Source organism: Motacilla alba, chromosome 6, assembly GCF_015832195.1.
Source record: "Motacilla alba alba isolate MOTALB_02 chromosome 6, Motacilla_alba_V1.0_pri, whole genome shotgun sequence".
In the NCBI taxonomy this organism is placed as follows: domain Eukaryota; kingdom Metazoa; phylum Chordata; class Aves; order Passeriformes; family Motacillidae; genus Motacilla; species Motacilla alba.
Genome location: NC_052021.1, coordinates 20,436,269 through 20,672,644, shown reverse-complemented (window position 1 = coordinate 20,672,644; position 236,376 = coordinate 20,436,269). Strand labels below are relative to the sequence as shown.

General features: G+C 38.0%; 4 protein-coding genes across 24 annotated transcripts; 2 read left to right on the top strand and 2 right to left on the bottom strand.

The window, feature by feature from the left end:
* Window positions 1-19,799: 19,799 nt before the first annotated feature.
* Window positions 19,800-102,420, bottom strand: CPEB3 (cytoplasmic polyadenylation element binding protein 3). Of its 10 annotated transcripts, none has more exons than XM_038140261.1 (11): window positions 102,263-102,420; window positions 93,374-94,284; window positions 72,911-73,070; window positions 61,924-61,980; window positions 52,966-52,989; window positions 48,291-48,458; window positions 46,405-46,494; window positions 32,626-32,744; window positions 31,197-31,311; window positions 28,404-28,585; window positions 19,800-25,499 (listed from the first exon to the last, which is right to left on the bottom strand). In XM_038140261.1, exons 1-11 carry the CDS (start codon window positions 102,318-102,320, stop codon window positions 25,272-25,274), a joined length of 2,112 nt encoding a protein of 703 aa, XP_037996189.1. In that variant the 5' UTR covers window positions 102,321-102,420; the 3' UTR covers window positions 19,800-25,271. The 10 variants fall into 10 exon arrangements, with proteins under 10 accessions (XP_037996189.1, XP_037996196.1, XP_037996194.1 ...); XM_038140268.1 differs by lacking the exon at window positions 102,263-102,420 and adding an exon at window positions 101,858-102,201; XM_038140266.1 differs by lacking the exon at window positions 102,263-102,420 and adding an exon at window positions 96,791-97,226.
* Window positions 102,421-102,503: 83 nt separating this feature from the next.
* Window positions 102,504-127,841, top strand: MARCHF5 (membrane associated ring-CH-type finger 5). Of its 2 annotated transcripts, none has more exons than XM_038140272.1 (6): window positions 102,504-102,792; window positions 116,354-116,556; window positions 120,451-120,551; window positions 123,681-123,864; window positions 124,286-124,452; window positions 125,618-126,016. In XM_038140272.1, the coding sequence occupies exons 1-6, from the start codon at window positions 102,749-102,751 to the stop codon at window positions 125,732-125,734; spliced, it is 816 nt and encodes a 271-aa protein (XP_037996200.1). In that variant the 5' UTR covers window positions 102,504-102,748; the 3' UTR covers window positions 125,735-126,016. The 2 variants fall into 2 exon arrangements, with proteins under 2 accessions (XP_037996200.1, XP_037996198.1); XM_038140270.1 differs by having other exon boundaries at window positions 102,506-102,792; window positions 120,421-120,551; window positions 125,618-127,841.
* A 10,777-nt stretch (window positions 127,842-138,618) lies between these two features.
* On the bottom strand, window positions 138,619-198,862 carry IDE (insulin degrading enzyme). Of its 6 annotated transcripts, none has more exons than XM_038140257.1 (26): window positions 198,549-198,647; window positions 192,021-192,175; window positions 190,096-190,280; window positions 188,382-188,589; window positions 187,389-187,558; window positions 185,154-185,276; window positions 183,639-183,751; window positions 183,071-183,233; window positions 182,371-182,463; window positions 181,750-181,841; window positions 180,069-180,149; window positions 178,265-178,368; window positions 172,225-172,327; window positions 171,133-171,255; window positions 170,442-170,524; window positions 166,209-166,353; window positions 163,476-163,586; window positions 162,065-162,185; window positions 160,454-160,545; window positions 158,073-158,184; window positions 156,849-157,016; window positions 153,852-154,124; window positions 151,862-151,923; window positions 150,428-150,500; window positions 148,691-148,758; window positions 138,619-147,521 (listed from the first exon to the last, which is right to left on the bottom strand). In XM_038140257.1, the coding sequence occupies exons 3-26, from the start codon at window positions 190,253-190,255 to the stop codon at window positions 147,426-147,428; spliced, it is 2,937 nt and encodes a 978-aa protein (XP_037996185.1). In that variant the 5' UTR covers window positions 190,256-190,280; window positions 192,021-192,175; window positions 198,549-198,647; the 3' UTR covers window positions 138,619-147,425. The 6 variants fall into 6 exon arrangements, with proteins under 6 accessions (XP_037996185.1, XP_037996186.1, XP_037996187.1 ...); XM_038140258.1 differs by lacking the exon at window positions 198,549-198,647 and adding an exon at window positions 198,270-198,408; XM_038140259.1 differs by lacking the exon at window positions 192,021-192,175 and having other exon boundaries at window positions 198,549-198,862.
* Window positions 198,723-222,437, top strand: KIF11 (kinesin family member 11). 6 transcript variants are annotated; one of them, XM_038140251.1, is made up of 26 exons: window positions 198,723-198,850; window positions 199,449-199,617; window positions 200,183-200,229; window positions 202,550-202,624; window positions 203,670-203,784; window positions 208,583-208,715; window positions 208,817-208,914; window positions 208,996-209,074; window positions 209,407-209,592; window positions 209,674-209,798; window positions 211,194-211,284; window positions 211,540-211,782; window positions 211,896-211,991; window positions 212,598-212,686; window positions 213,186-213,273; window positions 214,055-214,243; window positions 215,391-215,598; window positions 215,841-216,013; window positions 216,288-216,410; window positions 217,413-217,571; window positions 217,965-218,104; window positions 218,754-219,033; window positions 220,154-220,376; window positions 220,599-220,753; window positions 221,075-221,191; window positions 221,873-222,437. In XM_038140251.1, exons 6-26 carry the CDS (start codon window positions 208,713-208,715, stop codon window positions 221,993-221,995), a joined length of 2,988 nt encoding a protein of 995 aa, XP_037996179.1. In that variant the 5' UTR covers window positions 198,723-198,850; window positions 199,449-199,617; window positions 200,183-200,229; window positions 202,550-202,624; window positions 203,670-203,784; window positions 208,583-208,712; the 3' UTR covers window positions 221,996-222,437. The 6 variants fall into 6 exon arrangements, with proteins under 6 accessions (XP_037996179.1, XP_037996177.1, XP_037996178.1 ...); XM_038140249.1 differs by having other exon boundaries at window positions 203,624-203,784; XM_038140250.1 differs by having other exon boundaries at window positions 200,084-200,229; window positions 203,624-203,784.
* The last annotated feature ends 13,939 nt before the right edge of the window (window positions 222,438-236,376 follow it).

Below are 236,376 nucleotides of genomic sequence, written 5' to 3'. Positions count from 1 at the left end.
GGCTGATCTTAAGTGTTCTGTGAATTAATGCTTTGAAATGTAACCCAACAGGAACACTGCACCAACTATATAAGAAATTGGATTTTGTTACCTTAATATTTAACAAAAAGCTCTTCTATGCTTTTCAAACTAGCAGAGGGATTTGCCAAGATCTGGCTTGTTTGTGCAGTGTCCTCAGTGCACAAACTGGATTCACTTACAGCAAAACTCCAGCAGGAAATAGCTCTTAGATTGCTTCTAACTGCATTTGATCTCTTTAATGGGTATTCAGCTGGACCAGACCAGGGTCTGGGCTAGAATAGGAAAGTTTATTTCTAGGCTGAAATGAAACCTTCAAATATGTCAGATTCTCAGCACCAGCCATTTTGTTCTCCAGCTCTGGCCCAGTACAGGTTGTTACTTGCTAATGAGGATACAGCCTAAGCCTTGACTGACTGCAAGGTGGAGTCACTGGAGGCCCAAAGAAACATGAACTGAGTAGAACCATGCATGGGCTCAGAATGCTTTGGGTTGGAAGCAATCCTAAAGATCATCCAGTTCCAAAGCCCTTCCATGGGCAAGGACACCTTCCACTACACCACATTGCTCCAAGGTCTATTCAACCTGTCCCTGAACACTTCCAGGGATGGGGCATCCATAACTTCTCTGGGCAACCTTCTCCATTGCCTCATACTCAAGGTTTGATGCATTGTGTGTCATTTGCACTGAGTTAAACTAGTCTCTCTCATCATTTAATAGCATCAAAAAACTACTAACAGTCACCAAAACCAGACTTCCACATTAATGTAGTTCCTGATTCAGAACTTGCTAACCTGTGAAAACTAAGGACCTCTGACTGGTGACCACATTCTGGGCTGGAAGGAATGGCTTTGAAACAAGTGTACACATAATGCTGCTTTTCAACCAAACTTAAGGACTGCTTGAAATCTACTTAAAACTAAATGGACAACTGCCTCCTGCAAACATGCACCAGGTCTGCATAAACACACTTTCTGCTGTGTCTGTTGTACTTAGACTTGTTAGATTGAATTCTTAGTTAAACTTTCTCCATGCATGTTATATTTGGAATTCACTTAGGCAGGAAGCGGCTTGATTTCTGCAAATTTACTTATAACTATTGCAGGTTTTATGTTGTTTTTTTATCCTTCTCCCTAAGGCTTTTGTAAGTTTGTTTTTTTTCTAAGCTTGCTGAAAGCGAAATTACACTGAATATCCATAGTGATTTAGTTTAACTCAAATTAGTTCAAGTTGAGTATTTTGCTTTTGTCCATTATCTTTACAAATCTTGTATTTTACCTTAAGATTACCAGATTTAAAGACAAATGCTTACATTTGCCATTAGTGGTAGCCCCAACTTTCCTACTGTCTCATGGTTCTGCAGGTTGTGAGGCAAAGGGCACATGTTTCTAATTAAGCTTTAATTCAAGCAGAAGTAGGGCAGCTTTTAGGCCATATTAGAAACTGTGGAAAACTTCTAAGATGAAAACACATTCACATACCAAAGCTTTTATTACTTTGCTTACACATGGTAAATAATGTAGTGTTAAATCTAGCTTGGTGTGCAGTGTTAATAGAGCTTTGGCATAGGGCAAGCTTTAAAGCTCTTCAGGATCACAGCAGTAACTGACTTGTGCCAAGTTGCTTTGTAATCAAAAGCTGGGAAGATGGAGTTCTTTCTTTAAACCAGGCAGAGAGCTGCTTTAGAGTAAACATTCTTTTTCAAATCACATTTAAGTGAATTACTCTGAAGGAAAGTTCTCTGAATGTAAGCATTTTTACAGAGATGATAATCCATCTAAATTCTTTCAGTGGTCTATTAAAAGACACGACCTTTGAATTTGTGTCAAAAACCCTTTCAGTTGGCTCCTTATCTTCTAGTAGCTTCACTAGTTTTCCAGTATTCTCTTCTACAGCAGGTTTGGAAGTATCTGTTCAGTTACTCTTTTCAAGGCCAACTCCCTGTTCAGGAATCAGGATTCAATTGATTATCTGGCAGCCAGACCAGACTCAGGGATTGTGCCCAGCAAGGGAAAGCTTCCTTTGGTGTGAGACTGACAGCACTACCCTCTCCAGCACAGGAATGCCACTCCCCTCCTGGGAGGACCAGATAGCAACAGGGTAACAGAGCTCTAAGTTCACACTGAATCCTGTGACCTGGGATGTCACTCAAAAAGAGATGCTCTTCCTCTGCTGTGTGGGTGCACGGGCAGAGCTCTGCTGGTTGGGGCAGTCATGGCACTAATAATGCCAAGTCCTCTCCATTTATAAGCCTTATGCAATAACAACAAAAAGTTAATTTTCTTCTATTTCTAACAGGTACCTTTATTTTAACATAAAAGAGTAGAAGGTCCAAGCTCCTCTGTATCTTTTTTTCTTGGGCATTTCTATCTAAATACATGATGCTTACACTGTGCATATGCTGTAGTAGGCAAGAAAACAAGAGAGAAAGTTGTCCTTTGCCAAGGTTAAGATATTTTTATTAACTTGTTGTAGACACTGGGATCCAAACTTGCAACTTTACATCTCAAGTTGTACGCACCAGCCTTGGATCTGCACAAACCAGCACATGAGGATTTAAGAAATTTGTTAGGCTATTCTTGCTTAAGGCTATCAAACCTTTAAAAAGTCATATGTTCATGACTTGTTCTGTTTTCTTAGCTCAGTCATGTGGGTAGCTAACTTGGAATTGTGTGTTTGACAATTTATGAAGTAATCAACAATCACAAACTCTTTAAGATAATGACCTTCAGTATTTTCTTTTAAAGTAAAATTCAGATCAGGATTTGCTAAGTTGTAGAAGGAATTCTACATACTAAAGGAAAACATTTACTGCTCATTTTCCCTTTTCAGATGAGGGAAGGAAGTTGATCTAGAGAGCAGAAACTTCAAACCCATAAATTCAGCCTCAGGTGCAAAAGCTGCAGGAAGGGGGAGAAAGGAAGGATACGCTGCATCCTGCCAAATGGCTGTTCTAGGGATGTAGCAAAGTGAACTACTCTGCAGTTCAGTGAGAGGCTCAGAAATAGCTGAGCTATCGGAACATGCTGGCCATGTCTCCAGTGCACTCCACTTCCAGGGGCCTTTGCAGGGCTGTGCTGTGCTGTCCATGCCAAGGCTGTGCCTGCCAGAGTTTTCCCATATGTCAGGGTAATTACATTTCACAGTTTATGCAGGCTGGGTGCTTAGATACTCCATTGAGAAAAGGGAATACTGCTCAGTGTAGCGGCCCAAGCGTTTCATGTGGTTAACTTGTGTGCTTTTTGCTGCTGTTTCAATGTTAGCTCTCTCTGAGTAAATACTGTGCTCTCCAGATACACATTTATGTATTCTGACCCTGTTTCTCGTGACTCATACTGCACTTACAGGGATTTAATTATCAATCACAGCCCAGCATCTGAGAAATAAAGCCTTCAAATAGAAATCTGTAATGGTAAGCCAAGGGAAGAGCTAACGCAGATGTTAAAATCTGTTTTTGCAACAACAGAGCTTGAAAAAAGTTGAATTTGTCATGATCTCTGCTGTAGCCAGAGAGGGAAGACATTAAACATACATCAACTCCCAGAAAATGACGCTTTCCAATTCCTGCCTTTCTTCTGAATCAGAGCTGCCTCACTTAACAGCAAAACTGTTAACTGTTTTGGCTTTTGGCTTTGCATTACCAAAACAAGTGTGCCTTTAGGAAAATGATGCACTGTATTCTGATCTATTTCTCCATGCTGCCCTTGCCTCCACACAGTCCAGATTATAAAACTTCTGGGACACTTGTAACTGTTCATTCTTGGCCTCTAGTTTGCAATTATTATCACTCACAAAGCACGACAATCGAACTGACTCAATTCTCAACTAAACTTTAGGTACTCAGGTGCTATTTTATGTTCATTTGGACACATTTGGATTCATAGAAACACAGGCAAAGTTCACTTCTGGGCATAAAGTCAAAATGCAGCCCATGCTCATATTCAAGAGAATGTGTTTTCAAGAGATGGCAGAGGAAAGAATCATGCAGAATAACAAAACCCACAGTACATGCCAGCCCAGCAGTGTCTGTCTTCATTTATGACTAATTTAAAGTTCACCCACTTAGGCATCATATCAGTTAAATCATCAGTTCATTTGCAAGCTGGAAAGGACAACATGTCAGAATTCAAAGTTGGTACTTCTGCTTTCTTTGCTGCCCTGGTGAGAGCTGCAAGATGTGATCAGCATTTCAGGCTTCTCACGGCCGACACAGTCAGCAGTAGTTAATTATTGTTTATAAAATGCGGAACTCTGTGTTCTCACAGTTAGAAGTTGCATCACTCTTTGGCTGTGCCTATTATTTATCAGCTGAAGAGCAAGGCAGCAAACAAAGCAAGGAGAGTGAAAAAAAACCAAAACCCATGACAGTTTACATGGGCTGTGTAGGGGCAGGGAAAGCAAAGGAGGAGGAAGGGACATGAGATGCACTTGCCATCAGCCTATTTTCCCTGGCTCTGTTTCGTTTATTTCTCTCAGTTTCCCACTGTGCAGTATTTTTGCCTCCAATATAGATGTGGTCACAGCTGGCAAAGCCACCAAAGTACTGCTGTGGAAGAGATTAGAATGCCTTACCACTGGGAGCCTGGTGTGTGCTGCTTCATCCCCTTCCCACTTAAGCAGGAAAAGTAGCTCCAACCACCACCACAGGAGCCTGCTGTGCCACCCCAAAGGAGAAAACAAACCAGCCAGACTCAAAGTTCTGATAAGTTTAAGTGGCAGATGGCTACCAAACGCCCCACAGCTTCTTGCACCTGCACAGAAACCTAGAGAGAAACAACAACCCTTCCACACGAGCTGAGGCCCAACACCGGCCCTGAGGATGCAGCAGCCAGCGCTGCGTTCACGGAGTCCTGAAACCGCGGAGTATCCTGGATTGAAAGAGACCCACAAGGCTCATGGAGTCCAACTCCCGGCCCTGCACAGGACTGCCCTAAGATCCACACTGTGTTCCTGAAGGCATTGTCCAAACAGCTCCTGAACTCTGTCAGGGTTGGTGCTGTGACCACTTCCCTGGGGAGCCTGTTCCAGTGCCCAACCACCCCCTGGTGAAGAGCGCCTTGTCCTGATACCCATCCAAACCCTCCCCTGCCTTCATGCCCTCGCTATCCCTCACTCTCCAAATGGCTAACAGAAGAAAGGGCCTCAGAACCACGAGAACCCTGCTCCTCGGGTTCCCGCCATCACCCTCACGGGGGAAGGGATGGCGGGACGGCCCCTCAGCGCCCGTGGGGCTGGGCACAGTGTGGGATCCCGCCCTCAGGGGTCCCCCTGATGGTGGCTGCCCAGTGCAAGCCGGCCTCGAATTCCCCGTCCTCCCGTTGCATCCCCCTGCCGGGTTTGCCATTGCGAGCCCCAGACCCCGGAGCGAGGGGGGCAAGGCTGGGCTTGTGCGGGGCCCGGCGAGGGCTTTGCGCTCTTGGAGCGTTTGCAGAGCAGCAAAACTTCAGCTGCGGGCTTTTGGATTCCTGCCAGGTGAGGATCAGCCCGCATTTGGGGCCGAGCTGTATACCCTGTGGGCTTTTCTAGTTATCCACCCAAGGTCTCTGAAGGCGAGGAGGGCTCCTCTCCGTTTCGTGCTGCTGATCTGTCACAGAGTAAGACTTGCATCGGTGAGAGATGTATTCAAGGCACTAAATGGCTTTTGCAATTATTAGATGCCTTTATCAGCTTTGCTTTGGCACTTAATCAGCCGCAAAAGCTATTTATTGCCTCATAAACTCCTCTGCAGCAAACATTATCCTTTAATTAATCCCTGAAAATTACAAAGGCTGATGAGGTAACCCCTTTTTCACACCACCCAGTTAAGATGAGGATTTGTTGCTGTTTTCCCCTTTCATTTTGTTTTTAGACGTTTGTCAGCTGTCTCAGTCAGAGGGCTTGTTAGGACAGGTAGTAGCAATTAAGCAGCATGTCCCAGGTAACAAATACCAGCCAAATCACTGAGCTGTGAGGATTATTCACAGCTGAGAAAGTTAGGAGATGAGTAAAAGTTAAACCTTAATTTAACTCACATTAAAATAGGAAAGGCAATCTGAATGGCATGTTGCTGCAGAGTTAAAGGATGTTACAGACTCATTAAAAGATTGGACCTGTTGCTAATTAGGATTTTTTGAAGCTAAGGACACAATGGCAGAAGTACATCTCTTGCATACTGAGAGACTTCAGATGCATTCTTGCTTTGTATATCATTAACTTTTGTGTATCAGCACCCACAGAAATTCAAAGTAACTGAAAAGCATCAAAATCTGTCTCTGTCTGCATCAACTCAATACCTTAAAATTTTCATTAGAATAGTGATTTTTAATCTGGATACAAGTTTTCTTTACAACACAGACATAAAATTCTGCTATTTCCATATACCCCCACCAGATTCAGACATTAGTTTTAAAGTAAAGCAGTTCACAAAATAACAAAAAACGTTATTTCAAACTTAACTGACCTTATGAGAACTAGAATTATAGCTGGAAATTCAATGCTTTTGTGTAAATGTGCCGATTCTACTTTACAGGGGGGTGAGAGGAGCAAGAAACATTCCCATAAATATTTGGGAGTTGGCAGTTCTGAGTCCTATCTCTTCGCTTTCCATGGATGACTGATAATTGTTGGGGAATTACCATTGGCTGCTCAGAAACCTGATGTCAAGAGAGAAGGTGTTTCATCCAGGTCAGTTGCTGAGTTGCAAAAAGGTGTTGGGACCATGTAATCAGCCAGTTCTCTGCAGATGTGCAGAAAATGTTTCATGAACTGTAAATTGTATTTTAGGAAGCACCTAGTGATGCAGGTAGTTAAGGTAGAATAAATTTGGTAGGGGACTTGAAGTATAGGAAGGAAGGTTGCTCTAAAAATTATTGCAACAAATTTCCCCATCAGCATTTAAAGTTTCTAAAGCAAATTCTGAAAGGAGCAAAAAAATCTCTTGTGTTTGAGAAATGGGAAAAGAGAAAACTGGAAATAAATGTTGAATTCTATATCTCTTAAAGCTCTTTATTTTTCCTCATCATCGAAAGAAAAACACAACTCAAACCCACAAAAACCTCAACCTGGTTCTAATCCTAGCTCTCAGCTGCTAGGGAATTTACATCTCCTGTGGCAGGTGTTAATCATGGTGAGACTAAAGAGCAGTTCCACTTCAGTGAGTCTTTCTGTGTGTTAGTAGGTGGTAGCATAGTCAGGACTCAAATTATAAGAGATTATGTTTTCAGAGATGTGTTGAAAACCCCAACCCAGCAATTATGTTTTCTAAAGTAGCCCATTTGCTACTGCTGGAGACATCCTGCATTGCTGAGTGGTGCGTTCTTGCCACCTGAGTTTCTGAAACGTAAGTAGGGGGAAAAAGGATTAAGTAGGTGAATACTGTTAAAGCAAAACTTTGGAAGCTAGAAAGTCTGAGGCTTTACATCCTGGGAGGAGGTGTGGCGAGGTGCAGCTGGTGCAGTTTTTTGCAGTCACCTACTCTAGCCCCAGGAGCAGTCACACAGGCAGGGGGACACACCCCAGGCTGCAGGAGCACCTCCGTACCTGGAGTCCACAGCTTCTGGAAATTAAGGGAACCACAGTAAAAAAACTTGAGTTCATTGGGAGTTGCAGTGGGTAACTAAGTTAGTTCTAATTTAAGGTACTTCTGAATTAACTATGGTAGTGAGAACACATGCTCAGGAGCAGTGACATTCAGGACTCCCAGGTCTGTATCTTGCCCTTTGGCTAAAGATGAGGCCAAAGGTCCAGACCTGTGAGTAACCTCACCTGAGGAAATGCCAGCAGGGCTCCCTCATTGAGACAGGTTTAGTGTTTCTATGCATTTAGTTGCAGCTTTCTCATATGCCTGTAACTTCCTTTCTCAGCAGTTTGGTATTTTTGTCATGCCTAAACCAAAGGATTTGGATTCAGGAATAATGTTCCTCGTCCTGGTCGCATAACAGAGCACAAATACCAGCTGTCCTTTTAGAGCACAGCTGGAGCACAGGGGGAAATGGCAGTCCCCGTCCTATTTCCGTGTTTATGGACAAGAGTGATTGATCAGTGATGTTAGTGTAAAGGCCTGAAACGTGCTAGGATATGAGTGGATTTGTGTGGGATTCCTTCCACCCTGAAACTTTTCCACAATGCAACATAAATCTGAAGTATCTTGGGGAGTAAAGAATGTGAGAGTGAATGTGTAAGGATATCAGGCTGCTCACTCTAGTCTGGGTTTTATGTGCTTCCCTATGGAAAAGAGACTGTGGTTGTGTTTCTACATCACAGACTGTTCATTTTATGCATGTTAAAGCAAAACTTCCTTTGGCTAAAGTGCAAAAAAAGTCCTGGTAATGTAATTGCTACTTACCTACAGCTACTTGAAAAACATTCTCTTGACTCTCCAGGGGATACAGAAAAAAAACAACAAAGAGAAGGGATTTTGTTTCCCCCAAATTACATCACATAACAAAATTTTCTACTAATCTTCTTTTCAGTGCAAAGAATATTCCTGTTGTTTCAAAAAGATGACAGCATGCTGCTCAGTGGGCCAAAGGAATGAAAATGCACTCTTAGAACATGAGGAAATCAGCCTTGTTAGCTCTTCTTCCAAGAATAAAACTGAGCAAAAAGGCAGGGTTAAATTCTTTAGAGTGATTCATCAAATACATTAATGAGAGTACCACTTTGTTATAACTTCTAGAAAGAGAGGTTGGATCAGAACAACTTGAAACATTAGAAACAATCTCAGCTCCAGGACTCTAGGACCTGATAAGATATAGAGACTAGAGCTGCCTGAAGAGTCCCCTGCATCACTGAGCCCAGCCTTGCCCCACCAGAAAATCTACAAGGAGGAAGCTGCAGGTGAATTTTCTGTGAGTATTGGGGGGGGGGGGGGGGGGCATTGTCTTCTACAGCTCCAGTGTAGTGGAGCTGCAGTGAGGTGCAAGAGGCAAACAAAGGCAGAGCTGTCATTCATGTTTTATTTGGTACAAACAATACATTTTAACCTGCCTAACAGAAACTGAGCCAGACTGAGTCAGAACTGTTGTGGACTTGGGTTCCTGAGTTGTTCTTAATGTCTGAGCAAACCTTTTCTTCCAGTTTCTGCCAATCTTGATTTGCAATCCAAAGGGGTTTGTAGAGTTAACCTAAGTGCATTGAATAGGTTTTGACTAATTCAGTCTCAGTTGGAAATGTGTATGTAATGGGATATTGCTGAGAAACAGCTTCCTGTATTGTGCTTTTCTGTGGACAAGTTTTGTTTGAATGCTGCCAGTCCTTATTGGACATCACAGCCATGTCTTTGGAGCATTGACCTAATAAAATCCAGAGCTGGGGATAGAGAGCCAGTGAAATGTTCATAACCTCTCTACCCAACACAATCCTTTCAAAGAGGGATCAGACTTTCAACCTCAGTTCTTTACACGGTGAGAAAGAATAGCAATTAAGGCTCTTTATATCCTTGTAGTTGTTAAGTATAGAAATTAAGTGATACCAATATGTGTTCTCTACAATGGAGATAGAGGCAGAAAAAGATCATCACAATAATTAGTTTTTTCTTTTGGAAAATGGACTGGCTTTATTGAGTATTACAAGTGAGACCAATGCGTTCCTGACTGGCTGTAAGATCTCAGACAGGTTATTTCTTTTTGGTCCTCTTGTTACTTTTATGCACTCATTTTGCCTTTTGTGCTTAGACTGAAAGCACTTCAGGACAGAATCTCACTCTCTCTGCCTTATGTAATGCCAGGCCTAACAAAGCTTTGCTTTGCTTTGGGGCCTTTAGACACAGATGAAACATAACTACTTCCAAAGATAATTAACTACACTGACTTTGAATGGAGAGTAATAGTCTGGCCTGAGAAGGAGGAATCTTTGCTGCTCTACCCTATCTGCTGATGAGTATTCTCTTGGAAAGGAGGAGACTGGAAATTTTGCAAACATTCTAAATGTTCAAGATGCTTTCAGAATTGCAGCTGATTCTGAAGGAGCTGGAATGTGAGTGGTTAAATTGTATTTGGCTGAAAATCAAATTAGCTTGATACCTGCATGTCTCACTAGCACCTAAAGCCTAGAAGAGGTTTAGTAAAAATTGAAGAACTCCTTGTCCTAAGCAGACAGCTGTGATTGCTTACAAAACTTAACCATTGAGTGCCTTGAGGGGCACAGGGCTGCAGTGTGTTGGAACCCTGGATGCTGAGAATCCTGACCTCGAGAACCCACAGCAGTGTGGTAATATTTAGGCTGTAAAACAAACAAATCAAATCAAAATAGGCTTTCCTTTGAAAAATTATATAAATTTTCCATCCATTCTTTTTTTTTTTTTCCTATTATTTTTATCCCAACAGCACCTGGAAGTCCAGTCAGCATAAAGAGCAAGGCAACACACAAACCCTGCCATAAAATTCTGCTCTTCCTCTGAAGCACAGTTGGTCTTAGGGCACAGTGAGAGGGGCAAATTAGGTTGCTTAAGAGATGCTTGGTCTGACTACATTTTATGACTTTTGCTTCTCCAGAAGTTCTTGTCATGTCAGTTCTACCAGCTGATCTACTTTATTAATTTTCTTTTCCAACTTGAGTTTTTTGTAGAGTGAGATTGCATTCTGTAGTAATTAGATAGATAAGAGCTGAGATAGCTGGAACTCTGTCAGAGAAGTAGGATTAAGTGTCCAGGGAGTGGAAACTTCTTAACCATGATCAGCAGCAGAAGACACAGCAAATGAACATGGACTGATTTGGTTAAGTCAGCCCTGGTGGCACAGGTGTGGGAAATAAGTGCAGTCAGAAATTCCTTCTCACTGAGTTAGTGCCAGGCCGTGATGAGGAGTACCTGCAAAGACAGTTACTGTTGCAATTACTCTGGCCTTTAATTTCTTTGTTTTAAAAACTAAAGGAAGTCCCCCCCCCAAACATTTTAATAAACAGAGTAACTGATGTAATCATAGAAGGGCACATTTAAATATGGGTAGAGTATATACAGTTTGCTTCACCCCACTTCTCCTGTACGAGAGAGAGTGACATAGGGAGTGATACTAATTAGTCCACAGATGCAACACAAAAATTGTGGTCTGTGTGTTTTCCCTCAGAAGATTTGGGATTACCAGAATGTCCTCTGTAATCAGAGAAAATATTTCTGCCATGGGAGTAGTCCAGGTTTAGATACTCTGTTGGTATCATCATGGTGGACTATTCTAATTTGCCTTCTAATTCAGTAACAAGCATTACTAGTGATTGCAAGTTTTTGAGAAATAGCACCAGGTCGCTAGACCTGCTGATCCTCAAGGCAGGCTCATAATTCACTTACCTGTAGTGCATATAGGAGCAGCTAATAATATCTCATAAACCCAGTAGGACAGGTGCATCCTTATAGGCTGTTTGATGCCTGTTGGGTGGTTGGGGAATTCTGAACATGCCCAGTGTTGAGGGCAGTTAATGTTTTCATCCTTGGCAATGCCACTTCACCAGGGAGCAGCTAAGAGGAAGTGGTGTGGACAGCAGTACACCTGACATCTTGCCCTTCTGTAGCATGTGGGATTGTCACATGGAACTCACACCTGTGTGTCCTTGCAGTCAACTAATTTTTTTTCTTTCTTCTTTAATATATCATTGCAACTGAAGCTTTCTTATGAATTGTGAGAAAAGGTGGAGGCTTGGTGGTGGGAAATGAAAGTGTACAATGAAGGTCTACAAAAGCACTTGCTCTTTGGATTTTGGTACTTTTCAGGCAGTATTATATAGTGACCTACTCTGCTTTGCCAGGGCAGATAGTTCTGGGTCTGTGCAGAGGCACCTTTAGGCAACTAAGTCAGCCAGAGAGTTCAGACAGCTTCAAGGTTATGCAGCAGCTGACTAGGAATTTTCAGAAACGGTTTTGGACTTTAATTTTTAATTACATCCTTTTTTATTTTTTCAGTTTGGCCCTACGGTGAAATTTGATTAAGACAGTACTAAAGGTTTTTTCACACCAACAATTTCACCTTCAAAGGCATTTGCAGCTGTGACCTCAGATATTGTCCCTATTTCATGTAGTTCTCCTCTACTGACAGAAGGAGGAATTCATGTTCGCTGTTCATAAATAGGATCATGCCAGAGAACATCCTGACTCTGTGTGCAATCTCTCTGCCTGCAGTCTGTCTGCTTGGTCTGCCAACCCTGAATTTTCAGCCCCCCACCTGATGTGAAAAGAGAGGCAGATATTAGTTTTTCTCTGAAATGAACTGCTGAATTAACAACTCTCTCGTCTAAGGGCCACAAATGGAAATGAAGGGCTAATTCCCTGTGCTGTGGGGCTCAGCTCTGAGTGATGTGGCAGGCGCTCAGAGCAATGTGCATGATATTCTTAGAAACCATTTTGATGAGGTGTCGTTACATCAGCCGGGAGCAAATGCAGATGAAAGGCTCAACAGATAACAAACCAGAGGAATTTCCTTCAGTCCAAGGTTCATGTCCTCATTCAGAAGTCGGATTTGGAATCTGCTTGTCCTGGGTATCATCAGAGTACGTTTTGAAAGCACGCACACAGCTGTCCTGAAAATCTGAGAGGATTGCTGGCCAGCTCATTTGTCTTTACAGGTTACTTCTGGCTTTGATGAGCTGCACATACGTGCATACGATCTTTGTCCAGGTGGACAAATGTCTAGTTTAATGTTTAGCAGTAGGTCCTTCATAGCCTTTCAGTCAAGGGCTTCAGTTACATATTAATGGCATAGGTCTATGTGCAGGTTCAAGAGCAGGAACATTGGGATGTACTGGGGTAGGGAGTGTTTTGGCTCACCATGTCAGATACAGCTGTTGGCCCCAGTTTGGCAATTACTTCAGTGTCCATGTAATTTTAAGCACATAAGTAATTCCAGACAGTCAGGCTTGTCTTTAAAAGTGCATTGCTGACTGGGGAATTTCTGGCTTTTATAGCTGTTCAAATCTTGGCTCCCAGGAGTCTTCCTCCAAATTTAACAACGTTTCTGCTTTACTCTCTCGTGGTAGAAAACTGGTAGCCTGCTTTGCTCTGTCAGCACAGACAGAAAATCTGCTTTAGCTTCTAGCCTGTGAGAGTCTGTCGTTTATGCATTGGACAGATACCTTGATGGGAATAAACATAGGATGGTTTACTTGAGAGGCCATACAATGTGGATTGCTGAAGCTGAGACTTGTTATTTAGGTTAAATGAAAGTGCAACCCAGAAAACTGGCAACAATTTTACACATACTTCTACCAAGTTGGGTGCTTGTTCCACAAAGTTTAGAAGTAGGGCAGTACAGGAGCCAGAAGATGTATTGGAAATTGAATTGCTTTTGCACCAGGATTAGAGAGAAATGTGTAAACTCCTTTGAACTGGTACATGAAGCTACATCAGCTCCATGCTATATGAGAGATAAATATTGTTCATGGCAGTGGGGAGAATATATATCAGCTTAAATCTTAAGGGAGAGAAAGGACTGTTTGGGACATTTGTAAGTAAGGGAAATATATTTAAATCTAAGATGTTATTCCTTGTCCTGATTTTTATTTTTTAATGGTCCTTCACTGTATTGCACCATAACTTGTACAAGTGAGGGAGTTTCTTCTTTCTTCTGGGAAGTGATTTCTTGTATATTTTTTTAAATTATTATTCCTATGTACTAAGAAATGTCTGCAGGCCATCAGCCATTTCCCCCTTGGTGTGGAAGAATGGGCCTATAATAGGAAGACACTACTGCCCTACAGTGTAATCCTTTCTCTTCCTTTTTAACCATGTCTCTCCCTTGAAGAGCAGAGCCTGTCCAGCCTGACCCAGGTCAAAATGGGAGAATGGCAAAAGCAGATTTCCCTGGGAAGCTTTTTTTTTTTTTCATTTACAGCTAAGTGTGTAACTTCACATCAGAATTGGTCTAGCTAAATGAGCACCTTGGACACCACCCTCCTCACTATGTCCCAGCTGACTTCCTCATCTTCAGCTCTTCCTCCAGCTGGAAAAGCCACAAGTAGCTGGGGGTTTCTGTCAGCTGTACTGACAGAGCTACAGTCAGCAAATCCACAGCTGTTCCCAGGTGCACCCCAAATATCTCCAAGCAAAGCAGCAAGAAGTGGGATTCAGTTGATGACACGTTCTTGGCTGCTGTAGAATAAATGGGAGCATGCAGCTCGGTGGGTTGCATCAGACAGCCCAGTGAGGTTTTGCTCTGTCCCTGCGTCAGCTGTGCACTTGAGCCTTCTGTTCATACTTCAGAGCAAGGATGATCTGAGGAGAGGTATGTGTAAGGGTCTAGAGCATGTCTGGGACTGTGCTCATGGGGAGAGGTGGAACTGACAGAGTGGTGATATCAGCACCTTCTAAAGCCTCAGAAGGGATATCATGTTCTTTAGATCTAGAGAGAACCAGCATCTTCCCCGATTGCCTTGTCCCACTGCCAGGGTGAGGCTATTACAAATAAATGGCTGGGTAATAGGAGGAGCTGCAGAAGGGCCCCAGGAGCCCAAGCAGGTGGTACAGCTGGTGATGACAGGCTCCGTTTGTGGGAACAGTATGTGTGCTGGAGATAGCCAGGGAGAACCCATTTTAGCAAGAGCTGGGCAGACTCACAGTCACATGGCTCTGGCTCAGCTGTACAGCCTGAGCTTTAGGAAGCTGAGAGAACCAAGTTTTCAGAATTTGCATATTGCAGCTGAGTGATTCCACTGACTCCATTTCCTGGGGCCAACGAGTTGTTCTCACAACTGTTTCTGCAAGAATCACAAAATGGATGACAAAACACCCCCCCCCCCCCCCCCCCCCCCAATTTCTAATCTGATAGCGCTTTTGGAATTGGTGTGGAAATTATTGGGCAAAGATTCAGCTTGAGTATTTGATATGAAGTGTTCACTTCTGGCTAATGCTATTTCTGTTACATCCCTCCTTCAGAGCATGATTTAAGAGGACTGTCTGAGAGAAGGACACTGCAACTTGCTGACTCTGTGTTACCTCCTGCAGCATTTTGAATGCAGCTTAATTCCCCTGTGAAAAGAACTGATACAACCAATCCCCATGAACTCTTCACACTTGACAGAAACACCAGTGAAGAGGGCGATCCATAATAATTAGGAAATCGGGATCAAAAGTGGTTAGGCTTAGCCCAATCTGTTTTGCTCCGGGGCAATACTGCAGCTTAGAATACACAACTTAATTACTAGAGAACATCCTCTCTGCAAGTGAAAGGAGTTTCCAGTGTGGAAAAGCTGCTATAAATATAGTTCTAAATTCTACTCAAAACTAGGTTAGGAGAGCATAAGCTTGAGTAGTATTTAAAAGGGTAAAAGGAGAATGTCATGTAGTGTTGTCCTATTTTTGGCATCACTCCTCATTGAAAGGCCATTGTCACCTATCTGCCCTCATATGTTGTTCAGAAACAAGAACTCAAACACGAGATAGAAATTATGGTCCTTAAGATCCCTTTCCAAACAACAGTGGTTGTCCTACTTAAGGGCAGTGGCAGACATCTTCAGCTCAGGGCTGCAGTTGCTCTGCCAAAGGCAGACTGAGCTATGCTTGTGTGAAGAGTCCTTTTGTGTGTCACAGCTACTGTGTTAATAAAAGTCTAAACTGCAGAAGAGATTCATCCCCACACTTTTCTGCTTTTCCTCTTGCTTCATACGTGTACCCTACACTCTATAGGCTCTGTTCAGTGGAGCTAAGACTCACAGGATGGAGGTAAATTTAAGATTTAAGGGTTATCTAATATGTTGTGTAAGAATAGTCTGACAAATGCAGAAGATATCATATATCTTAGCATTTGTTTTCCTTTGTCTCATACAACCCTCAGTTTCATTGAGGATTAGATGTCAACAGCCATTACACAGCAGGGAGTTAATTACAGAAGTTGCTGGATTATAGAATAGTGATTTCCAGATTTCCAGTCAGTAAGTCATCTCTCCTCATGATCAGGATTTTTTCTAGCCTTCTGGCTGCATAGTCTGTCCTAAACTTGTTTTTTTTCAGGGCAGTGATTGAAATAGTTTTACTGAAGGAATTTTAGCCCTGAAGTTCCCTGGTGTCTGATGGATTTTTCCAGAACAAAACGTAAGCAAGAGACCATTACAGTTTGTCAGGTTTATATCTGATCCTGCTCTGAGGGTGGTGCTTTCATTACATGGCCATAAAGTAATGGTATTTCTCTGCCTCTAAACTCTCTTGACAGAAAAGTGCTTAAACATTCTATTTCTGTATTTGCTTTTTTTGTCCTTTGTAGGATTGGGGTGAGGGGCATGGAGGGGTGTGAGGGGGTGTGATTGCATTCTAAATTATTTTACGTTTTGCCTCATGGAGGGCAGGTTCTTCAGCACTTCAACACTTTAATTTTCCTCTGTGTGGAAGGTAATTTTTTCCCAGTGCTTGTTGGAGTATGTATTTTCTGCTGTCGTCTGGCATCAATATTTAGCATATTTGAATAGGACAACCTAAGCACCTAATGCACACATTTTATAAAAATCTGGACTGAGAAAAAAAAAAAAACAAAAAACCAAACAAGTCAAGGTCTCAAAGCTTAAGGTTTCCAGATTAAGCCGGTGATGTTGAATTTGAGCATCACTGTGTCTAATTGTTTAGCTTGTGGTGGCCACAGCATAATCCTGGTCCTTGAGTTAGGCACTTGTAAGTAAATGTGATGCAGAGCTACTCAAGGTGCTTTAGCATTGCCTCAGTTTCTTTTCAGGGTGGTTTATCACACAGAGTGTTTTATACTCTCAACAGTAGTGCTTCCTTGCATTGTGCTTCCTGTGACTGGAGTAAGGCTTTTGCTTTCTGTTGTTCCACTTTGTATACAACAAATCAAGTTTCTCTGGACTAAGAGGGTGGAGCATAGGAATGATTAACTAACTGAAAGGCTTGGACACCCACTTGGGAGAGAGGAGTTGTTGGTTCTGGTTTCTGTCCTGTTTCTGAATTCAGTGTAATCATCAAGTACTCTTGCTTATTTCTGCCAGCGTGACTGAAATTTGCCCATTTACAAATAGTGGCATGCAGGTCCAGTCAGAAGTAAGAAAGGTAGAGGCAGATTGCTCAGCAAGACATTTCTGGCACATGTGTCTATGCTGTCATTCTGTGGGCCCTGAGTACAACAATATGCACAAGACACAGTTGGAGGAATTAGGTTTATTATGAACAAGATTTTGCCCGTCTCCTAGAATTTCGTGGCTGTTATTTGACTCTGACCACGTTCTATAGTTTGGCAATGAGATTAGAGGGTGTTTTGTAATTCTGAAAGGCAAAGATTTTGGAGGACAGATGAGATCACATACCTTTGCCATGACTTTTGGCAGTGTTTTGCACGATTATTTTGCATATGAATTGTACCAGCTATATCTCTTTTTCAGACTTTCATTTCAGTGGGTACGTGTTGAAGCTGGCAAGGAAGTCAAGAAGGTGTATCAGAGGGCACAATCTTGTTACATATAAGTTTATGAACAGCCTCTTTGATTGTTTACCTTAATGGTGATGCTTGTGCTCTTCCAGAGCTCATTCTTCTTCACTTGGTAGAGAGCAAAATACATACCACAAACTAGTTAAGAGTAGTTGCCACAACCATGAGTAAATAGGTTTAGTTCTTGCTCCATAGTGGAGGAAATTTTGAAGAAGAAAATAGTAAAAAATAAAGATATCCCCAAGTGTTTTGACCACTCAGACTGTTGGATAGAGAAGGAGAAATACACCTCTGTTCTCCAGTACATGACCCCTGATAAATATGTTTGCAAGTTCTTTCTGTATTTAGGCCTGCAGGTGAAAAAAAAATACAGGGGAATACTCTGAGAATCTAAGTAGATCTTGGGTTATTGAACAATTGTGAAGCATTATGACACAAGCAGGTTTATATATTCCTGTTCACAAAAAGATAGGCCCAAGCAATGCTAGGGCAGCACTCAAAGGGGATTTTAGGAAGTTGGTAGCAAATAAACATCACTCAAGCTCCTAAATGGTTTTTCTGATTTAGCCCCAGGTGCCTCCCACAGTACTCAAGTAATGGTAGGCACAGACACACTGGGAAGCTGCTGTGCTCTGGGTGGGACAGCAAGAATTCTGTCCCAGCTGTGGCCAAGGACCTGCCATATGACTTTATACTTGCTGATAGTTCATTTCTCCTTCAAAAACAGGAAAACAGGGAGATTTCTGGACCTTTATCATGTTTCCTTCTCTAATTGCTGTATGAGCAGTTTGTCACCCAAAATAACCCAAAAACTTGCTTGCCCCAGGGGAGAGAGAGGATTCATTTGAGCAGGCATCGTCTGTGTGTGCAGCTGGTGCATTCAAATTCGTCCTGTGTTCAGAATCTAATTGTGTGCTATAAGGGTTCTGCAAGTAGCTTGTAACATTTTTATGAAAACAGGTTACAGAGGTTTCTTGTTTTAAAACCCATTTCTTGGTTCATCCCTGGGAGAGACTGCAGCAATTCTGCCCCTGTGCTCATGCTGTTTATCTTTTGCTAAACAGAGGAAAGCAGATTATGGCTTTTAAGAGCTAAGCTTCAGCTTTCCTGCAGGTCTGTGTGAGGGGGAACACGTTGCTTTGGTGCCTTGAGTGCAAAAATGTTTCGCTTGGGAGCGTGTCTAAATAAGCTTAATACACTTCCACAGTCACATCAGTGACTATTTTAGTTCAGTTTAAGTTTGCCAAAATAACACATACCAAGCAGAAGCAAAAGGGGCCATGCAGCCTTTTGTAAAGTGGACTGGTTTAAATTAAGTTACTGCAGCCTTTTTTAACGCAGGCAAAGGCTGAGGTAAATGCTGTTATCAGCTGGAGAAGGGAGTTGTCAGTATCAGTGTACCTCGCCAGCAGCATGGCTGACTTTATCAAGAAGAGAAGGACTGAGGATTAGAAGGTTCAAAGGAGCTGCACTTCTTCCCACAACTGTTTTCTTTAATTGAGGACAGGCTAAACTCAGATTGATTTTTGTCCAGATGGACCTGGAATGTTGTACTGTGAGAAGCTACACTAAGCAATTAATTGGAAGGTGTTTTTAAGAACTCCCTTCTCAAATTTAGCTCTGAAGTAGGAAGCTCACAGCTTCTCATTCATTCAGTCCAGGAATGAATATTACAGATCACTGCCTTGTAAAAGCACTTCTCCTGGCAGAGCAGTCAGACCATTCTCCTGAAAGTTACAGTTCCTCACTACCAGTTTGAAAACAAGTCCGCCTGTAATTTCTAGTGCTGATAGTTCAGCAGGGCTCTTGAGCTGCATTTATGTAGACACTGAAAGCAAGCAGTGGCAGACCATGCACTATTCTTGAGGCTTTCATTGGCCCTGACTTGGAAGAATTCCTATTTTTTCAAGGCAGTGTCCTGTGGCATTCCAAACAGCTGTACTGATGAGCTTTAATTGTCACATATTTTTTTTTAAAATAAGCTTTTACAAACTTCTGTTGCAGTGCTTTTTTCTTTCTTTTTAACTGATCACTCTAATTTCTGCCTGCAACCACTGTTAAACTGCTACGAAAAGAGTGCAATATGTTAGCCAGCAACTTCTCTTTAGCTCAGAGAAAATAATTCAACAGTTCCTTTTCTCGAGGCACTTCACTCTACATTCCCAGAAATATTTCCATCATATATATTTTTGTATTTACATTCAGTTTAGCAAAACAAATACCTCTTTAAGGTGGCTTTTCCATTTTAGAGAGAATACATAATTGGACCATATACTTGCATCATAAAATAATTAGAAAAGACAGTTTGTGTGCATGTAAGGTGTGTCTTTGCTTAACCTTATCTAATAAACAGCTTTCCACTACAAGATTTGGGGGTTTGTATCTAGTTTACATTCCCATAATGCATATCCCAAGATTTCCTTAGCATGTGCAAAGGATGACAAATATCAGTACTTCATACAACTATATTTAATAAGTTATTACAGAAAAAAATAAAGTTCAAACTACAAAGTTTAAGCAGTTGTAAGCAATAGCAGCATTGAGCTCCATGTTTAGTCACAGTACTGCAGTTCCATACAAGCATTAGTCCAAGCCAAAAAGGAAGAAGCCTTGTTAGAATTACTAGCAAAAACAATCTAAGAGAACATGTAATAAAAGATACAGTACATTTAAAATTAGTTGAAAAACAAGTACAGAGATCTTAGCTGTGAATGCTCTAAAAGTTATGTCCATTAGTTTGACAGTAAAATTACAAATATCTAATACTTTATACCCCAACAGAACTACATCCAGGAAAGAAAAAAGAGCAAAAATTATCTCTTGTTAGCACCCTGGTTTTCTACTTACTAATGAACTTTTTGTCATGTAAATTTGAGTGTGTCAGACTTATGTGACCAATGTGATTTCTGACCAGCTACCCATTTGGGGTATAGAGTAGTCACTAACATGAATATAAAATACTCCGTGGTATGATAGAACACTATAGCAGCAGAGATTAAGAAGTTTGTCTGTTTAAAAAAAAAAGAAAGGAAGGAAGGAAAAGAAAAAGGGTTTAGCTGACATCATACAAACCAGCATAAAAGCAACTACATACAAGCCAGATTAAACAAAAGAGACATTTCTACAAATCTGTGACTAATCTTTCACTCATACCTTGCAAGTAGAGATGTCACAATACTGAAATATTAACATGGGAGCTTTTCCCAGTTAAGCGCCTTTTTTTTTCTTTTTTTTTTCTTTTTTTTTTACTACTCTAACAGATAGTGAAATCAGCAAAGTTATTTGCTAACTGCATATTTGCAATACAATTTGTTTTAGCCCATGCCTTGCTAGCAGGCTATAAAATACAAGCATGTCGGCAGAAATATAAGCATAAACTTTGTACCACTTAGCAGGAATTTTTTATTCCCTCTTCATTCCTTAATCTCCTTTGTTTGCAATTTGTGTACATTCCAACCAGTAGTACCTAATTTGAGTCTAAATTTTACTTCACTATTTGATCTAGTCTATACATTACTTACAGAACTGAGCACACAGAGGATACACAATAGACCAACTCTGGGCACATTTCTTCCCACAAGTCACGGACGAGCCACTCTAACACTCGAGCAGAAGTTAAGTCTAAAAGGTCATCAGCAACTTGTGGAAGCGAGAGTTTTGTCTAGAGAAAGTCATTGTATGCCCTGTTTACGCAACACCAGTTTTAGTCTGGATTGTTTCAGGTGCCAGAACAGAGTCACTGGCTTCAGGAAGGGGTTTCTTCTGGCTGCATAGGGAAACAAAGGTGATGGAAATGGAGGTGAAAAGCATTTTGATACTGGCCCTTGGTATTGCCAATACAAAAGAAAAAAAGGACAAAGACACAAGAGAGGCAGAGAAGAACAGAGAAAGACAAAGAAGCTGAACGGATGTTCAGACGTGGTGGCAATATGAGTTACTGCATTGCTACCAGGGGATGGACAGAGAGTGTTTGGCATTAACTTGGCAGCTTCCACCCACGTGGGGTGGCTGGGTTAGGAAATGCTGTGGGCACCGACACTCTGCTCCACGCTGCCACTGAGAAATGCATGCAGAGAGGACTCGTGCAGGAAAGGGGCAATTTCTTTAAATAAATAACACGGTGGCAAAATACAATGAAGAATATATATATTTTAGGAGGTTCACTCTAAGGCTATTGAAAAGAGAGTTTATTGAGTTAATGACAAGAAAAGTAATGAAGAGTTATGCTGAATGGGCAGGGTCAAAAACCCATTGTTCAACAGATTTAGTTCCTTATAACGGCAATAGTATTTCATCAACACTGGTGGTGTATAAATCTAGACAGCGAACTGGTACTGTGACATCCCTATTATCTCCCTAAATCATTTTGATAAAGGAAAAGGCTTTTCAAAATATCACGTTTTTTCTGCTTCATTCTGTCATTTTATTGCCCAATTCTTTGTTACAATTTTCCAATCACTTTACATAACCAACCATTTTCATCATTGCCACACTATTGTAAACCACATCAGCAAGTTAATACATAAAGCTTTGCATTTCAAAAAACTAGACACTTTAGTAACAATATTACAAAGATTTTAGCTTCAAAAATAACTGAAAATGAAAAAAATAAACTTTTAAAGAATCAGCATCATAAAATTAATTTATTCCAAGTAAAAATACAAAATAATATTAATGACATTGACCAGATATGAAAGTCTCTCCCAGAAACAACTATATTAATGGTTGAGAAAGCACTCCTTAAAGAAAATACGAAATAAAAATGAAAAATATGTAAATATGTTTAATTTTTTTCTTAGCAAAAAATCTTTCTAAAAATAACAATGAAAATTTGTCTCAGTACAAAGGCTACATTACTATTGAAAAAATACCAGCATGAAGAAAAGGTACATATTTGACAGTAGAAAAATGATTTTAGTGAATCACAATGTCTAAAGTCTGCAATGAAAATAAATCTGCAATAAAGATTTATGCCTTTTTTCTTTTCATTTTTCTTTTTTTTTTATACAAACAGTACAAACAGTATTGCACATAACAACAAATAGTCGAGGTTAGGTTAGCCTTCAAAAAAATCGACTAGTTCAAGTCTCACATCAGAAAAGGCCACAATAGGACCTGTTGTACCCAGGGGCTTCTTAGTCAAGTTGCAGTTCAGAACTCCATATTTTAAAAAATAACTTTTTTTTTGAAGGACCCTCTTTTAATATAACATATTAACAACTCAGGGGCACATTCATTTACAAAACAAAAGGGAGCATGTCATAATTTAATAAACTAAAAAAAGTTCTCTTTAAAAAAATACAAACAGAAGAACTCTCACAATTCTGGTCAGTCGTGCATAATCACACTTGATTATAAATATACAAATTAAGGGAAAATATTTTTTCACCTTCTATTCACAACTTTCAGCACCAAATGGAGTTTGTGTTTACACCTGTTCTTTATGATGATTTGTTTCAGATTTAATCCAACATTATGCTATATTGTACATTTTCCAGCTTCTCTCGCTCTCGCTCTCTTTCTCTCTGGGAGTATTTTTCTACATGAAAGAGGGGTATTTCTTCAAAAAGGTTTACTTCTTTCACATAATTAGGTAGACTTCTGTAGGTTAGCTATGATCTTTAATATTACAGTTATAAAGCTCTAACTTCTTCATTTTCAAAAAAACTCAAATAAGCATGAAAAAAATAAAGTTACCCATCTGTTAAATCATTTTTCTTGCAGAATTAAATTAATATATATTTTTCTGAATAAACTTACTTAGAAAATATCATTTTCTTTCCTATATTTCAAAATTGAGGTATTGCAAAAGATCATGTCAGTCAGAAAGCATGCCTTTTTCTTTAAAAAAAATCATCAGCCAACTGTTGAAAACTGTCTAGATACAAAAAGTAGTGCATAACAAAATGTCTTGTACAGATGAAAAAAAACAGAAAAGACACCTGGGCTGGGAAAAGCAATATCACAAAACCGCCCAGAAGTAACTTCAAAAGGGATAATTATAATAAGCATTTTAAACCAGTAAAAAACTATTTTTCTTTTTTTTTTTCTCCAAAAACAGAAAAAATCCTCTCAAAGCCAATACTTGCAACTAAACATCGGGAAAACCAACTTACTAAATTAGACACAAAGAAGGACATCACAACAAACAAAACCCAGAACATTTAAATCTACTATGCGGTGTCATATCCAGTCAGATTGTCCCCAGAACTGCAAAAACAAAGGAGGAAAAAGAAAAAAAAATAGTGTACACATTCTCACAATCATTAGTATACCAAGTGTGTTTATATTTATATGCTATCTGCAGCCCCATAGTTCATGCTAAAAAAATGTCCACTGTGTTAGCAGGTCTTAATTGTATTCAAGCTTCACAGGATACATCCAGGGATTAGAGAGATAACGCCACATCCACAGAGCAGACATCTCATGTTACTTTAATATGCAGACATTTCTTTAGCACCACTTTGTTTCCTAACTTTCTTAAATGTGCCTAGGTTAGTAGTTTGACAGACTATCTAATCGGTAGTGTATGTACGCCAGCATGAGCTCTTTGGTTTTCTGGACAAGGTCTGCAGCTACGTAAATGATGCAAGCATTAGGAAAGAGATTGTAACTAAGAGCTCATTTCTGTTTATGTACCTGTTATGAACTGTCAAAAATGTGTTAATGTCAGATACAGAGGCTTTAACAGTTAAGTTTGATCACAGTACTAGACATAATCACTTTACTATATAAAATAAATTGCACGATATATAACAGAGCACCGCAAAGTACTTCATCTACCATCCACAAATTTTTTTTAAGAATATCCTACAGCTAGTTTTTATATTTGTTGTAATATAGGTCATTCTGTAATGGGCTGATCCTAATTTCAGAAGCATTACATTTACTGAGGCATGCCTTCCTCCAGTCAGTAATCAATTTTTTTTGTTACTGAGCATTTTGTAGCCTACGTAGATTCATAATTTGTGCATTGTGGGCAGGTTTTATATTAGACATATATAAAATTTATTGCATGCAGCAACCTGATTAAGTAAACATGCAGTCAAAAAATATTGACCTTCCTTGGAAGCTTTTCTGTATGCTATACTGATCTCCTTTCAGCAGCCATCACTATTTTAATCACATATTCATTTTTAATTGATACCCTAGCCTGAATAGAGTATTATGGTATTAGTAATACCATTTTAATAGCAGCAAAAGCTATTGCAGCATACATTTACATAACACTAAAAGACCTAACAGAACAAAACAAAAAAAACCCCAACAAAACAGAACAAACAAACAAACAAAAAAAAAAAACCCTCAGCAAAATAAAAGAAAAAAGTCTGATCCAGCTTATGAGGTATCATCCTTACAAGTCAAAATCGAGAGCAACTAAAGGCTTATTTTCTTTAAGGGTTATTACTATTCTAAATGACCCAAACTAATGATTGCTGAATATCTGTTTAAGTTTTTGCTACATCTGCCACCTACTCGTGAATATTACCTTTGGTAAGTCATCTGCTAGGGGCAAGTCTAAATTTCTGAAAATAAGTGCATGCTCCAGTTTAAAAATAAAAATAATTATAATTACAATAAAAAAATCTTCATCACATACGCATCAGCCCAGTGAAGACCGATGAGAATGGCAGTCTACATAATGTCACTAGTGACAAGTCTTGTGTAGGAAATTAAGGTACCAAGCAGATGTTTGTGTGAATCAAAGTGCAAAATCAGTACAGTTACACTCTGCCGGTTTGTATTATACTGGACACTGAGTTCAGTAATGTGACTGTAAATAATAATAATAGTAATAAAAGACCCATATCTTCATTAAAGTCGAGGACGAATGCACAGATTTCCAGAACACTAAGCCCTGAGGCAGCGCTCTCTTTTCACTCAATTTTATTTACTCCAGTACTTCTTGCTGGGTGCGGCCGGGGTTCAGCTCCAGCGGAACGGGACGTGGCGGGGCCGGTCACCTCCCTCCTTTACCAGTGGTTTGTGGAACTCCCGCCCAGCACGAGAGTGTATGCTGGCCCAGCAGTATTCACAGTAATACTGCAAGCAGGTAACATTGGCACAAAAGAATGGAGCAAATTTCCCACCGCAGCGAGTGCCCTGGCATTCGTCACACATCTGATCATCCAGCACATATGGCTTCACTTCCACCTGCACCAGGGACAAGAAAACAACTGTAAGAATGTTTCATAGTTTTGCTAAGCAGCAACACAAACCCCAATATTTGAATTCTTTCTGTCTCTACTGAAGGGTTTCAGCTGATGCAGGATTAATCCAAGAGGCTGGTCATTAAATTTTCATACCATGCGCTTTACCTGTCAGAAAATCTCAAGAAAGAAGGGTGTGCTTTCATAACTATTCAGCATTCCTTGGAAAAGTTGGGTCTGGGAAGTACTAAGATGGAAGTACAGTAAAAATCTCCAAGGATTTTCCACTAAGAAAGCTCCAGGAATCTAAACAGAGTAACAACAGGGGCAGGCCATGAGAGCGGCATTTAGGAAGAAAACTTATAACAAACAAAATTATATTTCTAAACTGCAGAGGTCTAGTGAGTTTCAGAAGTTCTTTTCCACAGAAGATTTTTTTTTTGTCTCTTTGTTTTTTTCATGATTTGCAAAATGCAGGACCAGACTAAAAAGAGATCCAAATTAAACAAAATTAAATGCACTTGTATTAAATACGCTCCATTTTGTTGGCAAAATCACTATCTAAAGATTTTTTGCTCTTGAGGTGCAATAATCTTTCATTGTAGTTCCAACTGTGGCCTTGCCATTAATTACAAATAGTCTGGAGAGCTGCTGACTTTAGTCCTAGACTCAGCTGTAAACAACTTAGGGCTGGAATGCCTTTTGTTCTTAAACCATTTGTGCCAAACACAGCAGGACTGATGCATGATTAGGCACTTGCAATAATGCTATTACAGACATTGAATATGTTCCTATGAATTGTGCCTACACATTTAAATTGACTGTTCATTCATTACAGGGAAATCATGAGTTCATGCATGTCTAATTCTTATGGCTCTCTGATGCTATTTATAAAGTGGTTTAAGTACAGTCAACTGCACTAGAAAAGATAGAAAAAATTGAAGAGTACATTTATTATAAATAATTTCGCTATAATTGTGCAAGTGCTAGTCTGGCACAATTTGTATATTGTGAAGAAAACCTGAGTCTAGTAGCAACACTTAAATACACAGAGATTTAAAGAAACATAGAATGAGATGTTAAGCTGAAAGACAAGAAACATTCTACAAAAAAGTTTTATGCTGAATTTACTTCAGCTTATCCTGATCACACTTCAATAAATGCTACTCCTTTGAAGTAAAGCTGCTATAGCAAGTTGTATTTCTTGCCCAAGGAACAGCTTGGGCTGCCAATCTATTTTTTTTAGTTACACCCTGCTACTAGTATTGCATGGAACAAGTCTGACTAACTGCCATTTTGCATATCAGATGCCATATCACTAAAATTAGAAGCATCATGTAAAATAAAACAGCGCTGTCTCAAATGAAATTGGAAGAAAGCAGGTCCAATGTCCAGCACAGCTCTAGATCCCCCCCTACTCAAATTTCCCAAGCATGAATTGTGAAGGTCTCAAATAGAGTCTCTTTCTGTCTCTCTCTCTCATCTTGCATTGGTTACTAGTGAAATAATTTTTAAGAAAGTTGGCTGTGCAGTTCAGGGATTTGAATCTATTAGATTAAAATTTAAGGACTCATTAAGAGACTTCATACTTCTTCAAACTCACACATAAATCTATTTTTAAAATAGATAAAAGATAACTAAATGAACTTAAATTATCAGTTCACCAAATGAAAAAAAGAACAGACTGATGAAAAAAATTACTAGCTAGTGACCTTTAGTGGCTTTAGCCTAAACCTTAGAAAGTACCCTCTAGCAAGCATGGCTGATATGTAAATCTCAAAGGGTGCAACGTGTGATTAAGACTCCAAAAGTAATCTTCTCAATCTCTCTGTAAGATTTTTCAGAATCTAATGGACAAGAAATATTTAGGAGTGGCCTTGTCTTAGTTAATGTAATATGGTGTAAAGCACCATACACAAATTGTTTGAGGACTTATAATTCCATGACCTCCTCAAAACTGACAAAAAAACCAATTCAGATTTGTAAAGACAAAGTCAAAATAGTTTGAACTTTGCAGCTGTGCAGATTTATATGCATACTGCACATAACAGACCTGTAAACTGACTTCTGAAGAAATCATTTTCACCAGATTAAGGAAAAAACAAGCCATCCCTATCAGAAAAATACAGCACTCCATACATGGAGCAGACCATGCCATGTGTCCTTCTGAATAATTCTAAATGCAGAGTCCTCAAAACATGGGTGTTGTTTGTATGTGTAATCAAGAGGTGAAGACAGAAAGCTAAATGAAAAAAAAATGGAAAGTAAGTAATGTTTTATTTTAATGTTTTATTTTAATTTTAATTTCAGTGAATACTGTAACTTCACTCCCTTTTTGAAAAGCCCTTTAGGGATTTCATATGGATTGAAAAAAATAATCTCATTTCTCACCCTTGTGCCTATCAAGCATCTCGTGGCATTTGGTTTTAGTTAAATAATTCTGAAGACTTTTAAGGTCAGCATTATCTATTTTAATTGCAATAAACCTGTGCTTTAAGGACCTCAGCTTTAGACCTATCCTACTGACAGAAAGTGGCCTAATAATAGCAAAACTGCCAGAAGCTACACAAGTAGTCACTAAACCAAAAGCCACTGATGCACAATGAGCAAACATCTAAAGGAGGAGAAAGAAGCTGGGAAATGCTATGGAATTTGACCTATGGAATTCAAAAGAGAACCAAGGACAAACAAGCTTACAATCAACTGCTGGGTTTAGAACTATACAGTTATTTAAGATGTTTAAACTATTTTTTCACTGGGCTTTAGATGCTTAAAAAGTCTTTTAAAAATCGACAAATGTCATCTGAGGAACAGAACTGAATGTTCTCCAACACAATTCTAATAAAAGAGTTTTTAAATACCTGTAGAGTCTGGTAACAACCATTGTGCTCCATGCTGTTTCACTTACCCGTTTATCAATGTCATTGTGTTGGAGCTGGACAAAGCGAGCACTGATAGCAGCAATATAGCTCTGCTGATTGGAGAAAGCCACTCTGCCAGCACCTTTTGGGTACTTCAGCTCTGGGTCTGTATCAATGCCAGCATAGCAGACACCTCCATATAAACGGTCCATAATCATTGCCAATTCAACTGCAAGAAGTCAATTGTTAAATATAATAGATTTAACAGAAATCATGGTTGCATTTGGATTGTTGCATTTAAAAAAGCACCATTTGCCTTATCAGATGAGTCCTCCAAAGTCTGAAATTCCAAAGTGAAACACAGATTCAATTAACTTTACATGAATTATAGTAAAATATAAAGGCAAAACCCAGAATCTGTAAAAAGCTGATGTGGCTGAAATGTGAAAAAAAATGCAGAGTTATGCAGCTAAAGTAGGTATCAGATGAACAAGAATTTACAATATTGCATATTAAAGCTCTAGTACTTGGTACTAGAGCTAGTTTTAATGCTAGTTTACATGGAAGATCACTTAGGGATATTCCTGGTTTTAGAATCTGATATTTTGCCCTAAGCACTAAGGTTTAAAAGATATCAAAGATGTGTTTCACATTTGAAACAAAAATCTGTGAAACACCTGAAGTTCCTGCAGCTAAAGCAAGCCTACATTACAGGTGCAATTTAAAATAGTATTTTGGTAGAACATTATCTTGGTTGTGGATATTTTGAAATGGCTTGTTGCCTTTTATGATATTAACAATAACTCTAAAGAAGTTATAAATATCATTCATAAAATCAGACAGGTTGAGTGCATGGCTGGGACACATACAGAAGGAAAGTTAAGGGAGAGAACTGAAGGAAGTAGTAAAGAGGCTGAAGAAAGCAGGTAAGAGCCACGTAAACTGTGCAAGGTTGTATGGCCACTGAGCCAAGCTCTCTGTAAAACCCCAACAAATTTGTCAGGTGGACAATGCAAGAACTGAGACCTGTACAGGCCCTGCCAAGTCAGCCATTTTCTAGTGCTGATGTATGAAAACACTTTCTGTAGCAAGTTACCATTTACCTACCCAAAATAAAATTTAAACTCACAAATACCAAACATGTAAATTCCCATAGTTCTCCCAAAATTCCCCTTAGCAAATTGACTAGGTACATGTGTTTGTATAAATCTGTGTGCAGGGAAGACCGTATGCTAACTTGTCCATTTGCAGCAAGCAAACCAATATCTGACTCATTCTACCAAACCAGGTAATACTTCTGCTCCAAGGAGTAAGGAAAAACTACCCTCATAATGTAGTAATTCATAGATTCTTCTGCTTTCTAATGATCTGGAATCATCACTTGGGTAGTGATCTCAGAAAGTGACAGTACAGAATAAACACAGTTACAATAGTAGCTCCACTAAGTTACTCTTGCCAATAGAGAAAGAATATGTAGGATTCCAGGGTAAGGAAACCAGGCAGTGTTCAAATATCTTAGGAAAAATGTCTGTATCTGCTTTGGAGAAGTTACCTGTTTAAAGGCATCAGTTTTCAAATGTAATGCATTTCAAATGTGATCTATGACAGGCCAAATGGCATACAGTTTTATAAAGGCACTCATTAGGAATGAGCTAAGGCTTAATTGTTACTATTTACATAATTACCAGCTTACAGTGAGGAAAGTGAAAGCTGCCAAGAAATGTGGAATAAGAGAAATCTTACTTTTAGCAATGGCTGGGGGATGTTGGTACAGCTTCCCAAAATATTTAGGATTAGGCAAAATATAAAGTGAGGAGCTGAAGTTCCAGTGGGCTGGAAAGTGGCTGCTGAAGGGAACTGAGGAAAGTCTTTCTTCCAGACAGTCACTGAGAAGCCTTGTCTACTACAGTTTCCCAGGATTAGGATTAGGGTTGAGAGGTTGAGAAAGACAAACCATGCAGCTGCCTTGGAGTGAGGCTGGAAAGGGAGTATGAACAGAAGTGAGGGCTGCCAAAAGATCTGGCTAGGAGAAATGTTTTAAATTGCTTCATGATTTTGTTGTTGGCTCACCAAAAATGTCAGAATTCAGAAGAAAGAAATTAGGGTTGAGCTACAATTGGGAGCAGTGCTCAAATGGGCCCTTCAAAACAAATGAGGACTGCCAGGAATCCTGGGCTGGGAGAAATCTTTCCTCTGGCCAAAAGCTAAGGAGTCTTGTCTATAGCTCTGCAAATACAAGGGAAGAAAAAGAGCTAAGGGTGAAGAAAAAAAACTGAGGGAAGGAAGCTATGTTAGGAGTAAGACTGGAAAATGCTCTTCCATGTGAGGCCACCAAGACACCTGGGCTGGGGAAATTTTTCTTTGGGCCAATAGTTGAGAGCCCATGTCCATAGCTCCATGGAAGAATTAAGGTAAGGGTTGAATAAAAGGGAAACAGAAATCATAGGGCTGAGGTTGGAATTGTTTTGGAAAGGGTCTGGGAGAAGGGTCTGGTTTTTGTCTTCTAGTCAAAGGAAAGGGAAACCTGTCTGCACCTCAGCAAAAAAATCAGGGCTCGGATTAAGATGGTCTGCATTAAAAAAATCAGCAAATTTCTAGGATGTTATGCAAAGATGGGGAAAACTCTTTCTACTGGCAATCCTAATTAGTAACCTATTTAAAAGATAAAAAATGTTCACTTTTTGTATTTTGTAAACAGGAAGATACTCCTTGTCTTAGAAAGCAAGCTGTGATCTTTGGAAAACACAGAGTCCATTTTCTGATCTTTTACAGATGCTATTTATCTTTCCTCATCTTTTCTACTTAATCTGCTTCATGTCCTACATTTTCCTTCTACTCACCAGCTCGGAGAGGCCGTGGAACTCCTCCAACAAAGATTGTTTTTCTTGGATCCAAAGGCTGAGACCCATCCATCACAAAGTCACTGTCACTTAGGTTCCAAGGTCGAATTTGCACCTGTGTTAAGGATCATTTTTAGCAGAGGAACTTGGCCACTTAATTAAAATTAAGAAAAACATGCCAAATCTTCCTATAATTAAAAACAAAATTAGAACTTTTCAAAAGCAGTAAGGTGGTTTTATAAGAACAAAGACAATTTGAGAACGTACCTTATCTAAGTATCTGAAAGAAGGGGGACAACTCATATATCACCTCTAGAGGCCAGGCTTGAGTTAAATGTCCTCATCACAAACTCCTACACTCATTAATTCCCTGCCCCTAATCGCCATCATAGGAAGAAACCTGTGAAAGGACTTTCAGAACATTTTAGCATGTATGTGCAATTACAGTTGCAGTTTGGGTTTCTGGCTTTCCTGAAATCACATACAGTGATCCACAAATTTAAAAGCACTGATAGGAGCTGCTAAAATTACTTTCTGTGCTTGGATACAAAAGGAGTTTGTATAATATGTGAATGCCTATTTCTGTTGAGCAGCAAGCAACACAGCTGATAAGAAATCTTTAGATTAAACAGAAAAAAACTGCTCAGAAGTTATTTAGATAAAGCTGGTCATCAATCCATTTTTTTGATCTGAGGATTCACACAACCTGCTCACTGTGCTGCAATCCTGGGTTGTTCATTCATCTCTGCAAGATTTTAATAGTAATTTAAAAAGGCGGCACATTTTTTCTCTTATTTGTCTGCAGTTTTCACCTCATTTGTCTATCTCCATAGGCACAAAAAAAAAACCAAACCAGCATTAAAGAATCTTAGAGATGTGAACAATAAAAACAGGCTACTGTATGTCTTCTGTTCTGCTATAGCTGTCTGCAGTAGTTGATTTTACCCTATAGTTTCTATAAGGTAAATGAGGCCTAAATTATAAATTGATTAGCTATTGAATGCCTGAAAAATAATAATTTTTTAAAAACTAACAAAATTCAGGGGATATTTGGTGCCATCTGGATCATAATTTAGCAGGGTTAAGTTTCTTCAGTTCATCACATAATGCTTTCTTTTCTCTCAAATCAAATAGATGAAAAATTACCATTCCATTGTTCTACAGCTAACACTGTAAAAGGATGCACACTCCTGAAGCATACCAGGAGTACCAAATATAAAAACAAATTGAACATGGCATTTATCAGAAAAAAGCAAATGGTAAAGCCATGTTACCCTGATACAGGAAGTCAATTCAATGTAACAGCAAGGTCAGAAACAGGAAATGACAAATCATTAACTTGAAGTATTGTTTATTTATTTATTAACTGAAAAGAGTAACAGCAAAGGGGTTAGCAACCAGCATAAGTGTCATGGCATAAGCTACTTACTGGTTTATCCTTGATTGTGGGACTTGACACACATAGGTAAAGTTTTCCATCTTCTTCCAGACAGGCATCTATCAGAGCTTGTACAGAGCTTTCTTCCTGGAACAGCAGAAAGGCGTAACCTTGGAAAGGATAAGGGCACAAGAAAGAAAAGTAACACATTATTTTTAGAACATTTTCTAAACAAACAAGCCAGAGAAGTGGGCAAAAGATACAAATTCCAAATAACTGTTCAGGTTGGTAGTTTGTTTTCATAAATTAAATTCACTAAATATATCCCCTCATAGAGCCCCACAGTACTGATTTCAGAATAGAGACAAGAGTATTTGCTGCATCTGAGGATGTTTATTCGATTAATTAATTATTCTGAACACTGAGAATATAGGGTGGTGAATGAGGGTTTCTATTATCCAACAACTGCATTGGAGCTATTTATCAGTGGTATCTGTTGGTATCAGTGATTAACATCTTATAATGGAGGCACAAAATGTCTACTAACTATATACAATTAATAAACTCTAGAAGAAAGGACTAAGAAAGTGGACAGATAAACAGGAAAATATTCTATGCATACACACCCAAATATGAAAAAAATGTTCACTAAAAACAGTAAGCCCAGTGAAAAAGAACAATATGTTTTGTGCATTATTATTAATAAAAGACCTGCTGTTGTTCCTTGTATTTAAATAAAGCAGATCAAAATAAAGAAGAAAGTCTACTAAAATTGTTTCATATGATTCAGAATTTTAGGACTTTAAATTAGCCAGTACACCTGAGTAGCACTCAGTGCTCTGCTGAATGCAGCTGCCAAGAAAACTTTCTTGAGTTCTATTTAATGTTGTTACATCTGCATGAAGAGTTGACCCAAGCAGACCATGCTTTGTTACCTGAGAAGAGAAACTAATACAGCACTCTCTGCACTCAGCAAAGCCAGGTAACAACAAGCTGCTGGATCCCTGGAGCTGCCTGGTCAGGAGGACTGCCATGGAGCAGGCACTGCCTCTCTCCTCCACAATCACTACAGCACAGCTTTCTCAATGTGAACATGTTGGGTGTGACCTTTGTAATTTCCAGTTGTGTGTCTTTTTTCAGGGGGCTTCTAGTGAGGGGGGTTATAGTGAGGGGTACATCTGTGGTAGCTGGTGTTGACCACCCTTTGGGGATACAGTAGATGATATGATCATAATTTCCCCAAACAGTTAAAAGTAACCAAACACATGCTTGTTATTTTTCTCTGGCTGCTAGATTAGAAGAGTAGTCCAAGTTGGTGAGGTTTCAGTTTTCTAACCTGGGGCTAGAGCCTGCCATGAAGTTCAGTGAGGTAAAAGTTCCTCACTGCTCTAGACCTCTGCGAATAAACCATTCTCCTGGATCCACCAAAGACATGGAGGCTGTTCACAGAGCAGCCTTGTGCTAACCTACAAAAGGAGGAGGCTGGACTAGCATGACATGATCCAGCACTACCTCAACACCTGGTAACTGCACATCTATTCCAATCATTTAAGGACTTCTGGTACTGAAGAGTAACAAAGATTACATGAAAATTAAAAATAAAGAACAGAACTTCAGATAATATTAGGATCACAGAAGCTGATATGGTCAAGAAAGACACCTGCAAAAGTTAAAGTTATTTTTACTCATTTTCTAGAAGCACATAGGGATGCAGAAACCTTAAATTCAGAAAGGTGCAGTTTTTCCCTATGGGCAGTTCTAAGCATTGCTACTACTGAAGACTTACCCTCTCTTCACAGTGCCACTGTTTAGAGCTGCATCTGCTTGTCCATCCAGGAAAACATGTACTTCCATGGATGCACTTCATTTGATTGGAACTCTCTAGCAGAAGATGCACTTTGAATTCAGGTTCCGATATAAAAAAATTAAATTGGAAAATACCTATGCCAAAATTGGCATTGAATTATCACACACTAGGTGCAATTTAGCAGATGCTGAAAGTTGCTTCAAATTCCCCAGCATCATGTGCTTTAGCATGTTTTCCTATCTGTGCTTCACAAATACTATATCACTTTTAGAAGTATCCATTTTTTTCCCAAGAAGTAAAAGATTTGGTAAATCTCAAAATTCTAATGCCCTATGCCAGAATTTTGGTAGCACGCTGTGGTAGTAGTTTGCAGTCAAACTTCAGCAGTACTCCTTTCTTACCTGACCACACACTCCAAAGCTTTGAGGGCTCAAGGGACTGCCCTTGACTCACATTCCATAAAGTAAAACAGGCAAGATATTTGAGGCCTCAAAAACCAGCAACCTGACAACAGCTGACTGTTCTCTAGCCACAGATATTTGGATTCTTGGTAGAGGAGAAGCAATCAGCTCGTCCTCTGCTGTTGGTGTAACACATCACCGCAGTGCTGCCAATAAACATGGGAATTCTCTGGGAGAAGGCAACAATGTATTTTGGTGTAAGAAAAGTCACTACAACTTTTCAAAGGGTACAGCAGAGGAAGGATAAGGAGAAAATTAATTTCCCTAGTTTACGAAGCCACCCTAGGAGATCCTTGACCCTGAGCTCCAAGATTCATTATTTTATGGAAAGCAGTGTAAGAACGAAGCTCCTTTGTACATGTCCTATTCTGACATCTAAACAGTGACACAATTTCCATATGAAAGGGTAATTTAGTCCAGTTGGTCTAATTTCAGTTAACCTTGCTGAGAATAAACTGAAAAATTTGGCATATACACTGTGTCCCACAAACTTGAAACAAGGTTGCCACTTGAAATGCAAGATACACTTGGAACAAGTTGTTACAGTCTGGCAAAAGCATTTTTGCCAGCCTGAACAGTCAGGAAAAAAAAATCTCTATTTCAATTAATACCAACATTGGCATATCTTCTGTAATGATAGGAACCTTTCTGTATTACTGAAAGCACAGTTTGTAATAAGGCTTCAGTGACCTCTTTCTTCAAAACAACAAGCTAGATGGAAAGCATATTAAGGCGCTTATTCTGCCTTTCTAATAAAAGATCTTGATATTCAGACTTTGTGTTACAAACTGGCATGTTGGTACAAATTACAGGCAGTCATACTGGAGTTTTAGCTAACAGTGCATTAGGTATGTATTCTGCCCATCTTTCCTCAACATTATTAACTGAAAAGAATGAGTCATTCACCTTTATTATAGCACAACGTGCATTATATGTATTAGGCATGTGAGAGAAAATAAACTTACTGGCCCTGTGGACACCATTCAGCTTAGCAAGCCACAGCTGGTAGAGTTTAGGAGAAAAGACCTAAAGCAAAAATTTCTCAAGAGTTAAAGATTATCCAGCTACATGCCTGCCATGGCTTACCAGAAAAAGCCTGATTGCATTTCACAGCATTCGTGAAAAGAGCATGTTTACAAAAAGAAAAGTTTTTATTTTATTCTTCTAAATCTGTTAACGCCTTCCTTTTACAGCTCTGTGGTTGGGCACAGTTTGGTGGAGTAAAAGGAAATCACTGACTGTGTTTTGTAACCCGTGGGAGAAGGTAGGAACAAAGTTTGTTATATTAGAATTATTATACGCTGCTCAGTTCAAGTGATTTATTGCAAACACTGTGAGAGTAAAGGTTATCTGGACAGTTTCTAGTTACTCAGTGGTACAGGAATATTTCAGAAAGGTACTAATGGAGTAAAAGTACAGATCTCTCACTTAATGAAGTCCAGAGCAGACTGAGTTTAAGCAAGAGTTTTTCTTCAGAATTTCAATTAATTGTGAATTAGTTCAATTTTATTATAATACCTGAAGGGTACCATTTTATGCCCAACTTGTGGATACTCAATGCAATTAATAATTTAAGTTCTTGCATTTGACAACAACAGTAGATAAATTGTTGTTCAAATGCATCAACCATGAGCTGAATCTTCTGGTACAAAGCCAGCATTTGGCATGCAAAAGTTATACAGCCAACAGGGAAGGATTAACCTATTTCTGATTCTTAGAATCTGGGCTCTTTTCAAACAAAGTGAAATATTGTAATGAAGAGTTATCTATGAGGTCAAAGAGTATTTGAATCTCCATGTCACATGTCTGCATATCATCTACTGATTTCATATGTAATTGATCTGAAATCCATACTTCCCAAAATTCAGCCCACTTGCAAAATCAGGTATTTACTAGAACTTTTAGAATAAAGTTGTTTTAAAATCCCACAGGAAAGGAACATTTAGAAACAGTGTGAACCAAATTTCTAAATCAGTTAATGTGATGACAAGGGTCATTGCTCAAAGTCACCTTAGTAATCTTAGTAGAAGATGCTTTAAACATGAATAAAACACATTTCAAAATCTAAAGATGAAACTACTATTAAAAATTAAATTCATTTTTGAAAAATAAAAATCCAAGGCGTAAAAAAAACCTGCAGACTTTCCTTTAAACATTGCAGTGACATGACTGCATTTTCAAAAAAACTTCAAAGGCTTTAAATACTTAAGAAACCTCAAAATAGAAAAGGCTGTAATCTCACTTAGCTACTGCAGAAGAGTGAAATTATGTATTAGTCAGGGCTACAAAGATTAATTTCTTTTAGTCGGTCTAATTTTATATGGCAGTGTTTGACCCTGTCAGCTGATTCTTTTCTCTAAAAAACAAAGGTGTATAAGAAATAGGAACAGTCTAGAATCTTAGAGACTCTTCTATTTCTGCACATTTACATTTTTACATGTTTTTCATGAATACCAGACAAAGCCTGGCTGGTGTGATATGTAAGAAATCCCTCCTATGCCACATTGCAGACAGGTACTGGGGAAGGGTTTGTTTGATTTTAATTAAAGGATTGTACTCCATATCCTCCGTTACACTGAAAAATAATTGGATGCTGAATCTTAACAGCAATAAAATGAAGTGTACATATCAAATGGAAGATAGGAGACATAAGAAGAGTAGGTCATAGAGAAGAGCTGAATGAAAACTGAGGTTCTGTATCAGTAGCTTCTGTAAAATAAATTGCATGTCTTCATAATTCCAGTTTTAGCACTAAATAGCCCACATCATGAGATCACCAAAAGAATTGAAACTAACACTTAGCCCTTACTAACAATGATCTTACCATATCACAAATAACAGAGAAAACAGAAACCTTCTATTTTGTCATAAATATTACGGAGTGTTTTTCTCCAGTTTAAGTGGAAGGAGAAAGCCAATCCCCACAGAATCTCTGCTTTCTGGACGTGCATTATTTGTGTGACATGGGAGAGGTGCCCCAATGTTTCCTCAGCAGAAAGGACAGCATTTCTACAGTGCTGTAGTAAATACATACAGCTAAAGATTTATAAAGTCTTTTCAGTTCCAAAACATGTCAAAAAGCAGAAAGATTTTCTAGCCATCATTACTTTACTTTCACCACTTATGGATAAAAAAAGGCCCAAAAGAACAGTATACATATGCAATCTCAGTTTGTCCTGTAGTAAAAATACTCCTACCCACCTGTATTAAAAAAAGAAAAGACTGAAATAAATTTCTTGGATTTTTTTTTGTGGTTTTTTAACCAAAAGAATATTCCACAGGCATACCAAAGCCTGTCTTTATCTGGAACTTTACTTCTAAACTAGTGTAAAACATTGCAACAGCAAATTTATAGTGATGTCTCCTCTTTCAAAGGTCACAGCCATTTTCAACATCAGACTGCAGACTGCAGCATGATCTATAGCAGCTATAAATCAGAATTAAAGGATATAAAAGCATAAAAGAAAGGCTCTAATATACAATTTGGTTACTGTAGTTGTAAGAGTAGTCACATGGATTTCATATGAGAAAGATATATTTGATGAAGTGGAAGCTATCTTTGTGAAGTTTACTGAGTCAGCAGCATGAAAAAAAAGCATTAAAACTAGTAAATATAAAACACCCAGCTAAATTCAGAACAGAATTTTTAAAATTTTGATTTTCAAGGGCAATACACAATGGTGACCACTCTGGGCAGAGCAGCTCATGGTCATCATCTGGAGGGGGTCAGGTCTGCTGCTGCTGCTTCCAAGTTTGAACAAAACCTGTTCCTCTTTTTTGCAAAAAAAAAAAAAATCTTCCAGTCCTACTCCAACCAACATTAACGTGGAAAAATTCTACAGAAATATAAATGCTCTGCTTGATTTCAGCTTCTATTTCAAGCACAGTATCAGCATGAGGTAAAGAAAAAAATTCAGAGGTAGAAAGCACTGGTCCAAAAATCCAGGCTTGCTGGATTTCAGTTAATTTAAATTAAATTTGATATTGGATTTTACAATAAAAATAGCTTTCAGTTTAAATTATACATTTTTCTTAACAAAGAAAGCAAGCAGCACTTGCTGCTTATCCCAAAATATTTGGGACTGTTGTCAAGAGATTCAAAGTAAAGTACTTCAATCAAAAAGAAAAGACACCCCATGTAATTTGCACAGATGAAGCTAGTAACATATTTTGTGATTTTTGTATGGTTGTAACTCTCCTGTGAGCTATAGAACATTTCTAAAGGCAGAACTTGGAGCTTCAGCACTAAGCTTTGACTTCCCTTCTTTTAATCAAGTAGTCAATTTGTCATTTGCTGCTGTGGTGCTGCTAATAACCATTTGAATGTTCACTCACATGTGGATTGTTTTCAGGTTCTGGTTTGTTCAAATTTCTTGTATTTGTTGACTGCAAGAAAAAGATGCAGCTTGAAAAACCCTCCTTAATTACAGAAGGATTTTTTTCCCAAAACTGGATTATGTTGAACAACTAATGCCTCTCAAAACCAAAGAAAATCCAAAACTGTTTCTGGTGAATAAGAGTATTCATGTCCCTGGAAGACCAGATTAGTGTGTAAAAAACAAAAATAAAAATACTGGACTTACCAAATCCTCTAAAAAATTGTGTGTTTACCTTTATTAATGAAACTGCCCAGCCTCCACTGGCATACAGCTGACTACTGGTTACACTCTTGGTATAATCAGTAGTCAGATGCACTGTAGGTGCCAAACCAGGTAGGATTTGCAGGGTATGGAGTATTCACGATGTGCCGAGCACAGCACCGACACAGCTGAGGGAAACAGCAGCTCTGAGCTGCTCCGAGCTTTTGAGACCAGAGAGAGGCAGATGCACTGCCCTGGGCAGAGGCACCCACAGCATATCCAGCCCCTGAAATACTCACACTGCCAGTCCTAAGCTCTGATTTGAGAGGACACAAGTATAAGTAGGGGTATTACCTTTGATAAATTTATGTTGTGTGTATTCCAATGATCTTGGACCAATTTTAGATTATTGCATCATTATTTTAGGGGTAGAATCACTGAAGTGATCCTAGGAACCAAATACATAGTTTTATAAATGTAATGCCTGTAGGACTTCATAAAAGACTTCAAGTTTTTAATGCATTAAATAATTACAACTGATTGGGGGTGGGAGTAGGGAATAACTTACTTTTTAGATGACCATCAGAACAATGAATATGCTGCAGTGCTAGTACAGAATCTGTCTCTGCACCACCACCTGCAACAACCCTTTCAACATATTTCAATGATTTGAAAGGATAATTTAGTGCTTCCTAAATTATTAGCAAAACAAGATAGCAGAAGTTACTACAAAGCACAAAATACTACTAAATCCTCCACTTAAGCACTATTCAAAGGACAGCTTTTATCCTGAAGCCCATAATACTTACAGATCAATTCATGTGTCTCCATTTATAAAACAAAAGAAAAGGTGACATTTAATAAAAAGAGTATTGGGGAGGGGTGAGATGTACAACCCACAGCAAAATCTACTTGGGTTTTACAAGAGGTTAATGGGAATAAGACAAATATTTAACTCCTTCCATTTGACAAAAGTGGTCTGGGCTACCTCTACAGATAAACATAGAAAGCTTTTTATGTACTTAGATATGTTCAAATTATTGAAAAAGGGTTAAATGCTTGCTAAAAATTGTGGCTTCTTCTATATCAACCTAGCAATTCTGAAAGATAGTAGGATCTGTTGAAAGTAAGGTGAGAGCTGGGAGAGAATAATCTTGCAATGCTACTTCAGAATCAGATTTGTTCTGCCTAGGCTTGGATGGCTCAAAAATACTTTTGTATTTTGCTTCACCACATTCTTTTTTTCCCCCAGAAAAAGAAGTTGCAAATGGCATCATTTTAGAGACAGAAATTCTCTTACATGAAGCAAGCTCCTTGAATGCTCTTAGATACCTGGCACAGCAGTCTCAAAGACAGACACTTAAAAATCATCATTATCAGCACACCACCTAGAATCCTCAAACATTTAGGACAAGACAAGAAACAGTGTTAAGAGCTTAAAAAAGGGAGGCTCAAACAAAAATCACCAAAACCCTTAAAGAAAATTATTTGCAAAGCAAGCTAAAGTCACAGAGCTACAGAAGAGCACATGAGTGTGTACTGCATTTTGCTACCACCACACATTTTGTGACTTGCATTGATTTGGGATGATACTGCCCTGCTGTGGGAATACACAGGGACTACAAATTACAGACATGGCCTCAGATATCAGTGGGTACAATGACTGACGCTGCACACCATCCCTCTGTTGGAACATACATAAACAACATCTAAAAACCCTCCCAGAATCAATCTTTGCCATACAATGTAATTCTGGACAGGGAACGTCAGTTTCCATTCTAACAAATACTGTGATCTCTGACTTCAGTTTTTTAAATACAAAAATTGGCTCGGCATTTCATGCTGGACTGGGCTGGTATCATATTTGATCAGTTAAACCAAAGCAGGCAGTTTCTAGAACAGACTGCTGTATTTGCACAAACCAGATATCTTCTTGTGAATATAACTAATGAAATTGGAATTATGATTCCATACTTTATCTTTGCAACTGTTCACTCTTGTTCCTCTGGCAGAAACGACAACTGCCACTGCAGTGGCAATGGAATTAACCATGGAAATGGTCTTCATCCATGAAATCAAGATCAGTCAAAAGACTACAACAACAGTGTTCCCATCTAAACAGTGCTTTGGAGAGAATCAGAGAGGCTCACACTGTCTGTCCCACCAATTGTTTTTAAATTAAAGCGTGAGAATCATTTCACGTTACTTTGTGCAACTTTGCTTACACTGTTTTGTTTTTGATGAGCAGTGGGGACAAATGTGCTTAATTTTATCAGATAGCAGCATAACAAACTGAAGAACAGGGAAAACACAAAGGGATCAGACTGCTGCATCACACATCTGAATCAACTGTAAAGCCAAAGCATTCCTCCCATTCCAAACCCATCCTATCTTCAAGCTCTGCCATGCTTCATTTTCTAACTCTAATTCTAATCTCTATCCAAATATCAATCTTTCTAAATGAAAAAAAAGGGGGAAAATTTTTGCATCATTTTTGGCATTTTGAAACACATGGTGCAGTTCTAAGCAATTACTAGAAAAATCATAGTTATCACAAGGAAAAACCAGTAAAGAGTTTTTAAAAAGTTGTTTTAAAGCTAGCAATCTGGTAAAGAAAAACCAATTGAAAAAAAAATGTTTTTGAAACAGTTGGCACCATCTGTTTAATAAAAAAAAGGAAAGAAAAAAATTACTGTAGTTAGCATAAGCATTGCTGAACTCAGCACACCAGCAAATAAGTGAAAACCCCATCAATTTATATTTAAATAAAACATGAATTATCTGGATTTTGCCAGAGATAAATAGACTGTGACATGGTAATGTGCAACTACTTTTGACAACATCCTTTAATACATATTTCTTAATTTCTCAGTGTCTCATAGGTACTCAAAAGATACTTAACCAAAAACCACATTTAATTCCCAAATTCTGGGGTGAAAGCCAAGTAAACACATTATGAACTGGGCATCTGCTTACCCAAGACCAACACATGGCATTTATAATTTTGCCAGTTCAGTTAGTAACATATCCAAACAGATGCCAAAGGAAGTAATCCAAAGACTTCTCAGGCAACGGGAATGAATTAGCCTTATTCAGAGGCAAAGCATTAAAAACCACCTCATGCATGGCACAAACATACAGACATGGTGCTAAGCTCTTACAATGCACAGGAGGGGTAAAAAATTGTTAAGGCAACAATGCAGATGCTCAGAACTAGAAATAGGAGCCTCTTCCACACATTGTCAGCTGTTGGCAGCTTCTCTTGCCCAAGTGTACAATATTCACTTTCAGTGACAAGAGCATCCCTGTTCTCTCAGCAACCTAAATATGGAACTCACTGGCAACCAAGGTAAGGTAAGTTGTGCTTGATCTACAGAATGATTTTGGGTGTGCTGTTACAATGCCCAAAACTCAAACACTGACAAAGGCAGACTGCTTTCACAAACACTGATAGTGTATTCTGCGACATCAGACAAGATTCAGTAAGGGTAACAAACCCCTAGAATATATGGGAAAACAGGAAAACCTGGAATATACAGATAGCAATGAGGTGCTTGAGGAATATGTTGCAGATACAGCTGTGTTGCTCTGCCATTCCCCAAGATCCAAAATGGGACTGTTAACCTCACACTGGGATAAGTCTGGTGTTACTCACCATGCTGGAGACCCCAGCTCAGCATCATTTCATACACAAACACTTATGTACTCCAGGCCCAGCACTAAATCTGAGGTAACATGCCTAAGCAGACCTGTGGTGACACCATCCTGCTCAGGACACCAAATCCAGGCAAACCTTTGTTCAAGCTCAGTGCTGCAGGAATGTTTCTGGACTCCAACTGGTCCCAATGACAGCTCACATGCCACTGCAGCTAAGCTAATCAAGCCCACCAAGTAAAAAATTAGCTAATAAGGCTTGCTGGAACTGACTACACATCTATGGCCTGACTCGCTTGCTAAACTAACCAGATAAAGCCCTCGGGGGGGCTGGTGGGTGGTGGTGGAGGTCACTAGACTGTAAGCAACATTTTAATCTTTCAGATTTCATGCTTGATCAAATTAGCCATGGCTAATGGTTTCTGCAGCTTTCTCTTCCTAGCCCTAAGAATATCAACAGAGTGTTCCTAATACAGGCCGACTACAGGGAATTCATGTATTGCACCAGCATAGCAAACATTCCAAAATTCAATAAATGATACCAACAAGTAGATACTGGAAATCTGTATTGATTCACTCAGGACTGCAGGGGATGTTGCATCACCTGGATGTAACTGAAGATGGAAAACCATGATGTGAAGCAGCTGCAGCATAAAACTTCCCTGACCGTGCTGACCCATGGCATCACCCACTGATGTTGTCTGCCCCAAACCTCTCAGTGAACACTTAGCAAAGCAAACAGACAAAAATCCTGAACCTTGCTGAAAGACCAGACACTGCCCAATGATCTGACCCTCCAGTAATGGAAAAGGCCATCCATCAAAAGGACACTGATGTCCATCTGGAGGAGATGACTTATGTTCAGAAGGAGCAGGGCTCAATTCTACTGCCTCTGGGGCACATTCAAGGAGCTGGGAGAAGCCTTGAAGGTCAGGCTTCATCAATGTGTGAACAGCCTCTGCATCGTGCCCACTTCATTCCAACAATTAATTTTTCTTGCTTTCTTTCAAGATTGCTAGCATACAAACCCCAGCTCATTCTCTCCTCTATAATTTCATTTGTCCTTTGGTTTTTTTTGTATATGTTTTCTGTTTGAAAGAATCATATTCAAAATGTCAGAAAATTTACAGACTAGCAACGCAACATGGAAGACATCTAGAAAATGAAGGGAGAAAACATTTGAATTCATGAGAACTTGACAGTGGAGTAATTCTCACTGAATTTTGCACCAAGCATAATTTCAAATATCTCTTTTTCTGTTTTTCAAGGAAATTCCCAATAATCCACCAAAACAGCTTAAAATAAAAAAGTAAAACAAACAAACAAACAAAAAAAAAACAAAACCAAAGCCCACCAAATTAAATTTTATATCTAAAGGAACTTCTGATCAAAATGAGCATTTTATTGTGGTACTTCTGAAAATGATTCCATAATAACTTTGAAAAATAAGTACTCTTAATTGAAAAAAAAAAAGACCAAAAAGCTGTGAAAAAATTAGAACAGACATTCAAACTTTATCCTCTGACTCCTGGAAATAATATTCTGTCTTCTGTGTAGGTGCTGCCTGTGTGGGATCATAGTAAATCAAGTACATTTGACCTACAGAGCTTAGCATGACTGTAAGTGAATGTCAGAGCTGGGCACGCAGGATGTCTGATGCTGCAGCCCTGACTGATAACTAAGAAGTCAGATATAAATAAATCTGGAACAGTTGGGATTGACTGTTGTTTAGCACTTTCAGACAGACGTTCAGGGCAACTGGCAGGGGCTTTGAAAGCTGTTTCCTATATTAGAATCATGACAAAAATAGAAGTGAGGCTGCATTCCCTTGTCTTCTGCTAAAATAGATCTTACTCAAAAACATTTTACAAGTTTGTCAAGGCATAACTAGTCCACAGTCAGATAGAGAACAAAATCAAAATTGGAAGTCCCATGTTAATTCAACAAATAGTTACTTATTGAATTAATAAGAGGAAAAAAAATAAAAAAGGGAAACAAGCAGAGAATACCAAGAGATAATAAGGACAAGGAGAAGCTGGCTTTTCTACTTAAAAAAAACCCCAACTTCTAAGTGGAGGCACAATTAGAATTCACTAGCCAGAAAGACCCCAGAGATCTTTAAAAATAACATAAAAACGGAAAAGCATATATTTTACCAACTGTTCTTAGGAATATTGCAGGGGGGTTGAGGTTTGGGGTGGGTTTTTTTGTTGTTTTTGGGGCTGTTTGATTTGTTTTTAAATTCATGAACAGATGCTGCATAACTGCTGACAGCAAGGCTGAGTGGTGAGAACGGAACAGGAAAGAGGAAGCATGTATGGGCTTTTCTTCTGATTTTAAGTGTCCCAAATACTGTTCAGAGAGCAAGTATTTGTCACAGTATTATTTTGCCTCCAGCAATTAAGCTTCCAAATAAATTAAGCTGGCTTTTGTGTGTTTTTGCAGTCAAACTATATCTATCAAAATATTTCAGGATTAGCTAGTTCACTGACTGAACAGCCCACTGTTCTGCCAAAACAATCAGTGGCCTTAATGAGCAATTAAGACCTTCCAGGGCCAATAAGAAATGGAAATCTTTGCATATAGACCAGAAATTTTGTGTACAACTTGCTGCTACTGTTTCAGATCACGTGTGAACTCAGGAACTACATGCAAGAGGCACATGTGAAAGACAGCAGAATGTATTGTACAAAATCAGAGAGAGCAGGGTACAGCAAGAGTAGTTTGATTCAGCCAAGTAACCCTCCCAAAGAGATTTCCCACAAGCTGTGATTTCTCACTCAAAGCAGGTGTGCATAATGTTGCTGCCTGATCAGAGGCTGCCCCACCTGCTCACACTCTGGCCCACCCCAGGTGCCCTCTGAGCAGAGCCTGCTCCGTGCCCCAGCGCCCGGGGAGCCCTGATGTGGAGCAGGAGCACAGCTCCTGGGTCACTGCTCCCACTGGAGTCACTTCCCTGCAAAACACCGCACACCCACCGCAGTGACCCAACCCAAGGGACTTCTGCTCTTACTCCCATGGGTTTGGCGAACACCACAACAGAATCAACTAGGAAATTGCTGCAACTTGCATTCTACCTACTGCTGGTACAAATGAAGGCATCATTCAAGGGTTCAAGGTGTGCTAAGAATTACACGCAGAGGAGCACATGTCAATAACCAAATTGTGAATTTTTTTCCCATCAGGATAATGGCTGAAAATATGCTTGATGAAAGACAGAAAATTCACCATAAAGAGCCAAAACTTTGCTTTATAGTGGATTGCCACATGGCAGATGTAATTTCCTTTTACCAGCACAGCCCACTTAAGTGTATTTTAAACTAATTACCTTTAGGTGGAAAATACGACTTGCTTTCAGCTTTGTGAGGCCAGTCCACCACAAGAGGTCCAAACCTACGAAAGCTGGCAGTGATCTCATCTACAAAAAAATGAATGAGGCACATTAGAGAGAACATAAAAACTGACAGTGGCAAGATAAAAAGGTCTTACTTAAAAAACAAAGCGAAACAAGAACAGTGAAAACTGCAATGATGTCCACAGCAGATGCCTAAACAATCTTTCATATCTGTGCTGTACATGGCTGCTTAAAAAAGTGATTTTACATTCCACTAGTGGAAGTCTGCAGCAGGATTAAATGCAAACATGATCTATCAGAAGTGAATATGCTTCAGCTGCGGTCTATTTCTAATTATAGCCACAAAGCAGGGTCAGATGCAGCCACATGGGACTGATGGAGGAGCTCCATGTCAGCACGGCTGCTCCTTGCAGCCTACCCTAGAAAGAGGCTGCAGCAGGTCGTGCCACTGTGGGCATTTCACCTTCCTCAGGCCCTTCAGGAAATCTGCCTTGAATTACCCAGTTTTTTCTTCACTTTTTAAGCATCAGCTTGGAACCACCATGTAACACACATTACGAGCTATCCTATAGGACAATTTTGTTTTACATATAAATCCTTCAGAAAAAAGTATTTAAAATTCTTTTTGAAAAAATCTTATTTTCTCAATACATTCTTAAATGTACTTTAAAGAAATAATTAGTTTAAAATCGTGTCTAATGTGATGTTAGGTAGATCAGAGTAACAAGCCATCAGGAGAAAAGGCAGTGGGGTTTTACAGTTCCTGGATTGCTGTTTGCGATGTGTCCAGTTTCTCTGACCCCATGAATTGCATGTCAGAGTTTCAAGCATCTGGAGACAGAACACACAGGTTGTGTACTGAAGAGCTGAAGGATAAAGGGTTACTGAAGGAGACCTCTCAGGAAAGTGGGTGACAGCTCCCAGGTCACCATGTTACTTCCTCACAGGACAGGCTGACCATGTGTTTTGACTCTGAGGGACCCAGCAATGTGCACACCAGTTGTCCCTGTTGGGCTGCTGCTTCTTACAGCTGCAAATCCAGATTACCCACCAGACCCCATACAACAGCCCTGCAACTCTTGGTGTGACATGGGAACTGCATTTGAGGTGTTTGTAAACACAGACTGGCACCTCATACTATTTCTTCATTAAAGCTGTACATGGTTTAGGCTTCAGATTAGTAGATTAGAGACCTCCCTTATTTCATTATAAGGTATCCTCAAATTCCCTGTGTATGCCCATTGAAGCTAGACGGTGGTGGATTCCAGCTACATTCCAGCCATGAAAAATACACCAAAAACTGTCATGATTTTAGTTTGGGAGTAAGAGTTTGTGGGGACACATGCAAGCAGAGCAGATAATCATTGAGAAAACACTCTGACCATCCTTGCTGAGTAGGTTATTACTTTGTAACCATATTATTACCCTATATTTATGATCTGAACCCTACATACGTGCTGGGTATAAGAGCTGATTATTTAAAGCCCATGCTATTTTGTAAGGACTGCATTAAGAAAGTCTTTAAAGTCAACCACATCCAAGAGCAGGAAAAGACTATGGAGAAGAGACAGTACCCACTAAGTTCCCTTTTCAGCTTTCCCACTTGACAGTCGTGGGAAGACATGCAGATCAGAAGACCTGCTAGGCAGCCACTTCTGATCTACAGCACACAAGAATGACAGGTAAATTCTGGGGTGTTGCAGGGGGTGGCAGGGTGTGTTTGTTCTAAGTAACACCACAAGCACCACAAGAGACACACCCGGGAAAATCCATTTGCCTCTATGAAAATATCGCCTTTTTAACAGTAATTCTATGAAAGCCAATTCCCACATCTCAGCAATGCAAGTGATTCACAGTACCTTCATCAATGTCAGGAGGAAGACCTCCAACAAACACCTTTCTAGAATAGCGTTCCACTCGTTCCCCATTTTGGCAGCGTGTTGGAGAGCTGAGACCCGAGGATAACGACTGATCCCCATGGCTGTCGTCTAGGAAGCCATCCTCAAAAGGAAACAGCGAAGACCGACCTGGAACAGATTTTGTAGGATCTATAGTTAACGCTATTTCCTGGAGAATGAAATATTTCAGTAAAAAACTTTCCCTTTTGCTGTTTTACTTTAACAGAACTTACACTAAAGGACCCAGCCAGGTGGTCCAGTTTTCCAATTCATGTTCATTAGTATTGTTTCTATTTTGCCAAGAGTGTATTACCCTTACAAGACAATAAACCTAATTTAGCTTTAAAATAAACCCTCGCAAATGGACAGAAACAAAAAACAAGTTATCTGATGAAATTATGTGTCATAGCTATAGAAATAACCTTTGCAAGATTTACATTTCAAACCAGTTAGAGATTTACACCTTCCATAACAGATCTTGAAGGAATGATCTCAAGATCCCTCAAGCCACTGGCCTGCAGAGCAGGACAGTCCTCTGAGTGCTGTACAGGATCCTGACAGCAAGGGCTGCAGCACTTCCACCTCCATGGAACACAGGCCCACGCTGAGCAGGGGGGCAAACGGCAAAATAAACATGGAAAAGCTTTGGATTGTGGATATTAAACAGGAAGTGAAGAGATTCAGTGAACAAGAAAAAAAATCTTGTTAAATAAACCACAAAGAACTTGCACATGAAGGAAAACATTGTTAGCTCGAACAGCCTGTCAGCCTGTTTGTTACTGAGTTAAAAAACATCCTTTCAGTCATGAATGAGCACAATTAACAGAAATGGCTGCTCCTAAGATTGTTAAGGAAAAGTAAAGAATTTATTTGTAACCATCTGATGCAATTAACCTGTTGCTGTTACTAACAAAGTATACACACATTATTTTAAGAATAGATTTATTAATAAGGAAGATAAAAAAATATTCAAAGACTGCATTGAAGCAACATTTCCCAACTTTTGAATTTAACAATTCCCTATACCTGAGTTGAAAAATACATCCTGTAATGTAGAGAGATGTATAAATAGGAACCACACCTCAACTCTGAAAAGGCTACTTGTCCCCTCATACCATGGAGAAGAAATCCAGGGATGGAATTATAATTAATTGATGCAAACAGTTTACAGGGGAGTTGATTACAAATATAAACATATCTATACTTTTTTAAGTGCACATAACTAAATTCAAAGGTACTGAATCACACAAAATTGACACAGCAAGACCTACAGTTTAATACCATACTGGTATTAACAGCACAGGAAGTGAAGGAAATAAAAACAGGGGCAAGGAGAAAAATCAAGATAGAGGGACAGCAATCAGAAAAACATATACACTGAAAATACCAGTAATTTTCTCCAGTAGCAAAGGACAGATTAAAAAAAGAAGCAGTAATCCTGTGTAGGGAAAATGAGCTAATGAAGTCAGGAAAGTCACTGACACACAACACCAGCCTGATTTTTAATAACAAACATCAGGCACCAGAAAAGGGTTGATTAAAAATAATACATTGAATTTTAAACAATGAAAGAGATTACAGACACAAAAATTCACTGAAGTAAAAATTCTACTATGCATTTGCACATCAACATAAAAAATAGGGTAAATGCCACAATCAGAGAAGGATGTAGACATGCTACCTTTCAAAGACTTGTCAGAAATGGAGGGTTCAGAGCATACAACAGAAAAGACTTTTGATGAATATTCCATTAATGGACAAACACATCATGCACATGTATAAACATATGCATTTCAATGTAAAAGAGAACATCTGCATGAGAGAAAAAATAATTAAGAATACTACAACTGTGTAAAAATATCAAATCAGAACACTCACTGAAAAGCTGGAAATCTGAAAATATCTCAGAGACTGACATTACTGGAGAGAAAATTCATCTTTTAATTCCTGCCTATGAACCTACCTTCTCGTAAAAAAGTAAACAAACAAAAAACATGAGCCATTAGTGGAAGATGACATATCAAATTAATATCAAGATGTTCAACTAAAATCCAGATCTGCAGAGGAGACTGAGTTCTGAAGGAAATAATTAAAATTCCCAGCAACTTAGAAAGCAAGGTATCACCTCTGAGCACCATGCCAGACACTTGGTGGTCTACAAGCACTGCACTCACCTTAAATAAATGCAAATGATGTTCTATAAGTTTATAGATAAGTCAAGTATAGAGCTGAATGTAAGAAGAATACATTTAAAACAATGGAAAGCATAAAGACAAAGGAATAGGGAATGACTGTTCAGGGCCTTCTCCAGTAAGGGAAAAATGAACTGCATTGAACACAATCAGTACATGCCAAGGCTGAAAGCAAGGCAAACTTTGGAAACCCTTGCTACAGACCTTTTGGGATGTTTAAAAATTTATGTAGGCTTAGAAAAGGGAATGAGTAAGAACGGGAGAAAAATGCAATCTAAGGCAATAAATATTAAAACATCACCTCAAGAGACCCCCTGGGCAAATTTCTGGGAGAACAATATGGGAAAGCATCACTGAATGCACTTTTTTGGTAACACATTCCTGTACTCTTCCCTGGGCATCTCTGAATTGTCAGTGTAGCAAAATAGTTTGGGCTGATTTCCCACAGCAGTGCTTACATCTGTACCTGAAAAACTGGTTGTGAAAGTTAAAAAACAAGGTACCAAGAACATGACTCAACAGCTCTAAGCACGATACCTACAAAGAAATGCTCATCTCTTCTCTCAAAGGAAACAGAGAATCAAGTAGGGAACTGAAAACTTACGGCAAGCCTCAAGACAAGTCTGACAAAACTTCTTCTCATTGTAGATGCTTAGTCACAATGACAGAATCAAACACTAATTAAAACATTCAAGTATTGCAAACATAAAATGAGTCCTTGCACAGACTTGCCTGTGGTTACTCTGCATATTATCCCAATGCAAATGGTAAAAGCAGTAATAGAGAGGGATATATGAGAATATTGGATAACCAACACATTTTTTAACAGACTGTTGTAGAATTTCATGCTTAAGGTAAAGAAAGCTCAAAATCAACATCATAAAAGTCAAGGTAATGATAAAGCATGAACATCACAGACTTTAATATGAATGAGGCAAGTCAAAATCCCTAACATTAATGACAAGACACACACACATAAATCTACTTGTTAGTATGGAAAAGCCTGCATTTCACACAGGAAACGAGTCTTGTGGAATGAAAAATGCTTCTTGGTAATAAGAAAAAAAAATCTGAAAAGACAGCACGTTCAGAACTTGTTTGCCCTGTTTTGTCTTCACTAATATTTATATAAAACAGTCTAAATTACATTCATCACAATTATTTCTGCATTATTGTATTTTGCTTCTACAAGTAAACAGGAGTTGCCAGTAATTCATACTATCCTACTGATTCCTACCTCCTTTCCTACTTTGGTGCCATTTGATCAATGTGGAAACACCTGCCACAATCTTAAAATAAAATTAAACAGTGTTCATGTGCACAGAAAGTAAGTTTGTGAAGAAAATATCAATCTTTTGTTTCAGATTTAGCTATCAAATAAACATTAAAATGTGTCAGCTTTGAACAAAATCAGAGCAAATTCTGTATTACAAACTGTGTTAGTATGGCCTGTACAGCCCACCACCTCAACCCATACAAATTACAAGCCCTTAGACACTATTGGTTTGTGTGATGGATACATCTGTCTCTAAGGTTCTTCACAAATGTGATGCAAATTCTACATTTGGAAAAGGGGACATTATCGCCTGCATAGCTGGCAGAGAACTTAATAGAAAAGAAGATAAAATTAAGTTTAATGCTAAAGTACTCTATGCAGATGGCACTGCCTAACTGTAATTGTTAAAAGCTGCTATTTTCACTGTTATTTTCTCAATAACAACCAGTCTGTGTAAGCTGCAGCACAGGACATAAATGTAAGCTGTATTAGTGGCTTGCTCAGTACAGCTGTTGGACTTGTTATTGTCCTTGTTCCTTCATCTCTCAGAATAAACTGATATGCAGCACGGTACATATATAAAATATTTTCAGTTTGCTCTTATGTTTTAAGGGTTGTCTATGATGAAATGCTGTTAAAATGTGCTCAGATACTGTATCTTTTTAAAATTATGATCAATATTCACTGTTGAGGACATTTACTAGTATCAGTATTCATACATGTTCTAACTGAGGCAATTCAATGCAACGAAGTCTAATATTCAGCGAAAGCTGTTTCATGTAAGAAAAAAAGTCATTTTCAAATGTTCAATGCAGCAGTTAAACACTGGACTTCTACAAAACAAACACCAAACATAAACCCAAACCCAATCGTTTTCTGGAACACTGCATTTCAAGTCACAAATACGTGTCATGAGAATCTTTACATTCAGCCATCCTCCAGTTCTCTGGTAATAGCAACACTTGAAGTTATCAGCTCAGGATCATCACTGCTTTAAGATGCTGTTAAAAGGGAGCTGTTTTGCAAAGGAAGAATATGAGATTGATTTATACAAAGCAATTGATCAACTAAATCATGTTAAAATCGGTAACATCATCTTACCACCAGAAAATTAAATATTTATTTCTCCCACTATTCAGCAAACAAAACATTTAGTAAATACTTTTACCTCTTCTCCGCCCATAGCTCCTTGCTGCATGTAAACACAGAAGAAAATTGTCGGTACAGCTGTCATTAGATTTAGCTCCAAAAGCAATGAAAATGTAGCTTCTACCTCTTCTCTTTTTCCCCTCCCACCATAAAGAAGGAAAAGACATTTAAAAGTGCAGGATGAAATTCAAACAACCCACAACAAGAAAAAAAGTTGAAGATGATACAGCCAGGGAAGAGGAAAAAAAAAAAAAAAAAGAACATACCTGCTGTGCAAGTTTTCTACATAGCAAAGGGCAAAGGTATTAAAAAAATCAGGCATATAGGACAGTATTATAAAATAATAATTTAGGATTATGGTTTTAAGTGGCAATAAACATCATCAACAGTAATCCTAATTAAAAGAACCAGTTTTGCATTTTATTAAATGGTTGCAGAGAACATATTTTCCAATTATGTTTCCATTTAAATAATTAACCATATATAAATACTAAAATATAAATACTAAAATTCTACTAAAACAATATGAACTCAATAGCCAGTACCTTCAGATGAATAAAACCAGATTGACAAAATGCCTTCATAACTACCAGAATTAACACAGAATTTCAATGAGACACTAATCAATGGCAAATCCACAATGCTGGACAACTTCAGAACTATATTTTGTGATGTAGTGGCAAATGCAAAAACCAGAATTTTTGATCTGAAGTTTTAGAAAAACAGAAAATAATCTGGAAAACCATGTCTTTTACACAGGATCTCTGATCTATCACAAAAGCCATCTATCCTCCCAAGGTAATCAAATGTGGAAGGCTGGGGATCGAGTGGGTTTTTCAACAGAAACGAGCTTAGGTTAGAGGAAACAGAGCTTTGTTTTGTTTCCTTCTCTCCTCATTGTAACACACTCAGTGTTCCTGCTCCTTCTCAACCCCATCTCTTATTTCTGACACAGTGCCTTGCAGTCCTGTCCTACACACCCAGGTGTCCCACCAGACCCCTCAGCATTACCTGGCTACTTTTCTTTTGACCAAGGGGCCCTGGAGCTACCCAGAGCAAGGCTGTCCCTGCTTCAGCACAGGAACCTCTCTCCTACCCAAGCAGCTTCTTCCTCCTGCCCTGAAGAAACACCATGCCCCTTTTTTCTTCCACTATCAATGAGGTCACAAAAAGGCAACTACATTAGTATGTCATTGGGGGATTAAAAAATTTCAAGGGCTATGAAATTTATGTTTAACATGAAGACAGCAGGGGCTGTTTGTGTGAACAGCAACTCAGCCACAGTGAGGTGGCAGGTAAGCCCTGAGAGAGACTCTGCTTCTTGCATAGCAGGCAATAGTGAGAATTAACACCAGAGCTGGCTTTGCAGCAAGAATAGAACTAGTCCTCCTGCTTTCTAGTAATTGCCCTATTTTATTAGTTATTATCATGGTAAAGAATCATTGTCAGATCTCTTGTAGCAAGTCGTTGTCTTGATGAATGCCCACATTCCCAAAAAAAACACGTTTCAAGGTATAGTTAGGGACACATTCTGAGAGCAATTCATCTGAAAGAAGTTTCTCAGAATGTTACCTATCTAAAAATTAAATAGAGAAGCATTATTTCAGTATAAAATGAAAGAGACTCTTGTGTTTCTTGTGAAGAAAACAAAGCTTTATATGCTTAATGTAAACTTTTAGGCTCTGATCAAGATCAGTTTATGATGGCAGAAATCTACCACAGGCTTTTGTAAATTTTAGAATGCCCTACTGCTACTCATATATTATAACACTTATATGCAATACTGCACTGCAGAATAATATTTTTATCCTATATTTGCATTCACACACAATCTTTAAGTCCATAAAAGTTACTGAAACTCACTGAAGGTATATTTGCCTGTAAATTCCAGGGACAAAAAAAATGCAATTCACTTAAACAGGATGACAAGCAAGTCAGTTTTTGCTGATTTAAAAACACTGCATCACATTTAAATACTCAAAGAAGGCGAAGTTTCACCATTGTTGTTTACAGTTTGTATACATATACACACAATTTGAAAATTGTCTCAGTTGTAACTAGTGTTTGTATTAAAATATTAATTTTTTCCAAGAAGTTGAGTTATTTAGCATGACAACTTCAGAATGTAAATGCACACTTTATTATGTTGCTTTCTCAGGATGTGAAGTTTGAATGTGTCATTTGAAACAAGTTAAATAAAAAATACCCATGTTGCTCACAAGTCAAAATTCACAGCACAACAGATTAAATAGCAGGAATCAGGTAAATTTCATAATGCCTTCAGTTTGAGTTAATAGTTTAGAAAATAAACAATTTAGAAATTATTCTTGAATGAAGACATTTGCGAGAAAATAAGATTACTGCACTATTACAAACAAATGAAATTACAAATGAAATTACCAGAGCTTTGTATATGAAGTTACTTTCTCTTTTTGGCAACTCCAACAGAAGACAAAAAGCAACTGGGAGCTCCTTAAACTGTACCCCCACTATTGCATTTCTCCCCATGTACTGGTTTTGGTGCCCCATATAAATGTCCTTTTGCACAGAAATCCATCTCCTGAAATGTTTCTAAATTCAACACAAATGATTCTTTCCTCGGGACCTCCTAGATCATTACATATTAAGGCAAACCCAGGTGCTTTAGGATGGGATGAGTACATTTTCCCATGTAAAAAGTGCACTGATGGATTGTGCAGCTCGCAGCAGGATCATCCCTGCGTTGGTGTTTGTCCATCCTTAGCAAGGTTCTGTAACTGTCAGGTACAAAGTTACATAACTGCTGTGTCCCAAATTGCATGGCCTCAAATGCAAAGGAACAACAGATTCTTTTCTACCCGCTGATGATGCTCCTGAAACTATTAACTCTCCTCATCCCAGAAGCCAAGAGTATTTCTATGAACATGAAACCGTATCATGAAGGACAGAACTTTGAGTTTTTAACAAACCAGCAGAACAAACCCCCTAAACCTCAAATCTTGCAATGCAATCAAGGAAACTCAGCGTTAATGCTCTGGAATTCCTCAAAGCCTGCAGCTAAGATTGCCCATTGTTGCAGTAAATCAAAACTCACTCAAATCTTAACTGCATCTCAAGGCTACATGAAACTGATGAAAAAGAACTTTTCTGGGATTTTTCGACTGTTTTATTATAATGTGGGACTGAAACTGCTCCTTGTATTTGTCTCAAATAATTAGCAGTCCTAGGAAACAATAAATCAGTGAATCCATAAAACATTAACTCAAAAGGGCTAGATCTACATGTTCTCCATATCATAACTTAAAATGAATTTGATCATGTAATTTCAAAATTAGAAATAGGCAACAACATTCATTTGCATTATCATATTTTATGGAAGACTTAATAGAAAGTATTTTGAGATTTTTAAGAAAATTATTTCTTCACTTCTGGTATTTATCTTGTTCATGCAGTTATGTGGCCACAATATCACAGATGCGCACTTCAAAGCAATCTTAAAGACACAACTTAAATTGATGTAAAATAGCATTACCTCCATGAAAAAAACAGTTCAACATTTCCAGACTAGAAATTTTAGAGCTACACTGGCTAAAGGAAAGTTTATTTGACAAGATTGGGAACCTCCTTGATTTATAAGGTACCAGAATCTTATTTCTAGCTTGGAACACTCATTTGTATTCTTGAAGCAGTCAGCAGTTCAGAACAATACTTGCTTTAGGACATTATGACTTATGCAATGATTTTTTAAGATCAGAAAGGAAAATATGTCAAGCTTTTGCTTTTGAACAGAGGGTCTCTAAAGTTCTTAGGATCTGGAAGTTTACAAGTGAATTAAAATACCAGGGAAATGCATTCATGGACTGAGGGAAGGTGACAGAATCAAGAATAATTATGCAATGTGTTTTTCTGCAGCAGAGGGATCATCCAGAAGAATTGCAGATGGACTCATCTGCAAGTGGTTCAAAAGGTGGTTCTCAACTTCCACTGATAGATGGGCTGGATGTGCAGATGGGCACTACAATAATTTGGTTATATGAACCTCAACAGTCCCTCGTGGTTGATTTTTTTCCAATATTAACAATGCAAGTGTTGCAGCAATCTCCCTTCTAACGTATGCTCACATACACAACTGAATCCCATCACCAGCAAAACACAATCTACATGTAAGCTGTATGCAGCTAAGTCCCACACACTGGGCCTCAAATACTTGATCAAACACATGAAGTGCATTCAATATCCAAAACCAGATTAGGTGTCCTTTCCTGAGGCATACAAGAAGCCAAGCAACTGTGCAAGAGGGAAGGTTTATCTATTTTCATATTTTCGTTTTAGTTTAAAAAATCTGTTACAAATAAAACTCACATTTTTAACAGCCAGGCTGCTTCATCTCCTCTAGCATCATATATAATGCTCTTGGAGTAGCCTGGCAAATCTTAAAATTCAGAGGAAACAGATGGCACTAACCCACAATAGAGAGGATCACAAAGATGAAAGGAAAGCACATTGGTGAGGTAGTGAGGCAGGAAAAGCGGTGGGGAAAACAAACAAACAAACAAGAAGGCATAAAAGAGCTACCAAGCTGGATTAAAAGGAAGACAATTTAAGAAATCTTCCTCTGCTAGAAAATGCCTTTAGCAGCCACTGATAAGAGATACTGCCTTCAGTAACAGCCAGACTGGATCTCTGGAAGTGCAGATGCCAATATAAAAAACTGAAAGGAAGAAAGAAGAAAAAGCATGTACTTACTATTGCTCTCCTGCTTCCCCCTTCACCCTTTTTAAAATTTAGATAGGTAGAGAAGGGACTTTGAGATATCAGCAAGCCCACCTCACAGCCTCCAAGGCAGCATCAATACCAACTGCTTTTACAGCTGGTTCTGAAAAACCTAACAAGGTGATGTGCAAAGTGACAGCTCCCACACTCTGGGGCTCCTCTGAACCCCACTGCCTTTGCTATCTCACACTTCATATCAGGCATTTTTTCCCTCCACTTATATTCACTCAGATCTCTTCACAACTAAATCAGGTCTAGTTTTGCAAACCTTGTAAGTTTTCTCAGTGTTTTTTATTCCTTTCTGTTATTCTATATATGCCATTAAGATGGTGACACATTATAGCAACCCAACCTGGCAACTGGGCTAAGGAGCTCAGCAAATTCCTATAGGCAAGAATTAAACTATTAAATGAGATTGATGCATCTTGGAATTTAGTCACACATTCGCCCAGAATATTATCACTACAAAAAAAAAGCTTTTATTAGCTGTTAAACTGCCAACCCAAGATCTTGCAAGACAAAAGTAATTCAACAAGCTTTCCATTTGGAGCAGTTTATTTCAAGGTACAACAGTAGCATTGGCAAAACTTCCAAATATAAAATGCTACTTCAGTAACTTTTGTATCTAAACTCTATATGTGTTTGAGAACAACACATCAGGAAGAGCTAAGTACAATAGCTCTTAAGGAGACAAGGCAATTTTAAAAACAACAGAAACATGAAAATAAAAAATGAGATAGTTTTGTTGCCATTGCATTTCCTGTCACGGCATGACAACTTCCCCACTTAAATGGGATTAATAAAAACACAACCAAAATCTCAACACAGACATCTAAAAAAGTGCCCCAAATCCTTTCCTTAATGTCTTTTTCAAATTATTTTACTCTGAATAAATAGAACTAAATTACACTAATGAAAAGAAAAGACAGTCAGATGGAGAGCAAATAGTACCAGACCTCACAGATGACACATTTTTGCATGAGACAAGAATGAACAGTAGAAGCAGATGGAACATTTGTAGCCCAACAGGACTGCAAAGTCACTGTGCAGAGAAGCTTTACAAAAAACAAAATTCCAGCATTTCACCAAGGGGTTTCATTTAACTACCTTTAGACTACATTTATTTTACAGAAGATTGTTAGGGATCCCAGCACAACACTTCTAGTGCTAGATCACACACCCTCATTTATTCCCATCCTCCTTTTTCACCTGCCACACTTCTTTCCCACTGAAGTCACTGAGGCTTTCTGGAGTTCCCAAAAAGCCCTAAAGACAGCTCACCACCTACCACATAGGTGACTATGCATTCGTGCTGATCACTCAGTCCTAGTTACCCAGCTAATTAGAAAGGAGCATATATTCCAGAGAAGCAATGGCTGCAGAAATGTAAGGCTACAAATGGTATGGAATATTAGCAAGAGAAAGGATGGAGGACACCTTTGAGTTAAATTTATGCCACATTTCCCCTACAAATTACAGTATCAATTATTTTAATACGGTTCTGTAGATGAAAGTTTATAAAAATTCTTGTACTGTTTAGCTCAGTATGAACAAAAAAATTACCTTTTGTCACTAATTGATTCTAAACACTATTTCAATTAGAGAAATTTCATTTAGATCTAGTACAGAAAAAAGCTGCATTTCCCCTTCAAAAATGCTTCCAATCTAATATTTGCATCTTCCTTTTGTTTAGCTCCTCTTTAGGATTATGCTCAGATCTCTCTGAATATCTAAACATTGCATTCCTCAACAGAAGTCTAACTCTGAACTTCAAGAGCATTTATAATATAAACATGATTATACACACGTGCAACTCTGTATGTACACAAGCATAATGCCACTAATGAAACTAAGAGATTCATTTTAATTATGCATTTAAAAGTAATCTCTTTTACCCCGTGAATTTCATTCTATTAGAACTCAGTGTTTTAAGCTGGTGCTGATTTAGCCTTGCGCAATGAACAGAACAGTGGTGGCACGCTCCCTCCTGTGCTGCCAGCTAAGCAACACCTTCCCTCAAAGTAAACAATGCCCTCCAACATCTACAGACAGCAGCTCAAGACAGGCAGGCAGGAAAATCCCCAGTTTCAAAAGGGTGTAATGAGTAAACAGGAATAATAGCTGAAGTACAGTTGGAAGTGCTGCCACAGAGGATGAGCAGCTAGAGACAAACATCCCCCCAAAACTTCCCCTCTCCCTACAGCATGTGAAGTTTTGCATTGCTGTTGGCATGAACACATGTTGTCTTCCACCTTCAAAAGATTGCCTACATTGTCAGAGTGAAATTGAGCTCTGAGTAATAAATCTTAAAGATTATTACTATGTCTTCACAGGAAAAGATAAAAATGCTTATGAAGCAATGACTTAAAATAGAATGTGAAGGCTGGATTTGCAGACTCAGCAGAGAGTGTTTGGTTTCACAGAAATTAAACATAGATATGACAAGTATTATGATTTAAAGACATTACATAAGTTCTCAAGATTATTCAAAAAATACTGTGATGCAGTACCTTTTCAGAATTTTTATTTTACTTATTTTATTTTTTAACCCAAATCACAGCCATTCCAGCACAGAAAAGAATGTTTCTTCTTGAACTAATTTTCCTTAGTATATTTCCCCACTACAAGAAAAAGGTAATGAATGACATGGGAATTACCTAGTTCTAAATTTTTCAAGTTTAGCAACATAAAAAAAAGGATTTCAATCACAGAAAGTAATTTTTAAGCTTATGTACTTGAATATTTGCTTTTATTATCAGCTCTTAAAAGATTTAAAAGCAGAACCCAACAGGTTTCACAGTACAATAATTCTAGCTAAGGGGTTTCATTGATGGCCAAAAATGGAGTGGCCTTACCTAGTAAAGAAAGGAAGGGAAGAGAGTTGCAGAAGAAGAAAAATATATGGGAACTTATTCAAGCTGTGGATTTGTGCTTAATTTCATTTTGCACAAATTGCATATTTATGATTCCAGGCTTATTTAAGTCTTTAAACATTTAATATTTGAATAAACCAATCATATTTTAAATAGTGCAAATGCATAAATATATATAGTTTTGGTCCCTTGGTTAGCTATGCTGATATGTTAACCATGCATCAGGACTACAGCTACAAAAAATGATTGGTTTTTTATAACTATTAGAGTATGTAGTTGTTTTAAAAAGTTCAAAGAAATTAGATAGGAAAAAAATTTTTTTCATTATTTTCATCAAAAAGAAACCAGAATAAAACACAACATTCATTTAAGATAAAAGCAAGTTATCCCAAAATAGTGTAACTTTTTGTTTCAGTTTTTCATTCCCATCTTTCAAAAATCTCTGTTAGACTTTGTAAGAAATGCTACTATGTATTTCATCATAAATGTCAATTTTTAAAGGTAACTCAAAATTCCATCATTGTGTCCCATCTTCACAAATATATTTCCATTGCAGTTAGCCTGTTGAAATGGACACTGTAGAACAACAAATGCATTCTGAGACAAGAATTCATGACAAACACCTGGCACCTGTACTGTGTAGACCTTATTTACACAGAGAGGCATGAACAGCTTCCTCTTTTAATAAAGTCTTTAATTAAACAAAACGTTTCTCCTAGTTAATTATGTGATTTCCCATACCTTCATGTGCCTGACACCCAGACCCCCACCCTCCCCACACAGGACGTGTCTTCCACATCCATTCTGCCAGGTTTTTTGAGTCCGTATGCTCATGACTGGACTTCTAATTTTACTTTTATTTCCTGACAGAAAAAAAAAAAAAATCTCTCAGTGAAGTGCTGTTTTTCTCATTATTTAGATGTCTGAATATTCTCCCAATTCCCATCTACATAATGGAAACCAACAAGGCAAACGCTGTCAGTCCATGTAATTGTATGCAAAACTTGTAACAGCTCATCCCAACACGAAGAAATATGTCTGGAGAGATATCAGAAACCAAAGCTACAGCTTTAACACATACACACCCACAAAAGAGGGAACAAGAGAGACTGTTCTGTAATATTTTCTGTAGCAGGCATGATGAAGCTTCGAGTGAAACACATAAAGCCATTACAATGTTAATATAAAGAATCAGAGGTGACTGACTTATGAAAAACATTCTCAGCGAGTGAACAGGAACGTCTATGCAAACATTACACATATTTATGTCTGACTGGGCAGCTACACACAGAGTAGATGTAAGAAATAATATTCTACATGGCAATATAAATCACTAGACATCAACTACTTACTGTTAAGAGCCATAATATTGTCTGTTCCTGGATGATGGAAGTTTATTCCCATACGCCCTGCAATGTAAGTAAAAGCTATTTTCAATGTTTTTATTTCAAAACTGAATTAAATTCATTAGTATGAAAAATTTCTAAAGGGAATGAACAGTCAGGGTAGCTGAATCTTCCACCTATTGAAGACAACTTCCCAAGAATACGCATTTAAAATATTTAACACCACAGCACCTTCAGTATTATGCACTTAAAATATAAATGACAAAAAAATTATTTTAATACAATCCTTTACTTTGCACTAAGAAAGCATTATGCTTACCCTTTCAAAACAAGGCCTCAAGTTCAACCTTGCTGCAGTTATGTCATTTATAGTAGGCTTCCAACGAGTACAGCATTACAAAACTCCATTTAATTGGTAAAAATAAATCATTATTTTTCATACTACAAGCAGCACCATTAGCTTTCAAGTTATCAGATAGTTAGAGAGGGACTTCTTACCCTGGTTTTGCATTCTTGCCTAAGAATCTCCCATCACCTACCATTTGAGATAAGACATTGGGTTGGAAGAAATATTCTTCCCAAGCAGTACATTCATATGTACTTTGAAAAATAAATATTCTTGACCTAAAGGAGACTTAGTCCAGAGAAACCTACTTTTACTGTTAGAGCAAAAAATGAGCTAACAGCAGCAGCGCTGTTCAGATTTGTTTTGGACACTTTTTAACTGAGCTGAAATATTAAACCTCACCCTGAAGACAGTTTCTCATAGGACTTTTTAAATTAAACCACCCAAGAAAATCTGCAAGTTGTAATTTTACTGGTTCTTACTGGGAAAAAGATGTAAAAGGATAATTACAGTCATGTAAAAATTTATTTCAATTAAGTAATGTAAGTAACTTTATGTATATAATGTAATTCCATTTCATAGGCTTCTCCTATCTCTAGGTCTGGGGCTAAGTTTGGGAGCTAAGGAAGAGGTCACATTTCTTCACTACATGGACACTGAAATATGGGTGCTCAAGATCCACTGAAAAACCAATAAAATGAAATGTTCCTGTACTTCGGCAATCCCAAATTTTAACAAACTCTGGCAAAGCAGAACTAAAGCCAATCCTCTCCAACATTTTTAGTTCCTATTGATAATTAAAACTTTCTATTTCCAGTCATAGAAACTGCTGTGCTGTAATGAATATTCTTTCTGAACAGATGCAGAATGAAGTTTCAATACACTTCTGAAACTAAGTCATAAGCAGGTTAAGAAAAGCAAATCAATCTTTCTTCACATTGAAGTTTTCTCCTTCTTTTAGAAAAAAAACGCCACCACAATAAGGCTATGAAGCAAAGAGCACCTCCAGAAAGAAGAACAAGGTAAATAGAATTTCCATTTCTACTTTCCAACTCCTTGAGCAAAGCTTCCTAAAGAGATGATCTTCATTAACCACTTCACATTTCCTAATTACAGACATAATTCTCCTATACATATTTTCACATTAATCTGGCACTGCAGAAACATTAAAACTGCTATCATTTCATTTAGTATAACCTTTGCTAAAATACTCCAGACATCTCCAGATGAACATTAATACACTGTTAAGGAAAAGGGGATTAATGAGTGTGAGGTTACAGGTATTACTTGTAAAAAGAAAAGGTGTCTGTACTAATTTGTACTTTAAAATTAATACTTGGAATAGAAAGGAAAAAAACCAACTATGAAAAAATAGAGTAAAATTTGAATGCATAATGCTTGGATGGCTCCTTCTCTTTTCCTTTGCTGAAGATGAAATTGTGCTGTTCGACCAACTTCAGAAATAGAATCCTATCTGTGACATCTGGGTTTGGTTTTTTCCTCCCTCCAGGCTGTCGCTGGACCAGGTGCTGCTTGTGTGACATTTTGTCACCTGCCCTTGGCCTGCTATTTTTAAACAGTTCTTGTCAGCTATCTTTTAAGAGGAGCAGAAAATACAGAGCAGCACAAGCAGAAGGACATGTTCTCCCACTGAGCTAAGCCAGCGTGCAGGATAATTCTGTACATCTTCAGAGCTCCCTCGTGCAACTCTATAGAAACAGATTAATGGAATCCTTTCAAAACACACCTGTACTAAAAGCATTCAAAAGAGACTGGCAATGTACCAATCACGAGACAACAAATTAATTGTGAACAATTATATAGCCTTTCATATTGGTTATAATGCTTTAATATTTTGTTGCTTGAAGCAAATTATTCAATTGAAAAAAGAGGCCATCTGTAGATTACAAAACTGCATAATTATCTAAGGAACAACAAGAGAACAGAGAAAGGAAATTATAATTTTTAAATTTAAAGGTGCAATGTAGAACTGTGAAGTGTAATTAAGAATATGTACTTTCAAAGACCTATTTAGATGAAACACATAAATGAAAAGTGAAAAACAACCAATTTTAGGAAAAGCACATGTATGTTATCTGAACATTTACGAAACCTATATAAGCACATATTTCTAATTATAGTTATAAAACAAAATCTCTGGATAAAGGGTTTACTTTTCAAGAATATTAAGTACACTAAACAGAAATATAGGGAAGTTAAGAGTACAGAAACTATGCATTCCAGCAGCTCAGTGAAATCATAAATAGGAACACTTCCAGTAACAACATCCCCAGTACTTGTATTCAGTGTACATCTGCCATTTTCAGTCTGCCTGTCTTGGTTTCATAACTATTTACCGAGTATATTTTCAATTACATGCTTTTATAGCATACACTTAAGAGTACTGCAGTTAGGCTACAACAATAATCACTCTTCCATATCTTTTCAATTCCTAGTTTAGAAAGAAAAAAAGTCTAGCTGTATACTTCTTGCTCTTTAAACACTTCAGACATAAAGGAAGGCTTGATGATTCTTGTATAGCCCAGGCAGCTCTCTTGCTTATCTTACATCATTAAACTTCTTAAATTACCTCTTCTAACAACATCTGGAGAGACTTTTCTAGCTGGACTCTGCTGCATGTGCAATATCATACTTTGTCATGGCAGAGAGCCCAATTCCTTTTTAGAGCACATCAAGTCTGTGCATCCTCTCTTCTTTATTGCACTGGAAATGAGATGGTAAATAAATTTAACTTTACCTTGTTCTTTGTAAAGGTGCATACTGATCTTGAATGAAGTCTGAATCTTTCTAACAACTTAAAGAAGTAGACCCTTCCCACATATGAATCTTTCTTGATTCTTTTGCAAATAAACTTTTTTTAATTGTCTAGATAATTTTGAGTTACATGATCAGTTTTGAGAAATAATGCTGCTCCAGAAATAGTAAAAATTAGTAACAGACATGGTCTTACTACTATTGCATTTCTTCTTTTTATTCATTTACTCTTCCTAAATGCTTTATGGTATTTTGAACTTGTGTAATACCCTAATCAGCACCTGGATATGAACACTCACATAGTAAAGGGCTTTTAAGATTACAGTTACCTATTCTAACCTTTCTTATGTTACAATCAACATTCCAAGAAACAATGTTCATTGCTTATATATTGAGTAAAACTTCTTGCACTATTGTACTTCATGATTTACACCAGATTGACCACTTATACCAATCCAGCAATTAGTATATGGCATAAGATTTGCTAGAAAATAGCAAAGTTGGTCTGCTTTTGACCTGTCCTGAACTTTCTGGTTATGAGAACTTCCTTGAAATGAGAACTTCCTCTCACATAATTCTTAAGATCACTGTTGATATCAATTACAATTTATGACTATATAATTCTGTGGCAAGGTCAAATGAAACTGGCAACAGGACTAGGTCTGCTCTATTTCTTTAGTAATACTACTTCTTTTATCACTCTTATCTTTTCTATCATTTCCAAGTTACTGCCAAGAAAAGCCACTAAAAACCAGCAATACTTATTTGAATAGATAGGTAGCAAGTGGGGTAGGGTACAATTTAGACATAGAAGAGTGCAAAAATCAAAGCAGGACCAGACTATTACCCCAAATATGTGAAATAAGATTATTCATCTGACTCCCATGTATTTGGGAGCCCAGATAACAGCACAACCCACTACTCCCCACAGCCTCCCTTATCTCCCCACACCCCCAGCTCAGCCATGAGTGTGTGCTCCAGGATTCACAAATGGCCACAAAGCATGAAGCAATGTGCACAGACAGGAATTTTAATAGTTTTTACCTGAGTAGACCTTCAACTATTCTCTCTCCTTTCCCCCAAAACTACAGATATGTGAAACTATGCTACATTAACTCAAAAGACATGCCCAAGACAATTTCAACACCAAGAATGTTGTAAGCAAGGATCCACATAAAAAATATAAAAATAACAGGTAGCTCCTGAAGAAGTTGATTGACTTTATTCTCTCTCCTCTTTTTTTATGTATATTTGCCATTTGTTCAAACCCATAATTTAAACACCCACACTTGCAGATCTTAAAAAAAATTAAAATACTGAGCAGAACAAAAGTACTATTATTTGCCAAAGGGGAAATATGAAGAACTATTACTGTACTCACATGTATATACTTTAACTGTGCAAAAACGTATTGTGGCAATGTGAAGAGAACTGCATAATTATCAGCTATGAATATCAGTAATAAAACTACTTCCTATCACTGACTAAGCATACATATCCTATCAGTAGGGAAAACAAAACGGCATAAAATAAAACAGCATATACATTACAGTGCAATGCAGACTTCATAAGTAAATTACGTTGCTCCAATAGAACACAGAAGTCTTGCACATATTTAAGTAGTGCAAACATTTTTAGCTTGAAAACACCTATATTTTCAATAATTTAATAGGACTTGGAAAGCAAGACTTGAACTTAAAGTGGTAGACAAGTTCTTGTACACACATGCTCATTCTACATGAAGTTCTAGAACTGTATTCAAAAGAGCAATATTGGCATTTTTCATTGGTGTGTTTGGGGGAACTAAAATAAAACAATATCAAAGCAGACTTTACCATTAGGAATCTATACTAAAATATACAAACCCTCAAAACAGTAGCAAAGTGAGAAAGAAAAAAAGCAAAACAGCTTTAGGTCTTTGTGAGGCCAGTCTTCACTAGCACAATGAAAAGAGGGAAATAAAGAGAAGGAAAATTGCTATCTCTATAATCACTTCTTAATCTAAACAAAGCAAACCAAAAAACCCCACCACTCCTGACCAGATTCAGCAGGTCAAAAACAAGGACATGCTGTTTGCCAGCAGCAAATTAGGAAGTATGACCATACTACAGGATCGTTGCAAAAGGCTCATTTAATTTTAAAAATATGAACCATTTAATGACCTTATTCTGTCCTGAAAAAAAAACATTAAAGAAGATTTTTTAAAATAAGCAGAGTTTCAAATGGAAAAGCAACATACTCTCTTTCTTACAAAAGGATTAGCATGAGTGGCCTAATTTTACACACAAATCCACGTGCAAACACATCTGTCTGCTCACGCTGTTTTTCATGAGCCTTTACAGAAAGGGGTCTGATGAGCATCGAGATTTTGGGAAATGCTGGAACACTGCACTTTTTTCCTAATGGAAGTGTTGCAAAAAGCTCCAACAGTGTAGCGCTATTGCTAGCACTGAGATGACAACATTTGTTCTATTTGCACGACCTTTGTGTTCAGCTGCCGACTGCAAACACAAATATGATCCATTCACCTTCACTTTTCTTAGGTCATGTGGCGAACTCAGTGTTTTGCTTACAAAAAGCTTAGGAACACTTACAGCTGAACAAAATCTGGTGGCATGTACTGAAATGAATGCAAATCAAAGTGGAAAAGTGAAGGTCCATTCTGTGGAACAGAATCCAACAGTCTTAAGTTGAATATAATCTCTAAACACTTGGCTGTCAAAAATGTGAGTAATTCAAATGTAAACAAGAAATCCTAAATTTTGCTGAGTTTTCACATGACCTGATAGAGTCTTTAAAAAAGTTATGAAGTAGTAACCCAGTAACTTCAGTTTTGTGTTTCACAAATAAATGAGTGACATTAAGTACTGAAAATCAAGATAAAATGTTTCCCCACAGATGCTATTTCTGCCTGTGAACTATTATACATTTATATTCAACATCTTGATCTCTACTGAAATATTGTGATATAATCAACACATGCTTTGTAGATCTCTCTACAGTATGATATCCATTGAAATTAGGTATACTATAGCCTACTCTTGAAATCTCCCTGTACACGTGTTGTCTCCAATTATTTCTATTTGAAGCTGTGTCACACTTCTTTAAAAAAATACCACAATTTTTGTTAGGCGGGGATTTGTAAATTACAAAGTTTGTTTCTGTTCTGATTAAGAATAAAAAAGCAAATATTACTGTAATCTAGTGTAACAGTAAATTAAAAAGAAATACTTTGAAGGCCATGATTTCTTTCCTCAGTTTTATACTTAGTTTCATGACCTGTCAGTAGCACATGTGCACAGCATATGATCTAACACAGCTGAAATATTTTATTTAATTATTTAAAAATAGAACAAAGGCAGCTGCTAGTTACTTCTGGTCAAAATATTTTTTATAGATCAGAATACCTCTGTTTGTGTTGTAATGCAATAGTTTGACAGGGATAAACATATTGCAACAGTGACATATTACACCACAGACAGGAGACACTTTTATGTAGGAAAGAAATGTTCTGGTCAGTGATAAGTGGCGTCTACCCATAGCCATTCTGATAATTTACTTTTGCCCTACACCTTTAGGTCAAAGCAGAATGTAAATAAAGAAGGTTATAAAATACAGCAAATATAACCTTTCCTCATTAAAGCAAAACTGTCACTCACACTTTTGTAGTGTATAACATATTGGCCATTCAGAAAATAAATAAGAATGTTCAGGAAAAACATCTCAGGAGATACTGCACATTTCTGTCAGAGGCCTCATTATGACTGACATGGGGAACAGCCAGATACCCTGGGCTGTACACTGTAATTTGTCATTAACCAAGCAAAGCGTAACAATTCTTTTACTCAACTTCTTCTCTCTTTTTTTTTTTTTTTCATCTCCCTTTGAAAGAGGGAAAGTATTTACGAGTATTGACTGAAAGAAAAGAAAAATGTTGAAGCTGGTCTTCTTGATGGTAAAGAAAGCAGGTAGGGAAGTCTGCCAAATGGTCTTGGGACAAACGAAAATGAGAATTCCTTTTCAATTAATTTACATTCCTTAAATCTCAAAGCACGAAATGGCAAATGACTTTTAAAGCTGCACAGTTCCCAGACTATGAGGACAGAAAGCCAGGAACATAGAGAAGGGTTCCTCTATCTGGCAGGAAAAGCTGAGAAAAAGAAATCAGTTTTAGAAACAAAACAATAGCTGACACTGAGCACCTTCTCCCAAGTCTGGGCTCATGATAAAATGCAACTTAGATGGATATGCTGGTAATTTAGGACTAGAAACCTCACAGCTAGATTTCAAATCTCTTTTACAGCAAGAAATACACAAAAATAACTGAGTGATTGAGTGACCCTGGCTGTCCTCACTGGAGAGCACCAAGCCAGCCTGCCAATCAGACTGGTTCAATGTGAGTAACTCAACATTGCAGGAGTGAGGATCAGATCATTTCTGCTGCACCTATAATCTGTCAGACTTGCCCTGCTCCACACTTGAAAGCAATAACAAAGTCCCTACCCAAAAAATGGCACTTAATCACATGTCCTCTCAAGGTCAAGTGGATCATGCTTTAAAAGACGTGATCTGCTTTGGTGACCATGAAATAAACTCAACTTCCATGGCCTACAGGACAAAGCCTGACCATACCTCAGACTGAGAGAAGAGTATGAAGCTTCAGCAACTACAAACAAGAGACTCTCTCCCTTTCTCGCCTTGAGCTTCTCTATTACCTCCTCTGAACCAAACAGAGCATGAGGAACTCAGACCCCAAAACAAGAGCAAAATATCCCAGAAGCATTTAAATTTGGTCTTCCTATCAGAATCTTTTATGGTTAATCCTCCCACCCACATTCTAATCAAGAGCTCTCATTCCATACCCAAGAGAATTACTTTTTGTTCCAAGTATCTGCTGAGACATGAAGGGCACACATGCCAAGAAGGACAATGTTCCAAGCAAAGTTCCAAACTTCAGATAAACTGCTTGCAATATTTTACTCATTAATACATATACAGACAGTACTTCTAAAAATAAGTATTTGCTGGCAGCAGCAGGGTGAAATGATCCTGAAACATGGACCTGTTTCAGGCTCTGCAAAATGCACTGGAGGCCCCAAGAAATATACAGTTTTTTAGTATCAAATCTTCCTGTATTTTCAAAATCTGAGGATTTTGGTACGCACCCTTTTCATACTTTCCACTTAAAATTTTGGATAGTAAATGTATAGCAAACTGACATGTAAGTGCTTCTAGCTGTGATTGTTTGAAAAAAAGGGCTCATTTACCAAAAGAAGAACAACTTTAAAAAGTCATTTGAAAGCCACCTCATTGCTTTTATTTTAAATTAGAATTTTTGTATCTACAGAAGAAATAGTGCACAAACCTAAGAGAGAACAATTAGATGCAAGAGGAAGTAAAGATTTAAAGGAAATGAACAGTTTACTATGAAAGACAGAGTTGGTAAAATGAAGAGGAACTAGCTCGGAGAGTTGTTTAAGTTAATCATATTCCAGAAATTTCACACAAGAGCCATTCACATGGGCTTGTCTACAAGGAACTGAAAAAATTAAGCTGAAGTACATAACCAATATATTAAAAAAACTTCAAGGTGAAAATACATTACAATTTGGCAATGACTTCAGAGCAAGCCAAAGCAAGCAGAACTGATCACTTACTTTCTGAATGTGCTAACAGACTAAAATGTCCTGCTACCTTAAGGGAGAGAGTCAGAGGAGTGTGGAATAAATAAGAAAAAGCATGTGAGTTTATAAGGCAGCAAAGTGAAATGTGGGGAAGGTGCAGAGCAGGACAGCAGCTAAAAACCTTCTGCACCTTTGTAGAGAAAAAGTAGTGGGATGTACAGGAAAACATTCAAGACCAATTTTCACAGAAACAGAAAAAATACAGTAAGAAAGTGACATCAGGACCGAATCAATTTTTGCAGAAGAATGGTTTTCAGGAAAAGGATTCAGCTAAAATAGTAACATAGATCTGTTTAACACAGAGGAAAGCAGCTCTGCTTGCAAGGGAGAATAAACATGTCCTGAAAGAGCCACTCCCACAAATATTCCCAGTCACACTGCAGTGTGAAAACAGGAGCAGGGAAAGTGCACACAAGGCCAGGGCTAGGCTGGGGGCTGGCAAAGTCAGCCCTGTACTCAGATGGAAGAGAAAAAAGAAACACAGGGAAAGCAATGGTATCATTGGGGGGAAAACCCATAGCAGAGACACAGGGAGGTAACTATTAGAAAAACAGACTCTCCAGCAGCTGCTGACTGGAGGTGAGCTCATTGGCAAGGGAGGAAGGCCAAAATGGGTGAGAAACACTGAATGGAGAAAATGAAATAGTTAGAAAGAGCACATCCAGTCTGAGACAGAAGCCCTTGTTAGAGCAAAAGTAAAGCTAATGGTCCCATTGTCAAATGGAAAAGATCAATTTAAACTTTACACAATATCCAACTTCAGTAATTAATATCCAATCCAATTTCTAACCCCATCTTTTTCATTTTTTTCCACACTCAGATTCATGTGGAAATTCATTCTTAAAAAATTAGTCTCTATTTGTATATGTAAATAAAAACTGAAAAACCCCATAAAAATCATGAGTTTTAGCTAAAGTACAATGTATCTAACAAGACGCAATAAATACTTAACTGTATTTACCCCCAATTTGAATTTTATTTCATGTTCTAATGCCAGCCACATGAAACATACATCCAGTAGAAATGTCAATTTTGTTGAGCATGGTTTTTTAAGTTCAACCTTAACCCTTATTTCAGAGGTTTATGATCAGAATGGACATGAGACTGTATTCCTTCCCATTTTAGACAGATGAATAATGGTTAAAGACACATGAAGGCTATGGCACAGCAAATTTCAAGATATCAGTGGTAAAGAAGCCAGTTTGTTTGAGTAGTGAATAAAACCGGTACCCAGAAGAGATGGCAAAAAAGGCACTATACTTTTAACCAAGAAAAAATATTTTTACAAATGGAGAGGAGAGTAAATGAGGCAGTCATGACATCAAAATACATGCATAAAGGTATTAGCATAGGAAGTGCTATACACAACTAAATTTCTTCTTTGTGTTCTGACTTCTTAGTATTTGGGAATCATTTCTTGTTCAATACTTCCTTGGTATATGGCTTACAACTATCCTCAGTCTTATAAGTCAGCAAGAATGCATACCAGCAAGAATGTGTACCTATTTGTAAACATAACCAATGAAAGATAAAGACAAAGGACAGGAGTGTGCAGGTTGATCAGGAATTCAGTGAAATGCTGCCACACCTTTTACTATACTATCAGCCAAGTACTAGAAATGGTTTCATCCCTAATGCCAACACCTGGTAGAACAAACAGAGTTTAATAGCATAAATAATCAAAACTTTCCCAGCACTTAAAAATAGCTAATATCTTTTGGCTCCCCCTAACAATTTGAAATCCAAATTAAGATAAATTCGTTCAAAAGAAACCTGAAATCATATAGAGAATAACCTTGATACAGTGGTTGGTTTAGGATCAGTGCATCCTAGCTGATAATCCACGCTTTAGTATAACCTTTGAAAAAGATGCTGAACACAACAATTGGACTCCAGTTGCATGAAGCATGTTTCAAAGTGACTGCAGCAAGAGATCTTGCTCTACAATTTGTTGATACAAAATCCCATGTTTCAGATATGCCAGTCAGATAATACTATGATTGTACACTTACAATAAATGGATACACATTTCACCTTATCTTCCTAGTAGAGAAGTTTATCTTAAGATGGGAAAACAGAAATTTCACAAAACTGGAAACTCATTCATTAATAAAAAGTTTATAGAAATACTGAAAAGCTGATTTTTGTTTAAACACCAAGCAAGCATGGACATATGAATATTCCTAACCTGTAAAATGATTCCTCCACATTATATCAGCGAAACTCATTGGTGGGCCACTGGGAGGGTAGTGTTTACCTTTCAGAGGCTCATGATCAGTCCTTATCATATCCATTAAGGAATTTTCCAAAGAGTGCAAGTTAAAAGTGTCATAGGGCCTATTCCGGTCCTAGAAGAAAGGAAAAAAAAGGAAGAAAAGACAAGTGTTATTGAAAAATTTAATTTTCTAACATAGGCTCATTTCTTGTTATATAAATTCCAGCATCCAATTCTACATTTCTTCTTGACAGAACTTTCCATAAGGAAAAAAAAATTTATAAATATGTCTACAGTTGTTTAAAATTATACCCTTCAATTTGCAACTGCTGTTTTCACCAGTACAGCTAGGCAAAGAGGCTTTTGAGTATTTCTAAAAATATACATACAAGCAACTGCTAATTCTAAATATTGTCATTTAAATAAGAACTTGGAACTAAAGCAGTGTTAATGCTTACACTGGAGAAATGAAATTGTTTCAGAGATACTTGGTTTACAGCTTCATCATCTGCTTTCTGTCACTGTGCTACCTTAATATCAGAGCAGAAGCAAGCAATGCTCAAGACACCAGCAGGCACCTTTGTGCCAGAAAGTACCGATTAATTCTTCAAATGTCTAACGTTAACCTGACAGGTTTAAGGAAAGTACACTAGGTGCAAGACAAAATAGAGGCAAGCTAGGATAACACTTCCACTGTAGGGCACTCAAAAACCTGAACAAGGGCTGGTCTGTATTGTTTGAACCTCCCATGTTCAATTCACTGTAGTTCTGCTTCTGCTTTTGGTAAGTAAAAGGGAAAAAAGAAAAGAGAAAAGAAAAGAGAAAAGAAAAGAGAAAGAAAAGAGGAAAGAAAAGAGAAAAGAAAAGAGAAAAGAAAAGAGAAAAGAAAAGAGAAAAGAAAAAAGAAAAGAAAAGAGAAAAGAAAAGAGAAAAGAAAAGAGAAAAGAAAAGAGAAAAGAAAAGAGAAAAGAAAAGAGAAAAGAAAAGAGAAAAGAAAAGAGAAAAGAAAAGAAGAGAAAAGAAAAAGAGAAAGAAAAGAGAAAAGAAAAGAGAAAGAAAAGAGAAAAGAAAGAGAAAAGAAAAGAGAAAAGAAAAGAAGAAAGAGAAGAAAGAGAAAAGAAAAGAGAAAAGAAAAAGAGAAAGAAAAGAGAAAGAAAGAGAAAAGAAAAGAGAAAAGAAAAGAGAAAAGAAAAGAGAAAAGAAAAGAGAAAAGAAAAGAGAAAAGAAAAGAGAAAAGAAAAGAGAAAAGAAAAGAGAAAAGAGAAAAGAAAAGAGAAAAGAAAAGAGAAAAGAAAAGAGGAAAAGAAAAGAGAAAAGAAAGAGAAAAGAAAAGAGGAAAAGGGAAAAGAGAAAAGAGAAAGAGAAAAGAAAAGAGGAAAGAGGGGAAGGAAAGAGGAAAAGAGAAAGAAGAGGAAGAAGAGAAAAGAGAAAGAGAGAAAGAGAAAAGAAAGAGAAACAAAACCCAGAATCAGTCTTCAGCAGGCCTGCTAGAAAAACCAGTTGCAAAGTTCAGGAACAATTCCAGGGAGGAAACAAGTTACCAATGCCCCTATATCCAGAATACTGTACACCATAAGACAGCATAACAGAATGGCCCCTTGTAGTTACCCTGTTGCTAAAAAAAATTTGCTTGCCTATTCTCATCACTATTAATAAGAAAATGGGAGTGTTGTGTACTATATTATGCTACAGCTGATAATGAGTGGTATAACATCCTAGCTTGCAAAACAGAAACCTTCGTTGTAATATGCTCCCACAATTCCTGGAACAATGTTTTTCACATGCTGGTTACTATAAAATATTCTTGCTTGCAAAATTAGTATTTAAAATCCTCAGAGAAAAATTAGTATCCACAGAAAAGGTAATAAAATTCTGTCTTAATAAATATTATTTCTCTTGAACCATCTTGTTCTTAGGTTGTCTAAATAAAACTAAATGAGAGAATGGAGTTCACTGGTATAAATTAAGCTTTCTTTTAATATTCCTGTTCTGAAATTAAAATTAATACACATCATTAAAAGCTTGCTGTTACAGAAAACTCTGAAATACAGATAATCTTACTGTCAAAAATCTTATGTTCCCACAGTGCCTTATCCAACATGCTAATGTTGTATTTTCTATAAGTGGACTACTAATCAATTGAGCATTCCTGGCAGTCATACACGATGTTCAAAGAATAATACTTGATTTCTGTTAGAAGCTATACTAAGTACTGAAGTTCAAATGAGCTCACTCATTTTCAATTCTTTTTGTTGATGATTCTTGTCTTCTACAGCTGCTGAGAATCCCCTCATTTGTATACTGTGTTTAAAAGAGTACTTGCTCCCCTATCCAAATGGAGCAATACACTGAAACATAAAATAAAATGTATGTATGTCCAGCAAATTCAAAGTAGATCCTTGGGAAAAACCCTTAAACCGAACAAAAATATCCAAAATGCTGAGGTTGGGATTTTTCTCCAAAACCAAAACTTTATTTGGTTAAAACAACCCACTTATTAGTAATATGCACTAGTGGAGAAGAGTTTGTTTTATTTCATAATCACTTCCTTAAAAAAAAAAAAAAAGCAAGGGTAAATTGAAAATAAAAAGCATTAACTTTGATGAAAAAACCCATTCTAGTGACGTATTAGTCAATTGATTAAATGGGATCTATATCATTCCTTCAAATCAAGAATTTTTCTTGGCTTTTTCTATCTGTGTCTTTGAGATACGTGTACTGCATGCAAGTGAAGAGGTCAGATGTTTCAATACCCAACTACAACACCTTTTTGAAGAGAAAATATGAATGCAAAGATAGAGCTTATATCTGTAGAGGTAAGGAAGTATTTTTCAGTCAGATGTGCCCTGACCTGGTGTACTATACAGCCATAGCAGAGCTGAGCAGGCAAAACCAACACTGGCAGGAGAGCTAAAGGGCAGGACTGCAGCTTTTGCCACAATGGTAGTTTATTCCAGCTTCAAACATTCCTGAGATTACAGTCTTAGAGGTCAGAAGGCGTGAGTTCAGAAGAGGACACAGCCTACAAATTGAATTTAATTGCCCTTTATTAACATATGTATGTTATATTTTAACTATGCTACTATAGCAGCAAATCCCTGGGAGGTCCTGCTTTGTTCTGTAACCTGCCAAGGAGCTGTGCACATGGACACAAGTGGAAAAAGGGAGAAAGAAATTGTAGTGTGGCAGCAAGGCTATGCAGGGCAGGCTTGTTGGAATGCTGCATCTTCTTAACCCTTTAAGGGGCACACAAACCTGCAATATATTTTCAAGATTAAAACAGACCTACATTAAACACCGGAAGATCAATTTAATCAAAACCTTTTACCAGGCAATTATAACACTTCCCATTATAGCACTTGAGCAAGATAAATCTAGTAAAAGAAATTTTAGACGCAACAGATTTTACGAGTATGTTGTGGCAGTGCATAAGTATAAGGCGTGCTGACTACAGACTTTGCAGTGTGGGTGATAAAACACAAGTAAGGGCTAATATTCTAGCTCCTAAATAAAAGGGCTATTACCATTTTTCTCAGTAGCTTTCATTTCAGTAGCAACTCATTTGTACTCAGCAGATTTGAAAACTGTTTTCTAAATTCAGCAATTTCTTCCGAGACAACTGGTGCTTCTGCACACACACACACAATTATGTTTCCTCATTTCTCAGCATGAACAGGTTCTCCTGGTTTTGTGAGCTGATACTGTTCCAGCTCCTGGATTTGCCTTTTGCATTGTTTCCATAGGCCACCAATCTATTGCCAAACAATCCCAACAACATAAACATTTCATAAAGGTCCTCAGCAGCACACGAGAACTTTGCAAGAAAGTTCTGGGACAAGAACCATGAACTAAAATCAAAATATATACAAAATACAGAGTGATAAAGCATAATAAATAACTTGGAAAAGAAGTTTTAAAATCCAGCCAGTCTGGAAGATTTGCTGGGATATCTTCCTACAGAAGACAAAGCTCCTAAGACCTACTTAGATAAACTGCATTATGGATAAAAGAGAAATCTCCAGCTACCAGGCACTGCCTTTGGCTACACAATAATCATTAAGTCAGCAAAAGATTAAGTCCAGCCTGCCCATGTTGGATTGTATTTCTGCTGTGTGCAGACAGTAGCTCCTTCCTTGTTAGCTGCTGGTGTATATGGCAGCATATTTCAGTTCTCAGAATTCTCCAGACTTGAAAGAAAAACAGTTTAGTAATAAGAGCTCTTAGAGAAGAGATGTGTCCCAAAGCCTTAAATACCAGCCCTTCATGGCTGCTATCTATACATTCATCTATGCCATGGACTTCCTCAAAGTGGACATCAATATAGTGAAAAATCACAAATGCATATCAGTATCAGATTTTGAAGGATCACAAAGTGAAATGGACCTTTAGTTGAAGCTGGGTCTCAACTTTCTACTTGTAAATACCTTCCTTGTAAGTCCAATAAAAAATGTCACATAACACAGTGTCTATAACCTCTTAATTTAGAAAAAAAACCAAAAACAAAACCAAAGAGTAACTGCCAAAAATAACTGCAGAGTCAATACACTAAAATAAAATGAGAAAACACAGCAATGTGCAGTTTACCTGAATCCTACACTTTCGTGCATATGTATTATGCTAGTCTTTAATTACATAGCCATGATAATTATTCAGAAGTCTCCAGTCTCCATCCAACATACATAATGAACAAGCTCTTGGAATGAATCAAAACAGTGCTTTGAAGAGGTCTGTTTATCTCTAGGACACATGCCGGTGTCACTCCAAGAGATGGCTGAGTTGTAATAAGTGCATCAGCAAATTCCAGGAAGTCAAAAGTAATTTTGAAAGTTATCTTATTCATGAAACAAATATTACTTAGCAGTACTGAAGTACTGACACATTTGTAACATTTGAAATAAAAAGAACTTTTTCCCATTTGTTGTACCCTGTAACATGGTAGGCTTTGTTCTGCTCCCTTCAGACTCACAGCAGGGGCATGTAAGGGCAGGGCATACCCAGCACTACTCCAGGTCCCTCCCAGAAGATACACAAACCATGTCTTTACTGCTGAGAGGGAAAGATAAAGAATGAGAAAAAAATATACGACTACATCACAAATGACAATGTCAAGATCAAATCTGTAACTACGACCATAACAGGGAGAAGTAGATCTTAATACAGCCTCATTTCCTCATTAACTCTCTCAGCTTGAACAGGTAGCCCAAAGTAATTGGAACTAATGAACTAAAAAAGGAAATGACTGACCGATCCCATGGCAGAGACACGGAGAATATGCATCTTGCTCCAAAACCTGATGCTGTATCATTTTCTTCTGACTCTGTAGAGTATTATGGCAGAAGACACCTGACCATTAATTATTAAAATACAGTTAAAAAGGCACGAGTTTTACCCTAAGAATGCATGTCAGCAATCTAACTCATGGTGCCGAAGCCCAGCTATCATCCATACTCAGAATCCTTAACCATGAAACACATGGTTGCATGTTTTAAATCCTTGTTGGCATGATCATCTACACCTATAGCATAAAATACACATGGAGTTGAGAGACACCCCTCATCTGCATATTTTTTACTGTGCAAGCAGCAAATCCTCATGTATCTGGACCCTCCCAAAGACACATTTCCCTGGGTCTACATATTTCAGTTCGCTGACTTCCTACTAAGCTTCCTATATTCTGAGCAGTTCTCACTTTCAGTAATTTATTAAGTAATTCTCATATAAATTCTCATATCCTCAAATAAATTTATTCATTAATTCTCAGTTTCAGTAATTTATTTCAGTGCTCTTCATTTTCATGCTACCCTAGATTTTTCAGCTTTCTGCACCAGTATGTGGCACAACACAACCCAACTCTGCTGAGCAACAAGATGGCTTCGACTCACAGAAATATTAACTGTTTCCAGAACACCACAACTCCAGGGAGGCTCCCAGGAGTCATCAGAGCCTGCGACATTACACGTAGTATTTTGATCAGAACAATGAGATCTAGGGAACAGCTAAAACTCTTATGGCTTAAACAGCTTTCCTATCAATGCAAACTTCTTCACAGGGGTCACTGCTGTGTTATTTTATTTATCCATAAACCTGGATTTGGCTGGACAGGATTGCTAAGTATTGCCAATGAAAGCTGAAGTCAATGGAAGCACAGCTTTGAATAAATACAGGGTAAAGTGCCAGCACTGTTTCAAAACAGGGCTCATTCACTCTGTTCTAGCACCTGCAGCACAGGTAATTACTAAGAACACAAGGAAAACAAGTCTGTCTTGTTTCAGTATCTCAATTCAAAATAGCAAAACCAACAACTGCAAAAAAAAAAAAAAAAAAAAGAAAAAAAAAGTTAAAAAATAGTGTTCTGAAGTTCAGCTTGGGACATGCTCAACATGCCATGATGGTGCACATGAATGATCACATCCAGCTCTAAAGGCTCGCTGGGCAGTCCTTCACTTCTCACAGCTTCAGGTGGGATGCAATCCCACTTGCATTCTCAGGGAAGTTTAAAAAATATAGGAAATCTGAGGAATATGGTCACATGGAAAAGTAAAATTATCACTGTACAAAAGAATTTTAAAATTGTAAATAGCAAGTGTTACTTCCTTTGCAGCTTGGTGCTGGAATGCTGCCAACAACAAGACTGACAACCCAGATATACACAGAACAAGAACAACCAGAAATTTCAGTAATTCTTCCTTATATTGGCTTCAATAAAAATGAAATAAATCAAAACAAATAAGAAGACATCAAATGTAGGTAGGATGGAACAATAGGGTTTGTCTACAAACAAATTTGTTTGCCAACAAATTTGTCTATGCCCATAATGAGGTATAACTACTAACACAAGTCTTAATGGAATTTTATTGGAAATCCACTTTCTTTTTTACCTTTCCAGTTAATTTTGGGTAGCAGTAAACTAAGGCGGATTTATTGTGTTCCTTTACTGGAACAAATTGGGGAATGTTTTCTTATGTTATTGTTACTCTTGGAATGTGTACAGAACACATCAACTTCTTATATATTTGTCTTTTCTCAATATTACCAAGTGTAGCACATTTTATTTTCATAGGTGTTCAGAAGTTCACTGGGCAAAAGGTGAATTTTTTAAGCCTATTTAGAAGGCTCCTAAGAAAAATAAGGAAGACTAAGACACATATAAAACAAAATCTAACTGTATAAAGATTATGGAAACATTTCTAAGTAATTTGAAAAATAATATTTCAAAAGTCTAGTTAGTATTTAGTCACCTTGTCTGTGTTATATAAACTTTTATGTTAACACACAAGAACTTGGACTGAATCCAAAAGCCTTGAAAACTTGACCTACTCCAGCAATTTTTCCACAAAAGAAGGTAAAGTTCTATTCAAACTTTAACAGCTTATAAATTCTGAGTTCTAAAATCTTTTAGTGAAATGTTTGTAATTTTTATTTTCAGATGAACTATAACCCACAGAGATACAATCACAATCAGCATTTTATAGAATTACAAAAACTAATAAAATTATTTGGTTCAAATGTCCCTTCACTTTGCAGTTGAGATTCCCTTTTTGTACACCTCTAATGTACATGTTCAAAATATATAGAAGAAAGTTCAGTCTTTACAGCTATAAGACTTGGCATCACACTCACTAAACTTGACTATCCTGTCAAGTTCCTGAATATTCAACATTTGCTTGCAAAGTGGGGGAGAAAGTAATTCAATTTATACTGCATTTTCCTAAAAACTGAGATGATAACTTAGTTATCAGCTGATAACTTAGTTCTTCTTCCAATACACATTTTTATAATATGCCAAGCATAGTATTTACATGATCACTAGTGTTATTTCTCCATTCAATGACAGTCAAGCACAGAGTCAAATGCTCCAACACCATCTTCTACCTTGCCTCCATCTTTGCAAACAGAAATATTATCATATAATACAGTTAATATTTCAAGCATCATCTTTTGCCATGAAAACAACTGAACAACATATTTTAAAAACCCAAACAAAATTCCCACAACAACAAATAAAAAAAAAATCAGAAGAATCAACAAAACATCTAATCTTTTTACAGCCATTACATTACTATAGGGAATGATCTGCAGACAGTACAACTGACTGAACACTCAGTGACAGGATTTATGTTTAGTCATATTTTATTCAATGTGATGCTTTAGATAAAAATCTGCTCATCAGTCCTGCTGCTGAATGCATCTCAAAAAGCTGATGCATCCACTTTCTATTATAGTGACTGATTCCAGTAACAAACAGTTCTGACACTTGTAAAATATAGGATTAAAGTAGTTACACCCAAGATGACCATCAATTCACAAAAACAAGCAAGGGAAAAAAAGATGTCAGCAGCAGAATTTACAAGCCCATTCATTATACCCTTGAGCTATTAAAATGGCATAATTTAACTGGTTCATTGGCCTGCTGTGCAAGAGTTCAGCACTGATAAGTTACCTTTGGGCTTCTACCTCTCTGTTCAATAGAATGTTGCCTGTGTCCCATAATAGGGGGTAACATTGACCTAAGAACTGCTTGCCAGACAAATCAGCACAGGTGCAAACCTCAAATCACAAAATGAAAATACTGCAGAGATGCAAAGGAGGAGGGAGTACTGGGGATGCTACAGAATGAAAGGATCTGAATAATCCCACTTTCTGGCAGGCTGGACCACAGAATGTAAAAGACAGCAGAGAGACGTTGTATAAGGAAGCTGTTGTCTCAAAGACTTACAGTCTGTCTGTGGTATGATAGCATAACGAGACAAAATGGGAGATAGAAAAGAACACAAGTAATCACTGCCAAACAGCTCTCTGAGCACCATTGCCCAGTAGCTTCATTTACTATGGCCACCAGGCAAAGGAGACTCAAGGATTTCTCTGAAACAGTGGTTTTGTCTACAGGACAAGGAATATATTGGTAAGAGGGGAAAAAAAAGTGTCACTGAAATGCTTAAGCCTGATGACAAATAAAATATTGTCTCTCACCCTAAATCGTTGTGCTTTTAAGAAAAATGTGACTAACATAACATCTAACTGGCACATTCCATGTCACACTCCTGTTCCATTTCTGTTGTGATCAGGAAATAGTGCCTCCTAACAAAAATCTTGTAGGTGTCAGGACTCCAGTAGCTATTTCAACAAAACAGAGATACCACATTTCATCTGCTCACACAAGACAAGATCTTCACCTACAGGTGCAGAGAACGGTCCTTAGAGGGGACAGTCATGCTCCATCTCAGAAGAGGAAATGGTACAGTGGGGATCCTTGTTCCTAAGGCCTGGGGGGAACTGGGGCTATTCACCAATATTTACTCATAGGCCTAAAGCAGGCCAGAAACACTGGCAATGAAAAACAGCTCCCAGAGAAGATAAGGAGGTGATGTCACCTTTGCAGTGTGATGTCACTTTGCAACTTTGCATCCAGCAGGATTTAAAGAAAAAAATTAACCTATTAGTTGCAATATACTTTTAATTACTGATTACTTGCCAATTACTCATGTGAACTACCCAAGTCCTAACTTTATACCATTATATAGCACAATTAATATGCATGATAAATTGTGGCACACAACAACCCACTCTGTCTCCTTCTTCCTAAGGAGATTGAGAATAGCCAGGTAGCAACTCCTGTCCATCTTGAAACTTTATCAAGGACATAATCACAGAATCCCAAACTGCCTCAGACACCTTCATGTAAGAAAAACAGAACTACAGGCTTTCTTGAGCTGTGCACCTACTACTAAACATGAGTTGAAGACTCCTGTATAGACAGTGAGGAACCAGGCAAACCTTTTCCTGAAGTGTCATTATGTTAGAAACTCTAATTTAAAAATATTTGCTATTACGTATTTGATCATCAGCAAAATTACCAAAGGCTGCATATATGCAACTGAACAGGCAGGAAACAGCAGACAGTAGCAATCCAAAGACCACCTGTAACATCAAGCTCCACTTGGAGGAAGGAAGGACAGAAGCAGAGCAAAAAAAATCCCAGTCTGAAGTAACTCTTCAGATCAACTACATGCAAGCAATTCCATTTCAGATTGAATTTCATAAACAAAGGAATTTTTCAGTGGCAAGTACTGAATCATCCCATGAAAAAAAGTTCAATTTAATAACAAATTCAGAATTAATTTATTAAATATATTAGCTTCATATGATAATATATTAAAATAGTAACTGAATCATGCTATGCATACTTCCATCTTTTATTGCCTAAGGGGCTTAAAGGCATAGAGGATATGAGGAAAAGAATAGCTAATATAAAATGCCTGAACACTCACATTAAAATTCTTTAAAATAACCAGAATAAAAAATTCTTCCCCTTAGATAAGAAGAGGCCACAAGCAGTTGTGTTGTCAGATAGGTGTTAAGCGTTCAAATTACTGCTGCACATTTGGATTTAATTAAAATAATTTGGAAATCGCTTATAAGACACAAGTGTGAACAGCCAATTAACCAAAAGGAAACCTTCTTTATGCAGAAATTGAAAACCATATTCATACAAGCAGGAAAAGCACTCTCCTTTTACATCATAAGAACTAAACTGATTAGCACATGGCAAATTTAGTGAAGATTGCTCCAGACAGGAAAAATGTCTTGAGATAAAAGCCTACCTGATTTGCAACAGAATTCTCCTTTTTTTTTTTTTTTTTTTTTTTTTCCCCACAGGGTAATAAAAACTGACAGGCACCTTAAGAAAATGTTGCTACAAGGAAAGAACCAGGATGTTCAGCCACTTACATAGATACATATACTCAGGGAAACTGTAAGAAGGTCAGCATGAATACCATGGACAACACATGTCTAGAAGAAGTCTAGCAAGACTGAGAAAAAAAAAAATTCAAAACATCAGAAGTCAGGAGAAAATAATGTAGCCTCCAAAACCTGTCTTCACACTCATAGAAGAAAATCAGGTAAATACGGGTAAATAGAGAAGACAGATAAATAGTAAAAGAAAGCAGTAACATCTATCCAACTCAGTAATTGATGAGGAGCATGGCAACATTGTAATCAAAAGGAGCCAGCGTCAGTAAGGCTGTCAGTGGAAGCCCTAAAGCTAGTCCAAGTAACAATGTCACTGTGTATATCTGACCAGCAAAATAAAAATGAAACAACTACAATAATTGAAGCAGGATATGAAACAGTAGATGACAAACACTGTTTCTAGTTTTTATGACTGAAATTCAAGGATTTTGTCTCTTACGAAGCACAGTGCAGAAATAATGTAGCATTATGCATTATTGACACAATACCCCGGAAAAGGTGATTCCTGCTTCTTGAAAGAATAGGATATGGCTGTTCTAACGAGGACTTCCACAGAGCATTTCACATGCTGCTACAGGCAAAGTGACCGCATCAATGGAGACAAAAAAGTAACCAGTGCAATTGAGGTAAGAAAGAAAATAGCAAAACGGGAAAGAACTGCTAGTGCTCAACAGAATCTGCTAAACAAGTGTGAATAATGCAGTTTGTCAAGGGCAAATCTTAATACCAGTTTCATTGAGATCACTTGAGATACTTGAAATGAGTAATGTTGGTTATTAAAGTAGAAACATAATAATGTTTACAAGAGATCATCAAACCAGAAGAGATAAGCTCATCATAGAAAAAGAGCTGAAGAACTGCAGCAAAGCAGACTGACATTTAATAGCACTAGCTACAAGGCCATGGCCTCAAGAACTCAATCTTCACTATAAAGTAGGACCTCATCAATCAGTAAGAATGACACAGAAAATAGAAATACAGGAGTTTTTTAGTTGATTTCTGGACAATTATAAACCACAAATATAAATGTTACGCGTTAAACAAATTTTTAGGTTGTATGAAAAACTATGTATTTCATATGGTTGCCTTTTGAATCTATGCATGCCTGCATTCATAAAAAAAATTCTTCTCAAATTGTGTTTGTCCTTTAAAATTAATTCTCCTTGCTCTACATGTACAGTGGAGCCAAGGACTGAGCTATATTTTGAGACATTCACCAGTTCAAGTTTATATTTGAATAAAGCTACTGTGTGAGCAAAATAATTTGCAAGAAAACTTTCCAGTTCCCATACAAAACTGAAGTCTTTCAAAAATCCTGTAAAATTTACTACAATCAATTTTCAAGTAGTTTTGAATGGCATGCACAACAGCAGGTACTTCTCCCTTGCCTAGCAAGAAAAAAATGTTATATAAGTAATCTACTACTTTGTAAAACCATGTCAGAAGAGTGTGTTTCTGTTTAGACAATGGAGGTGAGACTGTCTGCAGAAACTTGCATCAAAACATCACCTGTAAAATCTGCTGAGAATTATGGCTGATTTTTTACTCAGAAGACACAGGTACAGCTTCACTTATTAGCAGTCAAAAGCAGCAGGAGCCACCCATCTGAGGACCCTTACCAGTGAAAGTTGAATCTGGTCCAAACTTTTCAAGATTTTATCTGCAGAAATTCTCATCTGCAGAAAAGGCAGGGGGATATTGTAATGCTGCATTGCCATATTTGAAAATGCCACAGCTCTCCTTCCATTCTGTACTATAAAAGTCCTACTTTTTCTTGTTCCTGACTTTTGTTTCCTCTTGTTCTTTCTTAGTCTTCCTGCTACACAGTCAGCTGCTACTTCAGGCTTTGTGAGTTTTAAGAAAAACCCTTTCAGTTACTGTCAGAGGTCTCACTGTCCTCAATTTTTTTTCAATTGTCACAGGAAGAAACAATATGATCCTGGAGAGAATACATGAGCAAGAGAATTCTTTAGTGAGGTGAAATAATTAGGTCAGACTGTTGTGGGCGTCATGATTAAAAACTAGAAGTTATCTTTATAAGTAGTTTAAAAAAATTTCAAACCCACAAAGTGTGCTATAAACATTTTACACACTTGGCTATTACACACCTTAACACTTGCTAAGCACATCAATAGATGACATTAGATTTGCTTATAAGCCATCTGTTAACATGCTAACAATCAGTTAATACATAAATAATTTGTTAACCCTTTACAAATGTTAAGGTCATGCAGTAAATGGGAGTAACAGTAGCTACCTCCATGTTAATTCATTAATGCTTTAAACTCATCTCTTTCACAAAGCAAGATACTTCAGCAGAATGAAGCAGCAACTTTCAACAAGGGATTAGGAAATTTTCATTTAATCTAAAACAATACTGAACCACTCAAGTGTTTTAAAACAAAATGTTTGCTCTGTTTATTTCAGCAATTTCGAGAAGAAGCTACAATTCCAAAGACTTTCTTTAGGAAATGAGTCTTACTTGCAAAAAAAGAGCCTCACTCAGAGAATAAAACCCAGAGAGCTTTGGTGGGTGAATTCCTTTGTTGTCTGACATTTCTCATTAAATGATCAGCTTTAAGTTGCCTACAGTGTTGCTAAAAATAACTTTTTAGGATGAATCTTTTTAAGCTCAGCACCTTCACAATAATTCTACATCAGAAAGGTGAATTTCACCAGAACATCCATTTATGACTGTGACATGAAACAAAATCCTATATAGAAAGTCCATGATAAAGTCATAATGAACACTTTTCTCATTTATGTCAGAAGTGGTTCTTTGTCAGTCTCTGTGAAAATCCATCCCAAGTCATACATTTTCAAAGCTCAGTTTGGGCATGGGGAAAGAAAATCAGTTCTGCGTATTGAGACTAAGTAATCACTTGGTGAAAATGTTTAAATTTCTAGAATTCAGAACTACTAGCCAGTACTTCTGAAAATTCCATTCTCTCTGTATTTGATTAAACGTACTTTTAAAACCCCACATGCTATTAATTTTGCACAGGACTAAGTGAACACAACTACAGGGATTCATCAGGCCATTCTATGTAACCTGAATGACACAGAAAGTGGAATAGGGGAGGCCAACTCAAATGAGAAGCCTCATTGAAAAAAACAATCAAAATTCAGGAACAGGAAGATGTTTGAAAGCAGCTGAAGAGTTCAAGGGTGGATAAACCACAGAAAATGGGCTATGCCCACTGAAACCTATTGACACTGCTCTGTATACATAACTTTTATTAACTTTGTTAAACTGAGAACAAAGAACTATAGAGTTGACCAAAAGCTTCTTAACTTGGGTGATGAACCATGTGAAGCTTATCATTCTAACATGCAACAGAATCTGTGGTTTTGCTTAAGTAGTTTATTTAGACTCCAGGAATTTAAAAGAAAACTGTTACAAATCCTCGCAAACAGAAGAAAATAATTAGGAAGAGCAGGACTAATTCTCCAGAATCTTGAAGATGCACAGAGAAAAACATACATAGTTGAAGGAAAAGATGGTATCAAAGCAATTAAATATTTTGCATCTTTTCTCTTCCCTAATGAAAAATTCTTAATTCCTGAGTATTTGCTATGTAGCATGAACTGAAAATTTTCACAGAAACTAATTTGTTGTCTTCAATTTTTCATGCCTAATTTGAGATTCACACAAACAGCTAACTTAAGAGAATGCAGTGGATGTTCTATGTTCAAAGACCCATTTTCTAAATATTTCAGAAAAAAACTATTATTTTTTAGTCTTTTCTGATTGAGCATTGAGAAGAAAATGCATTTCCCAAACTCTGTGCACCTTATTTACCCCTGTAGAATAGACTTCACTTCATCCTTTCTATCACTGTTGTGACAAAGCAGATCAGTATCTATCCTGATTGGCACAGTGCTTCTCTCCTAAAAGATCTCAGAAAAATTGACAACTCTGTCTCCGGAACGAGCTTGAGAAACATGCAATAAAGGGACAAAGCCACTTTTCCACAATAAGGAGGAAAAGGAAGACATCAATTAATTGCGATTTACAAATCTACTTGTAGCTTGTAGGAAAAGACAGAATCATATAACTGAAACTTAAGGAAATGAAAATGTTGACTAAGTCTGAATAAACGCAAGCGAAGTTTTTGTGACCTTTCACTACTTGCAGTTTTAAAATTCTAAAATTTACACATAATAATAAAATGATTACACAAATGAAGATCAAATTCTACACGCAAGAATTTTACATTCTTCTAACTACTGAGACAATTGCTTAGTACCAGCATGTGCAGCATTCTAGCAATTGCTTAAAAGCAATGCACTTGTGAAACATGGAAAAATTAGATTAAAAAAATAATGAAACAGAGCATGGCAGTGCTACCCTAAATTTAAGTACAGAATGTATAAGATATCACAATAGCCTAAAAAATGTGAAGTCTAGAATAGAAGCAAAATTCAGATGTGTTCTGTTTAAGGTAAGATCACTTGTGAACTTTAAACTAAACAGTGCTATATTTTAGCTTCCCCTTAGTATAGGTCTGCTAGAAATTACTCTTGAGTGACCTTCATGAAAGGAGAGCTATTCTACCAACTGCTATCAAATGGAAATATTCATCACTCACTCAGCAAACTCTTTTTTTTTCTTTGAAGAGCCAATGGAATCTGAAAACACTACTTTTCCAGGTCTCTCTTCCTCTTACATTTCATTCATAAAAGCAGTCTAGGCAAATAGATGAAAACTGGGAGAGATGATCCAAGAAGGGAAATAGCAAAATGAACTCCATGCTCTTCCCCTTCCCTTCTACTGTTCCTCCCAAAGACAGATAAATCCTCAATCGAATTTTAAAGACAGAATTGTTGATTCACTGTTTGATGTTAATACCTTTAATGTTTTTAAGGAAGTCCTGTTAATCATAACATCAGCTGCCTACTGGACTGAGACCTTTGCTCTACCCTACCTTCACTAACTCTGACAGATTAACTACAATTGATTACTTAAAATCAAAACTCTGATCAATAAGCAATTAGTGCTCAATTATCATACTTTGAATATAAAGTGTTTCTTTTCCTTGTACCATTACTATGTTTTAGTTAATTTGAACATGCATTTACAATTCAATAAAATTTAAAATCTAACAAAAAAAATTGTAAAATAGTTCACAACTACTCAGATAAGAACATCATGTGTCACTTGTATCTGTTACACTGGAAGACTACTGAGATACCACAATATGTGCTCCCACATTTTAGTATTCAGAATCCAGCTACAGTTAGTAGCTGGTACTAGTTAGCAGTACCAACAGCAGTGTATAAGAAAGGTGTGGGGGGGAAAGCAGACCTAGGTACTTTCCTCTTTTTTTTTTTTTTCCTTTCTGCCCATAAAGTTGCAGGCTGACAGGGCTTGTGCATCATCATGCAAGAAAAATTAAGACTGAACTACATATTAAGAAATAGTTTTTAAGGTAACAGTAACACTACTAAGTGTGGTTACCTACTAAACTGCCAAGAAGCTAGAGGCAACAATGACAAATTTAGACTAAAGAAATACAGTGTTTTAAAAATTTAGCTTCAAATAGACTTATTACATAGTTGCATAGAACTATTTCTGACTGAAAAAAATCCCTCTAGATTTGAAAAAGGTTTTTAAAATTAGTTACCAGAGTGTATTAGCCAGTAAAACTCCTTTTCTCATAAACACAGAACTTCAATTGTTACACTCATGAATGTTCCAACACTTGAACTCTACATTTATACATATATACACACTTCTCTTTAAACACAAACTCATTGCATGATAGAATTGGCATTTTGTTTAAGTATGAAATATTGAACTTATAAAAAAATTCCTAAATTTAGCTTATAGTTTCATCTGGTCTAGACTAGTTCCAATTGCAAACAATGAAGAAAAAAATACCACACCAAAACACTTCCCCAAAAATCCTTTCTCAGTCTATCTGCAAAAGATAGCATATTAAAACTATCTTTATACATAATAAACACCACCTTTTTTATTTCTGCTAGAGAAATATTTATCAGTAAAGCTGCCAAGAATGGTTTGATGCATGCCAGAATCTTAAGAGCACAAACTGCAATGTATTTTTTTCTTTCTAAAGAACATTACTTGGAAAACAGCAAAACTCAGCACAGTTTCTGGAAAATTGTTACAGTGTTGCTATAATTAAAAATCCACAAGGTAGCCATACTTCATTAGAATATTGGTCAGCAAACACTTAATTCCTTCTCTATCTTCCCTGCAAAGAGAATTTCTTATCCTTGCCTCCAGGGGTCTATTTCAGGCACTATCAATCCTCCTAACCCCACAAGCTGTGTCCCAATATCTTTTTGTCCCAAAAAGCCAAAAGCCATACACCATTTACCTGACACAAGTGAAGGGAAAGAGAAGCAGGCGATGACAACAGCTCTGTACAAGCCCCACCACTCTGCTGGAAAATGGAACTGAGCCGCTGCCGGGAGAATGGCGTCGCAGGGACGATCAGTTAATGCCAGCCTCAAATGCCAGAGCTGAGGATCACCTAACATAATAGCACAACACGACTGCTTGCCACACAACACTCAGAGACCCTGCACCTGAACCACTCAGAAGCCAAAAAATATTCAGAAGAACAAACTGGCCATGTTTTTGTATTTCCTCTCTGGCCTAGTTCTACACCTGTTCCCATGATCTTGTCTCCAACTCTTACTTGCTACATTACATTTCATTCCAGGCTGATCATTTTTTTCCCTTTCAACTATCAGCTTTGTATCTCCATTTTTTCCATATATACATTGCAATTGATTTTTCCCAGTAAGTGTATGACTGTAGTCTCCCTCAAAGCATTTTTAGTGGCCTTCCCACACCAATCACAAGGCAAACACCAGCAGAGTTCCTGCCAAGTTGTATTTTAAATCTTCTGATATGTTCTGCAGCACAGCTTCTTGGAATAGACACCAATTGGTTTTGACGTCCAAGATGCACTAAAGAATTACTCAAATTAGGGGATGAAAACATGTAGCATATTGCTTTATATACATGTCTTAGGAGAAATATTTTCAATTTGAACATTTTTTCCTAGAACAAGATATATCAATAACTGAATATCGACTATTTTCAAATATTTATAGACTCAAAACACAAATCTCAGTTACAGATATTTTCTGATCAAAATTTGTGATCACTGCAAAGACCTGAACTACAAAACTGCTCTCCCTAACGTTATTTCAAACGGTGAACGTATTAATAGTTTTCTTCTTTCTTAGAAAGCCTAATAATCCTAACATTAAATAACAGGTTAACACAAAGAACTTGCTAATGTGCATAAATGTGCTGCTAGGAAGTTTACTGAAAGGTATTTCTAAAGTTGCTCAAAACCACACAGTTATGGAGGGTGGCAGATGTAAACGGATAAACCTGCCAGAACTACTTGATAGTGCTGACAAGCAGAACTTACTGTGTCAACATATTGCCCAATTTAGGGGTGGGGGAAGAAGAAAAAAGACAACCAGAACCTTGGCAGCAAATGTTAAACTCTTAGATTAATTTGAATTTCATTTTTATTAGTGCAACTAAACAGTTGTCTCCTACCAATAGTATGGTTTCAAGATGTCTTTGGCATTTCGTTAAGTATGGCAGCAACCAAAAGTAACCCAGATTACAATTTTTAATAAGCAAAATTCAGCAGCTTGTATTAAAAAAAAAAAAAAAGGAGCCTAATAGGAAAAAAAATACAAGTGTTCTGAGTCTCTGAAATCAGACTGTTATACCAGCTGGTGCTGAGAATAGCCTACGCATTTGCTTTCAGCTGAACATGAAAATACCAGGTTAAATCCACCGAGAAGAAAACAAGTTTCCAATTTACATATTGGCTAATACTTTAGGGTTTTTTAAACCTTAATTTCAAAATCAAAAGAACTTTTCTTTAAAAGCAGTTAGCTATTTTTTTCCTTGCGATGAGTAAATATCTGCCAGTTTAATTTGTGACAATTTACAGTCACAATAATTAAGTTCGGGATGCATTAAAGATGTATCTCACTAACCAAACCACAGAAATAAGGCCATTTACTGTTGTTTTCCCTACTAATTGAAATATACCAAGATTTGTAATGTCTTACATGTAGACAATTCAGAATACTTGTAAATTGAAACACATTTCCCACTCCTAAAAAATGATTGGGAGCTATTAGCTTTTATGGTGCTGTGCTCTGTGCAACATAGTATTTACAGCAGGCACATTGTGTCTAAAGTGTAATCTTCCTCCAACCTTCAGTGCTTCAGAGACATTAACTAGCAGCTCACCAGAAGCCACTCCACCTTCATTTAGGACAGCCAATAAAAAAATTGCAACTCTCCCTTTAAACAGAATGAAGCAGCAAAATGAAATTTCAGGGCTGACTATAAGATGTCCTCTTTGAATAGGACTGGAAAGTGCATATATTTTACTTCAACAGTCTCCTAAAATAATGGGGGTGGGGATGCATTTGTTTGATTCCTTTTTTCACTGTGTTTACAAAACTGAAGTGTCAATCTAAATGCTATTCTTACCAAACTGATAAGTTAAAGATGTCTGAGAGGTCACACTTTCTTGAGAAAACAACTACCTAAAGAACAAGCATATATGAATGATTTAACTGTATTTCAAAGCAGAAAATTTTGACTTCTCGGACACCAAAACAGCTAACCTAGAAAAGGTCTGAGATTCACTTCACCTAGTATAGATATAACTGCAAGTGCAAGCTCTGCTTTTTTTCAACTTAAAATGGATTTCACACCATGACAGGTTTCATTCTGCATTAAAATTGCAAATCTTCCATTTGGCCCAGTTTCAGCTGCAATTGATCTGCTTTGTCGTCATAGATTTAAAAAAAAAAACCAGTGAAGGGCACTGCAGCTTTAAATATTTCAGAGCTATGTAGCTAGTAAATAGACTCCATTGCAATATGGCTCTGAAGGTCGTGTCCTATTGTCTCTTTTCTCTGCAAATATTCTGAACAGCATAAAATGGTTTATTTTATACAATACTTTCCTTCCATTTCTAAATCATGTCAATTGTATTAGGCATTTCCTTACTGGAAAGGACAGATACGCCACTCTTTCCACACACACCCACGCTGCTTCGAGATGTATTCAAAACGTCCACTGTGAATATAACAGCAGGGTGGACGTATTAGACAGCTTTTCATATGGATGCCTTATGTGAACAGGCTCCCCGTTAAATCCCACCACAACATAAGGACAATTAGTTATTGCAATGGCGATAAAATAATTAACTGAATTTCAGGTCAAGAAGCATCTTTGGTTAAAATTAACAGCCTAGTTAGAAAACTGAACCAGCAATTTCAACATCTCAGCTTTCTCACATATGGGAGAATAGGAAAAAACTCTAACACAGCGCCAAGGGAACATAGTCTGCCGAACCTGTTTTTCATGAAGGCTACTACCTTTCAGATGCTAAAAAAAGAGCAAAAAACAACAACAACAAAATACCCCCACACACCACATTTAACAATAAGTTACAAGAAAAATAAAATTTTAAACCTTAAGCTAAAATTGGAAATCTCTGTGTATGCATTCCCTAGGTTCAACCCCACTTCTTTCTCGTAAGGTGACTATTTGGTGAAAACATGAGTTATGGAGATGCCACTCAGACAGAACAGTAACACAAAAAATAGAAATTTGTGATAGCTGTCATCATGCAGAAGGTGCGTGTAGTCATTTACCTGAAAAGGCAACAGATTGTTGCCATTGTCCGTCCTGAACGCGTTGTCTTCCATCCAGGATTTGGGGGTTAAGGGTGCAGCCCGTGGGAACTTCGGAGGGGCAATGACATTGCTGGAGAAGGGTTTTTTAAGGGGTGAAATGGGATTGAGGGGGGAGGGCACGCCGACTCCCACTCCCACGCCAACCCCCACTCCAACTGCCCTTCGAGGGTCCCTACCAGCCTGCAGCCCACCCCAAGGGTTGGAAGGTGTACTCCAAGCCGCGTTTTGATGGTTATTCCAGCTGGAGGAGGAAGAAGACGAGGCAGAGGAGGAAGACGGTTTGCTGGTCATGATGGGCTGATGGCTGTAAGCAGCATTTCTCTGGGCAAAAGGCGCCTGGTTAGGACTCACAGGTGACCTCCGCTGCTGCTGCTGCTGCTGAGCTTGCTGCTGCTGCTGCTGATGTTGGTGGTGTTGAGTCTGAGCTAGGCCAATCTGAGGTGAGAAAGTGCCACCAAATACAGGGTTGACATGGTGTGGAAAATTCTGGAAAAGCATTGTCCCATTGACTGGAGTAATCCCTTGGAAAAAGCTATCATCCACCGTGTTCGTGGTCCCTGTAGACCAGGTGCTGCCAAACGAGGGAGACAAGGAGGTGCCGGCTGCAGGTTCTTGTTGAGGCTGGTGAAAGCTCAAGCCAGGCAAAATGGGAGACTCCATCTGCATCTTCTCCTTGCTATTTTGGGAAGGAGCCGATGTGCCGATACTAGTCACTGAACTGTTGTCTTCTGGTTTGGGTGTCTCCGACGAGATGGGTGTAGAGGGGGCTTCTGCTGAGTTTGGATCTTGCTGCTGCTGCTGCTGCCGCTGCTGCTGGGGCTGGGCTTTGCTTTTGTCCATCAGTAAATCATCCTGCATGGTTTGCGCAGCTGAAACAGTAGGGGAAAAAAACACAAAGACAGATTATTAACATTGTCATTCATACCACAAGCCAGTCCGTTTTAATCATTTGCCAGCCAAAAATCTCGTCCTATTGCTACTACTATGCTACAGCATATTGCAAGGCAAACCCGTAATCTTCCCCCTCCCCCATTTAGGAATATGTAACCTTTGATCGTGCTAGATTGCCCTTAAAATATTTTTAAAGATGCTTCACCCTTTTTGATGCCTTGTTTCCCTTCAGTCTAAATGAGAGATGTGCTTATAGGGCAGAGATATACAGCAATTTCGCCACGTCTCTTTTCTCTTACACCGGAACTCAGAGCTCTCACCCTGCAATGAGAAACTGATTCTGGTTCCTGTTTTTCCAAGCACCCTCCTCCTCCACCTCCTCCCCCTGGTTATTTGCATACGTCAATAAATACTGCTGCGTCCTTCAGCAAGGTTAAAAAGACACCAGTCTTCGCTCTTCTCCACCCCCTTTTCTATTAGGGGACCTTTAAAGGAGCCGGGTACCGATTTTCCCTAATTAGCAAGCAAGCTCGCAGTGATTGAGGTTTATCAGAGCCGAAGCGCACAGGGACGCTGGCTGATACGGGAGCGGCTCCTCGCTGCACAATCGCTTCCTGCCCGCTCCCCGCGCCGGCTCCGGGCAGCCCAGGCGATGGCACAGCCGGGAAGGGGGGCCGGGGGGGCGGGGACACTTCGCGTACAAAGCCACCGGTGGGTGTCAGATTTGCCTTCGGTGACCTTACGATCTCTCCGCGTAAAACGCTGTTTTACATCAAAGCAGTCCTTTACTTGAAGGTATAGCTATCTACCCGCTCTATTTATATACATACCCGCTCTATTTATACACATACATATGAAATCATCGGTGATTTCTCCATTAGAAAACCGTAAGGTCAAAATCAGCAGACCGGGGAGGTATTATTAGACTATGATCTTTCTAATGCTTTCAAATGAAATATAAAACGAGGGAAAATCGAAATATTTACAATACAAACATGCTGCATGTTGAAAATCATCTTTATATGCACAAGACAAAGACTAGTGATGCAAATTATTTGCTAAATCAATACATAAGTTTAAACTTCAGAAAGGAAATGTATGTGGAATGGTTAAGGCTAATATCTGCTAGAAAAGGTGTTCCATATGAAACAGGGCAGATCACATAATTTTATAATGATTTTGAGACCCAATAGTACTAATACAATACAGACATCAATGAACAGCAATTGTATGAAATCACAACAGGAACCTCCATATTTTGCAGGCTTTTAGTCAATTGAGGACACAATTCTAAATCTCAAAAGTAATTTAAATGAGCCCCAAATCACTTACTTTAATTGAGTAACTATGCCAAAGATGGCCATTGCTGAATACCTAAATGCATTGCTATTGAGTTAATCATATGACATATACATGCCCAAGACTGCATTTTTTAGCATTGTTTTTGTAATGTAACAATGTAAAGCCAAATCAATTAACTGCTTAAGAAAGGCGGCAAAGTGTGAAACTGTCTGACATCAAATCCATCCAGGTGTATCTTACATTTTTTGTTCTTTCCTTTAAATATCTTCTGAGGCATGCACACACATTTTAGTTAAAATGAATTCCAGGAGAGGTTTCTGGTATCTAGTAAGTTACTGCTTATGCTCCCCGTGATTTACCAGTTCAGAATGTAAAGTGAGCAGCAAGGCTTCCCGAGCAGACCATGCTGTGAGACAACATTAAGCTCCTAAGGACGGGGTAAACCATTGCATCTGTTCCAGGCAGCGCTGCTGCTGCTGCTGCTGGGAGTGCAGAAAACCTTGCAAGGCATTTTAAAGCAATACTGCAGTAAACCAAAATATACCAAGCTCTGTCTGTGTAACTTTCCATTAGCTTCACTTCTACCCACATCACTGTTACTCCTAAGGCTACATAAAACTCCTGATGACTCCACATCAGAGGGAGAAAAGGATTATGTGTATCCCTCTCCCCTGGGTCTGACCTATCAGTATAAAAATACATTTAGAGAGAAAAACATAGCAGCTGAAATGTTAAAATTCTGTCGTCAATAAAGTTATATTTAAATTAGTTAGTCACCAGGTTATCTATAGTGGCTAGTACAGCAGTTGCTTCAAATATGTACCTTGACTTAGCTAGCTGGTTTTGAACTTTATCCTAAGGACTGTGATTTATATTCCCTTCCATATTGCTTCTTAAAGGCAAAAATCACTGCACCGTTCAACCCTCTTGTCAAGGTCAAGACCTTCCTTTAAGGAATGAAGCCAGTCCAAATGAAAAAATACTGGTTAATAATTGACTTTGAAAGACAGGCCAGCCACTGTCTAATGGGGGACTAGTATGCAGTACTCTTGATTATTTGGTGTAAGTATTTGTACAAATTTACAACCCAGTACAGGAAATCTAGATCCCCATAGCAATATCAGATCCATTTGCATGCAGAAACCCACGCAGCCAACACAGAAATGTTTAAGGAGCAGTTACCTTTGGATTTTCTGTATTTAAAGATCAACAAAAGGACAGTAAATTTATTTTCTTCTTTCAGGTTTGGTATATGTCAAATAGTCGACCTGTCTGGCAAGAGCACTTTGACAACTGGAAGCTTTTAGCGCATGCTCTCCCAAGGAATCATGGGGTTTGGAGTCTTACCGATAGACAGCATTTCACTGCTGCTTCCTGAAAGGAAGAGAGCTCGAAAGGAAAAAAAATATGTGCACACTCCCTCTTCCCAGGGAAAACTGCTGCAATCTGAATCATCAGCTCTGAGGAAATATCTGTCAGATTGAGCTGAAAGTGACTAACTAAACATGAGCTTTTAAATAGTCTGATTTAGAAGCCCGGATCAAATAGCTACCTATTCAAAACAACTTCTAGACGAAGAAATAGTTCAAGTATTTCCACACTTCCCTTACAAACTCCTAGCATAAGAAATTAATTATAAGCTCATACATAAGCTATAAAGTTTACAGCTATTACAAAGGAAATCGTGCCACGTTGCTTAACTGAAGAATATATTAAATAATCATGTGTCATAATATAATTTCTAAATATATTCTGAAACTCAAACACAAATAGGTCAAGTATGAAAATTTAAAAAGAAATCAAAATCAGTACATAGGTGAAAAGTTATACTATTTGAATAGTTTCCAATTTTCAAGTTACTTTTTTATTACTGAGTTGTTACTACACTGAAAATAAAAAATTTAAAAAAAAAAACTGCTCAGAAGAAAATCAAGGTGTGAATGGTACCATTTAACATTCCATCTATTGTGTACATGGTGGTGCCACACTTCACCTCCCTCCCTTTCACTACCCACCATCTACATATCTCCAGCCTCCACATCAATACACAGCTTGACAGGAGTTTCTCTCATTAGATACTAATATAGTGATCATTAATGTAGGTCGGGTAAAATTTTCAGAATTTCATTCACTGCCACTTGGTGCTCTGTTTTGCACTAGTCCATGAATTACTCTGCGTATTTATTCTGGGTAATTCATAACACTAATTATTCAGACCAAATAGTAATGCTCATAAGGAAATACATCGTTGAAATCAGAAGTGTGAAAATAACACTGTTTAATAAAAGTGCAGGCTGATTTTCCACGGATGAAATATGCATAGCTTTGTGCATGAAAGAGAGATGACTAAAGCTGAGAGGGATAAATTAGGGCAGCTGAAAGTGAGTTGTTCTAACGCTTACGTCTCTGCTTTCTGCACTGTGTTTATGTTGGACTGTATGGTCTGCCTGCCCTAAATCAACTCTGTAATTAAGAGTTTCTCAACACTTGCTCTAACCTGTTTGTGCTACTCTGAATCATTAAAGGCAGCAGAACTGTTCTCTTACAGCAACAGAAAATACTTAATTTTATGAACTATCCCACCTCTCACAGGGCTGGCTCTAGGCATTCTATGCCCCTCCTTTATGTCCCTATTTACTTGTGGGTTATTGCTTTTCAGATGATTTTAGGATTCACATGCAAGGGACTGCACTGTTTCTGTTGGTTCTTCCCAGGAGACAGTTTCACTTGATAGATCAATCATTAGGATAAGGAAAAGCACTCCATAACCAAAGAAAATCAAGACATAAAGACAGTTTTTGATCAACTAGCCACTAGAAAACATTTTTTTTTTTGTTTCTAGCAACCAACTCCCTCTTAACTGGAAATTAAAAGATAGTAACAACAGCTGAATCAGAACACAAGAGCTTAATTCAATCTGGTATATGAATTACTTGACCTGGGCCAGTTCCAAAGAAACAAATGTAAGAAAGGCCCAAAATAAGCCAAGCTAATTCAATTAACATTGTATAAGGTGTATTTTTGTTTTAAGCAATTCATTATGGAGCAATTTAAGCCTCTTTAAGCCTCCTGTGACTAACAAATCATGCTAGTCTTTTTGACAGAAAGTGACTATTCCAACTAGCTTGAAGGTTAAAATTAAATGCTACAGTACTGAAAAAACCCCAAGATTTATTGTAGAAACATGTTTTTTGATCTAGATTAGTTTTACTTTAGACTAATCGAGGACTACTTATCTTTTAAAAAATGGAACCAAGATGAAAAATGAAAAACACCTAACTGATCTTGTAATTTGATTTTGCATATTGCTATCATAGTAGATAACATTTAGATTTGCCAAAATAGAATATTCCTATATTGTCAGGTAACTTAACTTTGTTGTAAACAGCGAATAATTTCCATAGTTTTAATACTGCCAGGTCAGAAGAACCATATTAGGGTACAACTCTTTCCATATTTGTCCTCTTTACTGGGCCTCACTGGAATATTCATATATACATATGTATTCAATCTACCTCCATGTCATTCTTTCAGTACTTGCTTGTCAACTTCTTTATTAAGCTTAAATCTGTATAAATTTGTTATCAAACCATTTCGTATTTTTAAAAGTTTATATTTTGTACTAAATCCAATAGCCAATTTTAGGGCTCTGTTTTAAGCCCTAAATAGCTTATATTTGGTGATTTTCATTAAGTTCTGCACTTGCCTTCAGCCGCACAGTTTTACTTAATTTACTTAAAATGGCTGCTACCTCCAGTCAGTGTCTGGGAGCTGAGCCCTGGCAAAGCTCCAGGAAGAGCAGCCACTTTCCCTCACTCTGCACTGGCCAAACAGAGCCTGCTCCCAGGAGAGCTCTAGGCTCAAACGTAGCCACTCACTGCCAGGTGCAGGTAAGACATGACAGAGCCAGGCAGAGTGCAGCAAACATCAGAGAAACGGAAGGAAGAAACAAAGAAGGATCTACCAAGGCATGATATAGGAAGCAATAGTTTAAAAATGAAAACAAAATGTGAGAGGCAATCTGAGATTTACAGTGGGAACTGCCAAGGCAAAGAAGGAAGCATAAAGAACAAAAAGCAGAAAGAAAATTAAGAGGAAAGGGGGATGAGGGAGAGTGAAGGAAGAGATTGTAGGGAGAATAAAGCAAGCATTTAAACAGAGCAGCTGCATATCCAGTCTTGTTAAGGAGAATAGTGAAGGATAAAATGACAATTCTTGCTCTGTCTAGGAGTAAGGAAGTGGTTTTTGACAAATTGAAGACCAGTCAGTTATATATGTATTTTGAGATCACACTTTGATTCTGGAAGGAGCAGAAAAAAGAACATATACCCCAACTTGTCCAACAGTTTCTACAAATCGGTTTTTGGATTTCAGAATCTTTAAGCTATTTATGGGATGTTAAGGGGTCTACCATTATAGAATGCTTTGGGTTGTAAGGGACCTTCAAAGCTCCTCTAGTCCAACCTCCCTGCAATGAGGGATGTCTTCAACCAGATCAGGTTGCTTAAGCTGACCTTAAATGTTTCCAGGGACAAGGAATCCACCCTCTCTCTGGACAACCTGTGCCAGTGCTTTACCACCCTCATAGTAAAAGATGTGTTCCTTATGTTCAATCTAAATCTACCATCTTTTAGTTTGAAAGCACTAAAGTTTGTCCAATTATGCTTTCATGTATCCTATTACATTTTTACTTATCATGTCTGAAAAAAAAATAAATTAAAAACAAAAAGTCCAAACCTACCAAGTGTTCACTATTTGACCTGATAGTCAAGTTTTCTCCATTCCAATCTTGTCATACCTTCTTTTGCCAGTGGTAGAGCAAATTAGCCACCTTTGTTACAGATAGTTCTATAGCTTCAAATGGTAGCCAAGTGATCCTGGGTTCTAGTTCCATTTCTCCAGGTAAGTATTCTTCACAGCTATTATTAGCCACTATGACCTTTATCATAAATGGCAGGCAACCAGCATATCCTTTCAACACCAAAGCAAAAATACAGAAACTGCACAAACCACATACTCCTAGAAATAAAACCTGCTTCCTTTTTTCCATTTGTAACACTTGAGAATAAATATTAAAAAAACTAAGCTAGGCTAGCCTAGCTGCTCAATGTGCTGGCCAAAAGGCAATGAGCTTAGTCCAGACCAAGAATAGGAACCAGAAACTCTTGATATTCAATACTGCCCTTACATGCCACGGACAGCTGTAATTGGGACAGTGTGTATTAGGATCTCTTCCAGGAGGTCATGCCCATGTGGTTTACTCAGGCCACTGCACATCCAACACTCCTCAGCAGTGGTAGCAACACTGAATTTTATGGTCCCAAGAATAAGAACAAAATAAATTTTCTGGGAGAGGATGTTGATGCCTTCTTCCTGTTTCTATACCTCCTGTAAGGAACATTTACATCTCTGTAAATACTTCAGCATTCCTCTTTACTATAATTGTAGCAATTAGAAAATAAACAACACCCTTACTATTATACATGTAATACTGCTTACAAGTCCAAGTCCAGGTGTTCTACACACATTTTGACAACACTTTTCTCTCCCCAAAGACTCTCAAAACCAGACTGATTTGTCCCTAGGTAAGGCAGCACAGCCAAAGAATCCAGTATATTCCCTAAACTTGCCTTCCTATTCCACCTGATGTCCGCTGTCACGTACATGCAAAAGCTTGATCTCAGCCAAGAAGCTCTAGGTTGATGCAGCTGCACAGCTGCACCCAGGGCTTGGCCCTGTAAATTGCAACCTTGAACAGCAATTGCAGCGTAATTTACACAAGGTAGAGGAACTAGTTTCATATAGCAAATAAGCACTATTCTTTAAAAATATAACCTGAAAAGGAAAATTAAAAGTTGAGTTTTACTAACTAATCTTTCAAGAATCTGTCATGTCACAACAGCCTCTGAAAAACAGGCTATTGCCTTTGCTTCAGGAGCACCGATGTGAAGGCAGGAGACAAACACCCTCGGTGGAGGTAATTGGAAAGGCAAGTTCTTTCCAGATACTATCCACCTCTTTGCTCTATAAAGGCTCTTCATCTTCCAAATTTCCAGCTTTCCAGATTGTGATGCTCTATGAACATACAACAAATTCTAAAAGCACCTTAGGAGGATTTTTTCCCCCCATTTGGAAGCACACCAACAAAAGAGAGCTTTGCCATTACCACCAGCCGTGCCATCCCTCACCCTATTTGCACACAGAAGCCAGTGGTCACCGGGCCTCCATCGAGCACCAAGTGCCACTTACAAGGGCGCTTGTCCTTGTCATCGAAACCACCACCACCGAAACGGATTCATTTCCCTTCCGCCGTTCCAGCCACCGCCTTTCTGGGCAGCCTGGCCGGGGCTGGCTCCCGCAGGGTCCCTCCGCCCTGAGGGCCGGTCGCGGGGCCCGGCGGCCGAGCAGAGGCGGGGGCCGCCTGCACCTGTTCGGCAGGGCAGGGAACGGGAGATGCTCCTGCCCGAGGGGGGTCCCTGCGGGAGCGGGGAGGGGGCAGAGCAGGCGGCCCAGCCTCTCCCTCCTTCCTTTCCTCCCTCCCTCCACCCGTGAGCGGTCCCGGTCGGCGGCGGGGGGCGGCAGGAGGGGCGGCAGCCGCCGGGCGCGGACCTCCCCCCGCAGACCCCGCTCGGCCACCCCGCCGCGCTCCCGTACCTGCCCCGCGCGCGGAGCCGGGCAGCGACTGCGCGACGGCGGTGGCGAGGAGAGACATGGGCAGGGCAGGGGGAGCGCCCCGCCGGACCTTTAAACCCGCGCCGGCGGCGGGACTACAGCTCCCAGCGGCGGCAGGACTGCGGTGGGATCGCGGCGGGACTACAGCTCCCAGCGCTCCCAGCGCTCCGGGCACGGGCTCGCGCTGTGCCCTCGGCGCAGGCGCGCTGCGCGGCCGGGCGACGGTGACGGCGGCGCGGTTGCGCTCAGCGCTCGCCGCCTCTCCCCGCGGCGGCCCGGGCGCTCCGTCCTGCCCCGGCCACCGGCCCTGCGCCGCGGCTCGCCTGCCGAAGGAGGGGCCGCCCCGGCCGTCCCGCGGAAGGGCGGATTTGCCGCCTTTCCGTTCGCTCCCCTTTCTCCGCCACCGCAGGAGTGACGCCTTTGTCAGGCTCCGAGCCCTCGGCTGGGCCCGCTCCTCCGCCCGGGGCCATGGCCGAGCAGACGGGCTTGGCGCTGCCGCAGACCATGGACAGGTACGCGGAGGGAACGTTCGGGCTGGGCCTGTGAGCCCCCCGCGGCGGGTTTGGGGCCGGTGTCGCGGGTCCGGTTTCGTTTTTTGCTTCCTAAAAGCCTCGGTGGCCTGACAGAAGTTGTGGGAGCGCTGTCGTAAAGCAGCGCGAGGTACCGCGGGCAGTGAGGGGCCGGCAGGGATCGCTCCCGCAGCCCTCGGCCGCAGGAGCTGTGTGTGCGCCCGAGCTGGCACGGGCTCTGGGGCAGCTGGGGGCTGCAGGAGCCTGTCCCTGGGCCTGGGAGAGCCTTTGGGTAGGGAACGCACTGACGTGCACGTAAAGTGAGGCACCAAAAGATGACCTAAGCTTAGCCGGCCTTGTGTGTTTTGTTGCTGGTTTTATGGTCTGAAGAAAGCCTCCAATTGCTTTCTGGAGCGTTCTTAAAAATTACAACCTTAGAAGTATTATGACTTAAGCATCTTTCCTCGTCTGTAATTACTAACTTGTAAATTCTATTTATTATATTTGTTTTTATGCTTTTTTTTTTTTTTTTTTGGATATGTAGCACTTTCATCCTGTTCCACTGAGCACTTCAGATTCCTTAAGTGCAATTTTGACTCATCCAGGAAGCCCTTGCAACCTATTGCTACAAACAATAAACCACATTCACAGCCTTTTATTGCCTGGTATCTCAGAAGGTGGGGATCCAGAAGCAGTCAGGCTTCTGTTGATGAACCTGTCAAGTTTTCATCATAAGGAATCAAAAAGAACCCTGCTGGTTTTGTCCTTTCCAGGTCGCCTCTAAGGAAAGAGTATTTAATGTATTTAATGAAATACAGCCTGTCATCAGGCAGGTGATGGAAATACAAACTATGGGAGGCAGGGGTAGAACTTGTGCAGCCTGGAAGGTGGGAATGAGAAGTTCCAGTTTGATATAGAAAGAGAATAAAAGTGATTTGGGGAGGGAAAGTTTGTGTTCTAGAAAAACTGAAAAGGTAAGAGACGACAAAGGGATGATTTATGTTATAAAAGTATTGCTGAATCAACTCCTCTTAAACTAAAAAAACCAAAACCAAACCAACAAAACAACAAACTTTCATCTACATCCTGAATTTTCTAGTCCAGTAATATATATTTAGAGTTCTAGGAAACCATAATACTCTGTGTGGCTTCCCTGATGCCCATGGCTTTTGTATCACACTCTGAAGTCCTAGTTGACCCTGTTGGGAAATGGCTGTGAGGTTATGTTTATAATCTTTGTTGTGACCAACTGTTAAATTAAACAGTTAATTAAAAAAAAAAAAAGGGGAAATTAGTTACCTGGTTGCCAAACCAGTTCACTGTTCTTTAGTTGTTACCTGTAGTAGAGATGTGGGTTTTGATGTACATTTAATAGCCTTGTATCCTTTCAAGTTTGTGAAATTATAATTTGTGTCTCTGGCTCTTTTCAAAGACTTTTTCCAGTATACTTGGAGTAGCTTGATGTGTAAAACAATTGGACAGCGTCTCTGATTTCCTTAATATCAAAGACAGCAGGGAAAGAATTTGAAGTATGTAAGTAGCATAAAAGGAAGTGTGAAGAGAGGCTGGAGCTTTCATATAAGAATTCCTTGGGCTCTTTATAGGAAACTTTAGAAACAGGAGTGTCACAAGGGATGAATGTAGTAGTAAGAAGGAACCAAGTATTTGGGATTTTAATTTAATTCAGAGTGTAGCACAAGTTCAGTAGAAGGATTTTGGACTAACCAAGACCTCAAAATGCAGTTGGTGTAAATAATTTTTCTGGCCTATATTGGGTTTATGGAGCAGCATTACATTTGACTAAACAGATTTTTATGCATCTGATGTTTCTGAAGGTTGTACATAACTTTGATCATGTTATTTTGTAGCGGTGATCAAGATAAACCTTAAGGGACACGCCCCATGGTTAAATTATCTGTGAGGGTAGACCTGAGTGCATGCACTGCTTTGTATACAAGGGTCAGAACTCCAAGAGCAAGTTCTTTAATTCTCTGTTTGTGAGAGGGAACAGCTGGATTCTTCTCTTGACTCTTAGATTCTATGCCTGTATGATTACAAGTTTATTTCATTAATAAAGTTTGATTTCTCTAGTGCAAAGATGGACTTGATGGCATCACTACATTGTTGCCTGGGATTCATCTTTCTTTGATGTATTTTGTGCTCCATCCTTTATTTGCCTGCATAATTTCAGTCTAGGAAGCAACCCATGGATTTATAATGAAGAAGATAAACAGCTCTTAAGATGTAAGGAGTCAGTTACTCAAAATTTCTAAGGATTTTATACTTACCTGAAGGATTGACTGTAGTATAAATACAAGAAGCATGACAGTGAAGTGACACTACATTGTGGATTGTCTCATCTGCAGAATTTAGGAAACTAATCCATATGATTTGCATCATCTTTCTTTTCTAGCCTGAAAATTGGAATTTCCATCCCCGTTGTAATTTTTTTCTTCTCTTTCATGTTCAGATAACAGTTCCAGATAATAATTCTTGAAATACTGTCCTTTTCTGCAAGCAGAAATCTTTTCAGTCTATGGTAAAACCCGTATTTCTGGACTAATGCATACACTTTAAGGCAGGTATTAGTAATCTGGCTAAATGGTGAGATTTTATTGTTATTTTGTTATTTTAATGCCTTTGTTCATGTTAGTTTAATGCATAAATTACAGAATTATAGTAATCTTCATTAAAACTTGAAATTATGTGGCAGTGGGGTTTTTATATGCTGTTAATGTGAGCTGTAATGCTAAAATGTACTCATATTTTTAAGCTTTAGTCTTTTGACTTCAGTTGAATTACATGTGGATTGCTCTTGCAATTGGTTATGCCAATGAATGGCTGAATGGCCATTTGTGGTGGTGTTTGTGTTGAGTTCAGTAATTTCCTTCTTTTTTTAAAAGTGCAGGCACTGTTTTAGTTTTATTTGCACAATTAACTGTTGATACTTTAGTAAGCTAATACAGGGTTTTGGATTAAGACTCTAATGCTACAACCTCAACAGTGTAATTAGTGCAGTGTGGTCCTTGATTAAAGATGTTTTTTCTGAACATCTTAGACTTGTACTATATGTTGTGCTCTGATTTCTCTCACTGATGGAAGTTGACACACAAGTAACTCTTTGTAGGAGTGGAGTTCAACCAGATAAGATTTGCAGAGTAATAAGCAACATAAAACACAGTACAGGATTTCTGTATTATCTTTATATTTCACAGAATGCCATCTCTGCAGTTACTCAGTCTGTTTGTTCTGCTTCTACTGATTAAGCATGTCTCTTTTTCTTGTCCTACCTCAAGTAATTATTTTCTTTCTTCACAACAGAGTTGAACTCTTTTGAGAGAGGTCTTCCTAACTTCTGACTGAAGTTTGTCAGTGTCTCGAAGTACCTGGCTTTCTGTTCTTCTTTGAGAGTAGGTTATTCATGCTTAGAAGGAAAGGGGTGTAAGAGTAGAGAATGGACTGTGCTGAGTTAATTTCTACCAAGGAAACAAGGAGTTTGTTTTTCCCTGTCCTTTGCCCACCTATTTGGAAGTTGATGTTGATACAGGATAGAAAAAGCAAAATCACACCTATCTTGAAAAGTGGGTTTCAAGAAAGAAAGTTTGAAACAATAATAGCTTTATAATAGCTTTGCTTTCTCAGTACTGCTTCATCCCAGGTACATCCCTTAGTATTTTGCTTCACTTTATCGTGAAGGTTCTGTGTAGATCGACTTCTTCCTCTGTCTTACCAGTAAAGATGATTAGTGGAGCCTTAGTGCAGACCTGTACATTGCCTTTTGCCCGTGTGAAATGTACAGGTGTCAGCATGTTGTTTGTAAACTATCTTAACCTTTTGACTGCTGTCTAATGTATGTTATTTTTCTGTCTCTGATGTCTGCTTTGATATGCTTAGGAAGAAATGTACATGTTTTAGTCGCTGCTTAACAATTAACTTCTACCTGCAGACAGTAGGTAATTATTCTTCCTATTTACATGTGAAGAAACTCCTGAGAGGCAACTTACAATTTTTTGTGCTCAAACACTTGGCATCCCATGTATTATGAAGGCATTCAGATAATATTTTCATTTGTTACATTCACTTTATCTAAAAAGGCTATACAAACTCATGTTTATTGATCTCTTCCATATAAAAGTGTTCTGACTCTGTAATAGTGCTTGAAGCTCTAATGGTTTCCTTTGCCATGCTGTCTTTAAGTGCTCAGTGAAGTGGAAACTTCTGACAGTTAATGCAAATGTGTTGAATAAATATATGTATAATAATTTACAGACAAATATCAAAAGGTTAAGGTATCAATTTTGCAGCAACTTTTTAAAGTAATACTTAAAGTGGTAATGAATATGCCAGCTGTTTTAGGCTTGTTTGGTGCTTTTGACATCTCTACCTGCTTATGGCCTTTCTGCATTGCAAAGAGGGTGGAAAATTCCTGGTGTGAAAATAAGTGCTTTCTGATGAACATTTTTGTTTTCCCCTCAGCAGCAGAATGGGCCAAGTACTAGATTTTTATAGGATGTAAATACCTACCTTTATCGAAAGACTGTGTGACTTGCTCATGCTTTTACTGGCATTTGTAGTTTACCACAAGTAGCACATTCATCGCCAGTGCAAAAGAATAAGAGGACTCAAGCTGAAGTGGTTAAAGCAAACTGCTTCTGGCTGATGTTTCTAAATGAAGCTGTTGAGATTGCATAAGTTGGTGAAGGGGCCGGAGCATGTGACTTACTAGAAAAACTAGAGGGAGCTAAGCCTGTCTGGAGAAGGGATGGCCTGGGAGGTCTGATGGCCTTCTACCTACCAAGGAGGCTGTTCAGAACACTGACTGTGGAGGTTCCTGGCAGGATGATGAGAATCAACTGTAAATTTGAACAGAGAAGTTTTCAGCATGTGAGGATGGGAGTGATGCAGTTGAGCTTGGGAACAAGTTGCCCAGTGCAGAAGTGGATCTTGGCCCATGGGGCTTTTCAGGACCCAGCTGGAGAATGCTCTGCTGTGTGGTCTGAATTTGGCGTTGCTTCTGTCTTGGGCAGGAGGTCTGACAAGATCTCCTGTGGTCCCTTCCAAGCTGTAATTCTGTGACACCAAGTCTAGATGCAATGCCAGTTTAAAGCATTTGCACTGCCTAACTTAAGCATACTATGCTGGAGGTACCAATAGGAAGGTAGGTACCAACAGTCCACTGGCACCTTTTAGCAAATCTGCACTTGGTCTTTTTTAGCACCAGCTCTGAAATTTGTACCTAAAAGTTAAGATAACTTCCTTTCTAGTTGGACTGGGAATTTGCTTTTTTTCTGTTAAGAATTTTTGCTCCTGTTATGTTAATGCTAATATGAGTGCTTTTTGTCAAAAATTTCTAAAACTGAAGGGAAGTACTTATGCTCAGGATTTCTGTGTCAGTGATTCTGGGGGAAGGATCAGACTTCCTGCCTAACACTACTGTAGGATAAGAAAACTTACAATCAAAATATCCACTTTTAAATGCTGCTTTAAAAAAATTACAGTGAAGTTTTATTAAATCAAGGGCTAGCTGTTCATTTGTTTCGAAGTTAACATAAAAATTAAACTGGCCTGCTATGTAATAATTTCCCCTATAACAAGTAAATACCAGCTGATTTAAGGGCTAACCAGGGAATCCGTGTATGTGCTTATGTTTGGAAACAACTTTCACAGAAACAAACTTTTTAGATAAGTGTTGTTAGTGTTTCTAGGTTTTCAGGTGATTGCTGATGGAAAGTATGGACAGTTTAGTGTTCTCAGTTTATGTATCTCTGCCTGTTTCCTCCTATGGCCATGCAGCTCTTCTTCAATGTGTACATAGTAAAAGAAGCTGCTAAAACAGTGGGAAGATGGTAAATAAGAGAGTTGTCATGGACAAGAGGGGCTGGCATTCAGTGGTATTTTTTTTAAGCTATGTCAATATAATTAATTATTTATTCACATTCTAGAAAAAGACAAAACCCTCTATTTTAAACCTGCAATGTGGTCATTATGTATCTTCCAGATCTCTTCTCATTTGTTTCTTCTAAGTGCCTCCTGGAATGTGAATATTTTTGTTTAGAAGAGGATATTTTTTATTGGCCTAAAATGTGCCAACATTTAGTTAGCTTTCTGTGAGGGATGTAATTACAGAAGACCATGTGCAGGGTGCTTGTGACTGTTCTACTGGTGAGTCATGCAGTCAGTCCCACAGCTTGTTGAGGAGAGTTACTTAATGTTACCATCAGACGCCTTGCAATTTTGTTCACATTTATTCAGAGTAAAGACAATTCCAAATTTTCAATGTCTGCCACATTTGATAGGTGGTTTTTGTTGTTCTTGAGGTAGTAACATCCCAAGAATTTATCTTGTTGGCCTTTAAATTTTTTTTTGGTAATTTTTAGGGCAGAAATTGTTCCAATTTGTAGTATTATTAGGATTATATAAGATGACTGACTTAAGTAGAGCTTTTTGGTATGTTCTCTTATACTGTAAATTTTCTGGTAAAAAGTAGACATTATAAACTGAGACTCAGTGAATAACTTTGCATTTCTTATCATTTGCTTATCACAGCAACAGCTTAATGTCAAGATGGTTACAGTTAGGCAGGTCAGACTTGGTCTATTCTGTATGTAGGTCGCTCCTGATCTTTGCAGCATCTGTCATCTACTCTGTACATGCACCACGAATACCAGTGTTAGTATTTTTCTGATGCAACTCCCTTCCCCTTTCCCCCAGTGCAAAATAGCATTGTTGGTTATAGAAACTACATATTTTTGTCTTCATTTGGAGTGTGGTTGTCTTAGAGGTAATTATTAAGTAATTAAGACGTTTAAAGTCACATTCAAGGAAGTAACTTTAAATAGCCTCTCATGTGTAATTTCCTAGTTGCTTCACATCTCTCCTGTGTTTGTGATTATTGACAGATTTGTCAAACAATGCATGAGAAAATTTTCCCTATATCATATTATATGTCATATAAAGTTTTCCCTATATCATATTATATGCTGTCTGCACTATAAAAAAATCCATTAAATTTTTAAAACATTAATGCTATTAGAATTCTTTACTGTTTGCTATGTATGTACTTGACTACATGTCAACTTCCTGTTCAAATCATGTTGTTCAAAGCATGTTTCCATTTTAGAAGTAAATTGCTTTGTGTGTGTGTATGTGGTTCTTTGTTTAGGTTTTGGTTGTTTGATTTTTCTTTTTCCACTTAGTTTTAGTCACTTTTGTTTTTCTTCCTAGGATGGTAAGAATCAGTGTTACCCATCCCCAGCAGGCACTCAGTAGCTTAAATGGTTTGTTGTAGGCCAAGCTGCTAATATACATTAGTAAGAGTTCAGTTAGCAAAATGTATAATGTTTTAGTAATACAGTGCTGATTGTATGAGTAGCAGTTTTTCCTGATTTGTCCTTTGTGCACATCTAGAAGGGCCCTGTTCTTCCTCCCTCATTTAGGAAATAAAACAAATGTTTCTAACATCAAAATTCATCGCATATTTAAAGGCTGATAGCAAGGCCACCAAAGCTTTGGGGTTTTCTCACCTTTTCCTTTTGAAAAAGTGAGAGTATGGTAATACTGAAGCCTTTAAGATAACTGAATTTTGAAGACTTTGTAAAAGGAATGTGTCTGAAAAACTGGTTGCAAAAGTTTAATTTATCCAGGATGAAAGCTAATTTTTTTTTACTGACAGTCTAGATTTTGGCAAATTAGAGACCAAAACCCAACAAGACAGCTAGACCTGAGGAGGGATTCCCTATTCTAAGCTGGCTAGAAGCAAAGACCATTAAAAAATAGGGCCACATTTAAGCACAATAGGTGATGCTTGGCAGTGAAATGTTAATTTTATCTGCAGGCTAGAAAGCAGCCAGCAGGATTCGGTGAACTGTCATTTACTCGTATCTCTGCCTTTATATAGTGCAGTGAACTCAAGTGTAAAATATTTCCCCTTGATTTAAGCTGTAATTAAGAATATAATAAAGCTTGAACGGAACTTTTAATAATCAGTAGATCTTTCTAGTGCACTTTCTAGTTAATTATTCTAAGGGGTTTTAATGTGCTTCTTCACTGAGTTTTAGTTATCCAGGTGCTTTTATTAAAAGCTTTTTAAAATCTAGTTTATGCAATGTCATCCTGAGGTTAGAGGAAGTCAGGAGCTATATATAAATACCACTTGTGTTACCGTATGTTCACACCAACGTTAGCTTGATTTTCTGTACTTGAGCTGTTTCTATTGAAAGCGTTGCTTTTGTAGTAAAGTGTCTTTACTGTTATATCTAGATTCTTAGCAATGTCTCCTTTACTCAGCTTTGCAGGCTATCCTTGATGACTAGGCAGAGCAGAATTAGATATAAGGTCAGATGACTTTGAGGACTTCCTTTGAGAATTTTAGACTTTGAAACAAAGTGACAGCATGTTTTCTAGCTGAGTGATACAGGCTGGCATATGGCTGCTATGCCATACTGCCATAAAAGCATCCGCTAAAGTCCCCCAGGAGCATTGAAGACCGCTATTTTTGCACCAGTGTCTGTTCTTCACTCAGTGTATTTCCCTTGTGTGTTTTTCCTTTTAGGATAGTGTAAGGGTGTTTTGAGTTTGATAGGCAGGTGTTGGATTGAAGATTCAAGTATTTTCCAGTGTGTTTGATGGCCAGAAAAATATTGGGGAAAGAGCAGTGTTCCATCCTGCAAGTGGGTTCATCTCTTCTGGCACTTCATCTCCTCTGTGAAGCATGACATAAGCTGGCATTTCTCAGGTTAATGGTATTCCTTTGTAGCCTTTATCAGGGATTTGTAGGCTAGGCTTGCATCCTCTTGTGACCAGGCAGTGTCCCTCTAGCACAAGATCTTACTGCTGCTGGTTCTTCACACTCTGGAAAAGGAAATGCTTAGTGTAACATTTGCAATGAGGTGTTTCTCTTGCTTTTTGAGAGAACAGTTTGCTGTCCTCCTACTAAAATTCCAGCCAGCTCCAAAGCAGCCTAATGCTACTAGGTAACTCCATTTTTCTGACATCCTAGTCTTCCAACTTAAACATGATCTTGTAGTACTTAGAGTGTAGCTGGCAAGTTTAGTGTAAAGCTTATCACTGTTCATCCAAGATATTTTATCTATTGACGTAGACTATGCATAAAAAGTTGTTCTAGAAGCTTATGAAAAATTACCTCTTCCAAACAGCAGACTTGTGGGTCATCCTTTAGAACAGTGCCTTTTTAGGGCTAGTGATTGGAATGCTTTTGGTCATTTCTTTCAAGGTACCTTTTCAGCCCTCATTGACTTGGCTCTCTGTGCTATTGTTGTTATCAGTTATGTTTCAGTCTTTTCACTTTCTTCTTTTTGGATGTGAAATTCAATTGCAATAAGCTCCTCTGACACTTTGTGTTTAGAAGGATAAGGATGCTTTTACTCTTGCAGCAAGAGCAAATTCCTGCCACTGTAAGAAAAAGAGCTGTATGATGTGAGAGAAATGCAGAAAATTTCTTGTTTTATGAATGAACAATGAACTGTAATGAGAGGGAAAATGTGTTTCTAGCTCACGATTCTAGAGCACGTCATGCATGTTCAAATTTGCATTTTCTGTGGTAAGAGTTAGGTCTAAAAGTCAAATAGAACTTTTTATTCTGAGAAGTTTTCTGGTTTTGCTGACCATTCATATTTGTATGCCACTGAACATAAGGGGGAAAATTCCAAGATGTTTCCATTCCCACTTCAGTACTGAATATTTGAAATCAGATCATAAAACAGCTGTACTGTCCCAGTCTAGCGAGTCATCTTCCATTAAGTATTGTGAATACAAGGAAATCTGCTGGACTTTTGGGGCTCTAGAAATTTTTACAAACTTTTTACTAGCGTGTGTAGAGAATCAACATACTGCTTTAAATTACTTTTTTGTATTGCTTTACACAGTCACACTTGCTTGAAAACAAAACTGTTTCATGATGGATTCAGCTTTCACAAATTGAGTCAGATTTGATTTAAATAATGTGAATTAGATACTGTCTTCCCTCCCATCTAAGACTGGTTTTGGAAAAAAGTAACCTTTAGAAGGGGTATAGCTTAAGAAAAAGGAGTGCAGTCTAGTGTGTCTGATCCTGGAGGTCTTAGGGATGTGTTGGAGCTGTAGCTCCCACCAGGTACAAGAGAGAGCGGGCTCCTTACTGGTGAGAAAGTTGTGGTTTGGAGGAACATGGTTTTAGGCAGGCCTTGGTCTCTTAGTCGTGTAACATTTGGAGTATGGGATCTCCAATCTTCAATACAGCTTTCTCCCCATCCGCTTTGCTCTTAATACAAGCAGTGCCCTGAAAAGAGTTTGTCTTTGCTAGAGAAAAAAAACACATGCAAAAAAAGCTTTATTCTTAGCTGCTGAATCAAAAAGGCATTTGTAACCTTATATTCAGAGCTGCAATAGTGATATTGGTCTGGAGTTTTGTATGTTTTGTTTTGATTTTTTTTTTTTTTTTTTTTGAGCCAAGGAAGTGTGGAAAAATACATGAGTGTTATTGATTTGGCTATGTAGAAAGTCATCAAGGAAAAAGGTTCGGGTTTCTATCAGAAACAATGCTTTGTTCCACCTTTTCAGCCCTTTCTATTTCAGGTTATCTGAGTAGCAGCCTGATTCAGTGGTAAGAATCAAGGTCATATTTTATTCAGTACAAGAAAATGGAAAATCTGGCAAGAGCCTAGATACCTGTTCTGAAATGGTTTTATTTAGTCCTTTCTTCTACAGCTGCTGTCAATGGAAAGAGATAAAGCTGATGACAGTATACAGGGAATTTACTGTTCATTATTCATGACTTGCTGAAGGTTTAAGTCTGTGAAGGATTTTGTTATTCATTTCATAGGTCTTTCAGGTTTTCAAGCATGATTGGCTGGCAAGAAGCAATTAAAGAAAAGATGCATATTTTTCTTGACTTACTAACCTTGACAGAGAACTTGAGAACAGAATTTAATCTATAACCATTGTCATGGACAAATTCAGTTAAAATTGCAGTGTAGCAAGATTATGTTCATGCTTAAATCTGTCATTATTTGGATAAACTCTAGACTTGCATTTTGTGATGATATCCTTAGACCTAACTAGCTCTGTTGTGAAGCATTTTTTATTTACAAATAAAAATCTGAATTACAAATTTAGAGCAGTTGTAGACTTAAATAGGATGTGGAATGAGTGGGTGAATGTTTACCTGTAATGCAGAAAAAAAACTTCTGAAGGGGAACAATTATCAGTAGTGTTGTATGGTATTATTTGTTGTTAAAGTAAATTTGGGGATTCTTAATGTAAATAAAAATCAATGAACAATGCAAGAACTTGTATTCCATAAGAACTTGATACTGAGTGCAATGAACCAAACTGTCAGCCATGCTTTGTAATCCTTACAAATCTTAGTTGGGATCTCAGCATTTTCATCTAGATCCTTACTAACTTGTGGCTTGTTTGTCTGCTCCTGCTTAGGAAGGTTAGTATGTCCGTTCACTTGGGACTGCAGTCGGTGCACAGGGAGAGCATCAAGGCAAAAAGAAGGGTGGTTTTACAGAAGTGAATAGCATGACAGTTTTCATACAAACCAGTGTGGGGAAGGACAGAAAAAAGCCAAGTCAGACTTTGATTTTACCTTCCCTTTAAGATGAAGGGAAGAAACTACAGTTCTGATTCCAGATGTCAGTCATCCACTGAAAAGCTCTAGTGTCAGACCACCACAATTTAAATTTACATCTGTACCTACTATAATTTGTTCTTTACTTACAACTGGACATGTGGACATTACAGGTTCATTTTATGGATTGTTCAATATTAAATGGCTTTCTCTCTGGTCTTCCCTAGAATCTGAATCTCAGATTTTATTCCCTTTTACAAGTATGCCAATTGTATATATGCCTTTTACAATGTGCTCAATTGTATTCCCTTTTTACAAGTAATAAATTGCTCCCGGTTGCCTTCTGCTCTGACACACTTGCAGCTTTTTTAACGTACTTCTACTACTGTAGATGTTAAAAAGATTTAGTGCTTTAAAGAATGTCTTGCAAGTACTTTATAGGCACAGTCATTTGTATTAAAAAAGCATGGCTATTCTTTTGTAAAGGAACAGTTTTAATTTACAAATAGAATACTACCCAAAATGGTGAGGTCCTAAAAGCAAAGCTGATAGACAACAATATTTTTCATTTCTTGATGTTGGAGGCTGACAAAGTTAAATTTCCCATTGCAGATTCCCCCTTCCTTTTCCTCAAAGAGGAGTTAAACAAAAGCAAAAGTGAGAGGAAAAGCATCATGAACCACTGTAACATCCTGGCACAGAATCCACAATCATTATCCTCAAATAATAAAGTTGTTTTGTTTACGAGTGTCAGCATTTCTCAGTTTCTTCTTCCTCACTTACTGTCTGTTATTAGTTACAAATAAGAAACCTTTTAGTGTTTTGTCTTTATGATGTTACCCAGGTTGTTAAGAGAACAAAATTTCATCATCAAAATTGTGATGTTAAACTTCAGTTCGGCCAGAGTGTCTAATTAGATTGTGTCTTGGTAGTTAAATTATAATGAGGCTGTTGCTGTGCTCTTTTATAAGGGTTTAACTATGATTGTAGTGGCTTGCATAAAATATTTTTAAAAAATCAAACCATTTTATATATGTATATATACCTGTATATATAAATTCATAGTAATATTCTTACTTTGATAGACTCTGGTTTTTTATGTAAACTTCAATATCTTCAGTGTGGGAATTAGCAAATTGTTTCACAGTAAAAATTACTGGCTGAGCACATCTGATATTTTCCTAGTTTAGACCCATATTTTGCTTTCTCTTATAAGTTGGCCAAAAGTCTGGCCTAATCATCAGACCAGATATCTGGGAGTTCCCAGTTCTATGCTCACTTCAGGTGAGGCTGTATAGATTATCAGTTTTGTGTTTTCTCCTTACAGAATTAATATATTTGAATTTTCACGTCCACATAATTGTCCAAAGCAGAAATTTTCTCCTCTACTGGTCCAATAGTATTCTTGAAGTACTTTGTCACCTAATTTATATTATGCAAAGTCAACTTGTTTGAAATAAATACTTCATCTTTTCAGAGAGCAAATGAATTTGATATAATTGTTTAGAGATTTTTGTGATATATTGTATCATTTGTGTTGTTTTATCATTTAAGTGGATTGGACTTAGTTTCCCAAGTAACAGACTACAGTATTGATCTTATATTTTTAAAATTTAAAAAAACTTAACAAAATGTTGTGGAAGGAGATGATAAAACATTAAAAAATATGGATTTTTCCATATGTTGAATTATTCAAAGTTTGGACTATAATCTCAATGCTTTTTCATCATAAATTATCTAAGAGTTTAATTAATAATTCAGAATGTATAAAGCAGTCGTTTAGCTATCTGAAAAATTATGTTTATTATGTTGATTTTATAGAAAAACTGTGGTACAAAATGCTTGCACTTCTGGTGATTAAGAGTGAAGTAATAACCATCATCTCCTCTAGATGCACATTTTCTTAAGCTGTATGCGTTCACATATGAATGTTTATTTTAAGCACGTAAAAGTAGCAGAAAATATATATTTTTTTCCTTCCTGTGATTACAGAAGCTGCTGGGTTTGTTTTGCTACCGATGAGGATGATCGGACAGCAGAGTGGGTGAGGCCCTGCAGGTGCAGGGGCTCCACCAAATGGGTGCATCAGACTTGTCTGCAGCGCTGGGTGGATGAAAAGCAAAGAGGAAACAGTACTGCTAGAGTTGCTTGTCCTCAGTGCAATGCAGAATATTTAATAGTATTTCCAAAGCTAGGTAAGATATGGATAATTTAAATTGTTGCTTATTTATTTGTTCTTGCTTTATTTTTTCCCCCCTGTCTTGTGCTAGGAGCACCACTTCTGTTGGAAACTTGTCTATTCCCTTTTCCAGACAGAAAGAAATAACTTTATATTCTGCTTGCATCCTATTTGGTGGCTTAGTTAAATACCTTCTAAAAATTTTGGATGTATTCCACTTAGGTATATAGATAAATCTTGTGATTGACCTGTAATTATTTCCTAGCTAATGGGATTATTTTTCTCGTTGAGCAGAAGGTGACTCCTTTCAGCAATTGCCACACAGCACATAAGCACATCCTTTTTTTGACTCAGCTTGCAGAGACACTTATCAGAGGAAATTCAGGGGAGAATTTCCTAAGCAGCACGTGGTATTACTGGAAAAACATACTTTCACTTTTGTCAGGAGGTGTTTCTGAGGCAATATTGCCCTGTAATCAAGAGGCAGAATATTTACGATTGCTGGGTACTGCTGTAGCTCTGTTTGTCAAGGTGAAAAAAACAGTTGTACATGGTCTTCCAGAGTCTCTTACTTGAGTAGCCAAGTAGGATAATACACAGTATGTTGCCTGTATTTAAATTAGCAGTGCTTGCTGTTATTTCAGCCCTCATTTGCCCATGTGTTCTATGAGATATATTAAGCAAATCAAGAAAATGAAATGTTGCCATGGAAACTTAAATTTTGTTTAAAAGTAAAGCTGCTTGTTAGAGAAATGGTGATGTAGCAATTGAGTGCAGGCATTTAGAAGATTTTAAAGATTTTTTTTAAGTATCTTATTTATGCAATGAAGTAGCTGAAAATAACTCACTGCCAGTTATTTGTGATAGGACTTCTTTCTTATTAGCTTAAGGGCTGACAAAATTAAGGCGTCAAGAGAATTTCGAGTGATGACCTTTACTTCCACGATGGAACACTGAGTAATGGGAAAGAAAATATACACAACAATATTGCGTTGTTGATAAAAAAAAAAAAAAAAAGACATAAACCAGTATGAAACTTACAAGTTATTCATATAACAGCCACAATTCAGCTTTGCTGAATAGGGTAACTCCCCATCATAAAGAAGGCATCAAACGACAACATTTAGCATTGGCTTTGGGAAGAAAACTGGGTTTCCATCTGGACATAGAATGCACCACAAAACTTGACACTGTTTGAAATTCTTGTTTGTATCTTGACTGATGAAATTGTAATGTGAGATGCGTTTGAATTTTATTTTGACAATGGTGAAAAGCAACTATAGTTTGGACAGGATACATTAACATAACAGGCATTTTCATTTGTTCCTGCAATTCGTGGCATATCGTATTTGAAAGCTCAGATTCCAACATTCCTGGATTCTGAAGCTGGCCGAAAATTCTTGTTCAGCTCTTGCATGCTAAACTCCCTTCATGTATTTTGCTATATATTTTTCGTCATAATACCATCTTTTTCCATTTTTAAAGATAAGGACATAAAAATTCGGACTTGCGTAAGAGTACACAAGACATCGCTAGTAGAGCAGGGAAATTAATCTGGGTCCATGGAACATCAATCATGACCTTGAAGTGCCCTAAACAAGTGAGCCAGTCTTGCCCTTCTGTAACTCTTTCTAGTAACCCAAAGCTGTTTTTAGCACAATTCAACTGCAAGTCAATCAAGGTCACACCAGGCAGAGTAAGGACAGTAAGAATTTTCCAAGAAGCCTTGCTAGTGGGCCTATTTCTTCTGCAGCAGGTGTCTTTTGAAGACAGTATTAGTCATACCCTTCCCTGAGGCATCACAGTTCAGAAACTTTTTTACTTCAAGACTTCCCTAATGTACTGCTGGAAACTTTTTTCTAAAAATTCTGTGAAAGGATGCCCCCATCACGAATTTTAATTTATGATTATAGTCAACTTGAGGAGACATCAGTTAATATAAGTAACAGTGGGTATTTCTTTATATGTTTACTAGTTCAAAACAACTTCTTATGAAATATCTCAAAATCATAATTCCATTTTAGATTTGATACTGCCTATCAGTTCTGGCAGTTGGTGATAGTTGTGTTCCTGTGAGCTGTTTTCTGCTCTTTCAAGAACTTTAACTAAATAGAAAAATATTGTTAGCACTTTGAAAGTAACCAAAGTATCTCTTGGATAATTACTTCAGTTTAATAAAAAGAAAACAGTTTGGCAGAAAAAACTCTTTAAAGCATGATATATTTTTCAAAATGAAAAATATTTTTGTTTCATATTTCCTTCTTTAATTTGGGTATCAGTGATATTTAATTTTCTCAGTACCACCTCAGTACTTCCTCAGTACCACCTTCCTCAGTACCACCTTAAAAAGCAAAAACAGTTTCATCCTCCTTTCTCACTACTTCCTTCCTAAGGCCTAATTAAAAGATTGTTTCAATAATTTTTTTCTAGTATTTTCTCAAGATTCGATACCCGATTCTCTAGCCAGGTTTCTCTTAATGATTAGTATCAGTAGGTGTAATTTGTTAGTACTTGTATTATAAGGCAACCTTCAGTGTCATTTGAGTCTCCTGTCTTCAGACATAAGTTTTCAAAATGGTACAACCAAACAACGTTTTCAGCGACTCTGGGAAACAGTCAAGGTGTGTAAACTACTGTGCATTTAGTACTTGCAGTTATGACCTTGTTGCTACTTCCAGCATACTGATAGACATCTCAGCACCTTTTAAAGTGTGTTCTGGAAAGTCAAACACGACTATTAAGAGTTGAACTGGATGTTCCTGTTGCTTTTTTTCCACCAGCTGACTTGAGCTGAGTGGAACTGGGGTTTTTGAAATCATTCACAATAGAGCTGTTCTCTAGAAAAAGAACTAAGTCATGAACTGGGAGTCATAATTTCGTCACTGTGGGTAAACTTTGAGAGACATGGACGATTAGTTACTTGAGGAATGCCTGTAGGCTGGTTTTGAGAATTGTCACTGATTTTGGTAGGAAAAAGTAAGAGGGAGCTCACAGGAGCTGTTCATGCATATGAGCTGGGGGAGGACAGTCTGTATGTAGAGTTTGTTGACAAATACAAAAGTAACGCGGATTATGGTGATGATGGCTTTCGCTTCCATGTATACATTTCAGTGTTCTGGCTTTTGCCTCACTCATGCTCTTGCAGTCCCTCAAAGAAAAGATGCAGGCATTGCCCTTGTTTACCTCACCAAAGGTAGTCAGAGTATGTATTGTCTTGCCCTGTGTAAGTCTGGAAAGTGCAGTTGTGCATAGACAGAACAATGAACCTATTCATGTGTTGTTGTCAAAAGCACTGAATAACCTGAATAGGAGTATTTTTTCCTCCAGTGTTTTGAGAGGTAATCCTTCAAACATACTGAATGCAGCTTCTTCCAGTGGAAGGAATCTTTTGTATTAACTGTGCTACTTTTTGCTACATAGCAGGATAGTTTAGTGACAGAATTTTCAGGTGAAGCTGTCAAAGATAAGGACATGAAGTACATTACAACAAATTGGTATTTTTTCCTTTAGAAAACTAAAATATCTAACAAATAAAAAAGGCACTAAGCCTAAAGTGGTTTCTACAAAAGAACAATTCTTACTTCAACAAAAAGGAAGCTAATCGCTGAGTAAATTAGTGCTTTAAGCAGTGTATCAGTCTTCTGGAAAAATGAAATGGTAGGTAGGCAGAAGTTACAAGTTTAGCTTAACAGCTTTTTAATTATACATTATATTATATATATATTCACTTAAACAGCTTGTGTGGTATGTCAGACTTGTACTTTGCCTCGTTTGTTCTTTCTGACTGGTGATAGATGCTGACTTTTCTACAGTATGCTTTTATGTGTGTGTATCTATATATATATATCTCTCTTGAAACCTTACTTTTCCTTTATCATAGGTCCAGTTGTTTACGTTTTGGATCTTGCAGATCGCCTGATCTCAAAGGCATGTCCCTTTGCTGCAGCTGGAATAATGGTGGGCTCTATATACTGGACAGCCGTTACGTACGGAGCGGTGACCGTCATGCAGGTACACACGTCTTCCCTCTTCCTGCCAGCTCTGAAAGCAAGTGTCAATTCAGACTCCTCTTGCCTTGGCTTAAAACATGCTTAGCTGCTTTCAGTGTAGTTACCAGTGAATTCAAGATGGTTTTTCACGTTTAACTGGTCATAGTTTAAAACTGGTTCTGCGCATGGTTCAGTCTGCAACTAACAAAATCCACTACTGCTCTAGCTGGCTGCCCTGTGTATGGCAGACTGGTGAACCCAATTCCGTTCTCATGGGAAAGGTGCCATTACCTCCTAGCTACCAATAATGAGTAACTCTTCAGTAAAGACATGAGATTTAATCTTTTCTTTTACTTGGAGAAAAACTTTGCTAGTAGCATTCAAAGGGTTGAAATTGAAACATGGTAAATTATTTTCTGGATAATGTGTTATCTTTTTTAATTGTATTAAGGAAAATACATGCTCTGAATAATGCAATTCATTCATAAACAAGAAATGCAAAACACTGCAAATTAATGTTTTAATTACTTCAGACTGTATGATTAGTTGAAAGGGGAAAAATAGTTTTCCTGCTTCTGTTCTTCTGAACTTACTATTTAAATAGAAAAGTAATGTTGACAGGTGATATGCTATTAGCTATGGCAAGACTTGTTCATAGTGATTCTAGCTCAACCACAAGACCAGAGTTTTCAGAGATTGTACAATCAGAAGCGCTTTCCTTACCCTTTTAGTTGTTAATTCCTATATCAAGCCTGTAACCTGTGTTTTGCCTGAAAGCATAAAGTATTTCTGATGCCAATTCAGCTGCAGATAGAATTAACAAACCGGTATGTTAATAAATACTCCTCTACACAGTTCTAATTTTAAATATACAACCTGGTTTGTCTCTCATAAGTCATTTGGCACTAGTTCTTGAGATGTGTGGTACTGCCCTGCAGCTCTGCAGGTCACTCCCTGTCAGGATGGTGTGCTGTTTTGATTCAGTTTCTGTGTGATCTGAAAGGAGAAATGGAGCCCAAATGAGTGGTTGCAGTTTCCCTGTACCAGTGTGGCCAAGGGCTGGGCAGCTGCATAGGTGATGTGCAATGGCTTTCAATTCCAGTGGATGAATCTGTGTATTACAGAATGGTGCATTTAAGTATTTTTTTCATATTTTGTTCTTGTGGCTCCAACAGGAGCATTACAACATCTGTAATACTATAGTGAGACTTTGGAAATGCACCAGTCCTTTTCTCCTTGCTCACTGCTGCACTGAGTTCTTTTTCTGTAGGAAATTGTGACCTTTTTAGCTGCCCTAGAACTCCGCAGCCAGATGGAAAAATAAATGCTTTGTTCTGAAGTTGTTTTGCTTTTGAAGTGAGGATCTGTCTAAACATTAGTTTAGGCAGCTGGTCAAATCCCAGGTATGAATAATTAGCTATTTTCATGATTTAATGTTTTGATTGTATGGATGGCATGCTGGGCAAGACAATAATTTAGTTTTGCTTGTAGAGGAGGAGATTGAGTGGGTAGTAGAGGGAAACTGTTCCACCCCTTTTGCCACCCCAACCTTGCTAGGTTTAATACAGTTTTTCTCCTGATACGTTTCAGACTCCTTTCATTTAGTTGAAGGGCCAGAGAGAAGCACAGAAGCTATTTTTAGACTTCAGGTGCAGAAAAATAAATACGGAATTGACATTGTGGTAGCTAAGTCAGTAACAAGTCAGATGGAGTTACTGAAAGCAGAGAAATAGCAGAAAGAGACAAGATACTGAAGCATTTTTTGATGGACAATGACTAATAAGGAGAAAAAGGATAGTGTCAGACTTCACAGCTTGAGTAGAAGATACTGAAGAAGCTGGAAGACAAGTGCTGAATGTTTTTTCAGGAATAATCTTTTGGCAGCAACAATATTGGTTATACCTATTTTTAGAGACTGTGGTATATAACATAACTTCCTGTTCTAGAGGTGTAACATGGAATGCTTTTCAGAGCAAGGCAAAAATGTACAGTTTGAAGGTACTGTGGTACATTACTGTAGCTCCTTCCCTGTGTCCTACCTATTCCAGAAGTACTGGGTTTGTTATTTTCCTTTTTTAGAATTTTGCTGTTGCTTCATGTTCTTACCTTCTAATTCTAATTTCTGTGCAATTGAAGACTTGATGAGTTATTGTACTTGTGGGGAAAACAAGAAGTCAGTGAAAACACATCAGAAAATCCAGTGCCTGACAAACATGATTATTATTTTAGTGTTTTTAGTCCTCCCAGATTCTTACAGAAAAAGTCATGAAAGAGCCTGTTCTTCCTGGAAGCAATTCAAGGACTGTATTAACATTTATACTGCTTAAATTGAGACAAATCTAGAGGATATCTACCACTCTAATGTAATTTTTTATCCTCAATCCTATTAGATTTATTTAAAATTAAAACAATATACTTTTTAAAAGACATAAGGCATCGTTCTGTTAAAGTTGTAACGTGGATTTTATAAATGGAAAAGTCTGTTTAATTTTTTATATATCAGCAGAAAAGTGTAGACACAGCAGTAACAATGAGCCTTTAAAACCCTTGAACTAAAGGTACATGTGAAGATACGCTGCTGTTTCCACTACAGTTGAAAATAAACTTCATCTTCCTGCATTGTCCAGAGAAACAACAGTTAAATACTGTGATCTCTGTTACATAAGATATTCCTAAAAACCATAAAATTTTTATTAAAACATCTGGAGGTACCTACTATCAATTTATCCTTTGAACAGTAGTATCTGATCACTTTCTGAGTGTAGCATTAATTGTTATAAAACTGTAAATTCTCAAATGCATTTTGGAAAGCTTGCTGTATTATTAGTGTTTCAGATGTTTAGGCTTTTACTTACACAGAAACACATGAAACCTTTCTTGAGATGGTAGGGAAACCTGTTACAGCTCTCTGCAATAATAATGATTTGCAAAATAGGGCTGGTAGCTCACCTGCATTATGCTCCCTAAGCAACCAAGGATACAAAGAGAAAACAGAGTAAATTAGGTTAAAAAGTGCTCTTTTTCCTTTAACTTAAAACATGCAGGCAGTTTCAAACAAACTCAGCTTTTTAAGTTACATTTTTGTTCATTTGTACATTGTAACATTGTTGTGGCCTTTGTTATGTTTGTCAACTATATGCATATTTTCTAGGTTGTGGGTCACAAAGAAGGTCTTGATGTGATGGAGAGAGCTGATCCTTTATTCCTTTTGATTGGCCTTCCCACTATCCCAGTCATGCTAATACTGGGCAAGATGATCCGTTGGGAGGACTATGTGCTCAGACTGTGGCGCAAATACTCTAATAAGCTACAAATTTTGAACAGCATATTTCCAGGTAATGTGATTATATTTAAAAGGAAGTGCCAAGATTGAACTTCTGCCTTTAGGAGATGGGGATAGGCAAGTAGTTTTTGCTATTTTTAAATAGAGGTGATTAACACTATCCCTCTATTTCATGTTCCTTCTGTTTAGATTGTGTTTGGGTAGTCCTGAGACTGGTGTGGCAGGAGTAGCAGGAACATGGTTTCAAGCTTTAGTAACAAAACAAGCTATTGAAATTCATGGGTCTTACTTGAAAGTACAACTACAGTCATTTAATGGAAACAGAATATTCACTGAGAAGAGGGATAGTTCTCAAAAAGTAGTTGGGCTATAGATCTGTAGTGGAGTGGGGAGTGGGCACTAATGTGCTTTCTGTGCTCTTTTTTGAGGCAGTGGCTATGTAACCTTTTCTTCCCCCGTTCTTATCCCTTTAGGCATTGGATGTCCTGTTCCTCGTATCCCAGCAGAGGCCAACCCTTTGGCAGATCACGTCTCTGCCACACGTATTCTGTGTGGAGCTCTAGTTTTCCCTACTATTGCCACGATAGTTGGCAAGCTGATGTTCAGCAGTGTTAACTCAAATTTACAAAGGACAATCTTGGTAAGATTCAATACTCTGTTTCATAAATTATTATACTAGAGGAATATGAAGTGTTGTGAGGGAGGGACGCAAAGGAAAAAGGAACATAAATTGATCCAGAATTTTAAGGACGGTATTTGATTAAAAGGAAGGGGTTTTTTTAAGGTTGCCTGTCTTGGCAGTGGACAAACATCATGTGTGTGAAAGACTGTCTTTATGACTGAAACTAATCTCAGTTCATGACAAGGATGAAAATTTTATCTGACACTGTAGTAGGCAGGCCTTAGCAGTAATTAAGGCTGACAATGAAGATGAGGAGCCAGCATCTTCTAAGAACAGTCTCTGTAAGGAAAGACTGGGATTTATACTATAAACCTTTTCATATTAGCTTTTGTTTACAGATTTTGAGAGAAACCCTTTGTTTCTTATTTTAATAAGGAGAGGAAAATTAACTCTCCATATAGTTCAAATGGAGAGGGAATAACAATCTCTTCCTTTGTGAATAACCTTTGTGGTTGCAGCCTTTCAAGGACAGGTACAGTGAGTTTGGTAATATGGAGTCCCTGCTCATCTGACTGTCACCACAGCCCATTTTCAATTCCTGCATGTTTATGCACCCCTCTCTTTTATGCAGATCAAACAGTGATATTGCAAATGTTCATGCAGACTAAAAGCTTCTTGGTGTCTCATTTTGAAGACTTGAGATAAACATATTGTAAAGCTTTCTAGAGGGAAAAAGGGTTGTTTTACAAAAATAGATTTTATTTTACTCCACTTTTGGCAAGTGCCATTTTTCACAGTCTAGTTATAGAATGGTTATCAGTACTATTCCTTGTGCCTTGTATAATATGCATTCAGAGAAGGGAGGAAAGCAGCTACATATCTGCATTTTCTTTGTTCTTGAAATAAGGTTTTGATTTTTAAAATTTAGAATACTGGTGAGACTTCCAAGGAAATAAAAGCTTTTATAGATTCAGTCTGTAATCCCTTTAAGTAACATTAGCCTCTGTAATAGTGCATTGTGACAGAAAACTTAGATACTCATTTGGAACTATACTAATTAGTTAATCTTTAGAAGAAAATACCATATGTTTAGAAAACAAATCTCTGACTGGAAATTTTTAAGAACATTTGCAGTGATATGACACTGAACTGTGCAGGTTTTCAAAATATGTTTTTATTTCAGGGTGGAATTGCTTTTGTTGCTATAAAAGGAGCTTTTAAGGTTTACTTCAAGCAGCAGCAATATTTGCGCCAAGCTCACCGCAAAATTTTAAATTATCCTGAACAAGAAGGAGCGTAAGGCTGTAACCTCCAGATGTCACAGAGTCTCACCTAACAGGTTTCCATGTTGTATTGGTTCCATTGTTATTGCACAGTAGTGGAAAATTGTGATAAGTTGCTGCTCCTCTATTTTTTTTCCTTTAGATACAATAAAGCACTGTCTTGTGCCAGGGTAAATCCTTTCAGCAACCACTGACCCTAAGAATGTGATTTGGCTTTCATTATTTTTGGGTATTTCTGTTGGTCAATAGGCTTTTGAATTATTTTCTTTGAGCCAATATACTGAATGAAAAAAAAAAATCAACTACAGAACATTTTAAGTGTAGTTAGGTAGGCTATATCCAAATGCCTTTTCTATAGGTGATTTTGTGCCCATGCTGTCATTCAGTTTAGCATTTCACACAATGAAGGGATATTGCTTTAGAAGAGGAATATGAGTCATTACCAAGGAGAAATAATTTTCCTTGAGTTTTGCTAGTATCAAACAGGGAGTGTGAAATACCCAAATGACAGAGAAAGCAGAAGATGGATCACTCTCTACAGGACTTGGATGTCAGCTTTAACCACCTAAGTATTAGGTGTTAAAATTAGCATGGCTTTCAGGTAACTATTTTATTACTGGTAATTTTCAGTGTCCTGTTGTATCTTCTGCAGTGCCTAGTGTCATTTTCTCATGGCTTTACTGGTTTGTAACTGGTGCTGGATTGCATTTTTTCCTCCACAGTTAAAATAACTACAAGGGGGAAATAAATTTCACTTGCTTATTTTATAGTTAAGTATTAGAACACTTGTTTAGTTTCCATTTTCCTTTATGTTGTGTAAATACCTATAGAAAACGTGTGAGAAAGCAGCATTGAACACTAAAGCTCCATATGAACTGACAGAGCAGGCATCCCCTGAAGCATCCTGACCTGAGTGTGTAACTCAGCTCTGCTCAGGACTAAGCTCTCCTGCCCTAGTGCAAGTGCTGGCTGCAAGGGGCTGACACTACACTTTGGGTACGTGAGCTGAGCATCCTGCCAGCAGGGTACTTGGCTTAAGATAACTAACTGGGCTCCATTTTGTAAAGGACTACAGGATAAATCTTAAATGTGTAAGAAAGTTTATTTATGCAGTAAGCTTTACTGTTCCCATATGTCTAAAGTAGTCAGTTGAGGGAGACGTTAGCACTTCCATTATTTGATGTATTTCTAAACCTAATTTCAACAGAAATTGATTGTTTTGTGAAGTTAAATTCTGACAAACATAATTTGAATATTGCATATTCATACCAGACCTGATCTGGATTTCATATTTGAAGTTCTTTCTTAACAACAATCTCTTTGTTTTTCTCCGAGTTTTCTCTTGTTCATATTAGTATGTCAAATGCATGATGAATAGCTTAAAAATCTTTGACTGGAATTATTCATTAGTAAATATTTCTTTTCACCAGAAATGAAGTAAATGCAGAATGGACTTCATATTTGACTGCAATAATGTATGTTAGGAGAAATTCAAAATAAGGTACCTTTTCTATAGTATGTTTATCTTAATTACCAAGATGTAATATTTTAAAACTGTACAAAAGTGTATATAAAGGCCAGTTAGTATTAAAAACCTATACAGGTGTTAAAAATTATACACTCAATCAATATCAAATACTTTTGAGGCTCTTGCTGTAATGGAAGAATTACTATAACCTTGTAAGTCTGCTGATTATATTTGTCTTAGTAGGCTCACTTTTATATAAAACCTAAACTGAGTAGCAACCTCTGAAAGTTGCTACACTCTGTAAGATAGCCTTGAAACAATATAATATGTATTTCTTACAGAATTCCTCGTTTCAAGAAAACAGCTTTTCAGTGGTCTTCACTGTATATATTTCCAAGCAATTTATTACTGTTTTTTAAAGTCTCATGGAGAGATTTGAATGATGCAAATTAGTGGGTTTGAAACTTGTTTCATGGTAAAGCTCATTGTCTCCTCTGGAAGTTTAAGCTATTGTAAAAATACAATTATAAAATACTGTATGGACTGTAAGATGATTTCACATGAGTGGTTTAAGGTCATTACTCTGTAAATCTTGTTTTTAAGTATTGAAAATTATAGTTATGTTGAATTAGGTTGAATAAATATTTTTTACACTCCTTAGTGTACTTTGTCAGTTGAACAAAAAGCCTGTAGCAAAACTTCTGAAGGGAAAATGTTTTGTTTTAATGCACACCTAAATATTTATGTAATTAATTTTAAGTCGATGGACTAAAGAAATATCTTTGTGATGAAGAAAGAATTACTTTAAGACTTAAGTCTGACATCACATTTTTTTCCTTCTCTCTAGTTATGAATAAGTGATATAGGGGAACGTGTTTCTTAAACATTTAAAGCAAGAGAACTGTTGTAATATGGGCAACTTCCAGTAACACAGAACTGTGAGGCAGTGACTACATATCTTTAGGCTGGCTGATGTGCAGCATTGATTTGGGCAGTACAATAATCCCTCTTCATCAAGAAAGATAATACTGGCTGAAGGAACTGGATTTTTGACTGATAGCCAATTTATGTCCTATTACTTTCAGGACAGGGACTATGAAATGTTGTCTGGCATTTCTCAGTATACTCTTACATGTAACATGGTTTCTCTTAGACTGCCATTACATTGACACAAATTAAGGGCACAAATTACCTGCACTGTGAACAGAAGATGCTTCTCCCCTTCTCTCTTTTCTTCTGCCTTAAATTCTTAGGTTTAGATGGACCCCTACTTCACTTTTTTTTTTTTTTTTTTCTTGTGTGGTTCTTTCCTGTAAAACTTAGAATAATTTTAAGTTTTAAGGCTTACTCAAGAGCTTGAGTGATACAACTCACTCTCCAGAAGGGCAGCTCCCAGTACATGTGGATGAAGAAGTATTGCTGTGAGTGAAAAGTGTACTCTGCAAACAGCGCTGAACTACCCATTGGACCATGGCTCCTAGGCCTTCAGAAGGTTTGAAGACCTGTGGCACCTCTTCCATTCTTGCCAGTTAGTTATTTACACGCTCTGGATATTTTATTGCTTTTGCTCTGCTGAATATGGTGAGCATAAAGCAGTTATTTCTGATGTACTGTACTAAGCTGTTGAGTAGAAAAATTCCATTCCAGAAGCACTAAAAGCAAACAGGAGACATGGCTTGAAACTGCCTCAACCAAACAACTCAGCAGCACCTGTCAAAACATATCGTGCAGGCATCTCATTTAATGCTGGATGACTAAGCCATGGAAAAGCAATTGCCTAAGCAGTGGTCCTCCATAGGAAGTACTGTGCTTTTAAAATAAAAAATAAAAGCAATTCCTGGCTTCAGACCACCCTGTGGTAGAGCATGCACAGCTTGATGTTTGGGGTGTTTAGTGTTTTTCAATTGCTCCTCTGCTCTTACTACAACTCAGTAACACTTGGCTGCAGTTTAATGGGAACTGATGAAGGAGCACACTGCTCTATTTACTGCATGTTTCAGGACTGTTTTGTCAGCTTTTGTCATTTCTCTGACATGAATCATTACAAGAAGCTACCTCTGAAAGAGCCTCCCCTTCCTAATTTTCTAGATACTTCTCATGCACAGAAGATAGAATACATAAGAATAGAATAAAAAACATTTTTAGTTTGATGAAAAGCAAGAATGATTTTTGGGCTTTTTTTTCTGCAGCAAAATGGTGGCTGGTTCAGAGCTGTCTGACTAACTTGATGGAAGAAAGTCTCTACCACATTACCTCTTTTGCACAGTTCTAAGTTAACCTAGATCGTTCCCTTGGGTAGTTCAGAGCTTGTTACTAATCATAGTTTGCTGCATTTCTGTTCCTTTATTCTGTTTCAAACAAGACCACAGTGCAGGAGGAAAGTCCTGCTTACCCAGTATATTTGTACTTCAGGTTCAGGGGCTTTATGTATTTTATTTTATTAATCCAAGACAGATGTTGGTTAAGTATAGATAAAATATGACAGTGACTGCCTCTGGATCAAGAGCACTGCAGTAGCTCTATGGAACACAAGGTACATGATGAAAGGCATTTGGGTAGAGTGGATGTGGTAGGAATAAAAACAGAAGAAGATGCCATTTTGACATACAGAATCTGAGACTTGGACCCAATTCCCTTATCATGAAACTATGAAAGGCTAGTGGGATTTCTTGTAACCAAGACAAGATTAATTCTTTTGGAATTGCTGAGAGGAGCATAGAAAATTGGTGGTAACCTATACAAATATTTCAGTTTGAATTTCATTAAACATTTCAGATTTTAAAATTTTTTTGGTACCTTTTAAATGCAAAACAATTGTTATTGTGTTCTTGTGATGGTTTCTTTTGAAAAAGCAAATGGCATCTTTAAACAGCAGGATTCTCTAACCCAGCATGTTTTTAAATTTCAAGGTACTGTGAAAAAGAAGTGCTTTGCACTTAGCATAAATTCTGTACTGGGGAATATAACTGACCTTCCCCCATTACCAAGCCCCAGGTGTCTCCTACTGCAGACAGAGAATTGTGCTATGGATTTTTGCTACATAGCACCTTACTTACAATTAGGCTGCTTTTCCCATGTCATTTCAAAGATTAATTAAAATGCAGATAAAATTAAAGAGTAAATTCACAATGATTTCAAAAGTATGGGATGTTTCCATTTCTTTTTTCAGCTTTAGATCCTTTTTTAACACAGATTTTTTTTATTTTCCTTTCTAAAGGGGCACAAAAGTGCTAAGACTCATTACATCCATTTATTTTATTTTTTTGAAGTACAGGTACAACATTACATAGGGGTACTGTATGCCAAATGACAGAAAACCTATGTGTATTTCCTGAGCCTTGAGGCCAGAAGCTCTTTGGGTAGAGTCAGAGTAAGTGACCTTAGGTAGTCTATAACATTCCTCCAGCATTTCAGTTCTCACTGAGCTAAATGACACACACTGTGTGTTGAAATCCCTTTATGTAACACTGAAGAGCAGAATTATTAGCAACCCACAGAAATATTTTGCCCTAATCTACAGATTAGGACCAAGTAAAACTAAACCAGCTTTAGTAGTAGCATCCGGGGAAACATTTTAGTGCTGATTCCAGCAACAGACGATGGAAGCTGCCCCATATGTCAGGGAAATAAATTTGTCTTGTCTCTTCAAAAATCTGAGCAGCACGGGGCATGAGTCTTGAGTCCATCCCCTGCAAAGGGCAGCAGTATGTGGCTTGTTGCACTGAGCTCTCTGGGCCTCAGTCTTTTCAACCACGTACCAAGATGGAGATAAACCTCTACTCTGCAGATAATGGAACTACAGAATATTCTTAGAAAAGGAAATAAGAATGCCAGAGCCTCCCAAAACTCTATGAGGTGTATATAGTAACTCATGTTACTGGCTTCTTATTTCAAAATGATGGCCCCTTTTTTATTGCATCTGGCATTCAGATGTTACATAAGAACTATTTGCAAACCTCCAGCTGACAAGCAGAAGATGTCTTTCATGGTTATCTTATTTTTCCTTGTTACCACATTAATTAACTCCCATAAACCTCCCTGAGACTGTCTCATTATTGAGGAGTACATCCATTTATGGCATCCACATATGAAGAGCTTTAAAAAAGTAATAAAAAAATTATTCTGTATAATAAGCTGGACACTTTCAAAAGCCTGTTAGACTGTCAGATTTAGGAGCCTCATTACAGGGTAATCAGGTGCATCTGGATATTCCTCACGAGCAAATTAACAAAGCATTTTAAAAAGTAGTGCTTAGGATGAATTCATCCCTTTTGGCAGCTGCATAATCATCATCTGGGAAGTCATGTAATTCTTTCCTTGCACCTTATGAATGGCATCCACTGAGCCAATGTTAAAACACATTGGCAGACCTATGAACATGACCAGGAGAAATGGATATTTCTGCATCAGCCATGATGTGCAGCTTGGAGGGTGATTTTTAGTTTTGGTTTGGTGCTATTCTGTTTCTAAAAGAACAAGGCTTTTCATATTGCACACCCCAGGAGAGGTACAAAAGGCATAAGCAAGCTGAATTGATCAGCATGTGGCAGTTCTGCTCCAGTCAAAAAGCAGATAAATATGCTGAAACATAACAAGGCTAAGTCAAATATACACCACAATTACATGGCTCATAGTAGGCAGACTCCAGAAGTGTATTTTTGCATTGCAACATATCTTGTATTCTAAAAGCAAATTCTTTTCTTATGATTGCATTTTTGAGATGTAATTAGATGGCTTCAAAATATGCTTTTTTTCTCTAACAACCCTTTTTTTGAAAGTCAAGTATCTTTTTTTACTAATTGACTTACGGAGGAATGGAACAGTATTGCCATCAAAATACAGTAACAACACTTGATATTCCCTGTCCAGTAGGTAAGGAAGCAGAAGGAGAGACTGTACAATGAAATTTAATTCTAATACTTATTAACAGGTGTATTTGGTGCTGTCTTGAGTAGTGCACATAGTTAATTTTGTCTTTTAGAATCTATTTGCATTTTAAAAAATTAACATTTAATCAGTATTAGATAAACCACAACACCCATGCTCACACACACACACAAACCCTGCCTTTTTGTTCAAAACTGAGGCCAAACCAAAAGTGAGACCCAGAGTGGGAGACAAGTGCCTTGGCCATGCTGCCCTTGCAATTCTACTCTCTTCACCTTTTTGGGTTCCACTGGCTGGAAGAAGCAGCACTGCAAGAGCTTGGGAAGAACCACTTGAGACAAAATCTGCAGGGGACTCAAGTGTACGAGGTGCTACAGACAGTGACTGCAGGGCCACTTTTAGCTGCACAGTCTGGTTTTTCAGTCCCAGAGGTCCTACAAATGCCCTCTTCCATCTGTAGAAACAAAGCAACCACCTATCAACATAAGCTCTCAGTCACAGAGGACTGGGATTCCTCCAGCACCTCTGACAACAAATCTGTCACAGCTGGATGTTGTTAGATTAAATTTCACCTGGTTTAAGGCGCAGTTACACAGCTCAGGAATGACGTCTCCTGGACAAGCAGATGCACAAACAGTAATCGTGTGACTGTATGAGCCATGGATGGATATGCCACCTCATGCTTCAAATTCTAATGCACCTTGCCCATTGCTACTTTTCACATGATTGCTGGATGCTGTTGGGAATCTTGGGTGAGACCCTGATGCTCCAGCCTTTGGGCTCAGTTGCCTCCCCAGGTAGCACCTGCAGTGCCCAGCAGTGCCCCTGTCCTGCGGCTGGACTGCCCAGCAGTCAGAGGCATAAGGGACACAGGGTGCCATGGCTGTACTGGCAGAGGAGAACCGAAATGCAAACAGCTGAGCTGGCTGGTACTTGCTTTGAATGGGGCTGAGAGTGATCTGACCTATGGAACAAGCTTCATTGCCTCTTTCTTCACAGAAGGTACTATGTTTAAAAAATCCTCTAGTGGTGCATTACGAAGCTCTGACACCAATGCAGACAGACCACAGTACAACTTTACAGAAGCCAGGTTGGCCTCAGAGTATGCAGAGTAACAGAAGATGGAAATGAGACCATTGTGGCAGAATTCTGGAACTGTACCAGCTGCTCGGAAAAAAGAGATTTGGATTTCATCTAATGTCTAGAACAAGATTATCCCTCCTCATCACAGCAATGTAAGCCTAGAGCAGATGCTGGAATTCAGAATTCTGCACCAGCTGAAAGCAGATCTAGGTCCCCAGCAGGTAAAATGCTGGACTTGCCAGCACAATTTTCTTTTTCTGGCTTCTGCTGCTCCTGCCAGTAGCTGCAGTAGTGCTGAAAAGTTATTTTAAAAGGTCAAAGATAAAGATAGTTGGATATGGATTTGCAATCCTGAACACATGCAGTATCTGAGAAGATGATCTGATCTCCTATTCTGGTTCAGTCCTTTTATAGTTAATCTCCCCATTTTCCAACTGTGTAGGAATTGTACATTTTGGCTAATCCTCATATGCCTCTGGTGGTTGGAGTTTTTTCCATTGACAGCAGTTCATCAGTACAGCTAAACAAAATCACTGTAAGCTGTCAAACAGAAGACAAATGAGAGCTTAGAAAATAGAATACTCGCTGAACTGAGACAACACTTCAGCGCCGACAATGATGATGGCAGGGGAGCAGAGACTATCTAGTTATAATTGCCAACTTAGCAACAGCTGAGCCTGTACTTATCTGAATTAGTACTTCTGCTAAATTCATGATGTTTTTGTCCTGTGCTAAGCCTTGACGTTAGCAGACACAATGCAAATGCAGTGTTCCAGGGATAACTCCTCTCTCAAAAGCAGCAGGATGTTGTTAGTCTGAGGACTAAGTCCTAAGGGAACGTCTCCTTTTTCCCTTATGTGGGCACCTGCTGTTGAGCTGAGATTTTTTGAATCTGCTTGCAAGCGTCCAGGTGATGAGAATGCACTATTTTCTTCAGTAGATGTTTGTTCTAGCCTTCACCTTTCTCTATAAGCCCAAAATATGAATTCATTTTGGTTTAAACTTGCATTTCAGGTTTGTGAAGTCTTGTCTCAATAACAGGTATCTTCAGATTTTATCTCATAAATCCCTGTTTCATTATGAAGGGGTTGCCACCAAACACTGGTGGCTTATTCTACCAAGGATAGGTGATTTGTGGGAGGTAATTACTGTTTAGCCTCTTGATATGCTCTCTCACCAAAAGATGCTTCAAATTAATGAAGTGTTAAAAGGATATATAAAAATATGCAAAGCCCATTTCTCAGAAATAAATTTTCCTCCAGTGCACCAAAGTGCAGATGAGTGGTGTAGCAAAACATGTGCCTGCCCTTTTAAATGAAGAATGGCATCTCAGGGAAATGTATATGGCAGCAATCATTCTCATAATTAAAAATAGTCATCAGCTGTAATATTAGGTGCATTGATGATGTGAGTATACAACATGGCATACCTAAATCAGAAAGAGAACACAGAATCCTGAAATTAAAATTCATCTGTTCAAGAATAGGAGACAGCAAGAAACCAGAGTAAGAAACAAATCTTTCCACCTTTCCTTTCAGGCATCCATATCCTGCTGTCCATTTTGGGACAGGAACCTTCTAACAGTCTTCTAACCCCCATTACATACAAGAGAAAAGCGTGTCCTTTCTCCAAACTGGCAGTTATTTTCGTCCCATAAGTAGCTTGCTTTAAATGATGCCACAGAACAATAAAATTGCAGGGATGATACAAAAATTAGCTATATGATACAGAAAAACAGAGAAATTTGTCTTCAGCTGGAATTTGAAATGTTGCAAACCTGTGTACCACATCCTGAGAGGCTTTGACAGGCCTCTCGTCAGCACAGCAGTAATTTCCTTTCCTACCATGTATTCTCTAAGTCATGGCTGCAGGGCTTTCTTGTTTCAGTATGGGTAGCACGTTTGGTTTGCAGTGTGAGTATGAGGCAGATCATATGAAAGGGTCAGTGGTCTGAACAATGCCTGTGGTCTGAAACATTAATATCTGATGCAGCTTTGACCAAATTTGCTGCACTGGAGCTCTTGTGGTGGGTGGGAGGGGCAGGGGCTGGCAGCACAGTCCGTCTGTCAAAGGCCTGACTCAGGCAGCTGCCTAGTCCAGCTTCAAAAGCAGCTGTTTGTGTACAGATTTCACTCTCATATTGCAAAGTCACAAAAATCTGTGCCATAATCCCATCCAGGATTGCACATAGGGCTGTACGTTCATGGCTAATGCTGTTACTTACGTAACTGCTACTTAAAAATTTAAGGAGACTTGAGATTTACACAGTTGAATTTAAAAGTGAATGAAGAAAGATGCTGGAACAACAGATTCATCTACTCTTTTCATACTGTGTGCAACAGCATAGTAGACTTGCCATAAATCTGCATGGCCAGGAGCGTGGTTTAAGCTGAGCCGGGGTACTGATGTTTGTTCTGTCCTTCCTAGCAGGAGTTGTTTGAGTCGCCCATTCCCAGCTCCTGACTGAGGCCCAATAATGTGAGGTGGGTGGCTGGAAAGGAGGATGCAGATACACACCTGATCTTCCTGATACAGCCGTGAGACTGATGCAGTCACTCATGAAACCACCCTTCAGGCTCACCCCTTCTCACTTTTTCCTTTGCTGCCAGATTTAGATTATTTATTACAGCTCTGTGAGTGTGAATCTGACCTGTTTGCCATGACAGGCTGTAGCAGAGAAGGTCAGAACAAAGCTGAGCAAGGAAGCTTGAGTTTTCTCAGTCTTGCTCTTTAAGATGCAAGTAACATCACTTCAGACTTGCATCTGGGTAGTCAGCAGGGATAAGTGCAGGTCTAAGGCCATTCAAGCTGACAAATCTCTGACTCATCTCTCATCTCTACTGGGGTGATACACTTTGCCTATTACTGAGGCCTTTGAAATAAAAAACGGACAAAGGAAAGACAAAAGGGAATTTAACAAAATGTCATAATTAATTCAACAACATTTTAAATCACCAACTGCAGTGTTACTCAATTTTGGTGAATGGGAAATTAAATAAGTCAAATTTTTTTCAAATCTCAAAGAGATGAAAGCTCAAAAGTTTAGATCAATCTTCAGAGAGGTATATTTCTAGTGGACAGGATTTCTCTCAAGCCAAGAACATTCATTATCTCTGCAATGTTCTTTTCAAGCTTACAGCTCTGGAGAGTACAATTAATTCATCTGTCAGATTTTATGCACTTCTTGCCAGGGTATCATTTATATATTATTTCTCCAAACCAGAAAAAAATATTTTTAGAAAGAGAGAGCTAGCAGAATAAAGCCTTTAAATACAAATCAGCTGATTCAGAGTCCCTTCTCCATTTTCTATCTCCTTCAACCACATTGCCTTGTATTTACCCTTAAGTTAAAACCAGTCAGATGAGCTTTTTCTCTCTGTGACAGAATTACAGAAAACAGGATAAGCAGTTAATCCTTTCAATGTGCAAACAAGGCATCTCTTCCAAGCAGATGTATTAGCGAGTCACCACAGCAGGTGCAGCCCAGGGATGCTCACACCCAGCAGAAAAGTCTGACCCAGGGGGAAAGGAAGGTCGTGCTGCATGTCAAAGCACAGAGGAAGGGGCCTGTGGCTCTGTAATTCTGTTCTTTGCTCACTGTGCAAGGTGTGCAGTTAATGAGATGTTGCTGCCAGTTTCTCCTCTTGCGCTGTCCTAAGGCTCGTTCTGCTGCTCTTCCCTCAGCGCTCGCGTGCCTGCACGCGCCTGCGCATTCTCACAGCTCCCTCTTGGGAAGTCTGGAGCCAACAAGAGGCTGTGCATACAGACTTTGGGAAGGCAGATGTGCAGGATCTGCAATCTGCACATCTGCAATCATACCCATGATTCCATTCAAGGGTATGTCAGCCTTAAGTTACAGAGCTCTGTGAGATGTTTCCTTCTCCTTCTCTACTTCCACCTGACACAGGAATGCTGCTATCACCACCTGGTTGCCTGGTAATTCCTTTAATAAGACCGTGTTTCCAATTGCTGAGATTCATACTGAGCTTCAAACACCATGCTCGCTGGCCCCAGTGAGCAACTGTGGAAGATTTCTTCTGTCATAGTTTGTGGGAACACAAAGTGGGAAATGGTGGCAGATCTCTGACAGTCTTACAGTTTGAAGCAGGGAATTGAAAATTAGATGGTAGGGAGGACTTCAGATTGGTTGAGGTGGTGTGCCTTATGAATTGTATGAGGAATCTTCCAAACACCCTGAAAATTTGAAATTGAAGGTGCTTAGGTGGGATTGGATGAAACTCAACTGCAGTTTCCCAAAGGTTTGGGTTTTTTTAAGGGCCACATTAAGAAAAGAGATGGATTTTAGCACTGTATCACCACCTGCAGTGCTATATGGCTGGACCTGAAAGCAAAAAGGCTGTCCTCCACAGCTCTTGGTGACTTCCCTGCTTATCCTGTCCTACTCCAAGGCAAAAGCTAATGCGTGGCTTCAGCAATATATGTAATGAAGGAAGGACAAAGAGGGTAGGGACCGAGCCGTCATTGAGAAAAGTGCATGAGAGCTGGCAGGCATTAATCTGTGACAGAGAGCCCGGGAGCTGCAGGAGGGTGTGGGCTGTGGGGGGATGTTGATCACACATGGGCTGAAGGAGGCAGGTGACAAATGGCTGAGGAGATGAGGACTGAGTCCGGCCGGAGGAGAAGTACGTGGATCGGACACGGGGAGGGGATGGTCGGGAAGAAAAGACAGCGGGTCTGTCACCGTGCGAGGCTGGAGCGAGTGGCGTGCCTCAGCCCCTCGCTGCCCTCCAGCGCGGGCAGCGGCAGCCGGGCGCTTATCGCTCGGCCACACGCGTGCTGCACGGGACGGGCCCGTGTGTCCCCGCCAGATAACGCGCGTGGTGTCACCAGGTGCCACGGAATGAAAGCTGTCCCGCACTGACCCTTTTCTCTCGCTGGAACACGTGGCAATTGCACCTCCCAGCCTGTGCTACGAGCACGTTACCATCAAGGTCCCATTTATGCCAAACGCCGGGACAGACCAGAGCCATTCTCTGTCTCCCTCAGCCGCCTGTGCGCCGCTCTCCCTCAAACCTGCTCCGTAGGCAAAACTGCTGTTGTTTCCGTGCGCGTCCCTGCAGTGGCAGCTGTCGCAGTGCCGAGCAGCGCCCCGGCACGGCCTCCCGGGCAGGTTCAGTTCTGCCCTCAGGCGCGCAGGGCAGAGCGGCGGCCGCGCTCGGTGCTGCCCCACACGGCCCCGGTAACTCACGGGCACCCCAAAGGGCAGGGGCTGGCACACGGAGCCCGGGCCCCGCCGCTGCCCGCCCGCAGCCCCCGGGGCTGCCTCCGCCGGGCCCCTCGGCGTGAGGAGAAGGCAGAGCCGGGGCCAGCCCCGCGGGCCCGGCCTGGGAAACCATTGGGAAGGCCGGGAGAGAGGGGCACGGGCAGCGCCAGGCCGGAGCTTGTGGAGGCAAGGACGTCACGCCGTCCTGCTCCTTAGAAAATACACACCGGGACTAGTTCTGCGATTTAAAAGTGATTTATTTTCTCTGATTAAGCATTCAAAGTTCCGTCTGGGTTTTTATCTGTAGAATCGTACAAACACAATTTTTGTCTGCAGAACGAAGGAAATAATTTTCATGCATAACGGTGAGATGCACAACTCTTCACATTGTTACAGGGAAGAACAGCAAACCTTGTGTCGTATAGCACCAAGAAGAATTTTAATTACAGTGTGAAAGGAAGGTACCACAAAAGCTTCTTGTTTCATGGTACATCATTTAGGCTGACCTTTTTACTCTGAAGTGTATGCTGTTCTCCAAGCAACAGAAATTAAGCTTCTCATTAAAAAATTAAAATATACCTGTTTAAAAACTTTACACTTTCTAAAAATTAAGATATTGAATTTTACTTATTTTCTTGCATAGCATACTTTGAACTTTGAAACAGATGAGAAAATATAACAAAAGAAAAAACCCAACCCCAAAAAGTTAATTCTTCCTTTCTTAGTCTTCCCTAAACCTAGCCTGGTCAAACAGCAGGAACTAATTATTGAATATGTACAACTACATCATGAACTTGCACATTCCTCTGAAAATTTAAGCCTACAGTCCTGCTCCTTTTATTTATTACTATAAAAACGGCACTAAAGAGTTCAAAATTTACTGTCCACTTCTACTTGACTTTCAAAAATATTTTGGGAAGTGCCAGCTCTAAAGACTCACCAAATGACCCAAAAATTCATACTTCAGGACTTTCACTCTCGTGCATCACCATAAATAAAACACCCAGCTCTGTTGTTCATTTCAAAGATGAAGAACTGGATGTGACGAGCCATTTCAAATACTTATGCACATCCATTACCTTAGACACAGGTAACTGGTTGGAAATAGCACTGATTAATGCACTATAAATAATGCACTGTAAATACTGCAAAAGAGGAGATATATTAAACTTCCTTTTTGACAAGAAAAAGGTAGTAACACGTAACATTAAATCAAACCAAAGGAAAGACCTGTTGAGTAAGGAGATGTGATTCGATGCAGTTGCTGCTCAAGAACAGAACTTCACACTTGCCCAAAGCATCCGAGATTGCCGGGGCCAGTAAAGGCAGGATCGCTCGCCTCTCCTGATAGCTTTGGCCATTCTCACTTTCAGGACCAGTAGGAAACATCACAAATAGCGCCGAGCTGCTGTGGCTCTCTCTGTGGGTACTGTAGTGCTCTCCACTCTCTTTACAGCTCCCCGAACGGGGCACTCCCTCCTGCAACACCAGAGCCCCGGGACTGTGCACGGTGTTGCCAGGACATTTCTGGTATGGCTGCTGGGGGCACCTCAGCATGTTCAGTGCACCAGAAATTACCACTAGCCTAAGCAGAATACTGACTGTGCTATCTCTTATCATCTTTATTTTATACACATGAATTGACACTTGGCTTTGATTTTGAGCTGCATTCCATTTTCAGAACAATTGCTTCTGCTGAGCTGCTGGTCAACTAGATCTATTAAATCTTTCCACACAGTTTTGAGAAGGTATAATTTTTACTTCAGCTTAAGAAAAAGTGTCAGATTCATTACACTACAAACACACACTTCACAGAAGTAGACAGACGTTATTGTTTTGCTTGCATGGTGTATGGTGGCTCCAGGGGATTAGCAAGGCAGCTCCTCTGGCATCTTTGTGACACAGATCTCTGTCACAGATCTCTGAGGTACCATTGCCAAATTAAAGCTCAGTCTAACAATCTGTGAAACTATGGGACTATGATTTCTATACAAGAAAGAATGTATCTATATACATAGATACCTGTGTAATATTTCTGTATATCCTGTATATATATATATATATATACACTGCATAAAATATCCTGTAACTGGATCTCAGATCAAAACAAAAACATGAATGTTGCAAGACTTCCAGGACTATTAGCTATTCAAGAAGTATTTAAGATTATTTAAAATGACTAGCCAAGAGTTTATGCCAAAATCATTGTTAAGATATGTATATTTCATCATCTAGGGGTATCAATAGACTACAAGGCAACACATTTAGTCCAGCTGTCAGGCCAGCTTAAGGATTTAGTTATCAATTATCTCAACTGCTTTTTTTTTTTTGGTGTCTGTTGGGTGGAAAATGTGGAGCTAATAAAATCAATGAGAAATTCTGATAATTTTATTCTGTTGCTTTCAAAGAAACTTCGGACTGTTTAGACACTACAAGCTGTCCTGAAATTAAGGTCTTTTCTTCACTCTAAGTTACTCAATTCAACACTTATAAAAAGCCTAACACATATTATCAGCTGTACAGCACCACAGTTGTGCATTGGTAGTTCACACAGTAACATCATACCTTTTCCCAAGAATTGTAATTTTTACACAATGACACGACAGACAGATATGGTTATCAGACAAGAAGTGCAAAATGGCATGCAACTCATATGCATTATCTTCCATTTCAACATCATTTTTATGAAGTGGCTCACAGTGTGGGCCAGCACCCCAACTCACACTTACACTTTGTATACACTGAGCTTAATACAATCTTTTGCATTTTCACATTCATAGCATCTTTAAACTAACAATAACTGACATTTAAATTCAAGTGGACAATCCAAACTACAAGCATTCTTTATATATGCACTCTTCAAGTTACACAGAGCCTACAAGCTATTCCACTCTTAAATATTCTACTCTTCCTACTTCCAGGGAAAGGCTGCATAAGGTACATTTTTGTTAGCTTATTCACAGCAATAGAATCATGTTGTGCATACATCAGCAGATGTCTCCTGCTGCAGTTGAGTAGCACCTGCTTTCAAATTATTTCTGCAATTGTTTTACTTGCTTAAATCTCCCACTTTGCTGAGCTCCAGTAGCAGCCCAGGGTGGCTCTCCAGGCTTGGACATACTGTAGGTGCCATCTTTGTTTAACTTCATGGATAAAGCTTCCCAGCATTAGAAGACAAACTCCTAATCACAGAAAAAATATCCTAGGGCACACGCATGCTGGCTGCACAGAGTGCATGCCAGTGCTAAAGGGACACCAGTGACACTTTGGGCTTGTGTGACAATGGCAGTGTCTGCTCACCTCACCTTGGCCAGGGAGATGTCACGCAGGGTGAGGTGAGCAGCGGCCATCTCTGCCTTTGAAGGTGACACACAGAGTAGCAGAACTAAACAATCAGCTCGTGGAGATGACAATCCAGTTATACATACAGATTCCTGTGTTCCTAAAATACATTTAATGCCACAGAATTGTCACTATTACTTTCTCTTCCTACAATCTTATCTGGAAATAATCTGTGAACACAATTATTTGCATAGATTTTTTTCAGACTCTTGAAACTTCCCCCTTAAGAGGTATGTGCCAGTGAATGATATGGGTATCTCCCAGTCAAAACAAATAACCTCACTTGGACTAATGGGTTCTAAAAAATTTGTTGTTAAAAACCACTTCTATGCCTTAGGCCCTGCAGAACTGTTAGCAGGCTGAAAGTTACTGTAATGACAATGGGATAAAGTGAGGAGGTGCTGAACTTTTTGACAGCTGACTGACTCCAGAGCACTGAACTTCCCTGGCTTTCACATACATGTACAAATAATTGTTTGGGTTGAAATTTGTCCTGCTAAACTTCATTCCAAAGCCAGCTGGAAAGTTTAAAAAAAGACTAAATGAATCATTTTTGAGCGCTATTACTGTGAAATGTTTATGTATTTCTGGTGTTTTAAACTAGTTCCAACATTGCCTTGTCAAGTGCACCACTTTTTGTACTACTCAGGAAATTTCTAAGATCTCTGTACACACCCTGTACATCTCTGTAAAAGGCATCACACCTAAAATTTACATCTTCAAAGGGCTGCCTTTTCACTGACATTTGCACACCCAGATTTTCTACATTAAATGCCCCAAAATACCGTTTGTGCACATGCTCTGAAATTACTCAGCCTTAACCACGTAAAATACACTAGTATTGGTTTCCTGCATCTGCCTGGAACTCACAAATAGTTCTTCCTTCTCTGCCATCACAGGAGTCCATCCTTTACAAGAGACTTCATATTAAACATATGCTCTTCTATACACAACACAGTGGTTAGCTGAAGTTACCAAAACAGCAACCTCATTTCCATTTTCTATTAGATTCTTCCCTAGCCTGTTCTTCCCACTTTCCAGGTTACTAACATAGGCTGAGGACCTCCTCCCTCCCCTCGTGGAACCTGAGCTGATTCTGTAAGTGTTCCCCACCAGAGCAGATGTGTGTTTGAGCCCACACGTACCACAGGACACCCAGTTCTGTGTACAGGTGGAGGGGAGGGCTGGAAAGGGTCCTGAGTTCCAGCTGCTGCTCCAGTAAAATTTTACATGCCTTTGGTAGTCACTGGAGAAGTAACACAACTCCTTGCTCCCCTTTATGAAAAGGAAGCTGAGCAGACAGCGAAAGTCTGTAATAGAAATCTGATGCAGAAGGAAGCACATCTACAGCCCAGTAAAGCGGTGGCAAATCGTCAGAAAGATGTAGGATTTAAACTTGGATGCCTCTCTCTGGAGTTTCCCAAAGGCTAAGCCTGGTCACTTCCTTGCACTTGGAGCGATCCCATCCATTCCCCTACCCATTGCACAGTCAAGGAATTTAATTGGGAATTCTGCACTGCACCACTAAAGACAGTCTTAAAAAAATAACAGTGGCAAATGCTCATCAATGCCTACATCCTTTAATGCTGCACTTGAGCTTAGAAATGTTAATTTAGAAAGCCATAAATATTTTTCTTAAATTCTGTTTAGATGCTAGTTCAAATAAGTTGATTTAATTGTGACAATCTCCTGGGCCTTAGGCCATATACACTTTGCTCCTTTGAACTGCAATTCAAATTTCACCCACTATTACCATTATATTCCACCCACAACACATACTGTAACTTATATTCTTTGAATGGTAAATAGAAATGTTTCAAATAAAAGCCTTTCAGCAGAATCTGTATAAGCCAGGCTTCTTTTAAAATTCCAAGGTACAAAAGGTGCCTGACTTTCTGATCTCTTCTGGCTTTAAAATACCCAGAGGTGCCTTGTACTAGCAGCAATATTAAAAACTGACTTGCAAACCAAATATTTCAGAGCTGGATTTGAATATCATGTTAGGTAAGAGCTCAAGCAAAGGCCCCAGTGTCACTGTGGATGACCATGTCAGCTCAATAGTCATCCAAAAGAACATGGGAAAAATGTACACAAATGTAAAAGATAATGTTTTTCAACTTGACAGCAGACCTACAGTAAAAGCACACTAACCAGTTAAGTAGGCAAGAAAAGGTAAAATTCTGCTGATCCTGTTTTAAAACAAGAGCTAAATAACAATAAATGAAGTTAAAAAGCTGTGTAATACTTTTCCAGATGCTATGATTACACTGTGGAACATGTTATCAATAAGGGCTGCTCGTATCCAAGCACTTCAATAACCTTGAACAAGCTCAAGCATTCTTTTATGGCTAATAGCATTAGTTAAAGTAAACTTGGATAGCTTGATTTTTTACAAGACAGTAAAGTCAGTAAGTCAAGATTTACACCAACCCCTAACAACTGGAGTGGACAAAGCCCTGGTGTTGGGGACAAGTGATTTTCCAGGTGGGCTGCTGGAATTTCCTTCTCCCCTGAGAGTACCAGCCAGTCTTCCCAGTGCCAAGGACAAAACCTGTCTCTCTTAATGCTGCTCACTGTCATGTATTACTTCAAGGAGTCCCCTCAGACTTGTTATCTTTATGTTGTCAGAATTGACATTATTTACTACTTGAACAATCACACACTCCTCACCATCTGAAACGTAGTCTTCTGGTGTGCATAGAACAAAGAAAATGACCAGGCAAAGTAATTTCTCCAAAGCAACACTGTAAAGCTGCACTAGGCAAGATTCAGTCTGGCTACAGCCATGCCCTACATTTACAGTTTCAGATTTGATAATTAAAATTCTGTCTTGTGCAAATATTTCTACCTTTACATTACTAAGTTTTTCATACACTTAGAGGGCAAAAGAGGTGGATTTACCTAAGAGGTGGGGGATGCCACATGGGGAAGTCCTCTGAAACTCCCCAAGTGCCTGGGAGCACTTTTGCAGCAGTGCTATTTGGCCTAAACTAGTCCAGCTGGATAGAAGAAAACCCCACTTAATGTCTAATAAAAAACATGCACAGACTGATAGATGTAACATTACCAGTATGCAAAAATTAAAATGAAACGAATTAAGAACTCCAAACATTAAATTCAGATTGTTTATTGTAAACAGAATAACTCTAGCACTCTGTCATACTGGCTGTGTCACATGCACCCAATTCCACATCAACTGCTTAAAATAGCACTTGCAAAAATTACAGTTATGTAATAATAATTTATGGTTTCTTACATAAACTAATTAACAAGCACTAAAATTGAATTACAGTGTATTCTAGGTAGTTCTTTATTGCTTGTAGACACTGCAGCTTTGGATCCATTAAAATGAACCCATTAGTATGCCTGAGTTTATCAAAATTTACTGCTATATCAAACTCAGAAACTGTAAAATGCTGGAGAACACTTATGAGTTGTTGGAAAACTACATGGGTTTCCACATCCAGTCACAGAACTTTGAGGGTATACATTTTTTTCCTCTGGAAAACATGATTTGTGAGCTTGTGTTAGATATACTACTATTCCAATTTATTTATATAATCTGTTAAGAGTTGATAGTACTTCCATGAATATATATATATTTATTTTTACACACAATAGGAGCCATTTCATTATATTCACCATAAGAGTGGTATGTTTAAATACTAAATCCCAAAATATATATTTTTATAATATGTTGTCAAAATTTTTAATATATATAATACAAATACCTTTACTAAAGGAAAACTATAAACAAAAGTGAAATGCAAGAGGGCAAAAAACCTCATGAGAAGGATCCATGAAAAATGTGAGCAGAAACATCTTTACTGGTTTTGTTTAGACTGTATTTATTTTTTTTTCTCTTCATCAGGCTAAAAAAAGATGCTAGTGGCCTTCCTTGGCAACAGGTTACATCACAAACTCTCACCAAATTTATTAAAAAGATACTGAAACATGTACCATTAACCTCTGAAAAAACTTTTAAATGCACCATATTTATTCAGTTAGAAGAGACTCCCAAACCCAACTTAAGGCCCTTTCCCTGTCAAGCATTCATTTAGTTTGGCCTCAGAGCCAATGTAAGAACCAGCATTGATTCAATCACAGAACAGCCCTATTGACTATACCAGGATTCTGATGTTTGACACACATGCCTGTCACATCAGGGCATTACGTGCAGGCTCTTTGAGTAAGAAGCAAATTCCCACTAACACCTCTGATGAGCAATTTACACCTTCAGTGCTTTACATACTCTCCCCTGTCTGAGTAAGAGCCATCTCTTTTATGTATTACAGAGGCAGGAGAACTTCATGCTCCTTGCCCTTTCCTATTTGAGTGCTGTCCCAAGCACAAGACCACTCTGCACGAGTCAGTCAGTAAAGTTGGTGAGACACCTTATATTGTTTTATCATTTTACTACGTTATGGAATATATATATATATACATATATATATATATATATATATATATATATATATATATATATAAACATTATTTCAGCATAGTTCTTGATCCTTCTGTGTTCTGCCTTCTTCCCAGCAGCAGGAGCAAACCCTTTGTGATGTAACCTGAAGCACAGGCTGTGCTGTAGCACTGCTACCCCAGCACTGCACTGTCCCAAACACCTTCCTGAAGGACAAGGAGGACCCACACACATATCAAAATATGATGTAACTGACTCATTAGAGAGCCCCTATTTGACATGCACCTGTTCTTGAGTAAAGAACTCGTGTGTGTTTGAAGTTATTTGCACTAATGAGTGCTTTGCTGGACTGAGACCCAACATAACAGGTGAGGCAAAACAGACTTAGTTCTCCATCAGCACATATGCAACTGAAAACAAAAAATGACACCAAAGAAAGTATTTGATATACCAAATGGACAGTTCACAGTAATGCCAGAAAACTGAACAGGATGTTGACAGTATCAACAGACTGGGACAACACTTTTGGTAACAAAAATAAGATGCACTAATAAAGTGTTTCCAGCATTTTACTAGTTTTAATATAAAATGTCCCCAAATTTGTATAGAAAGATTAAAATCATGCCCTTATCTTCAATTATTCTCATTACGACAATTCTCTCACCTATTACTGTGTTGTCAAATTTCCTTTTTTTCTGCCCCACTGGTCTTCATAAAACTTAAATAGAAAACATGTTGGTTGCATTAAGGATCAATTAAAAAAGTATCATTCAATACGTCACTTCAAAAAAATGTGAAAGTCTCTATTTTTAAGAAAAATTGTTGACGCCATCCCAAAAAGGACTTACTTATCTCACCCCCTCCAAATCCCAATAAGGTAATTATTGGGATACTAAATGGTGGTTTTCAGGAGTAACAAGCACATTTCAAGCAACTTCATTTGCTCTGGAGGGTTATTTCATCAAAATGAAATCCTGAAGGGGGATATGTTATTTTAAAAATATACTGCATCTACAAGTTTTTTATTATTATTGTTGTTTCAGTTGATTTTGGTTTTTAACAGGTTATCTGTAATATAAATGACACATGACCACAACTGATTTTTATATACCCTCTATCCCTAACACACAGCTAATGTCAAATGAACCAAGAAGGAATTCGGGACTTTCATAATGAACAGAACCATTTATCCCAATGATCTTTAATAATTTTGTTCATCACAAAGTCCCCTGAAACCATGTCAGTACTGATCATTTGCATTTCTTCATCCATTGGGGTTCTTCACAGTTTTGCAGCCATGAAATTGATATGTGGTTTCACCAGGGGGAAGAGCGGCAGACTGCGCTTGAATTCTGTCATATTTTCAATCACACTTGGCTGCAAAGAAGTGCATGCAAGAAAAAGTCTGCTCAGTATCTTCAATCAGAAAAGTGGCAAATTCTTTTGTGGCTTTTCATTTCAACTGTTGCTACAGTTACATATAAATATACCTGTCTTGCTCTTTTCTACAATATTAGTGATTCATACTTCATTATTACAGGAACCTCCAAAATACACTGTTATTTCTAATTAAACAACCAGTTTGACATTTATATCATTCAAACAGCTGTAATGCAGTACTGCATTGCTAAGAGCACCAGAATCGCCAATAAATGCAGAGCTGATCTTTTCATTTTCATTCTACTTCAGAGCACCCCACCTGTCCTTTGAACATCAGACTAAGATCAAAACCACCATAGCTATTCTGTGCACTATTGTTTTTAGAGGATGTATCAAACTAAGCTTATTATTCAGTCATAATGGCTAATATAGCCTCATACTATTCATACAGAAATTTCTGCTCTTGGCAATTATTTCACCTTACAGGTGATGAAGAACACAGACCTACCACACTGTGAAAAGTTAATCACCTGTTGGGACAAACACTGCCCTCCTTCAAGAAAAGTCACTGAAGGTCCAATAAGGGCCCAGTGCAGTCCTATGCAATCACAGAGAAATCTGTAATACTTGTATGAAGAGAATTTCCCAAGTTGTTTCCTCCACAATTAAACACATTGAGAGGAATGTGCTTTAATATTTTAGGCTTTAAGAAAATTACCAAGTAATTGGTTTTGCTGTTGCTTTGGGGTTAGTGGGTTGTTTGGGATTTTTAAACAAAGATGATAAATTTGTTGATGCATATGCATCTCTATCTTGACACCTGATTTATCTGATCATAGCCAATCAGTATTTTCAGACAATAATCATCTGTATTTTATCCACAGTGCAGATACCCAGTGCAGTTTACTACTGCTATTAGCTTTCGTTTGAGAGGACTAAAAAGAATTGAGGAAAACGGACAAATTGATAAAAAGAAAAATCAGTGAAATCCATGTTGTTAGTGAGGACAAAAATGCATGAAATAAAGAGCTAAAACATCAGCATCAGCCCCATGACAGCTGCAATTTCCAGAGGTCTGTTTCTCCCTATAAACTTGTACTTAATGATGCAAAACCTCTAGATTAAGAATGCAGGCTAGGACTTTTTTGTGTGCTGTTTCTTTTTACCTGTGGTAGTGGTGGTGCTGGTGCCAGGTTCACATCATTTTGGCATGGAAATTCTCCAACAACAGGGCCTATTTAACATCAGAAAAATTAATTTGGGACCATAATTTAATTACTATCTTTTACATAACTGATTAGCTGTTTTCTCTTATAAGACAGGTATCTAAACGAAGCACCTTTATTTAAATATTTAAAGTCAAAATTTTTCAATATTTAAATTTTGAAGTATCACTAAATAAGGTTTTATAAACATTTTGCTTTTATATTACAAGTCTGTCTTTAGAAATACAGATATTAATCCATTATTTTATCTGAAAACATGAACTGAGGCAGTAGCTTTTATTCATTTTACTTACACATAAAGAAAATGTAGAAATTAAAATTGCTAATCTGTTAATCAATCAATACTTAAAACTGCTTCTCAGTACAAATTATGAGAACAGTAGCAAATGCCAGTGGTACATACAAGAGCAGTGCAAGAACAGCACATCATTTGATAAGGACATGCCTACAGAAGTGTAGAGGTTTCTCCAGCACAGCAACCCCAAGCCTATAACCATGCATGTCCTACTCCAATTACCTCAAAACTTATTTTTGCATTTCTAATTTTTTTTTCCATGGCATAAGAGAGGCCAAATGCCAGATTAAAAGATTTAGGACTGGGGAGCTGTTTTAGGACTTATTATAATTTCTGTAAGCAATCACTTGTCAGGTTGTCTTGCAAGCTCACCCTTGTCTTGGGAAGATACCATTTCCAAGCAGGTAATACCCAATCTGGCAATACAACTCCTACTCCTGAAGAAGTGTTCTCTAGATAGGAAAAGTTTTAGAACTATTTCTATTTAGCAATTACCAGTCAGGAAAACTGAAAGGTGCTTTGAAGCAAGTCTTCCTGACTCAGCTGCAAAGCTACAATTTCTACACTACCATGAAAATCAGTCCTGAGGCAGAAGGGAGTTTTCATGACATGCACACAGTATCTGCTTCTCTCTGTACTACAGACAAGCTTTTAATATTTTTGACTTTGCAAACAAATGCATGTTGGAATTTAAGTCCAGTATAAAATGGTGAAAGATTTGCAAACAAAACCTTAGAATGTTTTCCTCTCAGTTTATTTATATTAACCAGAATCACTTCTATCCTTTTCCTTTTTGAATTCTAAAATGGAACAATACAGTTTAAAATGCACAGCCGATATATTACTTCAAAATAAAACCTACATAAAAGTTGTCTTTCTTAAGTTTAAATAAAATGTTTGACATTCCCAGAGTTTTAGTTTTTGTTTGTTTTCCCCTTTGAGGGTGCTTGAATACTATTGTGGACATTCACTGCTAGTTTGGCAAAAAAATGCTCACACTGGATTGGTAACTGCACATTCTAATTTTGGGCTGGCTGGGGGTTTTTCTCCCCTGTAGGACTATTATAAAGTTTAATGTTTGTTTTAAAATATCTTGTTGAAAACGGAAGTGCTATTTTAGGATATATTGTTTTATTATCAATATACTTCAGAATACTGATAAGCTGAAAAACTTGTCTAAAAAATCAACAAAAAATCTGAAGCACCCATGTGAAGTACACCTAGGATAAAACCCACTTTTTTCCTCTGAAAGGTATATAATCTCCAAAGCTGAGCTTTTCTTACAGTGGATTTTTCATACAGTATGATATAACATGGCTATCTGTAACTATGACTTGCTGGAACAGGAATTGATTAAATATTATATTCAGCAAAATACTTACAGGAATCCATTTCCCTTGCAAGCACATGTACTGATACCTTGTGTCTTCTGGGAGCATCTATTGCCAACAGCACCTACAGTAAAAAATATCAAGTCCTTCAGTTGTAGGAAGTATTCATTAGACATTATAAAATAGTAAAAAGAATGAGAGCATTTAAATTTTAATTTAAGCCTTAAAACTGGGGATTAATCTTGGGATGTGCCTTCAACTATTATTAAAAGTCATCCATACAGTACTCCTGCATTATTTTACAATCAGGTTAAGCAATTCATGTAGTGATTGGAACTCAGAAAATCTACCATACAGAATTTCAGCCATTAACTCCCATAGTATCAGGAATGCAACCTAAAATCTCTGCAGGACTTTCAATCCCTAGCAGCCTTCTGGAAGCACATCACCATGAACACAATCATTAAATTCAGATGGACTATCCAATCTAGCCTGTTATTTCTGCTCTGGAATGCTGCATAATCGTGTATTGAGCATTGGTGTAAGAAAAACAGTAGAGATTCCTACAAACCCAGAATATGCATGCTCATTCAAAAATTCTCATTTATTAAACAACAGGTACTGAAATTCCATTTACTAACTTTGCATTTGCTGCATAACTTCACGTATTTTATCATACTATTAAAAAATTTAAAGTAAACAACCCCCTCTGCCCAAGAGAGGAAAAAAGAAGACAGACACACACGCCCATGCTTCTTCACGGGCAGAATTTTTCCATCCGGTAATAAATTCTGAAGACATTAAGTTGATCTTATTTTCCAAAGAACTCCCTGAGCTACCAGCTACTCCAAGAGTAATAAAACTCCATGAGCACTCTGCAATATAGTGAAATACCATAATCTATTACACATTAAAAACCAGAAAGAGTGAGCCCCAAATTTTTTTTATACTGGTGGGGGGTGACACAGGACAGGGACACATTTGAATCACTTACATTGGATATCCATCTGAGTTAAAATGTACATTTACTGCATCATTATGCTGTTCCTGTGCCTAACCATTAGAGGAACAAAAACCCCTACTGATTTACAGTGAACAAAGCTTTAAAAATATCTGTTTCATTCACAATTCATGCCCATAAAATAAGCGAATCACTGATTGGTTGAAGAAAAAGATAAAAGAACAAATGTGCAATTTTGGCCAGGCTTGGTCACAGAGCAGCACATTTTATATCCCTAAAGAAAAGATAAATGAAACAAGAATAAGAGCCAGCAAGGAAAAAAACACAACAAAACCCTATAATTCTGCACAATTTTTACAATTGCTATTAAACTAAGTAATATTCAGGAAATAAAATATACCAGCATCCATTTTACCACCTACCTATAACAGGTGTCAGTATATCCCTTCAGAGCATGCACAAATAAGATTCAGTTGCACCTCCATCTCATTCTAAGTAACATTTTAGCTGCATGACTAACTTACCTTGTAGAACTGTATAATGTCATCCTTGGTCAGGGTCTTTAGATAAGCCACTTCAATGTTATCTGCACAACAATAGAACAAATTAGAGTAAGTCTGCAGATCACAGCTGGTTATTAGCACACTGCTTATACAAAGTATACTTCTTTCAAATTCAGATGCTGTAACTGACTGCAAATGAAAAGCTTTTCATTGTTATCTTTCAAGTTAATACTTGCTTCACCAGAAGTGTCAGTAGAACCTTGGCAGAAAATTATACTTCAATAAATCTGTTTGATTTGACTTACTAAAAAATGCACGTTTGAAGAATACTGATTGCACTGTGGGATATTCAGTAGCTAAAATAGATATGCTTACTCTTGTATATTATCTTCTAATCAGTTACACATTTCTAATGCAGACTAGCTATAGATGGTTTTCTTACACAGTTAGGAAACAGGATGGTAGGACATACTTTTACAGAAATGTTAAGGAATGGTGCCTACATACCCCTGAAGAAGTAGTCACACCTTTAAGATATCTGGGGACAATGTGTTTCAGTTGCTACATTCCTTCATATTAATTAAATTGTCATGGACTAATCACCTAATGTCACTGCTGCTTATGCAGGAAGGTCTCCTGGAGGCGTGCTTGCTTTTCTTAGGATTAGCAAGAAGATCAAGGAAGAAACATGTACAAGAGAACAGAGAGCAAGAAAACCTGTAATGCAGGCTCTAAGTAATATGAAGTTCTATCTGGAGGAAATTAAAAAATCAACAATACAGTTTGGAAAACTAGTTAAGATCTGGGAGAAAACAGTAAAAGTAGCAATATTAAAAATGTACAAACAAAAAAATCCTTTCACTTCTTAAGGCTGGAATATGAATTTCTGATTTTGACAATTCTAGTCATATTAAAATAATTAATGACATAAAATTACTAGTGGGCAGAGGGGAATTAAAGATCTGAAAGTCAAGGGAAATAATAAGTGGGATTTAGGTTTTAAAAATATGGGTACACTTAGCAGTAAGAAATTCCAAAGAGATACTTTTGATCCAATTATGGTAGAAACAGAAACACTTAAGGCTGAGAAAACCCACACTATTTCATCAGACACAAAAAAAAGTACTTGAAGTGATAAGTTTCCATTCCACTTTACATGCTCAGGCATGAAACTTTTCAGTAGCTCTTATTCTCTCTACACCAAGCTGGATGACAAGTCAAAACTCTTCATTATTAATCAGTTCAGTGAGTCATGGTGAAGCAAAAAGACTCTATTTGCTATCATGGAAAGCCAATACAGTACACATATAGCAGAAGAGAAGTCACAGAATACAGAATGAGTTTTATGGAGGAAGCATATTATGCATGAAGACAGAAAATTAGAGCTGTGAATAAGAGTCGAGACATGAAACTGTCAGGAAAAACTGATCTGTACCTAAAATGATTTTTTTAATGTTAGAAACTGTATTACTAATGTGTCTAACTGTATTAGTAATGTATCTCAGTTTGGTTTTTTTTTTAATTTAAAAAAGTATTTTTAAAAGTATTTTTAAATTTTGAAAGTATTTAAACAAATATAAATTAAACATTGTGTACGACCACACAGTAAATAAATGTCAGTCCATTTTCAGTAATAACACTAGAAGCTGCATCTCATTTTGGTCTCCTACAAACCTATAACCTTCAGAGCACCACAGATGAAAAAAATTAGTTTTTCTTCAAATCCACTCTAAGCTGAGACAGACTGCATGTTAGTTAAGGTACCTGCTGTTGCCTCTGTCAGCACTCCCTCAAAACAACTGCACAATGCAAGGAGAAACAGGGTTCATATAAATGTGTGTACTGTCAGGAATGTCAGTGTGTATCTGACTGCATCACAAGGAAATAGACAGTAAATTATGTATAGGCTGTGTAAAAGTTTAAGTTGTTCCCAAATGAATATGACACTCAACAGTCACAAATGCAGCCAAACCAGAGCATTCAGTTTTAAAGGAATTACCATTTGTCTTACCTCTGTCAAAGTTATACTGCTGGGAAATTATTTCTCCCCAGTATTTAGCACACTCTGCAGACAGCTTCTTTGGTTTGTCTAGACGACGAATTGCTAAAGCTTGGATGTGTTTTTGGAAGGCCTCTTCTGTCATGTCTTCTATGCATTTCTCCATAGTTTTTAAGAACGCTTCAACTCTGCTCTCTAAATAGTGTGGTGGCTTTTCAGATTGGATAATAAATCGCAGTCCTTGGATGCCATTTGCCCGACGTGGGCCACTGAACACAATGTAACCTTGGCAAAAAGAAGAACAGCCACAAATGAAAAGAAATCCTTTGCCACAGCACTGAATTTGCCAAATGCAGCATGTTTGGCAAGAAGGCAATGCTATGCTAACTTAATTCTGTGTTATAAATAAAATAATGTAGGTTTTCAAAACGTGACACTGTATTTTTTTAGAACACCTTTATTTCACTGAGGTCAATATCAATTTAGGAGAGGGGCAAGGAGGAGATGAGGCACACCAAGACAAAACAAAAGCAATTCTGTCCCTCAGGATCAGGTTACCAGAAATGAAGCTGTACTCTAGTGCTTCATTAGACTCAACATTAGAAACTTACTATTTTTTCATAACATCCAATCTGAATTCTCTTTGCTGTAATGTAAGACCACTACTTCCCATTTTATCAGCTAGACAAAAAGTATTATTCCCTTCCTTTTTGTTGCATGATTTTCTAATGTGAACAACTAATCCTTTCTTCAGTCTTCCTCTACCCTTTTAATAACAAATCTATCACATTTCAGTCTTTTAAGTACTGTTTTATAGTTTTCTTAACATTTCCTGATGCTAATGTCCAAACTGGTTATAGTATTCCAGAGTTTTTATCTGAACAATTTCAGAGTATTACTGTGAGCGCATCTTGAATGCTTCCATTTATATATCCCAGCATTTTACACAGCAGCATGACACTGCTGATTTATATCCTACTTCTGATCCACTGTACCCTGCAGAGTTTTCTACAAAATTGCTACCTAGCCAGTTGCTTCCTGGCTTGTATCTGTGCCATTGGTTGTTCCTGCCAAACTGTTCCTAACAAATTGCATCTTGTCTTCATTCAAGTCATGTTTCCAAAATGTCAACCTAATTTTAAATTCTAACTCTATCTTCCCACACACTTGCAGCCTCTCCCAGATTAGTATTATCTGAAGATTCAGTGAATAACCTCACTCTTCTGTCATCCAGAATTTTCATGAATATAGCATGGAACACTGGATCACAGCAGAGCTCTGTAGAACACTACTTTCCAAATGAACTATTCTTTATTATCCAATCATGACCTTCCAAACTCCTGTACCCAAATGTGTAGTTCTTCCACCTAGGTACTTCAGTAACAGTCTCTCAGTTACCTTCTATGAATTTAGAACTAGCTTGAAAATTTATTCCATGTTTTCCTGAAATTCCTTGAATTAAACTGGCTGATCTTTTCTCTTCCCTTTTTTTAAAAAAGAAACATGTAGCATTTAGCTGTGTCTATCTTCCAATACTTTATCACCCACAAATTTTCCATTGTAAGACTTTTAATTCCAGGATTTGCTAATTTCATTCTTTGGAATAGAATGCAGAGTTCATCACACTTTGAACTTTTTAAAAGCTTCTAATTTAATCTGATTAATCTGTTATTCTCCTGTTCAAAAGTAAGGCATGAACTTTGATCCCCAGTATTTATTAAGTGAAAACTAAGTAAGCCATCCTGAATTTTCTGATTATTTGAATATTTTAATGATTTGAATACTTTGGTTTTCTTCCATCATTGCCAACTTTTCTCCCACACTTTCTCATACTGCTTAACCATTTATTGTAAGAATTCTTGTTACTACTTCTACTGTTTAGCAAACCTGTAACTCTTTAACTTCTTTTTCCCTAAGCTTTCTCAGAAATCTTACTAACAATTCCATGAATTTTACTGGATTTTGATGGTATTTCTACTGCCTCCCCTCCTAAGTGTTGTGAACTCTATTATTTGGCAATTATGGAGTGGTGGACTAATCTTCCTCAGTTCCCCCCTCTCTCTTTAGCTGTTACTTCCAACTTCTATACAAAACTTGCCACCAGCACATTTCAAAAACCTGTTAAATAACTTGGGTTCTATCCTATTTTCAGCAGGTACATAGTAGTTGAAACTCCTGTGATGAATATTGTATGGCTGGTTCTGCCAGTTGCTCATGAAAAGCCTAATCTTGCCTGACATCCCTGGCAGTCATCACACTGAAATACTTGTCTGCTTCTCACCTTTGGAAAACCTGAACTCCTCCTCACCAGTATTACAATTATGTGAGCTGTCATGCAAAGTCTCCATCTTTCCTTCTTACTCTCTTTGGAATAACCTCACTAGTTCTCAGCCTTACTGATTCAGATAACAATTATTTGTACTTATTGGTGAACAGCTATAGTCCTAAAAAGCCTGAAATGTTTTCACCAATACAGCAGCTTACCATTACCCACACAGCAGTATTTCTAAGATAAGGCTTACAATTGAACAGTTGGACTCAGTGATCTTAGATGTCTTTTCCAACCTAAATGATTCTGTGATTCTATGAATTATGAAGTGCACCTAGAAGTAGGGTCACAAGAAGGAAACATCAAACTACTGTTGATTCTTTAAGAAGATCTATATTTAGGGGACTGTTGATTCTTTAAGAAGATCTAGATTTAGGGGACTGATCCAATCTTCTTTTGATAAATTCTAACACGAAGTTTTCTGTACAGTGATTGCACTTTTTTTGAGTTGGAGCTGATTTCAGATATTTCAGACATCTTAAAAATCATGCCTGCTTGTTCTTATTTTAGACTCTGTGCACAGTAGAATTTCTTTGAGTCATCAGCAGTTAAGATGATTTGCATTTACCAAGTGCCCTTTAAATGGCATTCACTAAGCAGAGAGCAGTTCCTCAGGTCTCGTGTGAGCGCGTGACTGTGACAGCTCGTGTGTGCACACACAGCCACTGCTGGGAACTCACCTAGCTGCTCCTGGGTGCGCAGCGTATTGAAGCACGGCTCCGAGATAATCTGGCAAAAGAGCTCCAAAAACATATTCTCAGAAGTACTCTGCATGTCTGTCTGGTAATATATTTCAATGCCACAGTTGTTATGAACTTCATTTCTCTGTTGATATACAAACCAACCTCCTAAAAGACAAAGTTAAAACATGGAGGTTCGTGAAAGTGGACATTCTTACTGTTTGCAATTAAAAATATAATGGTCTAAGGTTTGTGGAATGGATTTATAATAAGTGGTTTAGGACTGTTAAAGCAGAATTTCCACTAAGAGCATATTTCTCATAAGACAAGAAAAGAATGCATCATTTCACCATCAAAATGTTGTTGCTTGGAAATATTAGCAAGTAAATTGAAACTGGCTGCTTCTCCTCAAGCAAGTATTTTTGGAACTGCAGTGAAATTCTGCATTGGCTCCACTGTGTAAACAGTTTCTAAAGACAATCTGCCAGAAATTATTATGAACACTAAAAACAACTCAGCATTTAATACCAACAACTTTTGTATATGGTAGCTTCCACAGATGATCAGCTAGGGGTAATTTATCTTGTCTGTACAACTACTATGTCACCATTCCCAGCAATACCTTGAACCTCCTTTTTATAAAAAACACTTTTTTCACCATGGAAGTAAAAACATACAAGACCAAAAGAATTTGTGTAAGGGAAAAAAAAAAAGTTATTTGTGTAAGAGCTTTTTGTTTTTGCCAAGAGTCATTACGTGCAATTCTTAATGGTCAACTGATACTCAGAAATGCTCAAAGAATGTTTTTTATTCAAATGTGTATACTTTGTGTAGCAGAGACTGGGACAGGGCTCTTATTTCCATAAATTATAACAAGTGACTTGGAAGTGAAGTGCAGAATTGTATGATCATAGAAGGGCTTTGGGTTGGCAGTCACCAAAAGATCACCCACTTCATCCCAAGAAGGTCTAATTTACATACACAAATTAAAAATGAAATCAAAGTAATTGTCAAGTACACTAGAAAGGTCATGTATTACTACATAAATTTATCAGTAAAGCCACACCCTAACTGTATTTTTGATTTTTAAGTTTAGAATAACTTGAAGTAAGTTTGACTTCAAAACACACTCCTAGCAACACAGTAATATGCATTTTAAAATGCGAGCAAGAAGAATCTCAATTTAATGTGCCTTAAATATCATAAATCAATCCTTTAACTTACTGTCAGGAAGCTGCACTTCTCTGTACCTCACTAGCTGACTGGGAAGGAGTGGCTTTGTATGAGCATGCTCAATGAGAGTGTCCTCAACCATCTGCATAATTCCTAATGCAGCCTGGAAAAGAAAACATAAGAGGATTTTTAATGATCGTTAGTTATTCTGTATTTAACAGAAGCATAAGACTTTCCAATTACTGATGGTGCTGTGAGAGAAAAAAAAATCAGAAATATGAAGCAGGGATACTGTAATTCAATACAAACACAGTAGAAGTTAAGTAGAAGAGAGGAAGTGGGACTGTGGAGGGCAAGAGCTTTTTTGTGTCTTTATGTTTAAATTGTCTACACGTTTAACTATTAGTACTTCTCCCTAGTGCTTCTGAAATTAAAGCTCAGTGGGGTGGGGTTTTTTCACTTTCCCTCCACCACTTCATGTGCTCATCTTTCAAAGTGAAAATGAGACCTCTCACATGTATGTCTGAGAGCAAATGGCATTTCAGTAGATGAAAATTTTAAGAAAACAAATGGTTAAGGTCAAGGATGCATTTCATTGATGTGTTGGTGGTGTTAAGACTCATTGCACAAATACTTTCTTTTATTTGATGGATTACAGTAAGAATTAAAAATATATATATATGGAGTGAAAAAAATCCGAAGTCATTACTTTCATTCAAGGATTTAACCTCAACAGCTTCATGTCTTAAGGGTTATGTGTTCTTGTAGCCTGCACACTGGAAATTACAGGAACTTGCTAAAGTAGTTTTGGCTGAAAGATAAAATCTCTCATTCTGCATTGCCGTAAGCTCACAACACATGTGATTTTATAAAAAACATGCAAAAGGTTTGAAAACTCAATAAACATACACCCTTACAACACCTCCAAAACCCACATGCACTATCAAAGACAAGAAGATTGAGGTCTAAAAACAACAGTTTAAAAAGTTAGAGAAAAAGACTATTTATTCTTTCAGTCAAGTGATCACATTAAAATATTGACAAGAAGACTGCTCAGACAGATGTTCTGAACAGGATTACTTTACTTTTCATCCACTTACAGCAAATAAATAAAATAAATTGTCAAAAAAACCCAAGTATCGGAATGAAATTAAAGAAAAAATAGGAATTTCAAGCAGCTAGATAAATCTAATTTTTCAAGTCCAGATTCACTGAAAATTTTTTCATGATTGAAAGGTGTCACAAGACAATGTAAATTTTGACTTATTTTAATTGAAAAAAATTCTTAGGTCCAGGTTAAAATTGCAGAGTTTTATCAGTGATTATCACATCATAGATACTGAAGGACAGACAGCTTTTTCTACTTTCGGAGGTTTGCAGATAATTTCTAAACATTACACGGCTATGGGTATACCAGGACATCCTTCCCAGTTCTTTAGCTGTAGGACTTTCAATAGCCACCCATTATGCCAAGTAAAGAAAACGCTTCTCTGACATAACTGCATCATCATGGAAATCTTAAAAAAAAATGGGATTCAGTTCTATTTCCAGAAGCAATTGACTTTTGTATACAAACATGTGAGAAATAAGGGAGGAAAAATAGACTTTTTAAATTTCTCTGCAAGAAGAATACTCTACAAAAAATTTTAACTAGTACTTTAGGGACATTCTTGAAAAAGAAAAGTTTGTCTCTCCAAGCTACTAGCTCCTTCCTATCTTATTCTTCCCTCTTTACAAAATAATTTTCTCCTCCATACACTCAGCAGTCACAAGCAGTGTCCATAACAGCTCTTGCTAGTAAACTATCCCAGAGCTGCTCTAACACAAAATACTGTAAACAAGCCTTATGAAAAAAGAACACAAAACATACAAAAAGAAGTACTGAAATATATATTGGTACATATATTAAAGTATTTCTTATGACTCCATATGCAAATACAAAGTGTTACTATTTTAAAGAAAGACAAAACAAATGTTTTCTGAGTTTTACTCCCCCGAGAGCTGACACTTGGCTTTTTCATGGTCCACCATTCCTGTTTAGCTATGCGCAAACTACTTAATTTGGAAGGATACTGGATTCTTAAAACTTTGCTAGTTATTCTGAAGGTTTTCAGTGGAAAAAAGTAAGACCTGCATCATTCCTTCTGCAGCTTGATCACAGTAACAACATGCAACACAGACTTTCAAACACATAGATCCTGAGCTGTTTTTATTAAATTTCCAAGAGCAATATAGAGGCAGCACTTAGCCTAATAAAGCTAAAGTGGAAAAAATTATGCTCTCATACTCCTATAAAGATAAAAAAGTACTAAGTTAAATTATGAAATCACATTTGGCATAACTGCTTCAAGATCTGCAAAGATTAAACTAGTGCTCCATTTTTATGCTGCTTTTAAATAAAAAATGTTTTATTAAGAAAGCATCAAACCAACCTGTTTTGTTATATTGCCATGGAGAAGAGCTTCAATGTGTAACCGTGACAACAGCTGTGCTATGAAGGCCTTGAGACGGGGAAGGGTGACATCTACAATACATATTTAGACAGTTAAATCACTCAAATGCATTTTTAAATTATGAAGGACCTAGGCCTAAATCATCATTAGATACAGAGCATTTTTCAGGGGAGGAGAAATCTGTCATTAGGAAGAAGTGAAATCTCTCATTAAAAATGCAGCATTGGAATGCTTCCAGGTCTAAATAGTGGCACTCATCATATAGTTTATTTCACTTAGAATTCACATGCTGTCTTGACCCAGATTCAGGGAAAAAAAAAAGTTAAAAAAAGCTGCCTTTCCAATCATGCTGAACAAACACTCATTCTCCAGAGAACACACTTGCAATCATTCAGGTGGTGTTCCAAGGAAAAGCCTTAGTTATTTACTAAACAAGCAGCATGTAGTTTATAATGCTCAAGAAAGACTCTGCATTTACCATTCAGACTGAAAAAAAGAACCTCAACTCAAATACAGTGTTTTGAGATTAACTTTGGAACAAGGGTACACAAGAAAAATATTCTGGCAATATATCCTAGAGGACACAGGCACAACACATACACACACACATTCTATCCAGCCTGTGCTTGCACAGCAGTTTTCATACATAGTGCAAAATATAGTTTAACATATAGAATCAGTGGAGTAAGAGGAAGGATAGTTGGATGGGGTATTCATGGATACGTGTTCTGAATCAAAGCCCTCAAATAAGTACAAAAGCCTGGTATTCTTCTTAAAAAGAATGTCGGCGTATTCCAAGAAGATATTACAAGACATTCCGCAAACTGTCCCAGGAACAGCCTTTTAATACAACACAGTAAAACACAGGTAGAGAAAAGCTCTTCAGCTATTACTACAAACATAGAATCACCACAGCATGGCGTGGGTTGAAAGGGACCTTAAAAATCACCTAGTTTTGACACCCCTGCCATGGGCAGGGACACCAACCACTAGGCTCATTGCTCAGAATCCCATTCCATCTGCATTTGAAAAATCACTTTAATCTTTTAATTAAAAATTTCTTCTTCCTTCAAATATACTGGGGGACCTACTTTGTGTTAAGAGCCACAATGTTCTTTATTATTGTTGTCATCATCTACAGAAAGCACGCATTTTTTCTTTATTAGCTACAGCTCTTTATCATCTACAGAAAGATAAGCTAGGATTCCCTGATCATGGAAAAAACAAAATAGTTTGCACACTGGGAAAGTACAATGCAAATACACTCCAGTGTGCCTGTAATATGTCAACTAGAGCCAAATGATTTTACCAATGTTGTTGATTAAGTACTGGATTCACCATATCCAGGTTCATGTACCCCCAAAGTTAGTAAAGTTTTGCCTGAACTTTTATCTGCAAGTTTTGCCATTTGAGACCTTTTCCATGAACTACTCCACTTTCTTGAAACTGGAGGGCAAGAGTAGCACAGCCAGCATCAGGTCAGGCCTGGCACTGCAGGGGCTTCCCTTGAATAGTGAGCAGAATTCAAAACAGGTACCCTAAACAGTTAAGTAACATAAGGAAAAAAATTATATAGTGGCAGAACATTACCATCGAGAGCTTCTTTTAATTCATCTTTGGTCCAAGCAACTTCAGTCATTAGGAGTCGGAGATAATACATTGCATGCTGGTGAGGTTGTTCAGCCCTGAAGTTGTTAAGTGATCTCATGTACTAAACCAAAAAAATCAGGTTCAAGTTAGAAATTCAGAAATAGAGTTCTAAACATATTAACACTGTACTCTCAACTTTTTATCAAAAAGATACAGTTCAAGTATTGAGAACATTCCCTTGCTTGTTAGAACTCTTTAAAAAATTGTGTTATCACCTTAGTAATAATGCAGTCTTCTGAACCTTTGGATTAAGCAGAAACCATTAAGATGGTTGAAATGTGCATGAAATCAAACTTGTCCATAAAATTAATGTCTAGAAATTAAATTATTGCAGTAACCGAGAGTTTAGATCAAATTTCCTGGGTAGTTGTTCTGCCCAGGAAATTCACGTTCTGTGATGACTGACCAGGGGTGGGGGAACACTGCTAACAGCAAATGTATTTTTCTCCCTGTCACCTATTTTGGCTGACTTGTTTAGACAAAATCTGGAGCATCTGGAAAATTCTCTGCATATTTTGCATGGATAAAGGATGTATGAGAGAAGAACCAGAGAGCTTCTGCAAAAAAACTCCTTTCTAGTCCAGATGCATTTTTACAAAACAAGCAAAACCTTTTTCCTCTACCAGAGAAACTGAGAAGAGCTTACTAATAGCTTTGGCAAGCTGCAAGTATTTCCAGTGCAGGAAAAAAGTAACTCATTTCAGAGCAAAGTGACCAACAGCATGCCTCAGGTTGCTGAGGATGCATCCTTCTGTCTGCTTCAAACAGAAGCCAGAAGTTGGTATCTCCCTCATCTGTTTGGCATAGACACGGGGAGAAAACTGCAATCTCCCCAGCTGATGTAACTTCCAGAAATCAGCATGTACTAAACCAGGTGGCTGGCTACCTTTGTACCAAGGATCAAGGCCCAGCAGCCAAGACAAATCCAGGGAAAAGGATTGTTGCAAACTTTTTCAACACTTCCTTTCCCCTTTCATCTATTTCCCACTTCTTTTATGGCTAGGTCCTACTGCAGCCTTTCCAAATTGCAAAAGAGGATTTAAAGCTAACATTTTCCCCTCCATCCCTCTACTTAGATTTCTACTCCTACCAAAGCAAGCTGTGCTTCCTTGATACATCATAAGAAAGACTGACTAAAAAAAGATTACAGGACCAGTTATTTTTAACCGAAGAATGTTACATACACAACTCCAAGAAGCTCACAGCCACACACAAAAAAAAGCCATCTAAAGTCCCACTAAAGCAGAATTTCACTCTCTATTTCCACAGATCGTCAGCCCTCAGATCTCCTACCAGGTCAATGCATTCAATTTCCAATTACTCCAAAAAGTGAATTTCTCATGCAGCTTACCGCTTCCTTGATAATTTCAAATCGCTTTTCATCGATCTCAAAAGTAGCCATTTTCTCAATGATCTTCTTGAGCAAGATGTGTTGCTTGTCGTTATAACCTTTTACAGAGAGCTATGGAAAAAGTGCATAAGTTGCTTTAAATGTGGAAGATAAAAGAATAAAACCATTACCAAGTCTTGTACAATGCCACGAGCAATGCACTTTTCAATACTTACGCTAAATTCACCATTAGGAACATTCCATCATTCTTAAGTTAAATCCCTTTACCATCAAAAGGTAACTAACTGACAAATACATTATTGAGTGGTTGCACAGGAGTTCTAAATGCACAGAATTAATGTAATTTCATGTTGATGTAAGTAAACTGTACTCAGAATACAGATTTTTAATTATTACAGTGTTGAATCTTGGAGTACTGAAATGGTTTTAATCTAGGTTTTTCACTTTAGTAATGAAATCACAACCTCCTGAAATACTCTCTCCAATTTACTTTAACCCTTGATTCATATCTATGTTGTTGATCAAAGAATATTTAAGGGGAAGTAAGCAATACTACAAAAAAGGGGTGCTATAAATAGCAGCACACCTTATAACCAGGATGCTGATGAGCTAAAACATCAAGGTAGTCATCCAGGAATTGTAATGACATATTGATCTGATCATACATATTTTTGAAAGTATAAATGAAATAGACTTGCTCATTTAAAAAATAACATAAAACTTAAAAATTACTGTATGATTTCACCAAGCTACAGGTAGAAATTTCTCTGGCAAAAAGGCATTAAAAGGTCTTTTTTTGCAGGGAAAAACTTCAAAATTTGGTATCTTGAACCAAGAATTTGATTGGATTTTAGCAGTTTAATAAGGAGTAAAACTAAACTTTAGAACGCAAACCAACATATAGAATTCCTGCTTTTCATTTCAGTAGGAAGAATATATTGTTCTGTAGTTGCTGAAAATTGGCTGAACAATGAATCTGAAGACAAAGTTATCATAAATAGATTTATGACAAAGGCTGGTATCCTAAATTAGCATAGGAACCCAAAGAGTTCAACAATCACCATGGGTGACTTCTCAGAGTAGTATCTGCCCTTGCTCAAAGCATCAATATAGTCATTAATAAGTTACACTTTTTAATTATAAAACTTCTTACAATATGGAAAATAATATTACAAGTTCTCAAATAATATTTAAAATAACTGTGACTAAAAATTAAGAAAATTACACACTTTTTTTTAAAAGGAATTAACCCTGATCATAGAAACATCAGCAAGCTTTGAAACTGAGGATAATCTAATGTTTGCAGTAAGTCAGGTGAATGCAACCAGGAAATTATATTTGTGTTTGATTTTTAAAACTGCAGCACTCTCTCATATAGAAAATGTAAGGACAATACACAGTACATTCTTCTACTAAAATACTTTGGAAAGTAACACTTCTGAAGGAAATTTCAAAACACATTCTGGCATATAAGGGTGGTTAACAAAAGTTTTTAACCAAACTTCAAGAGAGACTACTAAAATCTCCTATCATAAATCTCATAGGAGAAGCTGAATAAGAAGTAAGAATTTATCATAATACCAGTATTTATCAAGTATTGTCAGTGCTTTATAACAGATTATAAAACTGATAAAAACAAAAGAAAAAGCCATAAATATCCAGCATTGCATTCTAATGAACACATGCACAATCCATCTCCACAGCTCACTACAGTGGAATTAGAGAATTATAACAAAATCTGTAAAGCTGAGGATTCATTCAACAAAAAAGTTAATGTTTTTATACAGAAACCAGCAATACTGTTTTCCAGATTATCATGCAAGCAAGTAAAAATGTGAACCAGAATGCAACAACTGCACTACGCACATGTTCACAAGACACTGCAATCTTAAACAGGTCACTCAAACTGATTAAAATACAGTCTTGCATTGCCTTTAATTCATGAAATATATGCAAGGAAAAAAAAAAACATTAACCATCTCATTTAGAAATGCAGAAGTCCAATGTTTTGTCCAAGCTCAACAACTCCCAAGCTGTTTCATTTCCTCCTGCGTTCTTTTCTTACTTACAAGTATTGCATTCATTCCTGATGCAATGCCATAGACCAAACCTGAGAGGCGTGCTGCATATGTATACTCTTTTAAATCATCCTTCAATAACCTGATAAACAGGTATGTCATGTTGCAATGGAGAGGATCAGCATAAATGTAGCGACTAACAAAAAGAAAAACAAAAGAAATGCTTTGATACCTCAGGCAGTGACAAGGTAATGGATGAAGAAACATGACTGAAGAGTATGTATATGCAGCCTCATGATCAGTAGTTCTTGAACAGGAAAGCACAAGTATACTATTTATTTAATAGCATGAAAAGGGGGTCTTTTACCCCATCAGTCAGAAAGATTTTAGTAGATATCTGACCCACAATATGTAAGCTTGGATTGGGTTGTGTTTTTTTTTTAATGGAGGAAGAAATCTTACAAACTAATTAATTTCACGAATGATATAGAAATAAAGAAAATTTGCTTAATGTGAATTAAAAGACTGTTGAAGACTTTTAACAAAATTCAACTTAAAGTTCAAATCAAAGAAAGGATGGCTAATAACCAAGATCAAAAGGACTAACAGCCTTCATTTTTTTATTTAAAAAGTCCTTCCATCAAATCAATATAAAAATGTTGATGAGTGGAAGTAGTTTTAAGGCTCTAAGCTTTTCCTTGACTTGGGTACTTACATACATCCCATAGATGGTATTTTGGAGATCATAGTTCAAGCCAGCTAGTTCTGCTGCATATGCATACTCGTTGAGGGAGTCTTTGAGTAGTTCAAGGTACAAATAGGCCATGTTACAATGCAAGGGATCCACGTAAGCAAATGGGCTGGAAGAAAATGTTGAAAGTAAAATATGCAGTTTAAAATTATTTCTCTGTTTCTTTTGGCTGGCCTTTTAAGTTTGATCTGAAGGAAACAGTATTTTCTGTGTTTTTATGCTGATGGATCCCATTCTGAAGGACTCCTATTTCAAAGCCAAATATGAACACATCTGAAAAGTGTTACTTAGCTTGCATATGGTTTGATGACTAAATACACTCAAGATCCCAGAGATATTCTATTTATGCTCATAAATCAAATCATGTTTTATTTTCTTGGCTGCACAGTCAGAATTCACCAGGAGTAAAAGAAACAAAATATACCAACATAATTTAACAGACCAAAATGAAAGTCCATCTACTGAATATTAATTAATTAATACATTCATACACTACCAGTGTAATAGAAACTGGTAGTGTAATAATTCATAAACTACCAGTTTCTATTACAAAAATTAGGAGATCAACAATTTTTGGTATGACAATATGCAGTACATGCCAAGGTCACCTCAGGAGATAAGTCTGTGTATCCATTTTCTTACTACTGTAATTTTTTGTGTAATTTTTTTAATGGCAACAACTCTCCAAAACCTACTATTGCATTAGGAGCACGTGATCTTACACAACACTCTTGTAAACTTCTCCAAAAGAGAAATGCAACTCAAAGACTCAAGTCATGCTTCAACCGTGCTAAGTTTTAAATACCTGTCTGTTTTAAAGATTTGAGAAGACAAGTTATTTGAACTATATGTATTGGTAAAATCTCTGAAGTGCATGCAAATTCATTATCAATGTCACAGATATGATGACCAGTATCTGAAGCATTTGCTGCCAGGATATGGCTTACAATTCAAACCTGACTTTTTCCTGAAGCAGTCAGATATTCAGGCTATTACATATGTTTACACCTATACAGCAGGATATTTCACTGTGTGTATCAACACTAATGTAGTAAAACAACACACAAACTGATAACTAAAACACATGGCAAAGATATTTTTAAGAAGGTTCGTCATAGCTTTTAACTTCTCCTCCCCTTCAGGTTAAGAAAAAGAAGCATAGGAAGATATTTTAATAAACTAAACTAATAATTTCAAATATATATATATGAGAAGCAGAGCCTGCTACAGTCTGAAATTTTAGACCAGATTAAACAAACAGGTCAGTAAAAAATACAAAAGAACTAGTATCTGCATTTCTCCCTACAATGAGAATTTCCCAAAACTGAGCAATTTTAATAAGCCAAATGATATAAATCCAATTACTACTGAATTTTTTAATTAAGACCAAATTCAAAGTGAGATGTAGGTCAATCCTATAAACCTTCCTCCAGACTCATTAAATTCTCTTCCATTTTGATACTAGAACACAGACTTAATCAGTTTGAGTGCTTACTATGTCGGTATCAGTTCTAAATTCTGTATTCTTGCTTAGCTGGCAAAGGCCAACTGGGAATTTTGAACAAAATCACAACTAGTAGATCATTAATCCTCAAGTGAAAAATAACAGAAAACAATTATTACAACACTGTTCTGGGAGTTGCTTCCTACTATTGACAGTTTTGTAAACAAATGCTTATTTCTAGTCTACCTTTTTTTCACTAGACTCAAGAAGCAGAACAACTCAATCACTAATGGTGCATTTAAAAAAAAAATCCATAAAGTCTAGCCCTTTCCCCTTGCAAACAGCTGTAAATGACAGAGCTGGAATCAACACTGAAGTGCTGAGTTTCAAAGCATCACCACACTACAAGGTTGTTGTACTTCCTTTTAGAAAAGGATACTTTTTGAGTTCTTAAGTTGCAATTCATACAAATGCAAAAGCTTATCCTCTTTTAGACTGGGCAATATGTCAGATGTTTTTACTGCGATGTTTCTTTAACACAAGGATGCCTGTAAGGATTTTCAGTTTTGGAACAAGGTGATTTCAAGAGGTTCATACGCATATTGTTCCTGTGCAATTTGTATATTTAAGGGAGAAACCAACCTCATCAACTTCTTCTTAATTTATCTACAAAGCAATTGCTGCTACAACATCTGGACCATTCTTTCTATGCTTCATGTTGATCAGGGCTGCAGGCAGAAGAAATCCTCCCAGTTTTTATTATCATACTGCAGCAGTCTGCAGTGCGAACAAACTCTTGCAACCCATTACAAGGCAGCAGGCTTCAAATTTTGATCTACAACTGAGGCTTAGACTTTTTATGAAAATCTATGTCATTAAGGTGGCTTTATTCACCAGTTCACTTGGTTCCATGAGACATGAGTGATTCCATTAAGTCTCATAAATAAACACACTACATTTCACCATTTCCTTCAGTGACCATCACCATGACCAAATAGAGACAGATTCTCCAAGAACCTTTTTTAAGTATCCAAACTAGACAAACCTGCTTATAACATCTTTTAGAGGTGATGCACCCAGTATTGTCAAAATCTCCTCGCTCCTGCTCACGTACAATTACCATCTCATTTTGAAGGAAAAGGAAAGAACCCTTGCCCCCAACCCTATGGAAAAAAGCCAACTCTCACCTGGAACTGCTCCTAGGAGAAAAGAGGCAAATCATTCCATTACAATGGTCAGCAAAGCTCAAGTACTTCTGGCTTTTTATAAAGGCTCACTGAGATGAAAGCACAAATCTAACTGGGAAATACCATCTCCACAGGTCTAGATAAGATATCCCTGCTTGCTGCAGGAGGGCTGGAGTAGACCTTTAAAGGTCACTTCCAACACAAACAATTCTAAGATATTGTGTGTATTGCATACACTTATACCTTTGTGTGCTCCACATAAACCCAATTATTACCTTTTATTCATTCACAGATTGTTAGATATTATAGTTCACTATAGTTAACCTGAATTGATTTAAAAAACCACCACAACTGTAAACTCAGTGTCCAGCAGTAAAACCCTATTTTGGATTTCGGCCAAAAATAGCACAAGGGAAAGCCACCAAAAATGAAAAAGAAGGCAAAGTACTGCAATTGCTGTTCTCTGAAGGACAGATGGGGAGTTCCCATTTTGATCCTCCATTTCCTGACACACTGAAGTTGAAACAGTTCTAACATCCGGCCTGTGGTTTCAAAAAGCAAAAAGAGAAAATACCCAGGCAATTTATTTCCCCCAACTAGTATCAAAACCAGTACCAAGACAAGACACACACTGAAAAAAACCTCTGTATAATATCTGCAAGAAAAAATTCTAGTGGTCTCTCAAAACAAGAATTCAACAGCGCATCTATGGGAGCCCCCACAAAGGCCCTTCCAGCAATATCACCAAGTAACTTAATTAGGCAAAAGGAGAGTCCCTGAATTTTTTCTGGCTTTCAGTAGCTCAACACAGAATCAGCTGCACTTGAAAAACAGCAGTATTTTTTTTTAATTCAAAAGTTAGAAACTTGTTACTTGAAAGGAATATTAAGGAGTTCCATCATTGTCATGCTCACTTAAAGATTATCTTCCTATGAGGAAAATCATGCAAGACCAGAATTAACACTACATCATTTTATCATACATCTTGAGGTCAGAATCAAACACTAATTGATAATATAGACAATGCTCTTCAAAAAAACAAAAGTACAATCAGTTATGTAAAATCCCAAAATGTATCAGTTAAGTAAAATCCCCAAAATTTAAGCACTTTTAAAATTGATTTGCATTATGCAAATGAAAATAGAATTTGAGCCTAAAACTATTATCAGAATAGTATTTCATAAAGAAAACACATTTTAAAATAGTTCTTATCTCTGATTTAGTAATTAATTTAAAAATACACAATTATTTTTAAAGAGGGATATTGCAATATGTAGTGGGCTCTACTGGCAGGTACATTTCAGGAATAGCAAATAAAATATAAAAGAAAATTTGGTTTAAAAGTATTTTTAGGTAAACTTTTCAATATAGAAGGAGCACACCATTTCTTGCTACTAAATTACTGCATATCTTAGATATGCCTTCCTGGATCTAAGCCTTATTACATAGTCAAAGTAAGAACAAAGATTCTCAAGTGCAAGAAAGTGTTTGCCACACAAATGCAGATACCCAATAAATAAGAAACTTTTGGAGATGACTTTATGTGATATACTTAACATTGCATACCTGAAAAATTCAAAGTTGAGGCAAGCTTTTGGCAAAAAAAATTTGTCATCTTGCTTGAACCATAGTTTGCTCATAGCAGTATCCTGTGTCAAGAAAAAAGGTTTTAAGTCGTCTGACTTTTAACTGCAATATATGCCACAGCTTTAAAAAAGTCTCTACAGCACTTCAAATCGCCACTTAGAATTATCCCCTTAAATTCATATTGCTTGAACTGCTATATTTAATATATATATATTGAATATATATTCACTGTATTTTGAGATCACTAAATGACACTTCTCTCATTTTTCCATGCAATCACAGCGTTTTCTGTACACAGTTACAAAACAATAGCCTTCCCTACACCCTCGACTTACTCAACAGTGGTCAAAAAAATGTAAGAGTGGCAGTCATCCTTCTGCTGAATAAACAGTTCTATTGCTATTTATATCAGTTGTTGACACACTTTCAAAAGGGCAGATAGAGTTCAAGCTGTATCTAGAGTCACTTTCCTAGGAACACAAATTGTCAGTCCAAAGTTCAGCAAGAATGAACTTTCTACTGTCTTTGCAGCAAAATATTCAAGTTTTGTACTTTTTTGTGTTTTCTATACTTTGGAATATGAGATGATCTGTATTTTATAAAGCAGAGGAATTGAATTCTAACTTCCCAGAAGGTCAGGCAGTACATAGGACAAATACAGACAGTTTACCTTGATAAGGGCAGGGTACTGTGTTGCATCTTTTTCCAATGGCAAAATCTCAAAGTTTGTAGGAATAAACTCGTTCTTCATTGGAAGCTTGAATTTCCCATTCAGGTCAGCATTTTGCCATTTCTAGATGGAGAGAAGAAACAATGAAGCTATGCCAATTTCTGCTTAAAGAATACATATATTGGCTTATTTATTTTACGCTAAAACAAAAGATTTAAAAATGCATTCCAGTATCTTCTGTGTAAATATTATTAAGTTAATAACGAAAGAGAGAATGAGCTGGGGAAAAAAAAGTTGGAGTAGGCTATGAGCAGGATGAACTGCTCTTAGAAGAAGGATGACATATAATTTTGAAAAGTTTATAGTAGAGAGGAGGGTGGGTTTATATCTTATATTTTCTGCTACTGTGAACAGTAAATGAAGATATTAAACACTTAATCAAGAATTCTAATTAAGAACATAGGTACAGTCAAGCTCAAGGAAGTGTCTGTTGAGAGCACACTCAGAAGGCCCAATTCAGCCCTAAGGTAAATTTTACAGTCACCTCTTCTTAGAAGATCAGAACAATAACAAGTTTCAACAAGGATTTGCCCACCTCTTTTTTCTTTTTTTTTTTTTTTAGTTTTGATTTTTACAATCTCATTTAACTGGCAAAACATACTTGCTTTCTATGTTGCAAAAATCAACTTCAGAAACAGTTACATATAACAGTTTTTAAAATTCCTTTTTTAAGTACTGATCAGTTCATTAACATATAACAAAGAATTTTACGTTTTTATAAGTTAATGCTTACATTTTTACTCAGCCACTGCATATTAGGGATCTTCTACAGAAAAAAAACTATGACATTCCCTGCACTTAACACAGTTTATAACCATTAAAATATATCCCTCCTACGTAATAAATATTTGAAATCTAAAGACTAATATAACATTCTTACTTCCTTTAACATTAAACAGACTCATTGTATGATTTTCATGCCATGAAAAGCAGTGGATTTAAGTTCCCCTTTCAACCATATGGAAAATTGGACAAAGAATTTACCACTGACTTTCATTTGCAGATATTAGAATGTTACAAAATTTAACATGCCTTAATAACTTCATCAGAAATTGCTTCTTGCTTGTACTGTGTTCCATACCACTCTTCCGTTCGATCAGTTTTTCCTTCAAAAGACTTGGAAACTATTGCAACTCTGAAAACAAAGAGACACTTTGGCATGAATGTGTCTGAGAAAAAACTGAGACATTATTCCAAGCACTGTTTCTGCTCCATCACCTGAACACCTTTATTTCTGCAAACGTAGTGCTGCATGCAATTTCTATTTTTAAGACTCTTGTTCCAGAAAACAAAGCAGTTCTTGCAGTCTTCCAGAAAACTGATGAAGCAATTACATTTTCTACACCACCTCTATGAACATCCAAATATGTGAAAATACTGATTATAGAAATTCTATTCCAGTGCTAGTGTCATAGAATCGTAGATAACCTCACATTGAAAGGGACTCATAAGGATCACCTCATGTTCAACTCCCTGCTTCTTGCAGGGCTACCCAAAACTAAACCATGTGACTAAGAACATCGTCCAGGGGCTGCCTGAACTAAAGAACACACCTAAAAAAGAAGAAATCCAGAATAAAGAAAATTACAAAACTTATCACTATTTTGTTAGTAGCCTGCATGATAGGTATCAAGAAAATTGCTTTAATTCTATTGAACAATGTACAATACAAAAGACCATTCAATGTAAGTGGCTAGCTTCAAGAGTAAATAGATGTTTCTAAGAAATTTGAAATGGTCAAAAAAGGTAGCACAACTGCCAGCTCTCCTGGACATGGCTGAATACCTGCCTGCCCTGGGGAAGCAGCACATTGATCCCTTGCTTTGCTCTTTTTTTTGCTTTTGCTTTCCCAATCAAACTGTCTGTATCTCAAGCCACAAATTTATCAGCTTTTACCCTTGAGATTCTCTCCCGGATCCCACTGGCAGGCAGGTGAGGAAGTGGCTGTGGGGGGCTTAGTTGCTGGCTGGGATTAAACCACAACACAGCTACAAAGTTGCTAAGAGACTACAAAAACTATCATGTCTCTTAGAATTTCAGAACAACCTACCAACCAGATCTTTTTGCACAGTAAATTAATAATGATGATGATAATAATAATAAGAAGAAGAAGAAGAAGAAGAAGTTAGAGTCCTAAATGAAAAAATTATCTTAATAAAATTCCAATAATCACATGGCTAGAGCAGCAAGACAAAGATGTTCAATGCTAGAATATACTGTTAGAATATGTCTGGTTTTCAACATTTCCTCCTCCTACCCTTGTCCAACATACTGATGCTCAAGCAGGACTGACAATCCAAGCACCCAAACATTTCCTACAGGAGCATACTAAAATTCAAGAGCTAAAAATAATTGTCTACTCACTGTATAGAAAACAAAATTGTGGAAACCAACATTGTAATTCTTCAAGCAGTTCTGCTTCAACAGATCCTCCTGCCTTCCCTTTATCCCAAATCACTACTGATGATTACTGACATTTTGAGCTGTCAGAAACATACCCACAACAATAGAAACAAATCAAAAGGCATTTTGTCTGCCCAAAAATTACAACTTTAGACCAACAAGAAAGAAGACCAGGAGGAGCAGAGCAGGTAGAAATGCCATACCATGCAGATATTTCAAGATACTGTAATCCATCTCTAAAGTCACCAATTATGTAACATTACTTTTGCTTTTCATTTTTCTGTTGTGCTGTACAGCACTATGAACATCCATATGTTTTAGGACATTGTGGAAATGCACTGGGAAATCAAGACAGGCAATCAGGTAATCTTCAACAGGACCTGTTTAAGTATATCTAGCTTGAGCCATTCATGGATACGGAACACAAGAAACTATAAATGGTATTTGCTTCTCTATATATATCCTGTACATGCAAACTGCTGTAGTACCCAATTTCAGAAACAACCACAGTTTCTTTAATGTGATGCATATTTACTAAATACTATCTTGTTTTTCACACTCCTGAAATCTAATTTGAAGCTACAGGTGAGAAATCCACAGGACAGTGTTACTTGGGAAGAGAATGCGTACTTTAAAATGGATGTACTTCCACGAAAGATTATCAACTATTATACTCTAAAGGTTCTGAAGGTGGAAAAAAATAGATTTAGAATACTTTGTCAGTACTTGTGACATTAGTAACAAATGTGTCAAAGCAAATCTATTCCTATAAGGGACTGATTTTTTTTTTTGGACCTAATTTAAACTTTGTCTTCCAAATTGTGATACTATCAAACAATGGAAGAAATTACTTTTCTCGCGTTCAAATACATAACAACATGATTGAGATAAAAATAACAAAAGCCTATTTGTCCATAAGTTCCCTCACAACCATCAGTAAAACTGATGTGAGGCAACACATCCTACTCAAAGGCCCTCATATACAAATCCCCTCAGAAACCAAAGGGAAAACTACACACTGAGCTGCTGCTGGGGTGCAGCACTGATCATGGCAGAAGCACAAGTTATTTCTTAGTGTTCAGTAAAACTAAGTTACTACCAAGGATTTGTGGGGGGAAATAAGTGAACAAATTGTCACTTTCAAAATGGATGCTCCGATCCAATGCAATTAAAACCAAAGAGATACATTTCTAGCATGTTTACCTTCAGGGTGAGCATCACCAAGTGCACTGAAATAACTTTGCTTGAGAGTCTGTGAAAGTTAGAAATTTCTCTATCAACGCTTTTGGCTTTCATTTTATTTTTCTACCCTCTAGGACAGTACTAGTGCTGCACTTCTGCTATCAATAGAGGAAAAAAAACCACTTACTATCCAGGGGAAAATGTTCTTTAGCTGCTTAATCTGGTGAGTCACTATCTTCTTAAATTTTAATAAGAGCATTTATTCTGCAGATGTTGAAGGGAAAAATGCCTTGGAAATTATAGGAAAATTACATTTTTCAGCTAAGATTGCTACACATGCCAAGTCTATTCCCTTATATTCACAGATGGCTGGTAAAACCCAATACAGTTTGAACAAGCAAAAATAATACTTACATTTTAAAGTTTTTCTCTTAGGGAAATTAAGGCACTAAATGCAACAAGCAGTGTGGAAGTGGAAGGAGAATATGAACACTTTCTGTTATGGGTCAGTCAAATAGAAGCACATGCATACTTACATGCATATCATCTGTGAGTGATTTTTTTTTCATACTTTTTAAACTCAAAGTTTGTTAAGAAAATAATAGTTGAAAAACTATACTTTTGGGAAAGACACTGAATGCAGTTGCTACAATATAGCTATGCCAAGAGGTCCTTAATATAGGTGAATGGAAAAGAAATGATAAATAAAACCACAATACAAAGAAGAAATTCAAATCAGTGCCAACTAAAGCACCTCAAGACAGAACGTATGCAAGACATAAAAAGAAAAAAAACAATAAAAATAGGAAAACAATGCCAAACAACAGGCAAAGTTAGGATGTGGCACATAATAATTCTTTCATAAAAAAGGGAGAACAGAAAGGTAAACATGAGCATACATATCAGTAAATGGTGGATAACCAAACAATATAGATATTGAAAGCAGATGTGCACAAGTTTTTTGAAAAGCATATAAACTTGCTCAAAAAAGACAAAAGAAGGGAGCAGGCTACTGATTTGGTAACTCATTATATTCATATAGATACAGATGTAATTTTTTTAAAAAGTGTATCACAAGGGGACCCTTTTATTAACACCTGTAATCTCAACTCATTCTTTTAAGAGATTCCACTAAAAACAAAATCCACAGTGGATTTGAATCTTCATAATGTACCATGAAATCACTTTTAGTAATACTTAAGTAAATTTCCCTTCCCAAGATAATGTATCTTGCCAGCAATTTAAAATAAAAGATACTATAAAATTATATTCCCTGTCATATTTTACTATACTTTGAAGGATTTTAGTTAAGTAAAATAATTTTAAATTGCAGTTCATTTCATTCTATTTCTGATTTCACAGGATAAGTGCTTAAAATATATCTAAAGTAAGTAAATATAAGTAAATATGTCTAAAAGTACTATACACAAGTTAGTATTTTCTTTCAATCAAATGAAAGTAGGAAAGTCTGATAAGACAATATATAATTTTTTTAACAATTAACTGAAGAAGCCATAAAAACAGGTCTATTCCAGTTCTGAAAGCCCTTTTTTCCTCTCAATATTTAGCACCTTTTTTGTACAAAAATTTAAAATGACACATTTCTTCATCTATTAAATGACATCTATTTCTTAAGTCAGGTAGAGTGAAGAGACAACGTAATTAAGTCCTGAAGAAGATTAAACATAACATACAGCACCAAAGAGCACCAGCTAGAAGAAAGCAAGGTGAGACACATGGCATTTGAAGGCCACAATTACAGAGACCCACAGAAGTTACTGACCAATGACCAATTCTGAAACACCTATTTCCATTACCTGAGTGATCAAACTATTATTAGTTGCTTAATATCCTAAAGTTCATCTTCAGTTCATATTTGTTCTAGATATGTTCCATCTTAAAAAAAAAAAATCTAGTTTTTATTTAAAATTAATCCACAGTTACCAAGTGTGGAGAAAATGTCCACTTACCAGAAGTCACTTCATGAAATGGGAGAAGACTGATGCAACCCTAGAGAACTACTATAGGAAGATACATACCATGGGGTAAGCTGTTATCTTCTTTGCTTACTAATATTTCAAGCATGCTACACCTAAATTCTGTATCTTTTTAGAATTACTTTTTCCTCTCTAATTAGATTCTTGCTCATCTGGAGCTTTTCTTGTCCAACCCCCCTTTATTTCAGCACTGGACAAAGAGGAATGCAGAACTGCAAAGAGCAGATATGGGCCTACGTTACCTCCAGCAAAAGATCATTGCGAAATAGATGTTTGCTATGTCACTGGAAAAACCACACCACATTCTTCTAAACACCATTGCCACTATTCTTAGGGTTCTGGTTACATTCTACAGACTTGAATTTTCTCCCTCTACCAGTATTCTCTACACTCTCCTTTCTCACACTAGTAACTTGAACTAGGTTCAGTATGACTGTCCTATGCTGAAGCACTGACAGCTGGAAAGAATGTCAAGGCTGGCACAGGAGAGCCAGCACAGGAGTAACACAGAAAAGTGATGAGTGGTCTGTAGCATGCAACAGCACCTGACAAACTAAAGAATCTATGAATGTATGTACCTGTACTAATTTCCTCCAGCAATTTTTCAGTGTTTAAGTAAGAAGATGCTTTGGAAGTTCTCTGGGCAGTAACAAAGACCCAATTTGCATTATGAATCAGAAAATATTGACTACTTTCTTGCAATGTTAAGAGCTATGCTTCAAAGCTATGTGAAGCTATAATAAACATCAGACCTCATTAACACCTGCAGCTCCTTTACTCAATCAGCATCAGCTCAGGTTTATCTATTGCTTGTAAGCAGTTCTAAAACTAGTTAAAAGTTCACATTCGTGTGGAATTTGGTTAAGCTTTCTACAAAGAGCAAATAATTACACGTTCTCTATGTTAATTACTAAAAACAGTGCTTATATGTTAGAGGTATCAAATTTTCAAGAACTTGGGTGGTAGAGTAACATGAAAATACATTCAAAATAGAGAAGAATTAAATACTTTGGGAAAGAGAACTGGAGATTTTCATTAAAGTATTGTTTGTTCAAAGATGATCTTTTGACATAGTCAAGCGTCAGCTGAAGTATCCCACACACATTACACACAGATGCACGCCCACACACAAAAATATAGGCCCTTCTTTAAAGGGCATTTATTACTATGGCAACTACTGTTGCTGATACAGGCAACTCCATTTATTCTATCATTACTTGCATATCCCCAGAAACACCAGAACCCCATAATAATATTTGCAAATATAGTTCATAATTAGAATTTATCTGACTTTGTCCGATAATTATTTGAAATACATCAACCTTTGAAAATAAATTAACATATATCTAAGACCTTCTCATACAAAGAAACATAGTGAAGATTTTTCAACCACATTTACTTTGGAGCTGCAAGATACACCTAAGATTTTGTGTTGCCATTAGTTCATCTGCTTTCTTAAGATGTTTGTGTTAAAATACAGTTTAACTCACCGAACATTTTCTGGTCTCAATTTATCCAGTACCATTTCTATTAAATCAGGCCTGAATTCTTCAAGCAAATACTCAGCAGCCAATACTTCTTCTATAGGATAATACTAAAAAACAAAATCGAGGAACACATAGGTGAATTAAACAAAACTAAGCATGAAATGGCCATGGTTCAGTAGAGGAAACAAAAGCAAACATTCCTGGTCACTAAAGCTGCATTACCTTAGTAATTTCAAATTAGGAATGTGCAGGATGTTTTAAACTCTCCCTCAAAACTAAACAAGAGGGAGTAGCATTCTAACTATGCAATCATATTTCTCAAGTATTAGGCAATTTTACATAATTTATATTTACCATTCTTCTCTCTTAGAATATTTAATGTCTCCATATAAAAGTCACCCACCTTTAAATGGTATTTTGATTAAAGTAAAAATAACGTGGTAAATGCTGACCCCTGCAGGATATTTCTGAAGATAAAAGAAGACCAAGTACTCACTAGCGTGCATTTAGGGAAAACAAAACATTAACTAAGCAAAATAAAACAAAGAAACACAAAACCTAGGCTTTTTTAGGACTCTCGAACAGTTCAATTCTTATTTACAATGATTTAAAGCAAATTATATTTCAATATCTAAAAGTATAATAAAAATGTTAACACTTAATTCTAACATAAAAGAGAAAGGGTGGTGGGGGTGGAGATCAAGGACAATGACCAAAGTTGAGTTATTAATAATGCAAGTGTGAATGCTAAAGATTCAGAATTTGATGGTAATTTAACTACTAAAGCAGAATGAAAATTACCATTCACACTGCAAAGCAAAAGAAAGACATTAAAAAAAAAAGTCCTGATTCAATACCCTGCTCTTTGGAACACTGCTGGCAACTTCCTGGCCTGATTTTCGGAGACAGCAATTGTAATCAGAAATAATCCAACAAATACTGAAGGACTGTTTCAGAAGTCGGAAGTCCATTTGTTAGAGATTTTAGGCATTGGACAGAACAAAAGCAAGAGACAGCTTGCCACACAGGAACTCTTTAAATATCCGTTTACATGTTTTCAGCCAAGTCTAATGCTTTTCAGCATACAGATGGAAAATTTGAAAGTTAAACATCATTATTTTAGACTTTACAGATTAAATGTCTACAACCAATAACAGTAATTCCTGCAAAGAAACCAAAGATTTCTCTGAATAGATGGAGACATTAGCCATGTAATGAAGAATGGCTGCAATGTATAAAAGTTGTTTGATTTCACTAGAACAAAAGAAACTCAGCAAACCTCCCTATATCTTCCATTAGCACAAAATGAGGGAATTTTGCAAGAAGTATTGAAGGCCAAGTAAAAGCTAGATGATGATTCTTTCAGTAGCAACACACAATCACATCCGTGAAGTCAAGCATTTCAATTTGCAATCTTAATACAAACATTTCTGCTTACTGCAGCATTTCAACAGTGTGAACTAAGGACCACAGTGTTTTATCATAAATATTCTCTGTCTAATATTTCCCTAGAGAACACTTAGCTACCAGGCAAATGCAATGGCAAGGTACATGTCTTTAGAAACACTGAAACAGATCAAACAGCACCTCCAGTTACTGTATAATCAGTTCTACCAAGTACAGAAGTATAAAATGGTAGAGTGAACAGAATGTGATGTATTGACTGCCAAAACTAAGGCCTATGCAGCATAGAAGAAGTACAAAGGACCTCACAGATGCCTGTATTTATTAAGTGGATAATCAAACACACTGCTAAATCATTAGAAAAAAACAACAACCAAACAAAAACAACCCCCTCCCCACTTACATGCAACATTCCTCCAAGCTTTGATGTGTAACCTCGTGGTCGTTCCTTATCTTTAAATCTGAATGCGACAGCATTTAGATCCTAGAAAACAATGAATAATTAAAGATCATAAATTAAAGCCTATTTTAAGAATAATGACTGGCTACATAATTCCTTTTCTATAATGAAAGAAAATGATGTACTTTTGCTGTATCTATGTTATAGCAGACAAGTATCTAACTAAGTTTTCAGGATTATTCAAGTTGCATCAAACTCACAAGCTATTTGTGATAGTCTCATAATGTGAATCATTACACAAGTCTTGTAAGTCCTTTTCATGCTAAGAGATATGCCTCATCTCTCATATATTTAAATTTCCTGATATTTTGAAAACACACCAACTCTGTTCCCACCAGTACACAGTGTTCCAGTGCAATGTTTGTCATATATTAATGAACTGAAGCCTCTCTCTCTCTTCCTCTTCTCTTTCTTTTGTTCAGTCAGCCAAGAGTAAGTTTAGAGACAGAAAAAGAGTGTTTCTTTTTGCTGTCTCAGCCACAGAAATAGAACACATCATTCTTAGAATACAATGGCAAGGGTGAATTAAAGAGAGCTGAGACTTTAAGGCCAGTGAAAAGGACAGTCCATCCTTCCATGAAACCATGCAGAGAGACTGATTAACTCAACAATTCAGCAGAAAGTAAACTCAAAGATCCTTTTCATACTAGTTTGCCAGCTCTCTGACTCACCCCACAGTCTCAGGAGTTCTGGGACTGCAAGAAGAGGAGCAAGGGAAAGGCACTGGGATGAGACAGAAGGATGGAACTGCCTTTTCCAAACCTTGTATTTGCTTACTCTGTCAGTGAAACAAATCCATTGGGATTTTTAGCAGAGGATAACAAGACCTGAAAGTACTTTCACAGGTATGTATGTCCAAGTGTATGAAACAAAGGTAACCCACCTGCAGAATTTCTATTTCCAGAGAGACTCAATAGTTTGGATCAAACAAAGCTGAGATGGGAAAAGGAATCTTTACCCAAGCATATGTACTGAACCAATGAGACCATATGTACATATATAAATAAAACTGGGTTTGTTTCACACTGACACTGAGAAGAGCAGTGCTATCTAACAGGACACTACATTTTTGCTCTGTGCGCACAGAACTATCCAGACCCGTAAGAAGCATGAACAGTTCAACAAAGACTAACGTGTGCTGCCAAAGTACTTCATGAAAAGGCTTTAGTTGACTTTTCAAAAAGATGAGGGGAACAAAAAGCAGATTCAATGTCCTGTTGCCTTTACAATCTCAACTATACAATTTCACACATGAAAGAAGGGAGGGGTAGAATAGCAGCCATTTCAATTTCCAGTTCAGTGTTAATCCTCACAGTAAATGTTTCCCCCCTTCTTCAGTGAAAATTAAGTAAAGTTATGTAAAATCCTCGTGGACAGAGCAAGAGCCTTCTTCCTCCACCTCCATGATGCCATCCTAACTCCCAGCTCTATAAGAGCATTCCATACCTACGTTAAAACAATGTATTCTGAATGTACTTGTCATTTGTGTCATGTTGCATCTTAAAAATTAACAAACTTAATTACCAGGTGATTATTAAATGCTAGTTACATAAGTCAAATAATCTAATAATAAAAAAACGTTTGTACTACATATGGTACATATGACACAGCCCCAATTACTTACCTTGCACTCTTGGAAAACCCATTCTTGAGGTCCTTCTGTACGTAGTTTTTGAATATATTGAAACATGTGCAAAATAATATCTTCAACATGCACTGAAAAGAAAAAAATACTTAATAATTCACTCAGTTCTGCACAGAGAAGAAATTAAATGAACACAAATTTGGTTTTATTTTTAATTACACTTTGATACATCAAGATCTTTAAGTACATCCTCAATCCCACCAAAAAAGTTGAACTTGTTTTTTTCAGACATGAATTTAAGGTAAGTGTTTATGTCCCCAGCTAATTCCAAGAAGTGCATGGAACATGTCTTATTATGTGAAAATACTGATTTACAATATAATTTAACTTGAGTCTAAATAGTATAAATGAGTAGCACACAAAGGTATTAACAGCTCTTCTTCTTTAAATAAGTTTATTTAAAGTATTTAATTACCTAATTTAATATAACCTTAAATAAGATGATTTCTTATGCTAGGTGAAGTGTGTTAAACAGAATAATAACAAGTTAATTAAAATAAACTGGCTTTCAAGCTATAATAACAATTAGTCTCTTCAGATACAAACACAAATCTATCACATCAGCAATAACATGGAATACAGACAAAGTGCTTCACTTACAAAGTCCTTCTTCTGTCAAGTCCACATTAATGATGAAAAACATGAAACCTCTAGCACCTTCCTTCTGGCCTCCAACAAGAGTATTTACCCACCCTATGTCATTAAAAAGAAACTATATTACATAAACAAATCTATAATAATTTATGCAACTTTTTGCATGCTTCAGCAACATTAAAACCCATTTTGATTAATTTACATGTTTTCCTTTACTTCATTAATGCCCACAGCAACAGTGCAAGTTAAACATAACCCAAGTCAGCTCCATCTGATTTTGTACTCAGAGTGACATGACAAACTCAGGATCATTTGATTACGGGATAATTTACTTCTGTTTGGAACAGAATGATATAAAGTAAAATAGCAAAAGATACACCATTATAATCTTCCAGACATTAAGGGACCTGACAGTAACGTTAGTGACCGAACAGAGACAACATCATTATGCTGAAGTTCAAATAATTCTCTACACAAGGCACATAAAGGGGAGTCAAAGAAATAATAGCCTCAGCAGCCTGAGTGACTGTAACCTATTTATTCCTCCCTGCTGCAGAAACAAAAATAAAGCACAAAATTACTTAGAGTTCAAATTACTCAGATAAAGGCTTTAACATACAGAGGTCTATTTTAAGTGAGACACAGTTAAACTTTAAAAAAATGTGTGATCAAATATTTTTCAATTCTCCACCCATGAAGGACTTACCTTTGGCTTTAAGCTCTGACAGAAGACTCCCTGGGCCTTCATGCCCAATCAGATGGCCAAGGTAATGGCCAGGGTTTGATTTATAGTATTTCTGAAGGTCTGGTATAGGAAATGTGACATAAAGATTTCTAATGTCCTTAATGGGTACCACTTTATAAAGTTGCTGAGAAGAGAAACAAGGAGACCCATAAACAAAGGGAAACTCATTTACTGGATTCATCTCAGGAGCATCTATCATGTTGCCTTCACATACACATGCATTACAAACACATCTCCCAAATTTCAAAAGTATCTAAAACTTAGGGCAACACTTCAGCCATTCATGATAAAAACAAGGAAAATTAATAATTTCACAGTTGCTTACAACTGCAACCAAATGTGCAACCTTTACTATATACTATAGAAAACTATACTCAGCATGGAAAAGTGGGTGGAAAATCAATAAAGAAATATGGAATTGAACAGGGATATTGATAAAAGACTAGTGAAGTGCACAATGTGTTACTGAAAGATAAAAAATAACATTTAAAATATACACTCTGGATGGAAGACATATCTGTATACGTACCCGGAGATGCTCTTCTTGGAAAGGATGTTCAGGAAACTCTGGTATAGGGACATTTTTATTCTCTACTTCTGAAAATAACTTGACCACTAAGCAAGTCAGCTCATCTAAGGATTCTAGAATAAAGAAACATTAGGAAAAACACGGTCATTGTATAAGGACTCCAACAAACTATTTTTTTTAATATTGTTTGTGAGAGTCATGAATTATACAGAAAAGTAGTTTTAATGGTGTTATGATTTTTAATTTCAGAAAGAAAGCAAATATTCGTATTTAAATTTTAAACTGTAACATGCTAGAAGCACCATGCTTATTAAAGGAAGGCTTCAATCATGAATAAAATAAATCCTGTAACTGAAAATATATCTTTATGTTTTACAGATTAAACTAAGCTAGAACTGAAAGATACATGAGATATTGAACACCTACAAAAATAAACATTCCACAAAAGCTTAAGGGACATAGAATTACACCTACAAATTTTCTAGAGTGAAAGTAGCTTTGCCAAAACTTGAATTTTCCTTAGCCTCAGCTCATGTCCAGTACTTCAAGTACATTGTGAGTCAGGTCTGTCCTTAGCACCCAAAACACACACACCTGTGACCAGTTTAAGCACTTCTAATTTTCCATCCATTCCAGTTTCAGTCTGTGACTGCAGTACTTTCCAAGAACAAGAGGAGACTTCTTGCAGAAAGAATATTACGATGTGCATTAACTCACCCAAACTGACCTAGACTATTTCTGTTGAAATGCTGCCTTCAAAATTGCTTTCTGCCTCAAGAAATGCATTTTGGAGCACTTCTCACAGTGAGCATAGGATAAAAAGATTCTTCCTGCAATTTTTTAGTGGAAGACTTCCAGGCGTGATTATTGGAAGAAACAAAACATCAACTGCTTGGACATCTCAAAATACATTCTTAATCCTTCAAAGATTTCTAAAAGCAGTTACACCTTGTTTTCAAAACAAACCCAGTTAAACTGAGAAAGCAGAATCTTTCCTGCCCAATAGATGCATGCCCCTACACTACACTACCAGAACTGTGCTGGGGAAGAAACTAACAAAACAATATAAACCAAGAGGGTTTACTACATATTAAAATTTTGAGAACTGCATATTATTCTATTAAAAAACACCACTTTTTATGCATATCAGCAAAATAAACTTTCATTTAATCTTGCAGGGAAAGTTTTGTTTACTACCGATTTACAGTTGCCAATGTGATTCTTGGTGAAAAAGTTTCCATGTAAAATTCCTCAGTGAACTTGCTCTTGATTAGATAAAAAGCTCACTTCCTTCCATTCGTACTCACCATCTAAGCTTTACTGTGAAACACCACACAAATACCAGTCTGCCAGCACATTTTGAAAAAGCAAACAGCTTTCAACACACTGTTATTAAGCTTTTGGCAAACCTATGTAAAATATCATCTCAGCTGTGGAAGGCTCTAAGCAGTTGGAACTTCCGGGTTTTTTTTCAAGTATATATGTAGTCTTACTCAACCAAGAGAACAAACTCACCTCTTCCTAAGACACAAATAGCCATTAAATTTGATGAATAATAAGTAGAATGGAACTTCAGTAGCTCTTGCCTTACATCTATTCCTTCTTGGGTTGGTCTAGTTTCCAGAGTGAATTTGTTCCCTGTAACAAGAAAATAATTAACAATATGAGATGTTTAACAATATTTAATGTTATGAACTTACAGATCAATAAGAAATGTATAATTTAATCAGTCTGCTTTCCTTTGGATGGATATTAATTTTAAAAATAATCAATATGCATAATAAGAAAACTGGCTCAATACTGTCTTATGTTTTAAATATTTTGTGTATATTCCTCACCATATGCAGACAAATTAAATGGTGAAGTTCTAGACACTCTACTCTGTTTACTCCCACAGCATCAATACATAAGATAAAATAAAATAACGTAGTTAAAGCTTCAGTTGGTAACTGTGCTGTTACAGTACTGGAGGACATGAGGAAGCAACAGATGCCTTGCAGCTGTAGGAAAATGGACACTAGCCAGTGCAGAAGTACCTGGAAAATTACTTGACACAGAGTAATGATGGAGAAGTCACCACCACAAGCATTAATTCAGGGAGATCAGTGAGGGATGTCTGGGGAAAAATGCACACTCTTAAAAGCAAATGGGAAGGTGCATTTGTTTCTATGGACAGACAAGGAATAATAGAAGGCTTGCTGACAAAACAGGGTGCGCAGCAATGAGGAGTAACCTGAAGCATCAAATGGAGTAATTCCTGTACTCTGCTGGATTAACAACATCTCAGCTGATCAGTAAGGTTGCCAAATGCATCACAGTTGTCATCTCTTTGGGTAAATAAAAACCATCAAAGCTGAACCCCTCTTCTGCCAAGTCATACCTACTGGAAAGCTATGTGCTGTAATTTAATTTCGGAATCAGAACCTAATCTAAGGAGAAAGGAATATGACTATTACTGTTGAATTTAAGCACATTTTCTGTATTCTCCCCAAGAAAACATTTCACTTGTGCGAGCTAGACAACCTTCTTAAACTGTACAAAACTATTTCTGCAACTTCCACTCATGTTTTCTGTGTGCTACATAGAAATTAAATAAAGTCTTCAGCAGCAGAGGTAACAGAAGGTACTTTGAACACCTGCCTATTAACGCACAGCTCCCAAGGCTTTATTTTAAAAATTTACCTTTTTGGAAAATGGAGTTATAGTTTTTTACAGAGCCTCTCTTTACTGATCAACAGAGCAATACTGGCTCCTGTAGCAGGTGGCTACCAGACCCATAAATATGCTCTCCATCAACAGATGTAAAGGTACATCGCGTCTTTTTAGAGACAGAGGAAGAAACCACTGCCTTAGAGCCCATTATCTGCTCTCCTACCATACCCAATATTTGAATCAATTATTCATAAAGCAAACTGACCCATCCACAAAACACATTTTTTTGCACACATTATACTCAATGATCAAGCAGTGCAGTCCTGTTACTTCGAATGTTTCAAAAATAAATTCACGTGGAAAATAATGCCTATCAAAAAAAAAACCATCCAACATTTAAACTTCTACCAAAGCATCAAACATTTGTGGCTTTGTCCAGAACTGTGATATCTTAACTTTAATGCTTTTTGAATTGAGGTTTAGCAGTGTTTATTTTAAGTTGTTACTAAGCATTTGGAGAACAATTAAGCCTGAACAAAAAAAAAAGAAAAAAACAGCCATAGGATTGGGACTTGTCCAAGATCATTTTGTCTATCAGTCTTCTACCATGTGTTCTATGGTTCAGATTTTTGTTTCTATATTCCTGCTCAGTAATTTTTACAGTATTTTGCTGATCTTTCTGATTTAACCTAGTCACTATCATCTCGTCTAAATGCAATATTAAAAAAACAAAAAGCATGTGGCTAACAACAATTTAAACACTATTTGTTCACATTGTTATACACAAAGAATTACCAGTACCAAATGACGACCAAATCCTGTAACTGGAAAACAGCACTCACTGTTATAATAAGTAATTATCAGAATCATAAAGGTTTCTTCATCATTGTACTCAAAGTCTTGGATGACTCTTTTTCCTATGCTATTGTCTAGCTCTGTTTGGTCTACAATATGAAAAATGCCATAAAGCACCATAATAAATATGTATGGAGAGGAAAATAAAGAGAATTGTTACGGTCTGTCTTTAGCAATTTTATATAAACAATAATGCTATGTATGTTACATAGAATGCCACCAGATAATTATATTCTGACAAACCTGTTCCAAATTTACTGAAGGGATGGTTGGGGTTTCCAGTAGCCTTCTCCAATTGAAATAACCTCCAGGCATCATTCATCAAATTCTTCTCATGCTCAGAATCAACAGCATTCACTTCCCTATCTTTGCAACTTTCATCAAACAGGGGGCACAGGAAAAACTGGGCAAATCTAAAAAGAAAAAATTTAGTTCAAGTCAAGAGTACTGTACATAAATTGCAACAGAAAAGTATAAAACTTGGTTCCTCCTGAAAACAGCTGAATACATTCTTTTTTAATGCAGAACTTACGAGTTCTTTAACAGTTTTGACACTGATTTGATATCCTTATTTCTCAATTTCTTTGCTTATAAATACAGACAACAACACGTTCGTCATATAAGGTAGTACAAGAATCAAGGGCCTTACATCACAATTCCCACAGTGAAAACTTCTCCTATTCTGAGTTTTAGCTGCAAGTGGCTCTCAATTTCACCAATCAAATAAGTCTTGTCAGACATTCAGGGAGAAACCAAAGCGAAAACTCACTCTACCTCACTGGCTACACACCTTTCAATTTCTGTCCCCTCCCACAAAACACTGAGATTTCAGCAAGTTCCCTCTACTAAGAGCATCCTTAAATATTTCTAGACTTCAGCCTTGTTTTGCTGTCAATAAGGATCCCATGGGAAGCACAGAATTTGATTGCACCATCCCAGTGTTTGCACAATGTGTAAATTCATCATCATATTCTGTGCCTCGCATTTCCAAAAATATTCAGTGTAAACACAACACTTAAACTTCAGAAATTCTGTCTCGATGAACTCTCCTAGATGAAAAAAATCTGAGTAAGACTTTCAAAATGAAAAATATCTGGTTATCAATATTAACAAAAGAAAAAAAAAACCAACTTTTTTTTTAATATCATAATGATAAAACTATCAGAAAACTTTTACAGTAATAAATTCAAGTAGAACACCTGTAACAAAAATTTAAATACTAACAAATGTGTTTACCTGTCCAGAGCACCTTCTAGATGTTCATGTGACACATCAAAGTAATAGTTGGTATGTTCACCACTCGTGAAAGCATTTGAGCTCCCGGCATGCTCACTGAGAAATTGGCTGTACTCGTTCTCTTTCGGATATTTCTTGGTTCCCAGGAACAACATATGCTCACAAAAATGACTAAGCCCAGCAATGTTGGGGGGATCAGATAAGGATCCTGCAAGAGGAAAAATTTCATGTAGCCATTCATAAAAATACAAATACTAATATATATTAGTATATATTAGTATACTAATAGTATATATTACTATAATATATACTATTAATATATTAGTATACTAAGACAATAGTATATATACTATACTAAAATACTAATACTAAAACATTAAGTCTTTTAAAGTACTCTATTATAGTATGTTGCTTCAGACAATTACATCAATTCTGTGGCTGTAAGACACTTGTGCAACTACAGTCAACTAAAATTAATTTTTTTTTTTAAATTTAGAATTAGTAACTGAACCAATTAGTGTCTCAAATTGCCTCTCCAGATCAGCTTGCACTTCCTTATACAGATGATTTTCAATTGAAGTCCATGACTCATAATCTGTAAAGACCTGGGAAATCACAGTGTTCTGAAATCTATACCTTGACTTTAATAAATGCATTGTGTTAAGAGGCAGCAATTGCCAACCATAATTAAAGAGGTATTAATCCTGTGGTTTACAGGATGAGTGATAACCTGTAATTGCCTGAACACAAGCAGCTATGGATGACCAGCTAGTAGGTGTGAAGGCAAACAGATTAAAAGACAAGAATGTTTTGGAAGAATGGAAACAAAAAGGCAGAAGTTGGAGAGTGGCAGTCCCGCCTCGGGGTGTGCAGCAATGTGCAGCGGGACAGAGGAGATGAAGGCAGCAGATCCATCTCCTCCAGCACATGTGCAAGAACTGGATGCTGCAGTTGGCTATCCCTGTCACAGGACCTTAACAAAACCACATTTGGGATGCTCTGAACTAGATAATGATCTGGGACAGCCATCCCTGCAACAAAAAACGCCAGAAGTTTTTGAACTCCATCTATTACTTCTGCCCTAACACAAAGAGCAGCAAGAGCTCCCAACTACAGACATGGCAAGAGAGGGTCTTTAGGTTATGCACACACTGCATCTTACTTTCCAGTCAGCTGAAAAACTACACAAGCTTGAGATATACCTCAGACACAAGAAAAGGCTTCCATTATTACAGAGTCAAAGCAATTGCCTCCACTTTCTATTTCCCATATTGCTATTTGCACACATATGCACCACTGAAGTTAGGGAGTGCCTCTCCAACTTCTCTAGCACTACAGCATTTTCTCACCTCTACACATCAACAACTTAGCATGAAAAAAAAAAGTCTGACATGACAGATGGAGCTGTCTGAAATAATTGCACTTGCACCCACCCCTTTTCTGCTTACAAAAGATCTTTCATAACATGAAACTTAATGGTTAAAAGCAGTGTTTCAACTGACTGAGCTACACTTGAGTAAACACAGAGTACAGTAAGAGCATTTAGCTCCAATAATTTTGAACTTGATGTGTGAAATAATTAAATAAACTATAAATTACAATAAAAGGCTAGGCTGCCAACTGCATACCACTCCTGTCAGTTTATTTGCATCAAGGTACCAGAATTTGAAGCATTTTTATTAATGACATAATTAACACAATATGAATTGAATACCTATGTGGACATCAAGTGCTGCTGAGGACTTATCGGTGGTGGGGTCACTAATGAGAAGAGCTTTAATGCCATTTGCCAATTCCAGTCCACGATATTCTCGTTTATCCTCAGGTGATTTGATAATTTCATTTGTTATTCTCTTAATAGCTTGACTGTTCATTTTGTTGTTTGACTCCTTCTGAAACCTTAAAGAAAAAAGAAGACATTTCTTATTATTTTCACTTAAACCTTGCTAATTTTTTTATGTTATGTTAGACGATACAGGGCAATACCAACAGCTAAAAGTTTAATTACATGCAAAATTCACTGAACTTGCCTAAAATTCAGATCCTGAAAGGTATTGTTGCTAAAACAAAAAACAAAAACCCTTGAAGATCAAGAAACACAATAAAGATGTAGATCACTTAATTAAGTGCTTCAAGTATCACATTAACCCAAATTGAAACAACCCAAACTTAATAAATGTCAACCCCTTATTCAATTATGACAAAAATTAAATAAAATGAAGCATATATTGCCATCTCAAGTATACTTTCAAACTTCAGTAAAGTATTTCATGTATCTGAAATGTTGATTATATTACGAGTGTTGTAACTGTCAAATAAACAAAATTTTTCTAACAGATCACTGGATTTGTACACTCAAGCAAGAAACAGTAACACTGTTTACAATAGTGCCACAAAAATACAAAGACTGCAGAACTGCCACGATAAACAGGAATAGATTGTCTCGCTTATTTAAACTTCTACCATTAGTTTAACAGATGCTACAAGATACCCTTCTTTAAAGGCATAATTCTGAAATGCTAAGAAACTAAGTGTGACTGATTCAGAATCTGAATGTCTCCACACAAAAGCTATAAACAATATCAAGTAACATTTCAAAATGTGTGGTTCAGTGCATTTTAGAAGGAAACATACAAACTAGTAAAACAATGCTCTCTCACTATAAAATACTTTAAAAATCAAGTGTAATCATAAACAGTAGCTGAAATGCTGAATTTAAATTTAAATGTGTACGCTCTCATTTAAACTGGCCATTTATCTGCTAGTTTAACCCCGTGCTCGGGCTAATCCTGCTTGGAATGTCTGTGGGCCTTCTTCCACTGAAAAAATGCATGTACCATTGAAATACAAAGATTATCCCAAGTACCACATCTCTGTTTCTCTGCATCAACAGCACTGATACAAGCCATGCTAACAATTAAAAGATGCCTCCACGTTCAGCGTTTTAAGAAATACTCTACTAAACTTAAGCTACTGTGTAAAATTTTTTCAGTGAGTGTAGATACTTTTCATATATGAAAATCAGTAACTAAACTGTTCCTAACTGCTTTTCACATGCACACAGGCTGGATTGGCAGATCTAAGTGTGCAGGAGAACAAGGACATCCCTTAAGCTCCTGATTGCTAATGAACACCTATACCTTGGTTTTCAGCTAGAATACTCTCTCTCAATAAGATACTAGTTGCCTGTCAGAAGACACATATATACTATACACTACTCGAGTTGTGGGGTTTTTTAAAATGTTATGCAATTTCCTTATCCTCTGATATCTCCTTGTTTTTTCTATACCACATCACTAAGTCACAGAACTTTACTGTTTGTTCAGATGACTCATCTTTCCAATGTGATTCATCAAATTACGCAGCTATGAAACCTTATGAGATTTCAACTGGTGTCTCATGAAGCTGCACACCTCCACTTCATTTTATTATGATTCTCTACTTCTGCCTCCTTCCTAGGGTTCTTCCAACTTGGTAGTGAAATTCCAGTACAGGAAGAAGCTACAATTTTCAAAAGGACGACATCAGTAATTAAGCCTTCAAACCAAGGACTGAAATTTGGATCTCCACCTTCACTGTTATTTCAGTGGGCATTGTGAATACAACATTCTCTACCTTCAAATGGGTTTGCATGATTACCTATGATTATTGTGCTGCAAAGTGAATCACAGTACCAAACAGCTCAAATAAAATCAAGGGCCGATCAACTATGCAGTACTCCTGGAAGGCAAATACGTCAAGAGGACAAGACCAACACCTCCTGGTTACGTACGGCTCCTCCTGCTGATATGTTACTACAATACAAAAGTGAGAAGAAAAATTTTCACTTTAGAGAGAACTTTTATACCATTATGTTTTCTTAAGGAGTAAACTGTAAAACTCAATACTAAACATTCCCTCATATGACTGCTTTCCTGTGCAGCTTTTAAGTAAGTGAAATTGCTTTATAAAATACCACATTCCATTCTTTCACACCAGAATCCTAAAACTCTATAAATCACTTTTGGACAATAGAACCACTTTTAACCACAGGCAAAAACAAATTAAGAAAACCAGAAATCCTGTACTTCTCAATAAGTAGCTTTATTTCTAAGGCCATGTTCAGAAGCTGTCCTAAAGTCCATGTGCTACAGCTACTTGCTGTACTGTCATTACAGCAAGCACTGGATGCTGCTGGTCAGTAGCAAATTCTTCCACAAAGGAGGTGCTATGTTCATCGCAGAGCTAATAGCCCAGCAAAAACATTAAAATAAATATTGTCTTACTACTTTCATGAAGCAGAAGCAACAGACAAAGATCCAATAAAGCCAAAACAGCAGGAACAATACGAAGCATTACTGTGGCAGCGGAAATTCTTCCACTGGCTCAAAAATTACAGGTGGAAAGATTACAAAGGTAGATTACAAAGAAAAAAAGAATAGGGATGTCTGAGCTGAGAACCGGGTCCCTACTCCATGAATAGGAAATATTCTTACTCCTCATCAAAACTATTTCACTTGTACAAGAAAAGTATCAGATAAAACCAACACTGAATTTTCAATTACAGCACTTCTAGTGAAATTATAGTCTATTCTTTGAGGTTCCATTTTTGTAATCATTTCCAGGCAGGCAGTCCCTTGGAAGCAGCAAGGTTCTCTGGGGATGCCAGGTTTCACCTGCAAACAGAGTATTACAGAGTGGGATTAAGTGATATATGATTCTGCTTCACTATTTTAATATCTCAGAGTTATTTTAGCAAAGTTACTTTAATTAAAAATTAGCCTGTGTAGTCAAATCTAAGTCCAATGTTTGAACAATTAAAGGACCATATTTGAAAACCAATTAGCAGAAACTCCTGAGGGTTGCTTCAATGCAAGAAATGTGACTAGCTAATAAAAATAGGACCCCCAAGGCACAAACTCCAAAGTGCTTCTCAAGTTGTTTTTTTGTCATGACAGTATGCACATACTGAAGTCAGGTGGTAGTACACAGGTCTGCTCCAGATGAAAGGCAAGTTACCATCTCAGCAGGTTTTGATGCTTGCATTCTATGAGTTGCCTTAAAATTCATATTTGCTTGAAGTTTTTATGCAACTAATTGCTTACCATTTACCAGAGCGTAGTGAAACCTTCATTGAGTGAGAACCTCTGCTCTGTCCTGCAAGGGAATTACCATCGCTAACATGTTCTCTGTGCTGTTTACTAATCCATCTTGGTTTACATGAAGACTTCTCCAGCTGCCAGTGCGTGGAGTGAAAGAAGTGCTGTGTGCTTTGGCAGGAGGCCCGGTGCTGCAGAACTACCAGCACCTCTCACAAGGATGACAGCACCAAACTGAGCATTCTGGAGGAGTCCATGAACTTCTTCAGTCGCAAGCTCATGGCTTTGCAACAACCAAGTAAATCTGCATTCTTGCACAGGTCTGCACCCCTCTTTTTTGTCTCTTGCACCTACTCCTGATCATGACAGCAGCAGAATTATGTTATCAGTAAAACAATCAAGAATCTACCTACTCCCTTAACATTTCCATTCACCTGTATAATAAATTTTTTTTAGACTAAACTGTAGGCAGGAAAGTTAAATCAATTCAGGTTGAACATTACCAAAAGGGATTCTTCAGGAGACTATCCATACTTTTTCATCGATCGTTCTTTTAGACACTTAGAGATTAAAATATCTCATGATTCAACATCCATAAAGCATCAGTCTTGTGTGAATTTCCTTGCCATGAAGCTAGAGAATGTATGAGATCCCAACACATTCCTGATACTGATCTAAATAGTTCTGATTGCATGCACAGGCAGACAGACTGCATAAATAGATAAAGTGCTCAAAACACTAACATGTTTTATCACTTCTAAACTCATCAGGAATTCAGCCTACTACTTCATACACAAAAGGTCCAACTACAAAGCCCCACAATGATTTAATCAGTGTTCCCAAGTTATTAAGAACAACTAATCATGCCAAATCGGACAAGTCTGAAGATGATGAATATTTATAAGGTTTTGTTATGTAGTTCATTTTGAAGAAATTCTAAAGTCTCGCTACAATTAAAGCATTTTCAGAACCTCAGTCTGCAGCTTTTTGCCAAGCCTGTAATTGACTCAGAAAATTCCCTCCTAATGATGGCAGCCAGGGCAGATGCCTCCCATGCTCTTGTTTCCCAGAGTCCAGCTTCCACAACTTCTAGATCACAGCAGTAAAACTTGGTCTGCCACAGGCTGCACTGCCAACGTGACAGCAGAAACACTGGTGTGTAACACCGTGTACAGGAATTACCAGCAGCATTAATGAGACCACACCACGTGTGACCTTGGCTAAAACAAGGGCCCTCCCTGGTAGTTCCACATGCGAGATCAGGCCCCAGCTGGGTAACTGGCCTGATAATTACAATGATGCACTGGCCAAACGAGATGGGATATACAATCAGACACCATAAAGCTAGTTTACTGCCCTAAATCTACAGTCCTGAACTTGACCGCTCCACAGTTCCCAAAGCATTGGGTAAAAAAAGTCAAACAGAAAGGCAGGACCTTATACAATTTGATGCTACATGGAGCAATAAAGGATAACAAGGTTTTTTTAATCTTTTAATTACTTCAGCTTACTTTTCCTATGTCCTCAAAAATTGCCCCAAACAATTCATCCAAACCTCCAAAGTAAACAATCTCTAACCACATTCACCAGAAATAGAACAATTAACCTTTCCCTAACAATTCTTTGCCTCAATATTTTACAAAATTCCAAAAGGGTTTTGAAGCATTTGATTATTTGGAAGACCTGGGGGACAAGGGGGGAGAAGGGTAAGTAAAACTATCTGGTTTTAATCTTTAGATATCATTAAAATATAGAATCATTAAAATTTTCACAGATCTGGCATAGTAATTCAGCTTACACCAGTATTTTCAAATTGCATGTTAAGAACATGACTGATCAGGCCAGTTTCTGTGCTACGTGACCAACTGCTTCAAAGAGTATTTTGCAGATTTTCCTAAGAAATGTACTCATTAATTCAATTAATTGCTTTATTCATTGAATACTTGCAGACCAGGGGTTCTCATTCTCTCTACCTCCCCGTGACACTTTTCTTCCATCACCCTACAGCTGCAGGGCTTGCTCCATGACCCCAGGACTGTGCTGATGTCTAGCGCGTGGCCCTGCACACACAACAGGAAATGTTAAACTGGATGCTACAGGAGAGATCTCTGTGCTTTATTCTAACTGTTCTGATGTGTATTTCATAGATTTTATGTGCAAGTAGCACATCAAATTGCCCAAAACTCTCTGTAAAGCCAGCTCACTTAATGCTTTATGCTACCATCTGTCTTATACCCTCAAAAAGAAAAACTTGTGAGGTTTGAATTTTAAAAAAAAATCAAACAAAAAAACGAGATGAGATTAAAACTTCAGTTGTACTGCATAACAACAAGAAATTCACAGAAAGATGAGAGAACTGGCAAGAAAATCTGATCTAGCAACAAAAACAGAGAGAACTCAGAATTCTGAATCATTAAAAGCACTGTAATCCCACATTAAAAGCAACTATCTAACACTAGAGCTTTGACATGAGACACAAATCCATAACAATGAGCAGTTTACAAGAGTCAACGGTGTGTTTCAACAAATGAAGTCCTGGCTGTTCACATATTTTGTAGTTTAGTTTTTACTATTTTGGACAATTCTGGTTCTACATAAACTCTGAGCTCTACTGCATTCTTTTCCATATCAATTGTTCAGGCAAGCTACAGTTCTTACTCATTCTAAAAACAAGGTGCAGAAGGTAAGATTTTAATAGAAAGCTGTAGTGAAGCAACTTTCAAACAGGATCTATCAAAAATCCCCTTATTATATACATACAGTACTATGATAAGAACATTTTAGCAACTTACAGACATTATAAAAGGTGAAAGCAAAGCTACTCCCTGACAGATCATGCATATATAAATACACAACCAGACACAAAACTGATCAAAGCAATTTCTCTAGATTTTTATTATGAACTTTTTGATTTCTATGCTGTTAGAAGACTGGAACCCAAAGTTACTATAAAAGTATCAAATACAACAGAATTAATATATTAAAAATATCAACCCCACATGCCGTTTCTCAAGTGGTTTGACTGTACTTTTCGTAAATGACTCCTATAATAACCAGCAATGATCCTTATAGCTAAGAGCCTTATACCTCCCAGTACAGTGAAACACCGGAGGTAATGAACTTCTTGTCCCTTCCCTCTTTTTCTGGATCCTACAGGGGAGGGGAGGGGAGTGCTTCTGTACTCATGTGCAAAATAAGTTATATACTTGACACTTCAATCAATTCCCAAAGGTGCCATTTCATCCAAGGGATTAGACCACAGCCTTACAATGACTGAAGACAAAAAGCAGAAAGTGAGAAAAAAAAGCAGGCAAACATAGAAATAAGAATCCTTCTAGGGACTTCCCAAATAGCATAGGTAATTTTAATTCTGTACATCAGATGAAAAGGAAGTAAGTTGTAACTGAGAAATTACCTTGCTACTTGACATAAAGATGAAAGTTTAAAATGTTACAAAAAGCAAAAGGTCAAGCATGAACAAAATACAGAGATGGAAACAGGGAACATGTAACTGAAGAAAAAGATTCTTAATTTTCACATCTCAAAAAATTATCGCATGAAATAACTATGCCTGCTCTCATTTCATTATCATTTATGTAAATCCTAATTCACAATTAAAATTAAATGGATGATTAAATCATGGTTGTAGGCAGTATGAAAACACAACAGGCCTACTCACACACATAAAGTTAAGTCCAAATACTGCATATATTCACATGCATAAAGAGGAGTAATCTAGCAAGACAAACTGCAGCTGGAGACAAGCACTGGCTTTTCTCCACACTGTGGATTACCTTTGCAATTCTGAAGCATAAATAGCAATAATGAACAGTAGCAGTGCATCCGAATTTTGACACATGAGCGCCGACAGTATGAGTCATCATAACTCACTTTTTTCCCCGGAAAGATGCTACTTTTGACGTCTCTAACTCGTGCGGTATTAAATATAGGTTTGGCTACTAAGGTAACAAATACAGTGTTAATTAAAGAAGGAAAACAACTCAGCCTTTGTCCCTGACCCTAGCTCCCTTCTCGGACAAACTTTGCCGAGTTGTTACGCAGTTTAAATTGCCCCTAGAAGTGAGCTGTGCCAAGCCTCCTGCCCGCTCCTCCCTTGATCGAGGCTAGCTGCGCGCTCTCCACCGGAGCTGGTGGCCCTGCTAACACAAACACGCAATAACAAGCCCCGCACAATGCCGCTGCCAGACAACTCGTCAGAAACTGAAGAGGCAGCTCCCATCAAGTCTGAGTAACTGAGAGCAGTCTCCTCTTAAAGATTTTAAACTTTTTTTTCTTTTTTTTCACAATTATGCCTCAGGAAGACAAGGCAAGTTAAGTAACAAGACAACTCGGGGAGGTTTCTTGAGAGGGAAGGAGCACAAAGCAAGCCCCCGGGCAACGAAAGCCACACGGCTGATGACCAAGCCTGCTTTGTCAAAGGAGGTGCAGCTGCAAACACCGGAGCGCGTCAGTGCGGGCTCCCCCGGGCAGTAGAGCAGGACACAAGGCTCTACACAAGGCAGGGCTCAGGGCTCAGGCCTCCTCGGCGCACACGGCCCCGCCGCCCCCATCTCGCCCACCGCCTGCCCGGAAAGCTCCGGCGCCAGCCCCGCTCGGCGGCCCGAGCTGCCCCGGCACCCCGCCGCACTCAGGGCAGGGCGGGCGCTCCCCTGGACTCGCAAGGTGCCCCCGCCCGGCCGCGCCGCCGCCTCTTACACAACACCGCGAGGGCTCTCCGGCCTCACGGCCCCGGCTCACACGGCCCCGGGACCCGCGGCCCTGCCCCGGCCCCGCCGCACTCGCACCGTACCCGAGAGAGCTCCGCCGCCAGCCCTGAGGGAAAGAGCGCGAGGCCGGGGCGGCCCAGGGGCGCGTCCAGCCCGGCAGAGCCCGGCTCAGCACAGGGAACAGCCGCTGCCGCATATCCCTGGCGGCCCCGCCGCCGCCCGGCCCGGCTCCGCTCGCCTCAGCACGCGCCGCTCCCCGGCGCCATGTTCTCCGCCCGCCTCCCCCCGCCGCCCGGCCAATCCCTCCCGGCGCCCGCGGGGTCCCGTCCGCCCTCCGCGCCCGGGCCTGGCGGGACCCGTACCTGGGGGTGGCGGGAGCTGCCGCCTCTGCCGCCGGGAGGGCCGGGGCTGCGGCTGCGGCTGAGGAGGGGGCCGGGGGCCTCTGGGAGGAGGCGGAGGCGGTGGAGGGGGTGGGTGGCTGGGCGGGGAGCCGGGGCGACACTCGCCGCGGCGGGGGGGCCGCGCCCGGCGGAGGCGGACGGGGCTGCGGCGCGAAGGGCGGCGGGGCGGCCCCGGGCTGCACCCGCGGAGGGACCGTGTCGCGGCCCGCCCGCTTCCTGGTGGCCGCGCTCCGCGTCCCTGGCGGCGTCTGCCAAGACAAAAGGTAATTAGACGCCTCGTAATTTGAGCACAGTGGGTGCAGTGCCGTCCTGAGAGGCAGAGATTTCGGATGTTAAAATCCTCCGTCCCCCAGGGAGAGGTCGCCCTCCGGCAGCTGTCCCTCCTTCGGGCGCTCCCCTTGGAGCCCGCTGGCCGCCGCTCACCTGCCGTGGAGCTCTGCGGCCCCGCCGCGCCGGACACAGGACTCGCCTCGCAGGATAGGTTTACGAGGTGTAAAGGATGAACTTCTGTTAGAAAACCGTAGATTTGGCGTTCTAGGGCGACTTTTTTTTCCTTGGTAGATTTCCTTATGGGAAAGTCGTGGATGTGGCTGGTTGCTTTAATTCCTTTCTAGGAAAAACAAACCCCCAAATAAAAAAATAAAAAAGAAAGGCAAACAAAAATCCAAAACAAACAAACACCAAAAAAATCCCAAAAGACAAAAAAAAAATCACAAAACCAACCAACCAACCAACAAGTCTCCTTCCCCCCTTCACACCCCCCCAAAAAAAAAAAAAAAAAAACCGAAACAACCCACTGGTTGAAGTTCTGGTAATATGCTTTCTTCATATGTGTTTATTTTTCTGTGTCTTATTTTTCAGAATTATGAGTGGAAAAAGAAGTAATACAAAATGTGCTACATTTAATGCCTGATTTTAGCTTCCCCACTGCTTGCCTTCTGTGAAAGGTGGTATCTCACAGAATCACAGAATTCACAGAATCCTCCTATCATAAAAATGTAGGAAGATGTGGCCAGACGAGTTACCTAAGGTAATTTCTGTACCCAAAGATGGAATTGAAGAGGTATCAAAAGTAACTTTAAACTAGTCAGCTTTGGTTAAAATTGCTGTGAAGAAGTGGCAGCACACTGTTTCGTATGGTCAGCAGAATCAACCAGGAATCAACAAAATCTGTCAGGGCGTTTGAGTAGACATTCATCTGCTGGTTTCCAGGGAGGTCTGTGCTGCTATAGAGATGCTCTTACCCCTACCTGAGCTACCCAGTTTGAAACATTTGTGCCTACATCAAGTACACCCACACTTCTGGCCTCAGTTTAGACACGGAACTGTCTCTCAAGTTAACTCATCCTGGTTGGAGCAAGGCATTTGGTAGTTTTCACCTCAATCAACTGTTTGGATTTAGAACTGTGTGGGTGCCTAATTTTAACACAGTATGTTAACTCCTGTGAAAATGTCCTCATGGGATTCTGGTTTGAGGCAGTCTGGGTTTTTTCCAGTCCCTAGTGCATGTAAAAGTGAAGACCAAGCTGGACAGAAGGAGGGCAGGATAAATGGTGAGCTGTTAAATCTGAATTCCACCCTGTTGCTCTTGCCAGTGCGTCAGAGAGGCTCATCCCATGGTGCCTGACAGAAGGACTGCAGGGTGAGTGCCCCTTCACAATCTGTCTCCTCCCTTTCAGGAGCAGCTGGAGGATTAAGAGGTTGTGAATTGGAATAGTTCTGTTAAATTGAATGTACTGTAGAAATACTTCTGCCTTTGGCTTTAATGCAGTTGTCATGTAGGGGTGAATGCTATAGAATTATACCGTTTCAGGCAATTTACTCTTTTCAGGTCCCAACAGAAAGTTTGTTAGCCTAACGTAGTATATATTTAGCTAATGCTGGTCTGATCTATATTTAGCGGCTCTAATAAATCCTGCCTTTTCCTATAAATCTTGCCTAGTACATACAGGGGCAATCCTGGGGAAGTGAGGTAGACTGTGCCAGCAGGACTCTGCTAAAACGTGACTCTGAAACAAGCACTTCTGTTTCTGTGGGTGATGAAAGATCACACCTCCTCATGCATCTAACATAGCTAGTGCAGCAGAGGTATGCAATAGAGGTCACGCCTACTGTACTTTACACCTATTTTATCCATTGTAAGCTTATTTAGCGGCCGTTCAAAGTCACTGGTGTGTCCTGGTTTAACCCCAGCCAGCAACTAAGGATCAGGCAGCCGTTTGCTCCCCTCCACCCATCCCGGTGTAATGGGGAGAAGAATCAAAAGTACAACTTGACGGTTGAAATAAGAACAATTTAGTAACTGAAACAAAATAAATTATAAAAATAATAGTAAATAATGATAGTAATGATGATAAAAAGAAAAAGATAAGTGATGCGCAATACAGTTGCTCACCACCTGCTAACCAATGCCAGACCCTACCCCCAGGCCTGATCAAGCCCCTCTGGGTAACTGGTAATATAAATCCACAGTTTATATTCTGGGAATGACATTTTATGGTGTGGAATATCCCTTTGGCCAGTTCAAGTCACCTGTCCTGGCTGTACTCCCTCCCAGCTTTTTTTCCCCTGCAGCTCCTCAATGGTAGAGAATGAGACACAAAGTCCCTGATGCAGGACAAACACGTCTTGGCAAAAATCAAGACATGAGTGTGTTACCAACATTATTCTTATGTTGACAATCCACAACACAGTACTGTGCCAGCTACTGAGAAGAAATTAACTATATTCCAGCCAAAACCAGGACGCCCGTGTTTATTCAAATCAGATTCTGTTCTTATACTCTGACCCCTCTCTATATCCATTTATACTAGCCAAAATTGCACTCATGCACTGTTTTGGATATCTTTTCTGTGTTTTAAAGATATTTTTAATAGGATATCCTCAGCAAAAGTAAAGAGGACTTTCAGTGAAATGCCTTTCTCAGGCTGGTCCTGCAATTAAGATTTCTTCCCCATGAAACTTTAATTGCTCATAGACGATTGGTGCTTTTGGTCCTGCCTTCTTTATCTGCCCTAGTAGAAAAATAGGTGTTGCCTAAAAGACCAAATTAGCCTAAGCATAATTTAGAGTAAGTGTGGAAATTATTCAAATACTCCCATGAAAAAAACTTATGAAATAGCAGTGTAGAGATCCCTCTTCAGGATATGTGACATAAATGTACAGTGAGGGAAAGTGATCTTCAAAGTAGGTGGGTTAAAAATAATTTAGAATTAACCAGTATTTTATGTATGGCCTGAAAGCTGAGAGACAGTTAAGTGTGAAACTCTTAAGCACAGTCGTGATAGGCTGCTAATGGAAGCATGTCTTTTCCACATAGATAAAATTCTGGACTAAATTCGAATTGTATATAATAAAGCTTTGTAGCAAACTGGCCTTGGGCTGAAAAATAACATAACTCTTGATTGTTATTTCCACTCCAAAATAAATAGCCACAATTTCATGACAAGACATACCTGAAAAAAGGATTGTCCATTGGCTGTTCCCAGGATAAAAATACTGAATGAATAAAATTAAATTAATTAAAGACTTAAGTTAGAAGATAATGAGGCAAAAAAGACATTTCCTGTTAACTTCAGTCAGTGCTGTCAAGTCTGTGTGTTTCCAATTTTCCCATTCATTGTTTCTTTTCTTGTGTAAATGATGTCATCCAGCTGCACATCTCAACTGAAAATAGGTAGTGGTATGGAATATTACTAGCTTAACTCTAAGCTAATCACACAAATGCCTACCTCTCCCTATGTTACTGCTAATTTTTATTACAGTGACTATAAAAAGCTATAAAAGTGCTACCGTCTGTGTTGGACAGTGATCTGGCACACATGCCTAAATAAAAAGAACTCTTTTATTCCATGTATTTTCCTGGTTAGTTGAAATCAGTTCTGGTTTTAATCCTGTTATATGCATTGAGTCTTTAATTTTTAACAATGAGTTATTTTATTGCATTTTCTTTCTTTTAACAGTGACATAGTTATCCTTTTACTTTGACTGAAGGGGAACCCTGTCCTCAGCTGAGAATACACCAGTACTCTCTGAGAGTAAGTCCTTGTTGTTTAACTTACTGTATGTGAACAACACAGAGTTTAGAATATTACTGGACAACTGGTCAGGCTGTTCAAAGGCTAGAATTTGCTTTATGTTTATCTGAGGTGCAGGTGATTTCCCCTGTGAATATGCAATTAATCAGCAGTTTTTTACTATGTCACTGATAGTATTGAATATTAAACTCTCCACATGCTCAATACAGGTGATACATTGTGTAGCATGTTGGCAATCAAATCAGGTGTTACTAAGCCTTGAAGAAGTCTCACCCAACCTTATAATTTGTATTAATTATATCTCTCCATTATTATACCTTATATAACCTTTCTTCATTCGTAGGTAATCATGTTCCATGTAAACAATTTTACTACTTTTCAGGCCTCCATACCTACCATTCCCCAGGTGATCTGATACAAGCCTTAGCAAAACAGTGTTTGTTTTTTCTGTGAATATCACTGTAATTAAATGACCTTTTGTTTGCAAGCCTTAGTTGTTTAAAATTGTCCTTCTTGATCCATACGTGGCGGTTAATACCCTCTTCTGAAATTGCTACATTTGCTGTTGTATTATTGTATAATTTAAGTTTCTGTAATGTCTTTGTCCCTCTTTAAACAAAACAAAACATTTGTCACAGATGAAGTATCTATCTTCTTAAAGGTCATTCTCCCAATAACTGTTAAGACTGTGGCCTAAATATTCTTGTTTCCTTTTCTTCATATTTATTTTTATTGCTTGTGCAATGCTAGCTCCTTGTTACTCAGTTTGTGTTTATGGTGTATTAGTATCATCAGGCTCTACCTAGTCTAAGAAAAAGTACAACCTATGCTATAAACTGACCTTGTAAAACAGACTTGCAGCCATTAAACTGTACGCTTTTTTAAGCTAACTTGATTACCAGAAATACATGTTTTCCACTTACCACAGCTATAGCAAAGGTAGCTATCAGCCAAATTGAACTTTCAGTAATCAAATAAGTTCTTATTGTTTTAATGCAGGTTCAAATGATCTCTTCTGTGTCTGTGAGAGATGTTATATTTTCAGGAAAAATAATGGCTTTCATACTAGAAATGAACAAAAACACAGAAATTGGAGGAATTCTTGTGTTCCAGAGCTGCCTTCTGTTTTGTGATCCATATGAAGGAGTATAGAGCAAAAGGTAAATATTTAGATTATTTGCATACCTGCATTTGACTTTGCAGTCTAGCAGTAGCTATTACACAACTGTCAGTGGAAGTGATTTTTGCTGTTAGCATAGATGGAACACAAAAAGGCAAATAATGAAGGTAGTCTCAATATGTTTGCCATGGATTATATTTATTTTGCTGTTTGGTTAAATCTTTACTTAGCTGAAGCAAAATGTGTTGTTGTGATTTTTTTAGTGTTCATTGTTTGTTCTTCGCACCTAATGTAAGATTGATTTGCTCTGGCATTGTTCTAACTCTTCTGATAAATGGTAGAGGAGCATAATGGGATGTTGCTTCATATCACTGTCAGGAAAATTACTGCAAGCCTTATGGGTCAGGACTCATTTGTTATTAGCTTTAAGAACTCATGGAGGAAAGAAGTATAATAAGATTTAAAGCAGCTAACTTTACAGAAAAAAAAGGGTGTGTACACCTGCAAAATTATATAGATGGGCAATCTAAATTTCAGAAATTGTGGAGGCCCTAGAACAAGAGCAAAGCACTGTAGCACTGCAGGCCATAACAGGTAGATGACAGTCTGTAGGAGCCAGTACAGATTTAACAAAACACATCAGAAGAGTTGAATCTCCTTTAACATCTTCTTCCCCATGAGACCTGTTATCCTGTCATAGATCTCCACCTAGCAAAGCATTTAATAGTGCCTCAGAGGAAGCTGTCACAGGGAAGGCAGGGTGACGTAAATGGCAAAGTGGTTCACGTGATGTAGTTTCAAAGTAAAGTGATGGATGTGGTACACCCGTGGTGCTTTGTCCTGAACCTGTAACTACTTATTTTAATTATTACTTACGATTTCCCCACTATCCAATAAGGCAATACCGACCTCTAAACACATGGAAAGTTAGGTGTGGAATTCAGACTGTCATAGACAAGTTGTGCTGGAGACCTGCCTGAGCTGAAGCATGCTCAAGGCACAGAGGGACCAGAGCAGAGCTCTGCAGGCATGGCCAGGAGTGCACAGCTGGGGCTAGGCTCTGCCTGGCAACCTGTACTGGGGCACCTCTGGCCGATGGGACAGCCGGGCCCCGCTGGGTAAATAGAAACCTGGGCGTTGTTTTAAACAGGCCAAGTAACAGCACAATTCCACAAGGCATTGGCGAGGTGCGCTTATTTGTCGTGATGTTTAAGGAAATCGTGGGCCAGCTGGAGAGCTAGGGGGGGACAGAAGAAGGGATGGCTGGAGGGCTTGACCTGTGAGAAAGAGTTATATGAACTACGTGACTGTGGAAGATTGATGGCAGGCGAGGAGTTTGGCTGCCCCCAGACCCGTGGGTGTCACCGGCAGCCGCAGAGAAGGCCAGACATTGTCCTGCTGGCCTCTCGCGGTACTGGCGGCGCAGACAGCCGTACGGTAGGTACGGTTGGACGTCAGGTAGCGCGTCACGGTTCAGCGGGACCGGCAGCACAGGGGCTCGGGGACCGAGCTCCCGGTGCCGCCGGCGGGCCGGAACAACACTGCCGCCGCGGCGCGCGCCGCCCCCAGGATTTGAAATCCCGTCCCGTGGTGCCCCGGGGCCGCCGCTGATTGGCCGGGCCGGGCCGTGCGCGGTTCAAAGCGGCGTTGGCGGGGGCGCGCGCGGCCGAAGCGAGTCCCGGCTTCGCGGCAGCGCTTCGGTCCGTCCCCGTCCCGCCATGGCTTCCTTCGGCTCCCAGGGCGGCGGCGGCAAGAAGGAGGAGAAGGGCAAGAACATCCAGGTGGTGGTGCGGTGCAGGTGAGCGCGGCGGCCCTTCTCTGGGCGAACGCTGGGGGCCGGTCCGCGGGCAAGCCCCGGGGAGGTCCCGCGTTGGTGCCTCCGGGACTCGGGCCCAGGCGGTCTCTGCTCGGTGCCCCGGACAGCCCGCGGGGCCGGCGGGCCGAGGCCGCCGCCGTGTGACAGGCGCTGTGCAGCTGCGGCTCTGCCGGGCCGCTGTGTCCGGCTGCGATACCTGCTCCGGGGAATCGCTGTGTCCGCCCAGAGCGATCGCGGCGAGGGGGCCGCCCCCGCACCGCTGAGCGGCCTCGGCGCCGCGCTGGGAGCTGCCTGTCCCGGGCACCCGTCTGCCGTTGAGGCGGCCCCGGGTGCCCCCCGGGGAAGCGGCGCTTCCGCAGAAGTAAGGCTGTTAAGGGTGATTTTTTATAGCTTAAAAAGGCAAAAAGCTGCAGTTTCTGATCTTCATTCAGTGCACACTCAGTATGCAGCTGCGTTGGAAGCTCAAGAAGAGCTACTCCGAATTAGTATGATATTCGAGACTCACAAAAACCCAGGCTGAATTCTGCTCTTCTGTGAGCTCCTGTGGGAAGTCGCTAAACTTTGACAGCTAAAAATGTTGCTACTTCCACTGTGGTAGATCTGTCGCAAACTTCATTGATGCAGACTTTACCGAGGACAAACAATGGGATGGGGGTCTACTGCTGAAGTAAAAGTGACCAAATGTCTTGGTTGATGAGATGAATTTATTTTTTGTTATGAAATGATAAATTTCACGTACCGTAGAATTAGGTTCTCTTTGTAATTCTAAAGTGGTTTTAAAGGCTTGCTTACTAATACTAGATCTTAAATAATCTTAAAGCACTGTATGTTAAAACTGTAATGTTGGTAATGTATTATGTATTGTGTTTAAATCACCTTTAGAAGTTGGGGTTTTTTTGAGCCAGACCTGCAAATGTTAGTTTTTGTATTATGTTTTAATGCCTTTTGCAGTCATTTTTTCAAGCTTACAAGTTCTGCTTATATGCACAATTATTTAAAATCAATTTAGCCTTATCTTTGCAATGCAACTATAAAGCTTCTGAAACAAATATGGGATTTGTAAAAGTGTTGATGTGACTCAAAGCTACTGCAAGTGTCTAAGTTTCCTGGAGCAATTGGATTTGACATACTGTCAAGAGCAGCTGTTTTGTTTTTATCTCTCTTAATTGTTCTGGAATAGCTTTATTAAGTATTAATATCTATTTTAACTAAATGTGATGCTCACTATGGAAGTAGCATTAGGACTGTCCACGGTGGATTGCTCTGCTTTTGTTGTAGCTCACAAACTAATTGCTACGTCAAGAGTTAGTTTTTAACCTCTTAAAAGTTCCTTGCCCACTCTTGCTCCTTGTAAAGCTTTTTTTTTAGTAGCTTCAATTTATTTGAGCTAGTAAATGTTTCTTCCACTTTTCTTTTTTCTTCTGCATCAAGTCAGATTGTCCTTATCTTACAGATATGAGGGTAGATAGAATTGTGTTCTTTGGTGTCCTGATTTGTTCCCAAAACCTGATTGGTCTGAGCATATAATAAATCATTTCAAGCAGCACGTTTACTGAGCTTTGGTAAAACATGAATTTGGAACCTCAAAATGCATGCATTAGCATTGGTAATATGCATAACGTGCTTCATACCTAAGGGGATGAACTTGAGATCAAATGTCTCCATGGCACACCAGGCAGCTGCTTGTGTAGTGGTGTTGGTGGTGATCTGTACTCCTGCTTCAGCCCAGCTAAACTGTTCCCCTGATATCACAGCTGTGGGCTCTTGTGCCTCCTGCCATGCACTGGTTCAGTGTTTCGTGGTTACACAGCAGAATGTGTTCATTGTTCTGTTACTTTAAAAGTCATGAAACTGAAGCTGTAACTTGCTCCTCTGCACAAGATGTTAGTGATTTTCTGTTGTCATTAGTCTATCTTGCACCCAAGCATCCCATCGTCTGTTTAGAATCTGACACTTCAGCCTCAGTGATGTATTGGGGAAAATGTTAGCCACAAGGTTCAGGAAACTTGAGGTGCCATGTGCTTGTGGTTTTCTTGTGTTTTGGTTTTTTTCTTTAACATTCTAATTGAAAGAGTATCTGAAGTGTCTTTAGTGTCAAGATATTTTAAAGAGTACAAGATTGTAGAAGTTATATTTTCAAGCTGACTGCTCAGGTCACCTATATAGGTAGCATAGACATTCAGTGCAGTAGCACTACTAAATGAAGAATAAAATAGAATTTAATGCTTTTTAGGGCATTTCCATGCATTTCAGGAGAAATAGTGGCAAACGTCCCATTAAGGAAAATGGTGTGCACCAAGTTTGAATTAACTTAGTGGTGAAACAAGATGCTCACCATAAAGTTCAAAAATTTTATTGTCACTCTATTAAACCTTTTACTATTCCTTTTTACTAATCCACTTTAAATTAATGTGGATTCCCCACATCCTGATGCTTTGTCTTATTAAATACTGTTCAGGTGCACCAGTATTATAAAGGTTCTGGTATTGCTGCTTACTGTCCTGTAATTAGTAGGGTCTGTTGGTATTTTTGGTGCTTTAGAGTGTTGTGTTATCAGCATTTGATTCACTGTTGCATTAACTTGCATGTAATAATTGTGGGGTTTTTTTGGTTGTTTTTTTGGGTTTGTTTGTTTGTGTTTTTAAGGCTCTTATTTAGACAATTGTTTGGTATGTGTAATATTCTACCCCCTGCAGCTGAACATGTTCTGATGCCTGTTAGCTATGTGTGTATCTATATGATCTTGGAAGTAGGCCTGTTAAAAATATGTATGTAACAAACAAAAAGCTATGGATGCCTGAGTTGTCTCACAGTGGGGAAAAAGGAGAAACAGGGTCTGTAAACTGCCAAATTGCAGCATTTTTTCTTAAAAAATTATTAAACAGATAAAGTTAAAAGCTTTGTTGTTTTTGCCCAGTTGTGCTATTCTAGATCCTTAAACTGAGTGACGTTACTGCTTCATCTGTTTGTGTTCTTGTTAGCAATGATTTCAATCCGATATTTCTGACTCCTGTCCTTTTAGGCCTTTTAATGCTTCAGAACTTAAAGTGAGCTCCTACGCTGTTGTAGATTGTGATCAAGCAAGAAAGGAAGTCAGTGTCCGCACTGGAGGAGTGACAGATAAGTCATCAAGAAAGACTTACACATTTGATATGGTTAGTAACTGCTTGGGGACTCCTAGAAACAAGCTAGTACTCAGTGTGATGTTATACATAATTGTATGGCTAAATGGGATGTGTTGGATTTGTGCCAATAGGTTTTTGGAGCTCAGGCAAAGCAGATTGATGTGTACCGGAGTGTTGTGTGTCCCATTTTGGATGAAGTTATTATGGGCTACAACTGTACAGTGTTTGCGTAAGTAAGCCAATAATTAGTATTAGGAAATTTTATTTCTATTTTAGTTTCTTGTTTACATTTTTATTTTTATTTTCACAGTTATGGCCAAACTGGTACTGGTAAGACCTTCACAATGGAAGGGGAGCGGTCACCCAATGAAGAATATACTTGGGAAGAGGTATATTATCATTCTGAGATTTCTCTTGTCTGTACTGTAGTTCACAGCTGGAAACTGCAGAAGACTAAAGAAAGCCAAATTTTGATGCCTTTCAAATTCTGAAGCTGACTTTCCTTAAATGTTTGTAGATTAACAAATAATCTCATTCATTTATATGAAATAGACAACTTAACATCTTTAATGTATTGCACTCAACTCTTGGTGACTTTTATATGGAAGAGCATCTTTTTTCTTGTTTATATCCAGTCAGACTGTTTAGTTGAAACTCTGCCCCCTAGCTCCAGATCTCTTTCAGTACTTTTGTAAATTAAATATTTCATTTCAATTTGTAGGATCCACTAGCAGGTATCATACCCCGTACATTGCATCAAATATTTGAAAAACTCACAGAGAATGGGACTGAATTTTCAGTGAAAGTCTCTCTTTTGGAAATCTATAATGAGGAGCTTTTTGATCTTTTGAATCCTACTCCTGATGTTGGAGAAAGACTGCAGATGTTTGATGATCCTCGAAACAAGGTTAGTGCTACAAAATTTGTTGTCTTGAGGCTTTCAGGATGGTTGAGAGATGTATAATAAGCGTGTATTAATTTCTGACAGAGGGGTGTAATTATTAAAGGCTTGGAAGAAGTAACTGTACACAACAAAAATCAAGTTTACCAAATCCTGGAAAGGGGTGCAGCCAAAAGAACAACTGCAGCTACTTACATGAATGCATATTCCAGGTAAAAATCTTCCCCATTTCAGAAACCTTGTTTTGTTCGTTCTTAAAGAGAATTTTACTGAAGAAGTAAGCAGCTAGTGCAAGCATGGCATCATGTCTATCACAGTGCAGACTGTCAAACGTGGATCAGAAAGCCACAATAGAAAAGCCAATAGTTAGAAAGCCACAATATCTGCCTTACCACGTGCTGTGGGATGATTGCAATAGGCGGATGAAGGGGTGTCGTGGTTTAACCCAGCCAACTTCTGTAAAATTTGCAAATTAGGTTGTGGAAGTTTGAGATAAGATTCTATGACAATAAGGCCTGCTTCATATGGTTGCAGATCATAGAATGTATTAGGGGCACCTGGATCAGAAATAGCATTATTTTATTACTGCTTTCACATTCTTGAGCTGCAGATGTGAAATCCATGTCACTGTGAGCAAGTAGTGATGCAGTGCGGGAACAGTAAGCAATGTGCCTTGTCTGTATTGTATTTTAATTTCAAGATATACCGGGCATGTCTGTCTACTGGTGGAAGGAAATGGGTATTTCCTACCACTGATTGGAACACAGAACTCATTTTGTCTGAAATTCTAGGGAATTTTGGAAATTAATGTGCCTGAGATGTTGTTTTTATGTATGGTCAAACTGGTGTAATTTGACATCTATGGCTTTCTATGTATGTCAGCTTCCTGTAGTAAGAACTTATTAAAGGAATAAACTCAACCTAAAATCATCATTACTATGAGAGTGGTGAAACACTGGAACATGTTGACCAGAGAACTTGTGGGTGCTCCATCCCTAGAAGTGTCCAAGGCCATGTTGGATGCGGCTTTAAACAGCCTGGTCTAGTGGAAGTTGTCCTTGCCCATGGAAGGGTGGTTGGAGCTAGATGCAACCATTCCATGTTTTTATGATCTTAAACTGTATTACTATTTTTATTGAAAAATTAATTGAACTTCTAAATTTTCAATATTGGATTCAACTAGTTTATGAGTTTTCTTAGCCTTCATAAAGAAAGTTATGTTCCTTAATCTCACATTCTGTGAAACTGTTCTTAGATTAAGGACTGAAAAAAACCTGCGAGTTAGTTTTCATGTGATGCTTGTGAGTTGAGAATACTCAAATGTAAGCAAAACCATGGCATTTCTCTTGCTTTTCCTTGAAATAAGAGAAAATCTATAGGATTGAATGAGTCAAATGTCAACCAGTTGCTTCATCACTGGTTTTAAATACATATTTATATATACACACACAAAACTATACTTATCACAATAACTTTGTGTATTGAAAAAGAAAGTTGTAGTTCATGGGCTAAATGTATTCTCCATAAAGAGCACAGAACTTGCAGCAGTCATATAACAACTAGATATTTGGCTTTAATGGAACATCTGAAACTGGTTTCTTTTGCAGCCGTTCCCACTCTGTGTTTTCAATTACCATCCATATGAAAGAAACAACAGTAGATGGAGAAGAACTTGTTAAAATTGGAAAGCTAAACTTGGTAGGTATTTGAACTAAGTGTCATCGATAGAATTTTTAGCCATGTACTCGAGTTTATTAGCGTTTTTTCCTGATAAGGGGAAAAATGATTGTTCCCATAAAGTGATATGAGGTATGTTTGTCACTGAAAAATATCAGTCCTGTTTGTCACCCCAGTGTCTCCTGAAAAACTGGTAAGCTCTTTTATGTGTTCTGCATGACTTTGGGGCAAGCATTCTTCAGGGTGATTGAGACAGAAGCATAACCTGCCTTTCAGGTTGATCTTGCAGGAAGTGAAAACATTGGTCGATCTGGGGCTGTTGACAAAAGAGCTCGTGAAGCTGGAAATATCAACCAATCTCTGCTGACACTGGGAAGAGTTATTACTGCTCTAGTGGAAAGAGCCCCTCACATTCCGTACAGGGAATCTAAACTCACAAGAATCCTTCAAGACTCTCTTGGAGGACGGACAAAAACATCAATAATTGCCACAATTTCACCTGCGTCTGTAAATCTTGAGGTAAATTTTAAGTCTGAAAACCTATTCCTAAAATAAGTAATATATTTTGCTAATGATACAAAAATATGAGTTAATTCCTCGACTTGACCTAGTGTTACATCTGCTTTTCACAGGAAACATTGAGTACACTGGAGTATGCCCATAGAGCAAAGAACATCATGAACAAGCCTGAAGTTAATCAGAAGCTAACAAAAAAAGCTCTTATTAAGGTAACTAGACATATATCTTAATGAAGTTACAGGTTAGGCATGACTTCTTGTTAATGTAATCTTTGCTGTGCAGGAGTTATGAGTACAGGAGAAGCTGTAACTAGTAGCAGTGCTTCTCTGAAGTGATTTTAATTACCGAACTGATGCTTTTAAACTAAAGCTGCACTTACATAGCCATGGTCCCTGCAGATACTGGAACTGTTAATAAGACTGAAGTTGAACAGAGGGCTATTGCTACTAGCTATGACATGTTTGCAATTTTGCACTTATCCTAGCAAGTGCCCGAATTAAAGGGAGCTTGTCAGTAAGTACAAGTGAAGAGCCAATATAAAATAGCTCTGTCCCTAAGGAAGCTGTGATTCCCATTGTGAGCTGCTAAATGCAACCAAGTATGACCTTCAAATGGAAGGTTTCAATGTTCTGCGTATAGCCAATGCAATGAATTTAAATGGTGCTATACTGAACTTGGAACAGGGGTGAAGTGCTTTGCTCTTGTGCTTATGCAAAACTTCTGTAGAGCACTACCTTTGTGAAGTTTCTGTTAAGCTGAATATCAAAACCAAAATAGAAATCTTCATGTTTACATGTGGTTGTTTCTTTATGCAGGAATACACTGAAGAAATTGAGCGTCTGAAGCGAGACCTTGCTGCTGCTCGAGAGAAAAATGGAGTCTATATTTCTGTTGAAAACTATGAGTATGTCTGTAAAATTCCTATAAAATAATTAGCAACAACTCTCAGATACTGATACCTGTACTTATACAGAAATATTTTCAGATATATTTTTAATCCAGGAAGTTGAAGATAGTTAGGAAAACTTAACTGTTTGGTCAACTTGTTCTTTCAAAATTAATGATTATACAGATAAAGCTGAATAGGCTTGTGCTGAGGAATTTATGTATGTGTGGAACTTACCATAAGCATTACCAAATGCAGATTTACACATGCAGCCTTTTTTTTTTTTTTAGTGGAAGCTAATACAGGAAAGTAAACTTGATATACTTAACTTCCCTTTTAATAGGGCTAGTTTGCACAGAAAGTTAACAATGGAAAATTGCCTTAAATCTTCTCTGCCTTAAGTGAAAATCACTTACTATTAATATAGAATTTTCTGAAATTACTGAAAATGTAGTGTAAATCTTGAAACTACCTGTAACTCGACTAATTTGTTTGTTTATTTTAATCCTTGCTTGAGAGCCCTTAATGGAAAGGTGACAGTTCAGGAAGAACAAATTAGAGAGTATGTTGACAAAATCAGTGTCATGGAGGAAGAACTGAAAAGGGTAAGTGATGTTTTTGAACTATGGCTTAAATCTGCCAAAAATGGAAGAAATTAATTCCTCCTGTCAAAAAGAGGAAAAAAAGTTTGAAGAAAAGAACAGTCAGAAGATTGTTTTTGGTCTTAAAGTTCCTCAATTAGTCAAGAATGGAAGCTTCCTAGTCCTTGAAGTTAGGAATTTGAAATAATGTATATGAAATTGCAGGTTGCAGTACTTATTTTTAAAGCTGTTTTCATGTCCACTACTATAATTTTCTTTGCTGAATTTTCAGGAAAAAAAACCTGCTTGTAAAATTATATCATCTCAGTTGACAGGTATCTATCTGCTTAGGAAAAAAGAATAAGGATGGAGAGGTCATAAGCTTCCTTTTAACAAATTACACAAAAACTGGAGCTCCTTGTTTAGGAGAAATGTAGATATTCATTTGTTGGTATATGTAACTCCTCTATGTAATCAGCTTTACTGGCTCTTTTCAGTCTGTCTGGTTATGTTTGTTCAGTGGGATTCTTTTCCTTGTGCTGTAATGGTAGTTTGCTCTTACATTTTGAGAGGGGAAGCAAGCGATTATGACAATGAGAATGGTGTTGGCTTGATATTTTCAGTGATTACAAAGACTATACAAACCTGTAGTTTAGGTTTAAGACCTGAGTGCTACAGCTGAAATTACTTTGCTGCATGACAATTTGCCTTCTGTCATTGTCATGTAATTTGAGAGATGTGAAATGAAACTGTCACAATTTATAAAAAGTGGTGTTGTCTTTTTGATTATTTTGTTCCTATTTAGGTCACTGAACTATTCAGAGCCAGTAAAAATGAACTTGAACAGTGTAAAACAGATTTGCAGATCAAGGAGAAAGAACTGGAAGAAACACAAAAAGATCTCCAAGAAACCAAGGTTCAGCTGGCTGAAGAAGAATATGTGGTTTCAGTTTTGGAAAATACTGAACAAGAACTTCATGGCACAGCTAGCCAGGTTGTCACAGTTCTTGTACCTACTGTAAAACAGCTTCCTATCTTTGGGAGTTTCATGGGCTATTGAAGGAAACCAATTGTTGCTAAAGAGCAATGTGGGTGAGACAAGACCTGAATTTAAGCTGGAAAACTAGAGTTAGATTGCAGGACTTTCTCTGTGGTAGTATTGACAGTTGATTCTTAAACACTCTGGTTGGTCTGGAACTAACTTTCCCTCAGGCCAGTTTGTCATGGGAGTTCCAGTGCTTTGCAGTATCTATTATCATGAGGTTTTCTGCAGAATATTGAGAAATCTTATGACTGGTCCTGCAAAATGGTAAATTATACATACCTGAAGGACCTGGTCTAGTGGAACATGTCTCTGCCCATGGTAGGAGGCTTTGGAACTAAATGGTCTTTAACGTCCTTGCCAACCCAAAGCATTCTATGAACTGGGGTAGGAAAATAGCAAAAAGCTTTGAATGATATTGTCCTATTGTTTTAGGGTATGGCTTTGATGTGTTCATAGGTTAGTCATACTTCTCAAAAGAGACTTGAGGTAGGGAGAGAGTGTGTCCTGCTATTTAAACTGTAAAGTGATGAGACTTGTATGTTCAGGCACCATGACAATTTCTTTCTGTTTGGATTCCTGTAAGAGAATGCCCGGTTTTTACGTGTGGGTTGTGAAGTGTTTGAGACAAATAGGTACAGAAATTACTTACACTTACTACAAACCAGGACTCCACTATTTGTATGAATTCTAAATTGTTTATCACAGGACTAGTACTAAAAACCTCTTGCTTTAGTACTGTGTAAAAGAACATACTTACTGTCACATTGTTCAGAAAAAAGTTGAAGTGCTCAGGTATTTTTCAGTTACTATTCTGAGATAAGTGGTACCTTTATTCCTTAAATACTGAGCAAGTCATTTATTAATGCTTTGATTTTAAAGCAGAACAAATGGTCTCTAGTAGGTAACTTTTTCCCGTGTTATAAAAGCATAAATGACATAACACCAGGGTCCAGAACAGTTGTAATTTGATGGTGTAAAGGGAAATAACTGTTTTCCTAGAGAGATAACTTTTTAAACTCAGAACTGTTGTTGCCTTTCCTTATATATGCTTGACTTCTTGTTTAAAGACTTACTGAAATAACTTTAAAAATTATAGTTACTAAGTACAGTTGAAGAAACTACAAGAGATGTGTCTGGGCTCCATGCGAAACTGGACCGCAAGAGGGCTGTTGATCAGCACAATGCTGTTGTCCAAAATACATTTGCAGGACAAATGAATGCTTCATTCAGCAAAATACAAGATTCAATTACTGAAAACAGTTTGAAGCAGCAACAGATGTTGACATATTACACAAATTTTATAGGTAAGTGTAATACCTGTACTATTAGTCATCCTGTAGTAATCTCAAAGACCACTTCCTAAAATGTATCTGTTTTAAGAAAGAGGTGGCTTAAAGTGACATAATGATTGCAGTTGCACCAGTAATAATGTGTCTGGGGTGATCCACAGCCTTCCTGTAAGGGGCAATAAGGTGATGAGCAATAAAGAGTTCCTATCTGACAGGGGAATTTTTAAAAAGTTTGTAACTCTGGATTTCTTTTGCAGGTGACCTCCTGTCTACCAGTTCTTCTACAGCAGATATTCTTGCATCAGTTGTATCAGCATCTTTTGCCTCTCTTAAAGAATTGGTGTCTACTGAAGTTTCTCACATGTCTGAAAAAATAACACAGCATGAGAATCTGTCACTTGATTGTAAAGCAGAGCTACTGAGATTAATTGTTAGTCCATTTGCATACTCCTACTTAAATATTTGAAACTGGTTTTGATCAAAAGGGGTTCTGTAAATGTATAGCATGTTTTCTGATGCTCTTTACCTGTATCTGCTTCACTACCTGACCATGATTGTCCCTCCCATGTCACCCCACAAGTTCTAATGTACTAAATAGCATATACTGCCATAATAGAGCATATGGATATGTACATAGTAACTTCTTACAAATGTAGATAAAGGAACAGCCATGTTCTGGTTTAACTTTTTTTTCCTCTTCCTAGGAAGAGCATGAAACTGGATTAGGAAGAGCAGTCAATAGCTTGACACCAATGGTAGAATTTGTCTTGGGGTTAAATTGTCAGTTCCAGAGTAACATGAAGAAATACTCTGCTGTGGCTGACCAGGTAATGCACATAACCTGCCTCTTCGCCTTGGGGTCTTCTATTTTTATTTAATTTACAGATAATATGTTCTGTTTTTCTGCAGTATGTCAGAGTGTTTCCACTTCTTGTCTGACCTTTTCCCCTTTATCTTGTCCTGTGAGTTCTGTCTTTTAACTTTCTTTCAGACTTTTTTCCTCTCCTGAGTGTGGTAAATTTACTTGTTCTCTATATTGGCACAACTTCTTGCCTAAGCATCAGGGTAGAATGGCAAAACACAGATGCTTAAATCTTTATGTAGCAAATATTGATGATACATTTAATATACTCTCCCTCTGTATTTCAGACGTCTGAAAAAAAAGTCAACTTAGGCAAGTCCTAGCACTCCAAAAATTTTCTGTCTTCATACCAAACTTCTTCTATAGTCCCTTTTTTTTTCCTGGGGAATGTGGTGCTTTATCTTGTTAACAACCATAAGTGCAAACAATACTGCACTTATTGAAGTCCTTTGCTTCACATTAGAGTTCTAGTCTATCTTGTGATACTTGTGTAGAACTGTGGCTTTTTCTTTTTCTTTTCTTTTTTTCTCCTTTTTTTTTTTTTGTCAAAAACAAGTCTTGATTTCTGGTGACCTGTTTCTTTTACTGAAACATTTTCCCCTCCTGTCAGTTACAGCTCATGAGAAATCAACTCCCCTTGTCTGGAAGCTTTTTATTGGTTTTCAGACTTAGTAGATAGTCCATGGCTTATGAGCTGTTGCTGTTCCTTATCTACTTTCCTATTTTGTTTACCTTGCATGTCAAATTTTGTGTTTGGAATAGCCCTCACACTAAGTTCCCGTCTCAAACTTTAGCTTGTTCCAAGTGTGACTTTCTGCCTTTTATGCACAATACTTTATTAATGCCTTTTGATAATTTCCTTGGGGTAGAGTTTGTTTCTATGTCAGTTATGCTAGGGAAAAATATCCGTTTCTTAAATCAAAATATAAAAATATAACTATAAGTAAAACTTTTTTTTTTTTTTAAGTTGGAGGGCCATAAAAAGGAAATGGATACCTTCTTTGGAGACCTTTTTCTCACTCTGAAAAAAATACAGGAACAAACAGCCGGTGGCTTTGCTCAGCTCCAGCATAATTGTGACAGTTTAAAAGAAGAAGTGGAAATGACGAGGTTGGCACATAGAAAGGTATTCTTAGAGTAAGAAAACATCCTAACACCAAGTGTGATTGCTTGCTTTGATTTAAACTCTTGTGTGGTAGTAAACCATTGTACTTGTTTCAGAAAAAATGTTAATAGGACAGTAACTTGATAATTCTATTCAGCTTTTGTTAGGCTGCTTTAAGTAGTTTATATAGGAATCTAGCAAAAACCCCCTTCCCCTTGCTGTATATCCAGTATATGTGTATTTACATATGTCTCCAAAAAGTCTGTATCTTCACTACACTACAGAAATTGTACCTTCTGCTTTAGAATTACAAAACTCTGTATTTTCTGCATTTTTAATTCAGGCATTCAATACCCTTTAAGACTGTAAAAAAGTGCAGAATAACAGTGAAACTTGTGGTCATTTTCCTGATAGAGTGCAGCTGAATTGGTGTCTTTACTGCAAAGCCAGCTTGACCTTTTTGCTCGGGAGACTCAGAACAACTTAACTGATGTACTCACAAGACATGGAAGCCTGAAGACCACCATCACTGCTATGCAAGAAAACGTTCACCTGTAAGGAGCACGTTCTTTTTGCTGTATACTTACACAAGATAAACTATATATGAAGAGAACTTCAAAATGGGATGCTCTCCATCTGTGGAGATCATGTGCTTCTAAAGCCTGCTGGGCATGGCCTGTATGTTAGAGCTGGGTTCTGCCACAGAGTGTAGATCACAGTCGGCCTTTCCCCAGAGTAAACAGTAGTTCTAAAAGGCTTGTCCTTGAACTTGTCTCCTGAGCATGTTGTGATAAGAAAGTATCATTTTGGGAGCAATATGCTGAGGAGTGCCCCTCAGTGTCTGGACTTCAGAACATATTATAAAGGTGTAGCTTAAAGCATAATAATGTATCTGTTGCAATATGTTTCTTTCAATTGCAGACTGAATAACTAAGGTCTCGCTGAAGTTGTTTTTAGTTTGTGGTTAGGGTCTTTTTGTTCTCTTTTGGGTTTTTTTTGATCGATGGGGGTTTTGTTTGGTTTTTTTTTAGCAAACCTACTGCTGCAAGTGTGCAAATTTACTAAGTAGAACAGCAATATTATAATTAATTGGTTTGATAGAACTGTGCTATTTCACTGGCTCTGGTTTCATATTTCTAAGAGTATACTGTGTTAAAATCTATCTTTCAAAATCTCTAAACTCTTACAAATTTGTTGTTGCAGGAGAACTACAGACTTAGTCAGCAGTACAAATTCCAATCACAGCAAATTTACTGCATCTCTGGATAATTTCTCTCAAGAGCTCAGGAGCATAAATGCTGAAAACAAGGCAATGCTGGAAGAATCCAATGACCACTGTCAGCATCTTCTCAGCAATCTCAAAAATGTGTCTGAGCATACCAATACATGGTGTGAATTTACAACTGCTCAGATGGTCAACTTTACTAATCAGCACCTGTTGTCATTCCAGGACGAGAAACAGCAATTTCAGTATTTACAAAAGGTACTTATAGTCATTTGCAACAAAAAAAAAGTACTTGTACTCTAATGCAACATCCTGAGACAAACTTTACTGCAGAATTTGTAGAGGGAAGAAAAAAGTTCTAGTCAAAACAAAACTGATTTTTTTTATAGCAGATTCATGTTACTGAACTTGAGAAGATGTAATTAGAGGAAATCAAAAGCCTGAATTAAGAGGAAGACTTTGAATTTCAAGTGCTCATAACCTCAAATAATGGTGTCATGGCTAATGCCATACAACTGTCTTGTACATGTAATCTGAGTGTTTTACATCATCTTGGTGGTGTTTAATTCTAAAACTGTATCTACAGTACTGTCCTTGGGAGATGCACAGTGATCAAATGCAGGCTATTTTCTGGAGGATGCAAATGACTTTATTGGTCAGATTGAATCAATATGGGAGAAAGTATTCCTTTTAAGTATGTACAAATTCTGGCCTCTTATCTAAGAGTTTCTCTCTCATGTTGGTTTTTTTTTTTTCATCACAAATTTCACATCCACCCTGATTTTATTGTAGAAATAGGCAAATCCAATATTTTGCAAACTTTCAGAAGGAAAAACTCAACTAGAAACTTCTTTCACACAGAATATTCTGAGTTGGAAGGGATCTCCAAGGATCCAAGTCCAACTTTAAACTAAAGGCATTTGTCGTCTCAGGACCTCTCTGTATCTATTGCACCTGCTGAACACTTCAGGAGTTTCATTTCAATGGGAATGGCTGAAAACACAATTTCCTTTTTCCTTACAAATGCATAAAGGTTCTAGTACTTGGATGATGCTCATGTTCAGGTGATTATCCTAATTCTATGCAGGGTTTGTGCATAGAAGCATGAGGAGTCTGGTCTGAGCCAGATGGCATCATCTTTATCCTTGTGACTAGCTTTCTAAAGTGATCATACTTTCTAAGAAACTCTCTTCTGAAGACAGCTCTCAAAATGAGAGTGTAAAACTGGCACTGAAACTTCTCAATTTGAGGTCTCAGTTGTTTCGTTTCAGGTCATGTCACTAATCATGCTCCACATCTTAGAAAAGAGTCCATAGTCTTACCTTTCCTGTTAACTTGGTGTTTTCAGTTGGGTTGTTTTTTTTTGTTTCATTTTCAGAAAAATGAAGAAAACTGTGATAAAGCAATAGCTGAAATTGCTGACCACATTGGCAGACAAAAGGCTGCTGAGGGGAAGGTGCTAAATGGCCTTCTGGATGAGATAAAGGTGGATCAGGAGGTACTTGTGGAGCAGAAGCTGGCACTTAAGGAAGAAGTACAGCATGGACTAACTCAGGTTAATGGTTTCCTGCAAGAGGATCTCAAAGTGGATGTTCCAACAGGTATTTAATCAGGTCAGGGGCAGAATGGTCTTAAAGAAAACAACTTGAGTTCCAGAATTCCTAAGTGAAGGTTGATGGGGACATAACCTGGCAGTCTTACACCTTTTAAGATGTATGCAAAGAATGGTGTGTGAACAAGGCATGATTTCTGTAGTGAGTTGATGTAAAATTGAGGATCTGAAATTAAAGCAAACACTGAAAAGTGTATCATCTTCATTAAAGGGACGACTCCACAGAGAAAGGACTACTTCTATCCTGTCACGCTTGTGAGAACAGAGCCCCGGCAGCTCCTTCTGGAGCAACTAAGGCAAAAGCAACCAAATCTTGATGCTATGCTAAGCAGTGTGGTAAAGGAGATGGAGGATAATGCAGGTCAGGTATGTATATAAATGGCAAATGAGACTCTTGAATTAATATTTCACATCTTTGAGGTTTTTTTCCAGGCCCTTTTGGAGAGCTGACTGGAACCCTAGGGCTGTTGTAGCCTTTGTGTTTTACAGTGTACTTGGACTCAAGTGTGCTGAGCTTTTGACAAAAACCATCTCTTGAGAAATAAGCAATGATATTAAAAATTTAGATTTCTATCTTGTTTTTCAAAAATAGAAGTTCCATGTCTTTTATAGATCTGATCGTTCTTAATATATTTATTGAGGAAATTCAGACATTAAATACATCTTTCTGGAAAACTTCTGTTTTAGGACCTGTTGGAAGAGGAAGGAGAGTTGCAAGAACCCAGTGAAAGCCCTGCTGGTGACAAATACTTAATAGATACAAATGTGTATTGCCACACAAATGGTGGCATTCCTTTTTTCCAGGTAACTTCCCCAGATAAGCGAAATAGCTGTGTATTTGAGAAGAATTATTACTGTTCTGTAACAGTGCCATAGTTTCAAGTCACTTCTTACATTTTAGGGTAGCCTCACAACTTGTTCAAATCCTGTAGATTACACTTTATTAACCTTGTGCTAAAGTAACGGCAGATTCTGATAGCAGTTAATAGTGGATAAAATAATGCAAATTTCTGACAAGCTGCGCAGACAGTTGAAAACTCCTCAGCAAATAATCCTCCATAAAGAAAATTGTCATAATTTGCTAGACATGTGTTAATGGAAGAGTTGGAAGTACATGGAGAATTTTCTTAGAGGCCTGACAGAAATACTGGCATTCTTAAGTTTTCATGGGGTTGAGTTTTTTACTTACTTGCTTCTGACCTTTTTGCTCTACCAATGTTATCGGTGTAAACTTCTTGGTGTATTAGTCTAGGGGTTTTCTTGCTGGGGAGAGCATATTTTCTTCTTGTGGACCCTTTAAAAATAGCTGCTGAGCTTCTGTATGTCTACAGTCAATCTCTTGAGTAAATGCAATAAGTTAGGAACCTTTTTCAGGAGTTAAATCACCTTTTTTTCTCAGAACACTACGTGCTGTATTGCACATGAGGAAAAAGTCTTTGATTTCTTTGTATTCTCTTAACATTGGGTATTTTCTTTAAATCACAGCACAAAAGAAGTCTCAAAAAGGGTAAAGAGAACAAATCTGCAGCTCCAGTGGAGAACAAAATGGAGGATATGACAGAAGAGTTTCTTCAGAAATCTAAGCATCCTTTAAGATTGCTGAACTAGGATATATCCTCTGCAGATCCCTGTTTTTATATGTTGCTATCTTATTGTCTTACTGAGCCACAACTTTTTTTTGCATTCTCCATGTCTCTATGTAGTGATTTAGTGATGCAAAGTTGAATCAAAAGATTTACCTGCTCAATCTCATGCCTTGGTTCCATTTTTATATGTTGCAGCTTGCAAAGTTTTGAGAAAAAACCCCCTGCAGATTATGGTGCTGTTATGTTAAATATATATATATGTGGTCAAGTAAGAAATTACCTGTTTCTCAGTAGATTTAAAATAACCAGAAAGGGATGTGGAAATATGCTTTGTCCGGATTATGAGTTAGCATTTTATGTATTAATTAGCTGTAAATAAGTGCTCTGGTTTTATACCTGCTTTTTTATTCCAGTTCCTCTGTTTTTGCTGTGATACTTCAAATAAATTAATACATGGAAACAAATGTACAATCACCTCACTCAGAGTAAAACAAACTTACCTAATTTTCTTATGGTATCAGGTATAATTTAGTTAAAACATCAGCTATGTCATCAGTCTTGTGCTGTCAGAAGAGGATGGTTCTTTCCCTTGTTTCATGAAGGACAATAGCTTTATTGCAGTGCCTCTTCATTCTGTGAAGTCTTACTGCTGGGTCTTGGGCTTTTTGTTTGTTTGAACCCCACTGTTGTTCCTCTTAACTTGCAGATGCAAATTCTGGCACCTAGAACTTAATGGGCTTAATTCTCCAGTCTCTAGGTTCCATTTTCTTGCACTATATGCCTGTTAACACTGACTAGATATTAGCATAATCTTCCACAATGGTTCAAGAGATCCTTTATTAACTAAAAATCAACCCCAAAGGTTGATCCCATAGCTGTATTGAATAGCCTAAACCACGTGGGAGAGGCTTGAACAAGCAAACTGGAATAGCCAGTAAGAGCAGGCTTGCATCCACAAAATCATGCCATATTTTGTGCTCCCTGTCTATCCTCTTTGAAACTCTCTGTCTTGACTGTTGGTTCCTGCTGTGTGGGGACAGCCTGCTTTCCTCAGCAGCTGTATGAATTTCAGGGGCTGCTTCACACTTTCTCTTTTTCTAAAGTAGCCCTCAAAGTTGTGTTGTCCTTTGTTTGCAATGCTGGCAGTGATCTGCTGATCATTGTTCTGTTGGCCCAGGTATCTGGAGGCCACACCAAAGCTGAATAGGATGAAAAATCCGATGCAGAACATGTCCTGGCCTCCCTGTCCTTGCCTCCTCTCCCACTAGATGGCCCTAACACTAAAGGTTGGTCTGAGCTCAGGTGCTGGCTGCTAAACGGGGCTTGGAAATACGGCTTCCGCCAAGCTTTTCCAGAGGCATCTGTCAAAAAAAGTATCAAAATCTAATATTGAATTTATGCTTCCATATGGAGAATTCTGTACTCAAGCTTCAGTTGGGGTTTGTTTTATGAGGAGCTACATTTGTGCAAAAGATGATCTAGTGTAGGTCTGCATTACTGCAGGGCCACTAGACCCTCCTGGTAACCAAATTCTTGTCCTGGTCTGCTCTCTGGTCCCCACCACATGGGCATTGCCCAAAGCAGAAAGCAGCACTAGTTTGCTTTGGTGTATTGTATGGTGTATGACAAGGAGAAAAGAAGGGTAAGAAAAAGCAACAGTTGTTTCTTGTGTGCACTCATTGTAATCACAGATCTTACCCAAAGGGAAGAAATGGCACTGTCCAGACTAACTCACTGGTGGTTTGATTTTATTGTGTAAGGCATCCTTTACAAGAAGAGTACAAAGCCATTTCCACAGAATTATCAGCCAGCTCACACTCACACTGACTGAGCATGAGGGAGAGTTGTAGTGACTGGGGCTGTAGTCTGTGGCCATGTTCTAATTAATTTAATGAGTACTGTTTGGATTCTTGATTAATGGTTAAGTGAGACAGCTCTTGATTTAACCACAAACTTAGATACACTGTGGGGAGGTGAAATAAGGAAAAATAAGTTTAAATGCATGTGAAGGGTGAAATAGAGACAACAGTAAGAGGGCCACAAGAAGCACAGACAATTAAGAGTCACCAGCTTCCTTTTCAAGTGAAAAATGAGCAGCCAGGAGGAAAGCAAGGAAAGGGAAAGGAGACTTCCTGCTTCCTCCTGGAAATCAGGGAGTTACAGCACTTGCTGCATCAGACTTGTTGGGGATGCAATGTTTATTAGAAGAGAGAAAAGACAACTGAGCTTGACTGGCTGCCATGGATGACTGCCTTTATTTTGGGTATCAAACAATTGCATGGGGCTAGAGAGGAGTGAGGAGAAGGTGCAGAGTTGCTAGACTGCTTTTCTTTTTTCTGTTAGGTGTCAGCGTTGCAATTGGTGGTTAAAAGGGTAGAGGAAACAAGAGGAAGCCTTTAACTCTTTAGAGTGACAAAAGAAAAAGATTAATCCAGGAAGAACTGGAAAAATAGAGCTAACATTTCTTTTTCATCAAAAAGATTTAAGGGGGGAAAAAAGAAAGTTCTAATGTTTGACAGCATTTAAACAGGAAAATAAGTATATTCACTAACTATCTATTTTAAAATTTATGCATTTTAAACAAATGTTTACAAGCATTTGACTACTATTTTTTTCATTCCCTGTTACAAATGACTTTTTATGGTAGAGGGCAATGCTCTATAAACTGCACGCCCACCCATGCAGTTACTTTATAAAGTGAAACACCAATAAATTATGCTATGCTTTGCATTCATAGGCTTTAAGTGACAGGGTTCTATGGTTAGATACAGACCACCTAGCAAAGCAGGCTGTCCTTGGAGGGTGAGCACAAGCTCCATCCAAGCAGTGTTGCTGTGCTCAGTCTTGAAATTGTTAAAAGTAGGAGCACAGCGAATGTACTGAAGTGAATTTATCTTTCTGTTCTATTTCTATGCTTCTAATATACTCTGGCTCCCTAGAAATGAGTCTAGCTACCAATAGGAGGGCATGGTTAGAGAGCTACACAAGCTCTTCAGACAGGTAAAACAGAGCAAATGCTTGGTCTCTCATCAGGGAAGTCTCTCATCAGGGAAGAGGTTAGAAATAAGCTGCCTCTTTTATATTAGGTCTGAAAACTGTACAATTATTCCAGCTTTCTACAGCTTTATGAGATGATTGTCAGGTTCCAGGTGGCACAAAGTTAAATTTTGTAAAATAACGGACATTAACTGGATTGCTTTCTTTTCTTCCAAAATATTAAACCTATATAAATATTCCCTTGAATTCCTTAGTTATACTTGAAATGCTTTTGTCACTCTTAGCCTGTTTATAACCTAATCATAATCATTGTACTTCAGAGAATGAAGCACAATAACCAAAACTTTGAACTTGATAAGTGCATTTCCTTCATTAAAATTTTTTAAATAAAGGAATGAAATAAACAGAAATATCACATAAAAGTACACTCTATTTCTTCTGAGCTTGTCAGTTCTTGTCAACATATATATTATATATATATATATAACATTTTGTTCTGAGAATGTCCAAGCACTAAAGCTACTTTTTTATGTGATAAAGAATTTTCTTTTTATTGCCAGAGGTTAACTTAAAGATTTTTTCCCTAATTAATATGAGAGTTTTGTGAAGCAAAATATAACAACTAGCAGGAACTAATATATGGGTTTTTTAGCATTTTTAAAACGGATTATATACATGGTAAGATATTTCTCTTCCTCCATTCAAGTAATAATAATGACTGGTGCTTCTCCAGGGGCTGATTTCCCACTGTACAAGTCCAGTCTTGCTAATTCTGCTGCAATCCCTTGACTTACAGTAAAGTAGTAAGATGAAGGATCAGAATCTCCGTTTTCCAAAGTACACACTGAGAGTGAAAATGATGCCTAAAAACTCACAAAACTATCATGGCCCAGTTAGGTCTTCATGGCCAAAAGATTCCATGGTGTTTGGAAGGGTGTGTCTGGGCAAGGGGGGAAGTAGTTTTCATGCCTAGTTCTGTATGCTCTTTTACAGGTGCTTCAAGAATATCTTCTTCTCCTACTTTGTAAAATTACTTTGCGGTCTTGCAGGATTGGTGTGAAGTTATTGTTCTACTCTTAAAAACTGGACCCAAATTCCAACTGAGGCTTAGCACTGTCTGCAGTGGCCACTGTATCCCACCAGTTCTTAGGCAAAGTGTATCACAGGAAGGACAGAGATATCCTCTGGCTTATGGTGCATAACTTCATGCTGAATCTGAGCACCACTGCTCCCACTTTGGAAGCAGACATTTGTGAACATGTTTCTAAGAGAGTGAATTCTAAATAGGGGGGTTTTGGGTGTTGGGAGGTTTTTGAGTTTGGTGGCTGGGGTTTTTTTTTTCTGTGTATTTTATTTGTTGGTTGGTTGGTTTTGGGGGGTGGGTTGTTTTGTTTTGTTTTGTTGTTGGCTTGGGGGTATTTTTGGTGACACAGAAGAGCTTAAGTAATCCCTGTCATATGTAAAGATTGCTTTGGGAAATTGGCTTTTCACATTTCAATTAGCTTCCTCTAACGCTCAAGCTAAAACCTAAGCAGCATTGTCATTATGTTCAGAAGGTAAAGGAAACAAAGAAGTGAATCACTTGTCATTTGCTATAGCCACCATCTTCTCTGACTTAATTAAAATATGACATTAATTTGGAAACCATTCAGCTACAGATATATATTGAAATGGTTATAATTTAATAATGATAGGTGCCAAAATTTTGTTCATTCACTCTAACAGTTTATTTTAGGAAACTCAGTCCAGCAGGATGAACCTTGAATATACAAATTATTGCAAGGAACAAAATTTTATGATGTCTGTTAGTTAATACAGAAGCCAATCTTATTAATCATGGATTTACAGAGGGCTGTTTTATTAGATGTTAACCATAGCTTATGTTGACAATTGATTTTCATTGTAGGACAACTAAATTTATTATTTGTAAAAAGATAAAGATAATTAAATTGACTTTATAAAGGTTACTATAATAAATGTTAGTACCTGAGAATAGCAAACATTAAACTGCCTTAGCAGCAAAAATTCAGTCAAGTGATAGGTGGTTTTTTTCCATTACATTTAATAGTCCCTGAACGTTTTTAGCCTTCATTTTATTTCCCAGGGTTTACGCCTACTGCTGTGAAAAACTGTTTAGGTTGAAGCCTCGCTTTTAGTTTATTTTCTTTTCAATAAAACAGGGTCAAAACATTTTTCAACTTATAGAAGTAAAATAAAACAAATTAAGGCTTTAAGTAGAAATGTATTATGTCATCCTGTCCTTTCTCATATTTGTCATGAAATTATTCAGACTCTGTTGAAAAAGATGTTGGATCTACAATAAAATTGTACACCTAGAGGGTTTTAAGAATTAAAAAGAGTATTACTAAGGAAGTTAATTTGGACCTTTGCTTCTTGCTGTAAGGGGAAATACAAATCTTGCACAGCCAGGATGCAAGTATTACAGAGAAATCCCTCCTCTGTGGCATTCCTACTGTGTGAACAGCCCCTGACAAGTGAGTACCCACTCCTGGTGAAAGTGAGAAGGGTGAGACACAGGAGTGCTGGCAATTCATGCTGCAGTGCTTTGAGAGCTGCCTCCCTGGCCTGCCAACAAAAGCTGCTGTCAAAGCACAGCCCATGTTCCTCCTCCCAGGCCACCAGAGTTTGGTCTTGTATTCATGGAGCTGCAAGCATTTCCACTTGTGTTTGGTGTGCTGAGGGGCTCAATCTTAAACCTGTATGGAGTTTGGTGTGACAGAGGATGGAGTTCAATCCTCACCAGCTCTTCAACAGCTGTGGGTCATTTGGATGGAGCTCGGCAGTCCAGGTGAAGCTTTGTTGGACATTGTCCTCTTGTGGTCAAGCCACTTCTTGGTCCCTAGTTCTCCTCCCAAAGCAAGGCATGGCCTGAATTCAGCCTTTTTATGTTCATTTAGCACTTGGTATGGAGGTACCCAAGTCAGAACCTTCAATAGCCTGATCTCTCCAGTACCAGGGGAGGCACTCAGGAACCTCATGGGATGATTCATTGCCCTGTGTGCTTCTCCTCACCAACTGTATGGGAACCTAGGGAGGTAGTGATTTTAACTTGGATGCTACAAGTGCATTGCTGAATCTGGGATAAGCATCATTCCCCTTAAATGTTCCTATTGTGATTTTTTTTTTTAATGGTAAAGGCATTTATTGAAACATAAAATACAGATGCCTTGGCTGAATTTTACCTCTTCACAGCTACCTCACACTGTCCTGTTAGCCACCTTCAGGTCGTTATAAATAGCACTTTCTGATTCTCTGTGTGCACATTTGCAGTGAAGGTGCTGAAGCCATTGCAAGAAACTGATATTGTCTGGTTTTAATACATTACTTAATCTGCCCAGGACTAAGCCAAGACAGACTTACTCTTCAGGCAGTTTCCATTTTGATGCAGTATTTACTTTAAATGAAAGGCCATGATCCTATTCAAAGACATGATTTCCCCTCTCTCCTCTGCTGTCATTAGAGTCAGATAACAGGAAGAGACAGTAAGATAACTGCCACTTATTTAGATTTCACTGAAGCTTTCAGGCAGAAACAGGGACGCCAGCCAGAGCCAAATCAATTCATTTGAATGATTTGCTGATTATCCATGTTAGTTATTCCCTGATTATCTTGCCTGTTGTCCAGGACTAGCTCTTTGCCTTTGGGCTTGGGTTGACTATTTATTTTAACCTATCATTTCTAGGGAATATTCTGCAGCATGAGCAGTGCACCCAAGTCTGCAGATACCAGAATAACTGGCACTGGAAAAACTAAGGATTGGTATTTTACTAACTGATTGACAGAAATAAAGCTTGATCATAATTTTTCATGGGGGCATCTTCGCTTGTTGGAGAAGCAGGATTAATAAATACTTTAATAGCTTTTCCCAAGACTTGGCTTGAACATTTAGATCGCTGCTTTTGTGTTTTAATTAATGCTTAAATTGTAGACATTCCAAGAGCTTCCCATTAAGATACACTGAATGGTGATTATACCTGTAGAAGAATTTAGTCTAAAAGCTGGAGAGCAGGTGAACATGCACAAACGGGCATGGATGTGGTGACATGAACTCCAACAGCAGCATAATGTGCCAAAGGTAGGTGTCCAGGCCCCCAGCTTCCAATCCAGAGTTGCACAACCACAGTCCTGTCCCTCTCATTTGGCAGCACAGTGCTGCTGGGGTCACTGCTGCATCCCTCCAGGGAGCTCATGCTCTCCATCCCAGCACCATTCAGACAAAAAAAGAGAATCAGTGCTGCTCCTAAGACTTTGCTTGAATGTAAGCTTTCTGTCCATAGAGTCTAGAAGTTCATATTCCAGGAGTCATACAAGATGATGAACTATAGCAAAGTTTAGGAAATTTGAGTCAATAACTTTGAGATGCTAAAGTACTATGGGATGGAGCTACAGCAGCAGGTGGCTAATTCAGTCAGATTGTGCAGTCTGACCTCTTTCCTGCAACCAAAGGATCTGAAATATTCTTCAAAGTCAAAGATAATGTTTTGTACTTTGGGGCTTCTGGTGATAAAGAGAAAAATAAGTCTCTGAATTTGCTTCTCTTGCATTGTCATTACTTTCCAAGTGAGGCAGGCCCTCAGCCAGCAGACTGTTTTCTGGCTTTTAACCATGTGTATTTTGACAACACAATGTAGATAAACACATACCGTTTTCTCAACAGTAGAAATAAATCACTTCAGTCTATTCCTTTCCATGCCTAAGTGAATTTTTCTGCAGTAACTGAGGCAGTTACACATCATCTGAGCTAATGCAGGAGACATTTGGAAACAAGGCTATGACCAAAATGAGATACTATCATTCTAAATTATGAAAGAAAGACACCTCCATGGCAAAGCAATACTGTTTAAATCAGACAACATGTTTTGCTGCCAAACACAGAACAAGAAATTAAAGCAACTCGTGATGATATCAAAATTACAGGCCAGTTTTCCCTCCCTCACGGACTGGTGCAACAGGTGCAGCCTGTGGGGTGAGGCTCTTTGCCCAGACAAGGGTGGCAGCCAAAGGGCCAGGGCTCTCTCCCTGCCTCACCAGCCTGCCCTGCTCTCCCTCCTCACCAGCCTGCCTTCCTGTCCCTCCTGTGTCTGCACATGCGACACTGTTCGTTTTGCTTGTCAGTCAGGACAAACTGAAAACCTCAGGAGGGACTGATAAAGCAGCAATTACAGAGCAAAGTCAACAAGAAGAGATGGCACCACAATGGGCGGTGGGAGCATTTGCTCAGTGAGGAGAGAGAGCTCCAGGAGCAGGTACAACTTTCACAGCACAGATAACAGGTAACACTTGACATCAGTCCCCAGTGAAGTTGATCCAACCTATAATATCTGCAAAATCAAACTTTTGGCTGGGCCAATAAATCTAGCCATTCTGAAACCTTAAAATTCCCCATTTCAGTCATACACTTTGCTGTAAACAGCATGTATTAAAGTCAGCTTGATCAGATCTATAAAAACATCCAAAGAGAAGTAAATTTTTGGCTTAAAGATTGCATTTTTTAAACTTACAGGCATCTGCTGACATCTGTGTGTCTTGTTAGGAGAGAAGCACTGGAGCTGCTTTACTAAGTCCATTAGCTCCAATGTCTTCTTCCTGCCAGTGACCAGAAGAGGCTACTGAGGGGAGCTGTGGGAGAAACAGGCACCAGCAGAAAAATCCTTTCCTGCTTCCATCAAACAGCTCTGAAAGGGCTTCCTGAGCCAAACACAGTGAGCAAGCTACTATGTTTAATACTCATCAATGTACCTATCCTCCATTAATTTCTCTTCTCTTTTTCTGAACCCATTTAGAATTTTGGCATCCAGCGCTTCCCATGGCAACAAGTTTCATAATTTAATTATGTGTTGTGTGAAAAAGTACTTCCTTTTGTTTGTTTTAAACCTACTCAAAGAGAATTACAGGATGCACAACAGAATTGCATGAGCAGACTTAAATGGGAAGATAATGTGGAACGACAATGGAAAATCAGTCTCAGCGCAGAGAACTGGAAACCAGCTTTGTTTTTCTTTACTCTGACCACCAGTACAGGGTTAGTTAATACTTCCTATTGTTCCTCTCCCTGTCATAAATAAGCCAATTCACGTGATTAGTGTGAAAAGTTAGAAAACAGTCTGAGGTTTCCACAGAAATAGTAATGTTTGTTAGAAAGATGAGGTCCGAGGTCTTCCTTTTCTCTTAGGGAAGACAAGATATGGTGACTGCTGTGCTGAGGGCCTCTGAATTTGCATTTGAACTTTCTAGGTGATGCAACAGTTAAAAATGTCAATATGATTTGGGGCTGTGTGGAGACACACCACAGGGAAAGAGCAAGTGAGTCTCTCTTCTTGGAACTGACGTGCGATAGCATCTGGAAAAGGTGAGTGCAGTTCTCTGCACCTCGTTACTGGGAAGCCAAGCTGGAGGAAGTTCAGAGAATAAGAGCCAACTGTAGCTATATGCTTGGAAGAACTGCCTGATGAGAAAAAGTACAAAGAGCTGACAGCATAGCTGCTAACCAACGCTTAGGGAGTAAGATGACATAATAACTGTCAAGTAATGTTTTAAGTGTAAACCTACAGGAATGAGAGGAACTAGGTTAGTGTGGGACAAGAGACTAGCATAAGTAGTGACAAACATAACAGAAAGAAAATGTAATTACAAGGTTTATCATCCCTGGCCTTGCCCCATGTGTGGGTCTTACCTGGGTGTCCCAGGTCTCAGCATGCAATGTTTGCCAGGAGCACACACATCGTGATGCTCTTGCCCAGCAGGGAGAACTGTGGCCACAAACTCAGCAATGCCATTGCCCACACTGTGAAGAGGGGCTCAAGTGTTGCTTGCACGTCCCAAAAGCAACAGAAGCACAGTTCATGTCCCCTTCACATTACTGCCTCAGGAAATGCTGGCAGAACTTTGGTTCAGGTGTTCTCTGGAGAAAGCAGATCCCTGGGTGTAAGTTAGGGTATAGGCAGACACGGAAAGACTGATCCTGTTTGGGCATTATTGATAGTCCCTAAGAAACTAGTCACATCATGAAACCTCCAGACAGTGAGACTTAAGAATTCAAAGCCCATATGTAAACTAAATAGGAAGAGAACTGTAGAAAATACAACAGGAAGTATTGAAAGTGCATTGTATTGCAACAGTTTCAACTGCAGCAGGGTTTGGGGAATGTGCACTGTGGGCAACATGACTTCCTTCTGCTGCTTTCTGTGATTTAATGGTTATCTACAGCATCCTGACTCTTTAGGAATTTACCCTTCAGTGATATAGACAGAGGCTGTGGTGCTCTCTCCCAAACAAACCCATTTATCTGTAGAACACACTTATCCTGGCTAACTGACTTTAACACACATTCTTACAGTTTAATATTTTACAGGTGTCAGATGGGTGCTATGAAGGCTACATAAGAGCAATGTCATGTCTACCAATAGATTCAGTCCTGAGGGGAAATGTAACATAATGTGGAAGAGACAAAAACAATAGAAAAACAGCTTGGCAAGCCACAGATATTAAATTATACAGAGGACTTAGTTTATACACATTTTTATATGAAATTGCTTAATTATCTTCAAAAGTAGAGTACTCTGACTTGATTCTGTAATCACAGTCCAATTAAACCTGCCTTTATTTATGGCCAATAAATCTGAGACTGAAGATCTCTTTCCTTCAAAAACAAATCTCTTAGAAGGTAATGTAATGGCAAAAGTCGGAAAGGGTTCACACTGTTCCTCCCAGACTGGGGGATGTTCTTCAAAGGACAGATGTGAGCTACCCCTACCTTCAGTTATGGTTGCTTATATCATGTTAATTAATCCTAAAACTTTAATTTGCACTACCTTCTTAAGAAAATTACTGAAAAATGTACAGATTTCCTGAAGATTACACAAAATCAAAACACACAGCTACACAGAGAGCAGTGTGGAATCTGTTCTTCTAAATGAAGATATTTCTCCAGTTAATGTCTAGTACATGCTGACAATATTATACAAGGAATAATTTTGGTCAATTATGATGCTGTAATTAGTGGATCTCTCCTGCTATCTACAAGATCTCTGAAGTTTGTCCTAGTGAGGAGTCTGCTTTCTGCATCTCCTCTCCAAATGTTCTGTGAGTCTATCAGATTTTTTAAAGCTCATTTTTGTACAGCTTATGTCTTTGGCTGTACCTTGACATGTGAAGAACTGTGTGGATTGGCATGTGACCCATACGCACAACATTTCTCATCGCTTTTTGTGGGAATGACCCCCACAGCCTGCACTCTGTGGCTGCCTTGGAGACCTTGGAGGCACACATGCTTTGGAATGGTGGGGATTCACTGACAGTGCTGGGGAAGGGGATCCCCAGTGTAGTGCAGGATCCTTCTCCAGGCATTTCCTGCATGTGTCTGCTCCAGCAGAGTCAAGTGCAGAAGTGTGGACTGCAGGTCTGCCTCTGAATTACTGTGCAGCAGCTGAGCTTCACAGGTACAAGCTGTCCCTCTTTGAGGATACAGCACTAAGCTCTGGGTTGAAGTCCAGCTGCCTCTTCCCAGCAGCTCTGTGTCACCTGTGTGTCTGCTGAGGATACTATTCAGACACCTATTTACATCTTTTCATATTGGTTTTGCTGTAAGGTTTTAAAGTAAACAGAGTATGGTTAGAGATCAAGATTTCAATTAGCATCTGTATCAGGTTTGACTCTGGTGTCATGGTTTGACTTCAAGAAAACAGCTGGGCTGTGGTTTAGTTTCTACTCAACACTAAATACTTCTGTGTCTACTATGTCTACACCTACAACTTCCAACCCCAGTAATGAGACGAGGTAAATTTATGAGATGGACAAACTAAGGAAGGATTAAGAAAGAACAGCTCTTCCAAAAAGTTAGCCAAGTCCAATGCTTGAAGTATTTGGAAGGTACTGTAATGTTTTGAATACAGATTTTAGATATATACAGATTTTATATTGGCACATTTATTTTCATGTCAAGCATAACTTATTTTTTCTTTGCTTTTATGAGAAGTAGTATAATAAATAGAAGTTGTGTTGTCTAACTCTCCTGACACCTCTGGCATGAGCTAACAGTGTAATTGAAAGGATGAGGTCTCTGTAGTCAGAGACTTGAGGCGGGGTACTGTCTGTAACTGATGCTGCTGTGTTTTGTCAGTTGATTCTGGGCTGAGCAGTTTCCCTTACAGGGAGACCTCAGGGCAGGAGCAAGAAGGGGAGACATCTGCCTTAGGGAAAAATTATTCTTCCTTTCCTTTCTGCTATTTAATATTGAACTTAATGAGATATTTCCTCATGCAACCATTGAGACAGATTCTCTCAGTCTGTTATGAAAAATAAATAATTTGCCTATGAAAATCATCAGCTTCAATGGACTTAAAATCCCCTGCACGAATTCTGAATTTGTCTCTAAGACAATTCCTCCACCTTTCTAGAGCCAATTCTACCCAAGTATTTTGGCTTCTACCTGTGAAAATGAAGCCTTTTGAAGAGTTTGTGCCCCTGAGAGTCTGACAATCCATTTTTCAGATGAGGACAGATTTCAGATCCATCCTTGTAACCCCACTGTTAAACAACCATTAATAGTTAGCTAGATGGTTATTGTAAGCTTCTGTATTTGACTATTAACAGCAACTGCATGTGTGTGTCTGCTCCATATAGAACAAACCTATCTGGGGATTGATTTTATGATGCCAAAATGATAAAGTTTGCTAAAAAATGTAGAGTGAATGTGTAAGCTCTGGAAAACATTAACAAAAATAACTAACACTCCCTATTCATACCTAATTCCTACTGACATCAAATTTAGCTGTATGTACTTTGGACTCATTGGAACTGTTACCGTGAAAAATCTTGCTGCCCAAGTCCTCTTTGAAACATATAATATTTGTGTTCTGATTGCTCTGTTAAAAAAAAAAAAAAAAAAGAAAAGTTTTGTCATCACTGTAGTTTAGGCAGATTCTCCATTGTCTGGTGTCTTGTTCTAGTCATTTATATCAACACTGAGTGGGTGTACAGTAGCCAGCAGTCTGTGTTAGCAGCATTTTAGATTCAGTTTGCACTTACGTAAATGATTGTGCAAGATGTGAGAGGCAATCTAGCCCCTGGGAATTATATATGGTTTTGGGCGTAATCTTTATGTGTGTAGCCAACACATAAAAATATAGAGAAGTTATAACATGTTACTGTTGCCATCACCCCAAATAAATATAATTAAACAAGCAGCTTTCAGTCGCACTTATAGGCAGGATCCAGAATAACTCATGTTTTTGGTGGCAGATATATGGGAAATATGAGCCTAAAAGGAACAATATATTGCTTTGTTTTTCATAGCATTGTTCACCACATTCTCATAATGGTCAGATAAGAAAGTTTTCAGACCAAGGAAGGGTTGGAAAAGTGCATTTCAAAAAACATTACAATTTATGTAGTTTAATAGGATGCCTCTTTGCAATTCAGAAAAAAACCTCTGATGAATTGTGTCAGATTTCAGCTGAATTAAACTGGTTTAGAGATACTGTATCACAATAATCACCAAGACAGCCCAGTCCAGAAAGAAAGTGGTATTAACTATGTTTATAATGTGGGGCCATGTGTTCCTTCCTTTTACCACAGAGCTATAAATGTTGCATATTCCACTTTGCAAGTCAAGGTATCCCAGAAGAGATATTAATGATATTGGGGTCTACAGGAAATGGAAGCACCTTAACAATATGTTCCCCTGAGGGTCTGGCATGTGCTGCCTTGGAAATCCTTGACAAGACTCAAAAGCACCATAAAAGCTTTTCTGTAGCTTGCTTTTCTTTTTTCTTTTTTCTTTTTTCTTTTTTTTTTTTTTTTCTTCAGAGCTTGTGACAGCATAGGTGAAAAACGCCCTTGCTGGTGGCAGCACATCTCTCATACCCACAAACATTCATTTAACATTAATGAATTGCTTAAACATTCCTGAGGTGCCCATGTCTCTCTGCAGAGATTTGGGATCTTTATTTTGCCCGGCTCTAAACCACAATTCCAAGTAAAAGAGCAGAGGAACTGAAGAGACAACCCCTGGCCGACTTTTTGCTGGTTGCTTTAATCTCTTGAAGTTGTCCCTGTGACAGGGCTCTGCAGTTTTCAGGGCAAGGCAAAGATGTCTAAATGCCAGGGGGAAAAAAAAATCTGCTTTCCTCTAACGCAATGCTCAGAAACAGCTGAACCCATTTTGCTGAAACCTTAAATGTACTCAGCATGATGGAGATTCCCTCAGAACAGAATTTTTTTCACTTGGATGATTTAAATTTGGTGAAATCATAGTGATGTAGAACAAAAACCAATAAGCTCCTGCTAGCTCTGCCTAAAACAATAGTTTATATGTCGTCCACTCCTTTTTAGACCAAGATTTGTCTTGTTCTGCTATATCTAATGAACGCCTTTAAGACTAACTTG

Bases quoted from the DNA above. Each gene is read 5' to 3' on its own strand.
- CPEB3 (XM_038140260.1), bottom strand. From the start codon at position 94,705: ATGCAAATAACCAGGGGGAGGAGGTGGAGGAGGAGGGTGCTTGGAAAA. The intron at 28,586-31,196 runs GTGAGTAGAAGG...GACTTCTTGCAG, and splicing joins TCCACGGCCTCTCCGAGCTG to TTGAATTGGCAATGATTATG. The intron at 25,500-28,403 runs GTAAGTGAAACA...TCCCTGGTGCAG, and splicing joins ACAATGACATTGATAAACGG to GTGGAAGTGAAGCCATATGT.
- MARCHF5 (XM_038140270.1), top strand. From the start codon at position 102,749: ATGGCCGAGCAGACGGGCTTGGCGCTGCCGCAGACCATGGACAG. The intron at 116,557-120,420 runs GTAAGATATGGA...CCTTTATCATAG, and splicing joins AATAGTATTTCCAAAGCTAG to GTCCAGTTGTTTACGTTTTG. The intron at 120,552-123,680 runs GTACACACGTCT...CATATTTTCTAG, and splicing joins GAGCGGTGACCGTCATGCAG to GTTGTGGGTCACAAAGAAGG.
- IDE (XM_038140254.1), bottom strand. From the start codon at position 198,382: ATGCGGCAGCGGCTGTTCCCTGTGCTGAGCCGGGCTCTGCCGGGCTGG. The intron at 180,150-181,749 runs GTAAGTAATTGG...ATTGTTTTCTAG, and splicing joins GGGTTTTCCAAGAGTGCAAG to GATCTAAATGCTGTCGCATT. The intron at 147,522-148,690 runs GTAAAAAGAAAC...ACTTCTTTGCAG, and splicing joins CAGCACCACCACTACCACAG to CCAAGTGTGATTGAAAATAT.
- KIF11 (XM_038140248.1), top strand. From the start codon at position 205,463: ATGGCTTCCTTCGGCTCCCAGGGCGGCGGCGGCAAGAAGGAGGAGAAG. The intron at 205,543-208,582 runs GTGAGCGCGGCG...CTGTCCTTTTAG, and splicing joins CAGGTGGTGGTGCGGTGCAG to GCCTTTTAATGCTTCAGAAC. The intron at 214,244-215,390 runs GTTGTCACAGTT...TAAAAATTATAG, and splicing joins TTCATGGCACAGCTAGCCAG to TTACTAAGTACAGTTGAAGA.